This window comes from Manacus candei, unplaced genomic scaffold (assembly GCF_025592945.1).
Source record: "Manacus candei isolate 608988 ecotype Guabito, Panama unplaced genomic scaffold, ASM2559294v1 h1tg000047l, whole genome shotgun sequence".
NCBI lineage: Eukaryota > Metazoa > Chordata > Aves > Passeriformes > Pipridae > Manacus > Manacus candei.
In genome coordinates, this window is record NW_026138095.1 from 3,549,190 (window position 1) to 3,830,614 (window position 281,425).

General features: G+C 42.4%; 10 protein-coding genes, 1 long non-coding RNA gene and 2 other non-coding genes across 51 annotated transcripts; 8 read left to right on the forward strand and 5 right to left on the reverse strand.

Moving 5' to 3' along the window:
* The first annotated feature begins 1,162 nt into the window (after positions 1-1,162).
* On the forward strand, positions 1,163-63,191 carry BPTF (bromodomain PHD finger transcription factor). 16 transcript variants are annotated; one of them, XR_007906268.1, is made up of 35 exons: positions 1,163-2,254; positions 13,167-13,989; positions 20,609-20,832; positions 20,977-21,177; positions 21,691-21,876; positions 24,484-24,645; positions 24,803-24,978; positions 25,891-26,246; positions 26,517-26,648; positions 27,171-27,300; positions 27,716-27,851; positions 28,332-28,547; positions 28,826-31,217; positions 31,446-31,570; positions 31,798-31,926; positions 32,216-32,366; positions 33,058-33,181; positions 34,518-34,770; positions 35,206-35,367; positions 36,327-36,475; positions 36,812-36,935; positions 37,483-37,706; positions 38,840-39,062; positions 39,288-40,084; positions 40,819-40,901; positions 42,322-42,547; positions 42,941-43,284; positions 46,467-46,640; positions 47,557-47,749; positions 48,722-48,806; positions 50,552-50,738; positions 53,353-53,405; positions 54,891-56,375; positions 59,294-59,377; positions 62,662-63,191. XR_007906268.1 is itself a non-coding variant. In XM_051797619.1 (32 exons), the coding sequence occupies exons 1-32, from the start codon at positions 1,621-1,623 to the stop codon at positions 53,366-53,368; spliced, it is 9,537 nt and encodes a 3,178-aa protein (XP_051653579.1). In that variant the 5' UTR covers positions 1,163-1,620; the 3' UTR covers positions 53,369-54,460. The 16 variants fall into 16 exon arrangements, 14 of the variants coding, with proteins under 14 accessions (XP_051653579.1, XP_051653580.1, XP_051653586.1 ...); XR_007906267.1 differs by lacking the exon at positions 62,662-63,191 and having other exon boundaries at positions 54,891-55,086; positions 56,273-56,375; positions 59,294-59,308; XM_051797619.1 differs by lacking the exons at positions 54,891-56,375; positions 59,294-59,377; positions 62,662-63,191 and having other exon boundaries at positions 53,353-54,460.
* CUNH17orf58 (chromosome unknown C17orf58 homolog) lies at positions 56,373-62,325 on the reverse strand. Its single transcript, XM_051797698.1, has 5 exons — positions 62,141-62,325; positions 59,738-60,340; positions 59,550-59,630; positions 57,864-58,055; positions 56,373-57,365 (listed from the first exon to the last, which is right to left on the reverse strand). Exons 1-5 carry the CDS (start codon positions 62,190-62,192, stop codon positions 57,178-57,180), a joined length of 1,116 nt encoding a protein of 371 aa, XP_051653658.1. The 5' UTR covers positions 62,193-62,325; the 3' UTR covers positions 56,373-57,177.
* Positions 63,192-63,819: 628 nt separating the features above from the next.
* TRNAR-CCG (transfer RNA arginine (anticodon CCG)) lies at positions 63,820-63,892 on the reverse strand. The gene has a single exon. It is a non-coding gene; the product is annotated as a tRNA-Arg (tRNA).
* Positions 63,893-64,052: 160 nt separating this feature from the next.
* KPNA2 (karyopherin subunit alpha 2) lies at positions 64,053-71,755 on the forward strand. 3 transcript variants are annotated; one of them, XM_051797676.1, is made up of 11 exons: positions 64,053-64,605; positions 66,631-66,743; positions 66,839-66,976; positions 67,412-67,500; positions 68,025-68,293; positions 69,367-69,461; positions 69,551-69,814; positions 70,416-70,649; positions 70,733-70,915; positions 71,023-71,172; positions 71,282-71,755. In XM_051797676.1, exons 1-11 carry the CDS (start codon positions 64,554-64,556, stop codon positions 71,372-71,374), a joined length of 1,680 nt encoding a protein of 559 aa, XP_051653636.1. In that variant the 5' UTR covers positions 64,053-64,553; the 3' UTR covers positions 71,375-71,755. The 3 variants fall into 3 exon arrangements, with proteins under 3 accessions (XP_051653636.1, XP_051653638.1, XP_051653637.1); XM_051797678.1 differs by lacking the exon at positions 64,053-64,605 and adding an exon at positions 65,761-65,903; XM_051797677.1 differs by lacking the exon at positions 64,053-64,605 and adding an exon at positions 66,178-66,301.
* A 2,502-nt stretch (positions 71,756-74,257) lies between these two features.
* LOC127475678 (uncharacterized) lies at positions 74,258-84,135 on the forward strand. Of its 2 annotated transcripts, XR_007906279.1 has the most exons (5): positions 74,258-74,457; positions 75,238-75,417; positions 76,472-76,559; positions 78,608-78,765; positions 82,281-84,135. It is a non-coding gene; the product is annotated as an uncharacterized LOC127475678 (long non-coding RNA). The 2 variants fall into 2 exon arrangements; XR_007906280.1 differs by lacking the exons at positions 76,472-76,559; positions 78,608-78,765.
* Positions 84,136-85,569: 1,434 nt separating this feature from the next.
* Positions 85,570-143,723, forward strand: SMURF2 (SMAD specific E3 ubiquitin protein ligase 2). 2 transcript variants are annotated; one of them, XM_051797657.1, is made up of 19 exons: positions 85,570-85,950; positions 111,397-111,435; positions 113,036-113,144; positions 119,019-119,152; positions 119,313-119,378; positions 122,729-122,813; positions 124,086-124,169; positions 125,654-125,856; positions 126,077-126,161; positions 128,210-128,368; positions 132,308-132,518; positions 134,254-134,357; positions 135,269-135,383; positions 135,786-135,964; positions 136,467-136,604; positions 136,832-136,952; positions 138,289-138,490; positions 139,525-139,600; positions 139,884-143,723. In XM_051797657.1, exons 1-19 carry the CDS (start codon positions 85,899-85,901, stop codon positions 139,981-139,983), a joined length of 2,262 nt encoding a protein of 753 aa, XP_051653617.1. In that variant the 5' UTR covers positions 85,570-85,898; the 3' UTR covers positions 139,984-143,723. The 2 variants fall into 2 exon arrangements, with proteins under 2 accessions (XP_051653617.1, XP_051653616.1); XM_051797656.1 differs by lacking the exon at positions 85,570-85,950 and adding an exon at positions 103,750-106,347.
* A 1,027-nt stretch (positions 143,724-144,750) lies between these two features.
* On the reverse strand, positions 144,751-160,383 carry CEP95 (centrosomal protein 95). 3 transcript variants are annotated; one of them, XM_051797652.1, is made up of 22 exons: positions 159,367-160,383; positions 157,914-158,042; positions 157,546-157,653; positions 156,971-157,081; positions 155,878-155,986; positions 155,327-155,436; positions 154,495-154,596; positions 153,806-154,005; positions 153,325-153,394; positions 152,616-152,704; positions 151,316-151,437; positions 150,866-150,998; positions 150,573-150,684; positions 150,066-150,214; positions 149,699-149,791; positions 149,159-149,309; positions 147,903-148,063; positions 147,391-147,465; positions 146,782-146,934; positions 145,624-145,770; positions 145,459-145,530; positions 144,751-145,383 (listed from the first exon to the last, which is right to left on the reverse strand). In XM_051797652.1, the coding sequence occupies exons 1-22, from the start codon at positions 159,473-159,475 to the stop codon at positions 145,207-145,209; spliced, it is 2,682 nt and encodes an 893-aa protein (XP_051653612.1). In that variant the 5' UTR covers positions 159,476-160,383; the 3' UTR covers positions 144,751-145,206. The 3 variants fall into 3 exon arrangements, with proteins under 3 accessions (XP_051653612.1, XP_051653611.1, XP_051653610.1); XM_051797651.1 differs by having other exon boundaries at positions 150,866-150,995; positions 154,474-154,596; XM_051797650.1 differs by having other exon boundaries at positions 154,474-154,596.
* A 2,220-nt stretch (positions 160,384-162,603) lies between these two features.
* On the forward strand, positions 162,604-170,003 carry DDX5 (DEAD-box helicase 5). 2 transcript variants are annotated; one of them, XM_051797675.1, is made up of 13 exons: positions 162,604-162,740; positions 164,151-164,316; positions 164,464-164,560; positions 164,658-164,791; positions 164,914-164,979; positions 165,417-165,558; positions 165,636-165,796; positions 165,977-166,149; positions 166,338-166,448; positions 166,659-166,720; positions 166,813-166,872; positions 168,126-168,350; positions 168,838-170,003. In XM_051797675.1, the coding sequence occupies exons 1-13, from the start codon at positions 162,733-162,735 to the stop codon at positions 169,221-169,223; spliced, it is 1,791 nt and encodes a 596-aa protein (XP_051653635.1). In that variant the 5' UTR covers positions 162,604-162,732; the 3' UTR covers positions 169,224-170,003. The 2 variants fall into 2 exon arrangements, with proteins under 2 accessions (XP_051653635.1, XP_051653634.1); XM_051797674.1 differs by having other exon boundaries at positions 162,621-162,764.
* Positions 170,004-172,063: 2,060 nt separating this feature from the next.
* On the forward strand, positions 172,064-181,809 carry POLG2 (DNA polymerase gamma 2, accessory subunit). 5 transcript variants are annotated; one of them, XR_007906273.1, is made up of 11 exons: positions 172,064-172,586; positions 172,921-173,047; positions 173,197-173,302; positions 173,679-173,852; positions 174,857-174,997; positions 175,842-175,922; positions 176,464-176,564; positions 177,447-177,608; positions 179,886-179,979; positions 181,245-181,395; positions 181,704-181,809. XR_007906273.1 is itself a non-coding variant. In XM_051797688.1 (9 exons), the coding sequence occupies exons 1-9, from the start codon at positions 172,079-172,081 to the stop codon at positions 179,902-179,904; spliced, it is 1,419 nt and encodes a 472-aa protein (XP_051653648.1). In that variant the 5' UTR covers positions 172,064-172,078; the 3' UTR covers positions 179,905-179,986. The 5 variants fall into 5 exon arrangements, 3 of the variants coding, with proteins under 3 accessions (XP_051653648.1, XP_051653649.1, XP_051653650.1); XR_007906274.1 differs by lacking the exons at positions 181,245-181,395; positions 181,704-181,809 and adding an exon at positions 178,002-178,082 and having other exon boundaries at positions 179,886-180,027; XM_051797688.1 differs by lacking the exons at positions 181,245-181,395; positions 181,704-181,809 and having other exon boundaries at positions 179,886-179,986.
* MILR1 (mast cell immunoglobulin like receptor 1) lies at positions 179,199-183,502 on the reverse strand. 3 transcript variants are annotated; one of them, XM_051797696.1, is made up of 8 exons: positions 183,405-183,502; positions 183,268-183,312; positions 182,150-182,437; positions 181,630-181,914; positions 181,031-181,144; positions 180,514-180,603; positions 179,661-179,723; positions 179,199-179,329 (listed from the first exon to the last, which is right to left on the reverse strand). In XM_051797696.1, the coding sequence occupies exons 1-8, from the start codon at positions 183,436-183,438 to the stop codon at positions 179,277-179,279; spliced, it is 972 nt and encodes a 323-aa protein (XP_051653656.1). In that variant the 5' UTR covers positions 183,439-183,502; the 3' UTR covers positions 179,199-179,276. The 3 variants fall into 3 exon arrangements, with proteins under 3 accessions (XP_051653656.1, XP_051653655.1, XP_051653654.1); XM_051797695.1 differs by lacking the exons at positions 183,268-183,312; positions 183,405-183,502 and having other exon boundaries at positions 182,150-182,691; XM_051797694.1 differs by lacking the exons at positions 179,199-179,329; positions 179,661-179,723; positions 183,268-183,312; positions 183,405-183,502 and having other exon boundaries at positions 180,296-180,603; positions 182,150-182,691.
* A 7,433-nt stretch (positions 183,503-190,935) lies between these two features.
* PECAM1 (platelet and endothelial cell adhesion molecule 1) lies at positions 190,936-222,787 on the forward strand. 8 transcript variants are annotated; one of them, XM_051797660.1, is made up of 16 exons: positions 190,945-191,285; positions 191,427-191,453; positions 192,564-192,857; positions 193,557-193,856; positions 193,969-194,238; positions 194,622-194,882; positions 195,796-196,077; positions 197,592-197,873; positions 198,282-198,389; positions 199,177-199,204; positions 202,717-202,787; positions 203,473-203,529; positions 204,730-204,798; positions 209,716-209,772; positions 216,495-216,517; positions 221,237-222,787. In XM_051797660.1, the coding sequence occupies exons 1-16, from the start codon at positions 191,252-191,254 to the stop codon at positions 221,264-221,266; spliced, it is 2,193 nt and encodes a 730-aa protein (XP_051653620.1). In that variant the 5' UTR covers positions 190,945-191,251; the 3' UTR covers positions 221,267-222,787. The 8 variants fall into 8 exon arrangements, with proteins under 8 accessions (XP_051653618.1, XP_051653619.1, XP_051653620.1 ...); XM_051797658.1 differs by lacking the exons at positions 216,495-216,517; positions 221,237-222,787 and adding an exon at positions 216,069-216,271 and having other exon boundaries at positions 190,936-191,285; XM_051797661.1 differs by lacking the exon at positions 209,716-209,772 and having other exon boundaries at positions 190,946-191,285.
* An 11,436-nt stretch (positions 222,788-234,223) lies between these two features.
* TEX2 (testis expressed 2) lies at positions 234,224-280,224 on the forward strand. Of its 4 annotated transcripts, none has more exons than XM_051797637.1 (12): positions 234,224-234,338; positions 253,291-254,945; positions 260,985-261,185; positions 262,369-262,705; positions 263,847-264,094; positions 265,432-265,581; positions 266,952-267,051; positions 270,848-270,980; positions 274,637-274,759; positions 276,869-277,078; positions 277,285-277,405; positions 278,204-280,224. In XM_051797637.1, the coding sequence occupies exons 2-12, from the start codon at positions 253,317-253,319 to the stop codon at positions 278,321-278,323; spliced, it is 3,372 nt and encodes a 1,123-aa protein (XP_051653597.1). In that variant the 5' UTR covers positions 234,224-234,338; positions 253,291-253,316; the 3' UTR covers positions 278,324-280,224. The 4 variants fall into 4 exon arrangements, with proteins under 4 accessions (XP_051653597.1, XP_051653599.1, XP_051653600.1 ...); XM_051797639.1 differs by lacking the exon at positions 234,224-234,338 and adding an exon at positions 236,088-236,229; XM_051797640.1 differs by lacking the exon at positions 234,224-234,338 and adding an exon at positions 236,557-236,701.
* Positions 280,225-281,133: 909 nt separating this feature from the next.
* Positions 281,134-281,262, reverse strand: LOC127475906 (small nucleolar RNA SNORA76). The gene has a single exon (XR_007906379.1). It is a non-coding gene; the product is annotated as a small nucleolar RNA SNORA76 (small nucleolar RNA).
* Positions 281,263-281,425: the final 163 nt, after the last annotated feature.

Consider the following 281,425-nt stretch of genomic DNA (forward strand, 5'->3'; position numbering starts at 1 on the left):
GGTGCTTGGCTTGAGCAACAGGTTAATGAACAAAAGGCACTTCAAAAATGACTCTGGAAGGACGGAAATGAAATGACACATTGGACATGGAGCTGCCACGCTTGTGGCATGGCCAGGGTTGGGGTTTATTTACCTTGCTCAGAACCATGAGCAAGGGACTGAGAGAAAATTAACATGTGAGTGGATTGATTTGCTAATGATAAAGCTTCAGGCTCTCTGGAATCCCAGAGCCGTGTCGATTTAGCAATGACAAGAAGGCTGGTTGTCAGAAATGCAAGATGTTTGTGTGCCTTGGGCCAGCTCTCAGTTTGTACTGAAACCGATACCTTGAATTCAAGCGACGCTGCTGGAAACCCAACAGTGCAACTGTCGACTTTTTAGCCCTTTGGGGGCTCTGGCAAATGGGAAAACCAGAGGGAGCACAAAATAGATGATGTAGTGATCCAGTGAACTGTGGACACAGAGTAGATGGATGAAAATGCTAATGGTGGGTCCATGTGTGATCTCAGTCTGTGCTTTACAGTGACTGGCTGTGTAAAGGTGAGCTTCAAGAGGGGTTTAGTGGGTGAGGATTTAAAGTACGAGAGGGGAGCTGCTTGGTGCGGGCGGCGGAGGAGGGAAACCTCTCCCGAGGGAACATCCACGGGCTCTGGTCTCGGTGGGGGTGAAGTGCCTTGTGTGGAGCCCCTGCCCGGGGCCCACCTCGCTCACGGCTGTGCCCGGGGGACTCGGGGGTCCCTCGGGAGAGGGACACGCTGGGCTCGGGCACCGCGGGTCGGGGGTGGGCACACGGTGAGCCCGGGGCAGGTCCGGCCGTGGGGGCACAGCGGGGCCGCCCGGGGCCAGCGGGGGGACAGGGGCGAGTGAGCGGGGTCGGAGCCGGGGGCAGCTGGGGCCGGCGGCGGTGCCCGGGGCAGTGTCAGGGGCAGTCGGTGCCGGCAGCGCGAGTCGGGATCGGGGTCGGGGTTCGGTGGCAGTGCCAGCGGTCGGTGGCGCTGCTGGGGGTCTGTGTCAGTGCCGGGGGTCGGTGTCGGTCCCGGTCCCGGTGTATCTCAGTGTGTCCTGGTGTGTCCTGGTGGATCCCGGTGTATCCCGGTGGGTCCCGATGTATCTCGGTGTGTCCCGGTGGGTCCCGATGTATCCCGGTGGGTCCCGGTGTGTCCCGGTGTATCCCATCTCGGTATATCCCGGTGTGTCCCGGTGGATCCCATCTCGGTATATCCCGGTGTATCCCGGTGGGTCCCGGCTCTCTCCCCGTCCCTCGGCGGTTCCCCCTCAGCCGCGCCGGGAGCGCCCCCTGGCGGCGGCGGCGCGCAGCGCGCGCGGGCGGTCACGTGAGCGCGCTCAGGGCCTGGTGCCGCTTCCCCCAGTCAGCGCGAGCGGCCGAGGCGCAGGCGGGGAAACAAGATGGCGGCCGGCGGCGATCCGGAGCGGGGCGCCGGCGATTCGCGCTGAGCCGCGGCCCTCCCGGCCCGGCCCCCCCCGGCCCGGCCCCGCGCCCGAGCGGGGCGCGGAGCCTCCCCGTAGCCGCCTGTCCGGACTTCCGAGCGCCCTCCCGAGCCGCCCTTTCCACCACCCCCCCCCGCCTCCCTTCCCCCTTCCCTCGGCCAGCGCCCAGCGATGCGGGGCCGGCGCGGGAGGCCGCCCAAGCAGCAGCAGCCGGCGGCGGCCGCCGCTCCGGCGAGCGCCCCGGCCCCGGCGGGCCCCATCGGCGGGCTGCGCTCCCGGCAGCGCGGCAGCAGCCGCGGCAGGTGGGCGGCCGCGGCCCAGCCGGAGACGGCGGGGCCCAAGCAGAAGGGAGCCGGCGCTGCCCAGGCCTCGCCGCCCGCCGCCGCCTCGCCCAGGGGGGGCGGCAAGAGGAAGGCGGGCGGCGGCGGCGGCACCCCCGGTGGGGGAGGCAGCGGCGGTAAGGGCAGGGGCAGGGCCGGGGCGGCAGGAGCAGGGGGAGGAGGAGGAGGCGCAGGAGGCAGCTGCAACAGCCAAGGCAGGGCTGCCTCGTCCAGGAGGAGCATCAGCAAAGTGGTGTACGACGATCATGAGAGCGAGGAGGAGGAGGAGAGCATGGTGTCCGAGGAGGAGGAGGAGGGAGACCCCGAGGATAACCAGAACTCCGAGGAGGAAGAGGAGGAGGAGATAATGGAGGAGGAGGACGACGACGACTCCGACTACCCCGAGGAGATGGAGGATGAGGACGACGCCAGTTATTGCACTGAGAGCAGCTTCAGGAGCCACAGCACCTACAGCAGCACCCCAGGTAGAGAGCCCGTGGGCGAACTCAAACAAGTCGAGGGGTCCCCCACACGCTCCCTCTAGGTTTGCAGATCCGGTCCGCGCTCCCAGGCGCGGTGTGAGGGATTTCTGCGAGCGCTCCCGGGGACAGGGGGTCGCAAATAACCGGTGGCAACCCCACGGATGCGGGAGCATTAGAAGATGCTCCCAAACACATGCACCGGGAGGAGGGAGGAGGGCGGGCAGGACTGGCTGTAACAAGGGGATGCTTTGCAAATATGCGCGTGGATTGTGGTGCCTGCAGAAATGATCCACCTGAACGTGTTGCAAACGATGTCAAAAGTGCGTGGAGCATTTCTCTTTAAATTTAAAAACAAGGGAAGCGACAGGCACGCCTTGCAAAGAGGTCCTTTCAATTAAACACAGGAAGAGATGGCTTGTGCTTGCAAATGTAACTTGATGTTGAAAGGAAAGGAGGCACATGCAACTTGGAAATGGCCTTAAAAAAACCCGAAACCCCCAGAAACACTGAAAATTTTCAGGCTCTTGAAATCAGAGCTACAACTGGATCCAGCATTTACTGGCTTTAAGACAAAAGTAGCTTTCCAAGGAGGGAAATGAGGTGCATTGTTCAAAATGGAGATTGCATTGTTATAGTTTAGGGAAAAGTGCACAGGGCCTCATTGCAAGGGTGTAAACCTTGTTTTAGTTAAGCTCGAAGATTAAAAGGTGGAGGTCGAGTCAAAAGTCTTGGGTTTAAATGCTGCGTTTATCTTAAGATATAGCAACCTTTAAAACTTGTGCTGGGATTACAACTCGTTAAACATCATTGTGGTTATTTTTTTTTTTAATTCTAGTGGCAAATTTGGGCACAATTTTTTAAGGCCTGCTCTTCTGTGTGTCCTTAATTGGTTCATTAACCATGTGGGTTTCAACCTTCGAAAATTCTTTTATTTAACCTTAAACACTTTGGATTTTTTTGAACTCATTCTAGAATGGAGTCCAAACTTAGAATATTTTATTTTTTATTTTTTTTTAAAGTGTCTGAACCAGGAGAGTAGTTAAGCACCTCTGGTGATTTGGGCTCCAGAACAGCAGACACTGCTGGTGTACAAGTGTTTGGCCACTTTGTAAGAGGGAAGGAACAGGTTGTTGGTGTAAATGCATTGCATCTTAACTGAAAGTTAAGTAGTAAGTTTTGAGTAATTATCTGATGACTTCTTAAAAGGGGGAAGTACTGGCTGCTAAATGTGTCATTTGTTTTTATTTTGGTGAGTTCAGGGTATCAGCTCATTCTGTGACTTCAAAATAGTCCTTTAAAAGGCTTTATGTGTTTGTCTATATATTTTTTAACCTATATCCATATGCTCAAAAATGTAAACGAACCGAACTAAATACATGCATTGCTGAATTAAATTAATTTAGAGATAATTTTTAAGAAGTTAGTTTACCTGTTGCAGGGGTGTCCTGCAATCAAATTGAAATTTTTGGAATATTTTTTACTTTAAAGGTTGAGATCTGCCTTCGCAGAAGAAAAAAGCTTTAAAGCACTCTCTTGACTTTTAACTCTTCATTTTCTGCTTAGTTGTGGTAACTTTAATTTTTATTACTTGTTGGGTGTGCTTATGTCAGGAAAGTAATATATTTACGACTGTAACTGGCTAGGTCAGGAAAATATTTTTCACATGAGCATCCAGGTTTCAAGTGAGTTGTGCAGAGAATGGGTGGATGCAGTTTTTGAAATGTACTCAGTGTTTTGGCAAATCCCAGGACAGCTCTGTGTGCATTGTTGTACAAGCAGAGACAGGTTTTATGTGGTATTGAGGTGTATCAGAAACCATTTTGATCATTTATATGTTTATTTCTCACCTGGTCAGGATGACTTCAGTTAGCTTCTTTCAGACAAGTGCAAGTGTAAGCATTTTCACCCTTAGGTGTTTATGCTGAATTTTCCAGAGTTAAAACATCTATGTTGTTGTTTTGGTGATTTTCTGGTGGTTCCCATTAGTTCAGTATTTGCCTAAAGGTCTCCCTGCCTCCTCCCCTCTCTCCCAGACAATCTGTTACCCTTTTGCAAAGAAAATATAAACTTTTCATTCACTCAGCTCAGTCTGTTCCTCTCCAGGACATATCTCTGTGTGGGGAGCACGGCTGTGCTGTGGTGGCCCTGATGGAGATCCCAGTCTTGTCATAATCCAGGGAGGGATGCTGGACATCAGAACAGCATTAATAGGCAAGGAAAAGGTTCATCCAACATCAGGACCTGTGTCTGACAGTGGCCAGTGCAGAGGGGAGTTAAAGCACAGATGTGTCTGAATTAAATGTTCCTTCAGGGGCTCCAGAGCTGTTTGACTCAGGTGCACCCTGAGCCAGAGCTGGTCTGTAGCTGTGTTTACATAGGGGGTTTTTCCTTTCAGATCTTTGTCTTCAAACCAGACAAACTGTAAGACAGTGACAGAGTTCCTGGTGAACTGGAGGCCTTGAAGGAGTGTCTCTTCCCTTGTTTTAAACTCTCTCCTGACAGAATCCTGCAGTTTTTTACCAGAGGAGATGATGAACAATCCTTCTCCTTTTATCTTCCCTCAGTCATTTGCAACCTGAATTACAGCCACTCTCAGGATATAGTCTTAGGGGCTGAGGAGTTTATTTTTTGAGAGCAGGATATTAAAAAATTGCCCTCCCAGTCAAACTCCCCTGTCAACCAAGCTTTTACACATAAATCACATCCCAGTTAAACGGGTGACTCTTTCTATGAACAATGAATTAAAAGATCACAGAGCAATGTCTCAAGCCAAGAAAGGCTCAGTTTTTATGCTCTGATGGGGAGTTTGATTTATCTTGAGCTTGGCTGTAAGGATACCTTTTTACTACGTTGTTGTTATTATAAGTATTTAAAGAAGCAAAATCTTGGGAAAGGTAAAATGCCTTTAATATACTACTTAATAATGGTACAGTAAAAGCATATGACACTTATAATTTCACACAGATTTTGTGTGTGATGTCTCTTGCCCCTTGGCATTCCCAGCAGGTGGATGTACTCTTAGGACAGGTATCCTGTGTATCTTGGATCACTAAACATTTTTACCATTCACTGTCCACTGAAAATTCTACTTTAGGCTTGTCACCCTTGCATTACAGTTACCAAGTATTTTCCATATGTTGCAGACTTTTAAGAGAAGGGGTTAATCAAGGTGCCTGGAACTCCTTCATTTTTTGTTTCTTGATTTTTCTTCCTCAAAACCTAGAAAAACTACCTTTAGGAAGAACTGTACATCTAGATTTTGGCTGAGATCATCATCATCAATCTGTTGAACAAGCTCGAGTTGGGAGCCAAAATATTTGTCCTAGAACACATTAAATAATACTTTTAGGTGGATTTTGTTAGTCTGAGCACTTGCAGGACTTGACCATTGCTTCTGTTATCTGGTTACTTCACCTTTTTCTTCCGAGTGAAAGAAGGTAGCTGGAAAGCAGCATTCTGTGTGTCTGGAGTGATTTTTTTATCTTAACGTTTTTCTGCTCTTGAGGAATTGTTTAAGTGGAGACATTGAGATAGGACAGTAAGATATGCAGCCTCTTTTGTGTGCAGGGAGAGAAGATTTATCAGCCTCCCAGACACCTTACCTGGGGTACCCTCTTCTCTAAATTAAACCTGGCATGCTCTTATTTTACCACTTAGTGATCTGCACTTTGATTTGTACTCTAGAGGGAATGATCACTAGTTCATCGGGCCAGTCATGGAAAATGTAGGAGAGAGTCCCAACAAAGAAACTGTGAAGGCCAGAGGAGTAAATCTGGGGCTGATCCTCCTGTATTGACTCGTAAATTGGCAGTTTATCTGGAGAGGGTGTTTGTCACTTGGGTCAGAGCTCTGTGCTGCAGGTGCCTCACCCTTATCAATATGTGTGTTGTAAAAGGGAGGATAGTTTGATGGGCTGCTGATGAGTTTATTGTGCAAACTTTTTTTTGTAGATCCGCAGTAAAATTCCATAATTGATCGTTGTTTTGGGTAGGACTGGTGTGAGGTGAATAAAGGTGGATTTTAGACTGGGGCTGGCTCTCAGGGCTCTCTCTAACTTCTGAAATGAGTTACAACTCATCCTGAGTGTAGTTCCTAAGAAACTGTCAAATTGTTCCTGAAAATCATTAAGTCAGTGCTCCCTGTATTTTTGGGTAGGTTTTTTTGCCTGGGTTCAAGGCATGAAAGGGTTGTGCCTCTGAGTCCTTCTCAGGATGGCAGTGTGGGACCTCATCTGTTACTTGTCTTGCATTAGTTCTCCAAATGTTCAAGTGATGCCACAGAACTCAGTGGGTTTGTATTCCTGGCTCCTGCTGGGAGACTGCTGATGGCCATAAAGGTGGGAAATTAAATTCCTAGTATAAAATCCGTAGAGAACCCTAGTTTAATTTAAAAATGCACTGCTGACAGGTGTACAAACTGAGAAAAAGCAGCCAAAAGTTTTAAGGTTTTAAAAGAACATCAAGACCTATTTTTGTACAGGGCAAAGCAGGAGTCAGACTTAACAGGTGAGAATTTGTGTGATAGGGGTGCACTCAGGATGTAGTCTCATAACTAGTTATTTTTCCATTTGTGTTTCAACTTCCAAAGCTTTTGTGGTGCCTGAAATGTCTCATTTTTAATGTTGGTTTAGATTAAGTTTAATCTGGTTTATGTTTGGTGTTGTTTACTTTTCTTTTTTCCAGGCAAAAGAAATAAATTGGGTTAGGTGTGATTATTGCAGAGCAATGCTCAAATTGGAACTACACCTACAAGTAGTTACAGACACATCTTATTCTTTCAAAATTTTTTTCTGGAAGAGACTGTTCAACTTGTGAATATTAGAAACATGTTGATTATCAGGTTGGCATTTTTAAAGGGAAAAAAAAGTGTTTTGTAGAAGTGAAAGCCTTTAATTTTGGCCCATCCCAAGAAAAAGATTTAGATTCTTCTATTTCAGTACTGCTTTTCATAATATATTCTTATTTTATGTTAAACTCATTCATTTTACTGCTTTTTCTTCTTTGGTGTAAGCTGAGCAAATGTTCTCCCAAGGGGTTGACTTTTAATTAAGGAACCAGCTTGGATATTGCTGTGACAAACATGCAGCTCTCTCCAGTTTCTGCATTCTGCTGTGAAAGGAAAGAAAAACCCCAAAAAACCTTTTCTTGTGCATTTTCATCGACTGTTCCCAGTTTTCTCAGTGATATCCAACAGGAGCTGTGTTGCTGTTCAGTCCCGTTTGAAATGTGACTGGTGCAAGGCAGCAACAAGAAGTGTGTGTTTATTAAAACCAAACCAAAACAGGGAGTTCAGGAGTTTCCAGGAGGAAGGAAAACGTAGGAGAGGGCGTCTTCTCTAAGGAGCACTCTGCTTCCAGGACATCATATAGAACTGCCAGCTGGTCTTTATGGTGAGAAGTTTTTGCAGTGACTCATGATCTGGAAAACAAAACCAGCCCAGTTCTACTTTACTGAAGATGGACTTTTATGTGAGAGTAGTGAGGTTTGACTTGACTCGTGGAACTTGAAGCCAAAAATTCATAATCTGTTCTTGGGGGAGAATTAAAAGTCTTTTCACTTGCTGGGGTCAGTTTTGTGGAGTGCAGCTGAAGGGTGGTGGGGGTTGTTCTATATTTTCCCCCTCCTGTGACAGATTTATGAAGTATCTGAAACTCCTTGGTCTGACTTTTCTCTCCCCAATACTCTTACCAAGTTTATCCTCTCCACAGCAACAGTGAGCAGAAACCCTGAGCTTGACTCAAACCCTGAGAAATTATGAGAAAGGGAAAGCTTTTAGAGACCAGTTGTGAGCTTTCAGACCAAGAAAGGGTGGGCCAAGTGTGTATTTTTCAGGTCATCCCAGTGCAGCCACCACTCTGTCCCTGTTCTAACAACACAGTGGTTCTGGCAGAGCATTTGTCCTGTAGGATCCCATCCACCAGTCCAGTCCTTGGAATATGTTGGGCTGGAAGGCTCTTTACTGGTCCTGTACATCTGGAGAGGAGGGATGTGTAACATCACTGAGACAAGGCAAAAGTGGATTTTGGGGATTTTTTTTTAGGCTGCATGTGATTGGAATAACTGAAGTGCATGAAAGTCATATTTAGTCCTGATCCAACCTTTCTGTATTCTGGACACTGTCAATAGTTCATTGAGATACTCTGTTTTAAAATTCAACATAAGATGATGTTAAAGATGGTTAAAGTAGTTTTAAGTTCTATATTCTCCTGTGGTTAAGCATAGATGTGACTTTCCCTTGTCTTCTCTCAGTCTGTGAATGAAAGTAGAGTCAAGCTTTTTGGTCCTTTCAAGCTCCTTTTCGTTTCTAAATTTTGGAAAGGTCAGCATTTGAACCAAATAAGTTGAATAGATGGAAAAAAAAAGTAAGGCAAGTGTCTGGGTTTTTTTAAGTAAATTCTGGTTCTGGGTGTTCAGACTGTTAGTTCAGTAACTTCATTTTATTTCAAATATCATTAGTGTGTTTGTTTAAATATTTGTAATATAAATTATTTTAGTAGATCATTGTAAGTGTAGGCTGTAATTATCAATATCTATAATTAAATTTACCATGGGAATAAAATTGTTTACTCTTTAATCTTAATTACAGATTTAGTTTGATCTTCAGCTAGAGAATTCAAAGTAGGGACAGGTAACCAGTGCAGGCTGCTTGGGCACTTTGGGAGACAACTAGTGAAGGAATGCCAGTTAAAAGAAATTTGTGCTGGATAAAAATATAATGCTGAGACACTAAAGGTGATCTGGATCCTGTCAATAGTCCAGTTGTGGCAGCAGGAGACTATTGGCAAATCCATTTGTCCTTCCAAATAAAGCTGTGGAATTTGAGTGGTGCAGAAGTGGATGTTTTCTCCCTTTGTGCTGCCTCAAACTTGGAGGTGAAATTTGATTCAGAGACTTAGTTAATATGCAAAAACCATCTTAAAAGTATCCAATTTGCATGTAATAAAACTTGAGTTGGTTTTGGGAGACTGCAGTGTGTGTAAATGGGGAGTCTTTAATTGAGAGTAAATTCATGTGGATTCAGTTTAAAATCTGCTCAGTCAGGTGGTGCTCAAAGCAGAAGGAACCTGCTCATGCACCTGCTCTGGAATCCTCTTGGTGGTTTTTCTTTCAGGCAAAACAGTGCAAACTGCAATTTTGCCTTGAAACAAACATTCCCTGTGGAGGCCAAAATCGTTGACAAATGACAAGTAAAAAAAAAAAAAAGTTGTTGTCAAATCCTAGAATCTGTAAAGTAATTTAAAGTCAAAATGAAGAGATCCAAGTTTTCTGCTGGGCTGTGTCTGCCAGTAAATGTCAAATTCCAACACTGGACAATTTGCCTTGTGGAAAAGAAGATTGTCCTTGAAAGTGAAGAGCTTGAAAAGTTGGGTGTGTTTATGGTAGGAAAGCATTTTTCAAGGTTTGAGGGATTTTTTTTTATGTGTTTCTGAGGCACAGTTGGATAAACATGGACTGTGATCTTCAAAAACCTTCACAGAAATGAAACTGCTGCAAAGCAGGGTGAGCTGGGTGGGGTGTGAGCACATGCAGATAATCAGCAGTGCAGAAAGAAGGTTGTCCACCCAACCAGTAGAACACAAACATTTCAGCTCAAAAAAAAGAGGCTGTAGCACTTTGACATCATTATCTGATATTCCAGTGACCTGCACTTGTAATTTCAGTTCAGTGGCCACTTAGAGATGCTTCAAGATTTCTGAGCACCTTGGCAGAGAATGTCCATCCTTTTCACTGGAGATTATTAGACTGCTTGGGTTGGTTGGGTTGGGGTTTGGGGCAGGTTTTTGTTGGGTTTTTGGAGGTGTCTGGAGTGTTCCTTGAGCTCACAGTTGATGCACTGATCAGTAATAAGTATAAGCACAAATTGCTTGGAATTTCTGAATTTCCAAATCACACTTTGTGATTCCCTTCTGAACTTCAAATTCTGTTCAGCCTGGGTACACCAAATGTTAGTAACAAATTGAAAGTGAAATTAGAAAGAAGAAAAGCCGGCACAGAAAGATCTGAAATACTGTGCCACCAACTCATTCAAGAAAAATACAGTTTCTTTCTAAGACATTCTACATCTCTGAATACTTTCCTTTTTTAGCTCTGGAAACCAGTTCATATGCAGTTCAGAATTCTTCAAGGCAGTTCAGTGTCTGAAAAGAGAAATGATTGGAGCTCTTGAGCTGTGGTGTGTGATTTGCAGTGTGGATGGGGAGTATTTTAATGTGCTCAACTGTGAGGTGTGACACAAAGTAGTGGACAAAGGAAGCACATGTTTTATAATGCACTGTGTGTTTCTTACTGTCCCAACTATTAGTTTTATTATTACTTTTAACATTTCTGTGCAAACACATAAACTGATTGCAATAGAGGAAGTGTTAGGGATTAGTTTTTTCAGAACATACCAGGAATGCCTTGTTTTAGGTTTCTTTTTTGGTGTGACAAATACAGTGGCCTTAATTTGCACCAGGGGATGTTCAGATTAGTTAGTAAGACATTTTTTTTCACTGCAAGGGTTGTAAAGCACTGGAACAGCTGCCCAGGGAAGTGGTGGAGTCGCCACCCCTGGAAGTGTTCAGAGGATGTGGCACTTGAGGACGTGGTTTGGTGGTGAACATGGATGGGTTGACAGTTGGACTTGATGGTCTTAAAGGTCTTTTCCAACCTCAGTTATTCTGTGATTCCATACCTGTGGTTATCTCTTGGCAGAGATGTCAGCAAAGGGGGTGTGTTGGGAGTCTGGTCCTTTAATGAGGGGGAAAAAACCATGCACAGAACAAGCAGAATTTTGTTGAAGGGGGAAAAATCTCAACCCATGAGAAGACATAAAGAGCCTTTGGTTCTTTCAGCAGTGGTCCTTCATTGCAGTTTGTCTGAAATTATGGGGGTTTGTCACTCTTGGTGAATTTGGGTAAAGCAGGGGGAAGGTCCTTGCTGCTCTTGAAGGGCTGTTTTATGGCTTTGCTGTGTGACAGATACATTTTTCTGCTACAGTTGCAAACACTGGAAAGAATCCTAGCTGATAACTCTGCTGGCTTTGTGATATTTGGACTCTGTGAGGACCATCAGTGATCTCAGAGTATCTGCTCTGTGTTGTTGATGTCCTGCATGGCCAGCTGGGACTGGTCCCACACAATATTGAAGGAGAGTTCAGGACCCTGAAGGAGTGTAGTGTGTGTGTGTGATTTTTGCTTTGTGGCCTTTGCACAAACCACAGCTGGTTTAATTAATCTGTGATTTTGGATCATGGTGATAGAAAAGCTGAGTTTCATCTGGAGAACTCTTGCTTTGGGCCTGGCTGTGAAACTCCTGTGTCTTGGTGCGTTTGCCATGATTAAACATTTTCCACTGATTAATGCATGTTGGAAGACAGTCATAGAAGCATTCTTTCATTTTCCACAGTCACAACTCCAACTTCACTAAACTTGGAAAGTTATTTTTACCCTCAGATGATGTTGACCCATTACTTCTGCAGTGGAAACATCTGGCAATTCATCCATATTGTTTGAGTGTGTAACTTGTTGCATAAGATTTAATTCTTTAAAATTGGGAAGGGAGAGTTTATCTGGGATCCTTTTGCCATATCAGCTCAGGAATTAATTTATTTTTCTTCTGGAATCATTTGTTATGCATCAAGGTGTTTCTTAAAGGTAGCTTTTCTTTCTGGTAACTTTTTTTTCCCTTTTTCAATGCATTAAAGTTTAAGGTGTTTAAGGTTCAGCAGGGTCTGCCTTAGCAGGTCTTCTCCCCCCATTAGACTTATTTCCTGTATTTATGGGGGTAATTCTGAAGTTCAGTTGTTGGCCACAATCTTAGTGTGCTTACCAGAGTTCAGTTCTTGGATTAAACCAATAGGATGGTTTATGAGGTTATCTCCATTTGATTAAATTGGCTTTTTTCTAAAAATGGCAGTAAGTTTAATGAGTGCATCCTAAAACTTACCCATTAGCTGCTAAATAGTCCTATGTTGCTGGATAGTTTTTTTGTTATTTTGATAGATGATTAAAATATTTCACCTGTCTGGTAATGTCCTGCACAAAAACTTTCCTCTTTCTATTTCCTTCTGCTTGGCATCAAGGGTAATGGAATTAAAGGGAAGGAATTGTTTTCTGAATTGGCATCTGAGACTGAATTAATTATGCTCAGTGTCTTTTAGGTAGTAAAACAGCTCTTTAGTTTAGCTTTTTGTGTTAAGCTTTGCCCTTCCATAATTTTGCCTCTTACTCTGTGGATATCCCTCCTGTTTTACTGAAGCATGAGAGTGGGTTGGGGTTTTTTTGGGTTGGTTGATTTGTTTGTTTGTTTTGTTTTGTTTTCAGAAATCAGGAATTTTTGAAATATTTTCATAAAACATCACATTTAACTTTTGGTTGTGGCTTGTAGATATGCAGGTGAAATATCCTAGTTAGAAAGCAGTGGACAAAGTGCTTTAGGTTCTCTTTTGTATTTTCCTCTGGTTGAAATCAGTGTCCTAAGACATCTGCTTGAAATGAGCTTCCCTGGATAGGAGAAGAGCTTGCAGTATTTTAGTACAAAATATCTGTTGTTTGGAGCTCGGTGCCGTAAGTTGAAACAAGTCATACTGAAGAAAAATGAGAAGAATCTCTAAATTATTATTATTTTTTTGGCTGAGGGAAATATCTTTCGTTCTAAGTAATTCCAACAATTAAATTTCTAGGTGTCATATTAAAGATTTAGTAGATGTATATTGTAAAGGAAATGCAACTGCTCTTGGTGTCTAAAGCAAAACTTCACATATCTGGGATTTTATTTCCATATGAGATTATTGGCTGAGTTGTCACACTTATGTAACTGTGAAGATTCTGAATCCTTATTTTACAATAGTTTACAGTGTGAGACAGTCATTGATGTTTAAACATGTTGACCTGTGAAGAGCAAAATCCTGACTGTTGGTTTGGTTTCTTTTCCAGGTAGGAGAAGACAAAGAGCACATCGTCCTCGCTCTCCGATACTGGAAGAAAAAGATATCCCACCCTTGGAGTTTCCTAAATCCTCAGAGGACTTAATGGTGCCTAGTGAGCATATAATGAATGTTATTGCCATCTATGAGGTACTAAGGAACTTTGGCACTGTTTTACGCCTCTCTCCTTTTCGTTTTGAGGACTTCTGTGCTGCTCTGGTAAGTCAAGAGCAGTGCACACTTATGGCAGAGATGCACATAGTGCTTTTAAAAGCAGTTTTACGTGAAGAAGACACTTCAAATACTACCTTTGGACCTGCTGACCTCAAAGATAGCGTTAATTCCACTTTGTATTTCATAGATGGAATGACGTGGCCAGAGGTCCTGCGGGTTTATTGTGAGAGTGACAAGGAATACCATCATGTTCTTCCTTACCAAGAGACAGAGGACTATCCTTATGGACCAGTAGAGAATAAAATCAAAGTCCTGCAGTTCTTAGTGGATCAGTTCCTTACCACAAACATTGCCCGGGAGGAGTTAATGTCAGAAGGTGTCATTCAGTACGATGATCACTGTAGGGTCTGTCACAAGCTGGGGGATTTGCTGTGCTGTGAGACCTGCTCGGCCGTGTATCACCTGGAGTGTGTGAAACCCCCCCTGGAGGAGGTGCCCGAGGACGAGTGGCAGTGTGAGGTCTGTGTGGCACACAAGGTGCCTGGAGTGACTGACTGTGTGGCTGAAATCCAAAAAAACAAGCCCTACATCCGACATGAACCCATTGGATACGACAGGCACAGGAGGAAATACTGGTTCCTGAACAGGAGGATCATCATGTGAGTAAACTAGTAATTTCTGAACAGTCATATTGTGTTGGATGTGTTTCAATATATACTGTAAGTTGCTATTGCCATCTTAAAGCTGTTCTTTCTTTGGGTAAATCCATTGCTTGCTGTTCTGTTAGCAGCTTGCTAAAGACTGTGTAATTAATCCATCATATTTATCCAAAATTAATATTCTCATAATCCATATATCAAAAGGAAGAAAAACCAAGGCCTCATGCTTAATATTAGTGTGCTTAAAACACATGAATGTGAGGAAAAGGAAGGGAATTTTCATGAGAACCCTCCAGTTTCTTGCAGAAGTTGCTGGAGAGAAGTTGAACTCTTTTTATGACAAGTTGTGGTGTATCACTGCTTGGGTGGTGTTTGGCTGCCAGCTACTGCTTTGATGCTTTTGAACCTGAATTTTTTAGTGGCACTCCAAGATATTCACCATAGAAAAGCAGGAAATGCTGCACTGAACACTTCTGCAGTGTAAACAAAGTCAAAATAGCAAGACATACCTGTCTTCAAGGGAACTGCTTCCTGTGTTTCACACACTTTGCTCTTACTGGTTTATCTTCATATACAAATGTATCTCAAAACATTTTGAGTAATCAAACCCTTCTTAGTGAGGGCATTGTGCCCTGTTATTTTTTACCCGAAAAGTTGAATCTGAAATTATAAAAGCACTTCTGGAGTTTCACAAGAAAATAGCTAAAGATTGGGGTTTTTTTAATAAAAGACAGTTATTATCTAATTGTTCTCATAACAGGGGAGAAATAATGTTTAAGTGAAACCAATGGTATTGTTACTTCATGAGAAATGGAGATTTTACTAGATTCTTAAAAGCTTTCCATTCAGTGAAAATAAGCCACAACTGGGTACCTTGACAGAATTTCATACCAAACAGGTCACAGGGAATGTTAAGACAGTAGCCAGTGTCTTTAAAAGGGACTGTTGATGGTGTTACATCTTGCAAAGAAGACACTTCTAAGGGTCTCATGGTAGTCCTTCAAAATGTGGGGCTCTGATGCTTTAAGTATTAATTATTGCTGCTCTTTGTTCCCTGTGTTCTCCTTTCACACTTGTACAAAAAGAGTGAACGTTTGATCATTTTTAGTTTCTCTGGACTATAAATGCCACAGTGGTTTCAAGTGATCTTTTAAAGGAGGCAAGGCATCTTTTATACTCTTACCTTTTTTTTTATCTCTACACTTCATGTTTGTACTCAGTCACCTGCTCTGCAGTAAGTGGTGGATCATTCAGATGGTTCCCCAGGATGTGATGGGCAGCCTGGAGCTGTTGAGATCCCAGTTCTTTGCCTCAGACAGAATTTTCTACCTTCTGTTTCCAGAAAATGTGTTGAAAGTTTGATTTTTTTATTTTTTTTTTTCCCCACAAAAAGCCTGGTTGTGAAGGACACAGAGCTGGGATTATTTTTGCTCTACTTACTTGTGCTTTAATAACTTATGGTCTCCTCTGTGTATGGTTTTTGTGTCTCTCCTCTCAAACTCTTGAGGGCAAGGCTGTTCTAAAGATGGGTTTGCCTTCACTACTCTTGTACTGGCAGAGGTCTGGGAATTCACATAAAAAAAATCCAGAGTCACTCACTCAGGAGGTGATTTTAAGATAAATAGGCAGACTTTGTTTCCTCCCTATATGTAGCAGATTGGTAATTATTTTTAACTAAACTTGATCTGTGAAACAATGGGTTTTTTTCCCAGTGAAGTGGAGTGTTTGATATTCAGAGGATTTTGATACAGGCAATACCTGAACATGTTTTAAACTAAAATAAATCTTACAGGTGCTTCATGATCCTTTGATATTTGCACATGTGAGGGCTGTTTCTCACATTGGTAGTAATTTTAACTGCACTAGAAGAGGCATCTTCAAAGGTTAAATGTATTGAGTTTTTAAAAAGCCAGCATTTTGGCATTCCTGTTAGGAGTTCTGTGGGCAAATTATTTGTTTCAGAAATAATAAGTCAGGTTTGATGAAGCTGGTTCTGGCAGATGTGCAGCAGCAGTGCTTGAACAGGGCGGTGTGGGATGAACAGAATCAGCCAATTCCTCTGGACTTCTCAGGGAACTTTGACATAATTAAATTTATGGACAATGTGCCTTAAAACTGTACTAAAACCAGTTCATGGGGGACAAAAGTATGTACTACACAACTAATTTCCAGGGAAATTCAAAATTAGTAACTCATGGATATTAAACTCTGTACTTGCAGTTTTTAATGCCCTTTAAATTCAGTAAGCACTTTGTATTTTGCACATACAGACAGATATATATATATATAGTTACACACTGAAAAAGATCAAACCACCCCTGATGTCTTGGATAACTGAAGAATAACTTAAAGGATGACTGCCAAATGCTAAAACCTGAGATTCATGAAGTAATATTATCGTATCAACTTTATTAAAATGAATAGAATGTATTCCCCAGTGCCATGTGATCAAATATATCAGGGGAAACTAATAGATCTAAAAATAATCTGCACAAATACCCATTTGATATCTTGCCCAGGGGGATTAAAGAGCTGAAATCCTAAATTCTTGGTGGGCTTGTTTTTCAGTAGGGTTTTTAGGGCTTTTTACTTCTTCTCCCCTCTCCCCCTATAAATATCATAGATCCATCATACCACTGGTTTTGTCACCTTTTAAAGGGTTTTGTAGACTTGTTGTTCCCTGATACATTTATTTCTATTACTTGCTGAGGGTAATAAGCCTTGTTTAAGCCCTTCATTGTGTTTTTGTGTCTCTTTTCCACCTCTTCTCTTTTACAAAGATGGAGAAGTGCCCATTGAGGGGGTTCTCCTCATAAATGCCCATGAACAAATATCAACAAGATTAAAACAAAACAAAAAAAAAGAGCAAGAGAAAATTCCCGAGGTTTTTGTTTCAAGCTGTTTACAAATTAAGGCTGATGCCTCTGGGTCAATTGTATTTGTTTTACTTGTGAAGAATATTTCTGCAAGTTAACAGCTCTGGAAATTTAGGACTTGGACTTGCATTGTCCCAGTAAACTCCTGCAGCGTTTTAACCAGTTATCTTTCTATAAATATTGAGATGCTTTGGATTTATCAAGTGTCTGTGAAAGAAGATAATGAAACAGTGTGTGGCTTTCATTTTGATAGCAGAAATAGGGCACACATTGTTATTCCTGAGTTGTGTGGATCTTCCTCGACAGTCAGAAGCAGCTTCAGCGTTTTTGCAGCAAGATTTGTCATGCTGTTTATGTTCTTAGTGTGTCCTCCTCTATTTTCTCCAATTAATTAACAAGGGTTCGGGTCTTCATTTGAATAGATTGCTTTAAACAATTAACTGAATTCCTCAGTTTCTAATTGTATCAGCATGGAGTTTAGGAAGGGCTGTATCTACTACTAATAATAATTTCTCATTATTACTTGAAAGTCCGAGCATCTTCTGTGGTGTTGTTTTTATCAGTCTCTGCAGCCTGCTGGGGAATAGTTCCTGGCAGCCAGGGAGGCTGAAAGAGGTAGGAAATGCTCATGTGATCCTTTTCTCCCTCCTTGGCCTCACACATTGTGTGTGACTCAGCTGAGTCCCCTGGAGACTCACTGGACCTGTGCAGCACCGAGCTGGCAAATCCGGCTGGCTCGTCTGAGAAAAACAGTGGGAATTGGTCCTTGTGCAGCCCTGGATCTTTCCATCTTCTCTTTATGACAGCCCCTCTGATTTCCTCCGGGGGCAAAAGTAGTGTCCCTTTAGCAAATGCAGCAAGATGGTCAGGGAAAGTTAGCATAAATCATTTAATTGTTAATTTAAATCTTAACTACCTCGGCCAGAATGGATTGCGTGGAATGATTTCTGCTGCATCCTCCAAGGCTTCCCCTGGCAGGCATCTGAGTCTTGACAAGACGTCTGGCCAGAGATGAGTTTGGTGGAAGCACAGACCAGCCAGCTTGTGCCATTTCATTTTCTGCCTGTGCTTTTTCAAGAGAAAACTAATTCCTGAAATTCTCCTGCTAAGATTGTGAGAGCCTTCAGTTCAAAACAAACTCTCTTTGCAAACCCCGAGATAAATGAAGCAGAAGGGTATTAAAATACTCTTGGATAACCTCATTGTCTGTTTCTAGAACGTTGTCTGAGCAGTTCTTTAAGGGCAGGACTGGAATCACACATGGAAGGATTGGCTCCAGGTGCTTTCTGCAGGACACTCTTGGTGCTCTGGTGTCTCTGCTCTTCTCATGAGCCCCGGGGTTTATTGGCCTGCAAACCTTTCCTGGTGCTGAAGGCTTTCTCTTGAGTTATCCAGGGAAATTGAAGACAGCAGCTAATTGCTTTGCAATCCAATGGAACCTTGTAACACTAGAATAGAGAGGTCTGAAGGAACAGGAAAAGCCAGATGCTGCTTGGGCTGTTCAGGCGACACAAACACACATCCTGGCTGCATTAGCGTGGGTTTGCTGGACAGGGGGGAGAAGGATGAAAATAAGATAACACTTGGATGATCCCCATCAAAATTGAAGCAAGGTGTACGAACCTCTGTGCCTAAGCTGCTTGTCTGGGAAATGGGTCTAGGCACAGCCTGTCCTCATGGAGTGATGGGAATATACAGTCAGATTTAATCTTATATGTTTTTTCCAACTCAAGTGACTCTGATTCCATATAAAGCATTCACATTGTTGCATATCTAGGTCATATAAGAAGATGCATAAATGGCATTATTTCTCTAGCAGATAATCCTGTAGGCGTTCAAAATGAAAGGTTAAAGTTCCCCTTTTGGTGAGTTAAGAAATAAACAGCCTCATATTCTGCAGTCCTGTTTGTCAGGAGCAGGGCAGCCTTACAATCCCCACTCAGCCGGGGTCTTGCACTTGCCACTTCCCTTGGAAATTTGCCAGGGAAAGCTCAGAAGGGATAGATTCCCATTTTGTTTCATCCTTTTATTTTCTCTGGCTGGATAAAGCTCTATTCTTGCATTCTCATCCCCCCTTCCATCTCGGTTTTTGGGTGTTTGCCTTTATCTTCCTCTGCTGTGGCTTTTGTTCACCACCAATAATAAAAGCGCTGTCATTCCTATTGTTGTTAGTAAATAACTCTTGGTTTAGAGGAAACATGGTTTAAACAGTAATTTTTCTTTAACATGGAAGTTCACAGGCCCAGAATATTCCATAGAGTCAAAAGATTGTCAGTGTTCAGCTGTTACTTTTTGGTGTTGTATGTGGACAGTCTTCTTGAAATGAGCCATTTTCTGAGAAAACTTGTCAAGTGTAACAGGTTGGTGTGGTTAAAACAAAGGGAATATTGGCACTTTAGAGGAATGAATGGGTAAAGTAGAATGAGTTGCTTTTCATGAGCAAATACCTTTATGAGAGAGATGAGAGTATTTCTTTGCAATAAACCATTTTTTTTTCATCAAACCCAAAAGTCTGTTTTGTAGTAATGGTTGTGACAAGTGAGTAGTTGAATTTTGAGCAGTATTGCCATTATTAGCTTCATAACCACCTTATTTCAGTAGTATCCTGATTGGGTTGCAAATATTAGTTGTTTCAGAAATACCTTGTGGAAGTTGCCTTCGGGTTGTTTGTGTTTCTGAGTCCCTGAGGCCAATTTTTACCATCTTTATAAACCACAGGGAGGCAGCCAGGAGAGAGGAACCTGCAATGATTCTCACAAGGATCAGTCTCTCAAACTGCCCTCAGCTTTCCATTCCTCTGGACACTTTGGATTAGGATTATCCATGAGCCACAGGCCTGCAGTGCTTTGACAGGTGGTGCAGGTGCAGCAGGAGTTTAATTCCTTTCCACAGTGAAGGCTGGGGGGTAAATGATGTCACCCCCTCGGTGTTGGGAGCACTGGGATGTGGGGTGGAGGTGAATGGTTGGGCTCAGGGCCAGCCTGGAGCTGCTGCTGCTGCTCAACAGGGCGGAACAAGCCAGGCTGAAGTCCAGAGTGTTCTCCTTGTGCTCTCAGGTGCTCCAGGAGAGCCTGTTACCTGAGATATTTATGGAGCTCCCTCAGATCTGGTGGCCCTGCTGAGGTGCTTTTGGCACTGTGGGCCTCCAGTAGTTCTGTTTGGGCTTGTGGGGTCATGGAATAACCCAGATAAAAACAGTGGAAATCCTATGATCTTTTCAAAGGAGAGTATTATGACTCTTGTCCCTTCCTGGTGCTTCACAGGTGGATGTTGTAGAGATGCCAATATAAAATATTTTATGGATGTGACATTCTACTCTTTGAATTTTCTAACTGTGCTCTTTCCTGAACATGCAGTTACAAACACCACCCATTAGGGATTCTGAACCCATACCCTCTTTCATTGCAAACTGTTTGAGACTTAGTAGTAAATTACTGGTTACAGTAATACTAAATATAATGAGAATAAATCTTGTTGTCAGATTGGACTAACAGGTTTTGAGGAGACTCTTCAGAAGCTTTCCCAAGGAAGCTGTCAGGAGAACTGAGGGAATGAAGACAGGGAGGGAAGCAGAAATGAATACTGAGTATTAAACTGGGTGCATACAAGTGTCCACATGTGCTTTGTTTGTTCACAATCAGGTATTGGCATTTAATAGTTCCCTGCAGAAAGCAGGCTGATACTAATCCTTGTCATTTATCTAGATATTTTAAAATGAATATTTTTTTTAAATACTCCTACAGAGAGGAAGATTCAGAAAGTGAGAAGGATAAGAAAATCTGGTACTACAGCACAAAGATCCAGCTGGCAGAGTTGATTGAATGCCTGGACAAAGATTACTGGGAAGCTGACCTATGCAAAACCCTGGATGAAATGCGTGAGGAGGTTCATCGGCACATGGATGTGACAGAAGACCTCACAAACAAAGCAAGGGGCAACAACAAGTCTTTCCTTTCTGCAGCAAATGGTAAGAATATTTTCTTTAATGGGAATAAATGCTGCACTTTGAATTTATTTTATATCAGAAGCGGGATTTATGTCGTGTTATTTGTGCTCTGTGGCTCTGCAGGTGGCTGTTTATTTATTGATGACAACATACTTTCTGTTGTAGATGAAATTTTGGACATCATCAGAGCAAGAAAAGGAGAAATAGTGGAAGATAAAAACACAGGAGATGATGAAGGAGAAAAGGCCAAAAGTGATGGTGATAATGACCAGACAGATGCTGAGAGAGACAAGGAAGAATCTGGAGACCAAGATAAAATTGAGGAAACACAGAATGAGCAAGATGTTGAAAAAGAGAAAACAGAAGGTAAAACAAATTTGACTGTGCTTTAACAGCTCCATTTCAGTGAAGTGAATCTTTAGTTAAGAGCTTCACTTTTCTTTAAGTGTTAATGTGATGCCTTTTTTTGGTATGATTCTCTAAGATATTTTTGTAATAGGTGATATTTGACAGTTCCTTTGTGCTTGCATGTTGTAGTTGTTTTTCTTGTTAAGTAATTGCACCAATTTTCCTACTCCTATACAGCTTCTAGATCCCCTGCCTTGAGGTACAGGAGGCACTTACAGGTTGTGATCAACAGGTTTATAGTAAGCCATATTACATCATTTTTAACTTTTTCCTCATCACAGGGGGTTTATTCTTTGATTCTGAGACAATACTGTCTCATAGCAAAAGGAAAGAAAAGGAAAAAGCTCGATATTTTTCAGCATTATCAACCAACCAAAAAGCTGCTGCAGTTGCTTTCTGTGGATGATGCCAAATGACATCCTAAGGCATAATAAAGAATATCCCTAAAGTTTTGTTGTGGTTTTACTGTAGAGGCAACAGTCGTTGGGGATAAAAGTAACTCTGTGACACCAAGCACTGATGACAACACCACAAATCCTTCTGCAGGAGACAGTAGTTGCCCTGAAGGGAAGAACGTGGGGTGTCAGTCAGAAACCCTTGATAGCAACAACGTGGCAGAGAAGAAGGTGGCACCAGAGCTCCCCCTGGAACTCTCAGGTACAGAGGGCACTGTTACCGATGCCTCTGTAATTTGGGGAATCTGTGAAGTTTTTCTCTCTGATTTGTCCACTAAAACCATTCCCAGTGTATATCACTCATGCTGTTTGCTTGCAGTGCCATCCTTACTGCTACGTTGTCATTATTAACATTTCAGAGTTAATTTTCTTGCAACTGGTGCTTGAAATCCGTGATCCTCTGTGACAAGAGCATTGTTTCCATGCCTTCTGAAGATGACTATGGCTAAGCTTTTTATTTTCTATTTTCCTTATATTTTGTTTTTCCATAGTGATCCATGATGATTGTTAGCGTCCTCTCAGAGTTTATTTCAAATTCTAATTTGCTGCTGGCTCGTTTATTATTTTAACCTCTCATTTACTGTATAAAGGACTAACAAACAAAGCATTTTCATTCAGTGTGAAAGCAGTTTCATTCAAGGTTAAAATTGTCACGGTAGGAATTTTAAACAGATTGAAGAGTTATAAGCACAGGGGCTCTTGTGTTTTAATGTGTTTTCTTCTGCCATGTCATGATTCAAATGACATAATATATATTATTGAATTAAAAAAACCTAACCAAACTTTTGCTTTAGGAATAAAAGGGACTTGACTAAACGTAACTTAAATTATCAGTGCACTATTTCAGAATTATTTTCTATTACATTTAGAGTTATATTCTGGACAAGATTTACCAAATAACCAAGTGTTGTTCTAAACAGCTGATTACTGTTCAAATGATGATTTTATTTTCAGTTCTTCAAAATCTAAACATGCTCTAATCTGTGTTGTAGCCATACTCAGTGTGTTATGTTTTAAAAAGTGGTGGTAAATGTTTTCCCTCCTACAGAAATAGTTTCCCAAGCAGGGACAGATTGTAGTCCTTGAACTTGTGGAAGTCAGTGCATCCAAACCTTGTAATAGACTTTCTTAACAGGAGGGCAAAATGAAAATTAAGATTAATCTGTAATCTGGAAGCCTCATAATACACCCTTTTAGTACAGAAAATGTCTTAGTGCATGAGACCAACAGCATATATTTTAGATACTCGGCCAAATATTTTTGCCTGTTCTCATATTTTTTATTCCCTTTTAAAGATGTTAAATTGAGGTTTAATTGGAAAGATACATATCCTATAATTTTGTTTCAGACACATTTCTGGGTTTGTATTTTATTTTAAAGATTCACTTATGTATTTATCATTATTTATTATACTTTCACAAGTACTTTTCTCCTTCCAAAGCTTCTGGAAGTTAAATTAGCGGGTTATTTTTTTGTAGGAAAGTGTGTGTGGAGAGAGTTTTTCCTTGTGTCTAATTTACTATATTCACCATGATGCTTGTGTTCCTACTATGAAATTCCAGATTGAGACTGTCCTTTCAGAGGGAGGGAAAGATACTGAACTAGGATCAGTGAGGCAGTTCCCCCCAAAGAGGAGGAAAATAAGAGTAAAATGCAAAGTTAGACAAGAATGTCCATCACCATCCTTGTTGAATGTAATTTGGATATTAGTCTTTATTAATTAAGTTCTGGTTTGGGTGCTTCCATTCTATAAACAGGCATGAAAACAGTTTCATCTTTTCTCATAGTAGAAAGGGAAGTGGGTCAAACAGGGGTGGTCACCCCCTGGGCAAAGCCAGAATTGAAGATGCATTCAGGTTAAGGATCCTCTAAGAATCCCAGAATATTAATCTTGCTGCTAGGAGTGAATATTGCACAAAAAGCAGGTTTTTATTCTCTCATCTTTCTTAACAACAACAGAATTCCTGATGTTTTGGGAGGATTCTGGAAACAGAAAGATCTTGTAGTTTTTAACCAGCTGAACTGTGCCTCTTTAGCACAAAATCCAGAAGAAATGGCTGGTTTGAGGGACAGGGGTTTGTTCCTGCTGGGAATGTGGTTTATTTGGAGGTAGCTGCAAGTCACTGATGTTTAGTCCAAAGGTCCTACTGGGGCAGCACAACAGGTGAGGTGACAATAATCCCACAGTGTCAAGACACATGAACAAGGACAACTGGGGAGCAAGAACCCACATGGAGACCCATCAGACTGTAAGGAAGGGGCTGATATTTGAAGTGGGCTGATATTTCCAGTGGTGCCAATTGAACTCAGAATTAATGAGCTGAAGACCAGACAATCAAAGACTCTGTGGTAAACAAGGGGAAGTGAAAGGTCTGTGCTTTGAGGGACAGGTAACACACAAGAAAGCTAAAAGAGGGAAAATCATAGGAGCTGCAGGAAGACCAGATTTTATGAAATCTGAATTCTAAATGCAAAACAAAGCCTCAGTAGAGGATTCTCTGTGTGTGCATCTGTAGGAAAAAAATTGTCTTGGATGAAATATGAATGTGTCTTAAACACCAGTATGAATTTCAATTCTTCAGAGCTGTAAAAGTTGAAACTGCTCAAAACAGAACAAAAAGTACTTTCAGGGATACAGTGCTCTGAAGGGAATGAATATTTTATGAGTGTTTCCCTCCAATCCAGCAAAACATGTTCATCTGACTTTTTCTGGTGAAAACTTTAAAGCTTAAAAAAATTGCATTGATCCAATTTAAAAGGAGAAAAAAAAAACAAACCAAAAACTAAAAATGAAGTTGTTCTTTTGTAGAAGAAACTGGTCAGATGATCCCCAGCAACAGCAGCAGTGGGTCTGCTGCACCTCCACAGCCAGATGTTGAAAACAGCAGTGGCAGTGAGCAGAATGACTCCATCAGGACTCTGGATGATGCTGAAAATGCAGAGAGGGGATCCCAGACTTCAGAGGACATAGGTAATAATAATAATAATAATAATAATAATGCCTCCAACTTTCATTGTATGCATTTTTTCACTGTACTTCTTTTCCTTCATGTGGTAACTTCTGTACATCAACAGAAAACTCCCAGTTTTTAAGTTTGTTTTAAAAGCCTTTTTTTTTTCCTGGGCAGGAGAGAAATCTAATGGTGAAAGAAGTGATTCTCCAGGAGCAGGAAGAGGCACACCAGGCTCGACACGAATGCTCACCAGGTTGAGGAATCCAGACAGCAAACTGAGCCAGATGAAAAACCAGCAGGTTGCTGCTGCAGCACAGGAAGCAAATAAGTTATATAAAGAAGCCAGAGAGGTTTGTGCACATCTTGGAAAACTCAAAGGAGTACAAACAAATGTTCTAGAGAAATGCTAATTTATTTAAATAATAATAAACTTTTATTTAAAAATAAAGAAGTGATTTTGGCAGGCAGTGGAGGTACATAAAAAGCAGTAATAATAGATTAGCAAATAGTGAAATTGCACTGTCACAGGAAGCTTTATTTCTCCTTGTCCTTTGTCTGTGCTCTCTTGGTTGCTCTCTACAGAGTGATCTGACAGTGACCCAATGCACTGGTATAAATGTTTTGTATCACTGTTTGTTGGGTTTTTGGTGGTTTGTTTTGGTTCTGGTTTTTTCAAGTAGCCCAGTTTGTCCAGGAAGGAAGTGTTTGACTGTTGGGAGTTCGTTGCAGTTCGTTGCATATTGTTTGGTGTATTGATTTTATTTTTGTTAACTGATTTTCCAAAGGAAGTTAGCATTTAGTGTATTTGTTGAGAAACAAATTGGACCAGTGACTTTATCCATGTCATGTTTTCAAAGTCCAAGATAATTGTTTGCTTTGTCTGATTTGTGTGATGTACCAAGGAGGGGGTTCACAGAAAGCTTGACTGAGTTTAGTGAAGCTGTTTTCCCAAAGCTCTCTCTCCCTCCATAGGCATAATTCAGAGCAGAAAAACAGGTTCTTGTTTGGACTGTGGAGCCTGGATAGTGCTCTTTTTTAATGTTAAAGTTGATCCTGGGAATATCCTAACTCTGTTTACAATCAGTGATGGAGTACATATGTTGGATAAACAATTATTTGCTTCTACAAACCGAGGCAGGATGTTTTTATTCTTTTACAGATAGACAATTGAAGCCTAAATCATAAGTAAATAATCATAAATAACAAATAGAAATATTGGAAACTTAAATGTGCATCTTTAAAATCATTGTTTCTTCCATAAGGTTCTGGTGGTGAACTCTCAAGGCGAAGTCTCCCGAGTGAACACCAAGAAGGACGTTGTGATTAAAGGAAATATGAACAATTATTTCAAGTTGGGGCAGGAGGGGAAGTACAGAGTTTATCACAACCAATATGCCACCAATTCCTTTGCATTGAACAAGCACCAGCACAGGGAGGACCACGACAAGAGACGACACCTCTCCCATAAATTCTGCCTGACCCCAGCTGGGGAGTTCAAGTGGAACGGGTCTGTGCATGGCTCCAAAGTCCTGACCATCTCCACCTTGAGGCTCACTATTATTCAGCTGGAAAACAACATCCCAGCATCATTCCTTCACCCTAACTGGGCTTCCCACAGGTAAATTAAGAAATGGGAATACATTTTCTCTTGTTTTGCTTGCATTTTTGCTAACAGTGTTAATAAGCAATGATCTTTGTTTTTTCAAGTCAGTGCTTCAGCATATTAAAATATAAGATAATATGTGTTTATGGTGGATGGCTAAAAGAATTGTGCATTTGACTAAAATTTTGAAGTATAGGAGTCTTTATCCTACCATTAAACCTATTGACACAGTACACTGTATTAGTGATGTATATGTTTCAGGTTTTGCTCTGTTTTCCACTTTAGGTCTAACTGGATTAAGGCTGTTCAGATGTGCAGCAAGCCCAGAGAATTTGCACTAGCACTGGCTATATTGGAGTGTGCAATTAAACCAGTTGTCATGCTGCCCATCTGGAGGGAATCCTTGGGGCACACGAGGTAAAATTAATACGTATTAAAATATTTTTGACTATGAGAACTTCCTTTGGTTTACAATTACTAGTTCCTCTAAACCTGTAAGAATTATGTTTAAATTGAGTCAGTCATTCAGCCCTTGAAGTGCTTTTTCTCAACCAGAACCACTGACAAGGCATGACAGCATTTTTATAGTGTCATTGCTCCTGTGTTTGTTTTATCTGAGCCACAGTCTGAAAGTGCCAAAACTTTGGGGCAGTAGAAAAGAAAATTTCAACACTCTTAAGTTCAGTGGAGTCTGTTTTTTGTCTCTCATAGAGAGCAGAAAATGGATGTGTCTGATGTTAGACACAGTTGCAGGCAGCTGTGTTTGCTTTACTGGAATAGCCAAAAAAAGTGGTGTCACTGTTGCAAGTAATACATAAAACCTGATTCCTCTTAACTTCAGATATTTAAAGTTATTTAAAGGGGCACTATGTGCTGTTGGATTCTTATATTTGCTTACAAGATCCTGTACTTAAATGCACTGAAATCTGTGTGGGTTAGATTACGCAGAATGACAGCAATAGAAAGAGAAGAAAAGGAGAAAGTGAAAAAAAAAGAGAGGAAACAAGAGGAAGAAGAAACCATGCAGCAAGCTACGTGGGTGAAGTACACATTTCCTGTCAAACACCAGGTGAGGTTTTCTTCTGTGGGAAGAACAAGGCAAATACAGAAATGGTTGATTTCTGACTCTTTTTCTGTTTGCATTTTAAACTTAACTGTGCTAATGTCCTCGTGTTACTCCCTGCTCTGCACTTCTTGTAACAAACTTACAGGTTGATTCAAAAACTGCTATAATCTTTCAGCTTTTAGGTAAAGTCTCACTATTACATTAAATAAATAAGATTTTTAGATGTTACTGTGATAGAATCAATTGAATTATCAGCAGATATATCTTTAATTTTAGATAGTACATTATTTCACAAGTGTGCTTCAAAAGTCTGTAAAATAAAGTTTTTTGGTTTTTTTAATTCATCTTTGGTTTTTAAATGTAAACAATAATGCAGCAAATAGCATCATTAATGCTACTATTTTAAAAATATTGACAGGTTTGGAAGCAAAAAGGAGAGGAATACAGAGTAACAGGATATGGTGGCTGGAGCTGGATTAGTAAAACCCATGTGCACAGGTTTATGCCCAAACTGCCAGGAAATACTAATGCAAATTACAGAAAATTGCTATCAAGTAAGTGTTTGCATTGCTTGCACATTTTTTTTATTTACAGTTAATTATCTGTATGTGATATTTCTTGTGCAGACTTTAGGAATAATGTTCCAGGGAAGCTTTAGTGGATATTTGCTAATCTTTGTCAGTGTAACACGTTCAGTTGTCACAGATATTTTCAGCTACCTTAAATTGTTTCAGTTATGAAGTTGTGTGTAATATTTGTACAGCTTTGTATAGGCTTATCCAAATTAAAGGTAGATCAAAATTGTGTAGATAATCAAAACCAAAAAGTACCATCTAAAGTATTGGGGTGTGTATATATATTCAGTATTGCACTAAGTTTAACCTGTGGTGTTACCACTGCATACTTAATTCTCTTTCTGAGTTTCACTAATGATGTGCAAATGATTTGAGAGGTTAAATTAACATACATGACAATGTGGCAGAGTACAAAAAATATTCTGAATTATTGAAATAATGTAATTAATTCGTTAATAGCAAAGAGTGAAGATGAAAAATGCAACTTGGATAAACGAAAAGGGCCCACTAAGGTAAAAACAGAGAAAGACAGAGCAAAGGACTCTCGTGATGTGCAAGCAAAAGACAAAGCAGATGTTTCAGAAACCTTGGAGAAAGTGAAAGAAGAAAAGTTGCCTGAAGAAAAAGTAGAAGTTGATACAATTTCTGAAAACTTGGATCAGGCAAAAGACACAGGTGATAATCTTTTGTTATTGTAAAACTACCTGATCATTACACAACTGAAAGCCCAGAACCTCAGAAATAACTATTGAAAATCTGTGTAACACGTTTTGTCAAGACATCAAAGTGTCTCAGTGCTTATTATCCATTGTAATGGTGTCTGAAGTTTTTGTTCTTTTTTTCCTCGAAATCTATTAATATGCTAAAAGTTCTGTTTATTTCTTAGTACTTTATGTAAAAATAGAGTTTGGTGTCTGCTGTTGGGGACTCACTGACTTGTTTCTTCTTCACAGCGGAGAAGGAAATCGATGGTGAAAATGATAAAGTCATCAAGGAAGAACCTATGGATGTAGATGATGTGAAAATTGAATCCTCCCTGAAAGATGAGGACAGTCACTGTAAGCTGGATATAATCAATGTCAGCGAGGGCTTTCATTTAAGGACTTGCTACAAAAGGAAAGTAAAATCATCCAAATTAGACGGACTTCTGGAGCGGAGAATAAAACAGTTCACGCTGGAGGAAAAACAGCGCCTGGAGAAGATGAAGCTGGAGGCAGGTGCTAAAACTGGGGGCATTCGGTCTGTGAGCCCCCAGAAAAACACAGATGAGCTACAGAGGAAAGGAAAAGAAGGAGGCCAGTTTGACATTTCCTCCCAAGATCAGACCTACATGTCAGATAAGACCCAGCCTGAAGATGCAGAACAGGACTCTTTGCCCATCAGCAGCATCTGCTCTACCAAAACTGGTGAGGAGGAGGAGCCTTTGACAAACAGGCTGTCAAAAGGAGAAGGGCAGCTACTGGATGAAGACTCACCTCAGTCCTCTGAAGGAGAAAGCTCCATTCACAGTGATGGTAAAGAAAACAACCCTGAACCTACAACTGCTGATAAGTGTCAAGGACAAGAGGCTCTTGGAGAGTCTGAGAGTTCTTTAGTGGATGGTTTGAAGCAAACCAGTGCAGAAGGCAAAATCAAATGGGACATTTCAGAAACAAATGAAGAACCTTTGGAACAAAAACTACCTGTTACCAGAGTATCTCAGCGAGAACTTGAAAACTTAGGGCCAGTGGTACCTGAAAGTGGCTGTCGAAGAGATGCTGTGGCCACTCCTGAAAAACCAGATTCAGAAGGGAATTCTGAGCAGCAGAGCAAAGATCCAGAAAACAATTGTATGACAAAAAGCCATATGGAAACGACGTCCTCTCAAGAAAGTGAAATGGAGGAAGAAATTCCTCCTGTAAAGACTGAAAGTAAATCTGAAAAGAAGATCATATTTCACCAAAAATCAGCTAATAAAGACCTAGAACCACTTAAATCAGGGCTGATTTCTGAAAGAAACCTGGAAAGTCAAACTGTGGAGCACATGGATGGGGTAGATGTTAATGAGGATTTACTGAGCTCCAAACTAACTGAGGCTAATGGTCAAAAGAAAGGGCAGGAACTGAAAGTGGAAACAAGTACCATAAACAAATATCATGATCAGACAAATGTAAATACTGACAAAAAGAATAATAATGGTGATGAAACTGAGGCAGATATAGAAAAAGAAAAATCATCATTTCAAATGAATGGAAAAGACAGTGACATTAAAGGTTTATCAAATGATGAGTGCTCAGTGAAAGATACCTGTGAAGCTAAGGCAGGGGGTGATATTGAACCAAAAGTTAATAATATTAATAAATCCATTCCAGAACATGAAATAAAACCATTGACTTTTAAGGAATCTTCAGTGAAACCATTCATGAATGGTGACATCATGGTAGAGGACACAAAGGACAAAAACAATGTGGACTCAAAGTCACGTCTGCAGAGTTCACCTGAGTCTGAGTCTGGAGAGAGTCTTCAGCCACCAGATGAAGTTCCCAAGTATGTGCAGAAAACTGAAGAAAACCAGCTTTCTCCTGAGAGATCTGCCAGTGTTGGCTCTGCTGTCTGTAAAGAAAACACCCTGAGTAGTGAGACAGAATCCATGGAAACTGAGGTCACTGAGGAGAACAAAGTCTCTCCCTCACCTGTAACCCCGTGTGAGGAATCCAGCCTGGGCGGTCACTTCGCTGCCCGGAACGGTGTCCAGGCATATCAGATGGAAAACATGAATGGGGAAAGTAAAGTAAAAACTGTTATTACTGAGGTGACTACCACGACTTCAACTGTGTCCACGGAATCCAAAACGGTGTTTAAGGTGGCAGAGACTGGAGCTGCCAGTGAGGAGAAAACCACGGTAGTTTCATCTACAGAAAATTGTGCCATATCCACTGTAACCACCACCACCACTGTAACCAAGCTCACCACTCCAGCCACAGACAGCAACACTGATGTCATTTCTGTCCAGGAGCACAGTAAAACAGTGGTGACAACAACAGTCACCGACTCCCTGACCACCCCGGAGGGCACACTGGTGACTTCCATGACTGTCAGCAAGGAATATTCCACAAAAGACAAAGTGAAGCTAATGAAGTTTGCAAGACCCAAAAAAACTCGTTCTGGAACTGCCTTACCATCCTATAGAAAATTTGTTACCAAAAGCAGTAAAAAAAGCATATTTGTTTTACCCAATGATGACTTAAAAAAGCTGGCCAGGAGAGGGGGGATCAGAGAGGTTCCCTATTTCAATTACAATGCAAAGCCTGCCTTGGATATCTGGCCATATCCATCCCCGAGACCAACTTTTGGGATCACTTGGAGGTACATACTTTACAGTTTTGAGGAAAAGTTTAGGACACGATGAAATTAATTGAATTTTAAAATACGAGTAAAATACGTGTTTGTGTCCAAAACACGCAAATTTTCTTATTTAGTAATTTCCTATATTGTTCACTAAAAGTAGAATGGAAAACCTTTGTCCCTTTAGTTTGGGTGGGTATTTTTAAATACATTTTGATTTTAAGATATAATTCATACTCTGTCTTTTAGGTACCGACTCCAAACAGTCAAATCCTTGGCTGGGGTGAGCCTGATGTTGAGATTGCTCTGGGCATGTCTCAAGTGGGATGATATGGCAGCAAAAGCTCCACCTGGAGGAGGAACCACAAGGACAGGTATTATTACTTTAAATTTCTGGGTTTCTTAATGCAGCTCATAATTTTGAGTATTTCTGTAAAGCTCTTGCTGTTAATTTTGAGTATTTCTCTAAGGGCTCAAAGTCAGCTGTGGCATTTGAATTTCTTTAGTCAACAGTTCTTACTAGTTTCTGTTTCTTTACCTTGAGTATATTGGGTTGATTGGAGATTTAGCTTTATTTGTTGCTGTTACTAATGTGTTGTAGAAACAACTGAAACTGAAATTACAACGACAGAAATAATCAAGAGGAGAGACGTTGGTCCCTATGGAATCCGGTCAGAGTACTGTATAAGGAAAATTATTTGTCCCATTGGTGTCCCAGAGGCTCCAAAAGGTATGTTTGTTTAGACATTTTCCCTTTCCCTGTAATCTCCTACAGAAATTAAGGTAACTGGATCTTTGTGTTAATTCAGACCATGAAGGGAGCAAACACAGCTTGACATGAGCTATTCATTCACCTGTGGGAAACAAATGATGCCTTTAACAAAGGGATGTGATTTATCTGAAGCTGAAAGGCTTCCCTGTTCCTAAAATGGGACTGAAAAAGACACTAACTCTTGGTTTACACTTTTATTTGGTTTTACCATTGAGCTTAATGTGTGTGTTTTGACTGTTCTCTAAAGAAACTCCAACACCCCAGAGGAAGGGACTTCGATCAAGTGCCCTCAGGCCAAAAAGGCCAGAAACACCCAAGCAAACAGGCCCTGTAATAATGGAAACTTGGGTAGCAGAGGAGGAGTTGGAGCTGTGGGAGATCAGGGCATTTGCTGAAAGGTAAATGAACTCAAGTGAGCTTTTAGAGAAAGCAGTTTTAATTTGTGTGATTGTTAAATCAAAGTTCCCACTAGAGAACACGAACTTGGTCACTGTGGTCAGTAAAAGCACATCTCTGTTTTATTTTTACTGTGCCTTTTGATAGTCAGGCTTTAAGTTGTAAAGCTGAACTATTTGCTGGTACTAAAACTAATTTATGCAGATATTACAGATTTGTTAGAAGTAATATTACATTAATTTTCCCATACTTATGAACTCATCACTGTTTATGCTAAAAGGTTTTTACTGTAATGCCTGGAAAGGCATTAGGCTGCTTTTGGAATGACTTTTTACATACATGTTAAATACTTCCATAATCCAAAGAAAATGAATATGTACAAGTAAAGTGAAGGTAAATTCAGCCTGAGAATATACAAGTTATAAGATATTTTAAGTATTTTGTGCTAAGAGTTGGAATAACCTTTTTGAGTCTCTTGGAAAAGAGTAGTTTTAAATTAATGGTATTACATGGGTTGTGTGCAGTCTCAGATGCAATTATAAAAGCCAGTTTTGGAGCCATGACTAGTTTGTCAGTACTCTTCAGTCTTGACAGTTCTACTTTTAAGAGAATTAAGCTGGATGAAACAAAATCCAGTTTGATGGTGGGATTTTCTGTGGTGGTATAACTTACTTTTGGTTGTGTCTTTGGCAGGGTGGAGAAGGAAAAGGCACAGGCAGTTGAACAACAGGCTAAGGTTAGTGAACAGAAGAAGGCAGAGGAATTCAAGGCCCAATTGGAGGCTCAGCTAAAACACCAACGTTTGGCTGCCCAGCAGGTGGGGAGCTGTTGGTGTTCCACCTGTCAGCAACTGGTCACCACATGTGTTACAAACGGGAAATTAACTTTACCCTTACCTTACACCATTTTTCACATAGTGAAAACTGCAAACTAACATCAAACAATGCTGCTCCCGCTGTACATTTGTCATTTTGAAACAGGTTTAAAGCAAAGATTTGTCTTGGATTGCCTTTTTTTTTTTCTGCCTAATTTATAACGCTTTAAAAAGGTTTAGTTTGTTTCCATTTTAAAGAAGGCTGAGAAGCACCAATCTCCAGGTAAGGTCATCAGTGTGCAATGGAAAGCTGCCTTGGAATACAGCTGGCTTGGGAATACAACTGCATTTCATGCTTCAGTCAAATTGAATCTTTTGATTTTATTCTGTCTTAAGTTGGCTGGATGAAGCCCCTTGATAATTTTATTTAAATATATGGAGATATGTATATGTATTTATATATAAATGTATGCAATTAAAATTAGGGAACCCAACACTATGTTGGTATTTCACATACATTATTTGGTATTTCACATACATTATTAAGAACTGTGCTTTTTTCCACCTCACTCCTTTTCATTTCATCTTCTTGAAGAAATTAAGTGGGCATTACTGCACTACTAACCAAACACTGGAATTTAAATTAATAAATACAGAGATAATTCCAGTAACAAAGGGAAAAATGTGAGATTAGTTGAAATTTTAGAAGAGCTTACTGATACAATCCCTTCACAAAGGGACCCTCTGAATTAAATGTAACTTCTCAACAGTTACAGCACACAAGGTGTCTGGGTAAGGTAAGGGATTTTGAACCTAAGTTTTTGGAGCAGGCTGCAAAGTGGATTTACATTTAAAAGAATATTTTTTAAAATTGCATTCTTAATGGTGAGGTAGAATGATACAATCTGTGTTTTCCTGTAAAGTGCAGGAAGCTCTAAATTCAGGAATGTAAATGGTAAACTCTGTGTTGATGATGAGGTACCACTTACTGACACAGATGTACACACATGGTCAAAGTCAAATATAAATGGATATTTTTTCAAAGTTTTGACCTTTCTGATTAATTTGAGACTAATATTTTGGGTTTTCTTAAAGTAAAATGTGCAGTGAAATTAGCATAAGGCAAGGATTTTAAAGGTGCTGTAAGGAAAGTTTCTGGCTGTATATTCTGAGCAGAGCTGGAGTTCTGCAGGGAGCCTGTTCTTCAATCCTCTACAGTTTGAACTAAAATCCTACCAGAGTCCTTTGTTTTTCAGTACTGGGTAGAGACAGTGTTTATGTTGCAAAATCCAAAGATGCTAATTATCCCTTTATTCGATTTTCTTTCTAAATCCCCCAGAAACGGCTGGAGCAGCAGAAGCAGATCCCTGCAGGAGGGGTGGTGGCTGCAGCCACCACGTCCAGCAGCACTGCCACCACTGTGTCCACTCCTCAGAAAGTCGTGGTGGGCCCCTTGGCAGGCCCAGTCCCCACAGGAACCAAAGTAGTGCTGACTACTAAAGTGGGTTCTCCAGCTACAGTAACATTCCAACAGAACAAGAACTTCCATCAGACTTTTGCTACTTGGGTTAAACAAGGCCAATCTTCAACAGGTAAGTGGCCATTTAGCATGGGAAGAACATGTGCTGGAGTTCATCCTGTAACATCACATCCTATAAACTTCACATCTCCTCCAGAATACACAGCATTATTACATTTCTGGTTATCTTTGCTCTTAACTCTTGCTATGCCACAAGAACATTTCTGAGATTATACCTGTCTCATTTTTCTTTGCTAGGTAGTCTTATTTCTGACCTGTCTCATTAACTCCTGACAGTTGTCCTAGTAACCATTAATGCAATCATTCTGTGGTGTACCATACTGTTTCCTAAAGAGAATCTTTACCAAAGAAAGCATGACACATTCAAAAAAAAAAAAATACAGTAACAACCATCCTGTAGTTTGCTGTTTCATACTTGAAAAAAAACCAGTCATTTCACTGACTAATTGTTCTGCTCTAAACCTGCCTGTTCTGTGTGCCTCACTAGCCACTAGCACAGCTGCCACCTCAGCCACAACCATTGCCAGCACAGGGCAGACCTTCCAGCTCTCAGGCAGCCCAGTAACGATGGCAGGGAAAGTGATAACTAAGCTGCCACTCCCTGCAAACAGCAAGATTGTTGCCGTCAATGTGCCATCAACTCAAGGAGGTAGGGAAAGGGAACTGAATTCAAATGTATTCCAGCTTGCTGATTAATTCTCCATTGACACTATTTTCCCAACTGTGACTTGAAGGGGGAAAAATTATATAGATAATTACAAGTTTCTAGAGCTTGTTCCCACCCCCCCTGCCATGTTGCATATTTGTGTCTGTAAGGGGAAAAATGCAAGGTTTTTTGCCTGTAAATTATTCTGCATTTCTTAGTGCAAAATTAAGAGCTTTATTTTGAAATGTGGAATGAAGCATGCTTTTTTTTTTTTTTGTTATCTAAATCAACGAAACAACTTTCTTCATAAGAAAACCCTGCTGTTTTTAGTTATTAATGCTTACAGCTGCTCTTCACTGATGAGCAGGAGTTTGGATCCAGACTAAGATTAGCATTTTTTCATCTTAGCTCAAGAAGAGGACTTAATATTTTGATATTTGTGTATGTGTATTGGACAGAAAAGCTCAATTCTCTGTCTCCATTATACTTTATATCTGAGCAAATCATGAAGGCTGCTGGTTTTGTATTGAAATTTCTTAGGTGACAGGAGAAAAACTGCCCATTTTCTTCAACACCACAAGCTTGTAGATGGAAGGTGTTTAAACTGGTCTCCTGCATTTGAAATTAATCAGATTATAGCTTTTAATGGTTGTATAACACTAATTTGTGGCACCCTGTCAATGCAAGGGCTTCTTTGCAGTCACCATCAAACTGATCTTTGTGAAGATTCACACTTTCCTTAATCTTATCTAAAATACCTGTTTCTTAACTTAAAATGTAGTTGGACTATTGACAAAGTATCATGCTGCTTCTTTTTACGATATGACAAAGTCTCTCCCAGGAAATGCTCAAAGGTGTTCTAGAAACCTGCAGACTGAGTTCTAAATGCCACCCTGGAGTTGCATTGACTTCCTTTGCTGGCCATTCTGTCATTAATGACTTCTCAATTTTTCTTCAATTAGGTGTGGTTCAAGTTCAGCAAAAGGTATTGGGTATCATTCCATCAACTACAGGTGCAAGTCAAACCTTTACTTCATTCCAGCCAAGGACAGCAACTGTAACCATTAGGCCAAACACCACAGGGACATTAGGAACAACAAGCACTTCACAAGTAAGATGTCCTTCTGATTATTTAACTCCAAAAAAATGTGGGTGCCAAGATTTTTTTAAGTTATTGGCAGATATCAAAAGTTCTGTCTAATCGCTTTTCAGTGTTTTTTCCAAGGAGGTACAACAATTCTCTCCAGTTGGAAAAACTAACTGAGCTTGGTAAACCAGTGTGGCCATAGGTGACAAAATATTGGATCTGCTTCTATCTTATTATTTCTTACTATATTTAAAAAAACAAAACAAAACAAAAACAAACCACACACAAAAAAAGATGCAGGGCACATCCCAGGGGTTTTTTTCCCAAGTTTACACGTGGTCTCCACTCTGGTGTCCGTAGGTAGTGCCAGGGACACCGCTCCGCCCTGGAATGACAGTGATCCGGACACCACTCCAGCAGTCAACCCTTGGGAAGACCATCATCAGAACACCTGTAGTGGTGCAACAAGGTATTCTTCCAGCCAGTAGGTTCACTTTAATATTTAAATTTCCAGTGTCAAATCCATGGTTTGTTTCTTCATAAACTCCTTCTGTATCATTATGTCTCTCATTTTCATTCTTGACTTTTAACTCATGCCTTTTTTTTTTGGCTTTTGAATGTGTTGGTTGCAGGCTTTGTCACTGTGTTTCATCACTGACACTGGGAAATCTAGTACTTATAAGTCTATTCATTTGGGGGAAAAAAAAAACTACTGAAAAAAACTAAAAACATTTAGGGTAATTCTGCATTGAGAAAGCTTGCCTTTAAGGAAAAAAAAATAAAAGAAGCTTAGTGTCTGAAGTACTCCCTATGTATGCAAATTTGAATAAAATAGAAAACATTTTGCAGACTTTTTTCAGTCAGTCACCCAGACAAATAGTTTGTGAAGAAAATTTATGTGCAAACTGCAATGTCTGCTTCACCTGTCTGATCACCATCACACCCCATTGCAGGTTGGGCCTGGGAGGTTTGCTGTGCTTATGATTAAAATGCTGGAAACATGTTTCTTATCTCAAATTATTCCCTTACAGGTCAGACACAGCAAGTGGTGACTCAGATAATCAGGGGGCAGCCTGTCTCAACAGCAGTTTCCAGTACCAGCACAGCTTCTTCCAGTGCTGGGCAGAAAACGGTCACGAGTTCTGGAACTGCCCCTCAGCCAGTGCAGCCACAGACCCCCTCGCAGCCCCCTCGCCCTCAGCAGGGGCAGGTGAAGCTCACCATGGCCCAGCTCACCCAGCTCACACAAGGACAGGTAAAACATTGTCCAGCCCTGGCTGTGCAACTGTGCCAACACCTCCCAAGCCTTTGGATTCCAGCAGTGCAGTGCATCTGCTCTTAAATCTGTATGTCACCTTCATTTGGGGTGACCATTGGCATAATTACAGACTGAAAGAAGCTTGAATAGTGTCTGGGAAGTTTTAACTATTGCTTCCTGTTGGATTCCTCAGTAAGGTGACTGACATCAGGATTGTTTAGCAGTGTGGAAAAAAGTGTTTAATAGCAGTAAGGGACATAATTATTCCAGATGACCTGTTTCCTAGACCTTCAGATCAGAATGTTCGTTCCTTGTCTTCTGATTTTGTGTGAAGATTTGGTTTCCATTCGTGTTATTCAGAGTCTCAGAGGAAAAATTACAGTAGCTGGAAGTGAAGGAGGAAAAGGTTCTTTAAGCTTCTGCTGAGATCATGAGGATCTGTCAGCAAAAAATAAGTTGAGAATTGAGCATAGGCTAAAAATAGACTTCATTGAGTTATCACAATACCTGTTCCACAAATTATAAATAATGTGTATGAATGATTGTAATGTACAGGCTGCTGGTTGCTAGGTAACATTTTTTTTTATGTGGAGCAAGACTCTGAGCTGAAGGAGGGCAGGTTTAGATTAGATATTAGGAAGAAATCCTTCCCTGGGAGGGTGGGGAGGCCCTGGCACAGGTTACCCAGAGAAGCTGTGGCTGCCCCATCCCTGGAAGTGTCCAAGGCCAGGCTGGACAGGGCTTGGAGCAACCTGGGCTAGTGGAAGGTGTCCCTGCCCATGGCAGGGGGTGGAAGGAGATGATCTTTGAGGTCCCTTCCAACCCAAACCATTCTGGGATTCTGTGAGTTTCTACACCAAAGACACAGAAGAATTTTTGTAAGGACCTTACTCTCTACTATAGGTTCACAAAATGTGTAACTAACTCCAACCCAGTCATCTGTTGATGATAGAATTGTTGAAAGTGTATTTTAGTATTTCATGATCTCAAATGCTAGTTTTGGGTTTTAGGAATATGCTATGTGGTAAAAGTATTGAATTCTGAAATCCAAAGGCCTAATTGTTCTGATTTCCAGCAAAGTCTGTTTTAGAATTCTGTCACTAATACATCAATATTAACTTTTTTTTCAGGGTGGCAGTCAAGGCTTAACTGTGGTAATTCAGGGACAAGGTCAAACTACTGGTCAGCTACAATTAATCCCTCAGGGTGTGACTGTAATACCTGGCCCAGGACAGCAGCTAATGCAAGCAGCTATGCCAAATGGTACAATTCAGAGGTTCCTTTTCACCCCACTCCCAGCAGCTGCTACTACAGCCAGCACAACTACAACCACGGTTTCTACTTCAACCTCGGGTAAGCATCGCTCTACTCAGCAGAACAAAGCTTCAGTTACAGTTGTATGGGAGTTTTCATGCAGTTGGAGAGGGTCTGTTATTACAGTAAATTTGTTGGAAGTGTATTGCAAAGTCTGTTGGATTTCTGCATGGAGCTTTCCAGTAGTTCTGAGAGGTTTGAATGTGTCAGGCTCATAGATGTGCCATTTGAGGTTAATGGAATGCTTGTTTTCCTCGTTGCCAGGTACAGGGGAGCAGAAGCAGGCTCTGCAGGCCCAGCCAGCATCAGCACTGCCACCAGTTCAGGGACAGCCTCAGAGCCAGCAGCAGTCCCAGGCTCCGGCGCAGATCCCGCCTTTGCCCCAGCCCGAGGCTCAGGGCCAGCCCGAGGCTCAGACTCCAGCTCCTGGTGACTCTCCAGTCCCTCCTGAAGCACAACCATCCAAATCTCCGGCTCAGTCTCCAGCCCAGGCTCCAGGGCTCTCTGCAGCGCCAGTCCCGATCCAGCCACAGCCCGCGGTCCTGCCCCAAGGCCAGTCCCAAGCCCAGGCTCAGCAACCAGCTCAGGTGCAGACTCCAACCCACCAACCGAGCCCGGTGCAGCCCCCTGCTCCCATCCAAATTCCAGCTCAGCTGCAGCAGGTCTCAACCCTTCCGAGTTTAAATCAGGTTCCTGTGCAATCCCCAGCTCGTCCTCAGCTGCAACTTCAGCAGCCTCCAACAAAAGTTATTGCAGTGCCTCAGCTTCAGCAGCGAGTGCAAGTTCTCTCCCAGCTGCAGTCCCAGGTGGTGGCTCAGATACAAGGCAGTTTGCCCCAGCAGATCAAGCTGCAGTTACCCCTTCACATCCACCAAAGCAGCCCAGGGCAGGCTCACCAGATTCAGAATGTGGTGACAGTGCAAGCAGCTAGTGTTCAGGAGCAGCTGCACAGAGTTCAGCAGCTCAGGGAGCAGCAACAGAAGAAAAAGCAGCAACAGATAGAAATTAAACGTGAGCACACCCTTCAGGCTTCTAATCAAAGTGACATTATCCAGAAACAGGTAAAGTTAACAGAAGGAAATTGAACCTTAATGAATGAAACAAAGCTCATTTTAAATGCCTGTTCTTGTTAACAATGTTAATACATTTGATAGGCAGTTAATTTGATTCTTTCAAAGTTAGTGCAGGATTGCTTTTGGCCATTTAATTAAATATTCTGAGTTAATTCAGCGCATCAAGTCACTTGTACCATGTTTGCATTCCTCTGTCACCTGGATTCAACTTACCACTGGCTGCTGGGACAATCCATCTTTATTCTCAGTTCAGGGAAGGCAGGTCATAGCCAGGAGAGCTGATGGTCAGAACACATGTGCAGTACTTTCATTACCTGAAAACTGAGGTTCCAAAGAGGTATCTGAGATGTAAAGCTGTTGGATGGCTGCAGGGCTTAAAACAAAAAAACAGAAATATCAGGCTCTTACCATTTTTAAAATGAAACAACCAGTCACTGAGGAAATACAGTCAATTTACATTTAGACCCTGGGTTTAAAGTTGACATAAGCAAAATATCCTACTCTGGGGGTGGGATGTTAATTTTCGATTTCTTTTTCAAGTTTCAAATAACTGTTTTAAACTAGCACTGCTCCCCTGGTAAAATCAGCTTTATTTTGTCACTGAGGGAAATAAATAACACTCCTTTTCTTTAACTTAGGAAATGTCCTGGTTCTCCCAGTAATACTGTGAAATACTGGCTAAAGTGTTCATCTTTTATTTTGGATTCTGTATCATCCTGCAGGTGGTTATGAAGCAGAATGCTGTCATAGAACACCTGAAACAGAAGAAGATGCTGACTCCAGCTGAGAGGGAAGAAAATCAGAGGTGAATGTAGAACACAGTGAATCTGTAGATGTGAAAGCTTTACATTTATAACATCTTTTAATGGTGGCATAACAAAACACTGGTTTGTAAAAACCTGCTTAAAGAAATGTTGCTGGTTCAAAATTGCTTCAAGTAACACTTATAATGATCTTAACTTTGGTTGAATCCTGTGTAATCTCAATTTTATTTTGATTACATGTTATTTAAGTGATGTTATGTATCATGTGTTTGGAGCTGGCCACAGTTTTTAAACTCAAGGTAAAACCCATCCTTGAAGGAGCACAGAATGGAGAGTTAATGGTTCTGCTGCAAAAAAAAAAGCCTGGTTTTTGTTTGTCCTTTATCGTGGCCATTTGTTTCCATTCTTGTCCTCTGCACATCCCACTCTACAGAAGGAGCTGAAGAGTTGGGAGACAGTTTGACAAACTGTGAGATTTTATGCTGGAAGCTGCTAAACAGAAATTTGAAGTGTGTGTCATTTGTCTTGGGACTCCTTTTCACTCCTGCAGTTGCTTCAATTAGATAATCACAAGTGTGTGTGTCAGATACTAAGAAAAAGAATAGTGTGTTTTATAAGATTTTAATCATCAAATCACAAGCTCAGGTGATTACAACACTATCACTGGCTGCTACTTATTTAGTGTGGACAATTGCATAAGGAATAAGGTGTGTTGGATATTCTCCTCATTTAATGGTGTCAGACAGCCACAGTGGTATTTCGACTGATAGAAGTCCAATTTAAAACAAGGGGGGAGAAAAGGGTTCTAACTAGCCTGGTTCATGGTGCAGCTGTCTTTCCATCTCACTGATTTATTCTTCTCCAAAAATAAATAAAAATTGCAGAACAAGTGAGCAGGAAAATAGATTTATAGTTGAGTGTACAGCAAGCAGATGAAAAATTAATCCTGAGCTGTCATTAGTGAAGAAATTGGGAACTGTTTTATTGTGAATTTTATACAGTGAAAACTATTTGTCAGTCCTTGTGCCAAAACACAAAATCCTGGTAGGATTTGGTGGTCACTGGAGTGAGGAAATGTCTGCTTTAGGAGTGACAGGCTTCCAACTCACTTTCATCCTGAATCAGAATAAACATCCAGCTCTTTCAAAGAAGGTTGTGGAAACTGGATTGAGTGAAAATGTCTTTAATCATATTAAAGCCAAAGCTTTGCAGGGAGTTGTGGAGCAATTAGTACTCAGATCAGTTAAGGCCCTCTTGAGCCTAACAAGGGTCTGGAATTCTCCCAGCAGTGTTGTAGTAAATAAGCAGGAGTGGGAGCACTGTGTGTTACTAAATTTACCTTGTGCATCTTAAGAAGTACAATAATTTAGCTTGCGGTGACTGGAGACCTGACCCTGCTTTCTCAACTGGGAGTCAACAGGCAGCTCAGCACAATGTCCCTTTTCTTTATTCCTTCCCCAGGATGATTGTGTGCAACCAAGTGATGAAATATATTCTGGATAAGATAGACAAGGAAGAAAAACAGGCAGCTAAGAAGCGGAAGCGAGAGGAGAGCGTGGAGCAGAAGCGCAGCAAACAGAACGCCACCAAGCTCTCAGCTCTGCTCTTCAAGCACAAAGAACAGCTGAAAGCTGAAATACTGAAAAAAAGAGCCCTTCTGGACAAAGATCTACAGATTGAAGTGCAGGTAAGGGCAGAGTCTCAAAGACTAATTTGATTTTAAGCTGGAGAGAACATTTGTGTGTTAACCTTTGTTTGCTCAGTGAGATTTTAAGGATACTTGCAGGAAGAAGCTCTGGTTATGGATCCTCTGCCGACCTACTTTATGTCCCTTGGATGCTTCTTGGTTTTCTTGTGGACTGAAGTCACCTTGTTTTTACAGCCAGTGGGCCAGAGTAGCCCAAGAGTATCATCCCTTAATGTTGTGTGAATTATAGTTTAAGAACATGAAAAAAATGCATATTTAAATGGATTTAATTGTTTTCTTTAAGTGTGGGGATTTTTGCCTAGACTGTCATGCTGTCTTGAAATAATCACATGAAGTGCCTCCCTCTCTATTTATTCATTTAATACACTTCAGGAGGAGCTAAAGAGAGACTTGACTAAAATTAAGAAAGAAAAGGAAAAGGCCCAGGCAGCAGCTGCTGCAGCAGCAGCCGCAGCCGCCGCAGCCGCAGCCGCTGCCCCACCACCACCACCACCAGTGCCACCAGTGCCACCACCACAGCAGGCAGCCAGCGTCACCTCCTGCTCCTCCACCACTGTCCCAGTGCCAGTGTCCTCCCAGAAGAGGAAACGAGAGGAGGAGAAGGATTCCTCGGCTTCCAAGTCCAAGAAAAAGAAAATGATTTCTACTACCTCAAAGGAAACGAAGAAGGACACAAAGCTTTACTGCATCTGTAAAACGCCTTACGACGAGTCCAAGTGAGTAGAGGTGCCACAGCCCCCTCCTGCATGTTCTTAGTGTAGGCTTAGTGTCAGTGTTAGTGCCAGGCAGTGCTAGAGCTGCAGATAGTGGCAGGTCGTTGCAGTGATCACTGAAGCATAGAGAATAAAGTCTCTATTTTCCACTAGCAGTTACAAATATTAACATACCTGATTTATGCTGTTACTGTTCGTGGTTTATATTTCCTCGTTTGCATGTCTCCATTGTGTGACCTTCCTGTCTCACATGCACATACTCTTTTCTTTTTTTCCCTCCGCTCTGTTACTCTTTCTTTTGCTGTTTTGCCTCTGCCTCAGAAGCAAGTGACAACTTGGTTTGGGCAATTTCTTGTGGATAAGTAGCTTTGGTACCGTCTTCCAGTATAAAAGACTTTTTTTTGTAAGTCAGTAGCCAGTAAAGGGGGCTCTGAGCCACTGGACTGCAGTTCACTTTGGACAATGTTTCAGGTAGAAATGGTTTCTATGTATTAGAATTTGCATCCCAGGGTTGATAAAAATAAAATGAACATTTAAGCATTTGACAAAGTGAAAACTGCAGTTCTCTGTAGTTTGATTCTGATTGTGAATGAGGACAAATATTTATGCTACGTACAGAGTTTGTGAAGAAATGTTCTAAGTGGTGGAGTGGGAGATCCAGTGGATCCCAGGGAATAGTGTTATAGATTCCTGCTTAACAGCAGCAGTTAGTAATGGTTGATTTCTGAGAGCTGTGTAGAGGTGTGTGTAAAATAAATCTGACTTCAGACAATTCCAAGTGAGTATTTATCTGCTCAACAAGTGAGCAGATTCACACCCAGTGGTATGAATTGGTGCCATTTGGTGGTGGATCAAATGCTGATAACAGAGAGAAACCATAGAGCTGGAGTGGTGCTTTCACTCCAGAAGTGGTTCTTCCTTCCAAGTTTAGGGCCAGGACTAGGGGATCTCTTGAGGTTCCCTCTAGCCTTTTGTGGATTTTAATTATTTTTTAAATGAAGTTGAAGTCTTAGGGATCATTTTCATCTTGGTTGTTGAGTGGCTCTGCCCATTCCACCAGTCCTTCAGCGTGGGGAATGGGGCTGCTCCCCGTGCTGCCAGTCCTGCAGGAATGGCAGAGGGATGCCCTGGCTGTGAATTCACTGTGATTTCTAAGGAATATCACTTCAGGAATGTTGTCTGTGTCAGGCTTTGTCACCCAGTGCATTTAGGGGACCCTGTTCTTTGGTGTGATCCTGAACAGAGATGTGTTACTGCCTCCAGTTAGTGAGGTGTACAACTGGCACAAAAATGAGAGGAATAAATTCTGTGAGCAAAGGGATTTGATTGTCAGACTAACTCTATGGTCATAGAGTGAATTTTGATAGCCTGGATCATGTGCTTCAGTGCACTGAATAAAACTTGAAGAAAATGAAAGGTTAATAACTCAGTAGTATCCTCACCAATATGATTCAGCTCTGCTGCTCTGCTTTTTGTGAGTTTTAAGTTTGATGTTCTTACAAATGATGGCTGTACCATTGAACTCCTTAATCTTTTCCCTATTTGGAAAGGAATTAGTCAAGTTTTAAAACAATTTTGTGGGAAACATATTTTTTGTTTTCATCTATAGGAAGGCATCAGATCTTCCTCTTTGTGCTGGTGTCTCTTTTCTACTTCAGAAAAGACACATGTGCTACTTGAAGAGCGAATTTGTGGTATTTTATGAATACCCTGTGCATTTTTTTGGATGTGTAGTAAATTCTGCTGCGTATTTTACTGCACGTTTCTTATGTTTAGCTCTCATTTGTGATACTCCAGGGCTATAGGGATTTGCTGGTATTGTTTTTGAGGATGGTCAGTAAGGATATCTTTCTAAGATTCCTGTTTAGATTCCAACTTATTTGTTAAAGCACAGTGTGACACCTGTTCCACAGTCCAGTGCAAGGTTTGGCATCCACACCTGGATGTAAATGTGCTTCCACATCACCAGGAGCAGCCACAGCCCCTCCTGGGGAGGGAACACAGGCTGAGCTGTTGAGAGTTGTCAGAACCTCTGTCTGTCCGTTCTTTATGGAAGTTGGGTTGTGTGATATTGCTTTTAGGATTTTCCTGACTGTAAAATATAAGAGAAAAGGCAGGATCTGGGTGTCCAGGGTGTGTGCAGAGGCCCAGGGAATTAGAGATTGTTTTGTGGAACGTGGGGTAGGCACTGCCCTGGTGCTGGTGTGGTGTCCCAGGGGTGTTGCAGACTGACAGGATGGCAGGAATTCCTACAGCAGCACGTGGCAGGGGGTTGTGTTCTCCAAAATCCAGGAAGATGGAGGTTCCCAGTCCGCTTGCTTTTGCTTAGGCAGAGAGAATGGATGTGCACCGTCCCCATCTGGTTGTCACGAGTCACAGGTGTGTCCTGAGATGTCCATACACGAGTTACAAACATCCTTGCATAATATTTTACAGTTTTGTCACATCATTCTGTGCAAGGTCCCATCCCCATGGTTCTGTCCCTGGTTCCCTTCACTTTGTGTCATACCATACCTGGTTCTGTCACACAGCTGTGTCTGAGAGGAGACATTATTCACTCGAGAACGGTCCACATTCCACTTTGTCGCAATTTTAAGTACTTTATTATCAGTTTTTCAGTGCACATTCCTCCCAAAAAAATACCCCACCAAGATTTAAAATTGACAACCATGCCCTGACCCCATTTTCTTTCGTATCATGTTGTACCAGTAGTACCTACACATGGCTGGTTGCATGTTCTTGTAGTGTACTTGTAACTCCTAGTTGGTGTTTGCGCTTTGCTTTTGTTTTTTAAATTAACTGAGACCTACATTTTCAAACCTTAAGGAAACGTTTCAGTGGCTTTTGAGCTGCAATTTTGAAAATGTAAACCTTTTTCTTTGGCCTTGTCTTTTTGTGCCTTTGGTAGTTTTTCCACACGCACACTGAAGACAGGAGATTTTTAGCCCATTCTGGTTACATATTAATATGTACATATTAATACATGTGCATTTGAATTTAAAATTGACCCGAGTGACCTTACTGCCAGTCTAGCTGCAGCATGAGATATTTTGTAAGGACAGGGAGCAGGGAAACTGAGACAGAAAGCAGGCCAGCAGCAAGTACATCAGAGAGAAGTGCAGGGAAAAGTGCCATGCCATTTGAAATGACAATTACATTGTCATTTTCATTGTGAACACTTTTAGGTTCTATATTGGCTGTGATCTTTGTACTAACTGGTATCATGGAGAATGTGTTGGAATCACAGAAAAGGAGGCTAAGAAAATGGATGTGTACATCTGTAATGAGTGTAAACGGGCACAAGAGGGCAGCAGTGAGGAGTTGTACTGTATCTGCAGAACACCTTATGATGAGTCGCAGTGAGTTCGGATCAGAACCTCTTATTCCATGTTTAGGTAGCAAACTGCTCTGACTGTGCTTTCCTGTTCCTTGCCAAGCATAAAAAAAAAAAAACCAACCGGTTATTCTGCATATATTGTATTCATTCGTAATACAAAATTGCTCTCTGGTAATTGTCTCCCCCTCCCCTCCCCGGTCCCCCAAATGTTTCTGTTCGGTAAATGTTTAGGAAAAGTGGAGTTTTCAGGGTGGTTGTTTTCAAATGTGTTGTAGTTTTTATGCCAAAACACCGTGAATTTAAATTGGGATTTATTTTACTTTTTTTTTTTTTTTAACAAGGGATGGTTAGATTAAATGACAAATGCTGTATTGAGTGGATTTTTTTGTGCTTTGATCTGGCTAGAAAACATAATTTTGGTATGGGGGTGTATGGTTGGTATATGATATATATATATGTATAAATATACATCTTTTACTGTAAGGCTTTGTGTCATAGAATACCCCTCCTGTATTCAATTACAAGACTGAAGCTCCCATATGAAAAATGCTTGTATGGAGTGAACCAAGCCCTAGTTTTAGTCCAGTTTGTGCAAAATGCATCTTGAATTGGTTTGGATACTGGCTGGGTGAGACTTCTGGCTTTCCACTGTTCCTTTCATCTCTAAAGCAGAAGAATGATTTTTGCAATCTCAATTGCTTGAAAGTGCCTATTATAAAATTGAGGAGCTTGTTTTGCAATGGTCTGTAATTTAGCCTGTTTGTAAACACGAGAGCAGCCGGAATAGTGTCGTTAGAATTTGTCACTCCGAAATATCACATTGCACTGCTGTATTGAATCGTGCCAAGTTATCTGCTTGGGGACTGCAGGTTTATGTGTTAAATGCAGAGTTGATATTGAAGAGGTGAAGGCACTGACACTTGGTTTGGCTCTTGCAGATTCTACATTGGCTGTGACCGGTGTCAGAACTGGTATCACGGGCGCTGCGTTGGCATTTTGCAGAGCGAGGCCGATCTCATCGACGAGTACGTGTGTCCCCAGTGCCAGTCCACAGAGGATGCCATGACTGTGCTCAGCCCCCTCACTGACAAGGACTATGAAGGGTTAAGGAGAGTCCTGCGCTCCTTGCAGGTGAGGAGAAGGATGGCAGCACCTTGGAGTGCATGGCAGCACCTTGGAGTGCTTCACTCCCTCGTGAGCCTTGGAGGAGGGTTTGATTTCTCTGTAGTAACTCTTCAGGAAGAGGGAGTAGCAAAGCTTTGCTTTTTGGTGAGAAATGCCACTGTGTCAGCTGCAAACTTGCTTGACATTACTGTGCTGGAGAATATTTACAAGAATTACTATATCAGTGCTTCTGAGTCGGTGAAACTAAGCAATGTCTTCATTGAAAGGCTTTCAGAGGAAGCAGGTTCAGAATCCCAAAGAGCAGAGTGGAAGCCCAACTGCACAGGGTGTAGAAGGTGCAGTGTTCTCTTCTGTACAAGGTGCATTACTCTGTTCTCAGATCACTTTTCTGTGGTTTCTATTCTATATTTCTGTACTGTAATTCAGAGTTACCAGATTTCAGCGGTGTTCTACAGGGGGTCCTTATCAGCATGTAAATGATGGCATCCTGGTAATAAGAATAACATCACTGTCTGATACAGTATATTTCTGGTTTGTCTATCACTCCCAAATAGGCTTTTTCTGCTACAGCTGTAAAGAATTTTTAAGAATTCTTAAAATTCTTAAAATTATGGTAACAGAAATCCTGTAAGTAATATTTTTGTTGTCCTACATTTTGCATACATGTATGGAAACAAATTAATTTTTTGAGTACTTGAAAGCACTCTCAGTAAATTCATTCCATACTTTTCCATGCAGCCTGTTCAGCACAATATCCTGTTATGTCTGAATTTCACATTGTTTCCTGTTTTGAAGCCCAACTACTCGGTCATTGACATTTAAAACATCAGATGAGAACTAGTCACTTTTTCATATAATGCTGCACTTCTTCCTTAAATTCAGCTCTAGACCCCAACAGATAAAGGGATGATGAAAATATTTAGCTATTAATAGTGCTAATTTAATTTTGTTTTTAATTCTCTCCTGTTTCCCTGCCAGGCTCACAAGATGGCATGGCCCTTCCTAGAACCAGTAGATCCCAACGATGCACCAGATTATTATGGTGTCATTAAAGAACCAATGGGTAAGTGTTGGTGAGAAGAGCCTGAGTGAGGGGATTCGAGCTTTTGGATATCAAATTAATTCCCTGCTGACCAGTTCTGGCCATGTGTTGTAAAATACCCAGTTTTTGCAGTGAGGCAGGTGAAACAATGTGATTTCTCATTGATATATTTAGAAGGTCATGGGGGTTAAGATACCTACTTCTGGCTGTCTCCTTTCACCAGATGAAATGTGGAAGTCAGTGCAGCAATAGAACAGAATTCTTGTTTTTAAGTTGCTTTGTTTAAAGAGGACAATTTTCTTATGTTTTCCTTTTGCTGGGTTTTTTATGTCTTTGTGCATCAGCTCCTACAAAGTTTGGGATATTACTCCAGAGGCTGAGGAGAAGGTGGTGCTAACACAGGGAAGTGTGACATGCAGCTTAAGATGGAGTTTAAAATCATCTTCATCTGACTTGATAGAGCACTAAATTTTGTATTCCACATAATTCGTCTGCAGGAACAAAATGGATTCAGATGTTGTGCATGTGGGGCAAGAGGAGAGGGAGATGCTGCAGCTTTATGGTGCTTTACTCTTTTCTCATTAGAGTTTAGCAGGTAGTTGGGAATAATCTGGATAAGCACTTGAATGTGAAACCTGGGAAGATCCACCTCCTGAGGGAAATGCTGTTGGGAATGTTATTCCTTTCCTTCCACTATGGGACCAGTAACTTTTCATATCTCTAAATGAGAGCCAGTCCATCATTTGAGTTTTCCCACCTACTCCTTACTCACCCTAGAAATAGGAAAGGTAAATTACTATCTTGGCAAAATTGTAGTATGTTGACTGAAAATAATATTTTTTTTAGAAATTATCTCCTTTTCTGCTTTTGGATTGTGCTGTTATGAAAATGCTTAACATGTTTCATAGTTGATGGGTTAAAGTTTATAAGGAAAGCTCAAATAACAATATCATTAAGCATATGATGATTGAATGAAATAAAAAGTGCATTTAGCTCTTTCTGACTTAACTAGGAGGAAAAGACACTTGTAAGTATAAATCTGAGTAAAATGCACCAGATAATCCGGGCACATCTGCAATTGCTTTCACACTTTCTGGCATTACTGGTATTTAAAAATAAGCACTTCAAGGGCTTTTCCCAAGGGTAGATAAGTTGTTTTTCTGTCTAAAAGTGCCACTAGACATTTACATAGTTATATTTATATTTGGCAGTTCTCATTCCTCTCCCTCTTTTAATGGATATTTGCATTAAAATAGGACAATTACTGCTCACTTCACCATTCCTGGCTCTTTAAAGTGTCTGGTCAGGAAGGATGAGAGCTCTGGCATTTTGCATGATCCTGCACTTGAAATCTTTCCTCTGTGCCATGTGTAATGTGCACATGCCCACAAGAATTGATAGTTCATTCAGAGCAAGTCGGGAACTAAAAAACTAATCAGAAGGTACAGTACCAGAAACTGAATCCAGATTATCTGACTTTTTTTTTCCCCCCCTTAATTTCTTCAGAAAAAGCAGGGAGCTTCCTGCAAGAGACCCAGGTTTTCCAAGGTCATTCTGATACTTGCATTTGATTTAATTCAGCTGCACACAAAACTTTCATGCACAAGTGTTTATTGTGAGGGAGATCTCCTGGTGCCACCGTCACAACCAGCACCCCTGGGACAGCAACTAACCTGGATAAGGCTTTGTCTCCCACAGTCTTGACAGTGTAGGCTTCTGTTTAGGATGAAAATGTCTCATTTAAGCCATCTTTGGTTTCTTTAAAGACCTGGCCACCATGGAGGAACGGATCCTGAAACGCTACTACAAAAAGGTCACGGAGTTTGTGGCAGATATGACCAAAATTTTTGATAACTGCCGTTACTACAATCCCAGTGACTCCCCTTTCTACCAGTGTGCAGAAGTTCTCGAGTCTTTCTTTGTACAGAAACTAAAAGGATTTAAGGCAAGCAGGTAAGTTTGGGTGTTCTCCCCTAAAATCTCCTTTCTAAGCTCACGTTCATACAGGGATTTGCTGCCCCCTGCACTTTCCTGGACAACTTGCTTTTAAAGGGAAATCAATCTATAATCAATTCTGTAATAGCCAGCTGTCATTTTTTTGGTCAAAATTAAGGTTTAAAGATGATTTTGGGGAGGTTACTTTGGAATGTTTGTTCAAAAGGAGTTGTGACATAGACATTAGGGCAGTATCAGAAATGTACAAAATTTGAATGGCACTTTAACTCATTCCTGCAGAAAACTTAATAATTTCTGATCAGGACAAATGCTGTGTCTGAGTTCTGATGATGTTCTACTCTGCAGCAAATACTTCTCATGCTAATAAGAGACAATCCTGCTGTGAAGCTTAAAATCCAATGGAAGAAATTAAAATACTTCAGTTTTACTCCTTCTCTCATCTTTTTACAACTCACCACCTTTGAAACAGAGGGAATATGTACAGTTTAAAGTAGTAGATGAAAAATGAACCTAATTCAAAATTTACCTTTCAAAATTAAACTTACCTTTTTTTTTTTTTTCTGTAGAAGGGCCACTGTAGAGCATTTCCCTTACACAAGCATTCCTAAAAAAACCATGCAGCCTTACCACACATTTTTGTTGCTTGCCTGTCCTACCCAATAGCACATCCATGGGAGTTACATCTCTTGGAAAGCTTCACTTTCCCTCCATTCCTGTGGAAGCTGATTTTCACATGGAGTGAGAGTAGGATTGATAAGAAGGGAAGAGTCAAATGATTTGGTCCAGCATTTTTCTTTTCAGTTTAATACCATATTAGTGATTTTTTGTCAGGTAGTTTTCAGCCCATGTTTCTGTCACTGTCATAGCTGGTACCCAGCACTTGCACACTGATTTCATTGCTGCATCTTATTTGTTATTGTTTTTCATTTATACCATCCATGTTCTTTCTTTTCTTGCAGATTGTGATATCTTTAGTCTGACCTTTTTAACTGGAATCAGAACTGGATGTTGGGGTCACTTTCTTTTATTGTACAATTCAATGACATTAAACTGCCCTAAAAATCCAGCTCATTTGTCTAAACAGTAACTGTTTTTGTTGCCAGCAGTCACACTGGTGAAAGTAACTGTATTAACACCAATTGTCCCGTTCCTCAAATACTGTATGGAGAAAAATGAAAAATTCATCTTGGAAACCTTGTATTTTATTGTTTTATTTTAAGTCACTAATAAAACTGTGAATGTCAAAGAGGAGTTTTGCTGAACTCTGCTTAGCAAAAATGTGATTCTAACATGCCTGTTCAGTTTTTTCTATTAAGTTAATCCAAAGACTTCTTGAATAAATTTAAGCAGAGTAGATCTTATTTTAAATATTCACAACTAAAAATGTCTTTTTTGCTTTCCTTTTGATGGACTACTATTATGTAAATATGTGAGTAAAACTGATGGTAGGCATTTTGGAATATTCCAGAGACACACTGCATTTTCCAAGTACTGAAATACTTTTATTCTGTAGGAGAAAACGTGCTTAATATTCAGAGAGAATTATTTTAAGTGTTCTTTTTTTTTTTTTTTTTTCTGAAGGGGAAAAAACTAAATGGAAGCAACGTGGTGGTAATTCCTTTATTGTGGTTTACCCTTGGCAACACTTTGTGTTCTCCAAACTGAAGGGTGCTTAATTGTTCACTTTCTTCTGTATTCTGCAGGTCCCATAACAACAAACTGCAGTCTACAGCTTCTTAGAGTTCAGCGTGTTACCAAACACACGAGCAAGGATCTGGTTGTCTGACAATTTTTAATTAAGGAGCCAGATGTTTTTAGTCAGGTTGTCCTGACAAGACTTGATGTAAACTGCGTTTTTATTGGTCACAACAGTCAAATTATATTCTTGGCTTATTTTGTCCAAAGGACAAAGAAATAAAAAAATCAGCAGCACCACTTTCTTGTCAAGATCAAATTGTTGTACTATTGTGGCAGAAGCGGGAAAACTTTGTTTTGGTGGAGGAGAGAGAGAAAGAGAGCAAGAAAAAAAGATACAGTAAATGGGGTCACATTTAACTCCATGGAAATGCCACGTCTGTTCTTCAGTGAAGAAGCTGGTTTAAAGTCCACACAGAAAACTTTGACTGTATTTATTTATTGTTGCAAAAAAGACGCTTTTTTATTGCTGCCCTCATTTGTCAGCTAATTATTTTTTCTTATAAAATCCAGCCCCGGTTCCATGTAATCCATTCTGTATCTTAACATGATTCCTGTAGGTAAAAGTACAAGAAGACCTCTAGATGTCTTTTCTTTCTATGAAAGGAGCTGCTATGTACACATGTGCACACACACAGGACTGGGAATCAACAAGGAGTTTATCATTCATGGTAGATAAAAACAAGCTTGCATAGAAGTTGGGCTGAGTGGTCATGGACTACAGACTCTGTTGCCTTGAATATAACAGTACAATTTGTCATTTACTCTGCACCAGACTGAACTGAGTAAAATCTATTTGAAGGTATCTTGTTTGTAAACATTTGTCAGATTCTAATTTTTTTTTTCTTTTGTATTAAAATTCAAAATATGGATGTATATGAAACAAAATAAATGGAGATCATTGTTCTCCCCACAGCCGGAGGTGTGTCTGAGTGTGCGCTGACACGTGGGCTCTGTGCAGGACTGCAGGTATTGCAGGGAACAGGGGTGGGAATGGCCAGGGAGGTCAGACCCCACTGCCCCCAAGGTTGTGGATGCCACAGTTCATTCCTAAGCACCTGTTATCCCATTGTAACATCACTCCCGTGGTGCCAGAATGACTGTAACAGATGGAAGGGGGTAAGGAAGTATCTTGTGAAGTGTCCCTGCCCACTGCTGAATTCAGGGGTGTTTGCCAAGTGCTCTGGGAATGTGCAGTACCACGTGTAACTGTAGCCCTGGGAGGCGTCCTGGGCTGCCTCCCTGTTTCCTGTGGGATAAACTGGAGTCCAAGAAGATGCAAATTGCAGATGAGGAGGTTTTCTTTCCCATCTCCCCCCTGCAAGTGACCTGCTCATGGTACCTGTCTGTAGTTCCCAGCCCTGGTTTCTCTGCAGCTCCTCGACCACCTTTTGCACTAATTCACAGTCAACTTGTGTTCCACAGTGGTCTGGGATTTACCTGATTCATGGATAAGCTCCTTTTGGGTTTCACCTCACACCTTGCTATGCAAGAACCTCGTCTGTTATTTTTCTTACAAAGGTGTTGCTGCTCACCACCCTTTCTTACACTTCAGCTCAGGTGTTCAGGTTCTTCTGGGGGGATTTTATCTACTAAAAACTCGTGTGTTTTTGTACATACAAATGTTGTCATTTAACCTATATGTGAAAATTACTAGTTGTTCAGTGTGGAAACAATAATCCATTTATGCTTCTGAAAGTCAAAGAAGAGTAGTTGCATTTAGGTTATGTTGTCCTTTGAAGTTTTTTTTAAAAAATGCTGCATATTGTAAGCATTGTGTTATAATGCAACAAGGAAAAACCTCCCCGTTCACAGCACTGGGAATATCCTGCATCTCATCCAAACTCCTCAGTATTTCTGGACTATTTATTCATACTTAAATCCATATGACATGGTTTAAACCTTTCCTACCTGTAGGCAATAGATTGCTGTTTTTAACAAATTGTGGCAAACTGAACAGTACCTTTTTGTACCTTATAGGACACATCATCCTAGACAAAATAAAGTAATGTGTTTGACATGGATTTGGTGGTGTTTCTAATGAAACATTTGATGATGTTATGGGATATAGGTCTTGGCATTGCCAGATCATATATAATCCATACATGCAGTTTAATCCTGCTGGTTAATTGTCCAACCCAAACCATTGTGATTCCATATGATCCTGTTTTAGTGTCTTCAATTGCCATGGAGTGTAGGTCAAGATACTTCTCACAATTTATTAGTGGTGAACTTTTACAGTTAAATGATGTTATTGGAAATAAATCACTCATGATTAATCCCCACCTGCCTTAAAGCATAAAGTTCATAAGGTTTGTGGTCTCTGGTCAGTCTTCCTCCTCTTTGTATTTTATAATTATTGCAGCAGTTGTTTTGAAATGGCCTGTGTTGTAGCACTGTGATAATGTGAGCTGTACCAGCCTGATTTTCCTTTCTGTCTCCTCAAATTTGAAGCAATTACCCTCGGTCCTGGTTTAGTTCATGCAGAAGTTAATGGAGGTTTAGAGTGAAAAGTTGAGCTGAGCCAAAAGCCTCAAGTAAACCCCAGAAAGACAAGAAGATGACAACATTCCTGTACACCTGGATTTCTGTGTGTTGGCTGCAGAATTCTCCTATTGATCCTGCTGGGGAGAAAACTATCAACTGTAAGGTACCAAAATTACTGTGGCAGCTGCTGGACTTTGAGTTCTGTCTTCTCATTGTGGTTATTGCTGTGAGGGTTTTGGAATAGTGAGTGAAAGACTTTTGACCTAAGAAATCTTTTTTATTGAGTATGTACCTTTGGTGTGTGATGAGCCTGGTATCAACAGTCCTGCTCCAGCTCTATCTCAGCTGGGCTGGGACATGCAGTGGCTTCTTGCTCAGCTGGTGTGGGAACATTTTAAGGAGGGATCTTCCAAGAAAGAAGGGAAAGGTAAGAGGACAAAAAAAGGGAACACAGGATAAATTGTTCTTCAGGCTCCCAGAGCAGCAGCTCTGTGTTTTGTGTCAGTTATTGGCATGGAACTCAGGCTTAGCACTGGTGTCCTGTGCTTATCCCTTCCCAGGGACAGTCACAGTGAGATATATGTTGGGTTTGTACCCACACTTCCCTGGGTTAGGTTACAATAGTGGGAACAGGGCTTGGATAATGCTCTGGGAGGGGGGATGCCTGGAGGAGTTGCTGGTTGGTCCCTGGACTTGGCTGGAAATAGAAACAGAAACTTGAGATGCTCATGTAACCCTTCCTCCTCCTTCCTCCTGTCCCTCCCAGTCACTCCAGTGCTCGAATTTGCTGCCAGAACACTCCTGCTGCCAAATCAAAGCCCCCTCAGAGTCTCTCAGGAAAATTCCATCTATCCATGGTGTGCTCCATGCAAAGGCTTTCACAAAGCAGGAGTGAGACAATTTACTTTTTAGGTAGACCCACACTATGAGTAAATTTCTCAGCCTTTGGATCCCAAAGATGTGATGTTTGCTCTTGGTACTTGTCTCCGTATCAAGACATGCTTGATGCAGTGTGACCTGTCACCCATCCCTTGCTCTGTGACTTTCAGTGACACTAAATGAAGCTGCAGATGTGTATGACAGGTGGAATGTGCCAGAGCTACCTTTGTTTCAAGACAGAAAGTGCTTATAGAAACCACTACTTCCTGTTGCAGGTCATGTCATACTACTGTATATGTATTTTTTTTAAGCTCTGCTGCTTTTTTCCATTTCTTAATATAAATATGTATTGTCAAATCCCCAGCTTGTCAAACAAGGAGATGCCTTTGTTTGTTGTGATAACATAAGCTTTTTGGGTCTTCCAGAACCCAGGAGATGGTGAAACCAGAACCTCACGAACATTTTATTAGTTTCTTTTACAGACTTAAGACCTGCAAAGACTGACTGGGAACAGCAAACATTTGATTCCCTCTGCAGCCCTTTCACAGGTTCTTCCGTCCCACCACATTAAAGGTACTAAAAGATTGTATCTTTGATTTTAAAAGTAACTTTACTGATGTGCAAGTACAAGCTGGGTGATATTTCTGAAGGGGAATGGCATTCAGGAGGAACTGCCCATGTAACCAGGCACACACTGTGCAGTCCATGCTCATTCTGCATTCCTTGGAATGAACTTGTGCCATTACTCATGAGCCAAATTGGGCATTTGTGTTGTGCAGTTCTTGATGTGCTTTCAGTCAGTGTGTTCATACACTCAAATAGTTACCCTCCATTCTGTGTGCTTCCTGTGAACATCCAGCTCTGGTTGAGGAATGATGTGATTTTTAGAAGTAGCACAAAAGACACATTTGAGGAGACCAAAACAATACAAGTGATACTTAGTGCTGTTGGTTTCTCTTGAATCAAATGCATGTGATACTTCAGGCAGAACTGTGTGACATCCTGGGCAGACAAAGCTGTGTACAGATCTAATGTGTTCAAGGTGAGAGGTTCTAAAGTGCAGTTGCTGAGCACTGAGGATGAAGCCTCCAGAACTGTACATTTACTACAGATTATTAGGGGTGCACTGCAGCAGGGGAGGCTACAATAACCTGTGGCTCTGAAAAAGCTGGAGCAAATCCATGACCAGTTAACATTCCCTAGCCTGACTTCTGTGCTAAACCCCACCCGAGGTGCCTGGTGAGGGCATTCCGTGTTTGCTGAAGCACAAAGCAGTGTCCGATGGCAGCCGGTGCCCGGCGTGAGGTGCCCTGGCCAGGTGTGCCCTGGGGGTGACTCCCACTGCTCCCCGTGTCCTGGACGGAGCCACCGGACCTTACGGACACTTGGAACGCGCCGCCTGCACCTTGAGATCCCTTTTCCTGTTGAACCTCCTCACGTAGCTGCTGCTGCTCCCGATCCAGCCGTCGCCCGGACGGAGCCGCCCGCGCAGGGCCGGCAGCAGCTCGGCCGGCAGCTCCCGGCGCTTGTGGAAGATCCGCCCCATCACGATGTACCTGCTCCCTGCAAAGCAAACGAGGGAACGTGGGATCACTCCCTGTGCTCCCAGGGGGGTGGGAACAGGTTGTGCCCTTTGGAAACATCCTGAACGTACCACGGCACCCGGAGCTCCCCTGGGACCTGTGGGTGGTCGTTGCACAGACACGATGAGTTACTGCTGGGGCAAATACTGGTTTGGTTAACTTGCATTTAGAAGGAAAACTGGACTACTGATAAAGACATCAGCTTAAGCTCCTGCTCAAACTGCTTTGGCAGTCCTGAAAACTTGCAATCATTTTGGAACTGGATAAAGTTAAGAAAGGACTATACTGATACCTGACTTCTTCCAGCTTTTCTTCTGGAAGTTTCAAGAAACTGGGATGGAAAAAGCCCTTCACTTTGAGGAAATGTTTTTTTGCCAGATTTTCCTGACAAACCAGGGTAAGCCTATTAAACTAGGGCAGACTAAGACGGCACTGCATGCAGAGGAATAGCAGAATGGATTTAGCTGGAATTATTTACCAAGTTTAAAGTCTGGACAGGGTTTACTGCAGTTCAAAGTATCCACAAGTAGGATGTGGACTCGGAAGAAGGCGGCATCGGGAACGACGTACAGGCGACTCATCTTGTACAGTCCATCACTGTTCACCAGGAGGGTGATCCAGTGGACTCCATTCCCCAGGCTTTCCATGTTATAAACAATTCCATTCACTGCTGTTTTAAGGGAGAGAGGGGGAAAAAAAGCAAGGATCAGATTGTATACATGGTGGCAGCTCAGGGTATGCCTGAAAGCTCTTATTTAAAATGCTCAAAGGAAGTGTCAGCAGAAATCCTTGGATTTGGTGGGCAGTGGGAGTTGCTTCAAGTCACCTTTGGTGAGGTCATTGCCTGAGTTTCTGCTGCCTTACTAACCTTGTGCTTTACAGGCCTGAGATGTTTCTTAGTGACGTTTATAGAATGTTCCAAAAGACAGGGTTTAGTACCATTGTCTATCCCAATACATAAAAAGTGGATGTGTTTGTCTAACAAAGTCAAATGGTCAAATGTAAAACTTCCCACTGAAGTAGAAAGGTGAGCTGGAAATGAAACACTTGGAAGAAAAGGCACCAAGTAGGCTGTGTTGTGTGTTCAGACAATCACTTCTTGCTGTGCTCCCAGTTCCTGGTTCTGACAAGTGCTGAGCTGACTCCAGGAATGGGAAAACAGCACCGTGTCAGGTGGGAAAGGCAAAGGGGGCTGTTACAGCTGGTGTTACACCTGCCTTGGTGGGGAGAGCTCTGCTCAGCACTGGAAATGTAAAGAAATGGGAAGCTCTCTGATCACTGCAATGGAACCTTGGCTCAGCTGTTGCCCAGACTTTTTCCTACCTGTCTTTTTGATTTGAGAGAAGAGTGAGGCTGCTGTTGGTGAAAGGCTAAAGCACACACTGTAAAGCCCCCGTTGCACAGGAATGCGTGAGAGTGGTAAAAACCAAAACAGGCAACATTTGCAGAAAGCACTTCCTGACTTCTCCATTTAGAGAAAACAGATGTCTCCTAACGTGTTTATGTTCTACAAATGGAAACATCTGTTACCACTGGGGTTGTATTTTCCTTATCTCTTAAAATACTGTGAGAAAAAGTTGGTATCTGTTTCACAACTTTGTGAGCACAAGGCAGGATTTCAGTCAGAAAATGCTTGTCCTTAAACAGTCCCTACAGAAATGCCAGCCTGTTTCCTGCCATCTTTAGTTACATCAGTGTGGACACAAGGACTAAAGACACTGAATCCTAAGGAACTTCAGGAAGAATCTTCTCTAGAGAGAGGATCACAGTTTTAGTTCTGTTTGGTTCACCATTATATTTTCATTTCAAACTTCAGCCCCAAAATCAAACTCGCTCCAAGTAGTAGGAGGTAAGTAACCCAGCTACAATGTTTAATCTGAGACTATCTAAAACAATTGGTCTTTTCAGTTCCATTGACCAGTCCCAAGGACACTTTTCCTGCCAGGAGTGGAAAGTAGAGGGAACAGAAAAAAAGATTAATACTAGCCCAAGGTAGGGAAAGCACAACGTAAGTACATTTATAAAGAGCTGTGATGGGGACTTTTGGTGTACTTGGTAATTATTTAACATACTTATGGTATCTTTTAGCAGTATTTTGGAAGTGCAGCAGGTGAACAGCAGGGCCTGTGCTCTGTCTATGTGGGTTGAGGAGGACACAACCTACCGAATTCACTGGCACAAAAGGCCTCCACTTCATCCCGCTCTCCCCTGCACTGGGCCAGACAGTCCTTGTCCTTGTCACCATCTGGAACGGGAACACACACTGAGGGACAGAAATGGGCCTTTGGGGATATTGGAAACACCAGCCTTTGGAATTTCTGGGTACCCCTTTCCAGAGCAGCCTGTCCTTACCTTTCCTCAGCACTGCCAGGGGGCTGGGTGGGCCGAGGGACCAGCGGTTGGTGACCCAGGAGGGTTTGGGGATCCTCATGATGGGATCGGGGTGTTTGTAGGGGATTGTCTGGCCCGGGCGGTTCAAGTGCAGCGTGTTGGGATCCCCTGACTCCCCTGAGTGTGGGGGAGGACGAGCTCCCCAGGTGGGTGTCCCCTGTTGCTGGGAGGCTGTGCCGTGGTGGGAGCGGGCGGACACGCTGTTGGCAGCGCCGGCCCGGCGCCGGTCCGTGTGCTTCCTGTTGGCCTGGCTGGAGTCGGGGGAGCTGGGAAAAGGCCCCTCAGCCGGGCTCTCCAGAGGCTGCCAGAGGTGTTTCCTCAGCCCTGTGCTGTTCTCCAGGGAAGGTTTGGTGCGTTTCTTCTTGTCCCAGGGCAGGGAGGTGATTTCAGGAGGCTTTGGCGGCTGCAGGTGGGTGGGAGGCAGGATCCAGTGTTCCCTGGAATTCCCATTGGCACTGCTGGTGCCACGGGCTGGCAGCTTCACCTGCCCAGGTGCAGCAGCTGCTGAACTAAAAGCATCTTTGCTGAGAGCCTGGCCAGCTTTCTCAGCATAGGGCAGGGATCCTGCATCAAAAGGAGAGAGAAAATCAGCACTTTCAGTTTTTTATTCCATGTTCTTCTCAATGGGAGGATTTGAGCTTCTAGCCCATAAGTCCCTCAACAATATATAACTGATATACTAATAACTGATAAATATATAACTGATAAATAGCTGAACAGATGAAATACAGTAGAGCAGCTCATTCCTCTGTGCTCAGACGTGGCAGGCCCAGCACAGGGAATGCAGCTGTGTGAGCAGAACGGGAGGTTCGCATTTTTACTTTATTATTGTTGCAAATTAAAAACAAACCCTTTTCTCAAACCCCTGAGTCTCCGGGGAGCATCTGAGGAAACAAGGTTCACGTTGCCATTTGGGATGCTTGTTTAAAAGACCATGACAGCAGAACTATTTGGTTTTCCCATCCATGGGATGCCTTATTGACAGTGTCATCCGGACTTTTCAGCAGCTTTGGGCTGTGGACATTACTGGAAAGATCCTTATCCACAGTTTTGGATTTCTAACTGGTAATTAGGTTATTGCTGCCGAGAAACAGTTATTTCAAGGCTTTTCTTAATTTGAGAGGACAAGGGTTGAGAAAGAGAGGAAGTGTCTGGGAATACAGTGAGAAATGACTTACTGACACTGTTCACACAAGCTGGGCAGTCACCTATGCTTTTGTTTATACCTTCACCTCAATCACTTGAACCTCAAAAAGCAAAATGGCCTTCTGTTTAGCCTGGGAAGAGAGAAATTTCCCCTTGCAGTCCATTTTCCTGTTCCTTTAGCCCCTCAGTGCACGCCCTGAGTGAGCCAGCAGAGTTTTCACACAGCTCACCCCCACACAGCCGCCGCCGGGGTGTTCGTGGCTGTGGTTACTCTGTGTAGGAGGCAGATCCCAATCCCTGTGTGAAAAGAGAGGTTTGACATCCACAGATGAGCAACGTCCTGGTTTATCTCCTCTGACTGAGTCAACTGCTGACCTTGCCACTTCTCCCCCTTTGCTCTCACCAGCTGCTGTCATGGGAAAGATTCCCTGATATTCGGGCTGGCCACACGTAAAGTCAAAAGAATGTCCATGGAGAGCGGGGTGGAAGGAGTCCAAGCTGAAGGGAGCAGCAGGGAAGGGTGTTTTGGAGATGGTTCAATATGAGCTGTGCACTCTGAACAGGTGTTTCACACTTGGGTGTGTAAGAACACTCTCCTGCCAGTTCATCACGCTCTCTCAGTCACGGAGTGCAACAAGAAATAGTTCATTTTTCTCTACTCAATCCATTCAGGACCTTGAGGTTCCTGCTCCTGTACCAGCATATTCCTGTCTGGCTGTTGCAGCATAAGACATATGACTGCAGCATAACCAATTCCCAATGGAACAGATGTAAATCTTATTTATTTTCTGTCAGTGATGTACTAAACTCCAGATAAATCAGTTCAGGACAGCTTGCTGCAGGCACACATGGCAGCACAGAGCTGCAGTCAGTCAGAAACATGCTATTTACAGGTGAAGGGGACTAAAAGAGATATAAGTTATAAAAATCCCATATGCAGAAGCAAGTCAAACCTCACCTGCCACTGAGAGCTCATGGCACCAGCTCCCTGCCTGCTCCTGCCAGGTGCTCTCAGTTCCTCCAAATCTGACAAATCAAATATTACAATTTGCATTCCCATCCCACAAACAGGTTGAAATGTTTCTTTCCTGAGCCCTTACATATGACTTGCTGAAAAGGCTACAGCCTGGAGGGCAAGGACTTGCAGGAATGTCTTCAGCCTCCCCTGATTCCAAAGGCAAAGCTGCCCCAGCCCCGCTCCGAATGCAACAGACTTACCAGAGGATGATCTAATGGCAAAGCAGAGGAGCCAGAACACTTGGGTTGTCATTTTGAAGTATTTTTCCAGACTCAAAATGAACTGGAGTCTTTTATGCCCTTCCCCCGTTTCATGCTAATGAGAGGCAGCCTTAGGGGAAACGGGAATCACTCACTGGACAACCCACTGGAGCAAGACCAAGCTGCTGCCGTCCCTCCACCACCCCTGCCCAGGAGGGATGTGCTCCAGCACCTCTTCCCATCGGGAATAACTCTGTGCTGCTGCTGTCCCCTGTGTGCTGGGAATGATATGTTTTTAGCAACAGATTTTTTATCTGGGGGACAGTCTTGCCTCTTATGGCACTTTGTAGAGAAAAACCATACAGAACAGGTCAGGGTTTATTGGATATGGAGAATTCATATTGGAATTGGAAGGTGCTGGAGCAGCCTCACTGCATCTGTGAAGGATGTGCATTGCAGTGGAACATATTTGGGGATTTCTGGCCACCTCCACTTACACAGCTGGTAATCTCCTCTTTCAGTTTAAGGAACCAGTTCCAGTGATTCTCTTCAGACTGAAAAAGGCAGTAGTGACTGTCCAGCCCAAGGCAAAGCTCTGCTGATCCGACACAGCTTTATTTTGAAATCTCCCTTTGCTAACAAGAAGAACTCTGCAAGTTTTCACACACCAAGCCAGCCCTGATTTGGATTACTGAATTAAGGGGGCTTATTTCTATGTGACCTTATTGCCACACAACATTTCCATTGTGACAGTGTCTCTCACCGGCTGCTCCTGGGTGTTGTGGAAGTCTGTGAACTCGCTCAAGGTGCAACAAACAACTTATAAACCCCATAAAGGCTCCTGGAACCCACCCCCGACAGAAAATCTCCCTTTGGCAGTGCCTGGGGCATGGATGGTTGTCCAGTTTAAGCAGTCTGTTTTGTCCTGCGTTAATTAAGCAGTTCAATAAGATTCTTAAAAGCTCAGGGCTTTACCTCGAGCAGCAATGGCTGAAGATACAGAAAATTAACTAAAATAATGTGCAAAATAAATGACATTTTAACACAGCGAGTTACATTTCTACTGCAGCGCTTATTAATCCTTATTTTCCTTTGTTACTTTTACCATTTTAAGGCCAGAAGTATCCCAAGAGAGCTAGTGTGGGAATAGGAATGTAAACTAAGGATGAGGGAGAGGAGAGCTCCTGCATTCCTGTCGTACCTCGTGTCCTGCTCCTACCTGCAGCGACTGAGAGAAGCAGGAGTGTGAGCACTTGGATGGATGGATGGACATGTGAGCATCCCCCAGCCCTGCGCTCCAGGGATTTTCCTGCTGACTTAGGCGGTGCTGTAACTCAACCCTTACTGTGCCTGTGCTGGGGTTGAGTTCCTCCAGCCTCTTTACCTGGACAGGACCCCCATTAGAAGGAGTGGCGTTTGGAGTATTCCCACCATTCCAGCAGCTCCAGTAACGCTTGGAGCATTCCCACTGTTCCAGGACGCCCGAGCAGCGGGGCTGAGGAAAACAGGGATCTGCAGCGCCGGGGCCACATCCCGGCAGGGACGGGGGCGGCCGCGGGACCCCGGCGGGACGGAGGCGGCTGCAGGAAGAACGGGAAGGGGCCCTGGGGGCGGTAAAAGAGTCGGAAGGTCCCAGGTGGGCGAGGGACCCGCCACGGGGACACAAAATAGAAACGGCCCGACCCAGATGGGACTCGAACCCACAATCCCCAGCTCCGGAGGCTGATGCCTTATCCATTAGGCCACTGGGTCACCCACTGGAGGCTGCGCGCGCCGCCCAGTAAGAGCTCCGCCCGGCGCCGCTGGCCCCGCCCCCGCGGGCCCTGCCGCTCTCCCGCCCCGCCCTTCTCGCACGCCATTGGCCGCGGTGCCCTCGAGGCCCCGCCCCCGAGGCCCCGCCCGCGCCTCAGAGCCCGTTCGAGCCCTCGGCGGGAGCGCGTCACCCTCGTTATCCTTGTCCCGAAACTCTTCCCCTCACGGGCTCCCGACGTTTCCTGACACTGTCCCGTCCTGGCCGTTGTTCCTGTGTTGTGGCTGTTGGCTGCATCCCGTGCAGGCGATCTTCTCTACTACTACTCGGCCTTCTTTACTCAGGGACCCTTCTCCCCTCACAGCTCTCACCCCTCACAGCTCAGTCTCCCCTCACAACCCTTTTTCTCACCTCACACCCTCTGCAGCCCCATTACCTCAGTCCCACCTTGACCTCTCTCTGGCCTCCCTCCGCCTCTCCATGGCTTGGCTGTGCCAGTAACAGCCCTTGGAGCTGGGACACGTCCCTCACACCCCCCATACCACCTGCAGCACCTCACACAGTTCCCTCAGTGTCCCAGGCACTCCCGGCTCTCTCCCTGCCCTCAACACTCATCCCTGTGCCCAGGTTTCACTGCTCCGGACCCTGCACTGCCAGCGATCCATGACCCAGTGGGATTCCTTCATGCCAACCCTCCGATCCTTCAGGAGAGCAGGTGTTTTACCTCAATTTCTATTTTTGAACGGCCTTTTTTTCTGTCAAAATAGTCCTTTTAAATGTCTCCCTTTCTGAGTAACGTGCTTTCTCCTCTCTTGACTCCCTGCTCTTACTTAACTGTTTTTTGTGATTTTCTTTACAAACCTCAGAAATGTAAGGCCCAAAACCAAAACACTGTGTGAGGCGTCACTGGTAATTCCTCCTCCTCTGCATAAATCCTCCACTGTGTGCACCTACAGACCAGTATAAAGTGGTTTAATGTAATGGTTTAGCACACAGACGTATCGATGTGCATCTCTGACACTTCTCTATCTGAGCTGTGCTTTACAGGTATATTGAGATGATGGAGTTGCTGTCAGAGTCAGATTTTTCCCCAGGTTTTATGATTTGAAATACATCTCCTGTGAAACAGGGTATTCTTTTGTATTCCATCCCTCATGAGCAGGCCAAACCCATGGGAAACAATCCCAGACCTGTTCCTTTTCAGGCCAAGCCACAAGGGCAGGAATCCTTTTGTTATTCCGTCTGATTTAGTTTTATCTGCCTTGATGGCTGTGGAATTGCCCTCAGCTGCAGCCTCACACCTAAATTTCTATGCACTGTGCTTCCAGGAGACACAGGGGGTCATGGAATCGTGGAATCACAGAGTGGATTGAGAGGGGACCTTAAGGATGATTCAAGTCCACGTCCCGCCATGGGCAGGGACACCTGCCACTAGCCCAGGTTGCTCCAACCTGGCCTTGGACACTTGCAAGGATGGGGCAGCCACAGCTTCTCTGGGCAACCTGTGCCAGGGTCTCCCCACCCTCACAGGGAAGAATTCCTTCCCAATATCCCATCCAACCCTAGCCTCTGTCAGTGGGAAGCCATTCCCCCCATCCCGCCAGTCCATGCCCTTGTCTCAGGAGCAGCCTGTGGTGCCTGTCGGTCACTGAGGCAGAACCTGGGCCGTGCGCGAGGCAGTGGGTGGGTGTTTCTGCCCCAAACCCCTTCAGGGGTACAAACACCCCCCTCCCCATCCCGGTCCCGCCGGGCCGGGCCCCGGCACTACAACTCCCGGCGTGCCCCGCGCCCCCACGCCGCGGCACCGGGACGTGTGACACGTAACATCCGGCCGGGCCCGCCCCGTCTACGCGAGGCGAGCTGCTTTCAAACCGGCCAATCAGAGCGCTGCTTTGGCTCGAACTGGCCAATGGCGGCGCGCGGCCGCGGGAAATTTAAACGCCGCGTGGGGCGGCCGGGGCAGTGCCAGCGGCGTGCGGCTCAGGCAGCGGGACCGGCGGCACCGCGGGACAGGTGCGGGCCTGGGCTGGACACCGGGACACGGGTGTGGGCCGGGGGGGCGCGGGCCGTGCGCTGCTCTGTCAGGAAGAGCCGTGCTCCGCCGGCAATCCCTGCCGGGGCTCCCTCCGGAGCCTCTCGTGTCTCTGCTATGCTGACAGAGCCGGTGTATCCTGCTGTATCCTTGTGCGGGCTGTTGCTCCGGCGGGGTTGTGGCCGCAGTGGGTCAGGCCGGGGCTGGCCGAGGGGCAGGGGTTTGCCTCGTTACCCGTGGAGCCGTTGCTGTTTGCTGCTGGCTGCACCGGCTTAGCGAACGCCCCTGTGCTCGCTGTGCTCCCTGTGCTGGCCCAAACGCTCGCTATTCTTTCCCAGAAGGGTCGGGGTGGGGCTGGGTGGGATCCTGTGCGGCACGAGTACGTGACACAGCGAAAAAAGCGTTCAAATAGCATTTAAATGTGTGTGTGCTCTCCGAGGGAAGGAAGACCTATCTTGCTCCCAAAAATAACGACTCTGATAATATTTGTGGTTGAAATTGTCTTAACAATGTAAGTGTGTCTTCTGCTTCTGTGTTGATGCTAAAGCTTTGCTGTAACATCGGGCTGTTTAAAGAGGCAGCTGTTGTCCAAGTCAGAGGCTGTTATTGTATCTAATACAAACAAGTGCCTCTCATTCTCGAGTGTTGATCTAAATTTTTAATTTACTTTCGTGGAGTAAACTTGCTGTTTATTTGCTCTGTTTTCAGGCTTGTCTTTATCTGCTCCTCTCAAAAATCTAGCAAGCAAGATGTCTACTAATGAGAATGCCAATACACCTGCTCGACTGAACAGGTTCAAGAACAAAGGAAAGGACAGCACAGTGAGTATTCTGGTGCAATTAGTGCTTTAGCCAGCCATTATCTCTTTAAACATGAATTGCAAAAGCCATGAACTTACTCAATGTGTGTCCTCCAGGAAATGAGAAGGCGGCGCATTGAAGTCAATGTGGAGCTGAGGAAAGCTAAGAAAGACGACCAGATGCTTAAAAGAAGAAATGTGAGCACTTTACCAGACGATGCAACTTCTCCCCTTCAGGAAAACAAGGGCAATCAGGTAAGCAGGTACTTGGAATGGCCACACTTGGAATGGTCTTTCAATATGAGCTCCTGTAGCCAGGCCAGTGTGAATCTCTTCTTGGAGGGGACAGCACTACTACCTGTGTACTAACTACTGGAGTGTCTGTACTATCAACTCTGATGGAAAGCACTCAAACACAACTGGCTGAAGCTACACTTTAAGCTCAGTGTAACTGGTGTGAAACACTTGATTAAGAAAGCTTTCAGCAGTTCAGATAACTGCAGGTGAAGCTGTAGCTAACAGGCTTTTGGAGTATCACATGGTGGTGATAATAAGCAAATTGGTTGTAAACTGGGGCACATTGGTGCCATTGTGTAAAAGCCCTCTGTGACTGGGAATACACATTTCTCTCCCAACAAAGAATTAACTTTTTTTTATTATTAATAAATTTATTATTATTTTATTGTACAGGTTTTGGCACACTGGTCAGTTGAAGAAATAGTCAAAGGAGTTAATAGTAATAATATGGAGCTGCAGCTACAGGCTACTCAAGCTGCCAGGTAAGCAGTTAAGAGGGACCTAACTCAGCTGTGCACACCAGTAACTAGGCAAGGGGAGAGCATTGGCTAAGTGGCTGCATGTGCATATTCCACCTTAGAATACTGTGAACTGTAAGATGACTGGGACTTAAGTATACCAAGTTTCATTTCTCTTTCCAGATCTAAAATATCCTTTAGCAAGCTTGAGTATTGCTGCAGTGCTGCTTCTGGCAGTCATTAACCTCTGCTGAGAAACCTTCAGCAATTCAGATGTATTATGACTCTTGCAGGTCTGCTTTATTTCAGAGTCTGAACAGAACCTCTCAAGTAGTAAAGACATGCCAAATTCTATGTTAGCAGAGTCTTAGGAAGCTGGTGTTCAGCTTCTCTGCATTTCTCCTTTATGCTGTGTTGTGTTGCCTTCTCTGAATGTTAAGACAATGCTAAACTTTTTTTTTTTAGATATGCCTCTTTTAAGACTGTTTTGCTAGCAGAGATCTGAACAACAAGGTAAAATAATGTTTTCTGTTTGCCTTCTTCCCTAGGAAACTCCTCTCAAGAGAGAAGCAGCCCCCAATAGACAACATAATCCGAGCTGGTTTGATTCCCAAGTTCGTGTCCTTCCTGGGCAGAGCAGAGTGCAGCCCCATCCAGTTTGAGTCTGCCTGGGCACTCACCAACATCGCATCCGGCACCTCGGAGCAAACCAAGGCGGTGGTGGATGGAGGGGCCATTCCAGCCTTCATCTCCCTGCTGGCCTCCCCCCACACCCACATCAGTGAGCAGGCTGTGTGGGCACTGGGGAACATCGCAGGTATGTCCATGCACACAGCTCTGATTCATCACCCCTGCTGTGCAGGGCTGAGCTGCTTGGGAGCTCTGCCCCGGTGGTGTTCAAGTAATGACATGCTCTGCTCTTCAGAGCAACTCTTTGTCTTCAGACCTGGTGTGAGATGGCTCATGCAATGCCTGGCAACCTGTGGGCATTGCTTCCAGATCTCAGTCCAGGTTTGAGAGATCTTTAAATGTGCTACAGCACAAACCTTTTTCGTGTCTCTCACTTAATGTTTTTGTGATTTATCAATGAGCTGTGCTCTGTGTGTTGACTGGAAGGGGGAAGGGAGGAAGCAGGTGACTCACAATTGTGTATGTAATGGCCAATATTCCTTGCTTTGAAACAGCTGCTTGCTGGTGGGGAAAGTATTTATATCCTGAAGTTTCTCGTGCTCCTCTCAAGGTTACTTGATCTGCTAGCGTTGGATCCATTCTTCAAAAACATAGTTACAATATTTAACTACATTATTTATTTTATTTGCTGTATTGTGGTCCAACAGCTGAGCCTTACAGACAACAGTGAATCCTCACACAGAGAAAATGAGCTTGATTAAAAGACACGTTTGATTGGAGTTTTCTTAAAACTTGTCCTTAAAGCTTTAAACTCAACTGTGAAGTATTTTTTTATACCTTGCAATACTGACCTTTCAGTCAAACTGACATTCCATCAGCATTATACTATAGCAGTCAATCATGCAACAGATGATTATAATGCATTTCAAGTCCCATATTGTGGGGGAAGCTCTGAGCTAGTGGTAGGGCTGAGGTATGTTTCCAAATAACTAAACAGAGATTTACATGTTTATGAACTCCTAAGAAAAGATGTATAGAAAACATTACCTCTTCTTCCTACAGAAAAAAATCAAGCTCAGTGGCTTGATTAGAAAAACACATGCTTGTCATGTGATTTAACCATGGCAGCAGTCCCTTTGTCCTCTTATTTCTTCTAGCCTTTCTGAAGCAGGAGAAGAACTATTCCACTAACACATAATGATTGTGTGCACGTGTCCCTCTGTTCTGGTCTCCACTTGGCTGTTTTTTGTGTTTTCCCAGGGGATGGCTCTGCCTACAGAGATCTGGTTATTAAATACGGTGCAATTGAGCCGCTGCTGAGTCTCCTCGCTGTTCCTGACCTCTCCTCCCTGGCTGTAAGTGTGCAGTGGGATTCACATTACAACGACTGAAGTCAGTAAAAGCAAATTAAACCATTTCTAACCCTTCCTTTCAACCCCTGCAGTCGGGATATCTGCGCAACGTTACCTGGACCCTCTCAAACCTGTGTCGCAACAAGAACCCTGCCCCTCCCATCGAAGCCATCCAGCAGATCCTGCCCACCCTGGTCCGCCTCCTGCACCACGAGGACCCCGAGGTGCTGGCAGACACCTGCTGGGCCATTTCCTACCTAACAGACGGTTCCAATGACAGGATAGAAGTTGTTGTGAAAACCGGGTTGGTGCCACAACTTGTGAGACTCCTGGGGTGTAGTGAACTGCCAATAATGGTAAGTTGTTGGATGTGCAGGTTGCTGTTGCTTTCATGGATAAATCAAGTAGCATCCACATAACTGAATGATCCTTTTCATACCTAAGTCAGATCCTTGTTCTAGGTTTTGCATTGGTGAGACTTGAGTTCTGCCTTACGTAGAGACTGCTCCACACAGGGCAGCCAGCTTTGTGGTGGTGACTGTCAAACTGCTTTCTGTAATCATGGATTTAACTCAGCCCAGCACAGCAGTCAACATTCTTTAAAGCTTGCCTTCAAACTGCTGTTGCAAATCCGACTTCTAGGGACAGTGTTTACAGTGTGCACAGCACCCACTTGTAATTACAGTATGATAAAGCTGCATTAGTACTTAGCAGGTAGTTTTCCTGAGCTCTGTCCTGGGTGTTTGTTTGCAGATGGGCCTTGGAAGGTGTACAGTCTTAGCATCCTTAATGTCTGCCTGTGTAATGCTAAGTAGGAACCTGAAACTCCTTGTACAGAGCATATCATCTGTTAACTGGGAAGGTTAGAGTGGATGGGCAACAAGTATGGCTGTATCTGGTATAATATAATCTAGTTTTGAATGAGTTTCCTAAGTACTACATTCATCTTTGTTTCAGACTCCTTCATTAAGAGCCATAGGAAATATTGTCACTGGTACTGATGAGCAGACACAGCTTGTTATTGACTCAGGAGCACTTGCTGTCTTTCCAAGTCTCCTTTCCCACCATAAAAACAACATTCAGAAAGAAGCAGCCTGGACCATGTCCAACATCACTGCTGGGCGTCAGGATCAGATCCAGCGAGTGGTGGACCATGGCCTGGTGCCTTATCTCATTGGCATTCTGAGGAAGGTAAGCAAAACCTATATTGACCATTTTTAGGCTTTTTCTCTTACTACTGTCTGTGTTCAAACACTCTGCTTTTACCTCTGCAGGGGGATTTCAAGTCTCAGAAGGAAGCTGCGTGGGCTGTGACGAACTACACGAGCGGTGGGACAATTGACCAGATCGTGTATCTTGTTCAGGCTGGTGTTCTTGAACCACTACTGAATCTTCTCACAACTAAGGACAGCAAAACTGTGCTGGTTATCCTGGATGCTGTTTCCAATATCTTCCTGGTATGTGGGTGCAGTTTCCTTGATTGTTGTCCAAGCTGCTGCTGTTGGCTCTCCAGTACTGCTGCCACACGTCCTTCCCGAGGTGATTCCATGCTTTTCTCTCACAGGCTGCTGAGAAGATTAATGAGACTGAAAAACTTTGCCTCATGATTGAGGAGTGTGGGGGTCTAGACAAAATTGAAGCTCTTCAGTCACATGAAAATGAACAAGTGTACAGAGCCTCATCCACCATCATTGAGAAATATTTCTCAGCAGAAGTAAGTGGCTGCAGGGTTGGGTTTTTTTCCACTTTCATTTTCTATTCTAGCACTGGCTACTAGGTTAAAATGCTACTGCTATTTCAACACTCTCTTCTTTTCCTTCTAGGAGGAGGAAGACCAGAATGTTGTACCAGACGCTACTGCTGACAGCTACACTTTCCAAATCCAGGGCAACACCCCCAATTCTTTCAACTTCTAGATCTTGTAGATACTGCAGCTGCCTACAAGTGGTTTTAGCACATAAATGACTGCCACCTCTTTGTCTTAATAATTCCTCTTGTTTTTACTGCCTTTTCTGTGTCCTGTAGCACTTTATCCAACTGAAACGTACTTGAACAGTTCAAACTATATATGTCTGTGAATTCCCAACTGTAAATGTCCTTCTCTGAGGTCTGCTTGTAAATACTTCCTCTTTCTGTCCTTGTCAGGAGTAAGAATGCAAGTGGAGCAATACAGGCCTCTGACAGAGCATGAGCCACCACTCTGCAGGCCTCTAACCTTCTACCTGACCTGTTGCTGTACAACACACAACAGGCTTTTAAAGAGGATTTTACTTGAAGTTCAATAAAGTGTTATCAGTACATCCAATTCAGCTGTGTCACTTGCTCTTTCAAGGGCTGATTTTGATAGGGTAAGTAAAACTGGTCAAAAGTAGATAATGGCATGAAGGCAAGTCTAAATTGTGAGAGATTCAATGCTGAAGATGGTGAGTTTAGAACAGCTTTGGGCACTCCAAGCTCTGACTTCTACATACACCTGCCTTCTATTACTGCAGGACCAAGGAATTGCTGCTTCTCTCCAGATATTTCCTATAGAAATCTGATTCATCTTACCCTGTTCATAACTGAGCTAAATTAGCTCCTGCCTTTTGGAGAAATATTTAAAGACCAGAAGTGCTACTTAATTGCAGGTAATAGTGTGGAGGAGGGGTAAGTACAGCAGTTTAACCAATTGTACAGATGTTCAGGATAGAGTTTAGGAAGGGCTTTGAAGCTGTTTCCTGCTCTAGAGGGCAAAAATGATGGTATTTTCTTGAAATTTCTTGTCCCTTCATTTGTAAAGTCATTACTCACAGGAACCCATTCTCTCTCTAGAGGTGGTTGTGTGGGGTGGGTGGTGAGTGGAGAGGAAGAACTGTAGTTCTGTTTTCCAGCTTTTTGGAAAAACTTGGATTGAGCTATTTAACTGGAATCTCCCAGGAGTCAAATGCATTAGAATAACTGTATTGTCTCAGCTCTCTGAGCTTCTTTAGCTCCAGTGATGGTGCAGGAGAGGACAGAGTTCAGGGGTAGATGTTTTATAGGCATGACTTAATTGGACCATATCATGCAATTTTATTAATAAAAGGTAGAGGGGTAAAAACCTCATATGTAGACATTTCTCCCAGAATTCCCATTGGCTTCTGTCTTGATGCAGGAGGGGAATAAAAACCCCAAATACAAAACAAAACCCTCTTTTATTCTCCTAAATGGACCTGATGAAAGAATCTGGTTTTGTCTTGTGCATTAGTCACCTACTGAGTGCTTCCAAGTCTGTTTTGAAGTGCACAAGCATAGAAAAGTGAATCTGGGTGTAACTCTGGCAATCCATGTAGGATCAGGTGTGCTTCATGAAGGATTCATTCCTGTGTATTGCTAACAAAGGTTTCTTTTGAGTTACTGTGGATGGTGTCACTCCTGCTTTCATTAGTGTGGGGCAGATCTATCCTCTCCCACAACTTGCTCCCTGTCCCACACTTGCTGGCAAATGGCCCCCTCCCTAACTGGAGGCTGGTGATGACATCTGGACCATGTGCCCTCTGTGGATCTTGGCTATTGTTGGACTGTGACAATGTTACAAAGGGCAGCAGATAATTTGTCTGCATCTACAGTCATATAGATCTCTTTGTTAGCAACAGTAGGGTTTTGTGCAGGGCCATCACTTGTGAGTCACTGCCCTAATCATAGTTCTGCTGGGCTATTTAAGGTGTGATCCTCCATCCAGCTCAGAGGGTGGCCTTGGTGACACACACATGGGGGTTGCAGATTTTACCTGTCACAAAGGAGACTGCCTTGCAAAAACCCCACTATCCTGGACTGATTAAAAGTGATCTTTGTACTTTGGACTGTATCATGTTAACTGTTTTTCCTTACACCCCAAAAAAGCTGCAGCTGTCTCTAAAGGGATGGAACTGTGGCTGTGGGGTGTTCCCAGCCCTGCCTGGCCCCTGTACTGAGGGATGAGCTGCCGGTGGCACCCAGAACCTCTGGAAGCAGCTGGACAGTGCCAAAATGAGGAGAAAGGTCTGACACCACAGATACTGCAGCATCTTTGGAACTAGGGTTTGGTATTTACACAAGTTCTGCTAAGGGGAAAGATCCACCTTCCTTGCAATGCTCAAGCCTTTGATGTTCTGAGAGGAAAAACCCCAAGGAAATCAAATAGGGCATCTACACATCTGCAGTGAAGCCTCCTCTGTCCTTGGCTTTGTTGTCAAACCTCCAGCCCTGACCTAAAATCATCAGTTGTAAAATCATGATTTTCTGTGTAACTGCAGGGAATGGAAAGAATTAACCTATAGAAAACAAATTGTGCAAAGTCAGCTTTAATCAGTGAATCATTCCTTCCCCACGCTTCGTGTTTGTGGGTTTATACAGGCAGTGACATAACGGCTTGTGAATTCGGAATTCCCAATTTTTGCAACTGTAAAACACGGCCTGTGCCGGCAGAGGGCGGTGCTGGCGCCTCCCAGTCCCGTTTGCTGCTGGATGAGGTGGGATAATCCCGCCTGGAACACTCAGGTGGGATCTGCTCCCTTTTCCTGTTAAAAACACAGAGGTAAAATCTTTGTAGTCACACAAACATCTATGTGCTAACTTCCAAATATTTAAACAGATTAAATACTGAATATAAGATATAACCTTTTAAAAGCCCCTTTAAAGTCAGGGTACTGTTACTTTAAAACTCCAATCCTTGATTTAATTGCTCTTTAGCATATGTGCAGTAACTTTGGCTTTTCTGTCTCTGTGTGTATATATCTGAGAGTGCAGGACACTTGTTCAATAGTATTATCTTTTTTTTTTTTTCCCCTGAATTAATTGTTTCAGATTTATCTAATATATTGAGTTAAGAATAGAACATTGCAAATTCTTCTCCAGGTGCCTGGCAACTCAGTGGCTTAATAATTAACTTTCTGGGGACTGAGACACTGTTTTTATCCAAGAAAAATGTGTTCAGCCTGTCCACCAATGAGCCCTGTTGGCAGCACCAATTTCCACAAGCAACAATCTACAGTGATTATGAGTAAGTGACTGGGGTGAGTCACTCCTTATTCTAAGAAAATGCAAACTATTTCTGAGGTTGGGATCACAGTCACCCATGAGGCTGCATCTCGAGCTTTAAAAAAAGTGGTAGGAGCAAAAAAGGGAGAGGAGAATTATTGTAGCTCCTGGTTCTTAGTTTGTTGGGTTTGGGTTTTTTTTTTGGTCAGATTTAAGAGCTTGTGTCCTTCATTTGTCAAATATCTAATTCAGGACAAGGGCTGAAATAAATGTCTGGGGGCCTGTATGTCAGTCTGCCAACTCCTCTGTGCTGAGAGCAACAATAACAGACCCCTGCTGACATCAACTGCCTTGGAATGCAGTTGTTGCTAATGCTGCTTCATCTGTGCAGGGATGGCAAGATTTTAGTCTGAGATCTCAAAGGTAACCACCTCTGAAACTCTGATGCCAGCAGATGCTTCTGGGTGGTTGCTTCCACTTGCTGTTCCCAGAGGTGCCAGGCTTTGGAAGAAGGGCAGAGGCTTTGCAGTCCTGTGGTTCAGTAGCAAGTCTGTTCGTCCACTAGAGGAAGAACAGTTTAAACAGTTAAACTGTTTAAGCCAGAAATGGTTAAATTAGCAGAAATTAGACTGAAATATTCTCTTAAGCAAAGCTGCTTCCTGCTATTCTATCCAGAATGACTTAAATTGCACAGAACTACGGGAATACCAGCAAAAAGGAACAGCTGTAAGTCTGCAGGAGGAGGAATTCACTAGCCAACAACATTTCACAGCTCTCTCCTGTTCCTAAATTTATTTTACAGCGGAGCAAACTGAGACATAAAGTTATCCACAGGCGTTCAGAAAGCAGCTGGCAGAATTCACCTGGAGCCTGGGAATCCTGATGTCCATTCCTCCAGTTAACCCACAGCACCTCTGGTCACAGTTATCCTTTTCCTGACTATAGGATTATCCCAGGAGTATTGAAGCTCTTCTGTGACAAGGTACGATATAGACTTAAGTACAGTCTAAACTTTGGAAGAGCGTGCAATTTGGAGAAGAAGCACTGTTAGTCAAAACAGAAGTAATTAATGAAGGTTAATTGTGTCTGGTGATATTTGACCTATGATGGAAAATGTTGGGACTTTCATTTAAAATCTAATAGGAAACACATTAACCCTTTGGCCTTCAGAGGAACCCAATAGGAGAAAAGTCTAACAGGGAATTAGGGGACCCCTCCTCAGGTTGGGAGGGGTGTACTCCAGGCAATTGGAAATTTCAGAGGACTTCAGAATTTCAGCTACAGGTGTGCAAAGTGGAAAATCTCATTGATTCAGGGAATGGCACTGACATGAGTTAGGTAGAAACTCCTGTGTGGACACAGCTAAGAGAGAATTGATTTGCTGGGAGTTTCGTAGCACTTCCTCTGGATTAGGGGTCACTGGATTCCTGTTTCTGACTGCAGAGCACTGTCTGTCTCAGACTGGCTCCAGGAAATGGACGCTATTCCGCAGAAGCCAGAAGATTTCGTGGAAGAGCCGTGGCCTGTTTCCAGATTGCAGTTCACCCACTGCCCTGGGGAGTGTCATTAGTGGGAGGGAAGTGGAGTTGGGATTTAAAGGCATGAGGAGAGGAAAGAAAAATGACAGCAGGATGGAGAAAAATCCTGTCAGTCCTTACGAAGGTTTGACACTTGCTTGACCACATTAAAACGTTGTGCTGATCATCTAAATAAAACAATGAGCCAGCTCCAGAAGTGATGTGTAAATCACATCAGGGAGGGACTGACACGCTGAAAGCAAAATCAATGGCACTGGTTTCACTGGGGAGGAGGCTGGAGCAACCTATGAGCTCAACAAAAGAGGTGCAGTGTAGTGAGGAATTGTTCTCCTTTATTTCCAGTCTTTCTCTAATTTGCATAGCAATGTGAAATGGAAATCATGGGGTCATCTTTCAAAGGTGGTGTTTATATATTTTTATATATTTATAAGTTGTGGGGTCATACACATAAACACATCTAAAAGAGTGGAAAGCTGCCTAATTTGTCCTCTGTTCCAGGTTGCTTTGTGTGCAGGTTCACAGTGGTGAAATAGCTGTACCAGCAGGAGTGTGTAACAGTGCTCTGTGGGCATGTGGAAGACTGGAGGTACAAAGTTATCAGAAAATCTTGAGAAATCTCCAAAGCACATTTCCACCGTCCCAATCACTTCATTTTTACCCACTATATGAAACAGATGTAAAAATAGCTCTTTCATCAGTGGATTGCTACACATATTTGGGCTGCAGAGGCTCAATTCTGTTCAAAGTAAGGCTGTGAAATCATTTGCAGAATGTGCTGTTAATCAGAAGCAGCAATTTAATGTTATGTATCCATCTCTCCTCCCACCCCCAGCTCCCCTTCCCAATTCTGAGCAGGAAACGACACTTGGATGGAGCTCAGCACTCTGACTTTCTGGATAGACTCTCTAGGAATGAGGAGGGACTTGAATTCTCTCCATATGTCATTTCCTTTCCCCTAATGACTAAAAAAAAAAACCCATTGCTGCAGTTCGTATAACTTACAATAGAGAGAACATTCCCAATACAGGGAAATCAGGGCAGGGGGATGGGGCAGACAGGACATCCACATTCCACTTCTGAAGAACTGCTTTGGAAAGTTGGACTTGAACTGAGCAGGAATTTTTCTTCCTTGTAGAAATATTGTTTTATGTAGTTCCTAAAATTGAAGCTATTACCCATCTGTACCTAAGAGTATATCAACACCTGCAGTCTGGGGCCAGACGTGGATTAGGGAAGGAAAACATAAGTAGAGGGGGAATGGTAACAACTTTACAAGATGTAAATGAAGTCAGAAAGGAAAAACAGAGGGAATTGAGGAAACCTAACAATGGGGATCTAATAATTTCTAAAAAAACCCCAATTTTAACAGCAAATTATCATAGGACTTACTTAAAAAAAAAAAATCAGTTTAGCCCACTCCTGCAATCAGCTTTTGTCCAGACTACCTTTAAAAACTTTTCTATTTGGTGCAACCAAGAGCATCTGCAGATATCCCACAGTGCTGCAGAACACAAAACTCGATCTGCTGTGTTGCACAGTGGATTTGCAGCTGTCAACAGAGTTCAGTGTGCTGTAGTTACAGACAGAAAAAATACCCCAGGAACAAACATGACAGGAAAAAAAACTAAGAAAACCCATTTTAACTAAATGGAAAGTTTACTTCCTCATAGCCAGCCCACTGTGTATTAGACCCAAATTGGAACATAATGTCTTTCTAACAACATAATCCAAATGTTTGTTAAATTTGTAGCAGCCAAAGTGTGCAATGAGCTTTGCAGAACAAATGAGAGATGACATTTACTCAAAGAAACCCTAAATTTTGCCCTCAGTGAATGAGTTACGTGTGCACAGAGGGGCTGGATGTGTCTGCTTGCAGGATGATTTTATCTGATTATACCACATCTTTCATTAGACACATTGCCTAATTAGACATGTTACCCCTCAGTCCTACTGCTAAAAAGAAAAGGAGAAATCCACCTTTCCTCCAGTTCTGTTTTAAAGGGTTTCAAGTGTAGAATAAAAGACTGATTCAAGACATATGGTGACAGATTTTGCTTTAGGTTACTTTTAGCACTTCACTAGACCCGCTAACCTACTTAAATACCTGTGCTGTTCTTATCTGGCATGAAACCTTGCTTTGTAATTTCTAGAATGAAATATTTCAGAGGTATTTTTAGAGAAAACTTTATCTTAAATCCTCCCACATTGATTTCACAGTGGACTCGTTGGTGACTGTTAAAAGAAAGCACAAAAAAAGCCAGTGCAGCCTGTGGACAGGTTAAGTATTTCTGCACTTCAGAAAGTATTAGGAATTAGTGGGGTTTTTTTAAAAGAGAGATTGCTGCGTTTATTGAACCTGCAAACGTTTTTGTGTCATGATTGAGTTTATTTATGGATTTAGTTTTCACGTAGCATGTTTATAAATGTCTCCAGAACTCATGTAAGACAAAGCAGAGTGTTTCCAAAGCCAGATAGCCTGGGCTCCTTTCAGCAATTCCCAGAACTGTGGGGAGATGTGGTTTGCACAGTCTGGGACAGCTCATCTGACTCTGAGTGGCTGCTTCCCCCTGGCAGAAAATAACCATCCCATGGGGTTAAGGCTTTGTGAGCTATTTTTGTCTTTGAACCTTGCAGATTCAGCTACCTGTAGAAGTACATGATATTGCCATAATTTGATAAGTTTCCTGGAATTAATCTTGCCTCTTGAATGGAAACCTTTGGAAGCAACTTGTATGAGACACATGGAAAAACTTCCACTTGCTTGAAAAAACAGAGCAAATCAGCATTACCAGGTGAGGGCTGTTTCAAGGGACTTGTGCTGCCCCAAGGTGCTTTCTCTGCAAACATTATATGGCCAGAGGAGCCTGCTGCTTATCTATATTTGTATTTATCTCTGACAGCCACAGTCCCTGCAACAGATTGGAATGAGATAATTTAGTCCTCTTAAACCTCATCATAACCCCTGACATGTGGAATTCTGTAAAGCTGGAAATGTTAATCCCTGAATATTTAGATAAGTAACGATGGCCAATGAGAACCAGCTAATTGTGCCAAAGTATTAAGGCTTATCAGATAATGCTCTAGGGTTTTTGGGGAGCCAGGAAAGCATCTCTGCTTTCCATGGCTGCGTGGATGGAAGGTGTATCACAGAACATTTTTTACTTCTTCCAAAGCATTAAATAGTGCCTGTGGCCCAAGCAGGGTGTTAGCTGGACAAGAGGCTGGTTTAAGAAGGCAGCTAATTCCAGAGTATCCCTGTTGATCAGGTACCTGAGGGGTGAGTTTACAGCAGCAGGACTGAGTCAGCTCCTGGCACCCCTTGCTCTCTGCATCACCACCATAATTAAAACTCAGAGAGACAGTATAGGACATTTTACAGCTCATCTCTGGCAGACTATAAAGTCATAATTTCAAACTGATGCTGGGCCACGGGGGATAAGAAAGATTAGAGAAGGTTTGATATTCCTTTAGTGGCTAAATAATATGGCTTGGTCAAAAACAGTGCTGTCAACTCTCCTAAATACTTGTTTGGGCTGAGAGTCTTCCCAATAACACTTCATTTGTCTGAGCTGTGTTCCACTGGGACAACACACACCATGACCAGTTGAATCAGGCACTTTCTGCAGACAGATGTTGTAGTACAGCAGCGAAGCAAATTCTTGGTACATGTCACTCAGAGGAGACTGTCTCCAACTGTCTTGTCCTATAAAGTCTTCTAGGAACCTCCTTGTAGCAGCCCAGTAAACCTAAGGATGAGATTCTCCAGTTGCTTCAGTCACAAAGCAACATGAGAAAGTCCTGCAGAGCAATTGCAGGAGGGAACGTGTGGTTCCTCAGGAAACCTTGGCAATTTCAGTTGGAATATTTAGCATGTTGCTCTCAAAGCACTTGACAAAGTCTATTCATGTTGTGTTCAATGCCTGTCTCTAAAATCTGCCTGTTCTTCTTTCTAAAATTTCACTGGGATAGCACTGTCCTGCAGGACATGATGAGGAAACAACGTGGCTAAAGGGACTGCATGGAATATCTGTGCATCAGTTACTAATCCGTTCTGGATGGATGGACTTAGAAGTTATCTTAGTGACTAACCACTGGAAAATCCTGTGATATGGGAGCTCATGCATTTTTCTGTAGCCACAGCTGCAGTCATTTCCCTTCAGAGACACATCATTTCCCCAAGACACATCCTGTCTCAGAGGGCCACGGTGTCTCTGCTCCAAGCTCTGTCCCCTGTCGCAGGAGCCAGAGTATGGGTGGAGATTTCCTTCCTAGTTTCTTCTCCTGAAAAGCTTCATCTCCAGCTCCAGCTTGAGAAATGGGTTGAATCTTGACCTCTTGCATAAACATTGTCTCTGCGTGCCAAAGGGAGCCTTAGTGAGCACCAGAGCCCCTGTCTAGACATGTTTCTTCACCCCAGCACTCCGGTAGGTACGTCTTCCACGGCGGGTGAACTCTCCTGCTCTCAGAGCAGCCACAGGGACAGAGTAAAAGCAGACTTTTAAACATGTGCACCTCAGTGCTTTAGTGCAGTTTGTTCTGTTCACCAGCAGTGCAGACAATGCTCCAGTCTGACGATTTTCATAATCTGCAAAGGGGAAAAAAGGAATCTTGTACAAAGGGAAACTTTCTGTTCCCAGTCTTTATTCCCGAAATGCAGGAGCACTTTATACACGACCGCAGTGGGGTTTGATCCTTTTGTACAGGGAAGGCAGCAGAAAAGGCATCCCCACAGAGGACAGAATTCCATTCAGGAACAGGACAAAAATGTGATGGATCTGCAATGAGTTTAGGAAGTACTTTAGCCATGGTGAGAAGTTATGATTGGCTTAGAGAAGGCTTAGAATGAAAACCTGTGCCAAAGAGGCAGACTGGGAGAACAATGCCCAGTGCAAGCAAAGGTGTTGATGGAGCAGGAATGCCTTGAAAGGGAATGAGTTAATCAGGCAAATTAAGAAACAGGCAGGGAACACTGGTGGTAAAAATGTTCCTCATTCTTCACAATTTTTTAAAGAATTTATGTCTTGTTTTTGCCACATTAACAAAGCTCTACAAAAAATGTGATAAGAAAGGGGAAATAATTTTGTAAACATTTCAAATGTATTTATTTTTAAATTAAATCGAACCTGTTAGATATATAAATCTTCATGGGGCTGCTTAGGTGTATTCTGCTGTAACACTTCTCAGAACTACACCATTAGGTGGCAAAATAGGCATTTAGCATTGACAGTTGCACATACAATGGAAAGACATTGTAGAGAAAAAGAAAATGGAAGTGTAATTCTCTTCTGATCAATTAGTCTTTAGCTCCGTGATCTCTAGGGGTGGTGTCTATATAATTTCAACCATGACAGGCTCTGAGAAATTTTAGTAAATGAAGACAAGTAGAATGAAATACAATCCAGGTCATTTTAAATATCTTTATTTTTAAAATCTGCCTCAGGAAAATAGTTTTAATCTTTCAATTTACTCACAAAAGCTTAATAATAGGGGCAGAACTCTCTTGCTCTCTTGATAACATTACAGAAGCTGGGGAAGAATGTGACATAACACCAGCCAGCTCTCGTTACTGCTGAAGGAATGTGCTGTGATTAAACCTCTATACAGAAAGAAATGGAATGTAATTCTTAAACGTTGATTTGCTTTGAACACATACCACATGCTGAGCAACGAGTTTCCAGTATATTCTTTCAGTTTCTAAAGATGGGGAGGACCTCATCTCCAAAAAATTAACTTCTCCAAAAAATTCCTCTTCTGGAAATGAACACTACCTGGTTGAAGGTGTTTATTCACATTTCCCAGCGTCCAAACCCACTAAATCCTTTGAGGACTATCTGTGAGTGCAAAACCTTCTTTTTCTTCCTCTTGGGAAATTCAAGAAATCAAAGCCCTTTTTTTTTGTGCAGCCATAGAAGAAATTTTTGTATTTCTAAACACTTCTTCTTCAGAAGTTTCACTCGTGGGACACCAACTATCACCTTATTTTGTCCTCATGGACTCCTCAACAGCCCTATTGGTGTCCTAAAGATGCCTCCACTTGCCCCTTCTCTGTGTTTCCTCCAATCCTTTAGATGGAGCCTCAGCTGTGAACTCCTGGCTGAGGAAGGCTGGATGGAATTCCTTCCTGAGCCCAGCAGTGAGGCTGTTATCCAACAGTGAGCTGTGGGGTGATGCAAGGCACTCCCATCCCTCTGGATCCCAGCTGGCTACCTCAGCTTGAAAGGATTTGTTGTTCAGTGATATCAGCCTGGAGTGAAACCTGGAGCACTTGTCAGCAGCTAATGAAGGTTTTTGTTTGTCCCTCTCATAGGATCTCACAGGATGAAACCTCCTCTCACCCCTAGAATGGAACTGCATAAACACAAAATTCACCTTAAGCTCCTGGCTTTTGAAACCTAAAGCAGGATCAGCAACATATTGGTTAATTTGAGAGTATTTTGAGAACTTGGGGGACAACACTGGCACAAGAACCTGTGGATCATGACATTCCTGTAGAATTCCCTTGGGAAAGCAGCGCTTTGAACCATCAGGTGCTGTCAGCACGTTTGGTCCCCCACATTTGCTGCAGTTCCTGGTGCTTTGAGAGGCTTCCTGACCTCTGCTCACTGCAGATCTTGCACTGAATCCCTCATGGAGCTGCTCATCTCAAATCCTGCTTGGCACTTCTACTAAGGGAAGGGGAGCAATGGGTAAAAATCCTCGTTTCCCAATAGGATTGGGACACAAACATCTGTGGGACACCCAAGGCACTGTCATTGTAATGCTGATATAGAGAAGGGAAAAGTGAACTCTTTGCATCTGGTGCCTCTGTGTGTCCAAGTGCAGCCTGACCTAGGTGGTTCTACCCCTGTTAGGACCCAGTCCTGACCTAACTGGGACACAGACCTGCCTGCTGGAGCCCCTCTTCTCTCACCCTGTCAAATACACACCTACTGTACAGGACTGTCACTGATACATCCTGGCTGTATCAGTAAAAACCCTCAAGTCACGTTGGCTGTTTAAAAATAAATAAATAAATAAATAAAAATCAAATATCCTATCTATTAAAAAAAAAAAGAGCCCAGCAGTAGCAGCAATCTTGCAGGCAGCACATTTTGTACAGTGACCCAAATGCAGGGACTGTCAGTTAATGCTCTCACACTTGCAATAAATCACAGTGTTTTCACTCAAAGGTGAGCAGCGTGTCCCAAAATCTCAGAAAAATTTATAGTTCTCTGAAAAGCAGTATGAAACTAAGTGTGCTTCGTGACCTCTAAAACCCACTTTTAATGAAAGCATTAAATGTTCATAAAACTACTGAACAATGAAAAACTGTACTTAATCCCAAAGTTGTGGTTTTTTTTTAATATTGGCATTGCAATTAATGTCTGACACGCTAGTTATCCATTAGAAAGAAATCATTAGCAAGAGTTCTGTGTTTAACATAACATTAAATACTTTTGTCAAATTATATCAGAATTATTGAATGCTGGGTCCAGAGAGCACTGCAAGACCTCAGAAATGAATAATCATCACATGTTAGGAAAAATCTAGAATAACCTAGAAATATGTGAAGTATGTGAAAAGTAGCTTTATATTTTGTTTTTCTATTCAGTTCAGCAGTGGCCAGGTAATGTTGCAATATTTGCAAACCATCAGCCACTTGCTTTATATACTTGGTTTGAGAAAAGGATAATGACCTGTCTATGTGAATTTGTAACAGATTGGAATTTAATAGTATGACCTTCAATTACAAAGACTGATTTTTCTTCTGATTTTTTTTTTCAGTGCAGGAATCAGGACACCTGGAATGTCTTTGAGGTGTGTGTGAATTTACAGAACCACGACAAAGTAACTTTTTAACTGTTTCAGTGCAACATAAAGCCACAAAATCAGTAGACATATTGTGCCTGTGTTTTATACTAAATGAAGTTTAGACTTGGTTTCAAATTCTCATTTTTGAAATAGTGGAGAAGCAATGAATCACTGTTTTCTCTTGTGCTCTGTCTGTGCTGTGAAGGAGGTTGGTGTCCAATATTTGCTAGTTTTGTGTTAAACAGGTGATGGCAAAGGCAACAGACATAGGCCTGGGTGAGGAAAGGATCCCAGGTGCTGATCCCAGGACTATTTTGCTTCCCAGACACTGGCACCACAGCAGGAAGCTTTGGAAATTTCCACCTGGAAGAACCTGGCACTGCAGACACTTTGGGGGGAAAGGGATGTAAGTCTACATGTACCCACTGTGGGGAGGTGTCCCATTCTATGGAGGGAAAGCTTTAAGAACCACATCCCACTTTGAAGGCCTTCAGTGGGAAAAAACCAGTTCCTCACCCCAGGTTTGAACTAACAAGGCCCAACTCTGAGCTCTGTCAGGATGGGATAACCCCAGACATGTTACAGCTCAGCTTTGTGTCACTGCAGGAAGGAAACCTCCTGGGCTGTGTGGAAGCCCCATCACGAGCTGTGTGAAGCACAGGTCATCTCATCCCACATGTGGATCCTGATCCATAGGGTGGATCCTAATCTCTGACTGCCCATGTGATAGTACCTTAGAGGTGACCTCAGCAGGAAGGTGCCAGAGCAGTGACACATCTGAACGACTACAGGTATTAGTGGGGTTGTTCGTAAGGAAAGGTGAGAGGTGTATTAGCTCAGACTCCTAAGGGAACCTTTACTGTGCCAAACTTCCCAGCTTTTCCAGGAGCTTTTCCCAGCCTTGAGGCCCCTCTGGCCCTGCAGAAAGCTGTCCATGACTCTTCTGCAGCGTGGAGCTCCCCTCATTTGAAGTGTGTTGCAGTGCTGGGAAAACTCTGGAAAAGAGTCCCCTTTCCTGCAAGATGGGAGTTAAACTAGGCCACATGGTTACAAGGCATTTTTGTACTTTTTATTATTATTCTGAGACTGGCAGTTCACAGAACCGGGCTGCTGATTTCTACACAGTGCAGATAAGAACTAAATTGGTCCAAAGTTTAACAGTTTCCAGGGCTGGTCTGTCACACCCTGCCCATGTGGAATACTGCCCCGGCTCACAGCACCCGAGTGTGACCACGCATTTCAGCCTGGCTTCGAATTCTGCCCCCATGTCTGTACCCTTGATTCTCCTTGTCCCAACTCCCCACACAACTTCATTGTCGCCCCCCTTTCCCACTCCCTCCTCTCCACCACGGCCATTCTCCCCGTCCTTCCTGACCCCCAGCTCCCCCCCCAGGACATGGCCATTCCCTCTGCCCTCCCTGAACCCCAGGACATGGTCATTCCCTCTGCCCTCCCTGAACCCCAGGACATGGTCATTCCCCCCAGTCCTTCCCAACCTCCAGCTCCCCCCCAGGACATGGCCGTTCCCTCCACCCTTCCTGAACCCCGGCTCCCCCAGTTCATGGCCGTTCCCCCCATCCTTCCCGACCTCCAGTTCATGGCCGTTCCCCCCCATCCTTCCCGACCTCCAGTTCATGGCCGTTCCCCCCCATCCGTCCCGACCTCCAGCTCTCCCAGCTGACGGCCATTCCCCCGATCCTGCCCGCCCCCATCCCTGCCCTGGATCACCCCAATCCCCGCCGCCACCTGCCGCGGTTCCCCCTCCGTCCCGCCGGGCCGGCCCGAGGCGGGGCGGGGGGCGGGCAGGGCGTCCCCGGGGCCGGAGGGAGGGCCGGGAGCCGCGCCGGTCCCATCCCATCCCGCCGTCCGTCCGTGCGGCCCCGTCCCGGCTTTGTTGCGCTCGGGGGCGGGGAAGCGCCGGGAAGCGCAGGGGAGCGGAGGGAAGCGGGGAAGGCTCCGCTCCTCCTCCGCGGCCCCGGCCCCGCTCATGGCGACGCTGGGCACATCCGGGCCTCTCCTCATCCTCCTCCTCCTCCTCCGGCGGCCGCCGCTGCCCTGAGCGCCCGGCCCGGCTCCATTCGCGCCTCCCCCGAGCCCTTGGCGGAGCAGCGGCGGGGGAGCCCCGGCCGGGGCCATGTCCAACCCGGGGGCCCGGCGGAACGGGCCCGTCAAGCTGCGGCTGACAGGTGAGGCCGGGCCGGGGCCGGGGCTGGGGCGGCAGCGGCGGCTCCGGGTGGCGTTGAGGTTGAACCTGGGGCCGGAGCGGCCCCCGGGCCTCGGGGGGAAGGGGAGGGAAGGGCAGGGCGAGGCTCCCTTGCTCGGCCCGGGCTCGGCGTGTCCGGGCTCCGCCGCCCGCCCGGGCCCGGCCCCGCCGCCGCCTGGGCGAACTTCGGGCACCGCACCCCAACTCGGGGGTCACTCTGCCTCCTCTGTGCGGGTGAACTCGGGAGAAACTGTCACGGTCTTTGTTTTGGTCTCTTTGTTGCTGTTGTTGTTGTGCCCTTGGGGATTTTTAACCGATTTGCTGGGCTGAGGTCGCCGGGCACCGAAGAGGCTCCCCAGGGCAGCGGGCACGGCCCCGGCCCTGCCGGAGCTCGGGGAGTTTGGGCAGCGCACATGGAGGGGTTTTGGGGTGTCCTGGGCAGGGCCAGGACTTGGGATGGATGATCCTGGTGGGTCCCTTCCAGCTCAGCGTATTCCCCGGTCCTGTGGTGGTTCGCAGTGCCTTGTGCTGCCCTCTTTCACAAGACCACTTGACCCCTGATATTTCAAAATACCATAAAAACGCTTCACCTGCTTGCTGGGGAGGAAAACAGTCTGGTTTTAAATACTTAAAACTGTATCCTTTCCCGGATGAGAACCCAGGGAAATGGGTTTAGAGGAAAAAAAATATTAGAAGTCATGCTAGAGCTTTCTATATTAAAAATACAGGACACTTTGAAATAGCTCTTTTCTTTAAAGTATTGTAAGTCCTCCAGCAGATAAGCGATATTTTGTGTTCTGAAGCATCAGTACATGAAGGTAAAGAATTAGGAAAGAATAGATAACACTGTAAATACTCATCTCTACATATAGGGCATTTAACCAGCTTGCAAAGCAAATGTTTTTAAAAATACTAAAAGAGTTGATACCTTTACTTTAGGTGAATGAGAAATATCTCCAGTTTAATGCCTAATAAAGAGAGGTGTTTTCATACTGATTTTTCCAAGTGTGTTGTTTTTACAGGGAAAGTAAAATGTGTCTGCTTATGCTTAACTTTGGAAATACTTGGACTAGATTTGTAATCCAGTTTTCAGAGAGATTTGTGAGTGTCTATATATTACAGTTGGAAATAAAACTCTTAAAATGAGCTGCTGCATGAACAGTGGTGCCTTGTTTTTACAGAGTGTTTTGTAGCCTTCTCCTCAGGTTATTGCTGTATTGATGCAGTGCTTTAATACTTTTCTTCCCTGAGCGGTGAGTGCTCAGACTTGCTTATCTTTGGAACATTAAACATGGTCTGTAGCCTTATTTAAGAGCATGGAAAATACTGTCTAGGGAGTTGTCTTTCTCACCTCTGTGTTTTGTGTTCAAATTTGTTTCATATTTCATTTTTATTGAGGATTAAGCATCTAATGAAATCATGCCTGTGACAATATCAGTGTGCTGTGGGGAGTGGGATTGTACCAGAACTGAGTTTTAGACACTGAGTTTCACTCTGTGGTCGGTCCCCAAACCAGGCAGGTACAATCCTAAGGAATGTTTTTGAGGTTTTTGGCATCTTGAGCTCAGGATGAAGTTAAAATGGTCTTTCTAGGGGCTGTTCCAGGGTCAGCAGCTCTTGCAGTCGCTGAGGACCAGTTCTGTTATTGGAAGTTTATAGGAAACATTGGCCTGTTTCTGGAGCTGAACAGCTCGAGGTGTTTTCTGCTGTAGGTAATTGTGAGTTGTTTCACATAAGGTCATTTGTTGTAAGGAAGCTTTACATGTTTAAGGAAAACACTGAATCTTATTAATTCAGCTTACATGTTGTCACTTCTTGCCTAGGAATAGTTTTAAGTGTTCTGTGTGGTTTTGATTACCCTTTTTGATTGGAAAAGCAGTTTGAGGGCTCTTGAATTCTGAAACTGTTAGGAATTAGAAGAATCTGTATATCCAGTGTTTTTAAAAGTTTATTCTCAAACTGACAAATGCTATTTAATCTTAATTTTCTTTGGCTCTATGAAACCAGCAGTCTTCTGTTTTGGCTCGAATGTTTATAGGATTAATTCTGCAATCATTGTTTTAATGCTTATCTTTTCTGTTCATTATCTCTAAATTAGATGGTATAGATTAAAAAATGGATTTCAAGAACTGGATTCAATTAGCAGTTTTTCAGGACATAAACATTAAAGGTTTAGATGGAAAACATTGTTTTGACTGACTGGATAAATGACAGGGTAATGTTTGATGTGAGTCCAAGAACTGATCTGGAGCTGGTGCCCAACTTCTCAGTCCATCTTGAGGAGCCAAATAAAATATTTAACCTAGGCCTCATTTTGCAAAAAAGGTTGATTCTTTGTTGGGACCTTAAGAAAGTTCTGAGAAATGTTTGGCATACCTTTACACTAAGTGTTTAACAGTTTATTTAGGTCTGGGTTCCATAACAGACACAAACCACAGCGGTGGCACACTTCGAGTAAGTTTTTATTTAGTTTGCGGTGCATCTGTGTTATACATTTCTTCTGAAGGGTTATTCTTCTGCTTTGAGGTTCAGTTGTCTGTTGCAAATATCACCTGACTCTTTAGGGATACACAGGTCAATACATTTGCATTATCTCGAGCTGGAAAATCACTGCATAATTGTTAAAATCCAGATGTTATGGTTTCTGATGATCCTTCTAGCAGAAGGTGTAAATCATTGTTTCTGATTAAAATATAGGCAATGTAAGTTAAATTAGCTGAAGTCTAGTATTGCACCAGTCTTCTTAGCAGCTTGTAATAATAATATCCAGGGAAGCTGTAGTGTAAGGAAAATTCTTCAGCTCTCACATATTTACCCCCACTTGATCTAGTCCTGAGTACATCTGAGTTCTCCAAAAGCTGCAAGTGCTGTCACCTCCTTTCATTCTTACTTGTGATTTTTCTCAGTCTTATGTTGAATTTGTGGATTTGTCAATACCCTGTCAGACAGAACATACCATTATTTCTTCCACATTTTCTCTCAAAATGTTATATTATGTTGATCTCGTATTCTTAAAAAAATCGAGGAGTATTGCTTTCAGTGAACATTTTAAGTCCTAATTTGTGAATTATCTAATGTTAAAAGAGCTGCATTTTATTGCTTTCACTTAGGAGATCAATGGCAGGTGTCTGAATGAAGCCCATGAAGTTGTTTTTATCAAGGAGATAAAACAATTTTAAAATCAGTTTGAAGTCTGCAGAGGTGTGAGTGCTACAACATACAGAGCTGGGTAAACAACTCTGGTAAAGTTGGGTAAAAAGTGCAGTTTATTTAGTTCCAGGTAGTGTTTGTGTGAGAATAGTTAACAAGGAAAGATACTTCCACAGCCACAAAGCACAGTCACACTGGGCTGGAAAAAGTGGTAACAAATATCCCAGGGATAAAACTGGAATGAGCTGGAAGAGTTTTGCTGGTGCAGAATGAGAGGTAGGACCAAAGTGGTGTTACATTTGTTTTTCCTCCTCCTTACTATAGGATTGCAGCTTTCCTGCAGGGTTTGCTGCTCAGGGAAATAAAAGCACTGGGTGTTGTGGTGTAGAAAATGGATCAGCATCTCCTCTGCTGTCCCTCTGTCTTGCTGGTTTGCTGTTTCTTCAGCCCTCACTCTGCCAAGGTGGGACTTTCCAGCAAAGTTACAGTGTTGAAGGAAGAAAGTGCTGCTGTTTTGTCAGTCCATAGAAGCTCTTGTTGGGATGCAAATAATACTTCTTGAGAAACATATGTATTGTTTGGAAAAAGCCAGAATATTCTTGAGTTTTGCAAAACAGTGTGGAATCCTCAGACCTGTTTTTTTGCAGTGGGTGAGTCTACCTGCTAAATTAATAGAATTGAAGACAACAGTTAACCTGAATCCTAAATTTTCATCAGTTGTAGGATGAAAAATTTTCATCACGAAGCAGGACTGAAGTTCATGGATAGCAGAGCCTCATAGTAGGAACAGTAGTCTGATTGATTGATTGATTGATTGATAAAGTAGATCCCTATATTTTTAAGGAGCAAGGCAGTGTTTTTATAGTTGACTGAAATCTTAGTGCCATTTTAGGTCAGCTTAAAATCTGAGTGCTGTTTCTTCTTTCTCTTTGTAGTCCCTGGCTTCACTTTCTGGGCCCTCCCTTGTGTTGACTCCAGCAACTCTGGGATGAGCTGAAAGCTAATCCTACCAGGAATAAAAATGGGTTTTTGTATTGGAGAAGAGGGATGCAGACAAGAAGCTGAAAAGAGGGCAGGACTGCCTCTTTTACCAGCAGCCTGTACTTAGATAGGCTTTGGTCAACAATAAAACAATGGGGTTCCTTCATGTAAGGTATATTTGACTTAAGTACTGGTTTTTAGTGAGCCATGTGTCATTAAGAAGTCCCAATCAATAAATTACATAGTAGGTGGATTAAACTGGTGCAGTCATAACAAAGTCAATAGATGTCTCTGATCAGAGGTGCAGGGATTGATTGATGGCTGCTTGGCCCTCAATATTTTCATCAAAGTATGCAGTGTGTGCGTGTAAATATATGCTTTTTATGTACATAGTATATAGTTATAGATATTTATATACATATAAATCAGTTGTGGAGCATACAGATGCCAAAGGATTGTAATAAACATCTGAGCAGCTGCATGGAGCACTTTCAGCTGTTTGTTTCTATGAAATCAGCTTATGTGACAAAGTTTTATTCATCTGGGTATAAAATTAGGTATGTGTGTTCAAGGGTACAAAATGGGGTATCATGGCAAGGGAAACGAATATCAGAGAGGATTTGGGAGAGGGAGTCATAGTGGGAAAAGAGTTCTGTGGGGCCTTCAATGGAAAGATTCAAATTCAATTTAAAAAATCTTCACCTTTGGCTGTACGATCAGGAGAGCATCACATAGGAGAGAGTGGAGGTTTTACATGTGTAGGGAACATGTGGAACATATGTAGGAGACATATGGGAAATCTACAGGCAGTCCTAATGGTAGTGTTTAAAAAAATAAAGCTCTTGGGTGAAAAAAATAAGAGAAATCCCAGGGGAGGAAAAATAAGGAGCGATGTTTAGAATTGTTCTTTTCAGTCACATTTAAACAGTTTAAGCTGCCCCAGAAGGTCTGTCTGAGAAACTCAGCTAGTGGGGACAAATTATTTTCTGTTTTCTTTGCTAATCACACTGAAAAATCTGATCAGGCCCCAGATGAAGACATTTTTTGCCTTTATGCCCATAAGGTGAATGGGTTGATGCCTGACAGAAGACAGCTTTTAATGTTTTGTTCTGGTTTGTCTCATGGCCTTTGAAGTGTTTCCTTGCTTTGCCATATCACTTAAAAATGACATCTCACCACTGGGCCAGAGTTTCCTTGCAGTGTTTAGAAAGGTGGGTGATTTCTTTGGGTGTTTTCTCTCCTCACAACAGAGCCATTCCCTGGATTCTGACTCTGCTGAATGGCACGAGAAGGTTACTGCACAGTTACTACCCAGCTGTTACATGCAGGTTTAATGTATAGAGTGTAAATGCCCACAGCACGTGCAGTGTCTGACATCATTCTGGTGGCTTCTCAGAGCTGGGAAAGATTCATCTCAGTGATGTCAGACAATGCTTATAAAAGCAGCTCCTGTGTGTGTCTGCTATTAGCAAAGCATGTTCCTGGTTGGGAAAGAGGATCAGAATCCCGAGGGACATTTGTCAGTAACATATTCAAGGAAGCAAACTGTTGACTTTTTCTTGCTGCTTAATCTTTAAATACTTCAATGAAAGCATAGATAAGATTGCTTGTAACTTTAAAGAAATCTTCATGGGTAGGTAACAAAGCTCAGGACAAAACTGGCTGAGCATTATCCTCTGAGGTGAAGGGGGAGGCTGACACAGGATGGAGAATAGACATGCTCAAGATCATAAAAAGGATAAACCAAGTAAAGCTGGGATTTAGAGCCACTACCTTTTGACTTTCTGCCCGTGGACATTGTTTCCCTTGAGTTTAAATCCACAGAAAACATGGATCTGTTTTGGGCCTTCTGAGACTGCATTTGAGGTGATTTGGGTTCAGTTATCTCTTACGTGCCAGATTTGTACTATCAGCTGTGCTTCAGCATCCTGCAGACTCTTCTACCTCAAAATACTGGTTTTGTTGTTGCTGGGGCAGAGCAGGAGGACTGATACCCCCCCAAATGAGTATAAAGTATTGCTTAGTTGAAGTGTTACTCACATTTTCAAAATTCTGAAAGTGAAAGAAAAAGCAGCAGTCAGGGAGTTTATGTGGCTGTATCCTGGTGGTAATTTTCTGGGATGAGTCTTGGCCAGCACATATTTAACCCAACTTCCAGGGCTTGTTTTCTTGCAGGAAGGGAGAGTGACTCCAGCCATGGCATTGTCAGTGTAATGGGCTCAGTGGGTCCTTTCTGCAACACACTCATTTGAGTTCTTTCAAATATGCAGAGAATGTCCAGACTATGTAATTTCCAGGTCACAGCAAAACTATGCACCCAGATTCTACCATTCATGCTTAAATTAGTGTGTGATGCCATCTTGCCACAAACACTGGAGTGACAATGCCAGGGGAAAGCTTTCCAACCCACAGCACTGTTGTTAGGGATGGACATGTCCCTCTGCTCCATTCTGTGCTGTCACATGAGGGATATATCCAAGTAAAAAATCCACCTCTTCCTCTCATCCCCCTTTTTCAGGTGTGTGCACAACAGAGGGCCCTTGGCTGATCACGTGGAGTAGTTTGAAACAAGTGACATATACTCATTTTCCTTCTGCCTTGACCCAGATTTTAATATTACCAATGGAGTTAAATGGAGTCATAACTAATTATATCTGTCATGATGCTTCTTTTTAACATGCTTAACCATTTGATTTGGAGTTTATATATAGGTAGTACATAAATTCAATTAGAGATGCAGTTGAACTGAACTGAAGGTGGGAATCTGCATTGGTAATATTAGGGGCATTTGCTGAAAACTTGAGGCAATTTGGGGATTTCTTTCTAATGCAGATAAAGACCAGGCTGTGCACTTGTGAAATTACATGTGGCAAAACTGCTTTGTGTGTATCATAGGACATGAGGAAAGTAGATGGAGTGTACTTAGTAATTTAGTGTTTCATTTTAGTGAAATGCAATCTACCAGATGCAGGTATTTTTCATGAAAAATATGTAGATGTACTAAAATTAATCCACTTTTATTACTGGTGGGGAGGAAAGATGTATTTGGGTTAGAGTACTTATGGACATGGCTGATTAAAAAAAAATAAAATAAAAATGAACAGGAATGAAACATGTCTGAATAAAATTCATAGAATTACATTCATGCTTAACTGTCTGGGATTAGAAATTCATGGCATTAATTGTACCAAGCATTTAGGTGTCCTTATGACAAAGAGTTCTTCAGTTCAACTCTTACCAGAAAATATTCACTATATATTGTTCTGAAATGATTAATTTATGATACATAGAATTATTTATTTTCAGAAAAAAGCTCTCACTGTGTTCCCTGATGGATTTATTAAAATAATGATTTATAGCTCTGTACAGAAGACTGTGTGCAGGACTAAATGAGTAATAGAATTGTGCTTAAGTGTGGTAATACTAAGGTGTCCTCTTCTTTGTTTAGCAGCAGAATAAGTACTTCTGTCTGAATTTATAAAAGATGGTATCAGATATGATATAAGAAACTTTGTAGGGTGGAGCTTCTTGGTAATTAAAGCTTGTGAACAACCCTAAGAAGTTGTACCATCTTTCATAATTTCAGGCGGGTTGTGTATGTGGCATTTCTGAATGTCTAACTAGTAATTCTGGGTGTTTGGTGAAGCACAAGGTGTTGGTGAACAGAATCTTCAAATGTGTGTGTGTGTATATATATACACTGTTATAATAAATTGATGGTCAAGGATGGATGTTTGAATAGGAAAAAACCTCTGTTCAAGCTCATTTATGCTGCTGCCCAGAGGAAGTGCCCCTGCTTCCTTATAGAAGCAAATGCTGTAAATTCCATGCAATAATTCCAGTTTTGCCTTAAATAGTTGGGTATCAGCTTTTTGTTTAAAAGTCAAAGGGGTTAAATCTTTGTGATGGTCCTAATGAGGGGGACAAGGAGGGTGAGACTTACCCTGAAAGCTGTAACACTGTGGCCCTTTCATGAACATCTTCCCTATTTGGGATTTCTACTTTAAAACTGTGTTGAAAGATGATTTAAAATGCTGTTGGCTTCTGCCTCCTCCTGCAGCAGGAAAAGAGAAGGCCTGCAAGGAAAAAGTGACTTGGAGTACTTTTCAGGAGTACGTGCGTCGTGCCTGGCCTGTCATAAAATATTTGTGTGATTCTCCTCTCCCTTCCTTGAGCAGTTCCCACAGTTCATAATGTTCCCTCAGTAGCTCTTACAGGGGGTGGTAAAAGGAGGTTAAAAGTTCTGTAGCCCCATCTGCAAGGACAGACAGTAAAGTTCTTGGTTCCCCTCCCAACAACAAGTTATTCTGCCTGGGAGTAGTACTATATATTTATATTTGTCCGTGTCTCCCTTGCTCATGAGGCCAAGAGATGATGAAGAGATTTCAGTTCATGTGTGAGATGTGAATGTGGCATTGTGAATACGTGCCTCGGATTTCCTCATTACAATATTTATCATTTTTCCTGAAAGTTCCTTTCCTCTGGTGGATTGTTCATCCTGTAGAATAAGTCAGCTATTTCCTGTGCATCAGCATAATGTAACTTCATCTGCACTCAGAGGGCTTTGGACCCAGTCAAAAGCTTTATATTTTTGGTAAGTTTATGGAAATTTAGGAACTAAAGTCTCAACATTTCAACAGTTCTTCCCAGTGTGGTCCATGCCTGGAGATGCACTTGTTCTCCACCCCCTCGTGTCACTGTGGTGGAGTGGCAGTGAATGCACAGGAAAATTGTCCCTGGTCTCCTGACCCTTGAGTGTCCCTTTGGCCCTTCAGTGCTGTGGGAGTGCTGGGTCCTGCACTTGCTCCTGCTTCGTGTCGTTTGAACACAGTTTTGAATTGCTTTGTCTGAACATCTTTGCCTTTTATTTGCCACCAGTGGAATTTATAACTCTAGTTGAACTTGGAATACCAAGCTGGAGCTCACAATGCCAGCTCTAGTTAGCACTTCCCATCCTGACACGCTGTTCCGTGCTTTAACAGCCTAACACAGTTTTCATGCTGAGGAGCTAAATCAGACCGAATTTATTTTGGGAACATTCTGTTCAAATTCAACCAATTTCAAGAAGGGGATTAAAAATACATTAGACATCTTTTAGAAATCCTTGGGTCTTGTGAATCCTTTCTTCTCGGGCAGCAGCTCAAGCTGCGACAGGGTAATGGGCAGGTGTGGCTGTGTCTGCCAGGTAAGGATTGGGGCAGGTTTAGTAAATAGGAGGTGATTTCATCCTGTTAATGCTGAGCTCAGTGTGCTCTGGTGTGAAGAGAGGCATTAACTGGAATGCAGAGGGCTCAAAAGCTGGATGAGGGTGGAGGAGAAGGGAGTGACCTGGAACAAGGAACTGTCCGGGGCAAATGGGCGGCTGGTGGAGAACATTTTTTGGCAGGACAAGGTGCTGGGGATCTGTTGGTGCTGGGCTGTGGTGCTGCAGCATTGAACATGGCACAGGGTCATGGAGGCAGCCTGGATTCTCCTCTTCCAGGCTTTTTAACACTTGGATTTGTAACCAGGGAATGTTGCTGGTGCACATGGGATGTTTCATTAGTGAACTGCATGGATTGCTCGAAAGGAGGGTCAGGACAGCAGAGGTGCTTTGTAAGAACTAAAGATGCATAATAAATGCAAAGAATGTAAGTGGTCACAGTTGGAGAGAGGCTACAAGTTTAAAAACAAACAGGAAAAAACACCCTCCCCAGAACTTCTACCATCTGTTCCTTTGCTCCCCATGTTCATCACCTTGATCCTATAGAGAAGAAATAGGGAATTAAGGACTGGCTTCTAAGTGGCCATGATTCATAGCAGAATTCTAAAAAGGCTCTCAGATAAGATCAGGGTTACTCCTTATGTGTAGAACAAAAGGAATTCTTCAGCTTTTAACAAACCTGAGAATTTTTTTCTATAAAAACCTTCGAGTCTAAGAAATTATGTGATATCTTGATCACTTCATTAATGTTAATATTTTCTTCAGAAAACTGGTTGTTCATTATGATAATTGAATTATGCAGTTGTTAAGTTTCCTTGGCTAATTTACATGCCACCTTTTCACACAGGTTTGGGCATTACAAATAATTTTATTTTCCAGAGAAGTGTTGTCTGCTATTGATGAGTTCATTGAGAGAAAGGTTTGACCATTTTTATTCAGAGTCAATGTTAATATGTTAAGTATCAAGTGGACAGAGAAAGCTATGAGCTGTGACAGGCACAATTTGTGTTCTCTGATGGATCTGTGTGAAGATTTCTGTAATTTTACAGTTTGTCCCCACTGGATTTGCACCTTCCTGTGTCAGGGGTGGATATAACACACTGTCCTTTGTTTACGCTGAGTTGCCAGTGGAGTGAAAAACTTTGATCTTCACTCTCTGTGTATATTAAACACACACCCAGGAGCTGCAAAAGAGTTTAAACAGTGAAGAACAAATCAGAAATTCCCTGTACTGGGCAGGTGTAGCTCCAGCACGAGACAGGCAGGTATTTTAAGTGGAGTTTCTTGTAGAGGCCTGTGCAGAAAATCTCTGTGTATGGACAGAGTGAGAAGTTACTGGTGCATTCAGGTGGATGATTTCTTTTTCAGTAAACTAAAAATAAATGAACAACGTGAAACTGCAAGTTTCATTTAAAATAAACTTAGTATTGTCTAACTGTGGGAAAAAAAGAGCTTTTAAAACCGTTTTCACATTTGTACAGTGTTATTTGTTGCTACCTAACAGTGCTTCTCTTTCTCCCCAGTGGTTGGTACAAGGCTGAAGAAAAGTCTGCCCCTGTGGGACTTGTTTTCCAAAAAGCTTTTGGCAATTATAAAGCTGTTAAATAGTTGATTTTGTTCAGCTGATCCCCTTTATCATGATTTAAGGTCTGTGAGAGCCTTGATTGCTTCCCAGGGGGTTGGTCAGGATCAGTTTGGTTTTCAGGCACACACTACACACATCACCTTTGTGCTGAAATAAGGATGAGTTTATCAGCTTATTAATGAGTTGTCAGAGTTTCAGAGGTTGGTGTATCTTTGTTGTTCTAACACTATTAAATAGCTAAAGAATAGAGTACAATTTCCATCAGATATGGTGTTACTGTATTTCATGGAATTACCTCTTTCTAACGAGATGTTTTGTTATTTGCACACATACACACATTTGGTGGTTTGTTTTTATTTGGAGGGCATGCTTTCTTCATTGTGTTTGGCTGTTTTTTTAACTTTTTAATTGAAGCATTTACAATATCGTTATTTTTGTTATAGTGAACCCTTTTATTGTTTCAGAAGTGAATGAATCATATATTCTGGGTTATTTTTTCCTGGCAGATATTTTTCTTTAATGGTTACTCAGGGCTCGCTTAAATTATACAGATGAATAATACTTGAAATGCAATATCTGATTCATCATTCATAATGTTACAATGAAAAACCTTGTGAAATTATATATATAGGTCTCTTTACTTGCTGGAACAGCACCTTTAAAGGGGATATACTGGCTGTGTAGCTCTTGTGGGGTAAAGATATAGTCCTGAGGTTCTGTTTGCTCTGAGTGCATCTCCATTTCCTAAAATCTTGTTTTATTTCCCAGGTTTCTCTCCTCTGTCCCACCTGGAAGAACAGGTGCTAACCCTGCAGCAGGTCCAGATCTGTGCTCCCTTTGCAAGGACAGGGTGTTTTCAGTGGAGTGTTGTGTGGATATTGTCATGAAAACGTATTAGAGGGGATCCTCTGCCAGTCTAAAAGTAGCCAAATATAGTTAAATTTAATTTTGGCAACGAACAGAGCAGGAAATAACCACAGGGTGGTGTGGAACCTGCTCATGGTAAATGGCCTTTGCCTGTTGAATCCCGGTTTCTGTTGAATCCCGGTTTCTGTTGAATCCCGGTTTCTGTTGAATCCCGGTTTCTGTTGAATCCCGGTTTCTGTTGAATCCCGGTTTCGGTTGAATCCCGGTTTCGGTTGAATCCCGGTTTCGGTTGAATCCCGGTTTCGGTTGAATCCCGGTTTCGGTTGAATCCCGGTTTCGGTTGAATCCCAGTTTCGGTTGAATCCCAGTTTCTGTCTGGCCTCCCAGGCCAGTCCCAGGTGGGAGAGTCCAGGTGTACTTTTGGACTGCTCAGCATGAGTTAAACGCCCAGATCTGAGTGATAGGGATGAGTAAGTGGCCCCACATCCCCCTGAGAATGGAAGAGAGGGGTGTCAACACTCTATATTTTTGTTAGCTGTGTGCATTCACCTAAATTCGTTCATTAAAGGAGTTTTAAAATCTTTAGAAGCGTAAAAGTATCACAGGAGCATCTAATCCGTGGGCGTGTGTTTCTGTGAGCACAGCGTGTGTGAAACCTGGAAAGAGGGAGTCTGGTTTTGTGCATCTGTGTAACTGAGTCACGGCATCTGGAATGTAAAGACTTAATTCTGGTGGATTTTGTTTGGTCATACACAGATTGTTTTTCCATATGTTTCCCAGATTCGCTGCAGGTAGGTTTAAAAAAAGGCAAAACTGATGGAAATAACACCAAAAAAACCCAAATCTGCCCAACTGCCCCATATTTTCTCTGTTGCCCCTGCACAGAGCTGCTGTCCACACAAGTATTTATAAACAGCCAGCAATGCAGTTTCTTTTGCATGCACAGAGCCCTGGGGAAGGTGAGGAAATGTTTTAATATGTGTGAGGCGTTCAATACTTTGCTTTGCTCTGCTTTATCTTTCAAAGAGCTGAGGAGCCTGCCTAAAAAACTAGAATACACTCCCTGGGAGCTTCTATTACCTTTGTTTGAAACAGTCAAACCTCTGCTGCTGGAACTCGGGAGAATCCACGGACAGAATGACTAGAACAGCAAATATGACTTCAAAAAAATGTGGTTATTGGACGAACTGGTCCGAGTCCAGCTGCGGTGGATAAATTGCTTTTGCTGTTGCTTTAAATCCGCGATGTGTTGGTATTTTGGCGGAGTAAGAAAAACAAGGGTATTAGAAAGTAATTTACTGCGTTGGGATTAACAGCAGAGTGTTGTGTTTGTGAGTGGGGCAGCACAGAGGGCCGAGATGTGTCTGATAAACAGGACGAGGTCTAGTCTGACAGCTGGCAACAATAGCCCCTGCTCGAGTCAGGTGTACTAAATTAGCAAATCTATTACAAGGCACCAGGAGAAATCTCACAGAAGACAAGCCTTGTAGGCAGAAGTGTTGCCAAATGGGAAATGATTCATCGTCTCTGAATGGGATGAGCACTGAGCAGAAGCAGTTTAAACCTCAGACTGCTTTGGCTCATAAACCACCAAATATGTGATTAACACTTTATCTTCCCCAATCCCGTGGGTTTCCTTGTCTCCCGAGTCTGTGTTTAGGGTCAAAATCAGTGAGACTTGTTTGGTCTAATATCTCTTTGTATGTTTGGACGTGTTTAGGTGGGTTTTTTTTGACTTTGCATCCTAAAAACATTCCCATCCTGTGACCCTTTGGGAATAGCACCTTTTAGTGAGGGTTGTTCCTTGTCAGGGGTGCAGGCACAACTTCCTGAGCTGGCTTAGTATAGTTTATTTGCTTATATTTAGTGCAAATCCACGATTAGCTGGAGATGCAGTTTAACACAGGATGCCAATTCCAAGGCGCTCGCTGCATTTTGATTTTTAGTATTTAAAAAACTTATACCAATTTAACTTTGGTAATGCCATTTGTAGTTTACAAATGATAAACAACTGAAAGATAAACAGGAAATATATTTGTGAATTCTTAAATTGAGTTAATGCAGAAAGGAGGTACAGTTTACAAAGCCAAATGAGGGAATGTAAAGAGGAAAAAGTTCGTACCATGTTTGTCTCTTCATATATTATCAGAGTTTTAGCGTGTATGTGATCTTATTTCAGTATAAATTGTCCTCTTGGGTCTAAGGTACACAGATTATAGAGACAATAAAGGAATTAAGTCATTGGGAGGTGTTTAGTATTAAGTAATTGAGATTGTTTTACAGTTATAGGAGGTAGTTGTGAGAGGAAAAAATATTGTACTTGGTAAGTTAATTATTTACTAAACAGTATATTATATTTGGGTGCCCTTGGATAGCACTCAGTTAGCACTTGAGATATCCAAGGAGCAGTGTGTCTAGGGAATGAATGTAAAGATTCCTCTGGAAAACTCTGCCTGCTCTTATCTTGCATGTGCAGCCATGAAAGAAATGGTAGAAATTACAAGTGATATTTAGTGTAACACTTCGTGAGCAGAACTGCTGAGTGTTTCCAGAGTGAAAGGCTCCAGGGAAATGAGGGCTTTCCATTTGTGTGTCCCCCCAAAATCCCCCTCGTGTCCCCATGGACTGTCTGAAGTTCAGACCTGGTGTTTGAGATCAGTGGAAATACTTCTGTGCTCCTTGTGCTCAACACCCATTCTGCCTTTGGGGGAGCCTGGTAATAAAATGTTCTCTAACTTGTTGGGAATATTCCCCTGGATTTTCACCCATTTGCTGTACTGCTGGGAGTGTTGATTCACAGTGTTACACTTTTTGCATTCATGTATTCAGCTTTAGACTCCTCCTTTCTGTCTCATCTCCTTCCCATTATCTTACTTAGTCTTCACTCTGCTGCTTAATATCTTCTACTCTGTGCTCCTCTTTCTTGACAAAATTCTTTTATTTTCCCTGCTTGAGCTTTGCATCTCCCCAAAAGATTTCTGAAGTTTCAGTTTAAATTACATGGTAAATGTAAAATTTAAATGAAATTTAAAATTTAATTTAAATTTTTGCACAAGATCCTTTATTTTCACGTATCAATGAGCTATTTCATCTGAATCTCTTGGTGTTCTGTTTCTTTAAAATCCCTGTTATATTATTTCTTACAGTACAATATAAATTGTACTGATTTGACCAAATAATTTAAGCAACTTGTGTAAGGCCAAAGTAAAACAAGAAAAACAAGGCTTTCCTATAAGTTTAAATAAATAGGGTTGTTCATCCAATTATCTCATCTCTGTTCAACAGCAGCAGCTCCTTAAACTGTTTGGATTTGTTCTGTAGGACACATCTGTTTACACAGATATTACACATGTTAAAGGAGTACAATAACTTAGCCAAATCAGTTTATAAATTGTGTAGTCTATTGATACAATAATCTCCTGGAGATGAGGCTTCAGGGGTGTCTGATGGGGAATAAGAGTGGACATGAGAGTGATGTTTGAGTGGTGACATTGCCTTAATTTTCCATAAATGCTGCTTTTAAACAGCTGGCATTTTCCTCCCTGACGTGGTGTTGCATTTCTCAGGTACAGACAGAATTCCATGATCAGGGGCTTAGTAACCAGGAAAGGTGTGTACAGAATCCACACATCTCCCTGCTGACCCTGCTTGATTTTTGGCAGAAGCCAAACCGCCAAGTTCCAGAGAGAGGCAGCTTCCAGAATTGAAAGCATTCCACTCAAACAAAATTTTTCCCCAAAAAAGTAAATCTAGGGACATTGTGTTTGAATGTTTCAACTGTACTAAATGAGAAAAAGGCAGGATCCACAAATTAGCGAGGAGACAGAATGTCTGAGGTTGGGGATGTTGGTGCTCCTGCAGGAGGATGTGAGAGTCCATCACTCATCTGTATTGCCCCACAGAACATGGTTTGAGTACATCAGGTGTGTAAATCGTGCTGAACTGGGAGTTTAGATTAAGGGCAGATGCTGAATTAGTGATTTTTACTAGTGATACTATCAAAATCATGATCCTCCTGAACTCTTTAAGTTTTATTTATTAAGGAACTATTTTTTTTAAATTACTGAAATAATTCAAGTTACAGATTTGAAACGCCAGAATTAATTTTTTTTCCCCTAACAAAAGTTCTCCCGTTTCTGTCGTTGTGTCTTCCTTACAAAGCAGCTGACGATCCTTTTGTTAGTGTTGACAAAACGAATATTTACAACATTTTGCTGAGGAGTGGAAATTACTCAGGGAGGGTAAATAAATGATGCTCGTGCTTTTGGGGTTTTTTTTTTTTTTCCTGGTTCTTTTCCTTCTGCCTCTTCCTAGAAAAGCAGTGGCATTCCCCAAGGATCATGTCTGCAGCAGAGACAGAGCTGGGAGAGTTCCTGGTGTAAATGAGGCGTGTGGCTGAGTCCTGCCAGGGACGGCAGCGCTCCTGGAACGCTGCTGGGATCCCCAATCCCGGGCACCCAGGAGTCCCACTGACCTGCAGGTGCCTCTTGCCTGAGCCCTTTTGGAAATCCAGGGCATTTTTGTCTGGTTGGTAATTAGATCATGGCTTTCTTTTGTTGGTGTCTCTACTCGGGCTCATTCAGAGGGTGGAGAGTTTTACTGCAGTGAAACAAATCCCAGGGCTCTGCTCCTTGTTGCCATGTTTTCCCCCGGCACCTTTCCAGAGGTGCACAAAACACATCAGGCAGAGCTAGAATTTGTTTTCTCTCTTAGCTTTTCCCCCTCAACTCCTGTTCCTATCAAAAGAAACTAAGAAATACAAGGGCAGATTTCCATGTTACCTTATTTTTTACCCATCAGAGGAAGGATGCTGTGCTCTCTTAAGTATTTTGCAAGTTGGTAATTCTGGATTGGCTGCTTCTGTTGTGGTTAAAATCTGACTGCTGGGATTGCAAACAAGTCTTTAAGGATTGAGGTAAGATTTTAAGAACAATGATTCTAAGGGTTTGAGATGAATTTGCCTGAGCTCTTCAAAATTATTTTATTCCTGTATTTCTTGGATAATTGAGTTAATACTCGTATTGGAGTTTGCTTTACTCACACTTGAATATAATAACCACCTCTGCAGGTTTGAGATTAGTTAATCTTGGTAATGTTACTTTAACTTAAAGCTTTTTTAACAGACTATGTATTTAATACTGCTGGAGGGTAAAAAAATTGAGAATGGTACAGCAAATACAACAGCAAAGCTGGTGTTTCCCATCCTGATTTTGTTTACTGGAATACAATTTTATACTTGCTATCAATGTGAGAAACAGAAGGGATATATTTGAAATTGGTCTGAAAATTGATCCTTGACTGCTGACTCTTGGTTTGAAAGTCTTCTGATGGCTGTTGATTTAAAGCTGTGTTGTTCCCCCCAGCCCAGTTGACCAGCCTGGTCTCTGTGAGTGGTGTCTGGTGATGACTTCATGGCACAGTAGTGGTTTTTCAGATGTTGAAAAATGGGCAAGATGGGAGGGTTAGGCCCTTTTGGAGTAGGGTGGAGAAATGAAATGGAATTTCTAGTGTATGAAAGTTATGCATTAGAAACATCCTGGCTGGTCTGAGAGGCTCCATCCACGCTGAACCAGGAAATGCAAATATTCCCAATAGCCTTTGTTTTCTTTAAGTTTCCCACGTGTTACTTCTGCTCCTTTCTCACTGAGCTGTGGCTGAAACCCTGATTTACACAGAGCCCTGATGGGGATGGTTCATCCTGTATCATTCACCTGTAACATGAACATAATATAGCTAAAAAAACCTCCAACCAAACCCAACTATTTTTGCACCTCCTTACTCAATTTAACTGCTTCAAACACGAATCTCCAGAAAAGAGACTTGCAGACCTTCCTGGGAGGATTTGCTACCTTCACTGCAGAAGTGGCAGCATAATTTCTTGCCTTTACCTCTTGCCAGGCGTGTCAGACACCCTGGACACATGAATAGGGAGGGTGACGTGTGTGGCACCGAGCCCATCGCCGGGCGAACCTGGGAAAGGGGAATGCACCAGTGGCTGGGAGGAGGAATTCAATGGCGTGGGGGGAGCTGGGGGTTTTGTTTTACTTTTGGCTTGGAGTGGAGTAAGGGAGGAGAAGTGGAAAAGGAAGCCTTTTGTTTACAGTAAAACAATACTGTGAAGTAGACATGGTGATGTAAAAGCAGGAGTCTAAACATGGCAAATCCAGGCAGGCTCCATCTGGCCCCGGCCACGAGTCCCCGAGACGTCCCCGGCACAGACTGTTGGAGTCTGGAGTCGCTGCCGTGTCGTCCTTCCTTACGGGAATTTAAAATAGCCTTGGAGACTCTGCCCCAGAATTTTATTATTGCATGAGATGAATGATTTATTGGCTTAACCGTTTCTGTTCAGTGGTGCAGTGCATCTTTGTGAACCTGAGAAATGTGTGGTGTTTTCGGTTGGAATTTTAATCTCTGTGAGTTGTATCCCAGGCGAGCGATGAGGGTCTAGAATTCTAAATCTGCTCAAAGCACAACCTGTTCTTATAGGTGGAATTTAATGGAGTGAATCTGTTGGAAAGAAAAAAATGTGCTGTTACTCTGTTAGTTTCTGGCATATTTTGCAGTGGTTTAAATGATATTGTGTTATTAAGGCATTTGTCACTTCTGGATATCCGTGTTGCTGTTTGAATGCAGGTTATTGTGGTTTTGTTTGTTTAGTCCCAGAGGAATAATCTTGGGTTGTTGAGACACAGATTTCTAGCTGACAATGCTTATAAGCAGGTGCATGTGATCCTTGGAAATGGGTTTCATTTTACATGCAGTATATTAAGGATTTAGTGTCTGGCTTGTGTTGGAAGTTGAACTTACAGAAATGTGTTTATGGGACAATTTAGAATTTTAACAATTATTAAAGGAAATTCTTGTTAAAAGTTCTTTTCTAGTACTATGTTTATCCTAATGCATATTTTAATAGAGTTTATTTTAAAGCTGTCTACCTTGTGTTTGGACATAAGCCTAGCAGTGATGCTTTTATATGTCACTTAGAACTAGTGTTTGAATATTTTTTTTCAACCTGTTCATATTAAATAGCACTTTAAAAATCCATTAGTGCTTTTGAATTGTTCTAACACATATTCTTAGTAGAATTAGTACACGATTGTAAATTGGCATTAGGTTTAAATGGGATGTATAATTCTGAAAGAGAATTAGAAATTTGTTTCCTACCACTGAGAGGTCTAAATGTACCTGTGAGGTGGCTGTGCCTGTTGGAGAAGTTGCCATCCCTTCCAAGTTGTCCTGACTCCCACAGCACAGGGACAGAAAGGATCATGTTGTGAGGTTCCTAATTCACATCCAGCCTCTGTGCATGTGTTTTGTACTGACTCTGGTTTAGAGCTCGTTGGGTTATTCTGAATTTCTGGTGCTTTGGGAGCCTGGGGAAGAGCAGCTGCCCCTAAAACAGAGCAGCCTGGCAGCAGTTGTGTGTACACTTGCAAGAGAAATGCTTTTTTGTGGTTTAACTCTGCTCTTTGGGTAATAGAAAACCCGAATGTTTAAGGTGAAGATTGTGTCTCTGAAAGAGGATTAGAAATTAGAGATGTCTCTGAAAACCTGAGGGGTGTTAGCTGGTTATTTTGGTGTCCTGGGGGCAAAATCAAAACAGAGGCAAGAGGAAAAACTATCAGTCTGTATTAAAATGAAAATATTGGGGGGTGTACTTTGTTTTTAGAGCTGAAAAACAATGTAAAGGTATGGGGTGCACCTCTCCAGTGCAGCTGTGTGTTGCCATCAGAAGGGCAGAGTGGCTGATCCTCCCTCCTCTGCAGCTGCACAGGTTTGGGGATGGTGTGACTGCAGGGGAAGTCAGGCAGCTCTTGGAGCCAATGGCCAACTAATCCATCTCCCCAGAAGGTTAATTTTCTGTTAAGCCAGTTCAGCTTCCTGCTCTACCTTGGCATCCCTGGGATTGTGGACCTGCTTGGAGGGAGGAACAGCTGCAGCCCCGTTCCTGGGGGGTGCAATATGAAACCCATCCTGGTTGGGATAACGCTCAGCTGCTGCGTTCTGACCCGTTTCATGCTGCAAACCCTTCTTTACTCAAACCCCTGCACACCTGTAAAACACATATTTGTTAGGTTTACCTGTCTTTGTGTGCCCCTTCTTGACGATAATCCATTGCAATCTTCCAAAATGCAGGAATTTCATTAAGTGAAAGTCAACTTTTAGTTTACGATCGCGTCCTGTCGCTTGTTCTGTCCATCTGCAGAAAAAGCACCTTTCTAAGGAAATGAAACTTTAAAAAAAAAATGCTCAGAGAGATTAATTGTAAAATAAAACTTAACGTGAATAGTTGGGATAAACATTTTTGTTTCAAAACCTTAATTGAGGAAGTTTTTACCTCAACAGCTGGATTTGCAAATCCGTGTGGTGTTATTTACAGCTCTTTGTTCGATGAACAGTTGAAGACCTCCTGTTTTATATCTTCCCATGTGGGAATTCAGGCAGGTCCAAGGAGGGAATGCAAGCAGAAAAATATAAGTTTCTCTGGAGCCTGCCAACAATGGAAGAAACCAGTAGGAATTTGTTCGAAACGTTTCAAGTATTGAGCCATCCTGCTGGAACCTGTGCCTGTCACAAATGCTTTTCTGTGAGAAGTAAGTGAATTTACGAAGAGTTTTGCACAATGTGGGGAGAAGTCCGTTGTGTCAGCCATAGGTTCAAACACCCAGGCGGTTTCTGGGTCCCAGGGGCACCCTCCGAAGGCAGGAGGGGTGTGTGTGTGTGCCTTCATTTGCCTCCCTCCCTCTCCCTCCCCCAAGCAGGCTCATTCCAATCAGCAGTGTAATTGGAATGCAACCACAGTCTGGAGGAGGAAGGGGAATTTTTGGCAAGGAGAGGCAGAGCAGTTGGGAGCTTTATTCAGATTAAAGCATAGACGACCATTCATTATCAGTACAACACACATTAGCAACAGCCCAGCATTGTGTTTCTACAGCTGGGACCGATTTCAGTGATTGTATTGCACTGCACAGAACATGCAAACAACTGGGATCTGATCACAAACCCAGCACTAATGGCTTTCCTTAAAAGATGCTCTTTCTGTAGGGGGAGAAAGACTTGTCTTCCAAGTGAGCTCTTGTGGTAAAAACTGATAGGCAGCCTGTCCTTCTGCTCGCTCTCCCACGTGTTACATATGTTCTGGAACAAGCACTTCTTCTGGGAGAAAAACCCTTGGGGAAAGAAAAAAACCAACAGGAATTATAACGTCAAAACTGTTGGTTGGGTTGGGAAGGCTGAGCTTGTTCTTCTGTGGTGATGACACGTGGAAAGCCAGAAGATTAGTAAACATAATCTTAGCTTTGGAGCGAGTCCTTTCCTTCCCTGGAACCTCAGGGCTGGCTGTTGACACAGTGGTGGTTCTCATGGATGGCTGACATGGGATGGGGGGTTTCCTACTAAGTTGTGTAATTTTAAATGTCTTGATTATGGGTTTCCTTCTGTGCTCACTTCCATGGACATTTCTGATTGCTTTTTATTTTCTTACCTGTCTTCCCGTTACCTTTCACTGATCATGTCTCAAATATACACACATTTAACAATTATTTACTTAAGATAGCTCAAGCAATGTTATTTTTTAACACAGAAATTTTAAACTCAGTATATTTCTATTGTGCTTGGCTACAGCTGTAGCCCTGAGGTGCTCCTACCTCAAGCACATTTAAACCTGGTCATTTGTCATAAATCAAGAGACATGGTGTTATTGATATACTTACTACTCTGCATACTTTTTAATACTGACATAAAATAGTGGTAATGTATAACATAGGATGCCTTCCACAACAACAGCTTGATGTCATTAAAAATTTGATTTTTCTGTAAAAATGATTCCAAAGTAGAAAACAGTTGTAACAAGAGTTCTTCAAAAAGAGTAAGAAGAGTTCAGAAAATGAGACAAATATTTATCTTTCTGTAAAATTCACCTTTTGAATATTCATAGTTCCTGTCAATTTTTATGTGGGTTTAACTAGTTATTCACACCCCCCTCTGTAATTGCATGTAAATTTTGATAGCTAACACATAGATGGCAGGAATTTGGGGATGTTAAATATTTTACATTTACTTGCAATAGTTAAATAACTTTTCAGTAAACCATTCTTTGTCAGTCACTGGAGTAATAAATCAAAAAAAGGAAATTGGCAAACGTGAATCACTTAATTCTTATTTTTGAGTGTTTTGTAGCAAAGCTGTCACAGAAGGAGACTGGGTAGCTTATAATATAATGCTCTTTTCAAGTTTCTGTGAGCTGACCTGAGTAGCATATGTTAGAATGAGATCATAAAGCACGATAAAAAGATATTTAATGTATGTATAGTATGTACAATTGATGTGCTGTTTGTCTTGGCACGTATGTATTGTTCCTTCATATTGGAATATTAATGTTCTCCTGTCTGTAGACTACCCAGGAAGTCTGCAATAAACACAAAACATAACTATCCACTGACTCACTGATACCCTGTAATAAATACTTTATCTACAGATGTGTGCTAGAAGGCATTAATGTCATTTGATGATGCACTTACAACACAACACTCCCCCTTTTTTTCCCCTAGCCAGTGCCAGTGTATCCAGCCATTGATTCGTGTTCTAGTTCCAGTGCGAGTTTAAACAGCTTCACTTCTTGTTTTAAAATAATTTCAATAAAAAGTGCCTTAAAACAAGCACGTACAAATAACAAATAACCCCCTCCTGTGCCCTTGTGCCTCTGGAGGACCTGTTCGTGGTAGATCTGATAATGACATGGGTTGGGTCCAGAATCGTCAGCGTTTTAACTTGGCTTTGTCCAGGGAAATAAATCTCCTTGTGGCTCTTTCTGCTTTTTGAATCTTTAGCTCAAATGGAACATAGGATGGAGGACTCAGAGATAATGAAGTCCCATGAGTTTTCTGAGAATCATTGCCTGGATAAAGAGGAGACCCAGGCAGGGACCTGGAGGGAGAGGAAAAAGCTGCAGCAGGAGATCCTGAGTTGCCGGAGCACGGGAGGGTCTGTGTGGGAGAGTGTCTGTCTGACTGCTGGGAAAAGCCTCAGCTATAGCTCTCAGTCAACCACAAAACATAAATCCATAGGAAGCCAAACTTCCTTAGTTTTTATTCTCAAGGAACTATTAATCAGTTGGTTATCAGAATATTCAGAATAGGTTGAAATACGGTGTTGAAACTGTTAGAAAAGTGGAGCATAAACTCTGGTGCTTTTCCCACCAGCGTTGTGCAAAAAAAGTCCTGAGCTAGATTAGAGCTCTGTGTGTGGAAGGAGATTGTTTCACTTAAAACTGAGCTGGGACCTGGGCTTTTTCACCTAAAATACCTGGCACAGAGGGTGTTGTTAATGGAAGGCTTCTCAGCATCTCTCCTGTTTTGTTAACCTGACAAAGCCAGAGTGGGTTGACATCTGACTTTCCTTAAATGTGGTTACTAGAGAGGGAAATCTTGAGCCAAAAATATTAGTTTGTTCACTCCTGGCTAATTGCTGGGGGAGCAGTTATTAGTCTGTGTGCTGTGCATGTGCCTGATCTTATAAAAATGGGACTTGGGTTAAACTACACTGGCAGGCTTGCTGTACTTTTGAAAAGGAGTGTTGTAATTAGTTAACCTTGCAATTTGTCTCTCAAAAGATTAGTCAAACCTCTTTTGTCTTGGACATTATACAGTCCCAGGAGCACCCTGTATGGCTCACTGTGCTATGGATGAATTTTGACTTAACTATTGGATTTAAAGCCTTCACCTTCATGTGACACTTCCCATTACTTGTAATGGTTGAAATTGTGACAGTAATTTTATCTTTTTTAGATGTTTAAAAAAAGGGGCCATTTATATAAGCATCTATTTTGCTTGAAGTTTTTCACCACTACCCGAAAGGTTGCTGGTGAGCAATAACCTCTTGCAGTTCTTGGGCAGGTGGTTCTCAGGCTGAGAATATTCTTGTAATTAAATCTTCAGGAGCTGCAAAAGCAGTTTGCTAGGTTTGTCTTATTATCTGTTTCTTCAAATACATTTAAGTTGTTCTCAATGGTATGAATAGAGTAGACTTTAAATTGCTGGACACATGGAATTCTTTAGTAACTGTGGGTTCTTATTACATCATCCTAAGGACTTCATTGGAATGTTCTGTGGAGTAGATGGTGGTGTGACAGTCTTTTCTACATGTGCTTGAACTCCAGGTATCAGAAATACCTAAAACATTTGGCTCTCCATTAGTATTTTACTGCTGTTGACTGTTTGGAATTATTGGGTGGAAATCCTTTAAATGGAGCCCTGCTGCTGAATGGAGAGAAATTCTGTTTATTACTTTTATCGTCTTTAAAACAACCCAACAGCTGACAACCTGGAAACAGGCAGGTTTTTTCCTGGTATTATTGTTAGCAGCCCCTTGAATCAAAGTTCCTGGGAACTTGTGTGTGCCTTTCCTGTGGAATATGTCAAAGTGAGAGGATTGTTCTGTGACTACCTGCAGCCATTAATAGGTGTCACCTTCTGTTTTGACTGGAGCATCCAAACTCCTTAGACCTGAGCTGGATTTTGCAGTGCTGAATTCCCATGGAAAAAAGTTCCATTAAAATCTACATCTTTATGGACGTAAAAATGGGGAAAACACGAATTCCATTGATTCAGACTGTTCAGGGGGGTGATTCTGTGCCCTGACCATGGAAATCCCCATGAGGATGTTCATGGACCTCTACCTGCTTTCACTCGGATGCTGCAAAAGAAATTAGGGAATCAGGAGCCCTTCAGGATCGATGTGGGGATACTCTGGGGGGGAAAGCAGGGCCAGTTCCATTTGGGTTTAGGTGATGTCTTTGGGATGGGATTATTGGATGCACTTTCCTGTCTTTGCATTTCCTGGCAGTAATAAATATTGGCGACCTCATAGGAAAAACATCCCAGGGAATTGAACAGCGAGGAGCCTCCTGCAGTATCAGTTCCAACCAAATATCTCTCCCCCCTCCCCTGGTTTTAATTTTTTTTTGTACTGGCTGTGGGAATTTGTGCTTTTACTCAATCCCCAAGAATCCTTTTGTGTTATCAGTAAATATTTTAATGTTTCACAGGGGAATCTAATATTTCCTGCTTATTAAACCTGTGATAATAGATAAGCCTTGAACAGTATTGCAGTTTGTGAGGAGAAGCCTTCATTGTGTGCCTTGGCATCTTCATATGAAAGTTGTCCCCTTTGACCTTTTATTTATTTATTTGTTTATTTAAATTTATTCTCATAGGAGATTGTTTTCCCCTTGGTATTTTTGGTTGACAAATGCTAATGTTCCTCCCCTTTTAAAGCAAAACAAACCAAAAAAAAAAAAAGCCTGAAACAATTATCAACTTCTACAAATAAAAGATATCTTTGGAACCATCAAAACTCTGGCCTTAGAAGTTAGTCTGCTCCACCCAGATATTTTTCAGGTAAAACCTTTTATTTATTACCATGCAGGATAACAGAAAAGCCTTGGCTGCCTAATACTCTCCTTTTAATGATCAGGGAAGCTTTTGCTGGGCTGTAGAACAATATAAATGATGAAGGAGCACAGTTTTCATTTATATTCATTTTATTTTGAGCAGGATTTTCTGGAATGCTGGACAGGTGAAGTAACTTCTTCTTTTCAAGTTGGCAACCAGTAACTTAATTTTGTATTTCTGTTTTTCTTGCAGTACTGTGTGCAAAAAACCTGGTGAAAAAGGATTTTTTCCGTAAGTAGCTGTTAAAGTTTTATACATTTATTTATAGATGGGATAAATATTATGCAGGTGCTGTAGCCCAATGTTTGCACATGATCATTGTATTAAGATAATTTTGCAATAAGGGAGGCGAGGGCTTTGATGTTTTCACACTGTTTTATTTCAGGGCTTCTAATTTTTTCTAAAGTGACACTCACCAGATTCATAATAATAATTAAAACACTGACACACTCTCTCTGGTTTTATGGGAGTGGGAAACAAATGTACCCACTAGGGCAAATGACATGTTTTTCAATTAGTGTCATATATTTATTAAAATGTTTTTCATGTAAGAACTTTTTGTCAGGCAAACAGATGTGCTTCTTAATTATTAATAATCACCTCATAATACCAAGCTACTCTGAAATTATATTTTAATTAATTTTAATAATGTTTTGAAAGAAGTGCTAAGAAGCAGATGAAGGAGGCAGAAAGGAATGTTATTTTCTGTGTCTGCTCACACAGATCACCTGGGAGCAGGAGGAATTCCAAATATCAGGACCTGAGCTTGGGAAACAACTTGGAGAGGGGATGATACAGTGATTTGTGATACTTGTCTTTGATCTAGATTTCTGTATTGATTGTATTGGGTGTTTGACAGTTTAATGGTGCCTGAAAATAAACCCAAACCAACTCAAGATTTGAGCTCTGTGATGCTCTTGAGTGCTGAAACACAGATCCCAAGGTCCTGTTCCTCCCCTTCCCCACGTGCCTTGTCGTTATCCCACGTGCTTTCCCTGGCACTTGTCCTGCCCAGCTGCACCTGAGTCACCTGAGGAAGTGGAACTGGGCCTAAATTGCACTACAGCAAATGGGATTCATGTTTTCCCCCCTCAGTTCCCCCACTGAGTCACTGAGCACTGGGGTGAGGGCAGGAATTAGGATGAGGGGGAACAGGGACAGGATGGGCTGAGCTGGGGGCAGCAGTGGTGGGACCATCCTTGGGGTCAGTGAATCCCTGGGTGGAATCCATCAGTTGGTTGTGCTGATTCTGGGCTGCTCCTGCTGCTTTTCCCTGCCCAGCTGGGCAGTCCAACACCATCTTAGCACTGATTTTTGTTGTTCACCTGGTCCTGTGTTCAGTGTTTCTGAAGTGCAGAGCTGGCAGACAATGAAGCAGAAAGCTTAGCAGGAAACCAAGTGCACCTCAAAAGCAACAATAACCTGTTACAGGCAATTTTCTGTGATACCAATATCAGCCAAAACCATAGCTGTGATTAATCTTAAACACAGGAAGAATGTAAATCTGTTTTCTCTGCCTTTGGCTGACTTCTTTGTATACTGAGATTTTACTCACCCCTGAATTAGGAAGATTTAAGATGTTCAGATTTTTTTTTCCCCAATGTGTTTGACTCAGACAACTTTTTACTGGTCCATATCAATGAAATAATCTGCTAATTTACCATTCCCTGTACCTAATATGTCATGTTGTTCCCATCCATTAAATATGGTGTTCATTTATTAACAAAAGGCAACTTGAAATAAGAGATTAAAAATTGAATTGTACAATGATACAGGTCTTCAAAGCATCCTGAGCCATTTGCCAGGTTTTTTTTTCTTTTCCTCCCCTCAGGACTTCCCGATCCCTTTGCCAAGGTTGTGGTGGATGGATCTGGCCAATGCCATTCTACAGATACTGTGAAGAATACACTTGATCCCAAATGGAATCAGCATTATGACCTGTAGGTGGTAACAGTGATAACCAAAGGTTTGAAGTGAAATCCTCTAAAGTACCCAGGCACTGTCAGATGTTCATAGAACTGTCCTGTGTCTCTGGGAAGGATCCCAGAGTTTGTTAGTTGGAGTGAAAAATATATGTATCAAAATTCCACTTTCTCATTTTGAAATCTGAACCCTACATTTGTTTTCCTAGTGGTGATTTCTGCAGCGTGCTTCACGTGTACCACAGCGTTATTTCATTGTAATATTTTCATGTTAACACTTCTGTAAAATGAAGCAAATAATTGACAATATTTCCCTCTTCTCTTGGTGCTGTTTTTGTCTGTTGTGGTGCTACAGTGTCTTTTTCTCTGTGTATCAGTTTCCTCTTCTATCATTTTCTGTCCCAAATGTTCTTCTCACCAGGAGTTGTTGTTACCATCACTTGAGCACCTTTGGGTGCTTTTGAGCAATATAATCAGTATGGCATGTACATGTCCTGGTTTTCCTCTGTCTTTCTAAAGCATAGAATATTCTGTATAATACAACTTATTAAAGCTTTTATTTTTATGTAGGTCTCTTTGTGGATGCTTTATTTTCCCTGTCTTTTAGTCTTTTATTCTTTATCTTTTTTCTTGGGGTGGAAGATGAGGAAGAGAAGTGTACTGGTTTAATTCATTATATTCTCCTGTTCTGATCTCTGACTTTATTCCCCTGGCTCCATTCCCTACCCTGTATTATTAGAAACTGTTTGAACATATTTATGTGAGCTTTGACCATCACCAGACCTGCAGCAGATCAATTATTTGTGCACAGAGAATTTCTTGTCCCTCCTTTTCCAAGTGAAGAAAAGCAACTCGATAGATCTCTCAGCAGAACGTGGAAGGCCTGGTTTAAAGTCATATCTTGATCTACTCTTTATCTGAATATCCAAGACTAAATATGTGAAGTCATTGTTCATAATGTGCAGGATACAGAACATTTTCATTACTGCTTAACAAAATATCGTGGCAGTTTAGTGAAATAATAGAATTATAGTTTTATTATCCAAACTCAGTCCAGGTTTAGGTTCTGCATGTGAGACTGTAATTCATATTCATTAGAAAAATGGATATAAAACAAATTTTTAAGTTCATGTATAAGAAATGGATCTTTATATTTAAAAAATTCTAAGTTATTTTGATTTTTTTTTTAATGTTATTAAACCTATCAAAATGTTAATTGGTATAGAACAGAGATTTCAGACCTCTGCCCTTCCATGTCCTCTCCAAAGATCAGTCCAGAGCTGAGGAACAAGCCCTGAAATGGGAGCAGAGGCTTTGATTGGTTTTTGGTTAGGTGGGTCCATTAATGAGCATTAATGCCCAGCTTTACAGGGATAAAAGGTGGGAAGTGCTGCCAAGGTGGCTGAGGGTAAATCCCTGTGTAACCTTTGTCCAGCTGGGAAGGGATACTCCTGCCCAAGGAATGATGGGCATGGTTTGGAGTTAATCTGCTCCAGAACTCTGTGTTGGGAATGTCAGCGATTCCCTGTGTCTTCCCAAGGATCTGCCAGTCCTGTCTGGGGGTTTGGAGTGTGTGGGACAGTGGATTTGACTGGGATGGGTTGTAAGGGATGCTCTGTGCTCCATGGGCCAGTGATTTGATTCCCTCCTGCAGAAACTGAGGAGCAGAGGACATGGGAAATGAGGGAGGATGTTGATGTGCAACCAGAGGAATGGAAAAAAATGGTAAAAGCTTTAGAAAAAAATTCCTCTCTGGTTATGATTTTTAAGGAAGGATGAACAGAAGGTATTTTTGGGTTGTTTTACAGAACAAGCCATGGTTGTATCTGGATCCTGTAGTTGTCTCAGCATTGAAGTGAGACACTGATTGCATTATAAAAAGCAGAGATAGCAATGGGGTTTCTGGCAGAATGTTCTCCTCAGGCAGATTTGGGACATCTCTTGCTGGATTGAAGGAATTTAGACCTGCATGAAATATTTTTTGTGGGTGATGGTTTTTTTTCTTGTTTGGGGAAGAACATCCCTTAAAAATTAGATTTTGTTTAATCAGTGTATTATGTCCAATATAAATTACTTGTCAGGTAGGGGAAAACTACTTTGCTTGATTCTGACTTGAATTCCCTGGTGACAGAAGTATATCCAACATTTCTAATCCAAAGTAAAAGTTATGTCAGGCCTTGTAATTTGAAAATAATGCTTTCCCTCTCCAAATTTTCTTCATAATCATTTAACCCTTTCTATAGTCTTGCCTGTTATTCCAATTAAAACAGCAGTAAAAGTTGAGATCTCTTTGGTACCACAACTCACTGCCTGGCTTTTATCTTAAGGTAACTTTTAGTGTGATATACCCAGTGTAAGGTCTCAGCTTCCCATCTGCACCAGATATTAAGATAATTAACTTTTATATTTTGGGGGAAAAAAAGGGATAGTAACCATCCTACTGCAAAGCACCTGACGACAAACCTCAGGGACTACAGGACTTAAGTCTTCTTATTCTTTGAAAATAACAGGGATTTTAAATGTCTTAATGTTTTCCCTCACAACACAGCATTGCATGGGAACACCAGTCTCTGCCACTGTGTTGGGCTCATTGAAGTGTCCCCAGCCTGGAATTTTTAGCAGGTTAACATGCTGCTAATTAACAGTCTCATCTGTCATGTGGTGGCAGATGCAAATGGCACAGTCAGGTGGAGCTGCTGGGATATATTTATGCAATAATGTCTGAGCTAAGTTGCTAATTCCCATGGAATTTTGTGACTCTCTAACCTGATTCAGCAGAATAGGTGTTCTGTTGTATGAGAAATTTTTTTTAAACACTTCTGCAGTGTTGTAAAGAGAAAAAAAAGGGTTGGCTTTTGCCTGCCGTGGTTCTTAATTCAGATCTTGGTGTGAAAGGAAGTGGTTGGATTAGTTGCTTGGATTCCCCAGCCTCGATGGGTGTGTGTGGAGGGGGGGAATCTGGGAGGCTTTCCAGAAAGAAATTGCCAAATAGTTGCTGTCTGGATGTAGTTTAATGTCAGGAAAATACCATGCTTGCCCTGGATGTATTCCCTTTCCTTATTTTCAGTCTTGTTTGTGTTTTCCCTACTGTGTTCAGGCCTTTCCTCAAAGCTTTGCAATAACCAGGTGTAACATGTTTACAGACTTTCTTGCATTCAGAGCTAAACTACCTAAACCAGCAGGTCAGAAACTGAACAAATCCCCTTTTTCTCTTCCTTCCCCTTCTGTTCAGTGATAGCCTGATCTCTCCAGCAAAGAGAATCTTGTTTAGGCAAAATAACAATTGCCCCTGTGTTTTTAATTTTATTAAAACATTTTAGAGGTTTCCAGTATGGCATGTACTTGAATTTTTTTTTTTTAGAAGTGGAAGTGCTAAGAGTAGGGAAATTGAAATTTCTGAACATGCAGTTCTTATCCAAAGCCCTAATTTTACAGATTCAGAAAGTATGGAAGTTAAGAAAATGTCTATGGAAATTGAATGTCTGTGTTTCCACTTCATTAATACTAATGCTGTTATCTCTATTGAAGCACTCAAGCTGTGAAATACAAATTGCTAATAGGACAGAGGACAAAAAAAAAAGAAAAATAAGCTCCAAAAACTTTAATTATGAGGAGGAAGAGAGAGTCATCCAACAAAGCAGGGGGGTGTGGTTTTTGTTTCTGGTTTGGTTTGTTGCACTTTTATTTTTTGGAACATTCTTTTTTAATCAAAAATAAAATTCCTAGCTGAGGCTTTTATGTTGGAACTTTATTGCCAGATGATGTAAAACAAATGTAACGTATCCACCAAATGAATTGGAAGTGTCAGCTTGTCCTACTGTCACTCTCTAAATGCAACCATGGGTTTTCATGCCTGAAATTATGCAGAAATGTAGATTATTTTGCTATAAAGCCAACTAGAATTTACTTAACTATTTCTTTCTTCCTATATATATATATATAAAAGCATTTTTATTTGGAAAAGACAGCTTGTGTTGCTTATTTCCTTTTAAATATGTGAACTAGCCAAATTTTAGGATGCAAAAATCAGAGTAGGTTATAGTAGGATATGGAGTCCTCACCTATTTGGTGTGGATGGCAATTCCCTGCATCCCAACCATGGGAACCTCACCCTGAAACAGGAATTCTTGGAAACTGTGTTGTGTATTCAGCTGTTCTACGTATTATTCAAACTGCTCTGTTATGAAATTGTGTTTAACCATCTACCTTTGACTTTCTTAAAGCAACAAGGAAAACTGGAAAATTCAAGACAGGTCATGATGATAAGTCTCTATTTTTAAGTGCACCTAATTTGTTCTCATAAGAATTTATTTTAAGTACATAAAACATTGTAGACTGCAACTGTGCACGTGAACCCCCATCCTCATCTCGTTTCTTTATGCAAAATTGGCATTGTCAAGGTTGTGAGGCCAAAAATCTGACCTATATTGTACAATCAGTTTACCATTCAAAAAACTTGGGTTTTTTTTTTTAATATGAAGCTTGTGTTTTGTTTGGGTGCTGGGGGGTTTTTGTTGTTGTTGTTGTTTAAATGTGCAGTGGTTATTTGAAACCTTCAGGCTTTTCTGTCTCCTTGGGTCGGTCCGTCTCTGCAGGTGGGGGAAAAAGAAGTTGTCAAAGTTCTGCTTTTTGGAAAAGGAAAAATGGGAGAAGTGTTAACCTGATCACAGCTGGAATTTTAAACCATGACAGTTAGTTCAATTATTTGGTTTGCCAACCTTGACAGTATCATTTCTGTCTTTCTGAAAACATTAAGATGCTTTCAAACCAGTAAAGCCATGGTCAATGGGGAGATGTATTTAGACATGGGTTGAGTGAGTTTGATCACTTTTCATCTAAAAACAAACAAAAAAAAAGCACTTGGAACTAAACTAAGGCCAGAATTTGTGGTCTGGGAAGGGAGAACTACAAGCAGTTCTTGGGATCTAAGCACAGTTACAAATTCATTTCCCTCAACTTGAAACAACTGTAATAATTCAGTATTGGCAATTGCTGATTTATCTGGAGTGTTTTGAAATTGTCCTCTGGAAGTTTTGAAAACAAAAACTAGCTCACAAACGTAATTGCCTCTGAAGAACAAAGCTTCAAACAAAAAAAGAAAAGCACAAATAAAACAGCCTGCAGTGTCCAGGTTTTCCCAGGCCAGTGGGATGCAGATCCAGGTTTTGCCGTGGGAATGCTGTGAGGAGTCAGTCCCATGTGAGCAGAGACAAGGGGGAAATGTGGCACATGTCAGCTAAACCTTTTGGCATGGTCCTAATATGTGATGTATGTCACAAGCATACATTACTCCCAGTAAATCAGCCCCCCAGAGCTGTGGGAGCTGCAGGTGTGGCCCCAGGTTTGCCCTGTGTTTTTCCTGCTGCTCAGAAGGGCTCTGACAGAGGGTGGTGCTTCCCTGGGGGTTGGAAGAGCAGCCCCTGAAGTGCTGCAGGAGGATGCTGAGCTGCTGTCCCTGCTCCCACTGCTCCCAGACCCTGCTGCCACGAGCATTCCATCCCCTGGGGTCGAGCATTCCATCCCCTGGGGTCGGGCTGAGCAGGGGCATGAGGCTGAGCATGTTTGTAGCTGCTTGGAGAGCTGTGTCAGGGCCAACCTCAGCCTGCTGTGTTGCTGTTTTAGCCAGATTTCACAGACTTTGGGCCACCTGAATGCCTCCTCCCAGAGTCAGGCTTTCAGACCAGTCTGTATTCCAGTGAGCTCCTTCATAAGACATGCTTCCATCCAAGTATGAAGTGTACATCTTACCTGCAGATGACTTGCTCTCTCTTGCCCCGTGTGACATTTTTAATGGAGTGGTTGATAATTCCCCCCCCCCAAAGGTGATTTCTGAAGCCTTGTCCAAGTATTCAGTGAGTGCCATTCACAGGGCTGTTTTCCCACGTTTTTCAGGTACATTGGAAAGTCGGATTCAATAACAATCAGTGTGTGGAATCACAAGAAAATCCATAAAAAGCAAGGAGCTGGTTTTCTGGGCTGTGTGAGGCTTCTTTCAAACGCCATCAACCGCCTTAAAGACACTGGTTGTAAGTAAGCTGAAGACTTGTTTCTTCTCTTTCAGACCAGACTTGCATGTACAGACTTTTGAAGAGTGACAGTTTTTGCTGGATTTTGTGTTCCAGCTGGTTTGGTAGTTTGTGGTGGTGGTTTATTGTATAATTTACATTTCGTGTCCTCCTTTTGTAGACCAGAGGTTGGATCTGTGCAAGCTTGGGCCAAATGACAACGATACTGTTAGAGGACAGATAGTAGGTAAGTAAAGGTTTTTATCTTTTAATTCTCTTGGAGCTTAATAGTAGCTGTAGAAATAACCCTTCCTAGATGTCACTTCTCTGTATTGAATTCTTCTGTGTTCACTGCCAGAGCCATTTGGACCTCAGGCTGAAAGTATGTATGAACAGAATTTTAAAAAAAAAAAGCACAAACAAAATCCAAACCAAAATGCTCAAACCACACACACAAATAAAAACCAAAACAAAAATATTTTAATAAGTGTTGGGGCAAATAAGACCATAGATGATAAAAAAATTATTGAAAGTTTTTAATTTCACTGTAAAGAATGGTAACATTTTGAGCCTGAACTCCCTGTGGAAAACTGACTGCAAAATCCTTGGCCACTGAGAGCTTCAGAAATCTGTGCTTCTTGGAAAAGGGTGAAGCATCTTGCTGTGACAGGAGGGAATTGCTGTCTGGGGTGACTTGGTCAATTCATTTTGTGTTTTCACGGCTTATTAACAAGTCTGTCACCAACCTCAGTAGCTGGGCTTTGTCATTCTGTGAACTCATAACTTGAGAATTAAAAAGAGGGTGGCAAATTGGAAAACAGGTATCCACAAAAAACTTCAGAAACATTCTGGTGCATTCTCAGTTTTGTGAAGGCAGTGTTTCCAACAGACCACGTAACTTGGTCAGGATAAGAAAGGTCTTTATTTTCATAAAGCAAGGTGCTAATGAGAATGTTCAGACATGGGACAAAGGAAAGTGAATTTTCGTGCTCAGTTTTATGTTCAATTCATAATTCAAATGATATCCAAGCAGCACTTTCATCAGCCAGGTAAAAACATTGAAATATCAGCCAGCAAACAGGGGCTTCAGCATGTTTGTTTGCTTTCCTCAGAGTGCTCTATTGAATAATACCTCTGACTTTCCCTCTTTATGTTGCTTTATCCATCTGTCTCATCTGATCTGCCAGGGCTTGCACAGCACTAAGATAAGAGTGTGATGGCACAGGAGGGTGAAATGGTGGTAGAAATGTGGAATTGTCAGTGCACTGCTGATGCTTCAGGCTGTTCTTGAGTGTTAAATTTTCCATGTGAGCTTGCACAGAAGAGTAAAGGATAAACCAGCCTCTTTTGTAGGGTGTGTTCTGTTGTGGGTTTGGTTTGCTTTTTGGGTTTGCTCCAGTGTTCTGGTCCCCTGAGCAGCCAGGGTGGGTGGGTGAGGTTTTGGTTGTGGGGTTGCTTTTGAGAGGGGGCTGAGCCCAGCTGGCAGGAGAGCTGGTCCAGGGTGTGCTGGGAGCAGGGAGCTCCTCTGCCCACACCACAGAGCAGGGACTGTGCTCCCATGCTGCCCTCCAGAGTATGGAACACACATCCTGATCATCATCGCTTGGGAATGCTGGCATTCATTAAAGGAAAGAAAAAAACCAAACCAAAAGCCCCACCCCAAAGCAGAAAGGTCTCGAGGCTCCTGGGATAGCAGATGGGAAGCCTGGGGCAAATGCATTGCAGTGTGCAGTGGCCAAGAGACTTCAGAGAGAACTGGGGAGAGACAACTGTCAGCAGTGTGGGCATGGACTGGACTGATGGGTTGGCTTAACCTGCTGTGCCCACAGAAGGTGGTGTGGCCAGAGCAGCACTGGCTCTGTAGGAAATCCCTGAGCAGCAGGAGCTGCTCAATCAAGCACTGAACCCAGGAAAAAGCACCTTGTCAGGTTACAGCAGAGACCCAGAGCAAATCTGTGTGTTCTGCTTCCTGCTGTTCTCGTCAGAAAGGTCAGGTTTGCTCAGTCATGGCTCTGGTTTAATTTAATGCATCCTTGGTAAGATTCCAGGGACTCCTGTCTTGTTTTATTTAAGTTGTCATTATTAATCTTCTTATATTTTAATCTTTCTTCATGAATGCAGTTTGTTGAATGGGTGAATTGAGCCTGAGTAAAACTAGATAATTCCACTGCAGTTGTTAGATGGTGGAGAAATCTAGGTTAAAAATAAGTAAAAAGGTAGAATAAGTTGTAAATAATACTCTCAGTTCTTCAAAGGATAAACTGTCTTAAATTAAGAGACTGTGCAAGATTTGAAACCAATACTGTAATTAATACATTCAGCAGATGATAACCTTGCAAATCAAGTGCTTGCCTACATGCAACCATGTGAACTTGTAATGTGTGGGGTTCTTGCAGAATAAATACATCATCTAAAATTTTGATTTGGTTGAAATTAAATTGTCTTTTTCTCCATTTTGTAATATTAGTATACATGGAAGACTAAGAGTTAATTTGGATTAGGAATGCAGCAGGTACTGCAGGGCTCCCTGGGTTGGTCTCTTGAATTCTAAGCTTCAAAACATGTTGTTGTTGAAAATTTGGAGACTCAGGCAAAAGCTACCAGTTCTGCTCCAAAGTTTTGAAACTTTGTGATCTTGACCAAAGTTTGGTTGCATCCAGGTTAAGGCCTGTAAGGTCATTTCACTGCATTTATAAATAGGACTTGAAGACAGTTGTCCAGAGGTACATTAGTGCCACCTCAAGAAATGTGGGCCACAGCACGTATTGAGCTTTGTAAGCAATTGTTTTATTGTTAAAGGCATAACAAAACATCAAAAAACCACCCCAAGCCTGCAGGAACACGAGTGTCATAAATTATCAGATTGGACACTTGCAAATTGTGATATTGGGAACAAAAGCAGCCTAAAAAAAAATAAAAATCTTTGTTTTCATAATTGCAGTACAAAAGCTTCAGGCATAAATATCCATTACAATGAATCATGTAAAAAAAATAAAAATTAAATTAAAACCCCAGTGAAGCAGTTTTGCTGAGGGCAGTGAGGGCTTTTCAGGGTGCTTTGTGTGGGTTGCATTTGACTTCTTACCGCTGGTGTTAGAAATAATAAACCAGACATGCAGTGCTTCTAGCAGTTACATTTTGCCTGGTCCTTGTGTTTGCGTGGATGTGGCACACAAAATACGTAAGGAGGAGTCAAAACCAGAGAGAATTCCTTATTTTAGCCATTCTCCTGGCCCTGTCCCAGCCGTGCGTGAGGTGAACCCTCTCCTGCCACCAGTCAGGTGTCAGAGTCCACCTCATATGGAGAAAAGTTAATGACAGCTTCAGATTTCACTTCTTTTTCTGCCTTAACTTGCATTCATATTCTTTCATTTTTAATATTCTGACTTTTGTTTGGAAGTGAGATGTATGTTTTCATGCATGGAATTCTCTCCACTGTTTCTGTGTGACCATCTTTGATTTTTGTGAGAAGGAAAAAAACCATCCAGAGCATGGCTCAGCTTAGTCCTCCCGAGTTGTACCGATTCTCTTTCAACTGTAAACTGTCATTTGCATTCAGATGTCATATCTTTAATAATTCTTTTATTATCTTAATAGTAAGTCTCCAGTCCAGGGACCGAATAGGCACAGGGGGACAAGTTGTGGATTGCAGTCGGTTATTCGACAATGATTTGCCAGATGGGTAAGCAGAGATCACTGTGATGTGAACACAAATACAGCTCATCCAACACACTGCTGCACTAAGGAGAAGTCAGTGTACAAATAAATCACTTTGCTTTTGTTCTTGCCCTGAGAGTTCTGCAGTTTTGCTTTCAGGAGCAGGAGCTAAGCCAGCTGGGACACACGGAACAGTTATCGGTTAATAGGGACGTGGCTTGTGTGAATAAATGCATTGAAAGACACACTCAGCTAAGAAAACATGTTTTTCAAGTTTTAAAATTGATAAATTAATATAGTGTTAGATCACAGGCAGAGAATTGACTTCTCCATGTAGTAGTTTTCTAGCGAGGAAGTGACCACAGGGCCTGGCTGCCTTCTGTTTATCATATATACACTGTGATAAACATGGATCACATTTTATTCCATGGGTATCACAGTGAAGAAAACATGATTAGAAAAGGTCTGCACTCAGCCTGAGTTCTCACTGTGTTTACCTGCCAAAGGCTGGGTTTGGGGTTCTGGTTTGTCCCTGTGAGAGTTAATGACATCATTATCACCTAAAACAGTTTTGAGAACACAGGAAAATGCTCTGGTTTAGGTTCTGGTGCTGTCAGCAACTTCTTCAGAGCAAACACAGGCCTTCTAAATGTGATTCTTGGCAGGTAAAGACAGGAGAAATGGAGTTTTCAGATGATGAATTTTGAAATGCAAATTAGCATCTGAGCATTCTTTTGTTAATTTGGAGTCCAGATAAGTCAAAAACATTTTTGAAAATGCTTCTAAATCTTCACTTCAAAATGTTCCTTGCATAAATATTGCTCACTTAATTGTGTGACTGCAAAGCTTCCTGTACAGTCTCATGTGTTTTGGAGTGCAAAATTAATAATAATTAAAAAGTCACATTATTTGAAGCTGACCTTTTAATGAAAGCAAGTGGTGCGTGAAGATGCTGTGAAAGCACTTGTTAGAGTCAGTGGTCAAAACAACTTAAATGCATTATTAAACATGCTGTTTTCAAGAAGTTTCTTTATGTGGCTATTTGGATTTAATTAGAACTCAAGCAGTTATGGAACATGAAGGTGTGATATTGTTAATGATGTGCCTGGTTCCAAGGGAAGAATATGTTAAATCATTTCTGAGTTCAGCTTTCAGTTGTTTCCTGTTACCTTGTTCAGCCACCGTGATTCATAACGGTGCAAGTCTTCCTGAGCTGGCATTTGTGTTGGAAACATTTTGTGCCCTGGTTTCCTGGAAATACCACTCATTGCCTTATCTCTCCGTGCCTGGATTGCAGGTGGGAGGAGCGGAGAACTGCTTCTGGAAGGATCCAGTACTTAAATCACATCACACGGACAACTCAGTGGGAGCGACCGACACGGTGAGGGATTTTTTGGGAGACTGAGGCTGGGATGAGTTTTGCTTGCTGGGCACTGGTGATTCCAGGTGGCTCTAGCAAGGGTATTGGCCATTCCTCCAAGTCACTCTGCACAAGGTTGTGCTTTCCTTCTTTAGCATCCTGCTCCTTCAGTCTGCCTAATATTTAACTCACAAGATCATTCAGAGTTGATTTTTTTTCCTCCTCTAATTTTGGTTTTCTTGAAGAAATGAGATCATGAGTAGCTGTGAGACATTTGCCTCTGTCCATGCCATGACCATGTAACCCAGAATAGTTAGTAGAGCTGATTGTTACAGAACATGTTTCAAAATCATTTCAGTCACCTTTTCTGATAACTGTAGATGTGTGTTGTTCCTCAGTGTTGTGAAGCTGTTCCTCAAACCACTTCTGCTGTTACCTGAATTGCAGGCAGTGTCATTGCAGATTTTTCAGACTCTTCTGCAGACTCTCTGTTGCCTGCAGTCTCTTTTCCATTCTCAGTGTTACTCTGGTCTCTGCATGGATATGTTTGACTTAAAATAATCTGTACTGTTAACACTGCCAGCTCTCATGCACTTTTGGAGTGAAGGGATTGAACAGCCTTTTAATTTACCTATTTTTATTTTTCCTGGTATGTTAAAATACCTGCTCTAAGCTCCAGACACATTAACAGTGGAGAAACAAATGTAAAAAGTATAATTTGTTTTGGGGATTTCAAGTGACCTTGTCAATCCCCCTTTAACCCATTTTAAATCCTTTTGGGAGCAGCACTGAGAGATGAAATCACACAGTTCAATGTTCCCTCTTGCAGTCGAGCTCTCAAGAGCAACAGCTTTTTCTCTTGCTTAGCCCTTTTTCAGCATCCTCTTCTAATAACCTTCCTTAAAAACTAGAAGGAATAACAAGGCCTGGTCACTTCCTGAGGCATATAAAGGCAAGGTGAGAAAGTTTGGGGGTGAAGAGGAGATTGAGGGGAGACCTCGTTGCAGTTGCAGCTTCCTTGTGAGGGAAGAGGAGGGGCAGGCCCTGAGCTCTGCTGTGTGGGGACAGGGACAGGACCCCAGGGAATGGCCTGGAGCTGTGTCAGGGCAGGGTCAGGTTGGATCTCAGGAAAAGGTTCTTCCCCCAGAGTTGTTTGGGCACTGACCAGGCTCCCCAGGGCAGTGGGCACAGCACCGAGGTGCCAGAGCTCCAGGAGGGTTTGAATGAACCTCTGGGACACAGGGTGTGACTCCTGGGGATGGGCCTGTGCAGGGCCAGGAGTTGGACTGGATGGTCTTTGTGGGTCCTTGCAGCTCAGCACATTCTGTGATTCTCAGTGATTGCTCTGGTGAGCCCAGAACAGCAGCTTTGCTCCAGTCCAGGTGTCCTGCTCGGCGAGGCAGCGGCTCCCGCAGAGCTTTCCCCAGAGCCTTGAGGTGAAGCTGCCACCAGGTTTGTCCCGTGGCCCACATCCAGTCAGGGTGCAATGTTCCCCTTTTCCCCAGGCCAGCATCCGAGTACTCCAGCCCGGGCAGGCCCCTGAGCTGCTTTGTGGACGAGAACACTCCGATCACGGGCACCAACGGCGCGACCTGCGGGCAGGCGGCGGACCCTCGGCTGGCTGAGAGGAGGGTCCGGTCCCAGAGGCACAGGAACTACATGAGCAGGACACACTTGCACACTCCTCCTGATCTACCTGAAGGATATGGTATGAAAATCAGAATTCTTTAATGTGGGGGGGTCTCCAGAAACTGGGAAAATGGGACGAGTCTTCTCCTCATACGCGAGATCCTTTTGATTCCTCAGTTTAGGGAAATTGGTCTTTGTGAGCTTTCATACTGCATGTTTTTGTTCTTGCATTGATTAATTCATTAGTTTTCATGTTGTATTTTTGTTCTTACATTTATTAATTTGGCTTGACTTCACAGAACAAAGGACAACTCAGCAAGGTCAGGTCTATTTTCTGCATACTCAGACTGGTGTCAGCACGTGGCACGATCCAAGAGTACCCAGGTAAGAAATGATAGAAGTACCCTTAAGGTTTCACATAAAAATCATTTAAGCACTGCTCTCCTCTGTCTAATATTATATTTCTGATTCTTGGCCCTTAATATGTCATTTTAACAAGTCATTCATCAAAATCAATTAATGTCTCTTCCTTGGTTCTTCAAGTTGTTATTTTAATGAAAGATGGAAAATGAAGAAAGAAATTACAGTGGTGTTTTGAAAACAGGTATAGTTCACTGATTCTAGATATTGCATGTGAATTAGAGCCAAGTCCAGATTTTAATACTCTGCAAAATAATGAAACAATAGGTAGAATCTGAACACTTCCAAAAGAAGTTTTATTGAGGTACTTCAGTGAAAACTGGGTTGGATTGGAACAGTCAAACTGCTATTCCTGTTGCAGCTCTTTCAACACTTGGGAGAAGATAAATATGAAGTCTTTTTTATTTAATGTCCTTATTTACATGATACACATGTACACATTGGTCATTACTGTGCATGGGATTATTTCTCATGTTTGAAAGGATAATAATGGAAATTATTGATAGCTTCTGATTGTTCTTTATATAACCAAGAAATCCTGTTGAAAACACTTGGCTCTTAAAGCCTGTGGATGGTGGTGTGAGATGTGTGTGGTTTAAAACTGGCAGCCAGTGCTGGCATCTGTGAGAACTGCAGTAACTTTGACAATTGCTGATGTTCCTTCCCATGGAAATGGGTGTCCCAGGAAGGATGAAATGCCTCATGGCCACAACTTCATTGTGTTTGGAATTAGTCTTTTGTTCCTGTTTCTGTGTTAGGAGACTATCCCTTGCTTTGATGTGTTACCTGCAGACCTGAGGCTGCAGTTGTGCCTTAGGAAGCCCATGGCTTGTGTATTATCCAAAACCAGGCGCTGGAAAAAAATATTTGAAGAGTAATCCTTAAGTCTGGGGTGTGATAGTTCTGTGTGCAGCCTAAGTTAGCTCTGCCCTGAGGTGTGGCAGCACAAACTGCGTGAGCGTGTCTGAGAACAAAATTTGGCTGTTTGCATGAGGGTGGAATTGATGTCATTTCTGGGGAATATTGTATTTTTATGCTAATAGCCACAGTCATGTAGTCAACAAAAATGAGCCCTGTGGTCCAGCAGCAGTGTGTTTATGGGGAATAGCAGCAGGAGTTCAGTCCCAGAGCTAATGTTTCCATTAGTGACTTTCCAGTCTCTGGAATCCCTGCAGGTGGCACCTTTTTAGCCATTCTGTCCCTTGGCTGTTTCCTCCCTCAACTCCCAGGACACTGGGAGAGCTGAACCTTTAGAAAGAGCTGCCCTGGACAGTGTGAGGGATCTGAGGTGTGAATTATGTCCATGAATAATCAGTGAGTGGACATTTTTGGAGACCAGTATTTATTTTCAGTGAAGCTCTGGAATGAATCTGCGTCTTTCTAATTTCAGCAGAATTTTTCTTGAGACCTACTGAGCCACCTCTGCATTGCTTGGGGCAGAGCTGAGTCACTGTTCAGATAATACTTGATTTGAAATACTTTGTTAGAGAGCTGTTTGCTTCCCACCAGCACTTGGGGTCTGGGGGCAAAATTGCCAGTGCCATAGAGACCCATCCCATGTGTAATTCTTCATGGAAACTGTAACTCTACAGAAATATAGTTTTGTTTTGTAGGAGTTTATTATAAAGTGTGATTCACAGTTCCTTACGTGACTAATGTTGTTTTAAAAATGCTTTCTTGTCAGAACTGGTGCAGAACTGCAATTCCATTTTGACAAATATGGCAATGGTCTTTATTTTTGTTTGAAGCCTGTATTAATTTAACAGCTGAAGTTGGTTTGTAAAAATGAGGGTTATTTGATAAGGACTTTTTTCCCCACGGCATGTGTTCTGGGGTGTGTGTTTTTGCTGTGGTGGGCTTGCACCTTGGGAGTAGAGATTCCAGCTGAACAGCTCAAGTTTCTGAAACAATACATTTTCTCAGACTTCATGGAATTGTTCTGTTACATTTACGCTTGTTTGGCTCGGAGGCCAATTGCTGAGGTATTTTTCATTTTATATTTGTTTTCACAGGGATCTTAGCAACATCAATTGTGAGGAGCTTGGTCCACTGCCTCCTGGATGGGAGATCCGAAATACAGCCACAGGCAGAGTTTATTTTGTTGACCATAACAACAGGACGACGCAGTTCACAGACCCGCGGCTCTCTGCGAACCTGCACTTGGTCTTAAAGTGAGTCTCAGGTCTTAAACTCAGTCTAAAGTCTCTGCACGTGTTGAGTGCAATGGAGAGAAGAAGGTGACTCTCAGGGGTGCTGGGTTTATATCAGGATTCATTCTGCCGTTCCGGGCGATTTAAGGAGTGTTCTTCCACAGCAAAGACCAGTTTGGTTGCTCTTGAAAACAAATCTCAAGGAGCATTCAGGCAGGAATGTGGCTGGTGTGATGCAGAGGGGGAGGGAAGCAAGTCCCGTTGGAAACATTGGCCTGTGGATTTCTTTTTTTCCTAACAGCAAGCGGGACACTTTGTTTTCTTTATTCTTCATTCTATTTCAGTTGTGGAGAACTTGTTTTAAAATATGAAGTTGCATGTGAGCCGGTGGTGTGAAATACCGATGACTTGGTGCACAACTGCCCAACCATCCTCCTGGAATAAAGGAGGAATAATTCAGCTCCTCCCTTCAGATTCAGAGCAGGCCTAGTTGAGATGCTCTCAAAATAAAACCCCAACAATTTAAATCGGTTTTTTAACGAAAAGAATAAAATAGAATAGGCACTGCATTTTTTCTGCCTTAGTGGTTCGATATCACGTTTTCATATCTCAGTTTTCAAAAGAGAAGGGGAAACTCAAAAAGAATTCTGGCTCTTGTTTTATTCCCTCGGCACTCGTTACACAGTGGGGATTTTCTACTAAAAATGGAAACCAAAAAGAAACAAACACTTCTCTTTTCTTTTTGCCCAGACGTGGCTATCGGCTTGGCCAAGCTATTTGGGAGTTTTGACTCTTTTGTTTCTCCTGCTGACACCTTTTAATACTCCTGGGAAACACCTGTAAAGTGTTGAGTGGGTGTTAAGTGGAAGAAACAATGAAGAGCTGGTTACAGGGAAAGCCCTGGGCAAGGAGTAAGTAGGAGGAATAGTCCTTTAAGGAAGTGAATCATTGGCAAGAAAAGCCGAAGGAAAGAATAATGGCAACAGGCACTGAAAAGACAAAACCGAGGAATGGAAAGTAATATCCAGGAGTCAACATGTCCTTTATGCATTACACAAAAGCTGTCTGGCCTTTGCCCAATATACACTTGGACTTCCCACCCCAAGAGGGAGAAGAGTCTAAATATTGACAAATACATATTTTTGTTTAGAGAAATCAGTGGTTATATATGTTTATGTTACAGGACTTCAGTAAGCTTCCATCATCCAGCCACTCTGGCAATTGTTTTTAATTGAAAACAAAGAAATCACTACTAATTTAAGCTTAATCCGGACTGGTGGTTTGAAATGAACATTATCTTGAAAAAAACTTACCACTGGAGGAGCATGTTCATGTTTGAAACGTAGAAAAGTTCCTTAAATCAATTCAGATTTAGATATTTTACTTGAAGAAATCTTCAGACCCTCTTAGCTACAGCAGTGCTCTTCTTAAACTGTAGAAAATTCAGCCAGCTGGGCTGTCTTTGACAAACTTACAGGCAGGTTCATTGGGAAATGGCAGAAGGGTCACAGTGGCCAGTTGTACCTGGATTGTGGAGGACAGACACAGAGCTGCCTTTGTCATCTGGAAAATCCAATTTGACTTCTGATTTCCAGACTCACAGAACCATTTTGCATTTATTTAAACTTTAAGTGCTCCTGCAGTGTGCTGAAGTCTTTTCATTTGTCCATCTGTCTTTCATTAGAGGAGGATTTCAGAAACTCACCCATCGTTGTCATCAGCAAAGTTGCTGCCTGATAAATCATCTCGGGTGTTTATTCTTTTATTGCACCAAACAGGATATGTGAAAGCTTCCCCTGCCTTAAACCCACCTCCTTGTTTGTTCTTTAAAAAAAAAAAAAAACAACAACAACAAAAGGAATTTGCCTTGGGCCTGACATTTTGTAAATTTTTTAAGAACTAATGTAGTACTTGGGTGGGATGGTGTTTTAGGTTCAAAGGCATGAGGAAAAGTTTACCCTCAGTGATACCGACTTTTCTACTGAGCTGAGTAAAGCCCTTTGTTCCTCCAGGGATGACATTGTAAGTTATGAAAACAATCAAACTTGTTCTGTTTTACCAGTTCTGTTTTAAAATATGGACCGAGAGAGTTTGTGATAGATTTTGATAGTTGTGGCACCTGAAAAGTATTTAGTTGTATCCTTAAAGCACTGTATGGAATCAAGCAAAGTCATTCAGCTGTGCAAACAAACTGAGAAATGAGGTTTAATGACTTTAAGCACTGCAGATTGTTTAGCTAATACTGCACTGATTATTTGTAGTCTAATATGGAGGATGGCATTTTATTTTTCTCCTCCTTGTATTTCCTTATTTTGGGAAGTACTAGGAGGAGAAACATAATGGTTTAATTTGATCCATAAATCCTAAATTTATGCTCATTTCAGAGATTAGATTTCCTTTAAGACTGACTGGCTTTGTACTTGGGGGACTGTGTCTTTTTACTCTTAAAGGCAGCAGGGATGATGCTCACTTTAGGATAGAAATATGACCTTCTCTGGTAGCCACATCCAAGGAATATTTTCCCATATTCCTCCCTATGGAATTAGAAAGTTCAGAACAGAGAATAAAGATTTGGCTTTAATTTGTCTATCAAGTAAATACAGTTTAAATGAGATTCATATTTAAACCTAATTCCAAGTGAACATTGCCATGCACAAATGACACAGAGCCACAGTCTGGAACCACAGCAAGTGTGTGTCTCTAAATTATTGTAATGACTTGGTTTTTCAGGAAATAAAATTTAAAATAAGTGTAGTTCATTGTTAAGACCAATGTGTTCAGCTTGCAAATAAAGTTGAGGTAGCCTTATGTAAAGAAACAACACCAGAGGCAAACAGAACACTGAAAATAACAACACTGAGCTGACTTTGGAAGTTCTGCATCCCAGGACATGGTAACAAAGTAGGATTTCAGTGTATTGTTCCCTCCTGAGAGCCCAGGATTAAAGAGGTGTTATTATTGCTAAGATGGAGGTGAATTTTGGTTGGCCAGGAGAGTTTTCAGCTAAACCTTGTTTCAAAACAGACAGTAGGCTGAAATTATAAAATATATTCAAACTGTTTGATTCCCTCTAATATTTTTTAGTCTCTGTTGAAAAAAAAAAAGTTCCACTGGAGAGCATTCTGAATTGTAGCATTTCTTATTTATGCAGTAAATTTAGGATATTCTAATGTGCTCCACACAGAGATATTCTTCTCGTGGTTTAAGGAGAATAGAGTTTTTATCCTGTGTTGTTTATGAATGCCATACTAAAAACTGTAAAAATATCCACTCACTGTGTGCAAGACACAGAGAGCACATCTCTGCAACATGATCCATTTACTTTTCCTAGTAAGAAGACAGATTTACAAAATCTCTTCGAATTGCTAGTAAAAATACTTGTTTATCTGTGCCAATTAGTTCCATGTGAACTCCCACATTCCTGTGGTCCAGACTAGGCCAGGTACAAGGGACAAGGTCCTTGCCAAGCTGCCAGTACAAACATCTTTTTGTAAGCTTACTCTTTTCCAGACAAGCCATGTAAAACAGACTATGGTATTGACTGGAGATTAGAGGCAGAGTGTTTGGCAGATCCCTGAATTTTAAAATGGAGGGAGGGAAAACACGCAAAGGAAATATGGAAATGGTATCTGAGAAATTCGGTGTCAGCAGCTCAGTAGTAAAATTGTATGGATAATACCTTATTGTCTGGGCTGTAACCTTTTACATACTTTGCAGAGTAGCACTAAGAGAAATAACAAGCCCTAAAAACAACAGATACTTGCCAAGAAAGACAGAACTACACGTCTTCAGTCAGGATAAAATCTCTCTGAATTGATCCTTTACTGGCCTGGGCGGACGTTTTTAGTGCAATCACCGTAACAATCGCAGTAAATTGAAAGTGTTCAGATACAAAGCTTGCCCTCTGAGAGGAGAGGGGCATGAACTGAGTGTGTGCAGCCAGTGTGTGTGTGTTTGCAGCCGGCAGAACCAGCTGAAGGACCAGCAGCACCAGCAGCAGCAGCAGGTGGTGTCCCTGTGCCAGCTCCCGGACGAGGCCGAGTGCCTGACGGTGCCGCGCTACAAGCGGGACCTGGTGCAGAAGCTGAAGATCCTGAGGCAGGAGCTGTCCCAGCAGCAGCCCCAGGCTGGGCACTGTCGCATCGAGGTCTCCAGGGAGGAGATTTTTGAGGTAACTGGAGGGTTTTGGCCCCTTTCTTACCGCTGAGGGAAGGGCAGGAGGGTCGTTCGTAGCGTTCGCTGGAGTGGAATCTCGAAGGCTGCAGTTGAAGCTGGAATTTTATGAAAGAGGAAGCATTTCTAGGGGATGTGGGTTGTGTAATTAAAGTAAATTTAAGATTATATAAGGAACCTGGAGAAAAATCTTGGAAATCTGGGAAATCTGTCAGCTGTCAGGTGCTGTGTGTGGTTACTGAGCCAGTAAAAAACTACTCTGATTTCAGCCTTATCTCAGCATGTTCAGAGATAACTTCCTTCACACTTGTGTTTAAGATTAAAAAAATGAGACTCCATTGCAGAGATTCTCAGTGTAGGAATGCATTGGTCTACAAAGTATGTATTTACCCTATGGAGAAGAAGAAAACCATGGGGTGCTTTCTCTGTGGCTGGAGATGTAGGGCCTGTGGCAGGGACTGAGGAAGGAGTTCAGGCACTTCATGGGTCTGAAGATCCTGCCTCACTTCTTCCTTGGATGTATGTCTGTTCCAGAGGGGATGTTACAAATTGAGCACCAAACAGTTATTAGTGCTCTGTGATATATGGTAACTGAGGTAAAATTACTGTTTAATAGGATTCCTCTTCAGCCTTTGGATTACTTAGTATCAATCTCAATTCTAGTTGATTTTTTTTTCCTTTTTGTTGTTTTTTCCAGAATCAGACCAGTTATATGAACTGTATGGGCATCTGAATGGCCAGAGGTGCCCACTGTGGGATATCTGCATTCTGGGTTTGGGGCATTATTCAGCAGAATCATTCTGTTGTCTTGATTAAACACAGTTATAATTCATTGGCCTTTCCTGGAGAACAGTTTGTCCTTTTGAGAACTTTCACCCATCCCACCCATCCCTGTTGCATTTTTACCCCACCCACAGACTTGATCACCCCTCTGTGTTGTCACAGTTTTTCACAGCCAAGAAGGATTTGTGTTGGTCTTCCCTTTGGAGACAGTCAGACCAGTTCATAAGCAACTGAAAAAGCAAGGGAGGGAAGGGGGCAGCACTGGGAATTTTGTGTTCTTGTTCAGTCCAATGTGTTGGGTCCCAGCACACCCACCTGCCTCTCCTGTCCTGCAGAGCCAGAGGTTGGAGCTGATACTGGATATATATAAGAACTCAGCTTTTTTTATTGTTTAATTCCTTTTTAAAAATGAGCATTTGTTCTGCCTTTCAGCTTTGTTTCTGTGTTTTCTTGGTGAGCTCTTACTGATAGAGGAGTAACTGTGTATTTACTGGGATGGCATTGCTGTTCTTAAGGTGCTTCCTGATGGTTGGCACGTGTGTTATGCCCAGAGGAGAAGCTCCTCTGTTACTTTTCAGACTGCAAAAATTACAAGCCTTTATGCAAAACAAAAGGAGTTTACTGACACAGATTTTAATTTTTTTATGAGTTCCATGAGAATGAGAGAGGGAATGTTCTGCCCACTGTTCACCTCTGGATACTGAACAGGGGGTGGATCTTCTCATCTCTCTGTTTTATTTGAAAATTACACTGTCCAATGTTATCACATTTTTAGAAAATGAAGTAACAGCCTGTGATTTGAGAAACTGGTTGGTATTTAGGAAAATAGTGTCCCCTTTAACAGTATCCCTTTCAGACTGATCCTGAGACTCCCTTCACTTCCAATACACAGCAGTAGCTTCCAGCCTGTAAGGAGCAGTTTAATGAAAGGAAGTGTTGTGTGTTTACAGGAGTCCTACAGGCAAGTCATGAAGATGAGGCCAAAAGACCTGTGGAAACGATTAATGATCAAATTCCGTGGGGAGGAAGGCCTTGATTATGGAGGAGTTGCCAGGTAAAGTCACTCCTCTGTCTCTTCCCTGCACCCCAACCCCTCTGACAACCCCTGTGCTTTGAACCCTAAACCAGCCTGGTGTCAGCCCTGGTTCTTTGACATTATCCTTATTTATATTTATTTCTGCAACAGATTGTATTTCAAAGGAATATATAGCTTTAGATAGTCTTTTAAAAGAAAAACTGCATCAAAAAAGCACTGATTTATTGGAAATAAATCAAAACACAAGTTACAGATCACATCAGACATCTGTGACACAGGTTTTGGTATCTGTTGAAATTACTGTCTTTGGTTAGTAAAGTTTGGGTGCCTGAGAATTTATACCACTAAATGTTCAGGTTTGTGGAACAAATTTAACCAAAAAATAGGTTTTCTTGCAAATCATCGCTGCAGTTTGAAGCAAGATGTTAAAAACCAGCAGTTGGTGGGTGATAGTCTGTCAATAGTCTGAGGTTACTTTTCACTTATAAAAAGTGACATTCCCAATTCTCAGACCATTATTTATTGATTTGTGATTATGTAACTAAAACTTGAACTAAATATATTCATTACCTAAAGGTGGTTTATATTAAAGGGTTTGATTCTAAAAATCTGTGTAATATGGTCAAGTGAATACGTGGTGTCTTGTCTTGGTGTGTAATGGATGAAGGAGAATCACAGTCGGAAACTCTTGGAAATAAGTAACCTGGAGAAAAATCTTGGAAAGCTGGCAAATCCATCAGCTGTCAGGTGCTGTGTGGTTACTGAGCCAGTAAAAATAATTCTGATTTCAGCCTAATCTCAGCGTGTTCAGAGATAACTTCCTGCACATTTATGTTTAAGATGAAAAGAGTCAGACTCTGTTGCAGAGATTCTCAGTGTAGGAATGCATTTGTCTACAAAGTACCAATAAATTGTTTTCTTTTCTCCAGGGAGTGGCTCTACCTGTTGTCCCATGAGATGTTGAATCCATATTATGGGCTCTTCCAGTATTCCCGAGATGATATTTATACCCTGCAAATCAACCCCGACTCCGCCGTCAACCCGGTACGGCGGGGCCTGTCCTGGGCTGAGGGCTTTGGGACTGAATTAAACACATCTGCAGAGGCTTCCAGGCTCAGGAGCCAAATTCTGACACTGGTGTTGCTGGACACTGGATTTGTGCAATTACATGATAATTCAGTAGTGATCAAAGACACTTCTCAAATCTGTTCTTAATTTTCCGTAAGATGTCGATTTATGTTTCCTTTGGGAGAAATGAAGTCTGTTTTGATTCTTGCTGGTCTGACTTCTGGACTGGGAGCAGGATGTGTGTGAAAACAAAACCAAACGCTCTGGGTTGGGTTTGGAGTTGGTTATTTTTTTTTTCTTTTCTTTGTATTGAAATTTTCTCTCCTGCTCAGCAACCATCAGCTGGAGGTCTGACTTTGTCCCTCCTGTCCCTTCCAGGAGCACTTGTCCTATTTCCACTTCGTGGGCCGGATCATGGGCATGGCTGTGTTCCACGGGCACTACATCGACGGGGGCTTCACCTTGCCTTTCTACAAGCAGTTGCTTGGGAAGCCAATCACTTTGGATGACATGGAATTGGTTGATCCTGATCTTCACAACAGCTTAGTCTGGATACTGTATGTACTCTGTAGTGACCCTCAGGATGTTGGAATGCTTTCTCAGTTATGTGATCATGGTCTTAAATCCAGTGGAAATGAAGTGTGTTTTAATATCTTGCTCAGGCAGACTTAAGAAATATCTGTCTTGCACAATTCAGCTTCTTTAAGGACAAAAATGATCAAGGCATTCAAATTCGGGGGGCAGGAGGAGAGTTGATAAATTTTAATTTATTAATGTTGCCTATTATTAATTTTACCATTATAAAATGTTATATTTTATTAACAGTAACATGTTATTAAAATATAACACTGAATAACATGTTATTAAAATATAACATTGAAACTCTGATAACGGTTTTAAAATACAAGACACGAAAACAGCACATTCCCCTTTTGCTTCCATGCAGTGCTTTGAAATGCCATTGAAAAATGAGGTTGTGCTTCTGTCAGGTGGATTATGGCTGTGATACATTTGCAGGACGTGTGTTCACTCAGTCCTGTGCTCGTTCCTTCCCCCCAGTGAGAACGACATCACGGGAGTGCTGGACCACACGTTCTGTGTGGAGCACAACGCCTACGGGGAGATCATCCAGCACGAGCTCAAACCCAACGGGAAGAGCATCCCCGTCACAGAGGAGAACAAAAAGGAATATGTCAGGTACAGCAGGGGCTTTCTCCTGGTTTGGTTTTTTTTTATATTTCCTGCGGTGGGGAGGAATTTTACTTGTTGCAGTAATAGGTGGTGGTGTTGGTTTTTCCTGAGGGGTTGGGCAGTGCTGGAGTGTGTGATCCTGTCAGCGAGGCCAGGTTTTTTGGGGCTGGATAAGTTGCAGGTTTATTGGATGTGAAACATCTTCCCCCGACCCAATTTGCACTTTTTCACAGACTTTATGTGAACTGGAGGTTTTTACGAGGAATTGAAGCTCAGTTCCTGGCGCTCCAGAAGGGATTTAATGAAGTAATCCCACAACATCTGCTGAAGACATTTGATGAGAAGGAGTTGGAGGTCAGTGCACGATGTTGTCTTGTGTCGTCAAATGTAACAAGTGAGAGCCTGAGGCACTTGGAGCCTGAGGAACCCAGAGCTGTGATCCCAGTGCTCCTGGGGCTCCAGGTGTGCTCCCACAGGGAACAGGGGCAGTGTAAGGGTGACCAGGTCAGGCAGCCACTGAGGCTGTGTGTCCTTCCCTGAGAGCTGTGGGGTGTTCCTGAAGGTGCAGGTCCCTGCAGTGACCTCGGGTTGTTCAGACTCTGCTGCTGCAGCGGAGTTCTGGTGCAGAGTTCTCACGGTGCAGTTTTGGGATATTTAATTCAGTGCTGCCAGGAAAACAGTCTGTCCCTGCCTCCCCCCTCCCAGCACTCGCTCCCAGCCCTTCCTGCACTGCCCTCACTGCTGCCAGGCACATGGGGGGTTGGCAGAGCTGAGGTTTGGCCCTGTAAATCCAGCAGAAGGAAAGGTGCTGTCACAGACAAATGTGCTTCAAAACATCAGGATTGGCATCTAAACAATATCCTTTGAAGGCAAATCCACAGATCCCAAGCTTGCTTTAAACTGGAATCTCATTACAGTCTGCCAACTGTGGAGCTGAGGGTTTTGCCATGTAAAGTGGCCACAGGTAAATTATTCACTTGTGCTTCTGTTCCTGGATGTCGGTGATTGCTCCTCCTTTATCCCAAATATTCTCATTCCCAGCAGAGAGCCAACCATGCCCCTAACCCAGAATCATTTTGCAGCTGCAGAATAAGAAAGGGGAAGGGCCAATGTCCTTAGTCACAAGCAAATGTCTTCAGAATTATAATCACATCCCTGCTGAGTTTAACCTGATCCATTGTGGATCTCCAGGAGCACTGAAGGCTCTGTCAGGAAAGGCTGATCTGTGTCATGTGTGTGGTATCACAGGAACAAGATTCCTTTGGGGATCCAGAGTGGCACCAGCCAAACTACACCCTGAGCTACACTCAGAAAGAAATACTGAGTTCAAATATGAATTATTCCTGCATTTTCATTCAGGGGTAGAATCTGTGCTTCTGTTATTAAACTGACAGGCCAAGGCACTTCTGTTTAAGCTTGAAATGGCTGTTTGGGCTGTTTGGGTTTTTTTTAATTTGAATTGAGGCAGTTTCAAAAATAGTTTATGTACAAAGGTAAAATTAAAAAAAAAAAAAAAAAAAAACAAAAAAGTTATATTTCTGCATTGCTTAAGATGAGTGAGAGGTTTGCCTTTGGTATAAAATCTGCCAGCTTTTTCCAATCAGTTCTTCATCATTTGGCTGCCTCCCAACCCATTTTTATACTGATCAGTGGTGAAATACTCTTAATAATTCTCTTTTAAAATTTACAGCTCATCATTTGCGGACTGGGAAAAATTGATGTTAATGACTGGAAGGCAAATACCAGGTTAAAACACTGTACCCCAGACAGCAACATCGTGAAATGGTTCTGGAAAGCTGTGGAGCTCTTCGACGAGGAGAGGAGGGCGAGGCTGCTCCAGTTCGTGACCGGCTCCTCCCGAGTGCCCCTGCAGGGCTTCAAGGCACTGCAAGGTAACACCGGGCACGGCTGCAAACGGGGCTGGGGGGCTGCAACGGCGCTTTTTCAGAGCGATTTTAACGGTCTGATTACAATCACAGTCAGTCCTTTTTTGGGTGTCTTTCTGTTACCTTGTTATTCAGGTGTAAATGGCTCTTTTGTTTCAGTTCTGCACTTCCTTCTCTGGCAGGAGTTCTGAGCAGCTGAGATCTTACAGGGGTTCTCCTTGGGGTTGTTCCACAAGCCTGGTTTTTAATTCCTGACTTCTACAAGCCCTCATCACCTGCACAGCTCTGGGACCAGATAACACCTCCTGCTTCTAACAGACCAGATAATACCACCAGTCTTCTTTTAGGCTGAAATGCAGTCACACAGCACAAGCTCAGACTCTTATTTAACAGCAGAGTCCCCATGAGAAACACAGACCCTGTGAATTGTATTTTTAATGTCTGTCTGCTCGGGCCAGGATTCCTGTTCTGCTCAGGTTGGGGCATTTGTAACCTCTCCTGTCCTTTGTGGCATCTCCAGTGCACACCAAGTGTGAAGGATTGCTGTGCTGCAGTCTTCTTTAGCAGAGAGATTAAAGGGATCTCTAATGGTCAGATAAATTGAACAAAATTATGAGGAATTGGTGTTGTGGCTCCTCTATGGAATTTCAGTGGAATTGGGTGATATTCAAGACCTCTTGTAAAACAGGGACAGGTAGAGCTGTGCAAGTTTTGTTGTCTACGAAGAGTGAGAGAAGTTAAATTAAAAACTTAGAATTGTGCATTGCACAGTGTGAAACATTTGATTTATTCTTCTTATCAGTGCTTTGTTCTTTATCTTTCCATGGTTTAAATAACTGCAGGGCTGTCTGTCTGGGCAGAGGGGAGAGTGTCCCACACCACTGAGGGAGTTTGTTTGGAGTTTTCCTGCCTGTTTATGGTTTCACCTTTCTTTGTGCAGAGCTTCTCTCAGTGTTCTAGTTCCTTTCTTATTGCTGCAGTGCCACAAGACATTTCATGTTGTGCCTCCCAGTAGTGAGATCTCCTCTCCTGCATTCCAGGTGCTGCAGGCCCACGACTCTTCACAATCCACCAGATCGATGCCAGCACTAACAATTTGCCGAAAGCTCACACCTGGTAAGGCTTTGTCAGGTCTGTCTTGTGATCAGTAGATCCAGACCAATCTGCTGTCTGTTTATTTTGAGCAGTCTTAGTTCTTTTTCCCTTTGTCATCCCCTCCTTTTGTGACATAAACTGTCCCTGAGGCAGCAGAGAGAACTCCACTTGCTGGCGTTGAGCTGGAGGCGCGTTGGCCTCGCTCGGCCCTGCTGCCCCTGTTTGCAGTTAGCTGAGGTGGGACAGACCTTTGCAGGTGGTTTTTGGAGCTCAGGCAGCTGAATCCTGTCTGTTCCCCCCTCAGCTTCAACAGGATCGACATTCCCCCGTACGAGAGCTACGAGAAGCTCTACGAGAAGCTGCTCACGGCCATCGAGGAGACCTGTGGCTTCGCTGTGGAATGACCCTTCCCAGCCTCTCCCAGACTCTATTTATACTCCTGTCAGCCAGACAGCCCTTCCTTCCCTCAGCCAAGACTCAAGAAATGCTTGAAATACAGGAAACTTTCCCTTTTCTACACTAGGACACTGGGAGGGAAAGGACAACCTTGGATTTTTTTTTTTAAATTTTTTTTTTAATTATTATTTTTTATTTCAAGAAAATGGGTTCTGTGGTTCCTGCCATAGGATCATTCAGCTGCTATTAAAAACTAATATCTTGAACATACAGAATGCTGACTTTTCCTACATTTCAACAGTTAAGCAGTATTCTATACTTAAAGACTACTACTATTTTTGTAAGAGGTAATCTATTATATTTGCCTACCTGATTTCTATTCTCAGATACCAAGACACAACTTCAGCAGTCGGTACAAGTCACGTTTCAGCCTGTTTTAAATGTATGATACTGAACAGCATCTATACCTGCTATTTTTGGAAAAAAAAATATTTTGGATTATTCTAACTTTGCATAAAATTGGCTGAAAGAATCATTAACCTTTTTAATTAAAGCCACTTACATGTTAACTGCATTTTCTTATAGTAAAACATTATATTCTGCAATGTAAATTCAAGGTAAATGTTGCCACAAGGGGGTTTTTTATATTTTTCAAGCATGAATTCTGAACGTTTTGGGGTCCTATTTATATCACTTGTCAGATTCCTCCAGCAGAATTTCTAGTGGGAGTGACACAGACTGTGTTTGTACAGTCCTGGTGTTAACATGTGGAATAACCTTTTTTAATGAACAGTAGATGTTTGGATTTTTTTTAAAAACAGCCTTTTTTCTAACGAGTCTGTCAAGAGTATTTTTCGTTGCTTTTGACTTTAAATTGGAACACTGCATTTTTCAGCTCTTGAAGAGCTGCTGGGCTTTGCCAGCAGAAGCCTCTGGGCAGTTCCTTTCAGAACCCACCCTGTCCAGTCAACCAAAGTTTGTTTGAATGCAGCCAAATCATGTTCTGTATTTGTTGATGCTAAAGATTTATCAGGTAAAACACGTTGTAATCTTTGTCCAGCTGCTCATGACACGTGGGTTTAAGTTACAACTAAGGAAAAATGGTGTATTGACTGAAATACGTGTAATGTGCTTCGGAAATGGGGTTGTAAGAGCACATAATTTATTGATTGTAGGGATGGAAGTAAGTATATATATGAATTATAACATGGGTTGATCTCTTCAAAGGGGAATAAAATGCACTACCAGTAGAGGGAACTGAACTTTGATGTTAGTTTGGAAATTCTCAGTTAAGATCTGTCTGACCTGCTCGTGGTGTGTGGATAAAGGAGGCTGCTCAAGAGATGGTGCCATTCTCCTCTCAGCCATGAGGATATTTGGGATAAGCAGAGGGTTTTTTCCCAATCAGCGTTGTGGTTTCGTAATTCAGGTTACAATTCATCACCAAACCTGCACTATTTTTACATGGCCAATGAGAAGAAAGTCAGAGGTGTTGGAAATGCTGAAGGGATGGGATGGAAGCAGCTGTTCCATGTTTGCAGTGGAAGTCACAGTGAACCAGCTCATTTTCTGTTTGTTCTGTGGAGCTTGAGCTCAGTTTTGTTCTGCCAAGTCTGACTGCCACAGTGAGTGCACTACTGCTGGATGTTGTGTATTAGAATAGTGGGCAAGGGACTGCTTTTGTAGACTTGTGGTGAGAATCTGGTGAGCCAAAGCCACATGTTCATTGGATTATTTTTTTTGTACAGCTGTTGCTGGCAGGGTTGTTCTGAGGGACTTGTTTCCCATTCCGGGCTGGCTGCAGGGTGAGGCTACTTAGGGATGTGAACAGAAAGCCAAGAGACTTGGTTTGACAGCCAGGTTTGAGATAGATCAGAACCTTTTTTTTAATGTCAAGGGACTCTTGCACTCCTGTTGAAGGGCTGGTGGTGTTTTTGCATCCACGTTGGGCTCCCTAATTCACGACTTCCAGGTAATTCTGGTACCAGAGGAGCTGCTGCTGTGTCAGTCCAGGGGCCTGGGAGAGCAAAGCAGGTGGTTGTTGCCCGGTGTGTTCCTCACTCACAACTCTGCCCGTGGTTGGGAACAAGCTCCAGACCCTCCCAGAGCCTCTGCTCACCCCCTGCACATGCTGGGGTGTGATGGAGTCACTTCTGACAGGCATTTTACGGACACAGATTCCTGTGACTCCCCTTCCCAGGACACTCCAGTGTTGTAGAAGTGAGTTTTGTTTTTATTTTCCCCTGCTCTTGCCGCTCCCTGGTCAGGAGAGACATCATGGCAGATGTAAGATCTGGTTTGCTCCAGCTTTTGGGAGAAGTCGGGGCCCTGTGAGGTGACTCAGGGGATTTGTGCCAGACAGCTCAGCCCTGCTCTGTCCCTGCCCTGTCTCCTGACCCCTCCCAGGATCCTGCTCCCTGTTGGCCCCTGAGCCTGGTGGGTTTATTGGACAGAGTTATGGCCACCCTGATGTCATGAGAGCATTTCTGAGGAGGGAGGAGATGAGCTCTGCAGAACACAGACCGGAGGCCAGCCGATGGTTACGTTCATTTTCACAGCAGCCTTAGCAGTACATCTGTTTTTCTACCAAACGTTTTCTTATGGCACAGAGAATTTTTTTTAACTGCCACAGATAAATATTTTAAATTTAATATATTATAGGCAAAGCTAGACAAATCTACATTGGACTTTCCATAGCTGACAGATGAGGATGAATATACCAAGTATTTTGAGTGCCTTTCTACCTTCATAAAGTCTGAGAGCTTTAACTAAAGCACCTCATCACCCAGTCAGATGTTCATCTGAAAATGGTAAAGGGTCGATTCCTTTGCAAAATTTTGTTTTAAGATCACGTCAGCTACTTTCCCCTCAAAAAAGGTGCTAAGCCTAATATTGCATTTTAACCTTGGACTTTCACCCCATGATTAATGTGAATATTTATTTCAATGTGTCCCTCTTACTGGGTTTTACTTTATCCAGTCTTAGTTGTTTTAGAGAGATGTCACATCATGGTTTTATGCTGTTGCTTTTCATGATGAATGTTTAATTATGAACAGTGACTTTTGTAGATTTCAAATATACACAGTTGAGTTTCAGAGGATTTAATTTCTCGGTGTAAAGAGTTTTGTAATGGTGCTTTGTACAGTATGTATTCTAATTTTTTTTTTTTGCACATAGTTTCAGTTTCCCTAAACTGATTTATTTGTACCAAAATTTTTTGTGTTGTACTAAAGTCCAGAGCACACTTTTTTTTTTTTTTTTAAATTGCTGGTCTCCAACACTACATCTGTATTGAACTTCTGGTGCATTTGAACTGGCTGCATTGATGGAAGTCAAAGCTTTGCTTCTCTGTCATCCTCCAGCTGGATGTAGCATGTTCTGATGGCTTTGGGTTTGAAACAGCACCACACCATTACCAGGTGCCACTGGTTGTACTTTACACTATGTAGTAAGTCCTGGCTCTACCACATCCTCAGAGCTTTGTCTGTAGTTGTAATTAGTTTATCCAAGTGTAATTACTCCTCCACAAACTGACAGTTCTTAGTTTATCATTTCCATTGTATTTATTACCGAGTGTTTTAGCGTTGGTATCATTGTATTTTCACCCAGCTGTTACATGAGCTTTAACAACAACAACAAACAAAATCTGTATAAAATGGTTTTTAAGTACTTAATGTATGTACCCATGCAGAAGTTGAGCAATAAATTGTATGCTGTTTGCACTGTCACAGCATCAATGGTTTTAAAAGTTTGAAGTTTTTATTAATTAAATCTTTCAAATGTAAAATGTCATTTTTAAGTAACTCAACTTTGTTTCAGGGGAAAACATGTAAAACTTGGTGTCTTTCTGTGTGCTGGTACCTACAGAAAGGACTCTCTCAAGAACAAGAATGTTCTAGACTAGAACAAGAACGTTCTAGTCAAGCACAAGAGGTCTCACTTCTGGCTCTCATGTCCTGGCATTATCTTGGCATTGGTGAACAGATGGCTCCTCTCAAAACTCAGCAAAGCTAAATCACCTTCCTTCAGGGGAAAAAAAAGGTAAATTTGGTAAATACTTGCTAAATTTCATCAGCTTAGTTGGTAAGTGTTGTCCCTTAGAGACTTCAAGTCAGCCAGGCTTAAAGCAACTCCCTGGAAAGGGTTGTAAAAGGCAGGGTTTGTGTTCCTGGGTTTTGGTGTGTGTTTTTTGGGTCTGTATTTTTGAGGTGAAGTATCTCATGCTCTAACTGCTGGCTGGTGTGTTTAATCTGTAAAAGAGGCTTCTCCAGCTGCTGAGGTCTTTTTTTTTCCTGTTTAGTTCTTTTTCCTTTCAGTGCACGAGTCTGAATTCCCTGAGCGTGTTGTCAGTTCCATCAGACACCACCTCATGGCAACCTTCAAATATTGTGAGTATAATGCAATTAATAACTATATCTCTGTCACTTCTCACACAGCAGTTTTAAGCAAGAACTCTCGTGTTTAAAATTAAACTTTAGTACATCCTCATTACCAGGATAAACTACTTAAAAGTCTAAATTTTGTCAGGCAGAGGAGACTGTATCAGTAATGGTCACAGGGTTCAGCTCTTGCAGAAGCTCATCTTTTACTGCTTTAGAAGAATCTTCATTGTTTTCTATTTCAAACTACTTTTCTCCCAATGCATTTGTAGCATGGGGGGAGTATTTTATGTGCCTTTATTTTGTGCAGGCCAGCAACACCAACACTGCAAACACAGTATTGAATGGAAGAAGTAATGGAATAAGAGTCAGTCCTCCCTCACTTAGTGTATCTGAGTCAGGTTTATTGCAGCCATTCTCTAACTTGGCCTTTCACAGGAAACTTGAACCTCTGATGTTCTTGTAAAGATCTTCTTGTTCTTTGTGAGCTTTCCAATCCAGTAACTTCTGGCTAATGGTGTTAGTGTGGCTTAGCAACAACAGCCCCAGCACATGTGCAGAGGAGGTTCAGCATCCAACTGTTCCACCAGGATAAAGCACTCTGACTCCATCCCTCTGCCTTTGGGTAGAGCTCAACATTATCCCAGCCTTGCTAAGAAGGTAGAAAGTACTTCAAAAACTTTATTGGTGACCATAAAAGTGCTGTGGGGATCCCAGTTCCCAGCAGCTACACCCCCGACAGGTCAAAATGACAGACCAAATGTTCTGGAGAAAAAAAAAGCTACACATCATCTTCCCATTACAGCAGCTCAGAGAGTTTCATCATCTTAGCCAGTGACATTTACCTAAGTCTTAAAAGAAATGGCCTTGGCTGTACTGGAAGGAAGCCATCTGAAGTCTAGACCTCAGTCTGTCTGCTTCTAGTTCTTGAAAAAAGGTGTCATCATCATTGTGCATGATTGCTGCTTGCAGTTGCTGTATTTCCTTTTCCATCTTTGATCTTAGCTCTCTTTTTGATTTCTGTAGCATCTATAAAAAAACCCCCTGACATTAGCCACAGCATGTAAAAAGAAAACACAACGAGACAAAATTGAGAAGACTTACCTGTGCTTGTGCTTTCTCCCTGGTTTGGATTTTTTGGAATTCTTGAGATATAGCTTCTGCTAGCATGGCAAACTAAGCATAAGACATGTGTGAGTTCAACCAATTAAAGAAAAGAAAGACTTCTGATGTAAAAATATGAGCTGCCTGAGGCAGATCAAGCTTTACCTGACCCTTGTAGTAGTTCTCCATGGACTCCAGCTCGTTCTGGTGTTCCCTCCGTTGCTCATCACGCTTCTCCTGAGCGTATGCTCTCAGGTCCCTCAGTCTTTGCTTCTGAATTTCTAAGCCTTCTTCAAACAAGTTTTTAAATATCTGCCAGCAATTAAGAAAAGCAAACCTGAAACTTTCCCAGAAACCTGTAAGTATACGGTTACAATTTTCAGCTGCTGCATCTCCTGCTGGAATGGTGATCACAGGAGGACAGGACACTGCCCAGGAAACAGTCCAGTTGTGCAGCTAGGAATGGTGGTGCAGATACAGCTGAGCTGGGTTTGTATTACTCATTTAGCTGAAATTCTGGGAGATAAAATCATTTTTTCATGTCAGGTTAGTCATATGACCCGACAGCACAAGCCAGGGCCTTTGAACATGCACTGTGATTTACAGCCCACCCTGCATTCTGAGTCTAATTTCAGGACCTTCATCCAGATTTCCAGCAGCAGGAAATCCAGTCTGGACTCAGGCTTTCCATTTCTACACAAGAACACTTACCAGCTGTAGCTCACAGCTTGAGGCAAACAGTTCCCAAATCACTAACAGTGGATTATGCACTAAACTTCTAATCTTTTATTTTAAAAGGTGACAGTTTTGTATCTGCTCTTGCAAAGTCTAACAGCTCTCCTTGCTTTCCTTCTCCCTGATGTCCAGCCCTAATTAGAGATCATATCTGTCACAAAGTCCACTTTGTTTAACAAACACAACTGAATAACAAAGTTGCTGTTTGATCATCATCTTAACTGAAGATTTAGATTGTTTTCTTTGGATAGTAACTATAGGAACAACTTCTTAATCCTACTATTTCTGAAAACTCATTTCCCCAATTTCTCACGTTACCAGCCCTGTTTTTCCATACTAATACTTCACCTTCCTCTCCTTTTAACCTGAAGAAGCTTTTCTTATTCCACAGGGATTTGCCCTACACTGTATCCATGTTTCCAGAGAAGGAACTGTGTCATCAGTGACTGACCAACCACTTAATCCTGGCTCTGCTCTGGTCACTTCACTTGCTCTCTACTTGTAGGATTAGTTGAGCTACCGGATGAAGGGTGCTCAGCACTGGGGTGCAAACACAAAGGAATTGCAGAGCAGGAATCTTGTCCTCACCTTCTCCTCCCGTGTCCTGGCTCTCATCAGCTTGGCCCTCAGCTGCACCCTGTAATCCTCGTAGTATCTCCTGGCTCGAGCCACTTGCTGCCGTTTCTCTGTCACTTTGTTCTGAGCCCAGAGCTGGCGGGAGATGCGGGTCTTGAATTCGTGCTAAAAGGAGAACAAGCAGCTGTAAGACCAAACTGCCAACAGGTATTGCTTTGTTAATCATTGCTAATTAATTAGGGTTCTTCCCCACACCCCAGTTTTACACTGCAGTTGTGGTTTAAAGCTTTAGTCACCACTGGTGTAGCACAGTAGAGGCACTACAGAATTTTGGAGTCAGTGCTGCCGTGGGAGCTGCAACACCCAGAGCCTCAAGGTTCTCTTCCTTGCAGTTCTAGAATTTGACCTTTTAAAGCAACAATGCACTGTAATAAAAATAATAGTCCATTCCCATGACCCCAGTAGCCACACAACAAACATCACATGGCATTTGAGACCACAGCTACTCAAAAGGCATAAAACTGTCATAAGATAAAAAGCCACTTTCCTGACCAAGGAATATGCATTCTAGGTAGCTCACCATGAATGTATTATGTAACAAATACCCTCCAAAGAACATACCAGTCTCTTGCTGTGCTCTTGATCTTTTTTAATAATTGCAGCAAGAAGCTGTTGCTTCCTCAGGGCTTGTTGAACCTGGAGGTTTAAAAAAAAAGCTGATTATTTCCATCATTCTGCAGGACAAGCTGTTGTATATTGGAGGTTTAAACATTGCCCCTCTGCTGTGTTTTGGTCTTTATGTTGAGAGTTACCTCGTAGAAGTTAATTAACTTTTGTATCTCACAACTAACCTTTAAACTAAGACTGTTCAGAACTAGCACTTGAAACCACAAAGTGCTTTTAGAAAGGCAATAGCAACCCCAGGCTAGAGAAACAAGGATAAAAAAGGACCATTATATTCCAGTGGCTGATAAGTTGAATCCATGTCTCTAAATTTGTGCATCCCTGTTTAACCCAGCTCAGACATCCAGCCCTTCACGGTGTGCAGGTGCCCTGTCTGTGCTGCACATGGCTGCTGATGTTGTGTCAGGATTTCTCTGCTGACACTCAGCAGGTAAAAGGAGAACACTCACTTCATTTAGGAGTTTGGGTCTAGGTCTGCCAGGAGCTGCCTGCAGGTGCTCTGTCTGTGCGAGCTGCCGCTCCCACATTTTATTCAGGGTGCGGTGGGAAATGTGCAGGGAGGGAAACTCTTCCAGCAGCTTCACCAGGAGGTCATTGTCCCTTATCATCACTGTAAGGTAAAGACAGATGCAAGCAATAAATTCCTGCAGAATACATTTAGTGGTAAATTTGTCCAGACTAAGTTATGAAATATTTTACATTCAATTCTCTATAAAATACCATCCTGCTGTTACAGTGTCAGGCTGAACCCAGCAGGACATAACATCATCCTGCCAGTCCAGCAGCAGAGACTAATCCCAACCTTTTGTTGTTTTTTCTGAAGAATTGCTTTTAGAGCTCAGGTGTTATTTCCCTCCCACCACCACATACATTTAAGACATGTATCCCCCTCTTTCTTCATCTGGTTCTGACCATTACTAATCAGTGATTTCTTCAGCTGTCCCTCTCTCTCTGGTTACAGCAACTTAAAATAATGCCAACACCACAGGAGTAATGACAGATCCAGGTCAAGTAAACAAGTGCAAAATAAACTGGTTTGCAACCAGCTCGTTCCCAGTACAGCTTTGATCTTTCTGGCAGGAAAAGATGATGGGGAGATGAAACAAAAGGGTATTTACCAAGTACATGCCCTTTAAAAACTAGAAAAAAAAATCAGGCAGCGTAGCTGAGCAACACCCAGGCATGTAGGGGATCCATAAGCACACACAGTGCTGGTTACCAAAACTGAGCCTGGGATTTGCATCCTGGCTGTCCTTGGAGCATCACCTGCCCAGCAAAACCAGTGGCAGCATTAACAGCACAATGGCAGGGTCCTGACAGATCCTCCCCTGTTACCTGCACGTGGCTCAGCTCAAGCCAAAGGCCCAATTTTAAATCTGATACATGCCCAGAAAAAGAACAGAAGGAGAGCTCAGACTGTAGTGGAACAAGCACAGGAGTAGCAGTAATGGAAACAAGCCCTGAAAATAATCCAAAGGATTTTAAGGAAGTAGCAAATGGGTCACAGTTTGATTGTGCATTGATGGCTTACATTTACTTAGAGCATTATCTTCCCTAACAAAAATCCAGACATATAGAGGTCAGAAGAAGGGGAAAATGCTGCAGCTGCCTGGTATATGTTGGACTGGTGCCTTTATTCTTGGAGTTCAACACATGCTTTCAAAAGATGCCAGTTTTCCACCAAGTATAGTTTTGCAGTTCTTACTTGGATCTGCTTGCTTTGGCTTCATGGCCCCTCGTTTTGGAATCCACTGGCTGTATTTGGGAATCCGAGGTGTGGTTTTTCTAGAATAAACTTTCACTGGCTGAGACACTTTTGGAGGTTCTTTAAAGATGTTTTCTTTGTATTCTTGTTCCTTAGGAGCAGATGTAAAACAGATGGAGAACAGGTATGAGAAGGGAAAGACTGATAGAACACAGTTTGGCCATCAGAGCTTAAATGTCTTTGAAACTTTAGAGTGAGAACTTGGACATATTGCACTGGGTTCTCCAGAAGGCCAGAATTCACCAAATGCAGGTCAGGGTTCAAATAAAGGTTAAATATCATTGTTGCATAACCTCAGCTCTTCTGCAGCACTTAACACTGCTAAGTCACTACTTCAGTAGTACACAGTGCTGTAACTGTGACAAGTTACAAGGGGTTTTTGTACCCAAAAGTGCCTGCACAGATCATCCAGGCAGATTTGAAAGGGAAAAAACCAACCAAACAAAACACAACCAACAATCCCCACAGTGCATCACCTACAATTTCCCTGAGGACTTCTCTGAGCTTGCAAAGTTTAAGCCTCTCCTTGGCTTCATAAATCCTTAGTTCATCTTCATAAGCTTTATTGACCACCTAGAAAATAAAAACAGAAGGACTTGTCAGAGGAAATAATCAGTCCATACAACCAGCTCATTAACTTGTGTGCTGTGTGGGTCAAAGGAGCTTCTTCCACTTTAAACTCTCTTTTTTTGCAAAATTTGGGGTTTAAAGTCTCTTCCTCAGCAGGTACAGATACAACAGCATATGATTACTAAAGGGGCCAGATTCTCCATCAGGTAAGAGCATTTTTCATGGGTTTAGCATAACTGTTGGTAAGAATTACCACAAAGTCTAACCTAAAAATTACCTTTGCTTTCCTTGTTCTTTCGTCCCTTTCTTTTTGCAGCTGGCAGCGGATTGTCTTTATATGTTCATTACCACAAAGTTTATCTTCCTGGTGCTGATATAAACGGGAGGGTGGAGAAAGGGATCGAGGCCTGTTTGGGTACCTTGGAGCTAATTTGAGACAAAAAAAACCAGTGAGGTGTAATTGTGAGCAGGCCCTCATTTCAGAACCACAGTCCTGGGAGCTTGTATTCTGTCCCTCCCCCCACTTGGTGTACATTTTTTACTGCAGCTGTGTTTGCCTTGTATTTTTGGTACAGTTTTACCATAGCTATTTAAGTGTTAAATAGGAACTTGGTTGTAATTCTGTTACTGTTGCTCAGGTTTGGATCAGAGACAAAATATAAGTGAACAAACAATACAAAACTTAGTACTCAACTCTGAGTAATTCAGTGTATCAGCTTTACATGGAAAGGGGTTTTTTATATTCTTTTCCACCCCAATACTTAACTGGCATCAGAATGGTTACCTCTCCCAGCTGTCCTGTGGCCATAGTCCATGACACTGTCACTGTGCTGGGACAGGTTGTCTTCATCTGTCAGCTCCTCTCTGCTGCACTCACCCAAAGCTCTCTTTAACATCTAAGGGATACATGTTTTTTTGAGGGGGGTCAGGTTCAACAGACAGTTCTAAATTTTGAATGAACTAAAGCCAGAGTTAGCTGTGGATTTTCATTTCATCCATGTTAAATTTATATTCTTGTTCTCTCCACTGTCATGACTAAAGCCAGGCTGCTCAGCCCAACAAAGAGATTTCACTTACTAAATCCAGTTCGTTGAGCCTGCGAGACAGGTTTTCTGATGCTTCATGAAGCTCTTGCTCAGGAAGCTTCTTCTGTGCTGGTCCCTGGGAAAGGGAATCTTCAAATGAATCTGTGGTAGAATTTTCATATCTGCTAAAAAAAAAACCAAACCAGATTTCAATTCTATACTAAAAACTTGAAGATAAGCATTATCTCACCCAATTCCCATTCACTTTTTGCATAAGCACATTTTTATAGGATTAAGTAGAAGCTGGATGTGTAAGTGCCTATAACTATATTTAAGAACATGAATATATGTCAAGAGAAACAGGAAATCTTTCTATTAACATTAATCTTTCAACTGTCACACAGCCAAGGAAGAAGAGATCTTATTCAAAAAGGAGAGTGGGGCTGGATGGCCATGGAAATTAAAGTACTAGTGTGGTTCAAGACCAAAAAATTGAACTTGCCTTGATGTTCTAGGCAGGTACCTAGATTCAGCTCTTGGAATTTGTGTTAATTGTTCAGCATGTAGTGAGGATTTTTCATCTAAAGAGGACACAGATGTAGAAGGCTCAGGTACTAGAGGAACCTAGGAAAAGTAGTAAATTGATATTTTATTAAAATCTTATAGATCACATGAGTAGAGAGATGATACAACAGCTTTTATAGAATCATCTCAAACCCTGTGGATACAGACATATAAAAATAGCTATATTTCCAGGTCCCTGACTGAAGATAGTGTGCTTTAGAGAAATAATGTTTAAAGCAATAGAGCAGCAAAAATGTAGAATATCAGTTCAAGAATCATCTACAGCTCAGCCAGTGAACCAGAACAAGGTCTAGGTTAAGTGGTGAGTACCCCTCATTAGCCTGGGACTGATGCCAGGCAATGGAAATAAGCTGAATTTCACTGAGTACAGACTGAGCTGCAACTCACAGAGAGCCAAAAGAGAACATTTGTGTCCTTGTGCCACTTAGTTACACTGGTTTGGTACTGCCTGGTAACTTCTCTGTTCAAGCAGGAGTAATTTGGGGTTGCCATGCATGGACTTGCACAGGCACCAATGGAAAAAGAGTTTCAAATAGAGACAATGTTTTAAACAGACAATGCAGAAGTAAAAGCTGTTGAAACTATAGGAACAAGTGGAGTCTGTGAGTACCTCTTGTGGTTGCAGAAGGCAAAAATAGTGTTTCCAGAGCAAGAAATTTCCTATGCAGACACATTTCTATGGGCACAGAATGGCATCTGCTGATCCATTTGTGGGCTTTGCATTATTCAGTTTTTGAAAAGCAAAGGACAAAGCAATAAAATAAAATGAAACAATATAACCAGGCAGTACAGTGATCTTTATAAGGGAGTAAATAAATCTAAGTTTTATTGGAGGTTGAACAACCCCAAAATCCTAAAATTCTTACTAATTCAGAATGCTGATACACTTCAGAGAAAGGATGTGACTATACTCTTGTGTTTTGTGTATTTTTGATTAAAAGGCAAGATAACTAGTGACTGGTTGGTTGTGTTAAATTAGAACTCTCTGGGTGTTGGCTCATGCACTTTTTGGAGCAAACAGCTCCAGAAAGAACTAAGAACTGATGTGACTTACAAACTGTACATAGTCATAGTCTATCAACACTGATTGTATATTGAGGAAAGCAAGACTAAAGCAGGTTTGAAACAAGCCCAGAAGTGCCACAAGATACCAGGAGAATTAAGCAGAAATCCAAAAATACTGAATGAACTTCCATAACTAAAGATGCAACATGTACCTTTATCACATTGTCCTCAGCATCACCTGATCCCACTGCAGCAGATGACAGGTAAGTGTGAGGTGATGCTTCAGGCTGCCCTGTGCCTTCTGATGTGGGGAACAAGGCAAAACAAGGTGTGAGCCACGGCCTTTGCACCCAAAGAGATATTCAAAGAGATACTCAAAGAGAAGAGAATGACAAAGCAACAGTGGTGACACAGTTGTGACATTCCTTTTGGTAATCTCTGAGTCCTCAGTGCTCGGTGTCATGGCAGTGCTATGGAAACTGGAAAGGTAAGCAGTGTTTCCCAGGCAACAGAGAAAATGAGTCCTGAAAAAAACCAGCTTCTAAAGCTTTTCTACAATAGCAGTTCATGGGGTTTTTTTGCTTAGAGTTGAAACTGGCTTGTTTGGTCCATGTTTCTCTGCTCAGAATAAGCTCAGCCATGGGAGTTATGTGCTGGAAGAGATTTCTGTAGTGCAGGCCCATCTTAACGGGATTAACTAAGAAAGGAGTTGAACTGAGGACATGGATTACTTTTTTCCAGCACAGGGAAAAGATTAAAAGTAACCTATTTTTGTTTCTCTATAAAACAGAGATAGAAATATGAACTTGTGGCTGCAATGCACTAGTAGTTTCAAAACCATGTTTCTTGTGGTGCCAGTAAAAATAAATGCAATGTTTGATACTTAAGAGTTCCCCTATAGGAAGCAAAATTTTCTCTCACCAGGGGTCTTTCTTGATAGAAGGAGACTATCAGAAACATCATCAGATTTTTCAGTAGGTGACTTTTCAAGCTGAAATAAAAAGCAACATGTGTTCTATAAATTCACAGGAGAGTGCTGACAGGAAGGTCATACATTAGGTTTGTCTGCAAATGGAAACCAATGCTGACTTTATAGTAGATAAAAATCACCATAATTATTTTGTTTGCTATATTGTCAACTGTGCAGTTACATTGATTATGGGGATGTGTATGTATATGTGTATAAAATAAGCACACCCCTCAAAATAAATTCCTCTCTGGACACTTAGTGAAGAATGAATCCACAATCCAAAATTCTTTGAACTGAGATAAACTCTGGCACATTCAGAAGTGTTCTTCAGAGACCAACTAGTGCAAGTGAACTAGGTTTTAAAATGAAAGCAGTATTGGTTACTAAAAAAAAAAAATAAAAAAAATAATCAAAGGATAGGTTTTTCCTTACAGTAGGAATTTTCACTCCCTGACTGCTTGCCAAAGCTGCTGCCTGTCTGTCTGAGCTGTGGTAATCTCTCCATCCAGGATGTGAAGGCTGGAAGGGGGGGAGCAGAGGAATGGCTTGCTGGATGGGCTCCCCCAGTTTTGTAGCACTGGCACTCAAACCCTCTTTGTGAGGCTCAGCAGCATGAACAGACTCCATCCATCCTGAAGAGACACAAACAAAGAACTTGAGGTGTAATCTGTGAAAGCAGGACATGCTTTTGTGTACTGTCTATAAATTTTAAAGGGAAGTATCTAAATATCTAATGTTAGCTGCCATCTTAGATGGCATAGGACAGTACTGTAACATTTCTATGCCTTTAGAACACGATTTTGGATGTGAGGATCTTCCACTAGGACTTTTTACTTTCAGTATTTTTCTTACTGAACCACAAAAGAAAAAAAAATCACAAGCCACAATTAAAAAAATCCTGGCTGAAGCCAAATCCCAGCTAAGCAGAAATACCCCAGGATAATGAAACTTTGCATGCTCTGGGACACTAAAATATCATATTTCTGAGAAGAATTTAAGTGTTTCTATCCATTACTAAAGTTCTCCTCTGCACTACCTTAGTTCCCTACACCTATAAATCAAAATCAGGTGGATGAGCTGTCAGAACAATCAATACTCACCATCTTCCTTTCCAGTCTCACCTTCAGAGAACTGCCTGGGCAATGTTGCAAAAGCCTCTGAGCTTTTAGATTCTTCCACCCCCTTGTCCTTTTCTGCCAGTAACAGTATAGGAAACTGAAATTCTAGAAGTGAATGTTGAAAAAGATTAAATTAAGATCTATAAAGCATCTTGAGATGGACAATTTTCTTGTCTGCTACATTAATTACTTGGTGTCAGCAATCCATACTATGATCAAAATAGGTCTGTTAAATTCTTACTTGTAATTCCAGTCAATGAAATGTTCACAATTCATAATATTCCTTTATGCTTCTACTTGAAGAGATTAACCACCAATAAGAATAGGAATATTGTTACAGGAAAATAGGAAATAAGAATGACTTCCCTTCAAGTTGTCTGCATATTTTGTGTTTCAGAGCCACCCATAGTGCTTTGAAGTGGCACCCACACTCCTAACAAGTCTTCTTTGAGAATGAACTTTAGTAAGTCTTTTTACAGTCCTAAATAATCTTATACTGCAATAAACCAAATAAAATCAAGTCTTCAGAATTCTCCTATTCTACTGAACAAGACAAAATGCCTTTGGAGCAGAACTGAACTAGAAATCAAACAACAAACCTTTATCCAAATAATGTGGCTCAGGAGTCATGAAAAATAGTGTGTGGAATACTTACTTTCAGAAATTTTAACTTCAGCAAGATCAACTACAGGTATATGTTTATTGTGGGTTGGTAAAATAAGAATTTAAGACAGTATTTGCCTGAAAGAAATAACTTTGAAAAAAAGAAACAACAAAAAAAAGCCTATAAGTGTTACTAGAGAGTGGTCTTAAATGTTTTTTCACCCAAACTCACCTTCCTCTCTCCTGGAAAATGAATGAGCAGTGTCTCCAAGTCTAATCAATTCACCAGTAGATTCTGAGCCATCTGTATCACAGGTTAGAATGAAATATTCTGACTGTGACCTAAGGGGAACATAAAGCCATGAAATATTTACTCTCAAAGTCTCTGCCCCTTCAGCCCACGAGATGGAGCTGCAGAAGAGCTGTGACACCAGACAGTGGCTGTGACAGTGTGGGACAGGAGCCCTCCTTCCACAGGACAAACCAAGGTAGGAGTGCCCAAGACAAACCAAATTCAGTGTCACTAAAACACAATTCTTTAGAACTGATTAAAGTTTGTAAAGCAAACTTAAGGGAAACAAAATGCCATCAGCACTCTTCCAAGAAAAGTTCTGGATCTAATTTTAGCCCTCTTGCTGCCTGACCAAAGGGGAGTTACCTCACATTCCATTTGATATATGTAATCAGTGTGTTTCCACACTACTAAAAACTTACTAGTTTCTCTACAGGTACACAGAGATGGTCAATCTCTATGTCAATGCAAATATTCAGATGTGTTCTTACCCTTCAGCTGATGAGACTATTGAATGTTCTGTAAGTTGACCAGCATTGCTTTCCAGCTGCTCTTGAGCTGCAGTTTGAGTTTCATTACTGGACAGCACATTTGCCTCAGCTGTTAATAACCAAGAGGTAATTATTTTCAGGAAAACTACTTCCACCTATAAACTAAGAGCTATTAGTTCCAACATCACTAAAACAGTTTAAAGTAATGAAGCATTACAATGGCAATATCTAAATTGCCACGTAATGCTCCCTCTTGGGAGGGGCACAACTTGCATGGTGAGTTTTGAAAAATTACAGCACTGTCACATATCCTATTGTTCCCATTATAAATGAATCTTCCTTCTTCCTCAAAAGAATTAAGTCCTGTACTTACAGCTAGAAAATTGGAGCCACTAACAGGGTAACAGCAGTGGCAGTCTGAGGGAAGGGAAAAGCAGAAGTACAGGCACTGAAAATTGCTACTGTCCTTTTCCTGCCATCCACTGTGGGACAGGACAGGAGGGAATTGTCTCAGCCACCAAGGGCTCTCCCCTTTTCTCACAGGGTGCAACAGCCAGTGGTGACAGTTCTTATCAGCCCTAAGATAGGGAGACCAGTGCTCAGGCTGCACTAAGATGCCTCTGCAGGGCTGAACAGCTTCTCTTCCCATTTAGAATTTTCCTCAAAATAACCCCTGCTCTGGGTTTACTCCCAAGACCCACCTCACTTGTCTGCCAGTAACTAAAAGGGACATTTGCTCATTGTTCCAATTAAAGCCAACATTTCCCTCCCTGAATCCTAATCCTAAATCATTTGACTGACAGGCTGAAAAGCAGCTAACAGAGGATGAATTGTCTAGAGTAGGTTTCTGCCACAAGAATGAAGCAGAAAGATAATGTACTCCAATTCTTGCCTCTTAACAAGTTTTGGGGAAAATTTTGTTATTGTTTATGAAAATAAGGAATGCAAACACTCAGTTTGGCCACTGAAATTTCCTCCCTCATAGTCAGTTTGTCTTTCTCCTTTTCTGCATTATCAAGGTTATAAATAAGGGAAAAACACCAAATAAATCTTTGCTACATTGGAAACACTTTGGGTTTACATGTCTGCTCACCTCCAGTGCCAGAAGAAGATTCACTGGCTTCTGTCAGATACTCTAACAAACCATCAAATATTTCAAGGAGGTTTTTGATAGATTCCCTCTCTCCTTTCACAATGTTCTCACCTGAAGAGAAGGTAATGCCACATATTAATAATTAGTACTTCACAAAAGAAAAATTCTCCAAGTTTTCTGGAGGAGAGTGCTTGGGAATTCTTGTGAAGGTGTCAGCTCAGAAGACAACCGATCACTTGTTTATGGCTACACATGTAAGCTTAAGGTATCTTTTAGCATCCTAAATTTGCATATTTTCAGTTCTATTAAGTGAAAGTTTATTGATGCAATAACTGCTTCCATGCACAAGAAAAATATTCAGGGAAATTTTCCTCTTATTTATTCTCTGCTTGCTGTTTCAATTTATAACCTGATGTCCAAGGCAAGGGTTCAGTGTTCTGATGACATTCACTATGGGACAAAGACCTTCATGCAAGTATGAAAGCATGCTGTATAACACGTGGTTCTTGTAAATTATTCCAATTAAACCACACAGATACTCAGCTGGTGTTTGTCTCATTAAAACAAATACTTACCAGTGATGTGAGACAAGCTGACCTGCAAATAGTCCAGTGCCAGGGAATCTATTACTGCTTGTACATTATGTGCATCATCCTCTTGGCTCCTGGGAGTAGCTATGAAATCTGTTTAAGAAATAATAGATTTTAGGCTATCCAAATGGCCAGCTTATTGCAGGTACTTTAATTAAACTACTCTAACTTCTGCTTACAAATTAGTATTTTTTTCAGGACCTTGTACTTGGTGAAAAGCCCAAATATCATATGGTTATATGAAATCTTTCAAAAATACAAACACAAACACAAAAACACAAACTTTTTCTTTTTTTTTTTCATTACAGAATACACAGCGACAAATAAAAAGATTTAAAAATTATCATTCCTACCTGGTACTTTTTCTCCTAAGATTGACTCGTAAAGACGAACAAACACATCAGCACCACATTCTGAGAGATGCTTTATGTGCAGGTTTATGTGACAGCTCCTTAAAAGATCATTGGCAACATCAACCCAATCTATTAAGAAGTAAAACATATTAATGTCAGAACTGAAAGACACAGAAATAAGGACATGATTAGTTAAAGATGGAGCCCCTGTAAATGTCTTTGACTCCACCAGAGGTGGTCAAACTCAGCCAGGCCATTCCAATCACCCAAAATACTGAACATATTGTACAAGTACAGTCACAGCACAACTGGACTTGGGAGCTGAAGAGCACTAAAGTACCACAGGCTGGGCAGGTTACGTTTTTCTTTCATATAATGGAAAACAAATTTGGATGTGGCCTCATAGCCAGGAATTCCAATCCTTGAAGAATTTATGAAGCTTTGATATGCTGTTTATCAATAATCAGAAATGACATGTACTCTCTTGAAAAGCAGGAGCTTCTCTTACAAGCCCAGGTTCTCTAATACTCTTAGGCAATGATATCACTGCGAATGTAAATATTCCCCAGGAAAGCTAGATTCTAGGATTACTTTTATTAGTTTTCTAGGGATTACAAGAACATGGAGCTGGTCCCACCAACTTCATGCTCTGAGGAGTACAATGAGATGTGCATTAACAGCCTGATTTTCCCAAAACTTTGAGTCCTGGATTCAAGGTGTTTTGAGGTACATGTATGCTCTGCTTTCTTCCTTGTCACCCAGTTCAAACATCAGCTTAAAGACTTTAGTTCTTCCATCTCCCTTAGCCTGTGATCTCTTAGAGTTGGATTCCCCCCCCCCCATGCTGCTTTTGCAAATCAGTGTGGTATTTTAGCAAGTATTAAGGACTTTAATTGTTGGAAAAGGGATCTGTCATCTTTGGAAGGAAAAAGTATACAGTTACTACAACAGAGACTAGCTTGTACAGTTTTTTCTCTTCTTTATATAGAGAGTGTTACTTTTCCATCCATTTACTCTTCCATCAGTTCCAGACATCACTTTATTTAAGCATGTTAATAATTTCAGGTGGATGAAAGGTTAAAGTAACATCCCCTACAGTTCAGGCTGATGTCCTGGAAGACTCCACTTATTGTTCATCTCCAGCTTTATTAATTTAAAAGCGCCACCGGGGAGAGGACGGAGAGATTAACATAAAGAGCTTTAAAAACCACAACACAAGGAAAAGACAGCTGCAAGGGACTGAATAAACCAGTGCCAGTGATGCGAGCAGCTGGAGGGCGACGAGGTAGAGAGGAGGCGGCTTCCCGGCGCCGCGGGACCGGGACGCACCCCATCGCAAGGCCGCGCAGCGAGGGACCGAACAGGGACACGGCAAGCCCCGGGGAGCAGCAGTCGGTGCCCTGAGGAACCCTCGGGGAGCGGTGGTCAGTGCCCCGAGGGAGCGCGGCCCTACCTGTGCCCTCAGCGCTGCCCATGGCGGCACCAACGGCCATCCGCCCCCGCCATTTAAATCGCGTCCCGCGCGCTGATTGGGAGGGCGGCGCAGGAAGGGGCGGGGCCATCCGCCACGTATGCCAAGGGAGGGAGCTGTCCCTGTCCCGGTCCCTGGGGTTGTCCTGGTCCCGGTTCCTGTCCTTGTCCCGCTCTGCGGGCGGTGTTTTCAGTCCCCTCACAGCTCCCCCCGATCCCCTCCGGCCGGTGCCGCAGCCCCCTGAGCGCTCTGCGCAGGACCAATCAGCCCCGGGAGCGCCTCTGGCTTCCGAGGGCGCTGCCGCTGTAAAATGGCGGCGGTGCGTGTGGGGGGGGCCCGGGCGGTTCCGCCTCCGTCACCTGAACCGAGGCGGCTGTGGGCGTTTTCTCGGTGAAATAGGTGGGGAGAGGCCGGCCTGGCGAAGGTTCCAGCACTTGACCTTTTGGCCGTGGCCTGGGGCATTTGCCGGCCGGTGTGTCTATTATCGGGGTTTGGTGTTAATTGCCAGGTGATCCAGGTTTTCATGGCTTCTGTGCATGGAAAGAGTGTTAAAACCTTTATTAAAAACAAGATTTAGAACGGTTTGCCTAGTGAAACTCACTCTATTAGCTGTTAGCATACAGGTTTTTGGGAAGGCCGGACGGTGAAAATGTGTTATCTTCCTCACTGAGCAACAGTATTCCACATGCTTCTTAAGAATTCTGGAATTTCCGTGTTGCATCAAGTCACGCAAAGCTAGGATAAAACGGTGCCCTTTGTCCTTAAAGTCCTGGAGCATGAGAGAAGCAGCTGAGATCCCAATTATGGCTGTGAGAACAATGACTGGCAGCAAATAAACCTCAGCGATGTGAGCTCCAGCAGCCCCCGGGTGTCATGTGTAGATATAAATCCGAATCCACACATCATCTTAGGAACACAAAAGAGCTTTTGTGCAGGTAAGCAAACACATCAGTGCTATGACGCTAAACTAAACACGGATTGCAGTTTGATACACATACAGCTCTGTGAAGCTCTGTTTTGTTTCCATATATTGGCTCAAATTAGGAAGAGAAAACAGGAAAATCGATGGTGTTTAACTTGGGTGGAACAGAAAAATGAGGAAGTTTTTCACAAAGGAAATCGAAAGGAGTTCCTTGCAGACTAAATGCTTGCAGGCAAGGCAGAGGCGAGGCTTTTGTTTAGTCTTTTCAATTCTTTAAAACCTTAGAAAGATTAAACAGCACAGAAACAGGAGCCACCATTATACACAAACAAAAAAAAATCAAATTAGCTGTGTTAAAATAAATGTAATAGAACAAGAAAAACTCAGATAATTTGTTATTTTTGCAGCCTTTGCAAAAACCTTTTTCAGACTCCTCAGAAACAGGAAGTCTGTAGGGTCAGTAGGCATAGAGTGTTAAGCATTTTGGGGAAAAAATCTTTCAAAAGCCATATTAAATAAGTAAGTCCATACTGAAAAAAATTGGAGAGGTTCCTCTATTAGAAATTTGCAAGGATAGTATTAACAAAACTGGTCAAATTGGAGTGCTACTAAGAGAAAAAGTTAATTACAAGAAAAAGAGGTGGAATTCCAGATTACTGAAGGGCGAACAGCTGTGGCTATTCATAAACAAAGATAAGCCTGACTGAAGTGTTATGTTCGAGGAAGATGTCGTGGAAACATCTAGTCTTTGCAAACCTCGCTCTATTCTCAGCAACAATCAAAAAAAAAAAAGAAAAAATTGTTAGAAAATAATACAGAACAGATCAAAAACATCTTCATTCTTTCATTATGTAAATCTATATGGGGTCCAGACCATAAATACTGTGAATTTCTTGTCAATAAATAGAAAATGGCAAGGATACTTAGAAGTGTGGAATTACTTTAAAAAGAGGAAAAATTAGACTACAGCTTTGGTCTGTAGAGAAGGTGACTTGCAAGATATTAATGTCCACAAAGGGTATAAATAAATAGAAAATTATTACCATTTCTAATAACTCATTTTGATTTGTGTCCTTTTTTCTTACGTGGCAATATGTTGAAAATGAAAGTAAATGTTTTTCAGGTTGCGTACAGTCAAACTGTGAAACACATTGTCATGGTATCTTAGAAGCTAAGGGCATAAATAGAACCAAAATGTGAAGAAATGGCCATCGAATGCAGTTATTTTTGTCTCAGAAAAGCCTTATATCACGGATTGCTAGAAGGTGGGAGGATATAAACGGAGAGTGTTGTTATGGCAGTTCTTCCTTATGTTGTTTTGGTTTTCATCCCTCTCTGCCTGGAACAGGTGGCTGCTGGTGTTTATACTTCAGCTTTTGTGTGTGTAAAGCCTGAGGTACCTGGACATTCAGGTTGTTCCTCACCTGGCAAAGCTGGGCAGGTGAAAAACTCAGTGTCCACTGGGGGTATTGGATGTTTTTATCTGCCCTCTGCCCAGCACAGCCTCCCCTCAGCGCAGCACCCCGAGTGACCTTTGAGTCGGGTTACTGGCCCTGCTTGGAATTCGAAAAGATAACACTGTGGTAACTGTTTACAGACACGTATATGTAACATTTATAAACAGCAACGGGTAACAGCCTAAAAGAACTAGGAAGCATTTAATGATCAGTTACTGTGAGTCCAACTCGCCATGGTGAAGATCTGCATATCCAAGTCCTTCCAAGAGCGAAAGTCACAGGTGGGCATGTGGCTTATCTAACATGAAGTATCAGTTATTAGTTAAAAGCCCAGGCTCCTCTCGACCCTGAGCTTTATGTATGGAAGCCCTTTCAGGATTTTCACAAGCAGTTCACATGGACTGTATATGGATTTATGAGAACTCGAGGGGCTGCACTGCAGGCGGAAGGTTCCAGGTCTGCCTTGTCAAAAACTGCAGGAGGAGCCAAGCGGCGTTTTAAACACGGAAGGCTGTCGAAAGATTGCAATTATGGAGGGGGAAATCTCCATCTTCTCCATCATCTCCTCCATCCCCGACCCCTCAGGCCGGGACCCCTGAGCGAGAACGAGGCTCCCGGGAGGGAGGGGGCGCTGCGGGCAGTGACGTCAGCGCAGGCACCGCCCCCGAGGGGAGGGGAACTTCCGGCCGCGAGCTCAAAGCCGGTCAGTCGGGCGAGCCGAGGCCGCGCCCACGCGGAAAAGGGCGGGGCCTCGGGGCCGGCTCGGGCCACTTACATAACGGCGGGGGTGGGGCCCACGCGTGCGTCACGCGCCGGCTCCCGGCAGCCCCCGCACCCCCCTATATAACCGGCGTCCGCGGGGCCGCGCGCCCACAGTGAGCGGCCCCCGTCAGCGGCGCCCGATCGTACACAACTCTTCGTCACCCGCTTTAAGTGACCGGGATCGCCTCGCCCACCGCCACCATCGCCATGCCCGGGTATTCCAGCGACAGGGACAGAGGGTGAGTCCGGGGGCCCGGCCGGCGCCAGCCGCCGCCAGCGTCCGGACTCTGAGCCCGCCCGTGGGGCTCCAGGGTTGTTTTTCAGCCGTTTAAGATGGCGGCGGGGCGGGGGTTGGGCCCTGAGCCCTTCCCTCAGCGCTCCCGCCGCGAGAGCCGGCGGGGGGAGGGGACCTGGCTTTTTTTAGGCCACCGAAGGTGGGCGGCGGGGCGGTCTGGGCTCGGTCCCTCCACCTCAGCGCAGCCCCGCAGGTGTGAGACCGCTGAGGGGGGAGCGCGGGTGGGTGATTTTTTTTTATTTATTTTATTTTTTTTTTTTATGTCGGGGGGAAGAAGTACTCGCCCCCTACTCGTCCGGGGACACCCCCTCGAACACGGATGGCCCCCGCAGAGCCCGGTTCACCCCGCCGGCAGCGGCGGGCGGGCGGGAGGTTTGTGGGTCAGTGGGTTGGCGGTGCCGGAGCCCCGGGGAGCGCTCGGCAGGGCGGTTCCCCTCGCTCCCTTCCCCCTCCCGAGGCTCGGGCTGTGGCCGGCAGGAGCCGGCCGGCTCCGCTTTGTGTTGTGTAAGCGGATGTTAATGGCCGGCCCCGCCATGCGGTGGCTGAGGGGAATCAAAATGCCGGCTGTGCTGCTGCTGCCTTTGTTCCTCCTCCTCCTCCCCCCGCCCAGCCCCGGCTCTAAAATGGCAGCGGCTGGAAAATGTGGCGTAGACAGAAATGAGAGACAAAGGAAACAGCGCTGGCAGGAAGCAGCGGCCGCTCGGGGAGCGCTGTGTTGTGCTGGGAAGGATCTCGCTCCCGGCGGCCGCCCGGCCAAAATTGGGAAGCGATCGGGGCAGGGGAGGGAGCCCCGCGCTCGGATCCAGCGCACGGCTCCGAGCTGCGCCTCGGGGCGTCGGAGATCAGCATGCTTCCAACACAGGGACCGAACCTAAAATGCTAATAAAACGTATGGCCTTATCGTTGTTCAGAGAAGTGTGTCTTCTGGGATACAAAAAAAACGGTCTATGGCAAAGTTATCCCAGTGTTTCATAACTGCCCCTGCCCGCTTTCAGCAAAGGGAGTGTCACCGGGGTGGGAATCCATTTTGATCACGGGGTAATGCAAAGGTTTTATGGCCTTGCTTTACCTGTTATAACTTGCCTTTCGATTGCATTTTCTGGAAAATGCAAAGACGTGTTACCTTAGCTTTTTAATAAGAATCGTAGCAAGGTAGGTTGTGGCATCTGCAGCTTAAAGTATGTTTTTTAAAGTTTCAGTATATTAAAGTAGGTAGGGATTATACATCCAAGTTGTAAAGTTACAGGGTGAACCACAAAAATGGTGGTTAACTGGTATAAGAAGACCAAAATGTTTCTCTTGGATTCTACATTACATTCTTTCTCCTTAGGTTTGGAGCCCCCCGTTTTGGAGGAAGTAGAGGTGGACCTCTGTCTGGAAAGAAATTTGGAAACCCTGGGGAAAAACTTACAAAAAAGAAATGGAATTTAGATGAGCTGCCCAAATTTGAGAAGAACTTCTATCAAGAACATCCTGATGTAGTTAGACGTACTCAGGTACGTACCTGATCTGACTCGAGCAAAAGTAAACAGAAAGTGCAAACACATTGAGGGTCATGAGGCCCAGCAGGCACACATGGGCTTACTTAAAATATAACCTTGGTGTCAAAGCTGATTTCCAATAATGGGCATTTTGTTTTGCAGCAAGAAGTTGAACAGTACAGAGCGAGCAAAGAGGTCACTGTTAGGGGCCATAACTGTCCAAAACCAATTATCAACTTTTATGAAGCTAACTTCCCTGGTAAGTGAAGACCAGTTTACTGTTTCACAGAACTTCTTGTTCTTCAGGCTGGATTAGGGCAGCATCTAAGTTAATATGTTTCAATTTTCTCTTCAAGCAAATGTTATGGAAGTAATTCAGAGGCAGAACTTCACTGAACCAACTGCTATCCAAGCACAAGGTTGGCCTGTTGCATTGAGTGGATTGGATATGGTCGGAGTGGCACAGACTGGATCAGGGAAAACTCTCTCTGTAAGTTTTGATTGTAGCCTGGAATACTGCTGAATTTCAGCAGTGACAGTGTGGCCTGGCTTAGTGCAGGCTGAACACTTCTGGGAAGAGACTGTAACGAGACTTTTCTTTCTTCCAAACAGTACTTACTGCCTGCCATTGTGCATATAAATCACCAGCCATTCCTGGAGCGAGGAGATGGGCCCATTGTGAGTATTCCTGAATGAAAGGGGATCTTAATTCTAGGGAATGTAACTGGTTTTTACAGTCCAAATTGTCCATGCTCATGAGAGTGCATAGCTGCATTGTTTTCCTGTACATGACTAAAGTGGTTCCCTGTTGTGTAGTCTTCCAAGAAGATTCTATAAGCTCTGATTGGATTGTCCATACAATAGTGTAGAACAGGGCTAGATGTTGCATTTTAGAAATTGCTATCCCCTGGAAGCCAGGGACTTTCAGCTATTTTTGCACATGGCATAGTGTTTGGTGGTGGTTGAGATGCCAGGTAACTTGGCTTGCTGGTTTGGCCTCTTAAATCCAGTCATTCTGGCACTGAAGGAATATGTGACAAACTTTCCACTCAAAGCTAGTCAGACTCCCACCTTTCAACGGGTGTTGGACTAAAAGCTGGGCATGTTGTTTCCAGTGTCTCGTGCTGGCCCCGACCCGTGAGCTGGCCCAGCAGGTGCAGCAGGTGGCTGCTGAGTACAGCAGAGCGTGCCGTTTGAAGTCCACGTGTATCTATGGAGGTGCTCCTAAGGGACCACAAATCCGTGACCTGGAGAGAGGTATGGATCAGTCCTGGTGCACATCTGTCTGAGGTCATGTGAAAGCTGCTTCAGCTGACTGGACTGCTTGATTTTAGGTGTGGAAATCTGCATTGCAACACCTGGAAGACTTATAGACTTCTTAGAAGCTGGAAAGACCAATCTCAGGAGGTGTACTTACCTTGTCCTTGATGAAGCTGACAGGATGCTTGACATGGGATTTGAACCTCAAATCAGAAAAATTGTGGATCAGATTAGAGTGAGTATAAATAATTCATGCATTTATCATTATTGCATAAAAAAATGCCCCTGTGCTTATTAAAGCAAGGACAATGCAATTAACTCAATTAACTTTCTCATGCTTGCCTGGTTTTCTTTTTTTGGTTTGGCATTTGACCCGACTATATGTTGATCTTGTACTGACCTAATCCTTCTCCAGCCTGACAGGCAGACTCTGATGTGGAGTGCCACATGGCCCAAGGAAGTGAGGCAGCTGGCTGAAGACTTCTTGAAAGAATACGTGCACATCAACATTGGTGCACTGGAACTCAGTGCAAACCACAACATTCTGCAGATTGTGGATGTGTGCCACGATGTAGAGAAAGATGACAAGTAAGCAGTGTGTGGGGGCAAAGCATTGTGTTTTCTAATGGTCAGTGTTAGTTTATGAACTGTGAAATGAATTTGTCTTGATGGATTTTTGACACCAGTCTGAGACTACTAAAAATCTCCACATCTGACTGTTTAAACTTGCACAGTACAAATCAATCTGAACTCTAACCATCATCTCTTCATAACAGGCTTATTCGTTTGATGGAGGAAATCATGAGTGAGAAGGAAAACAAAACAATTGTTTTTGTGGAAACCAAAAGACGTTGTGATGATCTCACCAGGAAGATGAGGAGAGATGGGTGAGTAACAGCTGGGACTTCACTGAGCCACTTTGACCGGCCTGAGTGGGCTCTTGATTCCTAACTGTGGTATCAAAACTGTCAAATAGGGACACTGGGTGTTAATTATAAAGCTCAGATTAACTTTGCAATTTACCAGTAGCCCTGTCTTTGACTACAGAATCCACTGTGAAGGGATGGTCTTGGGTCAATCAAATTCTGTATTTTCAGGTGGCCAGCGATGGGTATTCATGGTGACAAAAGTCAGCAGGAGCGGGACTGGGTTCTAAATGGTGAGTATTTTGGCAATTTCTGCAGAGAGTTCCTGCAAAGCATCTGCTGTGTGTTACTGAAGGAAGGAACTGATTCATTTCTTGTGTTACAGAATTCAAACATGGGAAAGCACCAATCCTGATTGCTACAGATGTTGCATCCAGAGGTCTAGGTTAGTACAACTCGTAATGCCAGTTGCCCAAAGCTTTTAAAGAAAGTCTATTGCTTTCTTTAACCTCTGCATTTTTCTAAGTTTTCTTCACATAAAGGTGCAGTCTTTGTGGCAAGGCCTAGGCATGACAATCGGAGGACTCGAGGGGGATGGAGGACTAGTGGAAATGATCGGCTGGCTGCTTCCAGTCAAATAGAGAGGTGAAAACTGAGAGCATTGTGTGCCAGTAATCTTCAAAAGGCAAAGATCATCCTTTAAACTACTACCCCATAAACTGTTCTCTCATGAAATAAGCAGTTTCATTCACAGTTCACTTTGCCCTGGTATTTCTCTTCTCTCCATGCTTTGCATGATTTGCCATGGTGCAGTACTGTTAGTTTTGTGCATACTGTTTGCTGTGATCTGTGGGTCTTTGAATTTCAGTGAGTTTTTTTGAAATGTTGAAGGACATAATTTTAAACTTCAATGTTCAATGAAATTTTTTTCAACCATGAAAATGGAGAGAGCAGCTTTAAAACGTACTAAGCCTTGTGCAAATTGGTGAGTACTGGCACATGAAATCTGAGAATAAAAGTCCACCTCTCACTTTAACAAGTGGGGCAGGAAAGCAATGGCTTTTCAATGCCTTTGAAAGTCGGAGTTCCTCCACCTATACATAGTCGTCATGTCGAGACCTGCCAGAGAGAGACACATTCTCAAGTGAACCCTGGCTTCTTGGAAGCGCTTGCCTAGACGAGACACAGTGCATAAAAACAACTTGGTGACTTTGGGGGGACAGGTATGTTTTTCTTGCAGCTGCGGTTCAAAGGTCTTGGCAAGACGAGCAGTGTGGCCCATTTTTTTTTTGAGCTTCTAATGAGTGTGTATGTGAAGGACCTTGTATGTTTTTACTCTAAGGTCCTCAAATGAGCACATGAAGAGGCTGCTGTGAGATTTAGTGGCCCTACTGCAAAGAAGCTTTCAGATGTCACTTGATGATTTGTAAAGGGGACTCTTGAGTTGGGAATGACAAGCAAATGCATACTCCTTATGGTAAGGTTTTGGCTCACAGGGTGGGTGATGAGACGGGATCAGACGGAGTGTGCATTACTTTCTCTTCCACAATACTCTTGCAGAAATGGATGATTCTAACACTGTTCTTTGCAGCCATTATTCCCTTTTAAATACTCTTGTCTAATGTTTATCTTCGATTTGGCTGTTGTGGTGTGCAAAACTTTGTACTTCGCCTTTTGCCACACTGCAACACTTTACAGATGTGGAAGATGTGAAATTTGTCATCAATTATGACTACCCTAACTCCTCAGAGGACTATATCCACCGAATTGGACGAACTGCCCGCAGTACCAAAACAGGCACAGCATACACATTCTTTACTCCTAACAATATTAAGCAAGTAAATGACCTCATCTCTGTGCTTCGGGAGGCTAATCAAGCCATCAACCCCAAATTGCTTCAGCTGATTGAAGACAGAGGGTCAGGTAAGTGCTCTTCTTGATCTAAGTGTGCATAGCTTTCCTCTGAGAACAAAAAGGAAACTCCAATTCCACCTCCAGCCTCTCTCCAAAATGGATGTGGAAGGTGGTTTAGTTACCAGTTATGGTGACCTCAGAAGGTATTCAGAAACAGCAATAACAAAAAACAACACCCAGATGCTCCCAGGTCGTGCTGTGGAGCACTTACGGCTAGTGCTGGCCAAAGAGGCACTTCTGATTTGGTCAGAAATAAAACACTTTTGGGCTCAGTTTTGTGGCCTTCTCTCCCACGGTTTGGAAAGGTGGATGGACCCAAGTGTCCTGCTGGCAAGGTGAAAGTGCCACTTTGCCTGGATGCCACCACTCGTGTTACAGGGAGAGCGTGTGACTGTCCTCAGAGTAGATTTGCATTGCTGGGCCAGAAAAGGAAAGGTGATGAGGTGAACTCGGGCAGCCTCTGTAATCCATGTAACTGTCTTGTCTCTCTCACTAGGTCGCTCCCGAGGGGATCGCCGTGACAGATACTCTGCGGGCAAAAGGGGTGGATTTAGTAGCTTTAGAGAGAGGGAGAACTTTGAGAGAACCTATGGCGCGCTAGGCAAGAGAGACTTCGGAGCCAAAACTCAGAACGGGGCCTACAGTGCCCAGAGTTTCAGCAATGGAACTCCCTTTGGGAATGGCTTTGCAGCTGCAGGGATGCAGGCTGGCTTCAGGGCGGGCGGTAACCCCGCAGGAGCGTACCAGAACGGCTACGAGCAGCAGTACGGCTCCAACATTGCCAACATGCACAATGGCATGAACCAGCAGCAGTACGCCTACCCTGCCACTGGTGCTGCTCCTATGATAGGTTACCCCATGCCCACAAGTTATTCTCAATAACTTAGTGTAATTTAAATGTCTCAGTTTTTCATAATTGCTCTTTATATTGTGTGTTATCAAAACCAGGATAGTTATTTAAGAAAATGGGAAACGCAGAAATGACTGCAGTGCAGCAGTAATTATGGTGCACTTTTTCGCTATTTAAGTTGAATATTTCTCTACATTCCTGAAACAATTTTTAGTTTTTTGTACTAGAAAATGCAGACAGTGTTTTCAAAGTAAATGTACAGTGATTTGAAATACAGTACCAGAAGGCAGTGCATGGCCTTCCAATAAAGATATTTGAAGACCGAATTTTCTTTCAGATGACAATTTTCTCAACATGTGCACAACTTTACATTAATGGAATGTTAAAATGTTTTTATATTAAATTCTAGAAAGGTTTCTCAACTGTGTCTGATTAAACATTTAAGCTTATACAAAAACCAGCCTTGCCTTGATTGGGCTAGATTGCTTAGCATGGCAGGCTCTGCTTCGATGGGGAAGAAAATTTAGGCTGGCTTCTAAGAAAGTGTTGGAAACAGTGTTCTTCCTTGTCTCACTAGCGTAGGGCCAGTTCTTGGAGAAGATCAAAACTCTGTAGTGGTGTTGCTAACGAGCTGCTACGAGCGTAGGAAGCTTCTGCAGCACAGTAACCGTCGCCTTCACACGAGCATATGTGCAGACCAGGCTTGAGTGTCGTGTACCCACAGCTGCCAGGCCTTGTGAGTTAGCATGCAGGCTTCTGAGCTTCAGAGAAACGGGAAGATCTTAGTATTAAAACTTCAAATTATACTTAAACCGGTATTGAGCAGTGATTTCTTTATGGAAGCGGGCGGAGGGAAGTGGGCTGTTGATCCATGAATGTGCCTCATGGATTTTTTTTTTTTAAGACTTTTAATATGTGCAAATGACTCTAATCTCAAAGCACTGCCCATGCTGAGTGAAGCAACAGCGTTTCCTTGATGAGCAGAGCTGGAATAATACTTGATCCCGGGGTTAAAGTGCTTAATGCTTTCAAGTACAGTTATTAAAATTCCAGTTAACACTAACTTTCAGTTCCTTCCTCTCACTTGTTTACCAGTAACAGTGATGAGTTTCAAGTTTAACAATGCTTAATTACAGCTTAATGTGTGCAAGTTGAGTCTACAAGATTCTAGGTTACTTTAAACCCAAGTTAGACTATTTCTTTTACACTTAAAATCTTTTTTGATTAGTCTATGCTTAGCCCTTGGTGATTGTTTCCCTCTGAGGCTCAGCTTGTGATGTTCTTTAATACAGCCTAATCTGCCTCATATTTGTTTCCTCCTTTTCTGTGGAGTTCTGTCTCTTGACAGTATTTTGTGATCGTTTGCTGTTGTGAGAACTTCAGCTGGAGGCTTCAAACTACCCCACCTGACTGCGGTTGGCAATGTGTTGCTTTAGTTTTTTAATTGGCTCTGCAACATTGCCTTTGCCCAGTGCCACCAGTGTCGAAAGACAAGGAAGTAGGTTACTTATCACTGAAGTATGACTTAATCCTTAAGTTTCCAGGTCAGTGGCCTGAAACAAAATGCATTTGAAAGCTTAGTTTTGAAAATTTCAGTATAAAGGGGTTTTTAGTATTAAAATAGTAAATTTACAGCTTGTGATTTAAAACTGACAGATTAGGGTCTTCAACATTGATGCAAAACCTGAACAGCCTCTTTCCACTTGTATTTTTTACTTGTCAAATGACGATCATCTGGGGGAAGTGTCAGGTGGGCACTCATAACATTTGCACATAAAATGATGAAAAGAGACGAGCTCTACTAAACAGCTTTGCTACTCTGGTAGAACTGAGCTCATGGCAAATCTGCCTTAGATATAAAATGCCTTGCAATACTTCTCCACCCAGGAGCAGCAGCTCCTCCGGCTGACCCAGTGCCCTACTAATGCGTCTTTTCAGTCCTGGGCCCTGGGGTGGGGGCTGAGCGGCAGAACCGGCGCGGGGATTATCCCAGCCCGAGCCTTTCATGACTCCAGCCCGCAGAATGGTTCCCGTCTCACGCTCCTCCTCCTGGCGCCGCTACGAACTCGTGATGCAGCGACTATGGAAATTTCCACTGCGCTGCCTCTGCTCTGCCAGCGTGAACTCGAGAGCCCCGAGGAGCGAAGGGGCCTCACCCGCCCTCTTGGCAGGAGCTCTGCCTTGCTGTGCCTCGGGCCTGTGGCTGCCCCGGGGATGGGCTTTTCCCCTGGAATGTCCCCGGGCAGCTGCCCCGTGTTCCCATCACAGCAGGGTCTTTCCCACCCCACTGCCCCTTCTAACCCCTCCAGAGATTTGGACCTCCGTGTCCGAGAGGGGAAGGTGAGATGTGACCCCGTGGCAGCTGTGGCCTTGTTGCCGATTTTAGGTGCTCTCTAAACACAGACACAGTTTGGTTTAGAAAGAAGACGTTTATTCTGCACAGGGTGCAAGGTGGAGGCTTCCAAAAATATGGTTAAAAAGGGACATCTTCTATACAGTAAAATTTACACCAACCCTCCTACCTGCTACATATGCTCTGCCTACCTAATGCATGTTTATTTGTCTGATTTTGAATGCTCAAAACACAACGTTCTATATTACACAACTTCTATTATAAGTTACCCGACGACATTATAGCTACGTTTACAAAAGGCGAGGAAGTCCAGCTTGAAGACACCAATTCCTTTTGTTAAACAGCACCATTACGTTTACAAAAGGTGCGAAGATTCGGGCTGGGCACAGGTAATGAAGTTTGAGGATAGCGCCGAGCTCGGCCCAGGGTCGGGTCCAAGGTCGGCTCTAAGGTCGGGGGTCCCGGCGGGGCGGGCCCTGGCGCTGCCCTCGCGCATGCGCAGCCGCCCCGCCCCCGCCGTGAGGGAGCGGGAAGATGGCGCTGGGCGCCCGCCAGGGCCGGCGCTGGGGCGGCCGCGCCGCTTTGGTGCGGCCCGAGCCGGGGCGGCGGCGCGTCCCGGGGCGGGCGGAGCCGCCGGGGTGCTCAGCGCGGCCCTACGCGGCGGGCGGCGGCGGGGCGGAGGCGGCGGGCGGGGCGGAGCTGCTGGAGGTGTGCTGGCGGCGGCGGTTCCTGCGCGGCGGCGCGGGGCCGCTGCCCTGGCGCGCCTACCTGAGCGGGCAGCCCCCGGGGCTCGGCCCGCTGGGCGCGGCCCTGCGCGCCAACCTGGCGGCGCAGTGGTGGGACTCGGCCATATCCCCGCGGGAGCAGGTGTTCGCCGTGGATGCCCCGCTCCACGGCCCGCCCGGAGCCCCGCGGGACGCGCGGGGGCTGCGGCTGCTGCAGCCGGAGGCGCTGCGGGACGCCCTGCAGGGCTGTGGGCACAGCCCGGCCCTGGACCAAGTGCTGGGCACCGCGGGGGTGCTGCGGGAGAGCCTTCTGCCCGGTAGGTCCCGGGCGGCCCCGCACAGCCTGGGTCCTGCTAACGGGGTTCTGGTTGGGAGAGAAACAGCTGCGTTTAAGGGAATTTTCCAGGTCTTTTGGCTGCGTACTCTGAGTTTGTCCTTTTCGAGGACCTGAGCAGCACAGGTGGGCAGGGGGTGCACTCTGTAGTTAAGGGAAAGGCACTAAAAATGAGCTCGTCCCTGCAAAGCATCAGTGCTAGTGAGGCTTCACATACAAACAACACTTGTGTCATGTTCTACGTTTGCTGTTGGTAGACTGAAAATGTAAAAAAACTTCCCAGTGGCCACTAAATTCAGGGATTTACCTTTTGACAGGTGTTCTGGAGCAGTATGTCAGCTGCTTAGAGCTGGTGAACAAAAGACTGCCCTGTGGCCTGGCTCAGATTGGAGTGTGCTTTCATTCTCTTCCAGAAAGTGAACAACCCGAGGAAAACCTTACAAGGTAGAGTAATTGGGGGATTAATCCCTTTCCATGCTTAAAGCAACTGTTAACACCTGTTTCACTTTTGGATCGTTTTTGAATGCTGTCTCTTGCTTTTTCCCCTGTTATTTCCGAAGGTGTTAACTTGCTGCCCTTGCTATTGTTTAAAGAATAGGAGAGAGGACCACGTCCTTGCTTGCATGGTTTAGTTCTCCCAGAACTTCAGGACAGTGGCTCGATTACTGGCTACGCCAGAGGCTCCAGTGGTGGAGAAAGGTAACAGCAGCATATCCCTGGGGAATCTTGGCCTGCTCCCTTCAGAGGGGGAATAGTCACCCTGGTTGGTTTTATGGCCTTACATTACTGGCCTGTTCTAGCCACTGAAATGGGATTATTTCTCGTGGAAACTGAAAAGCAACTGAAGTTTGTGACAAACCCGATAAGAGGTTTGTCACGTGACTTACGGAAAGCCAAATGTTTCATGTTTGTAAGTGATGTGAGATTAAAATGCCATGAAACAACAGAGAGACTTGGGCTGTAATTTCTAAAAATGTTTTGCTGAAAATCACAGATTTCAGCTTGCATTGCAGACTCGGTTTTTTAGTTAATACAGGATTCACAGTATTACACCTCTTACACCTTTTATTTTCAGTTTGCAGTAGGCCCATCTAACTTCAGCAGCAGTGACTTTCATGATGAAGAAGGCAGAAGAGGATTTAAGTTACATTACAAGTTTCCTTGGGGGACAGAAACAATAGAAACACTGAAGAACCTTGGTGATACTGAACTGTTACAGATGTATCCAGGGGAAAGTTCAAAATTACTTGTAAGCTTCACTATATTAAAAATCTTTTCTGATAAAGAGGGTAATGTGTGAGAGAAATGGTTTCTTTGCTGGTCCTGTTGCTTAGCAGGTGACTGTCTTGTTATTTGTTGGCTGTAAAAGTAGTACAGTTGATACTCTGCAGTCAGACCTCCATTTTCAGAAGATGATAAAATAGTGTTTTGGGACTTTTTTTGCAATAAGTTAATTAACTGTAATTAGAAATGAACTGTATTGACAAGACAACTGTTATCAGTGCTGTCTTTACCTGTATCTGTTAAAAGATGTCAAGGGAAACTCAGACTGTGCTTTGCAATGTTCAGTTTGCATGAAAAAAAACCCCTGTAAATGTTTTTTTCTTGCTGTAGCTTGTTCACATCCATATACGTGGAATATTATGTAGGTTAATGGGTTATAAACACTGCAAAAGGCTTTATAGAAGTTACCACACTCAAAGGGGGAATGGATCAGAGGGAAACCTCTCCACTGAATGTATTGGAGGGGGACAAACTTCTAGTGAATGGCAATGTTTGAAGTCAGGCTGAACAGAGAAAGTGAGAGTAACTTGGTATTTTACCAGTAAATTGCAACCTTCTCCTTCTCGTGACAGTCCAGTGTTTCCTGGTTTTGCAGTTTATTTCTGTAGAGAAGGTGGAAGACTAACCTGCAAAACTGGGGCAGGGATTTCTTGGAACGTGGGGAGAGATCCTCCTGGTCACTTTGAAATAATCTACACACCTCCAAAGGAAAATGCAATTTCAGGTGTATTCGCCATAGATTTAAATTTATGATCATAGTGGCAGGCAAGAAACTAATTCCATCCTGCTCTGACCTTCTGCTTTCCCCAGCGTTGCAGTATTGCCTGATAACTTTTTAAAATACATGTCTGATTGTGCTTTAAACATTATAAAGGTACTCGACCTCAGTGCCTCATTATACATTTAAAGCAAGCAAAAGGCTTTTTGGGTCAATCTTTGATGTTTCCCTTTGTGTTTTTTTCTCTTCAGGGCCGAGATGGAAGGAAGAATGTTATTCCTCATGTTCTGTCTATGAATGGAAACCTGGACCGAGGAGTCTTAGCCTATCTCTTTGATTCCCTGCAGCTGGCTGAGAATCCATTAGCAACAAAGAAAAATTCACAGAGAAAGGTAACTTTCTGTAGAAAGTGTAACAAAAGTCTTAAGTACAAAAGCCACAGACAATATGGTAAATTCAAGCATGGAAATGTCTCCTTTTTCCACCTGGCCATCCTCTTCCCTTCCCAAATGGATGCAGACTGACTGTTCTCACTGGTAGCACCAGGCTGGCCCCATGGCACTGCCCAGCAGGCCTTGTCACCCACATAAGCATTTTTTTCTCTCACTCTGAGGTTCCCTTTCCTGTTTTACCTTTTTCTCTGATGGGCAGGCAGGCTCTTGCCATGCAAGCAGTGAAGGAGTTAAGAGAAGTTGGAATGTAGCTGCAGTTTGTGGAAAAGAGGAATTTGTCTCTTCCAGCAGCATTTGAAGGTGGCTGAGAAGAGCAGAAAAAGTGGGTCACAGGTGGTAGTGGGGCATCTTCCCAAGGACCATGGTTATTCCCACTTTTACCCCGTTTCTCTGCAGTTTGAGTGCTGGCTGGCAGACAGGGCTTGTCACCCAAACAGCTGTTTGTTCTTTAAGAACAGGCAGTAGACTGGATGGGAACTGTCTGCTGGGCTGTCTCTGATCACTCTGGCTCCGTTCAAGATGATGGAGCTCTGCTAACAAATCTTCATTTCTTTCCTGGGGCTCAGCCAAAATGGAGTAATTTCTGCCCTGTGAGTCTAGCTGGATTATGAGTGTGCTAGTTATATAAAATACAGCTTGCTGCTAGTTCAGGAATTTGTGCTATGAGAAAATTTTTGCCTGTTTAGAACCTTAATTTCAGTTAAAAAAACTTACTATTTCCTAGTTCTGTAGAATTGCGTGCTAAACAAATTTGATAATCTGTTGCTTTTTTAAAATTTACAAGGTACTTAAGCTACATCCTTGTTTAGCACCTCTTAAAGTGGCCTTGGACGTAGGAAAAGGTCCCACAACAGAGCTGAGACAGGTATGTGGTAAGACAGTATTTTAATTATGAGCATTGAATCTCCACGTTACAGTTCAGACAGGGTTTGTGTTGGGGAAAATCTTTCTGCTGCTTTGATTCCTGCTGTGCAGCTTGTGAGTCACAGCCAAAGAAGTTCACTGCAGGCAGTTCCCTGTGTGGACACACTGCTTTTGGTGCTGTTAATAGACCTGATACTTGTTCCATGCAACATTAAAGAAAATAAATAACACAGTCCCTCCCAGCTTCTTAATATTTCAGAATTATCTTAACACATGGGTTGCATCTTCAGAAGGATTTCTTAAGAGTTTTTATGTCAGTCAGTCATTGTCAGTCCTCACAGAAAGGAGCAAACTTACACTGTTCTTAAACAGAATTGGAGATTTAATTGCCAGGCTGCTTTCCATTTGGAGATTATTTCAGCCAGCAAATTAACACCAGCTAGGAATGTTAATACCACACATGTTAGAGTTCTAATGGTTTCTTTGTAGAGTCTCAGACCCTCAAAGTCTGTCTTTTAACTTTTGTTTTTAAATGATCACAGGTTTGTCAAGGACTGTTCAATGAACTGACAGAAAACAGAATTTCTGTGTGGCCAGGTTATCTTGAAACTGTGCCAGTGTCTCTGGAACAGCTTTATACAAAGTAAGGAGAAACAATCTTTGGTAAATTAAAGTATGAAGGTGAAAGATGACTTTCTGTGGACTAGTGCAAATATGCCTGATTTCAGTAAGAAGTCATTGGGTGCAGTAACCACATGACTGAAGGCATTGATCCCAAACTACAGACTTGGATTTGAGTAGTTTTATTATGAAAAGCATATTGTTCATTTTTTAAATTAAGTATAAGCTTTTCATGTGTTATTGTTATTTCCCTGGAAGTGTGAAATGCCTTTTAGAGACTCTCCTATTGAAAATAAATTTCTTCTCATGAGCCAAAAGCTCTCAGAATTGTTTCCCACCCTCAGCCCCATTTTTGCATCTGCTCTGGTTCTGTGTTTCATTCTTAAGTACTGTTTCAAGTAGCACACTGTGTCTAGTCTTAAAAGTTCTTCCAAATCTGGAACCATTACTGTCAGTGTATGTGATGGAATTATTTGTGGATATAAAAACAGCTATTCCATTTGGGGGCTTCATGTATGAGTTGTTTATCAGGAGTGAATTTGGGGCATATGGCTGCTCATGTCAGTGGATCTTGATATTGATGAATATTTCTTAGAGAAAATAAATACAACTATTTGTTCATGTGCAGTAGTATTCAAAGTAAGTCAGATAAATTCTACTTCTGCAAAAATATTCCTGTAATAGGTCACTAGATAACATTCTTTTATGTACTAAAGTAGCTAAATAATTTAAAGAAATGTAATCAGGAAAGCAAGGAATGGCAACAAGAAAACTGGTGTCATCATGCTGGACTTAGTGCAGTACAGCAAAAATAAATATTTACAGCTTGTGGTCATTGGCACATAATTTATCTGATTTTTTCCACACACCAAAAGCAGTAACAGGGGGACTCTTTTCTTTTCAGGTATGATGAGATGAGCATTCTCTTCACGATCTTGATAACTGATGCCACTCTGGAGAACGGGGTGGTCCAGCTGAGGAGCAGAGACACCACCATGAAGGAAATGATGCACATTTCTAGGCTGAAGGACTTTCTAACTAAATATGTGACGTCAGCCAAAAACGTGTAAGCTGGAATTCACTGAATAAAGGGATTTTCTTAAACCTCTGTGCCTGGACGGGTTTCAGCGCTGTCATGGTCTTGGTGGTTTCTCTGCAAATAGCTCTGCTAAAGTTTGGTGGTGCATCTGTTTGCTGCCAAGTCTAGGCCATCCAGGTCTTCCAGGTTTCCTTGGAAAAAGGCAAGAGATGCAACTTGTCCTTGGTTAGCAGGGCTAACCATATCCTCATTCATGTCTCTACTGTCAGGTAAAAGTACTCCATCCTAAGCTAAAAATTCAGCTTTCATCTGTGTTGGTAACACAATTATGATCTCTGCTGGAAAATGGGATTTTATATAAAAGACTTCCAAATCTTAAACTTTTTAATAAATCAGTATCTTTGTACTATCTGTTTGTAGGAATGTGTTTTAATCACGTGGCCCCAGTTCTTCAGCATTCAAGCTACTTCATCTTGCACTTGATAAACATAAAAATCAGAAGTAAGTTATCAAGAGTAACAGAGGAATAGATTTAAATAAATTGTAAAGGTTTTTACAAGTATTTTTTGTGGAAAGAAAAAGTCTTGTGTATATAAGATGCTGGAAAAAGCCTAATGTGTGATCACATTTTTCCTGCTGAGCATAGTGGTTAAAATCAGATACAAGAGTTTGCAGAGATACAGAATTGAGTGTTTCTGATCTTCTGGAGATTTACAGCATGTTCAGAGTTTGTTGAGTCACTGTGTAAAGTGCTTAAAGTGTGTGCAACAAGGTACATGGCCTCTTGATAGTCATCAGTGTCATGAAACACAGGAACTTGCCTTAAAATTTTCTTCTTAACTAAAAATGAGTTATTTGTAACAATAATTGCTACATAGTGTAATTATGTTAGATATAGTCAGCATAGTTAGATAAGGTCAGCATAGTGTGACTTGTTAAACATGTGGAATTCTAAATTAGCTGTGGAATGACATTAGAACAACCCAGAATTATTTAAGAACGGCCCGTAGCAGGATGCAGAATTTGTTTTGGAATTAGCTGTTCCAAAAGTTAATTTTGACATCCTATCCCTACCCTGAGAGCTGAAATAATGTAGAACTGAGAAATTCCCATCCTTACAGGTACTGAGGCCCAACACACATCCTCCAGTGTGTGCCTAAGAGGACACACTTGGGATTGTATGTTTTTTTTAATTTATACTGAACTAAAGCCTTTTGATTATCTTATGTCTGCACACAATCCAGTTTCTGCTTTAGGAGAATTGTTAACTGTACAGGAACTTGGGGCTGGGTGAAAGCTTTAAATAATTTATTCCTTTCTGTTTATTCATCAGATGCCAGTAATGCCAGACTATATATTGTGCCCAGCAGGATGTCATACCTGGCAGTGATTGCATTGCTTTGGTGTGGCTTTTATGGTGCTGTTTGGGCAATAAGCTGCTGTTTATCTTAATGGAATTGCTGTTCAGTATTTCCAGTTGTTATCTGTTCTGCTTTTTCTCTTAAGTTGAAGTCCTTAGATATTATAACTGTGACATTTTGCTTCTATCTGTCTACAAACTGCCTAGGCCAGGAAACTGGTATCTGAACATCATCTCTTTCTGTGAAACTTGCTGGTACTTACCACATTTGGGGACTGAAAAATTCTTTAAAAACATGTGATTAAGTTAACCACAAAAGAGATCATACCTGGTACTCAGTTTCTGATGAGGACCTTTGAATAGACTGTAGTACATTCCCTCTTCCCTGCTAAAAGCCAGAATAGCACAATTCATAATTGCTTTTTTCATACAGATATCCAGTAGAAGAATTAACATTACATCAGCAACATGGTTACTAATAACATCTGCATGGTTTCATAGTGAGGCTGTTGACTTTTTGGGTCATAGGATAGTTGTCTTCTTTTCTTTTTCTTTTTTCCCCCCTCGAGAGGTCTTAAAGTTACTTTAATTTCTCCATGGTAAATAAGCAATTTCATGAGCAACTACAACTATCTAAGCCCTGCCTCCACCCAGCAAAGTCCCCTCAAAACATGGTTGTGAGCATCAGATATTCCAATATTACAGCTTGAGGTTTTCACCTTTTTCATGTTCTCTTCTGATAACAGAAAAGTTGATGTATTCTTCTTCTGGCTTAACAGGCTCTGGATTAAAGATGGTGAACAGCAGTTAATTACAAGCAACTAGATCAGACTTTTTTTTTTCTATAATCTTGAAATAAAGCAGTGAGGTTCTCTAGTGAATATAAATCCTGTTTTGTGTAGCATTCCCGGGCCTTATAAGAGCTCTTGTCCCTGTCCTTGCAGGCTGTGGGTGGGATGCTGAGTGATCCCTGGCACGAGCAGCTGCACAGCAGGGCAGTGAGGACCTTACCTGTGTACTGCAGGATCAGGAAGGCAGGTTAGTTTGGAGAGAATGACTCCATTTTGATATTCAGAAATGGGAAACATAATGCCCTTGCTATTGGTTTGGTTTGGGGGTTTCTTTTTCCCCCTTCAAAAGAGACATTCACATATAGAGCAAATATAGAAAACTCCCAAGTTCAGAGCATTGTGGCTATTGGAGAATGTCTTTGTTACTGTGTATTTTCTGCAGCTGAAGCAGCACAATATTGCTTTGTTGTCACTTCATAATTTAAGTTTGAACTGAGTCTTGTCAAACTTCAGAAACATGGAATAAAGAGCAGAAGCACTGAACAATTTTGAACAGAATGCAGGAGCTACGTAAGTTTTATTTTGCTACAACTCCATATAGCCCTTTGTTGGCTCTTAGTAAATACATAGAACCTCGTTTCATTTAACCAGCTGCAGTTTTGGCTGCATGGCTGACAGGTGATGCCAAATATGCATTCTGAGGGAATCCATATATGAGACTCCTGCAGTGCCTGAACTGTGCCCATACCATCCTGAGTGCAGGGGGGTGACATGAACTTACCAATCTCTGCATATATGACATCATTTTCAGTCTCCTCCACATTCACTGTTGATGTAAAGCCAGTTGAGGGCCTGGTAGACTTATATTTTTCTGCAAATTGTAAAAGAAAAACATGTGTATACCTGTATCAGTTTTTCTTAAGAGGGAAGTAAACAGTTTCATGATATTTTTTGAATATTTTGAGACCTCAGATAATGTTATTTTCATGATAAATATTGCTCTTTAACCAAGGGCATTTTAATAGATTTTAACAGATTTCCCTTTCCAACGAGATCTAATTCCTTCCAGTGTTTCTGTGTATTACATTAGATGTTGCTTTGTTACTCCCATCCCAGACCTGCCAACCAAAACAGGGTAGAAGTTTTGCCTTTTCAATGTTAAGTTGCCAGTGCTGGTTGAGAGGAGACTTGACAACATCCTAAATCACCGAGAGCTACTCTGCTGGTAAGGTGATTTATACACAGTAAAGTATAATGACAACATAAATGAAAATGAAAGAGACATTCAGATAACTCACTTGCTTTATATGAAGGAATTATGAAAAATGGAATTGCCAGAGCAAATCCTATTACGAGTAGTAGCAGGATCAGCCCAAGAGAAATTATCAGGGCCTGAGAATGGCTTCTCTCTTCTGCCAAAAGGAAGAAAAAGAAAGTGTTTATGCAATGAAATGTTTTGTATTTTAAGTATTTTCTGTGCGTTAAAATCAAGGTCTTTGGAATTTCTTTCAGCTTTTGGATTAACTGTGGTTAATGTAAGTGCTCAGGAGAGTGCCAAGGGCACTGTGCCCCAGCTTGCTGGTGCCAGGAGGCTCTTTCCTAGGACCAGAGAGACAAATAAAACCAGACTCTCCCCAAGGTGGACCAGGGGTCTCTTGTAAAAGTGAGTCTTTTACAGTCATTCTTCATGGGCACTTCAACTTCTCCTGTCTAGGCTGCATGGAATTCTGTGGGTTTGCATGTATTTGAAAAACTAAAATTATTTTTTTGTCGTAAAAAATTATATTTTGAACATGATATTGCAGGAATAAAATATCTAGCTAAAAAACTTGGATCATGGCAGCATTCTGAACTTTATATGGTCCCTGTTTGTCAGTGGTAACTCTTTTATGCTTACCTGCTAATGTGAAGTTGAAACTGTTGCTGTATTTCATACTATTGGGAAAACTATTATTAGCTTTGCATTTATAGGTTCCAGAGTCAGTAGAGGAATTGACAAATAGAAAAATCACAGCTGCTTCCCTCTCATGCATCATCACTGGGGGAGAGATACTTTGTTTTCCCTTGAAGAATATGTAAGTGATGGGAAGAGATCCATTCTCGGAGAAACAAGACAGGGTCACGTTCTGGCCTTTCGTTGTTTGAGAGGTGGGTGAGCTCAGCACTGGTTTGGAAATTGGCTCTGACAAAAGAAAACTGAAAAGGCTCAATCACTGAGTACAGGACAAGCTCCAAGCAAGACTCAGAGTTAAGCAACAAAATGAGGTGGGCACTGAGGATGGAGGGTTGGTGAGCCAGGGCAGGGCAGCACTGCTGACTCCTGAGGGAATAACAGCCATCTGCAGTAAAGGTCAGCTCCTCAGGCAAGACTGTCCCCTAAAATAAAGAGTGCTGGGAATATGCCCAGCCAGACATACCTATAAGGGTGAAGTTGAGGCTGTTGCTGTATTTTCCATCACTGGAGGTGTTGTGCTCAGCTTTGCATTTGTAGGGACCCATGTCGCTGGCAGAGCTGATAGTCAAGGTAAACAATGCAGGGGTCGAGTCTGACCTGTTCAAAGAGGATACCTGCTGGTTGTGTTTGAACAAGGTGTATCTGACAGGTGGAGATCCAGAGGCAGAGCAGCAGCAGAGGGTCACGTTCTGGTTCATCACCACGTTCAAACTCCTCTGAACCAGTTCGAGCTTGGGGTTGGACAGGATCCCTGGAAAGGAGAAACTTCTGAGTGAGTTGACTGCACTTATCACCCAAAAAACTCCCAGATTTTTCCCCAAATACGTTGAGAACCAAGCTATATTTATTTCTGTTGAAATAGGGCAATATATACTTTTTTCCACCTCCAATAGCAGGCAACTCAAGTTCATACTTTTTAAAACCAGTATGCAGCTTCACACATGACAAAAAGTGCATGTCTTCATGCAAAAGAGAGCACAGCCACACAAAGCCCACAGATGTGTCCAGGAGAGCCAACAAAAATACTTTTGAACTACAGCTGCAATTAAAATAATAGAAGTACAAAAGATAAATCAAACATTAGGAGTGTTAATGGTAGGAGAGAAAAACCTTATATGCTATATGAAAGGTAGCATGTGAACCTGAAAGCAAAAGCAGTATTTTATTTGTGGCTGTATGTAAAAAGGCAGAATTAACCTTGTGTAAGCAGATTGAACTTTTGAATAGTAGCAGGGACCTTGATGGTCTATCAAATTTGTTTCCTTTTATGATATTATACAAATAAATTTGCAGTAAAAACTTGTCTTTTCATAGAAAATGGTACTAAACTACTCGTAACTAAAATAACAACATTTCTAGTGGGAAAAAATATTTTAACAACTTAAAGCAATTTTGACTGTACAGACAGGTCAGCAAAGAGACTGTTAACTTCGTATAGAAACTTGTAAACTGCCTCACTGCACAGACAGGCAAAAGATTTAATTATACATGAACTTTTCAGACATTTTTAAATCCCTTCCCCGCTTTTTGGTTAACAGTCAATTGCAGCACATATCTCAAAATCAACAAAAGTGAACTTACCTTTGCCACTTGTAGTAGTTTTCTGTATCTGCTGAGACATTTGAGCTAAGAGAAGAAAAAGAAAAGCTTTCAGGTGAGAAACAGTGATTCTGGTTTAGAAAGATTTGGAGTAGGAAAGAAACATGTCCTTGGCTTACGGTAGGAAAACAGCAGAATTGTGAGAAAAAACATTTTCTTGTACTGGGCAAGAGAGCTGGTGGAATTACATGACAGATCTTTCTTTCAAAAGAGATCGGGGAGTGGCTCCAGGGCTTGAGGAAGTTCTATATATGGAAACAGTGCTGATCTCTACTGATGTTGCTGTGAAGAGTTTTTTGTCATGTTCCATGCACATTTAGCCTGTGGCAGGCAGGGTAGTGGGCAGAGTGAGGAGCAGCAGTTTGGGATGCAGGTAAATGTTGCCTAGAGTTGTTCTAGGACACAATCAGTGGTTTTCTGTGTGAGTTGGGTGGTAGAACCATGCTGCCATGTATGGAATCAGAATCACTGAGGTTGGAAGAGAACTCTCAGATCATTGAGTCTGACCATTGCCAGGTCTACCACTAAACCATGTCCCCAAGTGCCACATCCACACGTGTTTTAAATCCCTCCAGGGTTGGTGATCCCACCACTTCCCAGGGCAGCCTGGGCTTGACAGCCTTTTCCATGAAGAAATTTTTCCTAATATCCAATATAAACCTGCCCTGGTACAGCTTGAGTCTGTTTCCTCTTGTCCTATCACTTGTTACTAGGGAGAAGAGACCAACCCCCACCTGGCTACAACCTCCTTTGGGTAGTTTTTCTGGTACTGTTCTTAAAAGGGAATGAGATCAATCACTGATCTGTATCAAAAAGTCAAGTTTGCCACAGATAGTGCAAGTGATCATATGGCTGAGACTAAGGAAGTATGTGGTACTGGGTGTTTTTTAGCAGCAATATAATTTTAAAAAAAAACAGTCCAGAAAAAAGATAGTATCAAATTTATAAAAGTTTTAGGATGCTAATAAATATTTATAGCTAGCCAGCTGGTTTGGAAAATATTTTGGTCAAACTTCAAATGTGAGGCTGTGAGGAAGTGAGACCTTGTATTAGATGCTAGAGATCTCATAAAGAACTTGAGTTCAACAGCACTGCATAAACAAACTTGATGACTAATTTGATGAGCTAATCCGTAATACAAATTACAGTCTTGGCAAGTAGATGTTCTTTCCTTGTCATCCTCTGGACAAAGTAAGTGTAATCATCAGCCATACATGGGCAGTGCCTTCTGAGGGGCTCCAGGCCCTGTTGTATATGAGGAGGTAATTGCTTACACAGAACATGCCTTAAAAGAGTTGTTGTGATCTTCATCTTATTTCCTCTTTCTTAGTTTCCAGTCTCTGAAGGCAGCAAGGCAGTCTGGAGGTGTAATACAGGATCTCTCCCAAATCCTCAGCTCTTGCAGCATTGCAAAACTTCCTCACAGAATGTGTGTGCACTTCCTTCCTCCTTGTTTTTCTTTTCTTTTTAATTTTAGGGGTGGAGGGGATTTGTTTTGTTTTGTTTTTTTTATTTTCTTCTAAGACAATCTCCACCCTCCCCTCGCAAATGTTTCTGGTTTGGAAACGCTGACAACAAACCACAAGGGCAGAACATCTTTTCACAGCTGTCAGGAAGCACGTGTTAAAATGCAGCTGTTGGGGGAAGAACTGTTGGGGTACTTGTGCATTTTCCTGTTGTGGGAGCCTGTTTTTGTCAGAAACCCACACACACAGTCCCTGAGACACTGGCGGCCCGGGATGGTGTCCCCTCAGAGATGGGGGTGTCCCCTCAGAGATGGGGGTGTCCCCTCAGAGATGAGTGTGTCCCCTCAGAGATGGGGGTGTCCCCTCAGAGGCCCTGGAGGTGCTCACCCACCACCCAATGCTTTTCTCTTTCTAAGAAGCTACTTCATGTTGTGTGTGGGCAGTGGGGAATGGTTACAGAGCAAATGAGCTGTGAATTTGGCCGTGCCTTTCAAAAAATAAAAGTCTGGTAGTCACCAGGATCTCTCATCTACAGCAGCTTCAGTGATGTGTGTGCAGGTTCCCTCAGGATGCACAGCCTGGGTGTCCAAAGAGGACGAGTCCAAAGGCCTGGTTTCTGTTTGGAATTGAGTTTACTTCCATGCTGATTGTTTTTCTGGCAGGGCTGACTGTTGACTTTGGACTAAGGTGATGTTGCTTTGTTCAGCATGTACACAGAGAGTTTTATGCCAACAGTAAGATATTGTGTAAGCTCAGAGTTCCCTTTTTATTAGATGTACAAATTTTCTGCCTGGAATTAATGTGGCTGTACATGTAAGAAGAACTGAATAAATTTAGCAAAGAGTAATGAACATGACGTTACAGAACAGAAGCCATCCAGCCAAAACAAGTAAGTTAAAAAGTCAGAAAGGGAAATATGTATCACTTGGTGCTGTGACAATATTCTGCCTCAAGGGAGCAGGTGGAAGAGAATAAAACCCAAACTGAGCTTTCATTCACAAGGTCAGTGAAGACTTGAGAATGTAAATAGTGTGATAGTGTTCTGTAGTAAGGCTGTGAAAGCTTCACACTGTGTCTGTTCTATCACAGGCTTCCAGGGAAATTTGCATTTTTCAGCAGAATTATGAAAGTTATTGCCAGCCCCAGTTTCTCATCCTGAGAGGTTCTGGAGGAGCATCTGCTACAGTAGATATCTGCAGAAGGTTTGCTAGAAATCACCATGTACTGACAGCTATGTCTGGTGATGAATTAAATTAAGGCTCTGTTTTGTCTGCAAAAAGGTTTTAGTGAAATAGCTTGATCCTCACTGAATACCGTATTTTTACACTCCTGTAAAAATAGCTGTGGGAGCCAGTCTGCTGTTTATTTTAACTACTTGATGTTTGTGAGAGGATTGTTTTTCTGGAGGACAATTAAGAGTAGAAGAGGAAATTATCTCTTCTATATGGATATTTAAGGTAGCTTTAAATTTCTTGCAGTGATGCTCAGGTTCTGAATGAGAATTTTGTTGTAGTGACTGGTTTTCAATTAACTGCAGGTTGCAAAGGACATGTCAGCAGGTGAAAGGAACTTTTGGGCACCCAGTTTGATAACCTAGCAGCTCCTACATCTCCCAGAGATGAAATGTGGTATGTCTGTCCTCTGAATCCTCTCCCAAAACTGGAAAAAGAAAGAATTTGGATGAGACACAGAAAACTGGGGTTACTAATACATTTCTCATGGGATAAATTCAGACATCACTGTATGAAGAGTGTTCCAGAGAAACATGTTCAGGAATTGCTGTAAGAGTGCTGTGGTTGAAAAATATGGAGTACTCTCTTAGTCAGCTTAATCAGCCTTCTTTACAAACTCATAGTTGTAATTTTAACTTTTTTCTGCTGCCTAACCTCTGATAAAAGTTAACTTTTTTTTTTTTCCTTAGAAAACATACTGAATGAAAAGAAAAATGCTAAAAAAAATATTAAATCTGCCAGGACTCTTATCTGGTTTTCATCCCTTTTCAAACCTCTGTTGGTGTACTCTGAGGTGTCTCTGAGGAGTATCTGCCCCTCTGTGCAGTTTAACCAGCAGTTACACGAGTGGCAGCACTGGCTGTGTGTGGGCACCTGCTGCAGGTAAGGAGCAGATCATTCTGCCTCTTGGTTTGTGTTAACTCTGCTGAAAGGTTTCCTGTCAACTTGGACCAGCTTGTTGAGTCACTACCAACTGAATTATACTTATGAAACCTATGTGGAATAATTCTTGGAGAATCACCAAGGAGAAATATTTCCAGATTAATTCCCTCTCCAGCCAGAAGTTTCTGATCTCTTCTCTGTCACTGTCCATCCTCTGTGAGGGATATTCCTGCAGAGCTCGAAGCTGGTTTTCAGCTGCATCTAGAAATGCTGGATGTTCAACAAAACAAGTGCAAATCCTGGTGTAGTGCCAGGGAAGGGCAGTGTGTGACAGTGACACAGGCTGTGTTGTGTGTTTCTAAACAGAGGAATTTGTTAATGCAGGAGTGGACAGCGGTTAAAAATGCCCTCGAGGAGCTGAGTCACTCACAAGCTGCTGGCACAAGGAAAGGTCAAGGTGGTATCACAGGCCACAAAAATAATGGAATCATAAATTGATTTCACATCTCTGAAAGAATGAATTTCTCTCCTTTTATCCAACTGATGAGGTACGTGGAGGTTTGTGTTACATGAAATACAAGTCAAGGTTAGATTTCTAGTGTTCTTCTTAATGTTGCACCATATCAGTAAGGAAGCATAAAAACCAAATAGCAATAATTAGCTCCTGTTGTATTAAAAAGAAACATTCCAGTGTGAAAGCCTCAGTGACATTCTGTCATTATCAACTCCCTGGTTCCTTCGGTTGCTTTTCCAGGTTTAATTTATGTTGCCATTTGGAGGAGGTGTTGGATACCAGTAATCACATGTTTAATTGCACTTCACTGCCGTGCTCATCTCCCAGCAGATGGTGCCATTGTGAAATGCAATTTATTCCCAGATGCACAAACTGGCAATCCAGAGTTTCTGTAAATTGTAGAACTTCCAGACTCCTGGAAAAAAAGGCAGGGTTAATTTCTTTCATGTACTCTGTAAATATTCAAATCCATGGAGGAAAATTAATTTTTAATTCTTCTCTGGGGAGGTATAAAGAGACACTTTAAAAAAAAAAAGACCAACGATGCAAATGTCCCACATTCAAGACAGAACAGTATGCCCTGAAAATATATGTAGAAAGAACTTGTTTCATTCACAGTTCACCAGGGGTTTGTCCAGACTTGTGTAAACAGCAATGTTTGTCATAGTTCTATTATCTATGAGTATACTGAAACAGGAATTTAGAATTGAGCAAAACAGCTCACAGCTACAAGAAATCAAAATAATTTAATGATTATCTGTGTCAGGAATTGGAGGATTAGAAATCAGAGCTGCTTTTTTGGTCTTGATTTAGTTACTGGAAAACTTGTGTTGACTTCAGTATAGATGGACCCAGACCTCTGAATTTTTCTAAATTTTAAAATAAAATTTAGAAAAAACCCCAAACATTTGTAGATACACCTCTGTAGCAATTAACTATTTTTAAAATCAGTGAACTTATACAAGAAATTATGTATAAGGGATGAGATTTCTGACCCCGGAAAAGTTTTTATCGGTGAGATAGAAATTCTTTTCTGAAGAAAGTGAAACTGCCCTCAGGAACAGGCATTTGAGAGCAGGAGGCAGAGTTGAGAGGCCCCAGAATTGGCTGGACTCGTGTGTGCTGTGTGAGGAAGTGAGATGTCAGTGCTGAGCACCAGCACCGCGGCCTCTCTTTGCTGTCACGCCAGCCCGGAGAGCACATGGAAACAAACAGCTGGAATGGGCTGGGAACTCCGAGCTCCCTTTCCTGTCATAAGGGATTGCCTGAAAACACTGTATTTGCAGAGGGAAAAATTTGAAAATCTTATTCAGCATTTTTCCCTTAGTTAGCAAAATAGGCTTTGCCTCTCGTTTCAGCAGAACTCTGTTCAGATGCCAGAGCTGAGGGCTCTTAGGAAATGTCAGATGTAAGCAAGCAGCAGGGGATCCAGCCAGCAGAAACAGAGAATTCCCAGAGGAGGATTTTAATGTTTAAGGGCCCAATTCATTGGCAGTAGATGAAATGTGGTGATTCCCATGGGTTTCAAAGGGCACTCGGTCAGATTACAATGATTTATTCTGTCTGCTTCAGGAGGTGTGTTGCATTTTGGAGGTCAATCCTACTTTTCCCATAAATAGAGATAGGGATTGAATAGAGTTCTTTATATGATGTGTATTAGAATAAATTTGATCTTATGTAACTCAGAAATACATATTTGGAGAGATTACAATAAGCTGGCTGTCAGGAAAATCTGCAACTGTATTACTGGCACAGGTGCTTTGAGGTTTAAATTCTTTAGGTCAATGTGATTTCCAGTTTAACCAGGGAAGATGGTCTCAAACTGTTCTTTTGTGTTTGCATTGTTTTTTCCCCAAGTTTCATGTTCTTTTGGCTTGAATTCCTGCAGCTGAATTTACTTCTTGGATTTTGGTCAACACCAGCGGGATTTTCCTCTCCACGACAATGTCTGTCGAGGCTGGGCAGGAATGTGACAGTGTAATCAGCCTGTAAGATCTTCTGGAATGTACTTCTCTTGGGAACGACATCTCCCAACAGCCTCAGGTTTTGGCACCGTTAAACCTTACCCCTGAGCTAGTTCATCCTCAAAGCTGGCCTTCCACCCGAGTCTGAAACCAGCCTGGCTCTGAACTTGTCTCACACTCACTCTCTTCTTCCCTTGCTGGGCTCGGAGAAACCTTTGTCCCTCGTGGGAAAGACTGGTGTGGTTTTGCTGAGCTTTTTATGTTGTGCTAAATTCTTTTCTGGGGAAAGGGGGGAAGGGGAAAATCTCCTTCCTTCCTATTTTTTTGTTACCAATAGCAAAAGTTGATCTACCTTTGTTCTCCACCTGCCATGTGTCCTCCTGCCCTTTTCCTTTACCTGTCCCTGGAGACCATTGTTGGCCACCGGCCAAACCCCCAATCCTTTGTTGGTGGTGTGTTTCCAAGAGCCTGGACTAAGCAGAACAAACACTGTTGGTAGTTAACGGCTTAGTCTTTAGTCATTAATTGCTGTGGCTATTGTGCCATTCTGTAAAACAGCCAGAGAGGTGCTTGTTCATGACCGATGCATTGTTAAACAGATGAGTGTTTTCCTTCTGTTTCCCTTTGCAAAATGCCATTCTTATATGTGTAATACAAGCATTGAAGTACACTTATAGCTTTAAAATATTGATTTTTTGGGGGAAAAATACAGTTTTCATTGACCCCCAGGAGAAAAAAAAAAGGATTTCATATAAGTGAAGCTCATGAGAACTGTCTGTTTTATAGACTTCTGTGAACATATTTAGTGTTGTTTTACACAGTGTTTTCACAAGCTTGGAATTAAAGGAAAGCATTGACTCTGTCTACAAAGGAGAGAAAGAGATTAAGAGCGGAACACTGAATTTTCAAGAATTACTAAATCACTGCTTGGGGAGTTCTGGGACACACAACTCAAGAAACACTTTTTGAAGGGCATGATTTCAACTCACTTTGTCAAGCTGAGTCAGTGTTCAGGATGGGAATGGCTTAAGTCTGACTTAAAAGTGGGCTGATACAGTGAGAAAGGAATATCCTGAGCAACAGAGAAGTGTGCTGTATTTCACATTGTGCCAGTGCTGCTGCAGATTTTTGCTGAGAATTGAAACTCTAACTGGTTCTTTTTCTTGTAGGGTGTAAGGTTTATGCTTTTGCAGGCTTTGCACTGTCCTAACTACATAAAATAAAATCTGGTGCAGATCCATGTTTCTGATATCTGATGGTGATATGAGAGATCTACCTGTCCATATTCTGGTCTCGCACAACAGTAGCTCTGGTTTCTGAGATAATTCGAATTTATTGTCCACCCCACAGCCACAGCAAAGATGGGACACCTAGAAATGGATGTAAAAGGGAAAAATGGGTAATTATGTACATCTATTCACCATGTGAGGATGAAGGGAAATATTTGCCCAAGAATCTGCTGAGTTCAAATAGCAAAAGTGATTCGTGTTCCTAAATGGTTAATCGTGGCTTAAAAATACCCATATTGACAGGAACTGCAGGATAAATGTCATTGGAACTTCTTGTTTTTTTAATACACCTTAAGAAATTAAACAAAGCAAATGCATTTGGTGGCGCCCTCAGGAAAAGTCCAGTCACTTCCTGACCAGTAATCTGCCTGGGAGCAGCAGATAGATTCTCATTGTTTGCCGTTTCCAGTTTCCAGTAATGGGAACGATTACTTGATCCAGCCAGTTTCTGTGGGAGATCTGGGATAACTTACAAATTTTCATGGCAAATTTTTATCGGTTTCCATAAAGAGCCAACGGAAAAAAAAGACCATAACGTGGTTTTGGTACCTGGAGACATCACCTCTGATAATGAATATTGTTTGATTTTGGGGTTAAGTGTCTGTTCTTCAGGAACGAGATGTATCTTGCTCTTCTGGTGATTTTCTTGCAGTGTAAGTTTGATAACTAAGTCTCTGGGTGGGTACCTGTGGTTTTGGTTTGTCTGGGGGAGGTTTGGGGAGGCTTTTTAAGTTTCACATTGCTGTCTCTCAATCTGCAAGCTTTGAAAATAACATTTCTTTTTTTTTCCCCAGGTTCAGAACTCTACACTCAGGATAAAGGTAGGGAATTATAATTTTGTTGGGTTTTTTTTCACATACAAATTTAAAATAACTAATTTCTTGGTTACTGATGTGCATTTGAAACAGTTTATTTGGATTTGCTGTACGATATCTCAGTATGAAATTTGGCCATATGAAAAGCAAAGGTATTGCTTGGTGCTGTTTCTTGATACAGTGTTTAAATGACAGATGTGCTGCTTGTATCTTAATAAATGTTTTGGTGAAATCCGTCCTAGAGTAATTTGCTTTCCAGAGGCATAAAAAAGGTGGGAGAGAAAATTAGCATTTTGTTTTAGTATTTAAAAAAGCCTCTCATGCCCACAAGCAAGGAGGGAGGATAAAATTATAGCATATGAATTAAGGGCACTTTCTCCTGCTCGTGCAAAGGAATTGGTCAATTGAGCAGAGTTCAGAACTCGTGTTCTAAAGGAACTTTTTACCTTTTCATCCTGTGACTCCCAGCACGTACACTCCTCATGTTTCCTTTTTTCCATCACCAGGGACAAAGGTTTGCTTCTTGTTGTCATGTGGTTTATTCACATGCAAAAAAAATTGCAATTTTTGCTCTGGTTTTATGCCCAAAACTCTCTCTAGCAAGGACACATTATAAATATCTGGTAAATGTACAGGGCAAGGGGCTTCTTTAGATGCAGGAAAGTTCTCCTTCTAATAGCAAATTTCTAATACAAATCTTGACCAAAATGGGCATAACCCAAAAAAGCATAAGTTCTAAAGGAAGGCAAAATCAATGAACTGATAGATCTTTCTCTATACTTTTTCCTCCATCTGTGTGAATAAAAATATTAAGTATACCAGGATTCTAACAGTTACCACATTTAAGCTACAAATTATTTATCATTGCTGTGGTTCTAAACACAGAATATATTTCTAAACATATATACATGTATATATAAGTACTATCATGAACTTTGTTTCTAAATGTGTTTATTATTTTTGTATATAAATTACTTTGTATTTAAATTACAATATTCCTATCAAATAAAATGTAAATTTTGTAATTACTTCTTGGGATTAAAGTATAGCAACTTGAGATAACCGTATTATGTTGGACTAACTGAAAATAAATAAGATTTTTTTTTCTCTGTCCAGTTTTTACTTTCAACACAGTTGAAATCAAGGTTGAGCCATCTGTCAAAGTGAGGAATGGAGCTCCCATGTCAATTATCTGCCACGCTGATATCAGCAAAAGTGCTGATTTCCAGCTGAAGTATAATTTTACGATTTTTAAGGACCGCAAGCTCGTGTTTATGACTGTGTCAGACACAGGAGATGCACGGTATGAAGTACCTGTGGCCAAATCTTCAGACACAGGAGACTATCAGTGTGCTGTGAAAGCAGATAAAAAGACAGGATCGAGTGACCCCGTCCACGTTTGGGTAACAGGTGAGTGCTCTTTCAAACATGGCAAAAAAACCCCAGCCTTCCAGGGGAAGTAATAATAGTCAGTGCTCAGTAGGATATCTTGCAAAGTGATTTTTATCCATTGACCTCAGTACTTCACCAGAGTTTAGTACCAAACCCTCATGCTCAGGCACGGAAATGAACTTGTGATCTCAGGGCGACATCAGTGACAGTCAGGAACAGTCTGTGCCCTCTGTGCCACCTTCCCCGCTGTCCTGAGCCTCTGTTCCCTAGACTAGGGGAAGTATTAGTTGTGAAAGCTTGTGCCTGTTCCCATAACCTTGATGGAGGGTGGGTAGATTCCTGGAAATGCTGGAAATAAGGTACTGAGATGCTCAACCTGTGACAGCCACTGCCAAAGGAGTGTCAGCTCTGGGCTGCTTTTGCAGACAGTGTTGTGTCAGTCTTATTCTTTCATTTCTGATGAGAACAAGGGCTACCTCCATCCATACTCTTTCTAGCCTTGTGTTCTTGACTGCAAGTGACATTTTTCCCCTTGGAAAAGCAATTTGGAAAGAATTTGTTCAGCATTAAGTAGGTACTGGGTGGTCTTCAAAAGCTTGGTTTTTGCAAAGTATTTGCATCTGTTAATTAGCATAAATCATTACCACAGTCTTCAGGGATAGTGTTTCTTTCAGGATTATGCAATGTTCTATTTCTTTTCTTGCTTTCTGGTGTAAGGAATGACCAAGCCAACCCTGACTGCTGACAAAAGAGATGTTTTGGAGGGTGAAGTTGTGAAGTTACGTTGTGAGCTGCCTGAAGAAGAACCTCCTTTACAGTTCTGTTTCCGAAAGATAAAGACAAATTCAACGCCTAGAGAAACATGTGTACCTGAGCCTTACACAAATTTTTCTGTACTGGAGGTTTCTGTTGAAGAAGGAGATAATATTTTACAATTTGACTGTTTTGGTAGGAGAAATGTAAAACTTGAATGGGAAGACTCAGCACACAGCAACAAAACCCTCGTTACAGTCAGGGGTGAGTTGCTTGGCTTTTCTTTTGACATTTGTTTGCTTGCTACAGTTAAAATTGGGCCATGTATTTATAGTTATATATGTTTATCTGCATGTTGATATGTATTCTCTTGCAGAACCATTTATAAAGCCCACTCTGACCACCGTGCCCTCAAGTAATGTTACAGAAGGAGACCAAATACAATTTGAATGCTCAACTGTAGTAGTTCGAATGCGTGACATTGAAATCATCCTCCAGAAAAACAAATCAATACTGAACAGTGTACAAGATAAGAAACTTCTGAGATACTCCACAGTAGCTACTCTAGAGGACAGTGGTGAATACCTGTGTAAGGTGGAGCAAGGGGGAGCATCTAAAACCACCAAACTGAATGTTGTCGTGTCAGGTAAAACCTCTGTTCATCTTAGATTTTACTCAGCGTATTGATATTTAAATTTAAATTTGGTAGAACTCAAGATCCAAGTGTAACCTCCAGATCTAAGTGTAAATTTTCTCTAAGTTAAAAGGCTATTTGGATTTTAGTTTCTGATTTTTTCCTACCAATGCTCCCCAACTAAAATAATGTCCTCAAATAACACATGAAAAGTGGTTTCAAGTGGTTGCTGAGTTTCTGTTTTCCCTGAAAATATAATAATATTAAAATAACATGGTTTTTTCGTTCCCAGATTATAAACCTTCAGTATGTCCTTCATTCTGTATATGTTGAGATAAGCAGTCCTGTTCTTTCAGGCTCAATTGGAATGAATTAGTTCTCTTTTTATCTTGCAGAGTTATTTCCCAAGCCAACACTGGTTGCTTCTATGACTAAGCTGGATAAGAATAAAGAATTAATTTTGAATTGCAGCATTAATGGTTTTCAGAAAGCTAACTTCTCTATCCTACGGAAAAACGCCAACGGAGACATCCCACTGAAAAATTCTCAAACCTTAAAAATGAGAGTTAATGTGAATGATACTGGATCTTATACCTGTAAAGCTGAAGTAAAAGGAATAGTCAAGGAGAGCAAACCTGTAAGGATAAATGTTTATGGTGAGTTGATACAGAGGCTTAGAACCCAATGAGATGAGGGGGGATCTAAACCAGAAGCTTATAAATAAGCACATCTGTTTACAGAATCGGCCTCTAGTCAATGAACTAGGGTGTCTCTTAGTTCTTGCAATATTAATTTCTGTGAGATGTGCTTGTCATCTTCAGCTGTAGAGGATTTGGTGTGTCATGATCTAATCAAGTCAGACTTTTCCAGGGCTGGCCCTGGGAGAAGGGAGTTGGCATGGCTTCCTGCTGCTCCCTTGGTTCTGCTGGGTGCCAGATAAATTCTTTCATTACCATTTGCAGGAGCCAGAACTGTTGTGCAAATCTTTCCCTCATCCGTTTGACCTGAAACTCTGACAGTGTCTGCCTTGGATCCCTCTCCCTGACTCTGCAGGCAGAAACCAGGAGAACCAGAGGTCATCTGGTTAGCTCTGCTCCAGAAAAGCTGGTTATTAGCACTCTAGTTCCCTTCCCTCTCATGGAACAATCTCAGGTGGTTCTCCAGTCTGTGAAGGGGATTAACTGGGTTGTGATTCCCTGTGGAACAGAGGGCCCTAATTAGGTGCTGCACGATCCATCTCAGGTCATACCTGCAATGTGACACTTAGTCCTTGGGTCAGAATTAGTTCTGGAGTTTGGATGATCCACAGCTGTATCACTCAGCCTTTGTTTTCCTTCATATTCCCCCTGCATGCTATTTGATTCAAAGTCACATGTTCTACTACCTACATTATTGATTTGTTCAAGTTCCCCCCGTTTCTGTTCTATCGACGGGGAAGAGCTTCCCAAACTAGCGTGTGCAAACTAGATAAATATCGTGCATTTAAATACTTTCTATAAAATAGTATCGTGTCTTTTGGCCTTATGCAGTGCAATTTTCAGCAGTTTTTTTCTTTTATTCCCCTTTTAGCTCCAGTCTCCAAGCCAACTCTTTCCGTCGCCGGCGGTTTGCCGGAGGTGGTGCTGGGGAAGCCTCTGCAGTTGATCTGCCACTCAGTGATGGGAACACCACCAAAAACCTTCAGGTTCTACAAAGGAGATGACATTGAGAAAACAGTCATTAATGACACATATGCTACGTTCTTGGATGAAAATATCAGACTAAATGACCAAAGAGGATACAGATGTGATGCCAGAAATAATCACTCCAGTGGTGTGAAAACCAGCGATGTCCTGAACGTCACAGTAATAGGTAAGTCTGTTCAGTTCTTCTTCTTGTCTGATGTCATGTTTAGAGTTTTGAAACTTCAGCAGCAAATGATGGACTAAGCAAAATGGATGTGAAATGTTTACAGATTTTTGCTCACTTGAATTAAAATGGTTGCTGGTCACAGCACAGTAGTTCAGGACCAGAGCAGGTCTATACTTGACCTTTCAAAAAGAAGAGGTAATTTCTCTCTACTAAGGAGTTTTCAGTTTTGTGTCCTGGCTTGAACCCAAATTGTGTTGGTGTTAAAAAGATAAACTTGTGGTTAATAGGCTGGTTTCTCTGCTGGAACTAGTGTATCCCAGCTGTTAGAGCTGTGGTTCAGGATTTATTGTGGCACTGTTTGGAAGTTCTGAATAGTCATGTTTTAGAGCCTGGTGAGCCAATCTTCCACAGTCTACCACTGCTGAGGTGGTGGCTTTGAATTCTCTGTATTCTGCTCTTTCTGTCTGAAGAAGCACTTATGCTTTCCAGAGCAATCCTCTCTGTCATAGGCTCAGTCACAGGAACCCATCCATGTCTTATATCTAAATCTGCTCCCTAATACAAAAAGAACTTTCATGATCAGCATCTTCTCATGTCATATCTGGTTTCTCCTTCTGCTTCTGTACCAGTGTTGCCTTAATGATTCCTTCTTTACATCTGCCTTGTGTTATCCGTGACACTGCCCCAAACACATTTACAATATTTTCAGAGAAGTGTTCTGTAGGGATTTTAGCAAAGCAGATGCTTCATATACCAAACATTTTGCAAAGCTGCTGACATTCTACAAGCCTTGAATCACAGAATATGTGTCCATTTTTCCCCCACGTAGTTACAAGGGCTGATGCTCATCTGCTCCTACACTAGTTCTGTATATGCTAAAATACTTAATTCGTAAACTAGCAAACCTAAAAACTGTATTTTGTGTATGCATATTCTTACAATTTGTGCAAATGCAAACTAACTTCCCTCACTGTGTTTGCCATATTCTGTAACCATTGGAATTTGGGACTGGCTTATGCCCTTGGAGAACTCGATCCATTATCTGCTGATACTGACTGTTGTATATTAAAGGGTACAAGAGTACAGTTACCACACAGCATAAAATAGCACAGCTCTAGATAACTATGAAAGCATAGCTACATAAACTGGACCATCATTATTTACACTATGGAACGACTGAGTGTATTATTTCTGGAAATGAAATAATTTGTAGGCTGGGGCTGGAGTGGCATCCAAAGGATTTTAAGGAAAGTGGCTGACTGACCTCTGTGGAATGGATATAATTTCCTCCTGTGTCTGCTTTGTTTCTTTGTCATGCCCTCTCTATTTCTGGGTGTATAAAAATATTTACTAGAGGATGATGTCTTTCAGAGAGTGTTTGGGAAGATTAATACTGTGCATTCAGTCTCTGTTTAACTAAGCATTAAATCAAGCATTTCTACAGCACAATATTTTAGCATCAAAGTTATTCCAAATAGTGCTAATATTTGCTTTCTTTCTGCCTTCCTCTGTAGTGCCAGTCAGGGATGCCAGCTTGGGCAGTTTTCCATATGGAGAAGTGGAAGATGGCAGTGAGATTGCTTTTCTCTGCTCTGTGAAAGAAGGGTCTTTGCCAATCCTGTTCAGGTTTTTTAAAAAAACTGATAATGAGGTTCTTCTGTTTGAAAAAATTGAACATAGAGACAGAGCCATGTGGCACAAGAAAACAATGAAGAGGCAGGACACGGGGACATATTATTGCATGGCCTCGAACAGAGCCAATGTGGACGTGAGGAGCCAGCCCATAACTGTCAGTGGTGAGTCACTGAACTGCCCACCATGTCCTCATGATAGGTGAGGTCATCTCATTTGGGATGTTCCTAAGTGTAACTCCCCTATTTGCTTTTGTTCCACCATTGTCAGAAGCTGAACAGAGAGGTCCCTTTATAAACAGAGATTGTCCAACTTACAGAGAAAAGTTTAGGGGATGCTCAAAAGCCAAAGGAGCCAGATGCAAACTGAAACCAACCCATTGTTGTGCTAAGGTTTTGGTCACAAAGGAGAGGCTCACTAGTGAACTTTGCATGCAGGTCCCCTCAGAGTTCTTCCCTGGGGTGTATAAGAAGGCTGATTTGTAGTAAAATGAAAGGTCAGGAACTGCAGAATTTGGTAATGTTGGCCTATCACAGTAAATACTCTCTTAAACATGTTTTTCTTATTTCCAGTCATCTTGGCAGCTTGGAAGAAAGGAGTCATTGCTGCATTGGTCCTGGTAACCATTGCAGGAGCGGGAGCACTTGCCTTATGGTGGTTTTTGCGTAAGAAGAAAAAGAGTAAGGAATGGTTCCCTTCTCTTTGTTTGGCAACAAATGTTTTCCAGTTAAACTTGCATTTGTGTCAGAAGCAAAGGGTTGTGGGGGTGAGGCTTCAGAGATGACCGAACACAATTAAAAAAAACCCTGAAAATCTACTTAGAAATGCCAGGTGACCCAAACTAAGCTGCAAACGTGCTGAGGCTTTCCAAGTATATTGGGCAGAGGCAGTCCTAGGTCTGGAATTCAGCCCTGTGCAATGAAGAGGCAGACAGGGCCTGAGGAGATTTTTGATGCCTCATAGAGCTATAACAATTTGATTTGGAGTCCCAGCTCAGGTGTAATTGAGGTGCCTCTCTAGTCCTCATGAAATAAATTTAGATTATTAGGTTGTGGGATTGTTTCTTTTTCCTTCCCACACTGTAATATGATTTTGTTTAGGGATTTAACTTTTAAGATATTTTTTCAGATCCTGTTCTTTCAGAATACAAGTAAATCTGGTTTATCCTGTGATATGCAGTACACTGCAAATTATTTGGGAAAATTTGAAGCATCTGGATGTCCCAGACTGCTTAAGTTGGCCAAGGTAAAATCTGGGGTTTAGGATCTTAGGTTCTCTGAAGGAGCCATTTAAGGGACCTCGGAGATAAACAGGACATAATGTGTGAGGTAGTTGGTTTTGTGATTGCCAGGAGAAATTATTCACACATGAGTAAATAATTGCTATATTTTTGTTTTGATCTTTACTTTTAAATTCTTTACTTGTGCAGTCTACTAATAGATGCTTTTTTTTTTTCCCTCTGTCAAGCTAAAGGACCATCCATGGAGATGTCTGGGTAAGATGTCTTACTGTCTTGGTTTCGGCTGGGATAATTTTCTTCTTAGTAGCTGGTACAGTGCTGAGTTTTGGATTTACTGTGAGAATAATGTTGATAACACTGATGTTTTAGTTGCTAGTGCTTACTTTAACCCAAGGACTTTTCAGTTTCCCATGCTCTGCCCATGAGCAGGTGCACAAGCAGCCAGGAGGGAGCATGGCCAGGACTGTTGACCCAAACTGGCCAAAGGGACATTCCACACCATAGAGCATCATGGCCAGTGTAGAAACTGGGGGGAATTGTCTGGGAGACACTGATCAGTGCTGGAGGGTGGGCTGGGCATCGGGCACAGGGTGGGCAGCAATTGTAGTGGGCATCACTTGTTTCTCTTGCGTTTTATTCCTCTCTCTCTTCCTTTATTATTATTGTGGATATTGTTGTTGTTATTATTATATTTTACTTTATTTCAATCATTAAACTGTTCTTATCTCAACCCATGGGTTTTACCTTTTTCCAGTCCTCTTCCCCATCCCACTGGAGGCAGGGTGGGTTGGGGCAGAGTGAGTGAAGTGTTGTGTGGTGCTTAGCTGCCAGTGAGGTGCTGTGTGGTGCTTAGCTGCCAGCTGGGGTTAAACCATGACAGTCCTTTTTGAAGTCCAGAGTGGGACTCAGAGTTAAAACCAGATCTGACCAGTGCACGTTGAAACAAATTTGTTACAAGCATTCATCAGAGTTTAATAGCCAGTTACCATGATGTTGATTTATTTGCTCTTAGAGTTGTTGTGCTTGTTCTCGGAGCTGTATCCAAACACCTCACTTGCACTTACAGGGAACACTGTACTCCCTGTTGTGTTTCTTGCCATTGGGGCCTGGGCTGAGGTTATTGTTTTGTTCTGCTTTGTAACACTCATTTATGATACGATGGAATCGCTGGTCATCACTCACCTGATCGTGTCCTCAGCACCTGTGTGCTGGGGAGACACCTATTGGGAATTATCCATAATTACACTTTTCCCTTTCTCCTCGGAGACCCAGTCTGTGGACACAGCTTCCCACAGCTTCCCTTCCTTCTCCAGGCTAATTACAAAAGCATTTGAGAATTGTGAAGATTTTGAATCGATTTGGGGTGTTGGAACCAGTGTGGTCCTATTGGTAGGAACCAGCATGTGGTTCAGGTCTGTTTAGGGTTAAGCAATTATTTGCAGCTACTCCAACCCCTGTGACAGGCACTGGGGCTGCTCCAACTCCCCCAACAATCACAGTGGCCACGACAGACACTGTGGCTACTCAATCCCTGGCTACTCAAAGCCTGTGAGTATTCACCCACTGATGGGTGATGCAGCTGAATCAGAGGACCAACCCCTGTGTGTGCCAGTTGCCCCTATTCCCAAGGAGAAATGGGCAGGAAAGACAGCTTGTTTAATAAAGGAGGACGAAGCAAGGCCATAACAGGAACAGGAAGAAGAGGCAGAACAAGAAGCAACCCCTCAATCCGTATCTCTGAGTGAGCTGTGGGATATACAGAAAGATTTCAACCATCATCCAGGTGAGCACATTATTCCCTGGCTGCTCTGATGCTGGGATAATGGGACTAGTGGTGTGGAATTAGAAGGTAGGGAAGCCAAGCAGCTGGGATCATTTTCTAGGGAAAGGTGCACTGACGAGGTGATTGGAAGAGCAACACAAGTCCTCAGCCTCTGGAGGCAACTCTTGTCAAGTGTGAAGGAAAGGTATCCCTTCAAGGAAGATGTTCTGTGTCACCCAGGCAAGTGGACCATGATGGAGAGAGGTACCCAGTACCTGAGGGAATTACAGATAATTTATTGTGACCCAAACAACACAGGGTTACTCAGAGATCCAGGTGAAGTCTGATGTGCACAAACCATGTGTCAGAAACTTGTCCAGAGTGCACCATTGTCATACACCAACTCACTGGCAGTGATGGCCTGGAGAGACAAAGAGGCACCACTGGTGGATGAAGTGGCTTCACCAACCCAGCAGCACAGAGAAAATCTCCCTTCCTCCCTTGTCTCTGCTGTGGAGAAGCTGGTTGAGCAACTCAAAGCAGGTAGATTCTACTCCCACATCTCAGTATCTCAGCTATTAACAGTAAGTGTCCTTTTGCTCCAGAGAGAGAATGCAGAGGGTTCACAGCACAGGGGACCCTGTGGTTTTACCTGTGAGGACCCCAGAGAGGACGTGAGGAAGCAGGATGGAAATTCTACCTGGACCCTAGAGGGTACATGGATTGCAAGGGAAAATCACAAATGGGGGTTCTTCCAGGGAAGTTGCTGCTCTGGTCTTCAATGAGCAGTTCCTGAGAGTGGAAGGATCTTACTCCTGACTCTATGGAAGGGAATTCTAACCCATTTTTACAAGAAGCAAATGGATAATCCTATGACCCAGGACTAGAGGGGCTCTGCCTCCAGCCAGGTGGAGAAGAGGGACAGCCTTGTTTACTGGAGCGTGTGGATCAGATGCCTGGAACATCAGCCCCCCAGGAGTATAAGGCTCTAGCAGGTACTGGTGCAGAGTGTGCCCTGATACCATCAGGCTGTCCAGGGGCAGAACCCAGTTGTATTTCTGGAGAGGGATCCCAACAGACTGTACTGGGGGCTGAAATCAGCCTGACTGGGAACGTGGGGCAGAAAGCTCCCATTTGAGTAGCCCAGAGGCTCCAGGGGCTTTAACTGTCTCGGGAGAGGGGATGTCAAGGAGCCAAAGGAGTAGTGGTGGGCTTTCAGTACAGCAGCCTTGGAGACAGAGGAAATGAAGTACCTCCCCTGTCCCATGTCTCAGAGGACCCTCCTGTTGTGGGGCTGCTGAAGGTTGAAGGACAGCAGGTGACAACAATGCACCCGGGCGGTGCTGTCGCTGGGCATCACTTGTTTTTCTTGGGTTTTATTCCTCTCTCTCTCTCTCCTTTTCATTGCTATTACTATTATTATTTATTTCAGTTATTAAACTGTTCTTATCTCAGCCCATGGGTTTTACCTTTTTCCAGTCCTCCTCCCCGTCCCACAGGCAGGGGAGCGGAGTGAGCGAGCAGCCGTGTGATACTGAGCTGCCATCTGGGACTAAACCACGACCTGTTATGATAATGATGAAGTATTTCTGTTTAAAGGCCTTCCTCCATATGAGTGTAGTTCATTATGGCACACACCTGCAGACAATAGATGGTTCTGCTCCATGTACCACCTGCTTATACAACAACAGGATGAGGAAATACTCTAAAAATAGAAAAAAAGGCCAACTAAGTGAAATAGGAGAATGTCAGGCCTGTGTTTGAATGCATTTAGACATGGAATGGATTGAAAATACAGAGGTTTAAAGAAGAATAATGCAATAGGGAACATTTTTTGCCTTAAATTTGGTTGGTGCTTCTCTTAAAGACAAAGGCAAAATTTTCATTAGCTTCAGTAGTTAAAAATACATGGCAGTCAGCATAGACAGTGACTGATCTTTGCACAGAATCATGTTATTGACTGATTTGGGATAATTACATCAACTTTTATTGGTTTGTTTTTCAGTTCAGCCTTGGCTGCAAACTTGACAAGTGAAAAACTGGCAAGACAGCCCAATGATGGAGACTATTATTCAGGTAGGACATTTTGCTGTAAGACTGCTAATAAATTGGGTAAATTAAACATTTTTTGAAAGTTTTGGACTTGCATAGTTGTTGTTTGGATAAGGCCCAATTTTTAGGGGAATACAGAGGGATACCAATAACATTCTCCAAAGTATCTTCTGTCATTTTGTCTTTGTACAGTTTTTATGAGCACGTCTCACACAAAGATTGGTTTATAACTCTGCTCAGACACTTCTCCCAGGCAATCAGTTGACAGTATTACAGATGGAGAAATCATGGTAAAAGAAAATTACTTTCTGGGTTTGACACAGCTGCAAGAAAATTATTGCAGAGAGGAAAATTGGAGTTGTGGCACATGGTCCTGTGATGTGGCCACAGGACAGAGGTGTTAACTTGCCATGACTGGGCACATTTCATTCCAGGATCTCAAAATTCCCACTTTACCAAAATAGGTGGAGATGTTGTTTAGAGTATTGGACATAAACAAAATTACCCCTTGGGTGCTTTTTAGCTGATTACTTAAAAAGCCACATTCTTCCCACCTGTGTTACTTGAATGTCTTAGGTGTGAAACCAAAAGTAGGATGTCTCATATAAAAATACAGATAATGACAGTAGGAATTGCAGCTGTGTAACTCATTTATTTAGTTGGCCTCAATAAACATTTTGTCAGCTCAACTTTGGCTTTAATATTTTAGGATCAGGTTACATTGAAGATAGTGAAAATCACATGAAATCAACAGATGAGAGTAAAGGTAATTTCATACTTAAACAATGGATTTTTAAACTATTTTATAACTGAAAGTCATGATGTTTTCTAATGGTAGCAACAAGGATTGGATATGTCCAGCCCTTTCCTTTTTCTCTTTGATAGTGGGGAAGATTTTCCTTTGCTGAGCTTAGTTCTTTTTCTTATGCACAAAATGACACTGATAGGACCCACTTGCCAACTTGCATTATGAAGTGTAATTAGCTGTGCTGGATTGGTATAAAAATACAACTTAGACTCAAAATTGTAAGTTCTATATAACAAATATTTAGATATTTTCTACAGATTTCTGCTTCTTTTACTTCTCTGTCCTTTCTTCATTTTGGTTGACCTCGAAATACTTAAGCGTTAAATCTAAAAATAAACTGTGAAATCTGAATAAAATAATCTGCCAAGTCAGTTCTGCAGGATGCCAGTCTGGATGACTGTCGTGGTTTCTTCCAACTTTTACAGAAATCTGGTGGAAAACCATCTCCACCCTAAGAAAAAGCCAGAGTAGAAGGCAGCAGCTGTTTCTTGTGTCTGTTGTATCCAGGTAACCAGTACTTGTCAGGCAGCAGCCTTAGTAGATCCAGCTTTCTGTGGGCATTGTGGCAGAGAAGCATCTTGAGGAGGAAGATGAGTTGCATTCCAGATGTTCTATGGAGAGCTTGGAAGAAAATGTAGGAGGAAAAAAGAAAAGCAGAAATTTGGAGAATGAGAGGTGATGAGGGAGGCCAGGAAAGACTTAAGGATGAGTTTAAATGTAAGGAAAGAATGGGAAGTGTCCTGCCATAGCCACAGAAAACAAGGAGAAAGTAAGAGCAGGGAGAGAAATAAAGAGGAGCTGGAGGAGGAATATGGGAGAATCTGAGATAATTCCTTGCTCCATTTGTGTTGTGACACTTTTGAAGGTGTTACATTGAAAGTAAGAGTTTTAGGCACAATTTGCATGTCCCCCAGTTTCAGAAATCTGCCTTTACCTTGTCTACTGCCCTTAGGATGACCCTTAGGATGACCCTTAGGAATGGATTGGCCTTAAAACTCTTAGCAGAGTAACTCACATCTGTAAGTAGGGCCTGATCCTGCACCTACCAAAGTCAGTGAGGACTTGTCCATCAGTTCCAGTGGCAGCAGGATCAGGCCCACAGCTCAAACAAAGCGTGCAGTCCTACAAAGAAACATCTTCTTGATATTTTTGGGGCAGGACCTGACCTTGAGAGTGCTGAGGTGGAGTACACTGAAGTTGAAGTATCAACGCTTGATCCTCACAGAGGTAATAAACTGTCCAAACCTTTTTGGTTTATGTTTGGGAGCAGCTCTGGGAATGTTGCTCCTCCCTGGCACTGGTCTGATATTGGCACCTGGGAGTGTCAGAGCAGGTTGTGCTTTGTATGTGTGACAGTTTCCTGCCAGTGGCTCCTTAACCCAGCTGATGATGCCAACCACGCTGCTGTTCCTGCAGCCCTCCTGCCCCTGGGATCCTCCCACTCCCACCCACGGGAGGTCTGTGTGGAGCTGTGGCTCTGAGCAGAAGGCAGCCAGCTGTGAATATCCCTGTTATAGAGCCCAGGTTCACTGAGAGCCAAGTGAGGTTAGCCCCAGATAATGGAGAGAACAGAGAGCAGTGGAATTTCCTCCTTTATAAAGGAACTGGTTGAAGGGTCAAAGCTGTGATTCACTTGTGATAGAGAAGGAAGAGAGTCCAGCACAGATTTAGTCTCTCAGTCTGGAGAGGCCTGGAGACCATCCTGAATTTTGTGTCCCCTTAAACAGAGAAATGAGGATAAATTAATGCCCAAATAACTTGGTTGTCCTCCCTGCAGTTCTGTGGTTACAGTAACCACACCTCAGGTACATGTCTCTGCAACCTTGAAGGAGAAATATCCAAGTAAATTTATTCCCAACACCCAAATGCACTCTGCAATCATTCTGTGTCATCTGGAGAACTCTGATACTGTCATGGCCTTGTATTGAAAGCTGTTAAACCTCGAAGTTCCCAGTAGCTGGGAGGGAATAAGCCCCACGAGACAGGTTTATGCTCTGCTCCAGCTTCTTTGCTTCAGCTGAACGAGAAGCAGACTGAGGAAGAAACAGATGAATTTCCTTTTTCCTGGTAGGAAGGACTAGTCACTGATTTCAGGGACCAAAGACATGATTGTTTAGTTGGTAAAACAGATGTTTGGGCAAAAGTGCTCACCCTTCAAGCTGTCCCCAAACAGCCAGTCCTCCTCTCCTTTCTCTCACTTCCTGGCATCATTCATCACAGAGTTTTCCTTGTGTCCTAAGCATGCTATTTATCCACCTCTGCTAAATTCTGCTCTGAAGAACCATAGTTGTTGGACTCTTTTTCAGAATAGGACTAATAATTAGTTGTTCCAACTGTGTTGGAGTGTGCACTACACAATACAGTGGTGTAGAATGGGAAGATACGATGGTGCATGATTATTTAAATTAAAAGCCCTGTTAAATGCAAGATCAGCATCTCCAAGAGTAGACTTTTGCTCCCATTATTTATATATAACACTATTCCTGTATATCAGACTGAGTAATAAGATAGTATCTGTGCTCTGTAGACTGAAACCACAAAATAATTTTTAATATACCGTGTAAATGAGATCGGATCATTTTAACAGAACACTGATTGATTCTGTAAGACTGAACCATGCTTCAGGTATACAGAGATGTGATAATAGTTCCCTAATCGATTTGCTTTGTTGCCCCAGGGCACAGTTAAACACTTCCCAAATGAATGCTTTGGTTATGTAAATGACAACTGCACTGCAAGTATTTAATGTGTTAATCTTTGAGAGCATCTCGAGGATGCTGCTTGAATAGAAGGAGCTGTATGAAGCCATGTTAATCCTTTCAGCTCTGCACTGCCTATCACAATGAAAACAGGATGAGATTTATTCTTGGGAAAAGAGAAACAAAGCCAAGTTTCTTAATATTCCCTTGTAATAATCGTGTACACCCACAGAGAGAATTTGGCCACGGGACTGCCACTGATATTTCTGCTATGTTGGTGTTATTGTAAAGTTTTGTTTCAAAGCATAATATTCTTTCATGTCTGTCTGTGGGTATGACCAGCCCTTCCTAGGGAACAGACCTTTCAGATTATCCCCTTGCTCCAAACCTCTGTTACACCCCTTTTGGTTCCTCCTATTTTCTGAATGAAGACAAAGCAAATCACACCTTTTCTCTGGGCACACATATCTCATCCAGCAGCTGCACAGAGCATCTGATCCCTTCAGCCTTTTGAGGAACTCCAGATTTCTTTGATCTCTCAGGACTAACCTCAAATTAATTTATCTTCCCAATCATTTGTTCCTCCTGCCACTGTTGTCCATGTCAGTACTAATGTTCATCTCAGGAGCAGGAGAATCATATTTTGTGTATTGTGAAAGACTACTGCAATTAATGCTGCAGTATCTAAGCTGTAACTCCAGCCTTTATATCACTTTTGGGAAGCAGGAACGATTGAATGTCACCTCAAAACAAGTTTAAATTATTGTAGAAGGATGTATATCTTGTCTTTGTCAGTAGAGAATTGCTTACATTTGAAACCACTGGTTTCACCCTGTTTTCCCAGTCATGTCTGCACTGGCTGGTCATTTCTGGAATACTTTTTAACACGGTGTAATGGTGAATAGGTTAATGCACCAAGAACTTGATATGCACTGTGCTTCTGCAGGATCAAAAACCAGGGTTCATTACAGTGTTACTGGCAGGGAGTGGTCCTGTCACGTGCTAGAAGTAAAATTTCACTGTTTTATTTTAGAACTTCCATGTGGGAATAACTTGATACCTGCTTTTTGAAGTAGGGGTGAAAAGCCAAGAGAAATAGGAGGTAGAGCTGGGGCTACACAGTCCAGCTCTTATTTGGGATAGCCAGAGTGGAATGATAATTTGATATTTAAAGAGGTGGTAATTCTGAGGAATGATTACATTGAATACTTATGGAGATTATATGCTTGACAAAAATATGGTGCTTGTCTTCTCTAAAGCTTAATTGTGCAAATAGATGGAAAGGTGATTTAGACCCCTTATTATTAATCTGAGCAAAAACAAAGGCTGGGGCTAAAGTAAGGTTAGGAAATATCCCTGAAGTGAGAAGGGAGAAACCTCTAATCATGGCTGAGTTAGAACATGCTCCTTCTTTTACTTTTATATCTGGTTAGTTATCTGCAGGGTGGCAACATTATAAAGCTGGTGGGAACAAAATGTCAAATCGTCCAAGTAATTTCTCCTGGCACATTTTTTCAGTGCTGAGACGACTTTTGGAAGATTAACAAAGGAAATAACATGGGCAGTGGCATTATATCACAATTCAATTAAATGGGTCTGGGAAAAAAAAAGCAAGCTAAGGAAATACCTCCAACCAAATCTTTCCACAGAGTCAATAGGGGTAGATTTAGGACTGTAATCTGCTAAAAAAGAGTCCCAAACAAAATTAAATACCTCTTATTAAAATTCTGACAAGATTACTCCTTACTTCACTGCAAATGAACTGATCATTTAAGCAGTAGCCCATAAGCAGATGAAATGTGCCTGAAGGTCTTCAGATTATTTTGCAAAGAAGGCTCTTGCCAAAGCTGCAAGTTTGAAAGCTGTGATTAAACACTTGGGGAAGTGTAACTCCTCCTGGCATTTGAATTAACAGCAGCTTTGCAACTCAACTCTGATGTGTGAGCTCCCAGCGTTTAAAGGATGCTGAACAGAATTTTACAAAAAATGAAATTAGCTTTGGGAAATCAGAATGTGGTGCCAGAGACACTTGGGTTCTTCAGAGCGATGCAGAACAGTAACAGTCCTGACTCTGACTGCAGGTCATTGTCTGAATTCTTTAAGTGCTGGGGTGTTTTTTAATAGCTGAAGTACAGGATTCTCTGTCCAGAAATGTGAATTTTCTTTCCAGTTTCTTGCAGAGAGAGAACAACCACTTTTGTTTTTCTTTAACTGGAAAAAATCTAACCTCTTGGTTTGTTGAAGGTCCACAGAAATTGGAGGTGATATAGATAGAATTCAGAGGCTTTCTAAGAGATTCAGTTTAACTGAAATGAATGAGTGTTTCTGAAACACTTTTAGATCTATGAACAGCAAACTACTGGTCCCTGCCAGCATAGGCCTTTATAGAAAATGAAGAAACTTGGTTTTAAATGCACTTTTGTTGCCCAGGGATTTTTAAACTACAGCCATGCAATAAATCCAGGAAATTGTTCTAATCTCCTGCTCGCCTGCAGTTTCTGCTGACCAGAGAGAAACTGAGCTCTTGCTGTTTTCAGGCCTTCAGGGCCTCTGCCCCTTCCCTGTGTGTGTCTAGTTTGGTATCAAACCCTGTGGATAAGTTCTCACAGATGTCAGGAAAAAAAGGAGAGCTTCTTGCTTTCCTTCTCACCCAAGAGCAGAGTTTTATTTGTCAACCCAAGGGTCTGGAAAGACTAACATTGCACTTGTACCCCAGCTGTGTCCTTAGAGGCACAAACCTTCTCTGTCTGCTTTTTGTCTTTACTTCCATTCTTTCCACCAGCCTTGTGAGCCTTCATTCCTGCTGTGTCCATCTGATCTCAGTGCTCTGGTGGAAGAGCCCTCCACACTGAGGGGAGACCTTTCCCAGATAACCTTAAATAGAAGCTGTGCAGTGTGAAATCTGAAAATACCCTTCTGAGACATTTCACAAACAGCAATTTAGTTTTGTTTTTTTTTTTGTGCCCATAAGACTTAATCAGGCTAGTTGCCAAAAAGGAGGCGTAGTTCATCTTCCAAATGATAGATCACCTCAGGTCTTGGATCCTGAAATCCTTGGAAAAACTTGAAGCAGCTCTTCAAAGGGATCCAGGGAAACTGTTCTCTAGTGGTAGATGTCTCTGTAAAATTAAAGCTGTATCGATTTGAGTTCAAAGGAGATTATTAAAATGTTAAATTTAGAAGGGGAAGCAGATTTTTATCATCACTTTTATATAGAGGGAGAGACATCTCCCTCTCAGTTCCTTGCAGGCTGGGTTTGGGGAGGGAGTGTACTTGCTTTTTCACACAGATTCCACAGGCTCATTGCTGCTTGTGTAACTTACTTCCCCTGAAAGTAAAACAGTGTGTTCTGTTGGTTTAAGGAGCTTTTCATAAGGCAAATAATAAGAAAAAATAAGAAAGAAAAAAAGAAAATAAATTGATTCTGTGCCAATACATTTTCCAGCTCCTGTACAGAAGGGGACTGAAACACTTTATAGTGAAATCAGAAAAGCTAATAATGGTAAGTAAGCTAGTGAAAAATGAAACACTTAAAGGAAGCATTTGTGAGGAGATTAGGGATAAATTTGTGACTGAATATTTTCCAAGACAATATTTAGCCTGAATATTTAGAAGATAAAGTGCCATAAAAACAGAGATGCAAGTCACACGGGAACATACTGAAGTGCAGCTACAAAATCACAGGTGTTGATAGATTGTATAACACCTCCATGGTTCCTCATAAATCAGTGATGCTTAATGCAGTGGGATTAATATTTGTAACATCTACTTCATCAGCCCATCTGTTTTGTACCTGCTCAGCATTTGGGCCCTACCTCTGGATCTGAATTAGAGCTGAATCCCCAACCCATTAGGGATTAGGGTGATATATTGTGTTATCTCCAAGTGCTCATGAGCAACACTTTGTCTCTTAATTGAGCATGTTTGTCATGTGTTATTAAATAACCATCAAAAATAACCATCAAAAACTGTCTTAGACTGTAAGTGCCAGCCACTCTGCCCTTCCACCTCCACTAACCCAGCCTTGTGTGAGGGGGCATTACCAGCTTACTGGCAATTACTGACTATAAATGTTGTGGCAGTCATGAGCTCAGAGGCAGTAGGTCAAAAGCATTTCTTCATATTTGTCAAAGACTGAATGAGAAAGGATTTCCTTTCCTCTCTTTGTCTTAGGAAGTCTAGATTTGTAAATATTAGGGCTGCAAAACTGTTCACATCTTGTCCCCATCCATGTTACCAAGTGGCTTTTTTGTGTGCCATTTTTAATTTTTGACTGTTGTGTTTTAATTTTCTATTTTTTTTTCTATTTTATAAGGGATTTCCCACCTGCTCTGACTCAGAATTCTGTCTCTAGGGAATCTTTCATGTGAGGGTCTCCAAGTACTTTAGAAAACATTACTTAATTTTCCCTTGCGAGGAGATACACGGCAATTTTTATCTCCATTTTACAGCTGAATAAACAGAGAGATTAGGTCATTCATTTAAGGGAACATGTTTAGAGAGTGACAGCACTGGGAACAGAGTTTCAGAATCCTTGGTGCTGGGCCTGTGTGCTGTACTCATTTTTCACAGTGAAAATCCAAATACCCTTCACACTAAGGTGGGACGAGGCCCTTCGTGCAGGATCACCTGGCAGCACCATGAGAAAAAAAAAACCAGTTTATTTTAGGGCTGAACCCAAAGGCCACAAACATTCTGGAACAGTGTGAACTGGACCTGTAACAAGCTGCAGAAGCTGCTGCATAAACCCCCTCCTGCCCTGCCCAGGTGTGAAGGGGATTATCACACCTCTCACCATCCCTGGTTTTGACACAACAGAAGGTGTTATGTCCTAGAAGGGTGTTTTGTGAGCTGTGCTGTTAAACTCCAGGTAGGTACAGCAGAGCTGTAATTCAAAGCACTTAAAAGGCTGTAATGCCATAAAGTGGGAACTGCAATAAAGTGAGATGTGATTGAAAGGCTGAGCTGAATTAGCCAAATCATCTGCAAGCACCCCTTAATCTTGCAGTCCACCTGCTCTTTTATGCATAACATTCTACAGTTTCAGTTATTCTTGGAAACATAGGACCAGTTTATTGTTTTAATCCCGTCTGTTTTTCCTGACTGATCCACAGGAAAAGTGTTCCAGTGAGATAAGCAGTGCATCCCAGAGCAGTGCAGTGCTCTGGACAGCCACCTTACAGTTAATGTAACATTAACTTGGACTGGTGATAGGCTGTGTGATTGTGAGGTGGCAAAGGATGAATGCAGTGGAGAATCCCTAGGAAATAGCTCTGTTCTTCAGAAGTACTTTAATTTATATTAACATGAGTATGTTAAATGCCGGTTGTGAAAGATGTTGAACATTATTGCTGGGGGCAGAAGTTGGTTTACCATTCTGATCTTCACCCTGTTTGACTGTTCTTTGAGATTTCTGAGCAAATGCCCACAAGTACAATCTATTTCAGGAAGTCAATGGATCAGACAAACGTGTCCTCTGGGGAAATTACAGGAGTTTGGGAATTGGTGTCAGCCACACTGTTTGGCAGATTTAACACCAAAGGCCTATGTAACATTTTATTGTTATTTGTTTGTAGGTAACTATTGTGGTTTGGGGTTTTTTAATTAGAATTTAGTGCTTCATAGGCAATCTTAAGGGGTTGTGTGTGCATTCCAGAAATTGTGGCCACTAGAGAGAGAGCTGAAGCACTGTCAGTAGTTGTTATGTCTGATGCAATTCTTTGTGACTGAGTTAAAACATTTCCCCTCTTCATTTTTTCTGGCAGCTCTCCCTGCTGTCCCCAGTAAGGCAGATGCCACATCAGTAACAAACTCTTGTATTTTGAGTTCCATAGCTACTGCTTGTCCTTATCCCAATTCATGAATCTATGGTGCAGATAATGCTGAGTATCTGTCATTATTCCTTCTCTTTTTATTCTCCTGCTGCTGTCTGTGTTGTCTTCTGTTACTCTCATTTGAGTGCCTCCATCACACTATGGTAGACCCCTCAGCCTCTCTGCTGTGCTTTCCTTGTTCTGAGTGCCAGGCCTAAGGAGGTGGTTTTACATTAGAGATTAGACAGAAACAAACTGTCAAATGCACATTTCAAATCCCACAAGACCTGCACATGGTTAACTGCAGTTAACTCATTTGCAGTAGGAAAAGCAGGAAATTTGTGAAATTCAAGTCTAGTCAGGTGTATTTTGATTGAAAATCAAATAATGGTCCTGCAGATAATGTCAGTCTCTAGTTGGATGCTGGGTTTCCTCTGCTGTAATGAGAATTGAAGGAGGGTGCTGATCACTTTGTCTCAGAGATAAGAAATTGTCCTTGCACTGTTATCAAAAGGTTAGTTTAATTCAGTGACATAGTGTTCAGAAAGTTCACCCAGGTATTGATTTAAAGCCTTTTTTAGAGCAATAGGTTGTTACTTTAGTATTTTATGTAAAATACCTAGAGCAGCTTCAAGCCTCAGCTTTAAATCAAACCTTACATCCCCATGGGAATTTGGGGAGTGGTCATAACGAGTGCCAGTCAGGTCAGTAACACCTTTGTCTAAAAGTCCTTTAGACTTACCAGGATAAACTAATTTCCTTCAAATACTGCTTTCTCTGGTTGCTCTATGAAAATGCCAAAGTTTACTGTGAGCCAGGAATATCCAGCCCAGTCCCGGAGTTGTTGCTTTTTGCTCAGAAAGAACTGAGACAGTCCAAAACTTAAGCAAAACAGGCAATTGCCTAAATCAACAGCCTGCCAAGAATGACAGAATGGCTGTGGCCCTGCTGCCCATGTGCCTCTGCTGGAGTCCCAGAGGTGCAGGCTGGCAGCTCTTCCTGAGGGAGGGTCAGGATGTGTCACACACCGAGTGCAGCTCGTGGGTGGAGGCTCTTTTAGACGTGATTTATTTCCATCACACCTTTCATCTTCCCGAGGGGCAGTAGGGGCAGGAAGTCCAAGCATCTCCATACTGGTTCTTTATCTCAGCTCCAGCCCTTCCCTCAACACTGATCCCAGTTCTTGGGGTAGCACAGTTCTGTTCCTATTGCTGGGGAGACAAGAGCCAACTCCAGGTCACAGATTTCCTTACATTTTTCCAGGGCACTTCCTGTGACATACTGGGACGTTCTTGTTCCTTCAGTGAACTCTGTCTTTGCTCTGTGTCAGACCCAAAGCTCACAGAAGCTCTGCACTGCTCTGTGTGTGCACTGAATCGAGCTTATAGTGCTTATTGCAAGATAACAATTCCTGATTTCTTATTAGGAAAGTGGGAATCTAGTGGACAAAATGCAGAGCCAGCCTTTATGCTGCTAAGTGTGGAAAAGTGAACTGGTCACTTGGAAGCAGTTGCAGCAGTGAGACAGGAAATTCAAAGAATCCTACAGCAACCAACAATGTACTATGGAAAAATAAATATATCCCAGTGGAAAGAGGCATGAGAAATCCCCATTGCACTCAGTGGTTTGGAACAAACTATTTGAAATCAGCTCTAGCAATCAGGAAATCTGCTCAAATACTTTCCTGCTCCTGAAGCTCAGGCTTAAAACCTCCATGCTTAGCCAGAATTTCCCACTGGGTGCCTTTTCCAGTGTAGAGAAAACTCACAGTGTCTTGGGATTCACTGTGTTATTCAGAACTCAGGCTTTATGAGCACAGGCAGTCCAAAATTATGGAAATGACTTGTCCCTTCTCCAAAATAAAAACTCTTTGGATCTTTAGGTTTCTAGACACGTTCTAGACCAAAGCCTGTATCTGTGAGACACTGAGTCCAGAGTCAAATGCTCACAACAGCTCCAGCCAAAAATTAGGCAGAGCCAGATGGTTTCAGTAAGGCACAAATATGCAGGGAGCTTCTGGCCTTGCTTGAACCTCCAATGCAAGGCTGAATTTCATGCATGCCCTGTGTCAGAACTGCTCCCAAGCTGCCTGCCAAGATCCTCTGTTAGAAGCTACTGCTCCAGTGAAGGGCTTGGCAGAGTGTAGTGTGTGTGTTCCTGCAGTTCAGCACCTTCAGCTCATGATCTGACAGCTTGGCTTTCACCAGGGTTGGAGATGGGTTGGAGATGGATTAAGAATTGCAGCTATTTAGGCTCATATTCTCTTCTCCATCACCTGTAGCAACAAGAAATGATGGAGCAAGTGGAGATGACAGTGTCTTAAATTCCTGCTATTAATGTGCTCCTTTGTAAAAATGTGGCCTTTGAATTTAAAATCCCATCAACTAAAAGCAACAGCAAGGGTTTAAATCTGTCAGAAATCCACAAAAACACCCACCTTTGTTAGACTTGGGAATATTTTAGAAATCATCAATATCAGACCTTCATCTCCGAGTCTTTTCACAAAATATGCAGCTGCTTGTTTGCCCTTCTTTGTATATGACTAGAACCCAGCATATCTCCTTTCCCTCTTTTTGGTAGTAAGGGAAAGCCAAGTATAATGAAAAATCTCTCTATTTCATCACAGTAAAATCAGTAAAAAAGTGAAAAAACCTCATTAAAAGAAAAGAAACAGAAAGGCTGTGAAAAGATTGGCACAGCAAAGAATCAGAAAAGCACTGTATCACTGTGCTTTTAGTAGTGGCTCCCTGCTGGTTTACCTGGTTGGTGCCTGTTAGAAATCCCCCAGGACACAGATCCTGACATTCTTCTGGCACAGATGTGACACTCAGGGAGGAAGCCACCCTAGTTTGGATCTGGGTGACAGGTAACAAGGAGTTGGAATATCTGTCATTGTGACCCAGAAGCTTTGAGCAGCCAACATCCCGTCGTTTGAAGTTGGGAATTTACACAGAATTTCTCATTTCCTCCTTCCTGTGAGCACAATACACTGTGACAGAACTAAATGACAGCTTGTTAATACCTCACTTCATAAACCTGATGTATAGTTTTGTCTACTTAAAGCCAGGCTTTGATGTAGCACTGGGTCAAGGGTGGTTTTGTTCACTTCTGTCGGCTTTCAGGACACAAAAAGCTTTTATGTGTGTTCCACGTAGTTTTTAATTTTGTTTCTTATCAAAATGGCTAAACATATATGGATCAATCTTGCCAAACATTGAGATCAATTTTGTACTGAAATTTGGTTTGTGCACTGGTACAAGGTGCTGTTGTCACTTCAGTTTTTAATCCTTTGCCTGGACTAATAGTTCTGTGTAGAACTGTCCTGGAGAAAATTCATAATGTACAATGGCAGAGACCTTCACCTCTGTTTCCTGGTTACTTCTGCTGAAAAGGGAATCTCTAAAACACCTTTATAAAGGTCTGGTTATGGTAGTAATACTCTGCATAATATTAATTTAATGATTTCAGAGAACTTTTCAAAATTTACAGAAGTGTGCTGCCTATGGGAGGGCTGATGTTAGTATTTGCTATTTAAAAACTAAATACTTAGAAAAAAACATAGATTCAGACACTATCCCATATTTACAGAAAAAAATACTGGCAAGATTAACCCAGAGCCCCAGTCCAAACCCTCTGCTTTGAGCATTAGATGAATTTCCTCCACACAGCCTTGCTCCACTGAATTTTATATATTTTCCAAGAAAATACCCTTCAAGATTCAGCACTTACTTTTGTCATGTGTGAAGTATCTTAACAGAAAAGCACTTTCAACAGGACTTGAACTCCTCTCCTAAAACTGGAGTTCCTTTCAGAGGGCAAATATATATTTATTGAATGTATTCTGTGAAACTTCTGAATAGCTAAATCCACTTGTTTAAAAAAACCCCTAAGATCTAATCTTAAGGTCACTGACCCTAAATGGAAAGAGCCTGCTGGCTCTCAGGCTTTATTGGGAACGAGCAACTTTGTATTAATAAAATTTCAGGTACCTTTGCAAGATCTTATTTGGCCCTGAAAATTGTATCCTACACCGGATTTCTGCAGTACGTTATTTTCCTGGCAAGGAATTGGATTAGGAAGTATAATGCTCCTGAGAACTTGCCTCTTAAAGGAAGACTCTCTTGTCCAGTAACAGCTCGTACCCTCGGGAGAGACTTCTGCTCTAACCCATAATCAAAAACCTGTCAAACAGGTCAGTGTGGTCTTTGACATGTCTGGTCTCACCCCTGTACTTGGGTTAAACTAGAGCTTGGATAATCCTTAGGTCCAGAGCTGGGCTTAGTTGTAGGTAGCAATTTTACATCGTTTCAACGTGAACAAAAAGGTTGAAGAACATAAACCTGCATTTTCTGGAACACAGAACTCTGCAACGTGCCATTTTGTAATTTGTGTGTTGTGTTTTATTTTGCAGATTCTATGGAAAACAGGCATTCTGTAAGTATATGGTTTATGCAATTAAATGTGGTGACAGATTACTGTGTATCTAGTGAGACAGTGCTCAAGTGTTGCTGTGGTTTCATTGCTTATTTGTTGCCCAGGACCTTTACAGGACAGCTAAGGGGCAATCTCTTCGTGTATATTCTTACTTAATTAGCCTTTCAGTCCCACATTTCTAGAATGATCAGCTCTAAAACCCCTGGGATGGACTGGTGTTTGGTGGTGCTGGTGCAGGAGGGAGATGGCAAATAACGATCTCCCAGGAATTGGTGTTGAACACCTGCACAGCTCTGGATATGTGCCACAGATATTCCTGCTGGCAGGATGGTACAAGGTTGGCATGGCTGCTGCTTCCTTCAGGTTCCTGATGGACCTGAGGAACTCGAGATTTGCATATGAAAACCTGCTGAACTGGTTAATGTGACACTGGGGACAGAGCTGTTGTTCCAGTTGCCGGGTGTTCTCCTCAGGATGTGCCTCTGGATGTGCCTGTTGACTGGGATATCCAAAAAAGGCAGGTCCTTCCTAAGGTGTGAGGAGTCAAACTAAGGAGGAATCACTCCAACCTGCAGAAGTCACTTCTATTCACTATTTATGACTGTTTCCTCCTGGATGTGTTTCCATCCACTGGTACAGCAGGTGGGGTGACTCCAAGGGAAGCTGCTAAACTGAGACTGTAAGAAATTTTGAAGGCAAACAGTTTTTTATTGCAGAGCACATTGCTGGGTCATGGCTGGGTCAGTTGTGCTGCTCTAACCAAGAACTGAGAATAGTACCATCCATATATGGACCATCTCAGCTAAAAAGCTTTGGAGTTTTGTGAAGGTTCTGTAGGTGGTGAAAAGCTTCATAGTGCTAAGGAGCCAGTGAAAAAATATGGATTTTGTTTAAAAATCCAAGGAATGTCTTGAATGAGCTGTTACTCTGCTCTCAAGAGATCCGAGAGGCAGGGAACTTACTTTTCAGGAGTACTTTTATGACTGTTAGAGAAGCTCTCAAATGCAACCTCAGACTATGCAGAACAGGTTTTTTTTTTTCTACCATCCACTTTGTGACTTTGGAACTTGTAGTTCAAAAGAAAAAAGGAGAGACCCATAAATAAGAGTCACAATAGCACAGCCTACGTCAGCTTATGGCATCCCTGTGAGTTTTGAAAGGCTCCATCAGCACTCCCATCCCACGGGACACACAAGCAGCCCATTGTATTATTTACAGACACTGGCAGTGCACTGAAGGTCACAGATTGCCTTACAATAAACAGACTCGTGTTAAAACAGGCCAGGAGGGTTTATAGTATCATTGTCTTTTTTAGTTTAAGGGTTTGTTTTTATTCTTTGCTCTCGATTTTCTAAAAATATGTTGAGCTGAACCCTCCTCTGGGCTGTACCAGGAATTCCTTGCAGAAGAAAGTTTGTCCCTGTCCAACACAAAGTAAAAAATGCTCAAGAAAGGCTGTGACAGACATCAGTGTAAGCTCAGGGAGGAGATTTTGTTTTCTTTTTTCCACAGCCTACCTAATTTATAATGGACACGGGATAAAAGATAGAAGTTTTATGAAGTTTTTTTTTTTTGTTCTTTTTTCCTGTGGTCTTAAGTGAGTAAAATCTCTCTCTATGGAACTATAATGGAACAGTCAGTGAAAATGCACTGGCTACCCTGTAAATAACTTTCATAATTATTGGGCTATTAAAGCTTGCTAAACCAGACAATCTATGAGGTAATGGTAGATTCAAGGAAGAAGTGTCAGCTGAGGGCAGTGTTTTCTTTGTGTTTCTTTTATTATTCTCCTGTTAACAGTAGAAAAGTAATAAAACTGTTTTGTGAAACTAATCCCATTTTCAGAAATACCCCAAAGAAAAGTCAGTTTTTTAACACTTCACATCTCTACTTGAGGTTTCCTGGAAGTAGCTTTACTCAGTTCACATCTGAGACATTGTCCCCCCCTTTGCTATACTGTTCATGTACTAACATAGTAACTGTTCCTTTTTTTTAACATGTATTAGTGCTTTAAAGTACACAGCAAAAAACCAGAGCCCTGTTCTATTCACAATATAGCCTGTGGCAAAAAGCAGCACCATGTTGGATGGAGAGATGAATTTTGTTATAGATTTTCCATCCCCTCTATCTGCCTCTCACCACTTTTCAGGCAGCACAGAAGAGGCAGGGAACTACTAATGTGCTTTTTATCATTATTTTCTAGAAGCTATTTTTTTTCTGTAGCTCATTTTCACACAGTGCTTGACTGTGATGTCTCTCAGAGGTTTGGTCCAAATGAGGGGTTGTTGATCCTACTCATGAAAAGGAAAATGCTTCTTATAAAGTGATCAAGTGGCTTAGACTTCCTCCCCAGCTGTTCTGCTTCTTGATAGTCAAATTAAGTATTTGGCTCAGAGTTGAAGTTGCTTTTAATGTGCTGCTCCCTTACTTTGTGAGTGAAAGGAGGCCTTCAGGTGGTCAGCTGGCATCTTAATCACATGGAATGCCAGATGGATTCCCTAGTATAGTGGCCTGTCAAAAAAACTTGTGGAATTTGACTCTATGTAGGATATAATAGATGTTCCAGAAGTGTGGGGCAAAGGACACCCCAGCAGAGAGGAGTGTTTTTGTAAGAGCTGTTTTCAGAGATGGGAGGACATGCAGCCTTTTTGTTTCAGTAATGATGGTGGAGGCTCAACATCGGATCCTGATGTCCTTTTTACTCCTAAAATCAAATAATGTGGATTCCACTGCTCAGATAAAGTCTGTTAACACTCAGTTCTGCAATGCTCTTCCAGAAGTCACGGGCAAAACACTCTTCTCTGTGGAGAAGGAAGATGTAACAAATCATTTTAATGATTGCCAGCCCTGCTTTTGTGCGTTTGCCCTTACACAGTTTCTGCCAAAATAAATATAATCCAGCAGGGAAATCTAGGAAATTTGCTTCATCTTCACTGAGAGACAATCACAAAATTGAGCTCAGGCCTTTAGTAAACACTGTGTACTGACAGCAAGTGTTGTGTTATGCATTCAAAATGTTTGTGTTATGTCAAGAAAGGTTCTAGAAAAGCAACTAGTTTGAATTACTTGAATTGTGTAAAGGCCCAGCTGCAATACAAGTTGTGACTGACTTGCAATCCAGAGTACCTTGAACCTGAATGTCTGGGACTTTTAGGTCATTTAGAAAGGAACCTAAAGTTTTATGTTGGGGGTTGCTTCCCTCCATCTCCTCCGTTTCAGAAATTTGTATCTTAAATGCCATCCATAGGAAGTATTTGCAAAAGAAATGAATTACTTAGAGAGGAACTGGGAGGAGGTTTCCTTCCTGAAATCAGAGCTGGCAATCTTTCTAAGTTATTTAATGGTCCCAGTTTCTGAAAACATATTGAAGGAAATATCTTGACAATGAGATAGCCACTTCGCCAAATCCTAATTGGTATTGTGTCAAATTTACCTCAGCAGAACGTTCTGACTTCATATCTCCTCCTCTCCTGCTCCCTCTTAGCTGTGTGTGTGTGTTTGTGTGATTCTGTCCTGGGGGTGCAGGAGGACTGGCAGCCTTGGCCAGGACATCATGTACTTTTAGCTGCCTGTTTGCTCAGCCTCAGCGTGTGCCCTCTGAGACAGAAACCTGTACAATTTACATCCATTTGGTGCAATTTCTAGGTGTTATTCAGCTACTTTCTCATCTTGCTTGAGTGATCCCAAAAGTATTTTCTCAGTGGTAAAGGAACTCACGTTTCCAGCACAACACAGCCAGTTCTGAAGGAGGAGCTGGCATGTGTTTAACTGTGCACAGTGACATGGCACAGTAGTTTCAGACAGGAAAGGAAGATGAAGGATGTGTCCATTTAGAATTGGGGGGGGGGAGATTTCAGGCAGTCAGGATATGAAAAACAAGGTGATACTCTGAAATAAACACTGAATTATAAACCAGGAATTCCTGCCTCTGAGTCATGGGGCAAATCCTTTGGGGGTAAGTCCACAAAAGGAATGAGGCGCCTCGGTGCTGACAGACTAAACTATTAGGTTAGAGGCCACCATGTACTCTTAGAAATTTCTTGGAGGAAGACTTGCTTTGGCAACCAATGTCAGGAAAGACTTGACAGTTGTGAATCCCCAGTGGACAGAATTATTTCTGTCATATAATGTGAAAACAATGAAGTTTGGGATCTCTCTCTGCCCATTCCCATTGGCTGGACTGCTCCATCTGCACGCTGCTTGTTGTGGTTCCCAGTGCCAGGTTTCTGTCCCTGCTGTGTGCTGGAGATATCCTCTTCCCAGCAGCCAGGCTCTTGGAGGAACATGGTGTCCCAAAGCTGAACACTGTGTTGCTCCCTGGGAGACACCAGCCTTAGGAAAAGGTTTTCCTTCTCACAAACTGAAGCTGAGGATCTGATTGTGGCAGCTGAACATCTCCTAGTAAATATGGGATCTGACTTCCAGATGTCTTGAGTGCCAGCAATTCCCTTAAAAATCCAACTTTTAAAAGTAAATACCCGCTTGCAGATGTTGGTGATTAACAGCATTACAGTCTAACCTGTAATTGTTGACCTAAATCTCCCACTGTCTTATTTCCTTTTATATCTGATGAAGATAATACTAATATCTCCCCAGGGAACTGTGAACATCTATTAGCTCATTGTGCAGCATTCTAAGGAATATGTTATAGGGCAAGAGGGTAGGGACACATTTATACTCACACCTTGTTTTCTTCTTTTTTACTCTTGTTGCCAACAGAGAATATCAGGGCATCCTGATGCTACTTAGAACAGTCATCTCAAAGATCAGCTGGGAGAAGAAAACAAGCCAAGATGGAAGATGTTGCAAATGTTTCAAAGGCTCTGCAGCAGTTATTTATGAGTTTGCCAGACTCTTCTTTTCAAAGTTTATTTCCTTAGGGGGAACAATAGAGATGTTCCTAAAGCATTTAATGGAAAAAATTGCGAATAAAAATTCTCATAGGAAAGTGGCTCTAGAAACCACTGACCCAGGTTCTCATTTTTATTTTCTCCTGCTAATGCAATTTTGCCTTTTTTTTTTGCCTCCAATTCATCATTCTCTGAGGAAACAAAAGGGGAAGTTACAGCTGAGGAAGCACATTTCTACAGTGCAGTGACTACTGGGATGCCAGTAGGACGTAGAAATATCTAAGCTTGCTTTGAACTTGCTACCTTGGTTATCAGTGACACTTCTGTGGCAGAGCAGAGCTCAGCACAGCTTGGCCAGCCATGGATGTACTTTCTGATCCTGCAGCTTGTGCTGAACTCCCTGTGCTGCAGCAGCTGGACTGCTACCAGGCTTGGAGCCAGCTCACTTATAGCCCTGGGGATGCTTCACTGCAGGGAGGGCCTGACAGAAGAGAGAGCTCTGGGTGCTCGAAAAACTTGAATAACTGTTGGGAGATTCAGACTTTACCAAGTGCTTCTATCAGGAGGGGCACAAATAGTCTTTATTCTTTGCTAAACTGCTTTTCCCCTTTAGAAGGTCTGGTGCTTGTTGGTTAGTTTGGTGTGATGGTTCTTCAAGAAATGATTATCCATCACAGTTGTTTTGGATGATTCTATGATAGGTCTTCAGGGAGTGGATATACTGCACCCAGGTCAGTGAGTTTATACCTGAAAATCCTGTTATGTATAATCCTTATTCCTTTGATTTTAGGAGCGATCTGAAGTCATACTTGTGCCCAGTTTCTCCAGTATGGAACTCCATACCTAACCTTTTTCTGTATAGCATGATAAACCACTAACATGGATCCAGTCTGGACCTGGATCTAATCTCTGCAGCCCATGTTTATCTCAGCTGCATTAGTTTAAAAAAAGAACATAAACCAGAAAAAATGCTGTCCCTAGCCCCATAACCAGCTGGCCTTTGGCACTGCAATTGCTCTCCTTTTCTTACTGCAGATTAAATTACTACAAGATCTGGGCCACAGGTAAGAAGGTTCTCATTTTAATTAGAAAATAGTGAAGGAGAGGCCATGGATTGTGTATACATACATAGTTACTGCTTTAAGCATTGCATCAAGGGTGCAAAACAACCACAAAACACAAAAGGGTTTTATATCCTCATTCCAAGTGTTTAAATTTTCAAGCTCCAGTTACTGGCTAATATCTCTAATTTATTGTTCCCTGTGAAAATGTTGTTTGTATCACAAGCCTGTCACAACTGACTGACTTCACAGCTCTTTCTGTTGACAAATGTTCCTTCAGCATCCCACGAGTGTCCATGCAAATGCCTTAGTATAAGGAATGTGAAAAGGTATTTTAATAAAGAAAACTCTGAATTGAACCTTGCACTGAATCTTGCATGTTCATGTTAGTGACCACTTGCAAAGGAATGACTGTGAGGTTTTTTATTAGTGATGAGCCACACAGATCCATCGTATGGATTTGCATATGGAATTGTCATCTCTGCACCAAGTGATTCCAGGCACTCAGAGCTGGAGTTCAGCAGCAGGTAAATACACTAAATTGTTTTAAGAATTCAGTGTGGGAGTTCACATAAGTATTTTACTAAAGTACAAATGTAAAAGCTCCTCCACAAATCCTTCCCAGCCCCTGGCACAGCTCGGGAATGCTCTGGTTTCTGGGAAGTTTCAGAATGTCACTTGGGCATGATGGAGCTGCAGTGGGACAATTCATTGCTCGCTTTCAGCTTGTCTCTTGTCTGGAATAATCCTAAATTATTTTAGATTTAGTCTAATACAAGTTGTTTGCCCTACTGAAACATATGTGAGCTATCCATTTCTCAGAGTGCTGTGTGCTGCTTAAGCCCTTCTGTTTTGTCTTGCAGATAACAAAAGTAATTCAAAATATGGGACATTAGATCAGCAGATGTCTCCAGTGAAGACAAGGTAAATGGGCCCATGAAGTAAACAGCTACGCAAGGAGACCCAAAGTCCTGATATGAGCACGTACCAAAAAAAGCTTTATTATCCCATAGGAAACATTTGGGAAGTAAGTCTTGACTCTGCTACTGAAACAGACTGAAGCTCAGGTTAGAGCTCAAACAGTATGGGATTGAAAACAACCAAACAAAATTCAGATTTCAACGTTGTCACCGAGTTGAGCTCAGCAAATATAAAATGAGGTGTGTGGGTAAATATTTACTTTCTGAGCAGGGCAAAGGGATGGCCCATGCCCAGGCCCTTTGTGCCATGCAGTGCCTTGTCCTTTGGGATGGACATCCCCAGGAGCTTTGTGCCATGCCTTGTCCGAGCAATTCCACCAGCAGCACCACATCCTGCTTCCACCCAGCATATTCAGGGAAAGCCTTACCCACCACACGGCCTCACTTGGGTAACTTTGGAATATTTCCACTATGACAGAGCTGAGGCTTTAGCGGTGAGACACAGAAATGCTTCAAACGGACTCTTCCTCCTTGCCGCTGTTTGTTTGTGGGTTTTTTTTTTGTTTGGTTGGGTTTTTTTTTAAATTTTTAATTTTTTTTTTTTTTTTTTCATTTCCAGCCGCGTGTTTTCTCGTGCGGAGGGTGCCTCTGTGCTCCCTGGGGGGTGTTTGTGCCGGTCCCTCCCGGGACGTGCCGGGCCCGGGGCAGCGCCCTCAGCGCCGCCGCTCCCGCGCTGACCCCTGGTGGCCGCCGGGGGAACGGCGGGTCCCCGGGCCTGGGGGGTGTGTGAGGGGAAGGCCCCGGTGCTGCGATGGCTTCCCGCGCTTTTAATTAATAAATAGACTGAGCCGCTCTTAAAAAAGGTATTAAGCCATTAGAGAGCGTCCAAAGGAGGGCAGCGAAGATGGTGGAGGGCCTCGAGGGGTGGCTGAGGGCACTTGGTGAGTTCAGTCTGGAGGAGACTGAGGGGAGACCTCATTGCAGTTCCAGCTTCCTCGTGAGGGAAGAGGAGGGGCAGGCCCTGAGCTCTGCTCTGTGGGGACAGGGACAGGACCCCTGTGTCAGGGCAGGGTCAGGTTGGATCTCAGGCAAAGGTTCTTCCCCCAGAGGTGGTTGGGCACTGACCAGGCTCCCCAGGGCAGTGGGCACAGTACCGAGGCTGCCAGAGCTCAGGGAGTGTTTGGATGATCCTCTGGGGCACAGGGTGTGAATCCTGGGGATGGTCCTGTGCAGGGTTAAGAGTTAGGCTTGATGATTCTTGTGGGTCCCTTCCAGCTCAGCACATTCTGTGCTTCTGTGAAGAGTTTCCTAAATGCAGTGTAAACCTCCCAGCCATGGCTCCTTCCCCTCCTCCACAGGTTAGTGACTTGTTTGTAAATGCTGAGGCACTACTTTGAGCAGAGTAAATATCCTGTTCATCGGTGGGTGATAAACCTCACGGTTTATTTACTTTTCTGGGGTGTTATGTGCTTGTTCCACCTGCTGCTTTATGAGATTGGTTCTGTTCAGGTTCTTTATGCTGCAGTTCATCCCTAAGCTTGTCTTGCATCATGAGCCCACAGCTTCTGGGGGCAGGGAAGAGAAGAGGACAAGGAACAAGGAAAGGAGAGGACAGGAACAGGGAAAAGAAACAAAGTTTGAGAAAAACAAAGCTATCACATGTAAAACAACAGCCCCCTCAGTTAAACTAGAAATCAAACTGAAAGTAATAAAGTATCAGTACAGATTTAAAGTGCTAGCACATTCTGTTATTTAGAATGTCAAGGCCTTTCTAAGTAGGCTGGTGAAAGCAAAATAAGCATCACTTTTGCTGTTATTTGGAAGGTAATAAGCAAGTTGTCATGTCTAAAGAATCACAAAGAACGGGGCTTTATTGCCTTCATGCTTTGAAATGCTCCACTCTAAATCACAAGTCTTCCCATTAGAGAGACTTGCTTAATGTAGCTTGCATGGGAAGCTTCAGCTAAATGTGAGCATTTGTATTTATACAGGTAATTTATTTTCTCACCAGCCACAGACATGCTGAGTGGGAAGGCTGAAAAAATTCTCACCATTACAGGCAATAATCACTGTAGTTAAATTTTAAATTTAATAGCAAAAGAAATCACAGTTTCCTCGGGGATGGAGTCACCTGCAAATCCTGATGACAGAGAAACAGAATAACAGCATGAAGCTGAAATGAAAGATTTAGCACAAAGCAGCAGAAGCCAAGGCAGCCACTGCAAAGGCACTCGGGCTCTGCCCCATCAATCTGGATCTGCAGGAGCGCTGGACTGTGTGAACTTCTAACGGCATGTTAGAAATGGACCTCACACAGTTCTGACCACACTCCCAAGGCCAAGAGGAATTCAGATCCAACAGGTATTGTTTGAGAGAAATCCCACAACTAAACTGTTACTTACTGTAAAGATGGAATCTGTCTCTGAAATGAATAGAGTAGTAATATATTTCTGTGTAATTCTGAAAGCATGAGGGTGGTAGATGAAATCAGGGTCTCCTTTTGAGCAATGAAAATATGACAGTTTTTTCACTGAACGAAAACCAGAAGTGACCAGTGCGACAGTTCATATTCCTCTGGTTACTGCCCTGATTTTTCTGTAGTTGTCTTTTTGTTTTAGTGTTTTACTCAGGAGATAAAAGGAGATCCTAAAATGAAAGCTTATTACAGTGAAGGAAAAAAATGAAAATAAGATGAAATGAAAGACAGAGAGGAGTGAGCAGAGCTGGGGGTGAGAAATCCTCCAGACTGTGGAAGGTTTGGGTAGAAACAACCCATCAGTCTGGTCACCTTAACAGATCCACACTTCACGGTGTTGGTGATGCTCTGGGGAATGTGCTGGGACAGAATCAGTGCTGTGGAGGTGGTATGTCACAAACATTCCTGTATTTGTAGTAGCCCTGTGACCACTAGGAGAAGCAGAAAATACACCTGTTAACAAAAAGCCCTGTTGCAGGTAAGGGCACCATCGATCCAAGAAGACAAAGGGTTCATTTTTGGTGCTGTTGGTGTGTCAGTCCTGTGTGGGGACATGGAGTCAGGAGGCACTGAGGGGCCTGTGATACACAGACTGAGATACTGGCACTGGGAATGTGTACTTCAAAAGGAAACATCCCATTACACTGGGATTTAGCTGACAGAACCCAAGCCCCCTTCAGTGCTTGCAGAGGAGCTGTGACTGCTGAAATCACCTGTTTCCACAAAGCACTGTCAACACTGCACAGGGAGAGCTAGGCTTTGAATCCTCTGCACTGGCTTCTTGTTTATCCACTGTTTAACTCCAGGCAGAGCCAAGTCTCCACTGTGACTGGCACAGTTTCACTTTGCAAATCAATGAGACAGTGCTACAAGGGCAGAAGAGTCTGGCCTGTGAATGTTGTGTTGCTCAGAGGTGATGAGCTGACAGCCCTGACTGGCTCTGTCCTCATGGAACTAATCTGTGCCAAACCCTGAGCTCCCCAGGGCTCCCACTGCCCTCCCAGCCTCTTTCCTAGTGGGATTTTCTGGAGTGGCTCAAGCTCCAACCAGCAGTAAACTGTGGAACTGTGTCATCTCCCAAGTGAAATCACCACCTTCCAGCCCCACCTTTTCCTTAGGGAACTCTCTGCCTCATGTGGGGATAAATGCTTCCAAGGCAGTGAAAATGAGAGCTGCTTGTCTTTCCTCAGGAGCAGAGAGATAGACAAGTTGACATCAGTGGGACAAAGATGAGGGGTTCATCTTAAATGGGCTGAGTCCTGGTATTACTGGAAGGGGTGAATTTGGTGTCTCTGCTTGATAACAGTCTGTGAGAGTGCAATGGAAGAAAAAATTGTTAGGTCTATTAAGTTGTGGTCAAGAGTGTAAGTCAATTAACAAAAATTGCGGCCACCCAGGTTATTAAATTAACATGAGATTGTCAATAGGAAATATAGATTGCTTTTGAATAAATGGTAATGATGAAAATCCCACAGTCTCCCATAATGCAAAGCTTAGTTTTGATTTTATTACTGTTTGAGTTGGTTTTTACATTTTTGTTTCAACTTCATGCTCATTAAAGAACGGGAGATTTAAAGAGCAAGACTTTCATATTTAGGAATGCTGAGAGCTGCAATATCTGTTATGAGGCAGAAGCTGGAGATGAGCTGTGATTCTGCAGAGTGATCCACGGCAGAGCTGGAATCAGGTAAAGCCAAGAGTGTCTGAGTGCAGTCCTTGCTTGCAAAATGCCAGATCCCATTTTCCAGCCACTGCCTGTGCCTGTGTCACCCAGGCAGGGAATCAGGACCTGACAGCCTGGATTGCTTCAGTTGCTTTGGCCAGTGCTTCCCATAGTCAGGTGAAATCCTTCATTGACACTCCCAGAACTCTGATTCTGTGGCCTCCAGATAAGGATTTAGTATTTTGCACTGCCCTGGACTCCTGGAAATGTTGGCATAGAGACAAGGAGAACAGCAGAGAACCACCTCAGTGAACCTGGCTCAGGGTATTCCTCAGGGCTGGAAGAACAGCTCTGACTGTACCTACAGCATGTGTTGGCACTGTGGAAAAACTGGTTCCACCTGAGGGTGCTGAGCCTCAAACAACCTCCAGGCAATGTGTCCACCCTGGCTGGGAGTCAGGGACCCTCAGGGAGCAGAGAGGGGAATTATGCAGCCTTCTGAAGAGAGATCCTGCCGGGGCGCTCGGGCACTGGCTGATCTCTGCAGGGGGATGGTATGTTCAGCATGACTGAAGGTATGAGCTGGCTCAGCCCTGCAGCCTCAGAACATTGTGTACGGTGGGTGAGTCCTGGTTAGTCATCGCTGGAGGGAGCCTGGGGCTGGCCTGACACACACCTGTGCTTTGTCGAATGAGGAACCCTGAGAGGGCTGTCTTTAACTGTCGTTATTTTCTTTCCCTTTCTTTTTTAAATCATATTCTTTTTCCTGAAGCTAACCTTCTCCCACTGAGTTGGTTCCTCTCTGACCGTTGCAGGATGAATCACCCAGTCCTACGTGTCTATCTGTATTCCCAGTGGGACTGTGGAAAGCAAACCTGACTAATGTCCCCTACAAGGAGACAATGATAATTGATGCTTTTTAATTACAAGTTTCCTGCATTATGCTCTAATTTTTCAGCTTATAATCATTAACAGTATAATGGAGTCTTAAGTAAATTGTTGCCTTTTCCTCTTGTGTAGCATATGTAGGTCAGATTTTCGTGTGTAACAGTTATTATCTCTGACGCATTAATGAGTGCAGTGACTGCCTGACAAAGGTCACATCTGTGTTTCCTTCACTGCCTATAAACACAGAGAGGGCTGTGTGCTCCCACCGACTGATTGTCCTGATTGCTCTGGTTTCTGGAGCCCGTTTCCACCGGTGCAAAATCACTTGGTAGCTGCTTTACACCTACTTTGTACTTCTGTCAGTGAAAGCCAAGGTTGAGGGCAGAGAAGTGCCAGCAGCCCTCATGTTCTCAGCACAGCAATCACCTTTCATGCATCCTTGGCTTTTCAGGCTCTGTGCACTTGCAGTCAAAGGGATGAAGGTGTTGCCTTTCCACGAGGAAATGAATGGAGCTTTTATTCCCCATCTTTGACCAAAGCACTTAGATGGTTTTAGGCCCAGCAGATTGTTTCCAATAGCAGGGAAAATTGATCACTTAGGTACTTTGACGCAACCCTTTCATTTACAAAGAAAGTACAAAATTCCATTTCCTTGAACAGAGGAGGAATCAGATGATATTTTCTTTCTCTGCATGCAGTTTCAGTCCTTTCAGCCAGCACTTGTCCAGAAGCACTTCAGCAGCCTTTTTTTGCTCAAGGTCATTCTTGCAGGGTTTATATGGCTCTGCCTGGTTTTGAGGAAGGCTGATCCTGCCAGACCCTGGGACTCACCATCACTCCAAGCACTGCCCTCTTCCTGCATCTTCAAAGCCAACCTTTCTCAGCTGGCAGAAACCTTGAATGCATCAGCTTCTCCTCCAGGTTTGCCCTTTTGCCTTTTTCTCGGGTGGCTGTTCCTTTCAGCTGCCTGCCTGTGTACAACAGCTTGGTTGTTCCTTTCACAAAGGAATAGCCAATGAAAGGCAACCTTAAACCTGTTGGGGTCATAAGCTTTTGCCTGAACTCTGTGTCTGGATGGAATTAGGGTTGGACACTCACCATGTGGCATTGTGCTGGTGAAAAAGTAAGACCTTTGCACATTTATTGTCAGTGACAACAGGAATATGTGAAGGAATTGGGGCAAGATGAGACTCTCACTGCCCAAGTGAAGTTTTTACTCCATGCTCCCCTTCCCACTGCAGAGAAATACCCTGCTGACCAATGAGCAGGATGCATTGCTAATACTCATTCGAGTTTCTTTGCATTCCTTGCCCTACTCATCATATTTAACCTTGGATTAATTTGTAAGGACCTACTCAGAGTTCTATTTAAGAGGGGAAGAAACAGAAAGGAAGCCTGGACATGGCGTGTTTTCTTGCAATATTGTCCTGGACAGTTTCCAACCTGTTAATGGATGCACACTGACATCTAAACAATCCCCAGGGGAGGCTCAAGATCCATCTGACTTGAGTAAGAGATTCCTAAATAGCTGTAACAAGCCCATACTTCAAAAGAAATAAATTTTGCTATTTTTAAAATATGCAAGTCTTGGAAGGCTTTGAATATCAAGATTGATTCTCTGTCTAAATGCAGTGGAAGGCAGCACTGGTGAGTCTCCCTCAAATCTGGAAGGTTTTAATATTGCCTGGAATCTGGATTTGATGTTCTAGAAGTTTAAGACTGTGTTTAGTTTACTTTTTATTCCAGGGCAGACTATCCATGTACCTATCAGATTCCTGAGTATATTTCCCTGGATTTATGTGAAAAACATACCACATTATCTATCAGCACTTGAAATTTCGACTCAGGCATTCTGGTTTGATAGCTTACTTGATTGAAAGATTTAATGGCACTGAAAAAACCCAAGATCACGTGGAGCCAGATGTTGTCCTGCCCGGTGTGATGCTGTTTGCAGTAGGCAGCAATAGCAGATGGCTGTGGAAGCTGGACAGGGCAACTGGTCAGGTTTGGAGACTGGATTATGCATCAGGTCACTAAAATTGCACAGGAATGGTGAGAGGAGTATTCTCAGTGCCTCTCAGTGGGCACCCACCTGGCATGTCTGAGCTGAGGCTGCTCTGCTCTCCAGTACTGCCACTGAGAGTCCTGTTTGGAACTGCCCTTTGGAGGTGCCTCTCCCTTCCCATTGCCTAAATTAGGTAGCCTCAGGTTAGGAGCATTGGCACATAGGAGCACAGGTTCCTTATTTAGCCACCTGAATGATTAGCACAGTGAGATGTTATTTAATATGTCTCTGTGCAGAGGCTTTCCTCCCAAAGTGCTGTACAGTTAGTGTTGTTGGAGAGAAGGAGGATGTGAAGCCCAGAATGAGAATCCAGCTGTGGAAGCACTGAGAACATTTGGCTTTGGAGGCTGGGTCAGATCTGTTAAAGGAACGGGCCAGGACAGAGCTGCCACTGGTGTTTGGTTGTGGAGAGAGAAGGGAAGGTGGGATCTTGGCTGTGGTGATTCTGTGGGGCTGGACAGGTACTGAAAGCTGTGTCAGAGGCAGTTCTTTAACATGGCAAAACACCAGTCCTGTGTTTGCTTTCAGAGCTGGGCTCTTGTTTGTTCTGTGGTGTGACTGCACCTTCATGTTCTTGTTGTTTAAGCCCAGTCTCCTCAGCAAAGCTCAGTTAGAAGACGACCTTGCCCCTTTATTCCAAAAAGCTGGACTGACTGGCATAGACAGTTGAGTCTGTTCTGTGATGTGCAGATATGGGCCACAACGATGCTGCTGCTCAGTTAAAGGTTACTAACTATGTCACAGAGATTGCAGTTCCTCATACCTCGGTGAAGTTCACGTAAATAAAGGCTCGAAGCAACATTCAGGTTTGAAATTACACTGTCTAGAACTGCATGACAACCTAAGTGATATCAGCTTTATGAAAACAATGCTGTTGTTTACACCTTCAGAACATAGAAATGATCCTGACCATCTATGCCAGTTCTCCATCTCATTTGGAGAAACCAAAGCCAGTGTTTTATCCCTCTTTTGTAACAAAGAATTCACTTCATGCTACAGTTTCTGATTCCATTTCACCAGATATACATTCAGCTCTGGGTTGGATATTAATGCTCTCAGAACAAAGACATCAGAGCAAGATGTGACTATTTTTATGATAGTGATGTTTTGAGTCAGTTTTGACCTCATGCCAACACAATCCAGGAACAATTCCCATTAAGTCTATTGATGTGAGTCTTTCCTCGAAGGGGATACTCAGGAAACCTTAGCTGAATTATATTTTAAAGTAGATTAGTTGAATTCTATTAAACCCTATGCAGGTATTCATATTCAGAATTAAGTGGCATTAATCTGATTTAGTGTACTTCACTTTGAAAAGGAGGAAAGTTAAATCAAATGAAGGCCACTTTAACGCTGAGCAGCAGCACTCACACAGGACTCCAGTGTAACTTTCAAGTCACGCATGTGATTAATTTGGATTAATTTTTCTGACTTTCCCTGTGAAGACAGAGGACAATGAAATCATCATAGGTGACCTGACCATATGTTCTCCTTCTCCCCCCAGAAAATCATTACGGACCTAGCTCATGCTGTACATTGGACAGTTGGTTTGGAGTTGTGGATCTGAAGCTGCTGTTCATTTCTAGTCTATAGTCAGTGCTCTTTTTTCCCTTTACTAACCATTTAAATTAAGCCCATCAGTGTAGAACCTCAGCATCTGCCAGGCAGGAGCAGGAGGGCACTGCTGGCTCTGTTAATGCTCCTGTGGCAGACCTGTGCATGTGGAAAACTGGCAGTGTGTGTGCCTGATTTAAATATGTATCTTCAGCTGTTCTGCACTGGCAGGACTAAATTTACTTGTAGATTTAAAATAGGTGAATGATTTGACAGCTAAAAGGTCAGGACACCCCACTGCTCATTTTGTGCTTTGCTTTTCCTGATTAATAGAAAATGGTCTGTAGCATCTGCTGTTATTGTCAAGGCTTTGTGGTGTAAGACCTGCCCAGACAAAATGTAGTCCAGTTTCCCCAACCTTCCCCCAGCTTTGTATTTTGTCACAGTTGCTCTCCTGAGGACTCCAGCACTCAGCCAGAATATTCTAACTCACCAAGGTCTCTGTGGAGGGAGGGTTATTGACTTCTCCACCATGTGCAGATCAAATTTCAGGCTTTTAGAGTTTTGTGCATTTGCCAGGTACACTGAAATACAGATACCAGCTCTTCCAACCTTGCTGTGACTTTGGCAGCAGGCACGTGGCTGTTCTGCACAGCACAGGGACTCCCCTCTTCTCCTGTGAGGGGTGGCATCACTGCTCTAGGTGTGCACTGGCCATTCTCCCTGTCTGGATTCAGTGTTGGGGAGAGCTGTGAGAAACATCACGAATGTTTTGCAAGTCTGAGAGAGACCAGTGCAAATTCACAGCACTCAAAGTGTTTGACCCAGTACCTTCCCTGGGAAGATCTCTGCCTCTGGGTGTCACCTTGACAGCATGTTCTACCTCTGCACACCTTGCTGGCCTTGATTCAGCCTGTTCTGTGAACCCACTTCACCTCCTGGCAGCCACCAGAGGCTGTGCTGCTGCTCCCTGTACCTCACCCCCAGCTGCAGAGAGACAGGTGGAAGTTGGAACCTCCTCTGACTCTGGAAATGTGACTTCTCTGATGTGAGGAGCTGCATAAAGCTATTTCTCCACTGATACTTGGCAATTTAGGAGCCTTTAATAATAGAGGATCTATCCTCAGCTCAGTTTTAAAAATGAAGCAGTAATAAAAAAACACCCCAAACCTCAGAATAATATGCTTTAGCACAGGATGCAACAAGAGCTCAGGGTTTCTGCAGTTCCCAGGGGCATTTTAGAAGCAGAGTCAGAGCCAGGCTTGGGGAGCTGGCTGGGGAGGCTCCCTGAGGAGGGCATGACCAGGCTGTGCTCCTTTGTGCCAGGAACTGGGATCAGTGTGGGGAGAAGTGATGGGCTGGGGGCCAGGATGGGCAATTTGCAATGTAGAGAATTCAGGTCCAAAGATAGCACAGAAACCGTTAGTGGGGGAGAATTGGGGGGTGCTGAGGACACTGTGGTTGTGGAGTGGAAGGAGGGTGGCACTTAGGAAGCTCCAGCTCTCCTCCATACCCACCATCAGGGCCAGCTGAAGCTCCCTGGGAAGCCCCGGCCTTGCCAGCCCTTGTTGGGCTCTGCACACACTGAGTGGGCTGGAGCCTTGTTTGTCTTTTCCATGCTAAGCCTCTTTCCGTTGCATTTAATATTTTACCACTGGCAACCAAACAAACCAAGAGTAAAGCTGTTCTCACACACACAGAGCCCTGTGTGTGCCAAGATTCCCGCACTCAGGCACAGCTGCTGCCTCATTCCCTTTAAAGCTTCTCAGGATAAAACTGCAAGGCCTGTCCTGCAGCTCCCGGGTCTTCCCCGGCATCTGACGGCAAATGAGATTTGTGAAAACCACTTGGAACCCCAAAGCTCATGTAATGTTCTTTTCTCACAAAAGTAGAAGCTTTAAACTGCCCTGAGCTGTGAAATTCTGATGGGGGCATTACATAGAAGGGATCTGAGCCTCACAGTAGTTCTGGGGAGAAATATTACTTATTATTTTACAGCCTGCTCAAGCAGTGCTTTTAAAGATATTTAAATGTCTCCCTCACATATTCTAAAAGATTAAAGTAATTTTTTTCAAAAGCAGCTCCTGACTGTACATACCTGTTCCTAGAGCCTGCAGGCTGCTGTTTCTCACAATGACTGTGTATTTATACACAGGATACTGAAATATTAAAATAAATAAGCATTACTTTATTCCGTTGTCTTTTTGTAGGATAGGAAGAAGATAATTATCCAACAAAAGGATTCATTCCTACAGCATTGAGCGATTAGAAAATCCAGAGATTTTTCCTTTTCCCCCTCTTCCACATTTAGAAGAGGATTCCCAAGAGACCACGGAGCCCAGAGGTAGGTACCCTGGTCAGACACAGCTTGTGTCCAGTTCTTCTCAGCACACTATGGAAGAAGCCTCTGCTGAGCACCTCATTTCAGGTGCAAAAATATTTCTCTTGAGGTCAGGCTTTTTAGGCCATATGTTGTCTAACTCGTGCACAAAGAGAGGGCAGAAAAAGCTTCAGAAGCTCTAGTGAGTTGCTTATAGTTTAACAAGGCTAAAACCAACCCACCAGTCACAGTTTCAGCCATAGGCTCTGTTCCTGCAGGGAAAAGCTGTTGTTAAGAAAACTACCATTATCTTATCTCCAGACTTTGGAAACATTAACGTCAGCACTGTATAATGATTCAAAGGTCTGCCTATATACAAGGACAGCCATGAACAGAAACCTGTCCTAGGTGATTGAATACACTTGTACATATATTTCAAATAGAATGTTGCCTTTTTAATTAAATAAGACTAAATTAAGGTGATGCAGTGATGCTCACACAATGCAGTCTTTTGTTGGGATCCTGCAGCTCAGGGAGCCTTCAGACTGCTGAATTTAGTGCTCAGACATGGAACAGCTTGAAGGCTCTACCATCCATTTGGTGAGCTCAGGCCATTCCTCACTGAAGCAGGTTTTGCCAGGTGCTGACCCCTCTCAGTAACTCTGGTTTTCCAGTTATCTGCAGGAATCCTGGTTTTAAAATCAGAATTCAAAGATGCTGGTGAAAATTCACTTCCACAAGCACTGGATTGTTGCTGCAATGTGAAGAGCAAAGCAGTTTGAGTGCTACCTGCACCTCCTTTTGAACTAGACTGCAAACCCTATCATGAACCATGTATATAATGCCTGATATAAAAGGATGCCAAACCTTGGCTGAACTATAGCTGCAGACAGGAAACTATTTGAAAATTAATATTGTGTATTTAAATCTTCGCAATAGCTAGTTTGGAGTAATTTGAATTCTGCTCACATATCCCACTAAATGTTGGCTAATAAATAAATTACTGTTGTCTCATCACCTTATAAAGTATCACAAATTTGAACACTGGTATGAAATAGAGTCTGAAAGATCTCATAGGATTATGTTTTAATTCGAACTGAAATTATTAAGGAGAAGAGAATTGACACAGCCAAATTAACCCAAGGGTGAGCTAAAGGAGCCTGGGCAGCCAAGGCCAGCATGAGTCTGACCCAGTGTAATGTTGTAATGTCATTATGAACTGCCCTCAGAAGCAACAGCAATTAAGTGAAGGTAAAAGCAGTGGTGAGGCTGTAATTTATTGCAAGACACCATTATTGGGAAAACAACCTTCTGACACAGAATTAATTTTTTTCTCCCTGTGCGCTGCTAATTGGTAAATACGAAGGGTAAATAAAACGACCTCTGCTAGGGCACGTTTCCTGGGTTCGCTGGGTGACAGACGACTTTGGCGAAGCTTTCCTGGCCGCGCACACACATTTCCTGCAGCGGCCGCTCCCTCAGCAGCGAAACCCCGCATGGCGCTGGGAGCACAAACCCGAAACCCTCGTCCTGGAGCGGGCGGGTTTATCGGGGCGGCCCGGCAGGCTCGGCACCGGGGGCGGGGGCAGCGGGAGCGGCCGTGACCCCGCGCGGGCCGCGGGAGCCGTTCCGCCCGTCACCGCCACCGGCCGCCGGAGCCCGATCGCCCGAGGGGCGAGCCCGCCGCCCGCGGGTCCCCCATCCCCAAGCCCGTCCCCGTCCCCGTCCCCGTGCCCGCCCCGCTCCGCCCCGTCCCGCCCCCCCGGCCGGCGCTGCGGCGGCTCGGCCAGGCCCGTCCCCCCGCGGGGCCCGGATCGGCGGCGCCGCCGCCTCCCCGCCGCTGCCGCCGCCCGGCGCGGGCTGGAGCCGGGCCGGGGCCGCGCCGGGCAGTGCCATGAGCCGCGGCTGAGCCGAGGTGAGGGCAGGGCAGGGCAGGGCGGGCCCGCGCCGGGGTCTGCGGGCAGGGGGGAGCGGAGGGGCCGGGGGGGGCGGTCGGGCCGCGCCGCGGGCGGGTCCCGGGGCCGGGCAGGGCGATGGCGGCCGGGGGGACCCGCGGAGCTGAGGGAGCTGAGCCGGGACCCGGCGGCTGCTGTGGCGCTGAGCTGAGCTGGTGGGCTAAGCTGAGCTGAGCTGAGCTGAGCTGAGCTGGTGGGCTGGGCTGAGCTGGGCTGAGCTGGTGGGCTGAGCTGGGCTGGGCTGGGCTGGGCTGGGCTGGGCTGGACTGGACTGGAGCGCTGCCCTCGGTGTGCCAGAGCCGGGCTCAGCAGTTGTGCAGCAGCTGCCGGAGTACGAGCGACACCTCCAAAACAAGCGGCGGAGGAAGCGGCGGCCGCGGCCGCTCCTGCTGGAGCAGGGGGAGCATTTCCAGTTGGCTTTTAGTACCAAAGGTTTTCTGTCTCCTGAAATTGTTTTCTCTCCGTGGTCGGCTCCCTGGTTTCTGCTTCTCTTTCCATTCCCAGCGTCGTTTGTGTGTTACCTCTGTTGCAGTTCAGTGGCTGAACCTGTGTGCTGTGTCTCTTCAGCGTGTGCTAAAGTTCCTTTTTAATGTTTGTGCTCAACTTCTTGGTGATTTGTATCTCTCAGCATATGTCTTGAGGAACTGCTGTCCGTAATTTTGGGGAATTAAGTGTACAGCCGAGATTAATTTGAAGTTTTGTATGCGACCTAAGTATTATAACTCGAAGATAAATTAGCGTAAGACTTCAGTGCTGTAAGATTATCTTCTGTTAAGATGCTTTGTCATACTCCTCTTTCAAGATGATATTGCTTGTGTTACTCGGGAAAACAAGGCAGGCTCACAGTTTTAGGGGTGTGCACTTTTACAAGAAGCCTTTTTTTTACTGTTAAAATAACTTCATATTCCTAAACTGAATAAAATTCAGGTGGTGTGAGCACCCTATTTCAGTTTTCTCTGGATTGAAAATGGACTAAATTAGAGATAAAAGCACTTTAATTTAAGCAAAAGAAAGTAATGTTTTTGATGTTAGAATTGACTTTTAAAGACTGACATCGTGTTGGTTTATGATATATGGGAGGTTACTGTTCTGTTTGACTTCAAAGCTGATCCAACAAGCTGCTCTGTTGTGGGTGGCATATTAATTTTACTCCAAATAGGTGCTGAGGCTTGAGGTAGTGTTTCTGAGGCAGGACAGGGTAAGGTGTGTTCTCTCTGGAGTAAAAGACAAATAAGTTAATTCTGTGCTCAGAGATAACCTTGTACTGGGCTCTGCTGGGGTATGGTATGCCCTGGGAATTGTAGTGGTAAGGTGAACATCATCTTTTGGTCCAGGCAAAGAACTTAGTGAGATGACCCATATTGCCTTTATTTTAGAAACAAAAATCAATGAATAAAATTCAAAGTTAAAACTTGAAGAAGGACACAGCCCAGTAAAGTGCATATATTAATTGCATCTTTCTTTTTGCATGAAAACAACTCTTGAGGAGTTTCAGATGTTAATAGTGAATATTTAGTTGTTTCTAACTAAAGAACTTCTAAACCAGCTATTTTTCAAAGTGAAGAATGTGGAGTGGGAAGCCTTGACAGAACATGTAATGTTAATAATTTCTCTGTCGTGGCAGGTGTGTAAACAAAGTAATGAGAGATACAGAAACTTACCTGGTAAATAGAATATTAATATAATTGAAATAAATTGAAAATCAGGTATCTAGAGGACTGAAGATGCACTGTTGCATTCCAGTAGGTTTTTGGTTGATTTGTGACTGTGCTGCTCTAACCTCACCTTTCCGTGCAATTCAACCACATCCCTTAGATGAAGTCGGGAGGTTTCTCTTGTAGCACGTCTGAGAGGCCACCACAGTGACATTGTGTGGGTGTGCAGGTGACCAGTCACAAGCATGGCACAGGACACACAGGACATGTTTCCTGTGCTGCTGTTCCCTGTGCTGCTCTCAAAGAGCTTTTAACCACTTTTGGCCCACGAGATGAGTAAATTGTGGTGCTGAATGTGCAGAGTGTAACTGCTGCCTGCCCAGGAGCTGAAATAAAATGAAGGCTGTTTATTAGGATAAATTGTAATGAAGGGGAGGGTAAATTCTGGTCTTAAACACAGTTTTTGGAGCTTGGAAAAGTCCCTCAAAAATAGATTTTTCTTTTCTTGGTAAGCTAGAAATTGTGGTATCAGGTATCCACAGTAGTAAAGCTAATTCAGTGTGCTCTAAAGCACTTATCTGTGCATAAAGGCCTTCGTGTTCTAGAAACCCTCAATGCCCTAAATGAAACAATCAGATGACAATGTATGTTGGAAAATAAGAGTGTGATGTAGGCTTAGAGGTTAGAGAAATAAAGATAAGAGTTAAAACTGTGAGCTATCATGAGTGTGTGCTTGGTATTAGGAGAGATGTATTCAGACTAGAAATAACACTGGAAATCCATAAGGGTGCCACATGTGCCCAATAAAAGAGATGGACATTGACTTTCTAAGTAGTGTAAAGTGGACATTAGAGAGGATGTGTTGTGCTTTCAAGGGGGAGGATGGTAGAACAGTGAAATACTGAGAGAACAATATTGTGTCAGAACTGTTGATTTAAAAAAAAAAGTGTACCACTCATTATAGTGGAGGATTGTGCTAAATGGTTCAGATCCACCAAGTAAAGGGTTTGGTGGGTTTTTTTGTACTGTAAGTGGTTGAATTAATGTGCTTTTCTGGATGTGTAGGACAAAGATCCCAGTTATTGTGTCCTAAAAATACATGATCAGCTGTTCTTGACAGAATTGTGAATTATCTCTTCTTGGACAGTTTAACTTCTTTAAAGCTTCTGCTAACATGGCAAGCTCAGAAGTTGGAAGGTAGAAAGTTACTAATAACTGGTCAAGGTCCCATTTCCAGCCTGAGGCGACAAGATCTGAAGATTGTACATTGGCTGGGAATGTTTATCCTCACCCAACAGTCTCAGCCTGTGGGGAGCCTTGGGAGGGCTGGGCTTTGACCACCTGCAAAGAGAAGGTGCTGAGTTCTTCACCATCGCCTTTATTCCCTGGGTACTCAGATCTGTTGTCTCTGAAGCCCATTGTTAGTGCCTTTGGAGAGACATGAGAATATAAGGGTAAAAAAGGGTTCATGATCCCATCCTGCCTGTCTTGCCTTCCTGTTCCTCAAAACTCCCACTTTGTTCATATTTTTTCTCTCTGTTTATTTTAACTCTCCAGACAGCAAGGTGTGTTACTCTGCTGTGCAGAGTCCAAAGCAGTTGTTAAGTTGGTGTTCTAGAAGAGAAGCTGACTGATGGACAAAGGATAACAGAAGATCAATAAACACAGTCAACAGTGGTGTTTTCCCATAAAGGTCAGGAGGGCAGAGGAAATGAATTGTGTGTGAACCAGGCTTTAATATTCATTACCCAGTGTCTCAGTGGGTTATAAAGTGTTGTGCTCCCTGACCCCACTGGTGAGGGATGACAGGGACATTGCAGGAGGATGTCCCGTAGTGCTGTGAACATATTGCACAGCCTGTCAATGCAGGATTGTTATCCTGAAGCTGTGAGAAGATGGGATGGTCAAACTTAGAATAGGATCTCTTAAAAGGGTATGAAAATGGATGTTCAGGAGTTGGGCTGCTCTTCTAGAGGATCTGTTTGAGCCTGTAAAAACTGCTATATTGGGTTTTAGTAGCTTAAATAAAGACGGAGAGCTGTAAGACTCTGGAGCCTACTCTGGATTTCATGTGTTTTGTTTAAATTATATGTCAGTTGTAAAATAGGACTACAAAAATACAGGCACAAACCAAGCTACTGTCTCCTTTGATACTGGTAATTTCAAAGCAGGTGGCAAAAGCTGCAGTGAAGTTCTGATCAGAAATTACATAGCTGTAAAAATGGCTTTGTTTCACTGGAAGTCAAGATTAAGACTGAGGAAAGAAAAATGTCCAGACAGGCTCAAAGAATGAGTGTTGTGTGAGGGCAGGGAGATGGTCGTGCTCCCACGGGTGTGTTTGGGAGCTGGGTTAGGGAATGTCACTGGGCATGTGACACCCAGAGCAGACAGGGAAAGTTGTCCGAGTTTGGCACTTGGAGCTGCAGAATGTTCTGTTTCCTTCACTTCTGAAACTTGGGAGTATCCAGAACCTGCCTGGTGTGGGCTCTGCCAGGATCCAAGAGTTCCTCTGGCTGAGGCCAGGAATGATAACAGCAGAACATTGCAGAGCATTCCCATACCCCTTCCCGACCATCACCTCCCACTTCTTGTTCCCATCTCCCTGCCCCAGAGTGCCCATGGAAGGTGATTTCTGCTCTGGATGCCTTCCAAGCCAGGCATTTCCATTCTTGCTTAATACGTATCCGTCATGGCTGGAGGGGCTCCACTTTCTTTCCTAATACTCTTGTGTAAGGCTTGGGGTTGGTCACATTAATAAATGTATTTTGGTGGTAAATTAAAGTGATCCCTATGATTCTTACCCTGTTTGTAGCTGCTGGGAGGTTTGATAAGGCTTATCTTTGCAAGACCTTCTCAGTAGCAGTTCTTTTTGTCTAATCGCTTTCACACTTCTTCCTTTTCAACTTGACTTGGAGTGTTAAACAAAGGAATTGGGAGAAGGGGAAAGAGCTAAGGGCGAGATAATCCTAAATGTCTGTCAGCTCAAAAATGTGCTGGTTAATAATAAAGGCTTTGCCAGGGCTTTAATAAACCTGAGCAAATGTGTGACAACTTTACAGAAGTATTTTTATAAAAGAGAAAGAAAAAAATTTCTCCTCTTTATATGTTATTTTTAGTGAATAACAAGAGATGTGGATGGAGAAAGGAACAGCTGTGCATACAAACTATCTCCTGTTTTGTAATTCCCTCTATTCCCTGTTATCATTCCCTTTATGACAACAGGCTGAGTCTTCCCAGAAGCCTTAACACTGCTGAGAGGTTGCAGGCAAGCTGAAGAACAGTGCCTACCAGTTCCAGAAAACTCTGAGTGTCTGAAAAGGTGCATTTAGAGGTGTGTTGTGTTTAAGATTATAAACATTTGGCTGTGTGGATCTCCATTTCTTTTGTCATGCAGCTTTGAGATGTGGATTGGCAATTGGTTTTGAGTATTGAACTGATTGTATGAACCCTTGCTTTTCTGATGAGTTGGGACAACTTTCCAGTCTCATTTTTACTGATCAACTTTAAAAAAATTCTAGCTAGATATTTGTTATTCTTCCTATCAAGTCAAGCTAAAACTTCACAATTAAAATGATAAAAATGAGTAAATTGTGGTGCTGCCCCATGAGTTGTTCTAGTGCTTGACTTTCTCTGGATGTAGTTTTTTAAACCTGCTTCTTCCATTCAGCTGCCCTAAGCAGTGCATTTACCAGTGAAACCTGCTGTGGGTTGACTGTCTTGTTGAAATTTTTCTGCTCACAGAATGGGTGAGGTGCAAACAGTGGCTTTTCGAGCCTCCTCCAATACCCCAGGCCAAATGGGTGCTGATTTGCGTGGTCTGTGCAGATCTCAGGCTGTTGAAGAAGGCATTGTCTGTGAGGATCACACTTCTCACTCCTTCCTGGAGAACTTCTGAGAGCTGTGGAGCTGTTCCTCAGTGGAACAGAGAGGAGTTTGGCTCGGGGTGTGGTGACAAGTGTGAGGTGGAAAGATTTCCTTCCATGTCTGGATTTCCACTTGCACTCTTTATTTCAGTTTCCCCCAAAGAGTTGCCAGTGTTTCTCTAAAGCCTTCATTGTTCATAGCAGGGCAGAGGCAGCTCCTTAGGGATGGGAGCAGCTTCCTCACCCTTCCATCATCACTGGTTTGTCACCTTATCCTGGAAGACACCCAGAGCTGCCTCCTCTGCCCTGACCTCAGCAATTAAAAGCCTGGTTGGAACACCCCCACCCTGACAATGACCAGGTGAGTGTGAGGTACTCACAAACCTGCTCACAGTATTTGCAATTCAGAGCTTGACTCCTTTGATAAACAAATGCCTGGTGGATTAATGAAGCATGTATATGGGAACACTGCCCTGTGCCTGAAATGAGCCTTGCCTGCATCATGCTGTAATTGAAGGAGGCAGGATATGGCTCAAAGACACTTATTTCCCTTTGCTCTTTTGAATCCATCTGGTGGCTTTTGCTGTTCTTTTATCTCCCAGCAAACCAAGACCTTAAAATTGATGACCTAAAATTCATTTCCTTGAAGCTGCTTTAGTGACACTTCCCTTTCTGTGCGTGTGTGTGCACAAAAAGTAACCATTTTTGCATTCACTCTTACCTATTTTATCGAGTGCTTGAGACTGTAGACATTATTTCTGAGTGCAATAGTAGAAACTTTTATGGTGCTGAAGGCAGTTGCTGGGCAAACATTACACTGATAATACCTGGTTACTGAATAGCAGGTACAGGATGAGAAAGGGAAGACTTTAGCCATTTTTTTACAGGGAAATAACTTCAAAGACTGCCAGTATAGAACTTGCAATAATACTGCTTGAATGGAAAGTAGAACTGGGATTCTTAAAAATTCATTAAATTTTTTTAAGCTCTTTTCTTCATATTGCACTATGAATTCAGCTGGCAACTGGTGAGTTTTGGTGTGTGTTCCCACAAGACACCCACCTTTTGACCTTTTACTTTTCAGCCTGTGGGATTGTCAGATGAAATTTCTGGAGGCAACTGAGTTGATTTAATGTTTGCAGAAGTGAGATCCGTGTGTGTGTTTTACAGCTCCATATGTAGCTGGTCAGAATGTAGTATGTGCTTCTGAAATAGAGACCTGGAGGAATTATTTCGTTTGCAGATGTCCATTTTACTGCTCTACCTGAGGTCTGCTTTCCACGAGGTTAAAGACCTGTGTCTGCTATGAGTGAATTATAGAGGAACAAATAATTGTTTTCTGAGTTGAGAGAAAATGAGCAGTGGGTGAGAACACTGTTCAAGGAATGCTGAAAAGTTCAGAAAACTCTTAATGAATTTAAACCTTTTAAGGACAATTTGTTTCCCCCTTAATTTCACATTGGTGGCCTGATCATACAGTGAAAGACCATGTTGGGGTAGGTCCATGCCACTGAGAAAAGAGGAGAGCTCTGTTTGTGTTCTTCCCAATCTTATTTTGTTTACTTTTTTTTGAGTATTCACATGACAAATTATCTTTCTAGGCATGTTATCACTACCCACATTTGGAGAGAGAAAAACAGAGTAGGAAGGATCCTCTCATATTCTTGTTGCTTAAGTGTGTGAAATAAAGTGCTTTAAGATGCACAAGGACCTCGCTTTGCCATCGCACTGTAGTGATTTTATTCTTCTTTATGAGCAATATGATGTCTTTATATCTCCATTTATGTGAAATGATCATTTCAATTAAGGGTGCCAGCAAAGCTGGGTTTTTTTCATGTATCTATCTCCCATGGTTTCTTAGCAATTAGGAATAAAAAGATCTGTTGTGGGAGGTGCTCATCACTTCTGACTCAGTTGGTTTCAATGGAGTCAGGCCTGTAAAGCAGCTGTTCAGGTCAGGGAATCTGTCATTGACCCATCAGATGTTGCAATTAAAATGGATCACAGCTGTCAGAAATAGGAGTTCCCTCCGTTGCTCCTAAAAAAACCAATGCACAGCCCAAAACCCAACCATCAGAAAGCTTTAATGTATTAAACTGCTTCATTAACTACTGCTCTCTTCATGTCTAATGCAAGAAACAGGGATGCAGATCGAGCTGGTGGCTTTGATGTCAGGACTGTTTGTGGCAGGGACCTCTTTCATGTTCTGGATAACAAAGTCCAGGGAATATTCTTACCAACATCTCTCAGTTAATAAGTTTACATCCTGAAGTGTTTGAAGCTATAAATACTGTGTGAAAAATAAGAAAATATATTTAAATGAGAACACGTGTGGATGTTTTTGCCACATACTTCTTTTTTTGCCCTAACACTTTCATGGATTTTGTAAATATTTGAATGTACTGTAATAGAATAAATAGGAATTTTATGGTTGCTTCAACCCTGTGCACTTGAGTGGGTGTTTTTGTGTCTGGCTGTCTCACAGTCCAGTATTTCTGGACTATGCTTAAATCACTTTCTAATTCAAAATTAATCTTTTAAGAGACAATACTGAAATGCATATAACAGTTGCAAAGCTCTAGAAGCTTTTGACAAGCTGAAAAACCTCCTTTATGTCATGATAGTCAGTTGGGAAGCTGGGAGAGTCTGGGTTGTCTGTCCTAATGTTTTTGTTTGAGCCTCACTTCATATCTCTGCTCACTGAGGGTTGTCAGTGTTTCTGTGTTGTGTGTTTGGTTTTTTCTTTTAATAAACAAAACCCTCTGTCCTTAGAGTGGTAAAAATTCAGGTTGTTTGGGGCCATCTGAGTTCCATTTGGGTATTTTGGATGTTCTCCTGCCCTCATCACTGCACTTTGTCCTCCCACAGAGCTGCTGAACTTCTGCATTTTAGTTTCTAGGTCTTGGAGGTGAACATAAATCTGAATGAGGTGAGTGCTGCCTCAGGCAGAGAGAGATGTCTGGTACTTGCCAGTTCTTGGTTTGACATTTTATTTTCCTGCTATTCTTAGGACAAGGATTCTTCAGAGTTTGCTTTACATTTTGTTAACTTTCTATGGATCCTTCTATGAATTGAAAGTTAAAAGCATTTTAAGCATAGAAGCTGCCATTAGTAGTTTATGATCTCTGCACAGTTCTTGCTAGAATAGGATGTGTGATTCTTGAGCTGCTTTAATGTGGTTCTCAGTCCTTGCTGTTGCAGTTTTAAGAAGTCAGTGGCTTTGTGTGATCTTGTCCCAAGTGCTGTGTGAACATTACTCTTCAGTGGGAAAAGTTAAAGCAAAATTTTCCTCGCCCTCCTAACAATCCTGAAACTCAAAATAACGTGATTACCTGCTCAGAGCTTTCAGAGAACTCTGGAATTCCAGTCCATTTCCTTCCAAAATTAGATCACAGAGAGCTTTTTTTTTGTTCATGTGGTGCCAGTTTATGTTTCTTGCCTTTGCAGTTGCCAGGTAGCATGAAATGCTGGTAATACCTTTCTGCATTAATTTTTCATGGAATCCAGTGGCAGGCAAGACCACTCAGTGCCTGGCATGGAGCATGGGCAGGATTGCCTCTCTCAAGTGCTGGGAGCAATAATTTTGAGGAAACTTTGCAGAACAGTCTGACTTTTGGCTTCAATTGCTTTTGTCCCACCACTTTTCAAACTGCATAGCAACTCTGAAAAGACTTGCATGTTCTGAAGTCCTGTTTATTGACCTTTTCCTAAGATTTTCTATCCTCTGGACCCTCTGGGGATTGTGCTTGCAGAAGCTTCTGAGAACTGGTCTTTCTAAATGCAATTTCTGCATTTATCAAAGACACTTTTCCTTAGGTAGATGAGGTGCAAGGAAGTAAATAAATATAATAAGGTGCTCTCTAACAGAAGTTTTCTTTGTTAATAGTTGCAGTTTGCTGTGCCTTAGGATAATTAGTTTTTGTGTGTTACATATAACTGCCTCTATAGTTATTTAGGAATACTTTACTATTTGGATTGAATGTAGCTCTCCTCCTTCCCCTGGACAATTTAAGCTTTCTGAAAATAGCCTTGCTTTGATTAGTTGTTCTTATCTTGCTTTGTGCCAGCTGCTTTGGGAGCCAAAAGTTGAAAATTTTCTAATTTATTTTATTTGAAGAGATATTACCTTGCTGCTTAGGGCTGTGTGCTTGGGCCAAGTATTAAATGCTTTAGTCCTGTTTAGTAATAGCAGAGAATATCCTCTTCTCTAATTTTGAAAACATCTCTTGAGACCTAAAGAACCCTTGATTGTGTCCCATGTTTTGTCCTGGCAGGTTAAAAAACCGTAAAGCACCTTGCCTGCTAATCCTCTGCAGAACATGAAATTAAAATGAAGGTTGTGCATCAGAAATGAGAGATTTGATCAATCATTAAAAATCCTCTGGGAAAAAAAAAAAAAACCTCTTTAGATACCTGTGGGGTATTTTGTAAATCTGTAGATTCTGTTCCTTTTTAAATGATCTTTCATAACTACATTTTACATGAGGACCCAGAATTTGAGGTACTAATTGGTGCTGTGTGTATCTCATGTGGACAAGCCTTTTAATACCTTTTGTGCTGTTTTCATGTGATGGTTGTTTTAACTTTATTAACTTTGCAGGTGCTGTGAATATTGACTGAATTTTTTTGTTGATGAAATGAGCTTTAAATGTCAAAAGAAGTCCTTGAATGCTCTTTGTTACCTGTGGGCACTTTTACCTATTGATGTGCCTTTGCATTGCTGGGAAAAATGAGCCTGGAAGGGAACTCTACTGAGCCCTTTTTAATTTGGGATTCAGGGCAGTTTATTTGGCTCCATTTTGGGAACATGCTTTTCTGTAAGTCACTCGGTCAGAATTTCCCCTGAAGAATTTATAGTGACCTTTCATTTGATCGAGATGTGGGCAACGTTTTCAGCTCTGGACTAATCCAGGCAGGTTTTAGATAAGCTTTTATCAAATTAATGAGGAGTTGATTTTTTTTTTCCCCCACTGAGATAAGAGGGAGTTACAATTCTGCACAGTTTTATGTTCTACCTCACCATTTACCCTTTCCACAAGATGTAACTTTTTATGTGTAGGCTTTTCATGGTTTATTATTACAGAAATAAAACATCTTCTGTTGAGATGCACAACTTCTGCAGCACCAGAAGATTCTGATTTAGTCTCTTCTCCCTTTTAGAAGAGAACAAACCCACCAGTTGCATATTTATTACTCAGAATTTTAAGACCATTGGGTTTTTTAATTTTTGGTTGTTTTTTTTACTCACCTTTGGCATGCAAGGGTGATTTTGAAGCAAGTGCTTTGGCCAGGCAGTACAGAAGTTTTGGAAACAAAAAGTGGGAAAAGCTGGCTTTAGGCTGGGACAGAAGTTTGCCTCTGATTGCTCTGGTTTTAATGTGTCTGTTCCTGACTCCCTTGCTGCAGGAATTTCACATCTAGGTCTGTAAATCTTTCTTTTTCTGGGGCATTTCTCTTCTCACTCATGGCCAAATTAGGTTTTTTTGGGGGTAATTTTGATGGCAGCAAGTAGTTATCTGGGAAAATATGTGTTTGAGTGTACATTTTAAAGACGGCAATATATGATAAGGGAAATGACTAAATCTCCAAAATCTGTGATGAAGGGGGAGAGGAGGGTTTTGTTACTCTTTTGGTTTCTTCTGGGAATTAGTAAAAGGTCTCTTTGAACTGTTCAGTGTTAAATGTTTTGGAAGGAAAAGATTTTGCTTGTTGCTTGCAATGACAAATGATAAAGAAACAATGGAGTTCATAGGAGGAGAACACGTGAATGGAGAAAGTATCATGTACCAGAATTTTTATTTGTTCTCATTGTACCAACTGGGAGTAAATGTTCTTTAATATAATTACACTCTGGTGCTGTTTGAATCTCCTCCAAAGAGCAGAGCTTTGCTTAAAAACTTCTTTTATTTCTTCTCTTAGGGGACGTGTTCGATTCTTTACAAACACTGCTGCACTTCAGCCTGCAGAAAGTCATGAAATAAGAAGAAATTAGATTTTTCTGAGTTTCTAGTCAACCTTTAACTGCTCAGCTTTTTGTGTTTGTCAAAATTAGACCATAGTGCTGCTTTTAAAGTTTTTGGTGCGAGTTCATAAAGGAGAATAGGAAAGCATAATAATTATTCTTTTATCAGTAAAGGCAGAGAAACTGATGTGGTGGCTGACCTTTCTCAGGTCTCTGGGGAAAATGTTAACGTAGAATAGACTCGCTTAGCTGACATTAAACAGTTTTTATTTGTTTATTTTTGAAGTGTTGTAAATACAAGCTTGTATTTGGGACCTTATTTTGAAGACTCCTTATTTACCATTGCAATTTTCCTTGACCTTTCTGTGCTGGACTTAAACCGACACTTATTTGTCCCTTTGATAGGTTTATAGTTCTCATTAAAAGTATCATCTCCTTGAGAAGACTCTAAAACCTTGCTTAAGATCCTTCTTTTAAGTATCACTTCAATGCTGGCTATTTAACTGAAATTGTTCTGAACTTAAAAGCATTTACAAAAAAAATGTATTTTTTTTTAATGAAGCTCAGAGAATTCCTGCTGGAGATGTTTTAGGTCTTAACCATCTTAGTTGTGATAACCTGGCTTACCTCTCTTAAGAGATGTGTGCTGTGTGTGCATAATATAATCCTTTCTTTGAATACTTTTTGATATTGATACCAACTTTTTCATTTGCCCTTGGATTTAAAACAGGCTTTATTGGGGGTTTGTTCCTCTTTCCCCCCCGCCCTCTGTATCTCAAATCCAGTTGCATGAACTTGAAAGGTGAAGCAAAACTTCCTTCTTCCTGATGGAAAGTGAGGTTTGAAGTCTGGGCTTGCTCCAGGCTGGGTAACTGGATCCCTGACACGAGGGATCCCAGGGCTACTTTGTGATTGTAATTACCAACTCTGGCTCTGTAGTTCATCTAAAAGTAATGACTAATGGATGTGAAAGGAACAATGGATGTTAACCATGGAATACATTAACTCATGGGGACGCCGAGGGAATTTAATGGGTTGTAATTAAAAATTTGAACGGGGGTAGGAAAGAATGTTGAATTTGGGGGTTTGTATCCTTTTTTTTTTGGCTTTTATGGTATAGATCTGCTGGAGGAGATGAAATTCATGTGGCAGGTAATGTCCCAGCAGCTGTGATCTCTGCTTCAGGAAGGGCTTCTGGGCTAGATGGGAATTGGCTTTTCTAGACTGTTTCTGTGGCAAAGGAGTGCTTTCCACTAGTGCTGTGCTTGGTTTTGAAGGACCTGAAATGAAGCCTTCTAGCTCTTTCAAGAGAAGGATTTTTGTCTGCTGCTGAGAGCTCTGTTACTTATTTTAAATAGGTATAAAGAATTGCAACGGTTCTCCCACATATCTCGGTGTTGGAAGGAAGATACTGGTTGAGTCTCTAGTAAATCAAGTGGAATCTAGAATTTCTGGGAGCAGCTATGGATTTCAGAACATGTTGGCCTGCGCAGGTGTTTCCAATCCAGGAAGGATTTAGCATGACGTCACATTGTGGCATTATCAATAATCAAATTAGTGCTTTCCTGAACAGCATTTAGGGCTTGTTCTTCTGGCACAACTGGCAGATACAGGGGAAAGTATTACAGAGCAGTTTAAGAACCTGTAAGGCTTTTCCTTTACTTAGGAGGAAAGGAATTTCTGTTTTGTGGAAAACACATTTTTTTGGTCTGTGTTTAGTAGCAACCAGCAGGGAAAATACAAATGTTGAACCCTGCTGGCCATTTCTGTGAAAGCATTTTGGTAATGCAGTGTGCCCTGTACCCTTTCCCCCTCATGTAGATGTTGCAATAAGTAATAGCAATGTGATTAGAATAGTTGGCTGCTGCAGAGCTTGTGAATTTAGTTACCCAATCTGGGCTGTTTCTCCAACTGAATGATTATGAAAGGCATTGAATTGCTCTGCTGAATATACCTTAATTAGTAAATGTGGCCAAATTGAGCTGTGGGTAAAACAAGCCTGGTGGATGCAACTCTGACCTTTGAAGTTAGTTCCTAGTTTGCTGCTCTGTGTTGGCTGAATCACTTTCTAAATTGTTAATGTGAAAATAATTGCTGTGCTCCATCTATAAAGTTGAATGTATAATTGTCTGAAAGAGGCCCTTCAGTGCACTGGGTGGTTTCTGGGGCTCGGCTGAAGGGTGGGGTGTGTGTTTGTCCACTGCAGGGTTTGCCAGTTCAGGAGAAGTTGGGCAGAAGGACAGACTGCTGAGTGCTCAGCTCTTCCTGTAAACACTCCCAATTAGTCATTCCTGCTGTAGGTGAGGGCACATGTTACTGGAGTGACACTCAGAAAGGTGCCTGACCCACACCAACCTCTCCCTGGGGGTCCCTCTTGGTCTCCAGGTGCTTCCCAGAGTGTTGGAGACGTGTTGTCACCTGGGTAAAAACACATCCTCAGGAAAGGGCTGGGCAGGGAATATTTTCTGTTCCCAGGCAGCTGTGTGCCCTGTTTGCCTGGTTCACTGTTTCCTGCTGTAGCTTTGAAAGCACTGCCTGTAGGTGAGGATTCTGAACTGCTGTGCTGTGGGTGATGGGGATGCAGTGCCTCGAGGTCACAAGTGGAAATGGCAGCAGTTGGTTGGCAGCTCTCTCATTCCACCCTGCAAAAGCATCCACTTTGGGGGAAAGGAGTTATTTTCTGAGCAGCCTTCTTCCCTTCCAGGCAAAAGTTCATGTTTTGAGTCATTTGAAGCCTGAGGATCTGAGATTATTATTATTATTCAGATCTGCCTGCCACATAAATAAAACTGATACCTTGCATCTTCAGAATGAACAACAGGAAAACCCTGAAGAGGCAGCCAGGGGAGGTGGGGACAGCGTGGCCTTCAAAAGAAGGACCAAAGCAAACCTGTGTTTCTGCAAGTACTGATGTGGTTTGGAGTCATGCAACTTCAGATGGGGAGGGAATGTCAGGTCTTCAAACAGGTGGGAGAGGAGCTGAGGAGTAGGAGAAGGGGGAAACAGTGAATGAGGATAATGTAGCCAGAAATCAGTAAGAAGTGAATCTGTTAAAATGATTTAAGGAGTAAAAATGTGCAGTTAGAGAACCTAATGAAATATCTTTGTTATCAAAACCAAACAAAAGTGAAAGAGCTGTGCTGGAAAAGCTTTTCAGCATCTACTTGGACAAAAAAAAAAAAAAAAGAAAAATCCAGCAAACAAACAAAACCCCAAATCCTCCACAGCAGAACAGAAGCTGTGCTCAGGAAGGGTTGGAAATATGCTTTTATAAGACATAATTCATGGTATAGTAACATGCTTAGGGTAGGCAAATAGTGGCTAATCGAGAATTTCCTTCCTCTCTGTGTTAGCTAGTTAATCATGATGTTAAAGCCTTGCTTGTTCAGTAAGGAGTGCAATCTCTTTTCAGTGCATTTGGTGTGTGCAAGTAAAGTTCATCTGTTTCAGGTCATTAGCACTGCATTAGCACAGCGTGTTTAAACACGAGGTAATTAACTGCACAGTGCAAACACAGTGTGCTAAAGAGCCATCCAAACCCACCAAGTTCTAGCTGATACAAAATACCACACTGGAAATGCTGTTGGGAGGGGGGAGTTAATATTTTTCACCTGTTTTGCTAAATTATTGATACATGATTAGTGCCAAATGGCAGAAGAGAAGGGGTCAGACTGGTGCCAACAGCATCCTATTGGAGTTTTTTTTGGAGGGGGGGTGTTTGTTTTTTTTTTTCTTCCTGAATGTATAGTGTTGCAGTGGCTCAATGACATGGAAGATGAGTAGGGTTTTTTTGTATTTGCAAATTTTGGTTTATTTATTTATTGCAATTTCACAACTGGCACAAAATATTAAAGATGTGTGATAGCTGATGGTCCAGCACGAGGGAAATGGAAACGGAGTTGGACAGTAGTAGCCTTTTCACTGTCCAAAATAAATTTGGGTGCATTTGTCTAAAAAATGGGGTGATTTGCAGTTTGAACAACGTGAAATGGAACTGTGTCCAAAGGCAGTGTGGATCCTGGATGCTGGTGGTTCCCAGGTTGCTAATCCAGCAGAAAGACCAAATTTCTCACTAACTTCAGCACTCCCCAAGTTATATGTGCACATGACTGATAATATACAACCTGACTGGGAAGCACACAAATGCTCAAAGAAGCAAGGAATAAACTAGTCAACAGTTTAGGAGCCATAAAATGGGCAACTGTAGTGAGTAGGAAGTTGTGGGGAGATATTCCCTCCTGTTCCAACATTACTGGATAAGCTGTGTAGCAGAGCTGTGCTGTTTTAAAATGTTTAACCCAGCTTATTTTACTGACAGGCTAAAAAACATTTACATGAGCAGCTCTGTTGGGAAGTATAAAGGGCTGCAACCTTTAGTGGGGTGATGATGCCAAACAGGTGGCACAGCATTGCTGGATAATACAATCTGATATCACAACTGTTTGTGAAGTGCACATTTCTTCACCACCACATAATCCTTCTCCTGAACTGCTCTTTAAACGTCAGCAAAGGCCTCTCATTAATTCAGCCTGACAGTTTGATTACAGCATTTTAACAGCTCCTGAAAAATAATTCAGTTACTGAAGTGGTAAACTCGCTGTCTTGGCAGTGGAGATAAAGTGCTGCCTCCCAGCTGGAGAGGCAGAGCTAATCCTGGAATTCCTGATCCATCTCTGTGCATGGTCACCAGTAGTTTAAATGTGTGGCCTTTCCTCTCCATGTAAATATGTGCAAAGTCCACTTTCTTGGTCAGTAAAATTCTTGAAATAATGTGCTTCCCACATGTGAAGATTTTTACATGTTGCAGACCTTCCTCTGAGTTTCAAATCTGCTTTAGTTGAAAGAAATAGGAAGAATTAATTATTGCCTGTAGAAGGAGCTGAGAGTCAGGAGTGAAGAATTTCAGTGTGGTGGGGTGGGATGGGGCTTCTGGAACTCAGAAGTGCATTTAGTGGGGAAAATATGGAAGTGGTGCTTCAGAGATGAACTGTAATTTCAGAACACTTGGAGATAATTTTAACAGCATGTCACTTGTTAATATTGCCATTTTGTGCTATGTGGAAATATGTAGCAAACAGTAACCTAGATCTGTAAGTCTGAGCAAAAGTGTCTTCTGCTTGGGTTTTCTTGAATTTTTTTCCTACCTAAAATTGTGTCATTCTTCCTTCAAGATCACCTTAAGAGGGTCTAAAATGCTCTCCATACCTATCCATGACTGCCAATTGTCCTAAGCCTGTTTTTCCCCCTGTCTTTCTTTGAATCTGCTCTTGCATTCAATGGTAATAAAAATGAGATATTTAAGCAGATGCAGAGGAAGTGTTAACTAAAATATAGATATGTTTTATGCAGTGAAATAAATGTACAGTAAATTTCTTTAGTGTCAGTCCATAATTTGACCAGACAGCTGTAAATCCAGTGAGATGGGAGTGTCCAGAACATTTTAATTTTCTACTGACTGACCTGTTTGGCTCAACACTTGAAAATAAGGTATTTGAAGGGTGAAAAAAATGCATTTAACATAGTACTACATTTTCTCCACAGACTCTGACACATCTCTGGAACCTGCAATGACAAGTCGGAACAGTAGCCATGCAGAGAAAACTGGTGAAATGTCCTCAAAGCAGTCAACACCAAAAGTGCAGGTCCAACGATCTGTCTCCCAAGAAACCATCACTATTCATTTCTCTGCATTTGGGAAGGAGGAAGAAGAGGAGGAAGAGGAGTTTAAGGAGTTTCTTGATGAGGAACTAGATGACCAAAGCATTGTAACAGCACTTGAAGCCAAGGAAGACCTCTGCTTTGAGCATCCCGGCCATGACCTTTCTGGTCCAGCTACCTCGCTTAACGTGGCCAACTCTGCATCACTGCTGTCCTCATCACCTGCAGTTCTGCCAACTGCAGAGACTGTGACGCTCTTGGATTCTCCTCCTGCATCCCGAGTGTTCGGTGCAGTGCCACTCGTCCTGTCTCCATCGTCACACTCATGTCACACAGTTGACGTATCAGGTGCATCTGTGACGTACCAGGTGGGATCTGTGGAACAGAAATCCAGCCTGTCGTCTTCCCCATCCTCATCCCCTTCCAGATCTACTGGGTCATCCACAATTTCTAGTTCCAAGCCTTTTAAGGGGTTAGTCAAGTCCCTTTCAACAGATGTGGAACCCAAAGAACCCACCCCACCGATGCGACATAGACAGTTAATGAAAACCTTGGTGAAATCTCTGTCTACAGACACTTCTAAACAAGAGTCTGAAGCTGTGTCTTACAGGCCACCTGACTCGAAACTGAACTTGCATCTGTTCAAACAGTTCACTCAACCTCGAGCTACAGGTGGTGATTCTAAAACTGCCCCCTCCTCTCCATTAACATCCCCCTCTGACACTCGGTCCTTTTTTAAAGTACCTGAAATGGAGGCAAAAATTGAAGATACTAAAAGACGCCTTTCTGAGGTAATGTATGAGCCTCTTCAGCTGCTCAGTAAAATAATGGGTGATGAAAGTAGTAGCCACAGGCCCAAAGCCTTATCTTCAAGTGCTTCAGAACTCTCAAACCTTTCCAGTTTGAATGGCCATTTGGAAAGCAATAACAACTACAGCATTAAGGAGGAGGAGTGTGACTCGGAAGGGGACATCTCTGGAGGTGACTCTGTGAGTAAAGGTGATCAGTCAAAGGCTGCTGAGGAACATGGAAAAGACACAGAGACCCCAAGCTCTCAGTCTTCAAGCACAAAGGACGTGAGTTCGAAACCTTCACTCGTACTTGAAAAATGTTCGTTGTCTGCACTAGTGAGCAGGGAGGATGAGGAGTTTTGTGAACTGTATTCTGAGGACTTTCTCTTGCTAGAGGATGAAAGCAAAACTGATAAACCTGCTGAAACTGTGATGGATCCCGAGATGACTGAGGAAACTGTCACTATGCTCAGTAGTGAGGATGAAAACAATCTGGATGTGCAACAGCCTAAACCACCGTTGAAAACTTTGTATGTCTTAACACTGTTAGTCTATGCTTATTTAATTATCCCTCTCCCTGGCTACTTAAGTGGACTCTTACTTGGAATGGCCCTTGGATTTATGGTAGCTATCTGTGTGATTTGGCTTGTTACTCCACGTACTCATGAATATCTCAAATTTCATAAAAGTATGAAAAAGCGATGGAATGCAGGAGCTCTAGACATCAAAGAACCTGACATACTGAAGGTGAGGTCCTGGCATTTCGTGTGTTTGTGTGCGTTATTTTGGGTAGAAGGAATAAACTGCATTTATTCTGAGGGTGCAAATGAGCTGAATTATCCCCATTTGTAAATACAGTTTCGTTTTAGGGTTAGGTGGCTTTGGCAGGGGCACAAATCATTTAGTATCTGAGAATATATAAGATTTCAATGTCTTTAAGGATTAGTAGAAAATGGAATTTCTTCAAAAGTAAAAGGGCAAGTGGTTTTGCTGAGAGATTTGAAATTATCCATCTGAATTACTGAGAGCAAGTAGTGTCAGAGTTTAGTGTGTAAAAGAACATTTGTTCTCAAAGCTGCATTTTGGGAGATGTATTTTGTTTCTGGGATATTTTACTGTCTAGGCAGTAATTTGTCTTGTCTGTTCAGTCTAAGCAGAGTCAGAAGCATTGTGTTCAAGTGCAGCATAGAGAGTTGGAGAGCATATGGAATTCTCAAACATGAGCTAATTAGGATGGGAGGAGGAATTACAGCTCAGCAAAACATGTGCCTGAGAGCTGGGTTTTAAATGAAGCTCTTAGAAAATTTGTTCTCCCTCCTCTTTGCCCTTCCCCATCTCCACTTCTTGTTCAGATCATGCAAGTTCATATGTCTGGCTGGCTGTCCAGCTGTGATCCACCACTCAGTTCCTTCAGTGGCTTTGTGCTTGTTGTCCCTGCCCTGCCTCTCCCAACCTCCATCTGTGGATGAATTAATATTTTCCCAATTGCAGAATTCTGAGCAGTAAAGCACCTGTGCTCCAGAAGCATTTCAGAGTGATAGTGGTACAACCTTCACTTCATATCACTTGCTTAGCAGAGTATTTGTGTAAATATTAAATTGAGCTTTCTGAAGATGCATCTTCAGCTGTGTAACAGCACAAAGGTTGCAGGAATTTAAATTCAGCCAGTATTGGGTATATGCTGTAGAATCCATAGTGTATTGATAGCTAATCTCATGTATCTTTAGGTAAACTGAAAAGTTAGGGAAATGAAATACAAAATGCAACTTTTGCTGAATAGAGGCACCAATTGCATGTCCAGCCCTCATGCTCCCTTAGTGTTCCCTTTTTTCCTTGAATGATAGGAGTTGTGGTCTTTATTTGCTGTTGTCAATGCAGACTGGGCACTCCTGGCTGCTCAGTTGATTTACCTGCTGCTCACGTGGACAAATCTTGACAAGCTTTCAGTTCTGTCATAGTTAGTTGGGTGCTGAGACCCTGCATATAAATTTGCCTCAATCCTTGGAAGCTGGTAGAGATCCTGATGTTCATTATTGGCTGGTGTTCAGCTGTCTCTGAGGTGCTGCTGTTAGTCAGGAACCTTTAAACTATATATTTTAATGCTTTTATCCAGGAGATACGTTTTGTGAGAACGGCCGTAGGCAAGGAATGAACAGCGTGGAGAAGTCTGTATGAATGGAGATTAATGTTTTTTATGACCTGACAAGTATATCTTGTGCTCATTAGCACTCAAAGTAACTGTCTTCAGTATGTAAATGTTTCAGGATTTTAAAACCCAGCTCAGTGCCCATATTGTAGTGGAACATAATGTAATGTGATTTAGCAGATTGCAAGTTATTATTCCCACTTCATACAAGTATTTTCTATTTGCATCTGTCAAAATGAGTACTGGACAGTTTAGATCCTCCGGGAAAAGGAGGTAAAGACTTAATCTGTAGCAAAACTCAGGCAAATATAGGAAAATGAAACTTGATGCTCTTGCATAAAGATGTTTTCTTCAGAACTTGTTGGTCTTGTATTCTGGCCTGGCCTGCTGTCATGCAGTTATGATAAATGCTCTGAGTAAGATCCCTTTATGGGGCTCAAGGAGTTGGGATTCTGCCAAACTGCTGTCAAGCTATTTTTGTCCCAAGTATGTGTGCATTCTCCCCCATGTAAATAATGTTGGAGAAGTTTGCATTTCCCAAGTTTCAGAAACTAGTGGAAAATTTCCCTCAGCAATTGCTGAAATACTTGAACGTTGTTATTGTCTCCCACAAAATTCTTCCTTGGCAATGGGGAAAAAATAAATGACTGTGGTGCTGGTTAGTGTGTGTTTCTGTAGAGTTCTCTACTTCCTTCATGGCTTTGGGTTTGGGGGAGAACATCCCCCCAACCAGAAAATGAACAAACCCCTGCATCTTCACTGCATGTTTTCTTGTCTGCTTATTCTTAGTTTTCAGTTCTCTGGTTTCCTTTTCCTTTTTTTTTTTTTCTCTCTGCCCACATATTTTTTTCTCCTTTAATCCATTAGTCTTTCCTAACATCCTTCTTGGCCTTTCAAGTGTGCATTCCCTTGTGTTGCACTGGCTGATACGAAAGGTTTTAAGTAACAGCTAAAAGGGGAATGATAGATTTACCCTTTCCATTAGAAAGAACTTTTAGGAGGACACAGTGGCAGTGCCTGCTGGAGAAATGGAGCTTTTTGAGCCACAGCTCTGTAGAAAGAGGAGGTTTTATATCAGCAGCTGTTCCTGAGCACCATCCAAGGGATCTCATGTTCAACAGTGGCCTCTGACAGATAAATGTGTTTTCCAGTAAAGGTGATGGTTGCTTCTCCCACCTCAGATCTTGCCTTTAGATTCCCTGTCAATAAAGCTCAAAAAGTGCATTACCTTTTTCCTCATTTATCAAGCAAAACACTATTGCAGCATTGTAAAATAGTGGTAACATGAGGGATACGAATAGAATTAATGTGATTTGAGTGATGATTGTATCATTTAATAAGAATGAACTTTAATCTGTTAAAATCACTAAGAAGCTTTGGGGACAGTTTTCATTCAGATTTGGAATTGTGTTGTGGAAGTGGCTTTTGCTGATTCTTTTATTTATGTCTTTGAGAATATCATAAGTAATGATTTTAAGTTATTTTTCCTTGCAGACTTGGTCTGTGCCCCAAACCCTCTGGGTCCTTCCTAAGGATCTTTTGCAGTTCCCCCCATCAGCAAGTGCTGACCTTTATAAACGGAGATCACAGGATCAGTGTAAATGCCCAGCAGCTGCAGAGCAGCACATGACTATGGTCATTGTCCTCCCTGAATTACTGAATTTCTTATTTTAACAACTTCGCCAGCACAAAAAAGACCCATCATACAGTCACTCCTCTCCTACACAAGGAAATCCTTTGTTGTTTCAGTAGTTTGGGGGAAATTTATCTGTTGGTAGCCCGTTATGGTAACATAACTTCTCTGTTTGGGTGCATTGCAAAATGATTTCCGTGGGCTGGGAATCTTTTGTTGCAGTTTGTTTTTGCAAAAAGAGGGGCAGAGGTGTTTCTGCTAAAGTTGTTCTTGAAATGTCGGAACTTTGTAATGACTTTTAGGGTTTCTTGGATAACCTCCTCAATGTTTTTTAAGCTAAATGAAAGAATTTACAAAACTGAAGGTCACTGACATGAGAGGGCAGGTGGTGTCATTACCCCCTGTAACACTGTTAGATAAAATTTCTGCAGCTGCTACACATTTTCAGATTCAGTAATAGAGTGAAGAATCTGCACTTGGTGAAGTATTAACATTTCACTCTCAGCAGTGCAGTGTTTCTCTGTAACAAAATAACTTGAATGTCCAGTACAAAAAAGAAATTTCCTTAGAAATTAGGAAACTAAAGTTTTACATGCAAGGAGGGTTTGTAGTAATGCAATTTCTCTTTCATCCTGACTATTGTCTGAAAATAAAACATTAAATATTTGAATCTAAACTTCTGTATCTCTTGGGTTTTGGGCTATGCCTCAAATCCATGAAGCAGCCAGTCTCCTCCTTGTGCAGAAATCACTGTGTAGGTTGCTGGTTTAAGCAGTAAATGTATTTATCTTGTGTTGGTTCTAGGTTTTGTTCAGTACCTTTGACAGCCAGAAATCATTGTTGAAAGCCTTGGTGAGGTTCTCCAGTTGCTGATAACGTGGTGGTTGTGCTGTGAGAAGCATTTGCACTTCTCTTGGGTGGCTGTGAACAGCAAGCAGGGGAGGTGGCACCACAGGCTGTGAGGACTGTGAGTTTGGCACATTGTACAGCTAATCCACTTGTTTGAAGAGGAAAGCCTGGGCACATGGTAGGGATCAGAAAAGCAGGAGGGATTATTACTCCTTACTATGGCACATGGCAGTTGAGAGAATGATGTGTTGGAAAACTCCAGCCAGTTCCATGTCAAGCAGGACATTAAAGGAACATCAGGTTTTGGGTTCCACGCGTACCCCAGAGGTTTCCAACCCTCCTCCTGAACAACATCACAGCTTATTGGAGTTAGAAAAAGGGCTCGTGGCTAAGCCTCCTACAGAGATCCACTTTCCAAGGAGCCCTTTCTCCCTATGCCAGCTGGTGTGGTGTTTGGCTGAACTGCCTTGCAGAAGGAGGCAATAAACTTCTGAGGCAGCAAACATCCATCTGTACATTTGCCCATCTGCAGGCTCCAGACCGCGGTGTCTGAGCTCGAAATAGCTCGGAGTTCTGATCCGGGGGCAGGTGGGAGCTGCTCCAAAGATCTGGGGGCCATATGGATATTCCAGCTCCACACAGAGTGAACGGCTCGTGGTGGCTTTGGGCAACTCATGTGATGTCCTTGTGCTTCAGTAAGTCCAGCTGGAGTTCCTGGCTGAAAATTAATTGCTGTCTGCTCAAAGATGTCTTGGCTTAATAATTTCTAGGAAGGAGATGGGATGTGCTCAAAAATGCATCGTCCCTGCTGTGCAGAGCTTGGTGGCTTATAGAAACCTCTGCCTTGTGCATTCTGCTTCCTGTATGGTAGTGGTATAGAACCCAGTGTAAGCAAAAAACCCAAACATAAAGCTGCTTCAAAGAGTATGCCCTGATTTCTGTTAATAAAAGAGGTAATCTGCTTTGGAGCTGAGCAAAGATGAATGACTTAATCTTTCCTGAACATAAAAGAAATGCTAATTTATCTAGGTTTTTCAGGGTTTGTAGTGAAACTGGAGCTAGATGGTGGAGTAAGCAAAACACAGATAGCACTGTTACTATGGCACCTAAGAAAGTGTGTGCTGTCTGCTGTAAGGAATTATGGCACTGAAGAAAATGAGCATTCAAATAAATTTTACATTTCTGTGGGTGGGTGGAAACTTTAATAATTTGAAATGTGGCAGTAATCTCTGGGTTGTTTTGCATAAGATAGTTACAACTTATTGTTTTGAGGAATACTGGGGTGCTCATTCAGCTCTTCCCCCCTTTCCCCACTGTGCTCAACCAGGTGTTGGTAAAGGTGCCATTTTACTTGCTGTTGACATTGATGAATGTTGAGTGTGCTGAATTTAAGGTTCTGATGTGCAGGTGGAAGCAATTATCAAAACATGTTGTGTGGCAGGTTAGGAGAAGGGAAACTTCTCTCCCTTGAATGACTATTGTCTTCTGCCCCATTTATCATCTTGCATTTCTGTAATCAGATGTCAGAGACAGGAGTAACATCGTGGTCAGAGCCAGCACTTACAGGCCTGTTCCAGCAGGGCTGGCTGGTTTGTTTGCTCTTTCTTTCATTGTGCAGAAATTAATTGGATTTAATCCACATGTAAGACTCCTGTGTTGTAGCAGGGCCGTTACACAACAAGTTAAAGGATCTCCAACAGTGATGGTGCATAAAAGCAAACTCCATTGTGGTCTTCCACTGAGCCCTTAATTGTGGGTGATTGAAATGTCAGAGCTGCCTGTAAGCAGACAGACTGTTTGCTCTGCCTTGGCTGTTGGTGATTAGGATGTCTGTGCTTACTGGGAGCTGCACAGCTGCACAGTCCTCCCGTGCCTGCCTGGTGGCTCTTCCCAGCATCCTGCACATCCCACTGTGGTTCATGGGGATGAGGTGAGAGCACCCTGTGCTACTTATAAAAAACAATTGTGTGCTTGACACACTGTCCTCATCTCATGCTCTGTCAGGTCAGTGCCACCTCATTTACTGCCTCGTTCTGTTCCTGCAGTAAGTAAAATAACTTCGGCAAAAGCTTGGATAAGAATTTAAAACTTTTATGTACATGCTGTCCTTGGTTTTCTAACAGCTTAAAAGCCTGTTAACAAGTGTTTTCTTCTCTAGGGATGGATGAATGAAATTTATAATTATGATCCAGAAACATACCATGCCACGTTGACTCACTCTGTGTACGTGAGGCTCGAAGGAAGCACCTTGCGACTCTCCAAACCCAATAAAAACATTTCTAGAAGAGCTCTGTACAATGAGCCAAAGCCTGACGTCACCTATGTCAGCCAGAAGATTTATGAACTGACAGAGAGCAGGGTGAGTGTGCCTTACTTATACCTGATTTTAGCAAAGAACACTTTGCAACCTCTTTTTAACCTTGAAATTTTTTTTCTGCTCCTCTCTTTTCATGTTCTGTCGTTATGTAAACAAAACTGTTGTCGTGACTAACTTGCAAAAGGTTGTGCTGGGGAGGAAGATGGAGCAAGATTTAGAAAAAAGCCCATATTTATACAATAAGGGAAAAGCATGGTTTTTCTCTGTCAGTTCAGAGCAGAAGGTAACTCATGGGAGCTCAGAGACTCGCTCCCCACACACGAGATTACTGCAGGACTGTTCTGAGGGTTACACCAAAATTCATCATCTTTGGTGGTTGTCTCTGTCCCAAGGCAGCTCAGACAACATTTGCTTTTACTCAGTGGGGGAACATACATTGTATGGGAATGTGAAAGGGGAGAGCAAGAGGTGGCTGGAAAGCCATGACTTGCTGTAGGTACCCACTGTCCAGGGAAGGAGATGGGGATTTTTGCAGTTGGAACATCAACAGTAATGCTGGGGCAGTTTCCCTATGTGTTGTTTGCCTCCCTCAAATCTGTGAAGAGTTGCCACATGAAGTTGATTCCATTGGCATTGTATTAAGTAATACATCAATAGCTCATTATTAACAGAATGGATTTTCTTAATGTGCTGCATCAGTCGAGGGCCTTGGCAGTGCAGATGTGGGAGGAAACCAGGCTTCAGTTGACTGTGGAAGGGAAAGGGACAGAGGGACCATGGTGACAATGAGGGAAACCTCCCTCCATTCCCTTGAGTCCATATGGGAAAGGACTCCTAATGCTCAATTTCATGAGATGAGCCTGAAAAGCTGAGTTTAAAACACATTATCATTATCTACCCCGTGCTTACAGAAACAAGGTTCTTGGTTTTTCTGGTTTTTCTCTGTATCTATGAGAACAAGATCTCAATGAAAACAGAGTTTCTAATCCACATGATTGTATAAGCTGCTCAAATGGCCTTTGTTTTAATTCCAAGGCCATGGCTGTCACCAAAGACCTGGTGATAGCAGTGGGTTGGACATCCACCAGCAGTGCTGAGTCAGTTAAACCCAGCAGATCCAGTGTGGGATCTGTATCTCTTGCATTCCTGTGCGAGTATCAAAACATAGAGGATACAACTGAAAAAAAAAAAAAAAGTTAATTTAACCCTTTCATTTATCCTTCAGATTTCCCTGGTTCCCAAGAGTCTGGCACGGAAACGAATCTGGAATAAGAAATACCCAATTTGCATTGAACTCGCTAAACAGGAGGATTTCATGGCTAAGGCCCAGACTGAGAAGGAGAACGCAGAGGAAAAGTCTTCTGCTGAAAAAGTGGACTCAAACAGTGAAGAATCCAAGAAACCTCAGGAGGGGGCAAAGTGCAGTAGCCAAAAGGATCAAGTGCTTTATCTCTTTGGGAGGACAGGGAGGGAGAAGGAGGAGTGGTTCCGCAGGTTCCTCCTCGCCTCGAGGCTCAGGTCTGAAGCGAAGAAGCCACCGAGTCTGTGTGCGAGCAAGTCAGGTACATTTTGTGTTCTGGTGTAAGAGTCTGTTAAAAGAAACAACTCAAAGTTATGTTTTGGTGAACCACAGTGATCTTTTCAGGCAAGTGATACCCAGTATACTCCTCTGCTCCTGATCTTGGCCTCTCATTCCCACCTTCCCACCCTGCCTTTTCCTCTCTTGGCTGTATATTTGGCTGTATGCCTTCAACTGTTACTATTTTTAAACTATTTTATATGAATGCACTATTTTTCAGTGACTGTAATAACTCCTGTAGTATTTGTAAGGATGAATTGTTCAAACTACTTGTTTCTCATCAACATTTGCACTATTAGACTCATCTCTTACTACCCATCTTTCCTCCTCCATCCTTCCTTCCACTCTAATCTCCTGTAAATGATAAAGAGCTTTCTCATGGATTAGTGTCACAAGAAAACACATTTTTTTGTTTATGAAGTCCTGCACTAATATATCTATCTATCTGAATATATATATATCTAAACCACCAAATGTGTTAGTCTATAGTATTGATCAAATGTTTGAAAAATTAATTTAAAAGCATCCTCTGGTATAATTTTAAACCTGAATGACTCATACTTTTCTGTCTTTCTTCTCTGAGAAGCTTTTAAAAAATTAGTTAACATCATTATTTCTGGCATATAACTTCTTGAAATGCAAATGCAAAATTAAGGGCTAATTAAAATTCTAATAGTTACATGCTTTTGATAGTACTTTTAATTGTAACAGCCTATAATTAGATTAGGAAAAAAAAGTTTAGTCATAGGTACATTTTAATCACCTGACTTTTATTTTAGGCATTCCCAGCAGGGCTGTTGGGAATTCTGCCATGTGTTATACATATGTGAGTGTCCATATTTAAATATGCTATTGATCAGCTGACTCCTCAGTCCCACATCCTGCTGAGTGCTGAATCATCCCAAGGATTGGCTCATTTGGGTTTAGGACCACCTGAGCACACAGGAGTGGGATTTACTTTGAGCCTTCAGAATGAGAAAGCACTACTCTGAATGTTGGGGGTTTTTTTCAGAATAAATTAGATCTGCAAAACAACTTAATTCCTTTAGTGTTTGATCCTACACTCTGCTATATGGCTGTCAGATTTATTCTCTGTTAAATGGCTATTATTCCTTTTAATTCAGGGATCCTGGCAGCACACAGCAGAGCTGACAGTCAGCCTGGAGCTCTCACGCACAGCCGGAGCGGCAGCAAGGGGAATGCAGAGGAAATCACAGCCCAGCCCAAGCACAAGGACCTGGCTGGCAACGTGAGGCAGAAAATGCTCCTGGACTACAACATTTATATGGCAAAGTGTGTTCCCCAGGAAAAGAAAAGCCCTTCAGGTAGCCCAGTGCTCAGTGCAGACAGCAGCCCTACAGCTGTGAAAAAGGTAATGCTTGTCCTCCAGAGGATACACCAGTAACAATGTCTGCAGCTCCTACTAATCCCTTGGCCTCCTGGAGTGCAGTTGAATCACTCTCAGTAAACAGAACCTTAATATTCAGTACAACACTCTTAATAAATGGGTCCTTAATGTTAAGTCCGATAACCATTCGTTTAAAAATGTAATTCCTCTCATGCATCTTGATTTCCAGACTTTCATACAACGTCCAGAAAGGAGCAGGAGGCTGTGGCATAGCATACAAATAAACACAACTTGTGGTCCCCCAGGAAAGCAGATATTCTAGCCCCCAACAGCCCCTGAAGCAGTGAGGAATTCTCTGCTGGATGTGGCACGTGTCAGAAATCCTTCTATAAATAGATGAGCAGAGCTGGCAGGAAAACCTGCGTCACAGCAGAACCTCCTCACCCAGCAGTTCTGGCAGCAGGAGGCTGCAGCCTTGGGGAGCAGGCACTGCCAAGAACTGATGTTCAGAACTGTAGCATCTACCTGCCTGTCTTAGAAAGCACTGCTTTTCTGCTGGCTTTGGGAGCTCTGCCTGGAATAATGAAAGGTGGTGAATTCCTCTGTCGCTGCAGGCACTTGAGAGACATTCAGTGTGTTGTGTTTTCTTTCATGGAAACCTCCTGGTTTTAATGCAATACATGGTAGTGTGTGTACACACCCAAAGTTATTTCAGCTGCCTTTGCTTCTGCAGTGATGCAGCATCTGAATGTGTAATATTATGATATTTCCAGGTGTTTCGAGATGGTTCTCAAGTAAACCAAGACATAATCCTCTTAGATTGTAAACAAAACCTTTACTGCAGCAGAGGGAACAGTAGTTTCCTGAATCCTGTTTACAAACATTGAAAGGCAGAGTGTGTTTCCCTGCACTGTGTTTGTTTATCGTCTGTTTGTGATGTTTCTGAACTGGATTTAAGGATGTAAGATGGGGTCTTGCTTTCCAATTTTTTGATAAATCAAAGGAAGAGTAGAGATCTGACTGGGAAGAGAGAGTATCTCTGCTGCAGACACATTTATAAGTCTGCCTGCTCTGGGTTTATCTGCTTTTTCTGCCAGGGGTTAAATTACATACAGCTTTCTCATTTCATTGCCAGAGGTCAATCTATATCTGTGTGGTCTCGTTCCCTCTGCTGCATGTCAGGATGATGACAGGCCTGTGGCAGCACAGCTGATGTGTTTGTAAAGCTCCTCTCTCTGCTGAGCATTTTGTGTTCTGAGCTGACCTGGGCTCCAACACTGAACTTCCAGTGTAAAACAGGCCTTTTCTGTCCTTAGTTTATAGAATTTATAGGGCTTAATAACTTGCTCTGTGTTTTCCAGTTGCCAGATGCCCATGAGGAAGCTGAAGAGGAAGAACAGGAGGCCTGGGTGAATGCTCTGCTTGGAAGAATATTTTGGGATTTTTTAGGAGAAAAGTATTGGTCTGATCTAGTGTCAAAGAAGATCCAAATGAAATTAAGCAAAATAAAGGTACCTAATCTGGAGACTTGCCCTACACACTCCTTGTGAGAGAAATGAAACAGTCTTTGAGTTTTAAAACAGTACAAGAAAGACTTACTTCATTCATACTTACATGTAAAAGACAAGTAAATAAATGTGATGCAGAATTCCAGTTCAGTCTCACATGGATCTCAGCATGTTAACTTGGCTGCTTCACTTTGAAATGAGCTACAGCTGGATGAACTGTTTGTGTCTGTCGGGTTTTTATGTGAAAAGTAGAAGTATTATTGTATGTACTTCAGGGATAAATAGAACTGCTTATAAATGATGAAACCTGCTTGGGGAAATAGGAGATTGCTTTTAAGGTGGAGGAGATAAGGGAACCACAGTTCCAGTGTGTTCCTGTGTACCTCAGACATGCCCTGCTTGCAGGACAGGTCAGTGGCAGTAACAGTCCTGGGAAGAGCTGTGTGTGGAGTGCCAGGATGCAGCTTCCACGAGCTGCACGAGCTCAGAAGGTGCTTTAGAGTGAGTCCTGTGCCTTCCCCTTGCATTCTGTAACCCTTCTGAGCAGCAGAAGGTAATCACAGGCCTGTTCAGGTCCTGGTATTTGGGGAGGAGTTTGCCTGTTCCTAAAGGCAAAGGAAGATGTTTTCTTGCTGACAAAAGCTCTGGAATGTAGCTGCCAGCACCAGCTGTGAGATAGTGTTGCTTGTGCTTTAGGAACTGAGCAGTAACCCAATTCTGCCCTGTTCCCACAGTTGTGACAGTAGGAGACCCAAACACCTCACTGGAAACATTTTCAATGGAAAGACTGGAAATGGATATATTTTAATGGGTTAAAGCACTGTCTGTTTACAGAAGATAGATTTCCCATGCATTAGAAATTTAAGTAAATAACTACCCAAACCATCATGATTCTGTGCCTCTGTTATTCCAAGACTGTGATACAGATTTACAAGTCAATGTGCTGGGAAAGAATTTGTCAGAAATAAAAAGTGGCCGAGACGTTGATACAACTGCAAGGATAAAATACTTGCCTGAATTTAAAATTCAAAGAAGTCTTTGTTTTTTATTCACAGTGAAATAGGATTTACACTTCGTTCTGGAGCTTTTTACATGCTTTGACTAAAAAGCATGCTGGAGTTTTAAGGTCAGCATTCGAACTTCAGTATAGTTTTAAAAGCATTCCAAGTTCAGATGCCGAATCTCTCCCTAAATTATTTTGAAACTGATAACTGTGAAATTCTAGAATTGGAAGAAATATGTGCAATTATGTGTGTTCTTTCACTGGTGGCACTTCAGCTCAGTCCATTCCTTTAGGTTTTCCTTTCTTCTCTCAGGAAATGAATGTTTGGTTCCATGACATGTATTTGATTTTTGATCTCCTGTCCTTTCAGCTGCCCTACTTCATGAATGAGCTGACTCTGACTGAGCTGGACATGGGGATAGCAGTGCCCAAGATCCTTCAGGCCTTCAAACCTTCTATTGATCACAGAGGTAAAATACAAGCTTCCTTTTCTGGTTTTGCCTTTTTACCTGTGGAGAACAGGATTTTGCTCTGGTTATCTTGTGGATGTTTTAATCAGAGGAAAATACATTTAATAAGAGCTGAGGAGATACTGAGGGGTCTCTATGTGAGGCTTGGTCTAAAGTGATTCTGTAGCTATGGAAGTGTGATCATGTCTTTCCATAGGCAATAACTACTGAACTAAACTAAAATTTGCATGCAACAGAGATGCTGACACATATCTGATCCTCTGCCATGGACTGCAGAGAGCCTTGCACATCTCCTTGAGACAGATCTGATTCTGTACCATAGCACAAAACAGGTTTAGCTCCCCAAGAGAAGTTCCCCTGTTCTGAAAACAGGGATTCAGAAAATATAATAACTTGGAAAACAAGAATACAGTGTTGCTTTGAAAATAGACTTCAAAATACAGCATCATTTTATGTCCTTACTGTTAAATATGGATTTTTTTTAAAGCTGAATCACTTTCATATTGCTGCTTTATGAATCATAACTGTTTGTTTTCTGTTCTTTCTGGCTTGCATATGGTCACAGGAGTATATTTGAGGATCCTCATGTCACTTAAGTAGTCTCACAAGACAGAAAAACTTGGCATAATGCTTTTTAGCTTTAAAAGTATTTATTCCACATACTGAGGAGAGCTAGATGCTGTCTTTTCTCTAAGACATAATCAGAGCAGTTTTTAATTTTAAATTGTGTCTGATTTTCTCCACTCAAGGTGCAGAAATTTCTAATTGGCATAAAGGAAAATACTTCCTTGGAGTACCTGTTGTGGTGCAGCTGTGGATTGCATGGCAAGCAGCTTATTTTTGTTTTAAACTGCTCTTTCAGCTCTTAGGTGAAGTTACCAAGATAATTTCTAAATGGGACTAAAATCAATAAATTGGTAGTGAGGTGGTAAGGGTTTAATGAAGATACTTGGTACAAGTGTTAGAACCCTCTGGAGAGGCTCTAAATTACAGACCAGCAATGAGCCAAACTTCAAGTCTCAGTAGCACATTTGGAACAATAACAAACATGGACAGAGCAAAGTTTGAGTAGATAATGAGCTCTGTGCCACTCAGATCACTGACTGAAAGCACGGGGTGAGTGAGCACTAACCTTTCCCTCATAAAACTGAGAACAAAACAGACTTTGGGGAATTACTAAAATCCTCTTGGCCATACATAACATCAGTTATGTACCCAAATGCTATTGTTTGCCCTTATCTCCTTGAGACGTGCAAGTCTTTGGGGAAAAGCTTTATCTATAAAACACGGGGTACTTTGCTCTCAACTTCTGGAAAGTCTGTTTGCCACTGAGCTTTATAAACAAAGCATGTTTGAAAAGAGCAAAGTGTTTGTTGTTGCCACGAGGAAGAAAATGTGTCTTTTTAAGAGAAATGAAAACTGAATAGATGGAATAAGCTGCAGTGCAATCAGTATTTAGGGAACTAACACATATTGCTGCTGCTTGTCATATGCTCCCTGCGTGGGACAGCAGGTTCTCCAAGTACTGATGAAATCCTCCTGTGTTCTCAGCAGCAAAGTGACTTCACTGTTGGTACAAATTTTATTTTGTGTTACAGAACAAAAAACGTTTTAAACTTGTTACATCTGTGATGCTTGCCAAGTGGTTTCATGGTTTCTTTTTAAACAAGCCTTCATTTCAGGCTTCTTGTCAGAGTGTTTCCCCTTTGCCCGGATTTAAACATTTCTTGAATTCCTTTCTCTGTTCTCATAACTGCAGTTGTAACCAAAGGCTGGAGTTCTAAGTCATGAGATGGGATTTAGGAGACTTGGCTTCCATTAATTGCTGAAACAGCAATGAGATCAATTAACTCCTTCAGTTTGTTGTTCACTTAAATTGTGACAAGGAAGCATTTATGGGAGAATTGCTAATTCTTGTAACTTCTTCCACCCTGTTGGATGACATGTGAACTCTTAGTTTCTAAGAGCTTGCAGTGAATAATTACTGAAATAACTTGTTGTGTAATTATACTTAAAAGGACTTAAATAAGGGTATGATAATTGGAAATGCTTGTTCTCATAAGGATAAATGCATTTGTTGGTAAGTTGACCTATGATAAACCACTTGGTTTATTGGGGAATATGGGGGGGGGAAAGCCCTAAAATTTCAGGGCAGTATCCAGAATGAACATTTCTGAGGTTTTTGGGTTTTTTAAGTGTCTGAGACATTCAGTCATTTGAGGTATTTTTGAGCCATTTGAGCCTTCTGTGAGGCTTTAAAATGCAGTTACTAATTGTGAAGTGCTTTGTTGCATCCAGAGGTTTTTTTTAACCTGTGCTTGATTACAAGGCAAGTATTTTTTGTTATATGGCTTCTCTAAGTAACTCAGTTTGTTAGCGGGCAGTGTTAGAAAAAAAACCCTTGTTTGTGTTAATACAGTCCTATTTGGGTGACAGCATATGCTGTGGCATTACTGTAATTCTCTCAAGGCTAGGGAACCAGAAAATTCTGAATAAATTGTACCATCTGCCCAATTCTTCACTCCCTCTCCCTCCTCTCCCTCCCCTTTTCCCTCTGGAAAATGCGTATGAACGTTTTCTGGCCAGAAGGAATTTTCCCTCTCAGTAATGGCATCCTTTGCTTAATTTGATCTGCTGTTAAAACAACATTGATGACTGAATTGTGCCAACTCATTGATTATCCAAAAGGTCTGTTTAGCTGGTTTTCCTTGTTTCTCATGATCTTACTGCTGCTTTGTCATTGTAAAGAGAAAAAAAAATATATATAAGCTTGTGTTTGAGTTGTTGTGTTTGGTTTTAGAACAGTGTTAGAAACACTGTGTGAGGGAAAAGAGTGATTTGGGTTAGTAAAGCACCAGCTTGCCTTCATCCTGCTTCCAGCATGGAACCTCACAGAGGGTCAGTGACCTGGCCTTTGGGAGCTGCCTGTATTTCTGTAAACAGAAATGGTAGGATTAGGGACAGTGCTGTTTTTCTGACATGTTTGTGCAGAAAACAGTAGTTCTTCAACTAAAAAAATGTCACTTTTGCAGATGAATCAAACCCAAAGAGTAATTATCATTAATTGCTTCTGAATAAGTAAATGAAAGTAGAAGGTGTCAGTGGTTGATGTGCCAGGTACTGGTTTTGTGCAGCTGCAATGTCTGGAAAAGGAAGATGCATAATCTGTGTTTATTGGCATCTGATTTCTAGTATCTGAATCACAAATACCTCCAGCTTTGTTTAGTCCATGGGGCTGCAGGGGGTCACTCAAGAGGCAGGACCTAATCTTGCAGCTATTCCCAAGACAATTCTTTTGGTGAATATTCTGCACAACAATAGGATTTAATGTAATACTGCACATCTAGAGTTGTCAAAGTAATGACCCTGTTTGCTCTGAGTAATGAAAGAATGCCTGTAGCTCAGTTACTGAGGGAACCTTGTCATACTCCTTCAATCCACCATTGGCAAAACAGGAGGCAGCAGGTTGTGATGTGACACAAGCAATATTGCTCTGGGATTTCGAGTTGTGCTTTGTTTGGACAGCGTCAGTAGAGGAGTGTCCCCATTACTGTATGGCTTGGAGCAATGCTGTAAATAGTTTTGAAGTGAATCCCTGATCGTATTCTGTGTTCTTTATCTCATTTCAGATCTCTTAAGCAGTTTAGGTGTGTGTAAATCACACTCCTTCTTTTTAGATTGCTGTTTTTCAGGATGGCTTTGATTTACATCTGACTTTGTTCCATGAGCTTAATATGAAGAGAAAGCCTGCTTTGTGATTGTTCTTAAAGTGACATCTTTGTGTTGTTTATTTTAGGACTGTGGGTTGATTTGGAAATGTCCTACAATGGATCTTTTCTAATGACCCTGGAGACCAAGATGAACTTGACCAAACTTGGTAAAGAGCCTCTTGGTGAAGCCCTTAAAGTCGGTGAGATCGGCAGAGAAGGGTAAGGGATGGCAGTGATGGAACCAAGCTGGAGCTTTCATTGTGAAAAAGTGGGATTTTCCTTGTGTCTGAGCAGCTCTGGCTCTGCAATAGATTGAAAGGAGCTGAGGGGGTTTCATACACTTGAGTGTAGAACGTGGCCTTTCTGTGCAGCTTTAATGTTTGATTGCACCGTTGATAATCATCTTAATAAAAGGCTTTTGTGATACAACTGGTTTTTTATATATTTTAGTAGGATTTTAAATGTGCAGCAACTAAAATTTAGGTTTGTCTTAGGCTTGATTTGGGATCTTAGACAGTAAAGCTTGAATACTGGAGATACACACATGCAGAAATGGAGGTAGACACACGTGTAACAGGCTACTACAGCATGGCACAGCTACAGCTGTAAACCGTGGAGTAAACAATGGGGAAGGTAAATAGGCTGTAATTGTTAAGTTGAGACTTTTTCAATAGCTTTATTGCACCATGGGAGTAATCACACCACTGCTTTAGTCTCTATTTTTCCTCATAGCCCACTTCTGTTTCCCTGCTATGTCTAAGTGAAATGCCTTATGTAGATAAACTAATTAAAAACCACTATACAGTAATTTACCTCTCTTGTATTTGTGCCTTCCCTCTCATTTTTGTGATGTTGTTGGAATTTTTGAGTGTCATCAATCTGTCCATTTGTATTAACCTGGTGAGTGACACCTGTCAGATATCCCTCCCATCAGGAGTGTTCATTCTTTCTGTGCTGTGTTCTCTTTGTACTTAGGAAATCTGCAGTCCCTGGACAGTAGGTGGTCTCTGATTTAGTGTGCACAAATCGAGAAAATAGTCTCTAAATCTGGCCATTTGTTTAGCTATGAATAAAACGTTGTGGTCTTTCACAATGAAGATACTGGATGCTTTGTATGCTCATGTCATAGCTCTGACCATTTATTCTGAGATATCTTGAGGTAATACTTACAGCAGCCCTATATTTCAGTGCAGTCATGACAAGAAAATAAATGTGAAAAAAAAACTAATGGCTGAATGATCTCATACACTGGTGGTAGAAATTCAGAGGATTTAAAATTGACCCAGATTCCCATTGTCACTGCTTGAAATAAATATTTCTGAATTTACATCAGTATAACTGGTAGGTGCAAATTTTTCAAAATCCCTTTAATCCTGCCCCTCCCCCCCCCAAAAAACCGGGGGATGGATAAGGAAATGTCTATACAAATCAAATTCTTACTGTCCTTCCCCCATCCCTTCAGGATTTTCTTTGTGCATTTTCATATCTGCTCAGTGCAGAAATGGCCTCAGAAATAATTAGTGAACGCATTGATTTCATATTTAAAAACCAGTTTGCTGCTGGCTGAGCAATGGGCCCCCAGCAAGGCAGATGGAAGTGCCTGTAGCCAAGCAACCGATTGCTTGGAGGTATCAGCATTAACTGCTCTGCTCCCTGCTCGGGGCTGGGATGGTTCAAACCTCAGGGCCAGGTACCAGCTTTACATAAAGAGCAGCTTAATGTATTCTAGTTTAAATAAGGGGTTTTTAATTGGTTTTTTCCCTTCAATACAGTGGATATTATAAAAAAATAAGCAAAGACTGAGAAGTACAGAACAGTTTGATTCTCATCCGTGCTTTCCATTGTGTTAGCTAATTTTAATTTTACTGCCTTTTTTAATTATCAGTTGGCAGTTGCTGTGACAAACTGTTCTGCATGTGTTTGCATCCATGATCATGTTGTAAGTGAGGAATGCTGGTTGCTGACACTCATTTGTGTCCCTCAAGAGCCCAGAACAAACCATCTCTTGAGAGGCAGTAACCACAAACTGGTGTAAGAGAGGCACCCAAGAGGGAGGGGGGAAACAGCTCTGGGCTTTAACTGTCCATGGATGTTGTCAGTGTAAAGGAAGACAAACGGGTCTGTGTTGCACTTACTGTTTGAAACAGAAGTGAGACATCCTGAGATAAGTTTGATAATGCCCTCTCAAGAAAATAGAGCTCTCAAAGAGGGTGGGAAACTATTTAATTGCCAATTTCCTAAAATTAATACAGCACAAGGTTCTGCCATACAGGAGATGAGGCAAACTCAGGCAGGTTAACCCAAATTTACCACAGCCTCTCACCCCATCAGTCCTTTTGGCTGTGTTGGACCACATAAAAACAAGCTGACAAATGGCAATTCATAAAATATTGTGCAATCTGCACGGGAACAATACTGTAGCTCCAAAGTGGGTTTATTCTGCCAATGTTTGTGTCATATAAATGGTCCATTGTATGCAGAGAGCCCCTGAAATCTCACTCAAGCTTATTTATTGTTGCTTTGTTTAATGCGAGGAAATCCTGAGGTCTGAGCCGGTCGTGCTTGTGAGGCACCTTTAACTAGGAAATAAAACACCTTGTTTAAGGTGACACCTTTGAGAGCCCTGAGAATGCTCTGGGCATGCTTTGAGCTGGGTGGTACAGCCTGCACAGGAAAGTGAAGCGAGGTCACACCCTGGTAGAAAACGTGTAGTTTGAGTCTGACCTAAAAACGTGATTTTCTCCCTGAGAACCAGCTCCAGGGTTGCTATTGGGGCCAGTGACAGGAACCATCCACCACCCCCCAGTCCCTGGGGAGGTGGCTCAGTTTGGTGTGTGCCTTCACTCTCTGCAGGTACAAAATGCAGCTCTGGGTAAGAAGAGGTTTGCAGTTCTGATTCCCTACCCTGGATAGGAAATTCTGCAGTGTAGAGAGGTCCTGGGGTTACTCTCCAGTTGGGAAGGAGTCCTGTGCACTGGGAGCTGCATTGAGCTGTCCTTTTTCATTAGGACTTCATGCAGCAACCACCAGTTTGTTCTGTGTACAGAATATCAGGCAGTAGCCTCAGTCCATGCCCTGTGTGAGGTTATTAAATGCTTCAGATACACTTCCAAGAACACACACACGCACACAAAGAAAGAAGACACAGCTATAAACTGTATTCTGAACATGCTGTAGAGAATTACAGTGCTGGGTATAGTCCCCAGGGCTAAAGCCATATGCTTTTGAAGCTTGTGTTGTGTAACTGTTTTAGGCTCTTGCTTTCAGTAGAGATCTCTTCATACTGAAGTGTATCCACTGTATCCTTCCCTCATTTTAATCCGTTTAAAAGATTTGAAATTTTTCCTGTGATTGTACCTAAATTCTTCCACAAGTTTAAGTCTAGGAATTAGTTACTACCAGGTGGTATTTTGTACCCTAAGAGCTGCCCTTGTTTGATTTTATTACTTTACTTTTCCCCCATGACATTCAAAGGTTGTTTTACCTGTCCAGCCTCCGTTCTGCTCCACCCATGGAAAGCCACGAGCAGCAGCAGAGATGCTTTCAATTCGAAATTGAATTTTTTTTTCCGAATTATTTTTTTCAAAAAATAATAATTTTGAATAATCTCCACATTTGATTTGAATATGTAGAACAGCCACCACCCTGCCAACCTCTTTCATGCAGGATTATCTTCCACTGGGGAAAACAGATTTTCTGGTTTGAATGTAGTTCTGCCAGCCTGGCTTCAGAGTGGTTTTGGTTTTGTTCTTTCAGATAGTGCTTACAAAAAAGAGGAGGGGATAGTTCAGAGTCGTGTAATGTCAGCCAAAGCTGTACAGGATGAAAAGCTATTTCAGGATATTACATTTGACCTGGGAATTGCATTGTTTCAGTTTCAGGCCAAGGGCATATTGTCTTGCAGACAGTGATGAGGAATCCTCCAGCGCCGGCTCTTCAGAGGAAGATGATGCTCCTGAGCCGGCAGGAGAGAAGCAGATGACTCCAGGAGCAGAAGGGTGAGCTCTTTAATCCTTCCCTCCCCCATAGACCCAATACCTGACTCAATCCTGGAGTGCTCTGTGCCCCACAGAGAGTGAGGATATCCCAGCAGGGAAGCAAACACAACTGCAGAGCAAAGAGTGGAGCCACGTGCTGCCAACAAAGGGAGCTGCTGTGCTGAGTGCTGTGCTGTGCTGGGAGCACTGCTCACTGCCCAGGGACCTGTCCTGGGAGCACTGCTCACTGCCCAGGGACCTGTCCTGGGAGCACTGCTCACTGCCCAGGGACCTGTCCTGGGAGCACTGCTCTCTGCCCAGGGACCTGTCCTGGGAGCACTGCTCACTGCCCAGGGACCTGTCCTGGGAGCACTGCTCACTGCCCAGGACCTGTCCTGGGACCACTGCTCTCTGCCCAGGGACCTGTCCCGGGCTCCACCGGCCACCTCCCAGGCTCTTCACCATGAGAGCCAAGTCACGGAGCCAGAGCACCTCTGGGGACCTTCCCCAGCATGTCCTGCCTGGTAGCAGAGCCAGGAACAGGATTTTGTGTGTGAACTCGAAACACTGTATGCAGTGTTACACCCATTTCCAGTGTGTTCTTTTCTTAAAGGAAACAACTGTTCTCAAGCCTTGCTTTCTTCTCAGTTTTGTGTTGCTGGCTTTTTTTCTTGTTGGTGGGGGTTTTTTTTATTTTATTTCTGGAGCTCTCTGAGTGTCTGGGCTGTGCAATACTGCCCTCTGATGCTGTGCACGAGTTTCAAAGGATGTTTCCCAACATCAGCGTTGCCACGTCATTCCTTGTTTTGGCTGCTGTTCTGATTTTTGGCTTTCTGCATCTGATTGCAATTGTGCTATGCAGTGAGAAAGCTGTAGTCAGCCAGAAATGTCTCAGACAATCACAATGTTTCCTATGGCTGAACACAACCCTGATTTTTACAGTGAATGTACCAGAAGACTCATGACTTATTCAAAATGTTCCAGGGAGTTTCCTCAGTTTTATTCCTGTACACTTTTGAAAACTTATGTGAAGAGTTGTAGAAATTATTGCATTTGATGCATTTCATATCTTCTAAAAATGCATAGATCATATAGAGAGCTCTTTATCAAGAGGACAAAGAGAGAGAATGAAGAATTTTTATGTAGAATACTGAAAGAAAGAATCTGCATTACTACCACTATAGAATCTGATGACCTGATGAGAGAGTAACTACTTTCTCTGGGTAAAAATACAGCTAGTATAAAATCCAAAAGTTGAAATTAATTCACCCTTTTTATATCAGCTGAGGAGTTTCTTGCCCTGTGTTGTGCTAAGGAGAAAACTCTGTGAAAGTCTGTGTAAGAATGTGGGGGCTTTTGGTTCCCCCCCACCCTAACAGGAAAATGTCATTTCCTTAGAAAGGTTATCTCTGGTACATAAAACATCAGGAGCCATAATTAGCTATGATATAGTGTGTGGAAAATACCAAATATGCTATTCTTGGAGTGTATATTTCCAACATGAGATAGGGGTGAGAAAAGACAGATTCAGCCCTTAAAGAATCTGTTTTAGAAGCCAGGAATGCCTGACATGTTTGCCAGGAAGAGCCCTCCTCTTGCAGGCATAGTTAACCATTTTGGAATATCATTCCACCCACTGCTAAAACTGTTTTCCTCTTCTTTGTCAACACCTTTATACTCATAAAGGCTACAGTACCTTAAAATGAAAACCTTTCTGTTCAGCACACGCTGCTAAATAATTAGACCTGGTAGCTGGGCCTTCTAAGCTGATGATTTGTGCCTGTCTTGGTACATCAGTGTCTCAACAGTTTTGTTGGAATGGTAGTAGACAAGGTGTCATTTCCCATGCCAGCTTGCTGGCATAAATGATGGAAGTGTATTTGCAGTGTTAAAAAACGTTGTGTTTCCAATGCCATGTGGGAAGGAGTGTTTAGCCTGAACAGAATTTCTGCCAGGCACTTGTAGCTGGCAGAACACAGCTATTGGGTGCAGGCTCTGTAGGTGCTGCTTGGTCATGCATCTGTTTAGAATTTTTACATCAAAGTGTAATGGTTTAATAGAAAATCCATGGCTGTTTTAGTAGTTTAAGAAAATTACCTTATTGTCCTTTTTTCTATTCTCTGTCTAAAGGTATGTTGGAGGATCTCGGACAAGTAAGCTCATGAGAATTGTGGATAAAATTACCAAGTCCAAATACTTTCAGAAAGCAACAGAGACTGAGTTTATTAAGAAGAAAATTGAAGAGGTCTCCAATACTCCATTGCTGCTAACAGTTGAAGTCCAGGAGTGCAGAGGAACACTAGTGATTAACATTCCACCTCCACCCACTGACAGAATATGGTAAGAGGAACTTAGTTGCAGGTTGTGCTATTGAAGGGATTGCAGATGAGAAAGAAGGTAAAGTCTGGCTGAAGTGGGTTCTGGAAGAGAACAGACTAGTTGTAAATGAGGTAGGAATTGCTATTAGGAGGAAATTGAGCTACACATTTAAATATTTGCTTTGCTGGAGTGTCTGTAATAAAACCTGCTCTGTGCTCTCTCCCAAGGTACGGCTTCCGAAGGCCTCCCTACCTGGAGTTAAAAGCACGGCCAAAACTTGGAGAGAGAGAAGTGACTCTGGTCCATGTGACAGACTGGATAGCAAGGAAACTGGAGCAGGAGTTCCAGGTGTGTTTCCTTTACATCCTCATTTCATTGATGATAGTTTTGAGCTATTTGATTTGAAGTTAGTTGGTGTCCTCTGCTGCTCCCATTCGTGGGACAGATGAAGGTGAAACTTCTGTGATGGTCTCAAGGCTGTGTGTAGGCCTGGGTGGAAATCTATTTTAGCACTGGTCAGAATGATTTTAGAGATAATAAGCCATTTGTTTGAAATAGGTACCATGATAGAATTTGTAGTACTCAAAACCGTGATCCTGGGTGTTCTTAGGTGATAAGAGCACCCAACTGTTTTCAAAAATGAAGAACAGATACTAAGAGAGGTACTAAAGTGTCCTGTCACTACTTCATTGAAAACAATTTTTAATAATTACATTGACTGCAGTAGTGTAAAATAGGAAAAAACCTCCAAATACATGTAGGATGGGAAGACTGACCAGATGGATTCTGGACCCCAACTGTACAATCGACCAGAAGTCAAAACCACTTATTTCACTAAAAGTGCAGTTTGAAAGTACATAGGTAAGAGCTGAGACAGCAACAGAGTGGGGAAAGGTGGTGATTTTTTTCTGTAGTACCTTTTTAATTTAATGGAATTTGCAAAGATACTGATATTTCTGAGCTTCATTTACAAGTGTAACACAACCAAATGGCCTGAATTAATGGGCACTGCACTGACTGGGACAATGCTGAACTCGAGAATCTTTCGTCTGGAAGTTTGTTGCATTTTTTAACTAAACAAATTGGAAAACCTAAGGTTTCAAGTGACATATGAAGTTTATTGATTTAATTGTGTCTTTTTCACAGAAAATCTTTGTCATGCCAAACATGGATGATGTTTATATTCCTTTAATGCACTCAGCCATGGATCCCCGCTCGTCCACGTGCCCTCAAGATCTGAGCACGGAGGCCTCTGATCAACCATGACATGTGAAGACTCTTGCAGTTTACAGTATTATAAAAGTTATTCTCATGGGTTTATAAACTGTGCTGTAGTTCTCATCCTTAACTTGTGCCACTTTCCCCCCTCCCCAGGACTGTGCCCATACCTTTGTGCTCACTTGCCTGGTTATTGTTCCCGTGTACTTCAGCTCCACGAAGTTCCATTCCATTAAGCTGTTGATTTATTTTTGTACTGGCTGCCATCAGGATTTTAACTGGGAGGCTGAAATGACCTGTTCTTTGGGGGAGGGAGGAGGAACTGAAATGTAATAGATCAAGGAGCTCGTTGACGCACCTTTTGTTCAGCTTCTGTTTTCGTGCTCTGTTAATGTGCATTAAAGCATTGAAAAGTTGTTTGGCAGCAAAGGAACTGCGTGCCAAATGGGGAAAAAATCCTAAATAAGGAATGAATTTATAAAACTGGAAGAATATTTTTTCTTTCTCAGGCAGTTGGAGGTGTAGAATGAACTGTTTTATGTTCTTTCACTTCTGCAGTCAATAGCTTGTGTCAAGCAATCGAAATATGAAACGCTTTCAGGATAAAAGAATGTAAATTGGATGTATAGGTAATATTGTGATTCAATGGGGTATATACATATTACTTTTTTTCATACAGAACCTGTGCTTTTTTTGGGAAGCAAGTAGCCATAAAACACAACTATCAGTGAAGGTGGGACTGTCAGATCTTTGTCAAACGAGGAGGAAAAAAGTTGGTAAAGCCATGAGACCAAACCACAGCAAGCCGCCTTATAGTGAGGTACAATCACCTTGGTTCCTGATTAATTCTGAATGTTTCTCAAGACATGAGCACACACACAAAATGCCAACACTGCACATTACCAGGAGTAGTTACCTTACTGTGCTTAGAGCCTCTTGCTACGATGAAACACCGAGTTCTTTCTGAGGAGTTTGTTGCTGTGAGTCTTTTCCATTGCACTGTGTTTACACCCAAAGCATGGGCCCAAATCCTCCTGTTACAGCCCCAGACATCAAATCCCTTGGTGTTTGTGGGAACAGCTGTGGCTGACAGATTTTGACCCCCATGCATTGGTTTTTAGGAATTCAAGCGTTGCAGTTGTTCGAGCTGATCATGAGTAAAGACTCTTTCTGCTAATTAATGGCCAAAACTAAGGGGGAAGGGGAAACTGCCTTTTATTTCAGTCAGGTGTAATGATTCAAGGCTAAATGTATGCAGTAAATGCAAAATTTGAACACTACATATCCACTCTTTAACACATGTAATATTTTTCTGATGCTCAGTGTTGCCAACTGTTCATGGATGTCAGAAAACGTTTTAGTTTACAAAGAAGGTGAGTTTTGGCTCTCCTTTTATAACATGATTTGCTTTTTTTTTTTTTTTTAGAATTTTTTAAGAACTTTTTTGTACGTTGTGTTGTCACATTTGATGTAAATCAAAATTTCCATGTATAACTTGATGATTTACCATCTCTAAATGAAGCTATTATATTGAAGGTTTTTTAAACAGCACCTTGCCTGAAACATAAAAAAAAAGAAAATTAGCATTTAATATATTTAAAATTAATTCTATATTTGAACACCTATTTTGGTTACCTTTAATTGAAATATTAGTAGGTTATATTTGTTACCTGAACTCCTCCTTGACCATTCCAGGCTGTGTATATTCTGGGGTTTGCTGATTCTGTAGGCATTATTTGCCTTTCATGAAGTCTGCATGTCTTGTTACACAGGTCTTTTCTATGAGTTAATTTCTATGTGCAATAACTTAAGTCAAAGGACTAGATGCACTAATGTGTAAACAGATTTAGACTTATTACACGAGATTGTCATATTGCACTTCATAAACTGTGGGTAACTACAATCTGCTTGCTTTGTTTTATTAAATAAATTTATCCCATGTCCAACAATTCAGTTAAATTTTATTTCTACAGCACTTAGCCATGATCCTGTGCAAGTTGTTCAGAAAACTTCATTAGAAAGGCAGTTTGCTGAGTGTGCCATGTGCTTGCAGACTTTTTTATATATACATGTACTTGGTGATTATCATGATTCCAGGGGTAACCAGTGCTGAGACTGTTATAGCTTTAAAAGCCTAAATTTAATTTTACTGTCCTTAAACTAAATTTAATCACAGTAGTTAGTTACCATATGAGGCATGTGCTTTAAAATCATGTATTTCATAGTTGTGAAAGCCTTGAAAGGATTACCAGCAGTTAAGGAGGAGGTCTGCAGTTCTGTTAACTTCAAGAGCCTCTGTGAGCTTGATCATCTTTTACAGTCTGCCTGGACTCTGCTGCTACTATTTTGTGTCCAATCGGGACGTCAGAGTGGTTATATATTATATATATAGAAAACACTGTACATCTCCACTGTCTGCAGGATACCCTTAGCACCAGTATTAACAGATGGAAAAAACACAGGCCCTTTAAATAGCTGCAGGAGTCAAATTCCTATTTTATTTCAAGTTGGGTTTTTTTCTGTGTGCATAAAGGACCCCCAGCCTTGGATGTGTCTCCTGCATATTCACCCAGCTGCTTTACTCCTGCAACAGCTTAGCAGGCATCCCAGGTCTTGGGACCTTAGTTTTTCCAAGTCCCTTTTACACCTAAAACCTGAACTACCACAGGAAAAAATTCCTGCCCCGGGCTGTTTTGGGTGAAGTCGCCTTGAACCGTGACAGTGCCCCGGATCTGCTTTCGCTGGCACCGCCCTCTCCAGCAGGGAACGGGCTCCATCCAGAAGGACAGCAGGGTTTGTACACCCCCTCCCCGAGCCGTGTGTCCCCGCAGGGGTGCCACAGGGCGACTATGGCACGCAAATGTCACTTGTTTTTAAAAGCGCCGCCCGGGAGGTGCCGAGCGGCCCCAGTTATGAACAAGCCTTCGCTGTAGCACCGCTGCTTGGCCGGCGGCGCCGAGCGGGCACCGCCGGGTCAAAGGCAGTGCGGGACCGCGCGGGAAGAACCAGCCGGACACGATTTGGGGCACACAGCTTTATTTACCGCCGATCCCGATCTCCGCACTGGGGCACACAGCTTTATTTACCGCCGATCCCGATCTCCGCACGGGCCCTGCAAGACACAGAAGGTAAAGGGGAGGTTACACACGC

What these genes read in the sequence shown, in the direction of transcription:
- BPTF (XM_051797616.1), top strand. Translation starts at nt 1,621, where the DNA reads ATGCGGGGCCGGCGCGGGAGGCCGCCCAAGCAGCAGCAGCCGGCGGCG. An exon ending in CTGAACAGGAGGATCATCAT is followed by an intron (nt 13,990 to 20,608) that starts GTGAGTAAACTA and finishes ATACTCCTACAG; the next exon opens with AGAGGAAGATTCAGAAAGTG. An exon ending in AAAGGATTTAAGGCAAGCAG is followed by an intron (nt 50,739 to 52,444) that starts GTAAGTTTGGGT and finishes TGTATTCTGCAG; the next exon opens with GTCCCATAACAACAAACTGC.
- CUNH17orf58 (XM_051797698.1), bottom strand. Translation starts at nt 62,192, where the DNA reads ATGACAACCCAAGTGTTCTGGCTCCTCTGCTTTGCCATTAGATCATCC. An exon ending in CCTGGCAGTGCTGAGGAAAG is followed by an intron (nt 59,631 to 59,737) that starts GTAAGGACAGGC and finishes TTCCCGTTCCAG; the next exon opens with ATGGTGACAAGGACAAGGAC. An exon ending in CTTTTGTGCCAGTGAATTCG is followed by an intron (nt 58,056 to 59,549) that starts GTAGGTTGTGTC and finishes CCCTTAAAACAG; the next exon opens with CAGTGAATGGAATTGTTTAT.
- KPNA2 (XM_051797676.1), top strand. Translation starts at nt 64,554, where the DNA reads ATGACCCAGTGGGATTCCTTCATGCCAACCCTCCGATCCTTCAGGAGA. An exon ending in TCATTGGCATTCTGAGGAAG is followed by an intron (nt 70,650 to 70,732) that starts GTAAGCAAAACC and finishes TTACCTCTGCAG; the next exon opens with GGGGATTTCAAGTCTCAGAA. An exon ending in CTGTTTCCAATATCTTCCTG is followed by an intron (nt 70,916 to 71,022) that starts GTATGTGGGTGC and finishes TTTCTCTCACAG; the next exon opens with GCTGCTGAGAAGATTAATGA.
- SMURF2 (XM_051797656.1), top strand. Translation starts at nt 106,212, where the DNA reads ATGCAAGCAGAAAAATATAAGTTTCTCTGGAGCCTGCCAACAATGGAA. An exon ending in CAGTGGGAGCGACCGACACG is followed by an intron (nt 124,170 to 125,653) that starts GTGAGGGATTTT and finishes CCTTTTCCCCAG; the next exon opens with GCCAGCATCCGAGTACTCCA. An exon ending in GGGCTTCAAGGCACTGCAAG is followed by an intron (nt 138,491 to 139,524) that starts GTAACACCGGGC and finishes CCTGCATTCCAG; the next exon opens with GTGCTGCAGGCCCACGACTC.
- CEP95 (XM_051797650.1), bottom strand. Translation starts at nt 159,475, where the DNA reads ATGGCCCCGCCCCTTCCTGCGCCGCCCTCCCAATCAGCGCGCGGGACG. An exon ending in GCCAAAGCAAGCAGATCCAA is followed by an intron (nt 148,064 to 149,158) that starts GTAAGAACTGCA and finishes TTTACCTTACAG; the next exon opens with TGATGATAAGGGACAATGAC. An exon ending in AGAACTACTACAAGGGTCAG is followed by an intron (nt 145,531 to 145,623) that starts GTAAAGCTTGAT and finishes TCTTATGCTTAG; the next exon opens with TTTGCCATGCTAGCAGAAGC.
- DDX5 (XM_051797674.1), top strand. Translation starts at nt 162,733, where the DNA reads ATGCCCGGGTATTCCAGCGACAGGGACAGAGG. An exon ending in TCCAGCGACAGGGACAGAGG is followed by an intron (nt 162,765 to 164,150) that starts GTGAGTCCGGGG and finishes CTTTCTCCTTAG; the next exon opens with GTTTGGAGCCCCCCGTTTTG. An exon ending in AGGAAGATGAGGAGAGATGG is followed by an intron (nt 166,449 to 166,658) that starts GTGAGTAACAGC and finishes CTGTATTTTCAG; the next exon opens with GTGGCCAGCGATGGGTATTC.
- POLG2 (XM_051797688.1), top strand. Translation starts at nt 172,079, where the DNA reads ATGGCGCTGGGCGCCCGCCAGGGCCGGCGCTGGGGCGGCCGCGCCGCT. An exon ending in GCGGGAGAGCCTTCTGCCCG is followed by an intron (nt 172,587 to 172,920) that starts GTAGGTCCCGGG and finishes ACCTTTTGACAG; the next exon opens with GTGTTCTGGAGCAGTATGTC. An exon ending in GGGAAAGTTCAAAATTACTT is followed by an intron (nt 173,853 to 174,856) that starts GTAAGCTTCACT and finishes TTTTCTCTTCAG; the next exon opens with GGCCGAGATGGAAGGAAGAA.
- MILR1 (XM_051797694.1), bottom strand. Translation starts at nt 182,597, where the DNA reads ATGAACTTGAGTTGCCTGCTATTGGAGGTGGAAAAAAGTATATATTGC. An exon ending in CCTCAACTTCACCCTTATAG is followed by an intron (nt 181,915 to 182,149) that starts GTATGTCTGGCT and finishes TTCTTTTGTCAG; the next exon opens with AGCCAATTTCCAAACCAGTG. An exon ending in AATTCCTTCATATAAAGCAA is followed by an intron (nt 180,604 to 181,030) that starts GTGAGTTATCTG and finishes TACAATTTGCAG; the next exon opens with AAAAATATAAGTCTACCAGG.
- PECAM1 (XM_051797658.1), top strand. Translation starts at nt 191,252, where the DNA reads ATGTATCTTGCTCTTCTGGTGATTTTCTTGCAGT. An exon ending in TGTAAGGATAAATGTTTATG is followed by an intron (nt 194,883 to 195,795) that starts GTGAGTTGATAC and finishes TTCCCCTTTTAG; the next exon opens with CTCCAGTCTCCAAGCCAACT. An exon ending in TTTGCGTAAGAAGAAAAAGA is followed by an intron (nt 198,390 to 199,176) that starts GTAAGGAATGGT and finishes CCCTCTGTCAAG; the next exon opens with CTAAAGGACCATCCATGGAG.
- TEX2 (XM_051797637.1), top strand. Translation starts at nt 253,317, where the DNA reads ATGACAAGTCGGAACAGTAGCCATGCAGAGAAAACTGGTGAAATGTCC. An exon ending in ATGAACTGACAGAGAGCAGG is followed by an intron (nt 261,186 to 262,368) that starts GTGAGTGTGCCT and finishes TTTATCCTTCAG; the next exon opens with ATTTCCCTGGTTCCCAAGAG. An exon ending in AACTGGAGCAGGAGTTCCAG is followed by an intron (nt 277,406 to 278,203) that starts GTGTGTTTCCTT and finishes TCTTTTTCACAG; the next exon opens with AAAATCTTTGTCATGCCAAA.